The sequence below is a fragment of the Photinus pyralis genome, unplaced genomic scaffold (assembly GCF_008802855.1).
Source record: "Photinus pyralis isolate 1611_PpyrPB1 unplaced genomic scaffold, Ppyr1.3 Ppyr1.4_LG4, whole genome shotgun sequence".
Lineage (NCBI taxonomy): Eukaryota > Metazoa > Arthropoda > Insecta > Coleoptera > Lampyridae > Photinus > Photinus pyralis.
The window spans coordinates 16,708,946-16,936,915 of NW_022170511.1; the positions used below are offsets into that span (position 1 = coordinate 16,708,946).

The 227,970-nt window shown below is 36.3% G+C and overlaps 9 protein-coding genes, 2 long non-coding RNA genes and 3 other non-coding genes across 18 annotated transcripts; 9 read left to right on the forward strand and 5 right to left on the reverse strand.

Annotated features, from left to right (window-relative positions):
• The first annotated feature begins 4,378 nt into the window (after positions 1 to 4,378).
• Positions 4,379 to 5,626, forward strand: LOC116168117. The gene has a single exon (XM_031483789.1). It carries the CDS (start codon positions 4,379 to 4,381, stop codon positions 5,624 to 5,626), a length of 1,248 nt encoding a protein of 415 aa, XP_031339649.1.
• Positions 5,627 to 10,940: 5,314 nt separating this feature from the next.
• Positions 10,941 to 12,214, forward strand: LOC116167978. Its single transcript, XR_004144682.1, has 3 exons — positions 10,941 to 11,074; positions 11,132 to 11,753; positions 11,812 to 12,214. It is a non-coding gene; the product is annotated as an uncharacterized LOC116167978 (long non-coding RNA).
• Positions 12,215 to 21,136: 8,922 nt separating this feature from the next.
• On the forward strand, positions 21,137 to 21,209 carry Trnar-ucu. The gene has a single exon. It is a non-coding gene; the product is annotated as a tRNA-Arg (tRNA).
• Positions 21,210 to 27,550: 6,341 nt separating this feature from the next.
• LOC116167979 (4-coumarate--CoA ligase 1-like) lies at positions 27,551 to 35,426 on the forward strand. Its single transcript, XM_031483606.1, has 7 exons — positions 27,551 to 27,876; positions 27,932 to 28,142; positions 30,538 to 30,668; positions 33,610 to 33,835; positions 33,886 to 34,071; positions 34,118 to 34,261; positions 34,310 to 35,426. Exons 1-7 carry the CDS (start codon positions 27,676 to 27,678, stop codon positions 34,945 to 34,947), a joined length of 1,737 nt encoding a protein of 578 aa, XP_031339466.1. The 5' UTR covers positions 27,551 to 27,675; the 3' UTR covers positions 34,948 to 35,426.
• A 4,469-nt stretch (positions 35,427 to 39,895) lies between these two features.
• LOC116169733 (4-coumarate--CoA ligase-like 7) lies at positions 39,896 to 45,624 on the forward strand. Its single transcript, XM_031485889.1, has 7 exons — positions 39,896 to 40,242; positions 40,287 to 40,497; positions 43,448 to 43,572; positions 44,070 to 44,295; positions 44,340 to 44,525; positions 44,573 to 44,716; positions 44,759 to 45,624. The coding sequence occupies exons 1-7, from the start codon at positions 40,051 to 40,053 to the stop codon at positions 45,385 to 45,387; spliced, it is 1,713 nt and encodes a 570-aa protein (XP_031341749.1). The 5' UTR covers positions 39,896 to 40,050; the 3' UTR covers positions 45,388 to 45,624.
• A 5,011-nt stretch (positions 45,625 to 50,635) lies between these two features.
• LOC116168289 (probable 4-coumarate--CoA ligase 3) lies at positions 50,636 to 57,334 on the forward strand. The gene is made up of 7 exons (XM_031484021.1): positions 50,636 to 50,858; positions 50,915 to 51,125; positions 54,604 to 54,728; positions 54,960 to 55,188; positions 56,207 to 56,392; positions 56,442 to 56,585; positions 56,633 to 57,334. Exons 1-7 carry the CDS (start codon positions 50,673 to 50,675, stop codon positions 57,265 to 57,267), a joined length of 1,716 nt encoding a protein of 571 aa, XP_031339881.1. The 5' UTR covers positions 50,636 to 50,672; the 3' UTR covers positions 57,268 to 57,334.
• A 7,512-nt stretch (positions 57,335 to 64,846) lies between these two features.
• LOC116169734 (ATP-binding cassette sub-family B member 10, mitochondrial) lies at positions 64,847 to 83,005 on the reverse strand. 3 transcript variants are annotated; one of them, XM_031485892.1, is made up of 9 exons: positions 82,932 to 83,005; positions 71,433 to 71,638; positions 71,179 to 71,385; positions 70,639 to 70,841; positions 70,308 to 70,589; positions 65,848 to 66,079; positions 65,515 to 65,801; positions 65,200 to 65,459; positions 64,847 to 65,147 (listed from the first exon to the last, which is right to left on the reverse strand). In XM_031485892.1, exons 2-9 carry the CDS (start codon positions 71,635 to 71,637, stop codon positions 64,913 to 64,915), a joined length of 1,911 nt encoding a protein of 636 aa, XP_031341752.1. In that variant the 5' UTR covers position 71,638; positions 82,932 to 83,005; the 3' UTR covers positions 64,847 to 64,912. The 3 variants fall into 3 exon arrangements, with proteins under 3 accessions (XP_031341752.1, XP_031341751.1, XP_031341750.1); XM_031485891.1 differs by lacking the exon at positions 82,932 to 83,005 and adding an exon at positions 71,846 to 72,121; XM_031485890.1 differs by lacking the exon at positions 82,932 to 83,005 and having other exon boundaries at positions 71,433 to 71,825.
• On the reverse strand, positions 79,414 to 79,485 carry Trnac-gca. The gene has a single exon. It is a non-coding gene; the product is annotated as a tRNA-Cys (tRNA).
• On the reverse strand, positions 80,528 to 80,599 carry Trnac-gca. The gene has a single exon. It is a non-coding gene; the product is annotated as a tRNA-Cys (tRNA).
• LOC116169735 (probable 4-coumarate--CoA ligase 1) lies at positions 82,931 to 104,972 on the forward strand. 2 transcript variants are annotated; one of them, XM_031485894.1, is made up of 8 exons: positions 82,935 to 83,068; positions 86,093 to 86,255; positions 86,660 to 86,899; positions 87,095 to 87,305; positions 87,360 to 88,031; positions 88,087 to 88,265; positions 88,321 to 88,476; positions 104,545 to 104,972. In XM_031485894.1, exons 3-8 carry the CDS (start codon positions 86,678 to 86,680, stop codon positions 104,824 to 104,826), a joined length of 1,722 nt encoding a protein of 573 aa, XP_031341754.1. In that variant the 5' UTR covers positions 82,935 to 83,068; positions 86,093 to 86,255; positions 86,660 to 86,677; the 3' UTR covers positions 104,827 to 104,972. The 2 variants fall into 2 exon arrangements, with proteins under 2 accessions (XP_031341753.1, XP_031341754.1); XM_031485893.1 differs by lacking the exon at positions 86,093 to 86,255 and having other exon boundaries at positions 82,931 to 83,068.
• Positions 96,196 to 103,203, reverse strand: LOC116169737 (serine/threonine-protein phosphatase 4 regulatory subunit 2). Its single transcript, XM_031485895.1, has 2 exons — positions 102,215 to 103,203; positions 96,196 to 97,093 (listed from the first exon to the last, which is right to left on the reverse strand). The coding sequence occupies exons 1-2, from the start codon at positions 103,109 to 103,111 to the stop codon at positions 96,371 to 96,373; spliced, it is 1,620 nt and encodes a 539-aa protein (XP_031341755.1). The 5' UTR covers positions 103,112 to 103,203; the 3' UTR covers positions 96,196 to 96,370.
• On the reverse strand, positions 103,369 to 104,549 carry LOC116169738. The gene is made up of 3 exons (XR_004145058.1): positions 104,244 to 104,549; positions 103,930 to 104,193; positions 103,369 to 103,832 (listed from the first exon to the last, which is right to left on the reverse strand). It is a non-coding gene; the product is annotated as an uncharacterized LOC116169738 (long non-coding RNA).
• A 2,890-nt stretch (positions 104,973 to 107,862) lies between the features above and the next one.
• LOC116168053 (CLK4-associating serine/arginine rich protein) lies at positions 107,863 to 116,338 on the forward strand. 2 transcript variants are annotated; one of them, XM_031483702.1, is made up of 11 exons: positions 107,863 to 108,093; positions 108,147 to 108,244; positions 108,314 to 108,606; positions 108,654 to 108,930; positions 108,979 to 109,139; positions 112,694 to 112,937; positions 112,983 to 113,357; positions 115,238 to 115,292; positions 115,455 to 115,548; positions 115,602 to 115,707; positions 115,757 to 116,338. In XM_031483702.1, the coding sequence occupies exons 1-11, from the start codon at positions 107,995 to 107,997 to the stop codon at positions 116,136 to 116,138; spliced, it is 2,184 nt and encodes a 727-aa protein (XP_031339562.1). In that variant the 5' UTR covers positions 107,863 to 107,994; the 3' UTR covers positions 116,139 to 116,338. The 2 variants fall into 2 exon arrangements, with proteins under 2 accessions (XP_031339562.1, XP_031339563.1); XM_031483703.1 differs by lacking the exons at positions 107,863 to 108,093; positions 108,147 to 108,244 and having other exon boundaries at positions 108,308 to 108,448; positions 108,507 to 108,606; positions 115,757 to 116,337.
• Positions 116,339 to 145,114: 28,776 nt separating this feature from the next.
• LOC116168607 lies at positions 145,115 to 151,056 on the forward strand. Its single transcript, XM_031484534.1, has 16 exons — positions 145,115 to 145,634; positions 145,681 to 145,806; positions 145,856 to 146,094; positions 146,143 to 146,341; positions 146,392 to 146,981; positions 147,030 to 147,522; positions 147,570 to 147,695; positions 147,747 to 147,988; positions 148,032 to 148,230; positions 148,283 to 148,878; positions 148,924 to 149,419; positions 149,465 to 149,590; positions 149,641 to 149,882; positions 149,930 to 150,128; positions 150,181 to 150,773; positions 150,825 to 151,056. The coding sequence occupies exons 1-16, from the start codon at positions 145,134 to 145,136 to the stop codon at positions 150,994 to 150,996; spliced, it is 5,139 nt and encodes a 1,712-aa protein (XP_031340394.1). The 5' UTR covers positions 145,115 to 145,133; the 3' UTR covers positions 150,997 to 151,056.
• The last annotated feature ends 76,914 nt before the right edge of the window (positions 151,057 to 227,970 follow it).

Consider the following 227,970-nt stretch of genomic DNA (forward strand, 5'->3'; position numbering starts at 1 on the left):
CGGGATATAGAGATTAGTGCTTAATTAATATTCGTGTTATTTAACGAAGAACAAAAACAAACCAATTCGCGGAGAGCGTGGTCGTATTCGCTCGCAGGTAGCGACCACAAACTAATCTCGTTTTTGTGATCGCATTAATTTTAAATTTCGAGAAGTTTGAGACGCATCAAGTGTAAATAATATCATAGCGATAAGTACAGATATAAATACGTAGAGTAGTAAGGTAGGGCCGATTCTAAATATGACCTTGAGCTGTGAAGGTCATTGAGCGTTATGGGTCATTAACCTTATTGTTCGGGGGAATGACCTTTTCTATTTAAAGGTCGTTCACCTTCAAGCCCCTGACCTTTTGATAAAAGGTTATTGACCTCGTTGTCTGTGCTTAAACCCTTTAGCTTAATGGTTTTGATCTCCGCTAATGGAATAGTGGGGCGCAGTAATTATATAGCCCGCTTGTCGTGTATATCAAATAATCATGGCATGGCTAGCGTATGCTGAGCAATCGTGGAGCAAGGCGAGAGATTTTGTAACAGCGGTAGAACGGCTTAAGCAAAAATTTTCGGCGTTAGTATTTGACGCCGAACATGAAGCAATATATGGTAATGGTGAATATAGTGAGCAGGAGTGTCTGGCCATCGCCAAAAAATATGAGTTGGGCGAAGAGATATGTGAGAGTTATTTAAACAGTAAAATATGTGAGAAATGTGTAGTACGTAGATTGATAGAGGCCCAGTTAGAACAATTTATTAGTGAGTTAAGTGACTGGACTGAAAATGAAGAAGAGAGTTACAATTGACGAATCACGGAATGAAGTGTACATAATGGTAGCGTGGTCGTTTGCTTACGGTAAAGCACGAAGAGGTTCGTGGGAAACAGACGCGCTCGATAGATTTCGTTTCCGAAATAAAATCGAACAACTTAGTCGAGTTTTGTCTTCGGTATTAGAGAAAAGGCATCGGGACAAAGTCTATCGTGAACGATTCGCCTCCCCTCCACAACGTCAGCAATATAAGTGTAACTGCAGTAGTGCTTAAAATCATTCCGACACCGTACGCGAACTGGTTAAAATGGATCTTGATACACTGAACAATACCACTTTCTGTAAGCCGTTCAAAAATGTAAAAGACCTGGAGGTGGGGGAGAAATATCGAATCATCGGCATCGACACAATCAACACAAAATATGGTGACCGGGTAGTCGTGGAGACTGGAAACTTTAAATCTGTGCTTCCCTTACGTTTCTACAACTACTTTAAGGAGGATAATCGTTTACAAACATTCAAAGACTCCTTAGCCAATAAAGAGGTTTATATAACAAGTGCTGGATCTGCAGGGCAAACGACTAACTTAAAGTTTATGATGTAAATAAAAGATTTGTGTATTAGAAATGTAAATAAACATGATATATAAAATGGTTTTCATTTCATAAATATACTGTCCATCATAAAAAATACCTCAGTTTCATCGTGATCCTCAAGGTGTACTGTTCCTATGGACATGGATTCTAAAAATAGCTGCAATAATAACTACCTTACGTGTTCGTGTTGGTGTTGTAGTCACAGTGCTACACCTTCACCTCCCCAAGTAGATCATATGCATAATAAAGCGATCGAAGAACGCTTAATCGATTGTACCTCATACGATCTCTTGAATGGTCAATACATTGAAATCGGATATAGTACACATCTTAACCTTACACCAGTTTTAAGAATCGCAAGCTCTTCCGGCGGTGCTATAGTGATGGTGAAGGAAGATTGGGAAACGCTTCTCAAGTGGCAAGCATACCTTGAAATGAAATTTCTTCGATCTCATGAAGTTGCAAATCGTATTACTTGGTCGAATGTCAAAGAAGAAGATATCGAATATGATCAAAGTGAGGAATCGCTTAATATCAATATCACAGTTTACTACAATTGGGAATCGGTAAAGGATGTCGAGAAGATGTTGAAAAGTGTAACAATTAAACGTGGCAACCACTTTTGCACAATGAATAAGAACGACATTGAAGAATTTTTCAACTTAAAAGATATAATCAATTATCGACTAGAATTATTGGAAACTTACGCGCTGCCCTGTTTCTATCAAAACATCATTGAAGAGGTGAATAACTACCGACACTTTCGGAGAATGGAATTTGGCGACGATGGGGACAACGATGACATCTATCGCGATATTGAGAATGTGTTAAATTATAAGTACAATGTAAATTCACACAATACAGTTTGCATGATGGAAATCCTACACTATCGACCTACTTATTTAATGTATCACATATATCAACCTCAATAAAGTTTGTTATTTTATTAGAGTGTTTTCATTTGATGGACGATTACCTATAAATACGCCAACTAATTGCCACACTCCAACAATGTTGAATCGGAAGCGGAAGTGTACGGGTGGGTCTGGCTTGGTTAATACTCTCATAAACAAACTTCCAGTTGAATTACATATTCCCGGCTATCAGTATTGCGGACCTGGTACTAAATTAGACAAAAGGCTAAGGCGAGGAGATCCCGGTATAAACCCACTAGACGCTCAGTGTAGGGAGCACGACATTAGCTATAGGGATAACCAAGACTTGGAAAATCGACATCAAGCTGATCGGGTTTTAGAACGCAAAGCTTGGGAACGGTTAAAAGCTTCCGACGCAAAGTTTGGGGAAAAAGCAGCGGCTCTCACAGTAGGCACAATCATGAAGGTGAAACGAAAGTTAGGGATGGGAGTTAAGGGGAAAAAAAGCAGTTTATTGAACCTGCGTAGAACGATTTCTAAGAAAATGAGGAAAAGTGGGAATACCGCTGACGTAATAAAGTCAGCTGTTACGGCCGCAAATTTGGCCGTTAGAAGATTAGGGGGTAGACGAAATGTGAGCTTACCTAGAATTATTCCCATACCAAAAGAGGGCGGCTTTTTACCATTTCTGATACCCTTGTTCGCCGGTTTATCAGCAGTAGGGGCATTGGCAGGTGGTGCCGCAGGCATTGCTAAAGCAGTGAATGCTTCTCGTGATGCCCGTAAAATGCTGGATGAAACCTCGCGTCATAACCGTACGATGGAATCGATAGCTATAGGAAATAAAAGCGGCGGGGCGCTGTACTTGAAACCTTACAAATCTGGGGGTAGTCTGGCTTTGCATTAAAAAAAAAAAACTTCAAAAATTGCCGAACAGGCCGTTGACCGATGTAGATCTACGTAAGCATGCAAAAGGGTGGGTGCCATACTTTAGGGACGTGTTTATGCGAGATCATATGCCTACAGCGCCATGGAAAAATGAAGCCGGTGTTATTAATTTAGATAGCCAAAGTGGGCGTGGCACTCATTGGGTCTCTTACAAAAAACGCGGCGGGCGAGTTTGGTACTATGATAGTTTCGGTAATATTTCACCACCACGAGAAGTGATCGAGTATTTCCGCGACTGTAAGATCTATTATAATTACGGGCAAGAGCAACAATTCGGAACAACGAATTGCGGCCATCTGTGCTTAAAATTTCTGTATAAATAACACGCATATTATCTCGGTGTCTGTAGTCACAATGTCGACAACCTTCAGCATAGAGGGCGTTGGAAATACAGCTAGTCATGATTTTTATCCACCCATAGAACTTGCTTCGGAGAAATTGTACGTAATCGGAGTGGTCGGTTTCTATGGCTGTAACAGTATTAGAAATATTCACGCGGGAAACGATAAATTCTATTATAGAAGAGGTGATAATTCACACGGAATAGCAATTCCGCACGGTGCATACGAGTTGGAAGAACTAAGCGCGTATATAAAAGCTCGCATTCCAACAAATCGCTTTAGTTTACGTGCAAATAACAATACGCTCAAGTGCGAACTTAGCTGCGACTTTGATATAGATTTTACTCCAAGAGACTGCATAGGGCGCATGCTCGGTTTCGAATCGAAGATATTAGAAGCGAACGTTCTACATACATCTGCTTTAGATATACAAATCATTAAACATACCAACATTCACATAGAGTGCAATCTCATCACGGGATCCTATCGAAACGGAAATCCCGCTAAAGTCCTTTACGAAATAGACGTTTCTGTTCCACCGGGTTACCGCTTAGATAAAATTCCCAGTAATACTCAATATTTGGAAGTAAATACCAGTAGAATTAGTAATATAACCATAAAGTTGACAAATCAAAAGGGGGAACCAATCGATTTCGGGGAAAGTGAGCCATTTACAGTACGATTAGAGTTAAAAGAATATGGGGTTACGTATTAATCAAGGTCCAGTGCCATCCTTCCTCAACACTATAAATAAACGAAGCAACCGGAAATCGAGTTATTCTCAATCGGGACAGGGCCCGGGCACACTAACGCCAGCAGAAAAATATTTCTTGGAATCCATTGGACTGAAAGTGGGAAATGTCGGCGGCTGCAGACTCGTTAAACGTCTTTCAAAGCGCACGTTTTGATGAGACCGTAATCAAGTCCGATATTCACACCTATCTCCCATACGGAGGATCTTCGAACTTTGGACTTTCCAGTGAAATCCGTATATTAATTCAAAATCAAGAACTGATAACCGCCACATACGATAGCTTCTTGTACATAGAGGGAAAAATTGAATGGAGTCAGTCGCAAGGAGAGGGTGCCATTGCAAAAACGTGCACCCTAACAAACAATTTCGCGCCATTTCTCTTTGAAGAAATTCGCTACGAGTTGGGAGGACAAAAAGTGGACGTGTCTAGGAATCCTGGAATTACATCCTCACTCAAAGGATACGTATCGTATACGTTTACCGAAAGCAAAGGTATGCAGCATTTGGGATGGTCACCCACAAACGAATCCGTTCAAGTAGATTACAACAAGAGCAACAAAGAAAAACATTTCGCTGTCTGTATACCGCTCAAACATTTATTCGGAAGCATGGAGGATTACCGCCAAGTTATCGTGAACATGCGACAAGAATTGGTGCTAATCCGTTCTAGAAGCGGCTCCGATTGTTACATGGGAACCGCCGACGATGCAGTAATAACGTTATCAAAAATTCAATGGAAAGTTCCGCACGTGACGGTTAGCGACAGTGCCAAAATTGGCCTTTACGAACGGATCAATAAGGGTGCAACAATTACAATACCTTTTCGGCAGTGGGAACTGTACGAATTACCCGCATTGAAACAGGCACAGTCGGATGTATGGCCAATCAAGACCTCAACTCAATTAGAAAAACCGCGATGGGCAATTGTGGCATTACAACGTAGCGGGAAGAAGTTTTCGCACGAGGCGAGAGTGGGCGATTTCGATAACGTGAAAATTCGAAATCTAAAACTGCATCTCAACTCTGAAAGTTATCCGTACGAAGCGATGCATTTAGATTTTAATGCAAACAAGTACATAACGGCATACCAAAACTATGTAAACTTTCGACGAGATTATTATGCCAAGGATGAGCAAGACGCTCTGTTTGACTATTTGTATTTTAAAAGTTGCCCAATCTTTGTGCTGGACTGTTCGAAACAAAACGAATCTCTGAAGCATTCGACTGTAGATGTTAAGCTGGAAATGGAGTCGATGGAGGCCTTCGAGGCGGGAACGGTTGCTTATTGCCTGATCCTGCACGACGCACTAGTTCAATACAATCCTCTGACCGGGGAAGTGAAAAAACTATAAGTTGTATTTTTTTTAATGTATAAATAAAATGTAATGATGAAAATGCTGGTAGTTTTATTACAACCGTCTAAAATGAAGGTGGTGACGCAGGAGCATAAGCTGCCCATTCAAAATCTAGATACTTTTATAACGTCAAATGTGAAGCACAAAAAACATGGCGAGTTACTTCCAAATAGCATAAGATGCTTAATCTGTGGACCTTCAAATTGCGGTAAAACAAATACGATGCTCAGTCTGCTTACTGAGCTCAACGGTCTACGCTTTAAACACGTGTACGTCTATTCTAAATCGCTGAATCAGGACAAATATAGGCTTTTGGGGGAAATTCTGAAGCCGATGAAGGATATTGGCTTCTTCACATTTAGCGAGAATGCTGACATCATGGAACCAAATGCGGCTAACCCTAATTCAGTTTTTATATTTGATGATATCGCTTGTGAAAAACAGGATAACATTAGAGCGTACTTTTCAATGGGGAGGCATAACGCCGTCGACTGTTTCTACTTGGGTCAGACGTATTCTAAAATTCCTAAACAATTGATTCGAGATAATGCTAACTTAATTGTCTTATTCGAACAGGACGATTTGAATTTGCGACACATTTATGAAGATCACGTCGCTCCCATCATAACAATGCAGCTCTTCCGAGAGATGTGCTCGGAAAGTTGGCGAATTCCATATGGCTTTATGGTGATAAATAAGGATGCGGATGTGCCAAACGGTCGTTTCAGGAAAGGTTTCGATCACTATATAATACCATGAGAACGTGTTTATTATTCAGTTGGAAATAAACAGCTATCAAGGCAACAGCTTCCAAAAAATAAACATCTTTCAAATAAACAGCTTATTGAGAAACAGACCCCTGTCCCAGTGTATCTGTTCTCTCTTGTTTTTTATCTGTTTACCTGTTCCGTTGATCATGGATAATAAGGAGATGGCCTTGAAACGACGAATAGTTCAGGCTCGTAAAGCTCAAACGTCGTTGCTCCTTAAAATTCAAATTTTCGTGGTTTCTTTTATGAAAAAAATATTTTTGGGATGGAATTCGGAAAGTGTATGTCGTCTACCATCGAATGATATAAACAAATAGTGTAATATTTGGACGAATTTCCTCCAAAAGGAGTAATTACAGTTGTTTGTATGCGCTTTCGTGTATTTTGGGAAAAAGAAGTAAATAATTCCGGTACAAAAATGAGTGTTGCTTTCATATAGGTAGGTACGTACATATTTTCTGCTAATTGATAAATTGGGAAATGCATTATTACGTTTATTAAAGTGTAAGTACATAATTTTTCACAATTTGCAGGTGATAAGCTCTATACTTAGAATCGCGCGCTCGTAATTGCAGGTGCTGTTCAGTAACCTCTTATCTCAGAAAGAATTTTTCCTCGTTCTTGGAACTTTGACTTCCTTATTCTTTATAAAAAATGCAGTTTATGTTCACATCGCGTAATTAGCAAAATCTGTTTATCGACATTATTATTTTTAACCAAATGGTAAACTTAATAATTGAGTATAATGAATGCAATCACATTTCATTTACCAACGGATCAATCAAAAAGGTCGATAAGCGACTATTTGGAAAAGTTTCATGCAGCACCACCCCCCCAAACTGTAACAATAAATACGGCTAATAAAAATGCAGTGCCCCGTATTTAGCGAAATTATCGGCGGTATAAATATTCTTAAACTAATCCTTAATTTGATTGGCATAATATTAATGCTTTTACGTATAATGAATACATTTCACCCCAATCGAACTCGTTTCATAATGGACCGATCGAAACGATCGATAAATAATCGATACATATCGCAGTAATTCTTCTACAGAGAAATATACCTCACATTTATAAATTAATTTTAAGAATAAAACACTTACAGCGCTGCTCTTTATTATATTAATACAAAAATATTAGAGAATACATATTTGCTCCTTCCTAGCCCAGTTGGACAGTTTTTAGTTTTCGCTGTACTCCCAAAACTTCTAGATCCCATTTGAGTTTTTTTATTTCTATCAGCAAATCTTCTAATCGTTTTCGCCTCTGATGCATATTGGCCGGTGCAGCTGTATGTCTTCTTATAGGTGCTTTTGTCATCTTGCTTGTTAATGGAATGAAGCTTCATCCAGACGAGCACTTTATATATGTTCATTAGCCAAACTACAAATCCTCATCTTGTTCGCAAACCCTTAACGGTCAACAACCCATTAAGAGCAATAATCCTTAGCAGCAACGAGACGAGGTTAATACCCCTTTAGTAGCTCAGCTTTGAGTTTAACGACCTGCAATAGCAGCAGAGAGCAATACCCTTTTAGTCATCACGTCGATTGAGTGATGGCCAGACATTCCTGCTCACTATATTCACCATTGCCATATATTGCTTCATGTTCTGCGTCAAATACTAACGCTGAAAACTTTTGCTTGAGCTGTTACAAAATCTCTCGCCTTCATCCACGATTGCTCAGCATACTCTAGCCATGCCATGATTATTTGATATACACGACGAGCGGGCTATATAATCACTGCGCCCCATTATGCAATTAGCGGAGATCAAAACCATTAAGCTAAAGGGTTTTAGAACAGACAACGAGGTCAATAACCTTTTTATCAAAAGGTCATTCCCCCCGGACAATAAAGTTAATGACCTTCACAGCTCAAGGTCATATTTAGAATCGGCCCTACCTTACTACTACGTAGAGAGTAAAGTGCTCTCGAAATGAGCTACGTGTGCCAAATGTTAATGAACTTGTCGTACTTACCTACCTGATTATATGTGATGACGCTGACCTAAGGACTTGTGTGAGTTCTTCTAAGAAAAGACTTCATGTACCAGCGAATATGGATCTTGACCTAGAGGAATTCTCACCCAAGACGAAATCTGAACACAAATTATTTACCACTGCAAGAGTGACAAGGTAAGATTTAAATTGTTTGATTCGATGGAGCTAGTTCCATTTTTATAAATTTTAAAGCAATTAAACTAAATCTTTTAACCAGTCGTTACATCTAGTACCTACCTACAATTTCATCGCACATACGTTTTTCATCATCAAACCATACCAATTCTCAGAGGCCACAAACTAAACAGAAAAATTTGGTTATTTTCCTAGGGGCGAAATTAACCACCTTTTGCAAGGCGCACGTCTTCGAGGGGTATATTAGACTTTGGGCGCCTAAAAGATAGCTTCCGCCATAAATGTCAGATTGTTAAAGCTTGAATCGCGGTTGTTCTTTCTCGTCTCGCCAACAGAAGATCGAGCTATGAGCAGTGCCCCAAAAATTGAGTACCATTTTGTGGAGGGTTTTAGTGAAATCTACCAAAATGCCAGTTGCTGGGGAAAGGGGCGTCGGAAGTGTATACCGACAAAGGGAATGTGGTTGCCCCCGACAAGATTTTACTGATGGTGGAGTCAAAACTTCAAAATCGAATTGTAAGTTTTTTGGCAATCGAAGAAAAACATTTTGATGTTCTTCGAACGCAATCGGTGATATAAATAAAGCTTGCGTGGCTTAAAATATTCTTTATTAAACTAATTTGGAATCGAAGAAATGAAGCAAAAATTATTTTGGTCAAATTTTCCTTCCGGATTTCACGGTACTATCCTTTCATATCTGAGTAGGTACGTCTTAAAAATGTCTAATGTCCTTGGATCGTATTTTATCCAGTCACGGCGTCTAAGTAAAATATACGTAGTATCGTTATAAATACAATGGTTGTATATAGAAGTTTAAATTTAATACCTCGATGCACATATTAGATATGGCCAGTAAAGTGAAGCTCCAAATTCGCAATTCCCAGAAAGTATAAGCATTTAAGTATAATTTCGTTCGAAAAAAGAATCGTAAAGTGGGTTATAAAAGAAGACTGTCGATTACATAGTCATTTTACCTGAAATGTAGGTGAATCATTTAATGTCATATACTTTATGTATAGACAGTCTTTTGTTGAATTGCTCTAAATAATATACTTGAAAAGTAAATCGTATGAGATCATATTCGTTTAATGAAAATTGTCAAATAGCCAATTGCCATTTCCAATTCACGAACCCCGATCTACAAATTCGATAAGGAATCCACCTAAAAAATTTCATCGTAATAGGTCGATTCGTTATCGAGATATCGTGTTAACAGACGGAGAGCCACTAGGAGTTCGTTAATAATTGAAAATAATAATAATAATAATATAATAATATATATTTGCTGTCAGCAGACAATAGGTATAACATTGATATTGACAAAGTCACATAAACGATACATAAATTTTGTATAAAAACACAAACACGTAGGTAAACTAACACTAAACAATAAAATCGCTCACTTTATCTGTAAAATGCGATGTTGTTGTTTTCGTAATTACATATTTGATTCAGTAACAACAACAACTGAGAAAGTTAGCAATAGTGCCGACTTAATTGGAAACAGCCTGTATATTATTTTGATTTTTAAGTAGGGCCATGAAGTCCGGTGACCTAGGCGGTCATCTGATTGGTTTGTGTGTGCCAGTCCAACGTCTGTTAAAATCGCATTTAAAATATATTCTGTAACTGACCTTGAATTGTGAGCGGGTGCCTCATCCTGTTGAAAAAATATTTCATTTCACTGTGACAAAGGTCCAGCAATTCTGGTAATTTGTTTTGTAATATTTCAAAGCATCAGAGTGCAGCCACTGTCAAAAATTGCGTATATAATTTTGTGCACAAAATAAAGCAAAGAAACACTGAAACTAAAACGGCCCTGTAGTTGTAGTTACAAATTGTATGTAATTTCCTTGTTACCAGTATCTTATATTTTGAACAATATTAACTTTATTATGGTTTAAATTTATGTCTTTTCTAAATTTTTTGAATCTTCTTTTTAGAAACTCGTACTTCTTCCGTCCATTTTTCTGGACGAAATTTGTGACCTTGCTTCCATACATTATTTCGTCAGGTTCGTTCCGCTGATCATGATTTTGAATAGGTTTAGAATAGCGGTCAAAATGTAGCAAATTAGATTTTAGACAGAATACGGTAGCAACGTAGATGCATTTAAAGGTATTGCAGATAATTGCGAAGATTCGTATCTCTACAATTGTAGGAACATGATAAATATGACCAAAAACTGATAAACGCCATTTGTAATTCAGAATGACCTATGACATTATAATGATTAGCTTGAATTCATTGCATAAAAATGTGCAAACTATTTCTTCGGTTAATCCCCTAACTTAGACGATGCCCCAAAACATCCGATTGCAGTAGATATCTCAGAATCTGACGTCAAAAAAAGTTGGGTATATAAATTTTGACCAAGCAAATAGTTAACCAGTACCAACATCCTGCACCAAAACAACTCAAAACCATGAACTTCAAATTCTTTGTTTTTGCCATAATGGCAACCATGTTAGTGGTGTCTATAGCTGCAGCACCGGCAGCAGTCGTCAATAAGAAAGATAAAGACATCGACATTAGTAAGTGATTTGGTTAATATGTAGAGTAGATGAGTCATGTAATCATCATTCTTACAGTTATCATTCGAGCACGTCGCGATGTGAGTGAGTGTTGTGACCTTGTTGGAGGTGCCAGTAATGATCGCAGCGCTGCTGATTCTATTTTGAAAGGAGATGAAAGTTGAAGTTGTATTAATCAGTATTGTAAATATTTCCGGAGAATATTCTTTAATGATCGTAGAAACCGCAACTGAAATTTGAACGTTCAAAAATGTAAAAATACATATACAGGATGTATCATTTAAGATTCGAAATTTTGAGTCACTACTATTTATTTTATAGCATTCAAATATTTTTTACTAACTAATATCACCCACCAAAATTATATATAAATTATGTATAAATTTGGTTTACATAGGATACATGAACAAAAGAACCGAGGATATTTAAAGATACAAAAAGATTCACGCACTGTTTTTATGGGAATTTTTCGAAAGAAACTAACTAACTCGTGAACGAAAAGATATAGCGATGCCAAACCTTCGCTAATTGATTTCTACGAGTTCTCAGTTCAAGGATCAGTGCTATTGAATATGAGCCGGATCAAAAGTCTAGTTTCCGAATACGAGTGGCAAAAAATTCCCCTACTGAAAATCGTATGAGATTCTTGGTATCTTGCTTATGTTTAGTCTTGTAACGGGTAGGTGCAAAATTTACTGTTTATACTTATCTTTCTTACCCTTAAACCTTTTATTCAGGCTACTCGCACAAATTTTTTTGCAATTCCTTACCGGAAAGTGGACCAGTTATATTAAACCGGAAAATGAAGGGATGTCGCCCTTTTACTTGAGCTGACAACATGCAGACAACTAAGATAAACTCGAAATATCAAGTAATTACGCTTCCGTTTTCATCTCTTATTTAAATATTATTTTAATTTCCGGTACGATTGCCACTGTATACCTAAATACACTGCATTCATTATATGAAAGTACCTACTAGATGGCGCTGTGTGTGAAGATAAGTACACACAGGAAAAATATAAAACGGTACCAAATTATTGTATAGAAATATCCAGCATTGCGAACAGAAATAAATCAAACGATTTCACGCTTGGATTTTTGACATTAACAGCTAATGATCTAATGACAGTTCGAAAGTTTAGTTGGCAACAGAATTCAGTAAACTACCAGCTTACAAAATTCGTCACTTGTTTTATTTTTCAGCCTAATACTGACTCGTGTTTTAACCAATCACAGTGAAGGTCAAAGCTTCTCTCTGGTTTCCATCACTGACCTCTAATTAAAGTGGTTTCCACCGCTGAATGGAGTATAGTGGCACAGATTTAAATATACTAATAGTGGCAACCTTTTTTTAGAATTTATCCCTCATCTAACCAATACTGACAACAATTTAATATCCCATTTTTATGCATAATTAAAATTGGGATATCGGTGGACCGTGGACCCATCTATATGAATTTCTTCTTCTATATGTAATGTAATTCTCCATTTTTTTGGGGTTCGTTGAGATTCTTTAATATATAAAATTGTGGTTCCTTTTTATATATTAACGAATTTCTTCTTCTACTTAAACAAATGCAAAATTTGATCATCTCTTCTAAAAGGTGTCGTAACAGAAGTGTCAACATAAATAATTTGAATAAAAAGGCGAGTTCAGGCTCGATTTAGAAATGTGTTATTTTATAATATGTTTATTTGGTTGGTGGTAATTATAGGCGTGGAAAACAATTTCAATCAAATGTTTGCCACGGTTTTGGAGCCAGACGTTGTTGCGTTTGTCTACATTTTCGGCGACCTGGGCACATAAATGCCCCTTCACGGTGTTGATCGACGCGATGATGGCCGCCTTTTACTTTTGAATGGTGTTTGGCTTTCCCACATACACTTTAGACTTAAAATAAACCCCAAAGGAAGAAGTCCAACGGGGTCAAATCGCACGATCTTGGGGGCCAGTTGATATCACCGTTTCGGGAGATAATGCATCCCTCGTTGACACCACATATCTTCCAAATCCCCACCGCAGACCAAGATATCGTAACATTTTTCTGCACGATTCTGTCAATTGTACTTCGGTAGGTCGGTTGACCGAAATGATCATGCGCTAAACGTAATTTTTTCAAATGCCCATTATCGTAAAACGTTTTCGCAATTTTAACGCGTTGGTCGACTTTTTACGCTCCAATGGTTCAATTTGCCAAATGTTTATAGAAACAAAAGCAACGGGCGATCAAAAAAGGATTAACGTCGAGTCGCCATTGGAATTCAGTTTAAATATGATTTCCCATGTAAACAAAAATTCCAAAGATGACTCGGCAGCAACTATTTTTTGATCGCATGGTACAAATGTCAAAAAGAAGCAAAGGAACATGATGCGATTAAGCCTGGTTAACATCTTTAATGTGTACACGCTACTTTTAACACCCTTTATTTGTCTGGGGTTTTTAAAGTTAATCCAGACTCTAAATTTTATGAACTTTGCGCCAACATTCGCAAAAATTGGGTGGGGGAGGGAGATTTTTTGCCGAAGCTTCCAGGCGAACCTATGTAAGTCGGGCGCGGCACATTCTGTAACATTTATTTTCAACTGTATACGGAAGATTTAACAGCCGCGTAGTTGTACGTGATACGTTTATTTGAAAGTTTGCCGAATTACAAGGGAAAACTACTCTACCATAAGTTATTTTTGGGTAAATTCACTGCGAGTTGCCATCACAAGTAAAAGTAATATAAAGTGGCGTAGTTACGTGAGCGAACATTTGGTTGCATTATTTGATCAGCGTGATCTCGTTTAAAAATGTTTTACCACAAACGGGTTGCGGTGTACAGAACGTTTAATTGCGTTTATATTTTGGAGTGGTTACAAAAAAACAAATTTATTGACCAAATTTGTGCGCCTCTTTTGTTTATACGGGGCGACAATAAAATTCTGGGGCAAACGCGGTAACCGGTAAAAAGTTAAGACAAGTAATTCATGCTTTTTGCTGATTGTTAAAACCCTAAGTATACAAGGGGAAAATTAACCATTTCCATACTACGGAACATTGGTACATGTTCCACTGAGTAAACAAAATTTCAATTACCAAATTTCGAGAAACCTGAAGCCTAGTTTGCTCGTGTTTCAAATTGTCAATCGTCTTTCAAAATTCACATCCAACGAGTAGCCAAATTTACCAGGTGGTACAAGAGGGCGAATTGTATTGCAAAAGGCGTTCTACCATCCAATTTTTTGAATTGCTGCTACTTTTTAAAAGGACAAACTCGACTATAATTTGGAGCCACCTTCGATAAATGTAAGTTTTTTTAAATGTTTGCATTGTATAAAAACAGAAAAGTTTTGACATTCCTGAAGAGGTCGACCCAGGGCAATTTATTCCGTGAACATATAGGTATTTTCATTAATTGTGAAGTGGAATTTTAAGTTCATTCTTTTATGTGGGTTAAATTTTATTTAGCATCCGGAATATTTTAAATAGGAAAATGTATCAGGCGTTGGATTACTTACAAATATTAAAAATGTAGATAATTAATTAGATTTGAGACGTGATCACGAGACAGGAATTGACATTTTTTAGTATTGGTTACATGAAGTACATCAGTGTTTTACTTCATGAAAAATGTAAAGAAAAGTGAAGTTGGAACCATACTATTTTTTGATTCGTGTTCCAATAAACATCTTCATTTTTAGTTGATCTTTTGAAACAGTACCAAACCCTTAGATAATGCTACCAACTGTTCTAGCAACCCCCCCCCCCCTTCCCCACATATTTCCGAGTATATGTACCTACAACGGGCAGACTTTACAACGCAAAAATAAATTGAGATAACTGAATGTTGCAAAAATGAAATTCTATAGTTAGACAAGTTTCATGTATAGAAAAGGGAGTAAGTACCATTCGTATTTAACAATTATAGGAACATGATAAATATGACCTGAGACTGATAAATGCGATGTTTTTGTTTAGTTTACAATGACCTATGACATTATAAAGATTAGCTTGAGCTCCTTGCATAAAAATGTGCAAACTCTTTCTTTGGTTAATCCCCTAATTTAGACGATGCTCAAAAACATCCGATTACATAATCGCATAAAATGTGTAGATGTTTTGATAATTGTTGAGTGATCCATTCAAATTACAGGTACAGTATAAAGTAAAAACTAACAAATTTCGTTTGGAAAATAGTAAAACGCTTTGTATAAATAGGTGTGAATTAAATTTTGTGCTGCTTCGGTTTGTGGTGCAAAAGTTCCATTTATTTGCAAGCTTTTGAGAAAATGGCAAAACACACTGAAGCAAATGACTGTTTTGGACTTTTGCTACTTTCGGAGTTTGGGTAGTTTTAATGGCCACACGTTTTTACTACAGCAATGGTCTTGGGATATTTTAACACCCCACTCGGCTAAAAAAAAAGTTAAAAACGAAGAAGTCTTTTATTTGTGACAGTAATTACGGGTTCTCATTTCTTCGATTATCGAGGAAGAAAGTACTTACCAGCAATTCTATCAGTCTAGAACACCAGAAATCGAAAGCACTGCTTTATTATACCTACCTACATATTGTGTTGATCGTGAAAGTTTGCTTAATTATTCTACTACTTACATTCGTTTTGATTTGAAGCAATTAACTTCAACACTAACGCATTTAATTGCCCATCAAAGGCTAACTGTTTACCTAATATGCCTCAGATTGAGAAAGATGAATGGTAAGTGGACGCTAGACCTCAATGTAGATGAAAGATGGGAAGGTAAATGTTCGTATTTTTAATTGTGATACCTATAACGTCTGATAAACCTAAAGGAAGAAGAATACGAAACAGCGGTCACAATAGAAGACATTTTTAAGCAAAAAGGTTAAATTAGGGTAGGTATCTACTATTAATATTACGCGAAGGGTCAAAGTGATCAAGCTTTCTCTTTTTCACAAAGAAAGTAAGTACATATGCGTAAAACTACCTGTATGACTAATTTTCCAAAAATTAAAGTGGCCTGCAAACTAAAAACGTGCCACTTGGGATTTTCTTGGTACTGCATGAAATTCCTACTAATTTGAACTGGGAATTTCCGTAGCACTTCCGTGACTCATTATCAGGACCTAATTTACTATAGGTACCTTATGCACGTGTCAATTTTTTTCATGGGAACATAGTGTACTAAATAGCCCAGCGCACAATGTATCATCTGAGCAAAGTAATTTAGAATGTTTACTAAAATAATCGCTTAATTTGTTTAATAATGTTAAATTTCTGTGACATAACGGAACACTTAGTTAACTAACTGTACCTGCATTACGATCTTGAATAAAAGTATTAGCACATTCGTGACCCCCTTTTAAAGATATATAATAAAACTAAAACATCCAGCTAATAGATTTAATTTGAATATTAGCGTGGATTCAATGATACTGGTTACTTAGAACGAGTACGTAGCTAGATGGAATTTACTCGAAGTGCATAAGGTGGGCCCAAAAAGAATTTAAACTTATTTAATCTATGCAGGGTGGGCTATTAGTGCATGGACGGAAGATTATGGATTTATGATCGGCGCATGTTGAAGGGCTCTTAAGGCTATAACCTAAAAATATTTTCAGCAAAATTGCAGTTGTTGTATAGGGTCAGTTATATCAAAGTTGCATTTTTGAATAGAACACCGTGTATATAATTGCATATTTCGATTCCTTGGTCAATTTTTAGTCTGACTGTACCTATGTATGATAACTAAAATGAGTCGTTTAGCTGCAATTTGTCATTTTTTCAAAAAGGAGATGTCCAGCAAAAATTGAAGACCTATCGCAGTTATCATAAAACTTAGAAGGCCGTGACCCGCTCTACTCGTAATTTGCTTCAATATCGAATACGATAATTAACTCGTACACTTCTTCTTAAGGAAGACAACGTAGACCAACTTTTGCTAACGCGATCAAAAATCGATCATTCTCATTCAACGATCGGGTGACACTAATGAATTGCGAACAAACAATGACGTCAATAGTTACATTTACCTACGTTTCGGGAATGTATCCCTATAACAGGTAGTTACATCGGTATGTAGCGCCCTCTATCAAACCGCTTTGGATGTTACGGGGGTTCTCCAACAAGTAATAACAGCGTGGACAATAAGTAATGAGTTCTACTTTAAAATCAGCACGCATTACGGCCATTTTCTTTTTAATTATTAGCAAAAAAAATAGGAGTTGAGTTTCCTCACCACATTCAGGTTTACACTCACCGGGTAATATAAAGCGGCATACAAAGTCGTTAAAACCTGGCCCAAAAAATGGAGAGTAAGTAATGTCGACGCAAGCGGTTGGGGCGTTGGGTTTAGTTGTTAATGTTGCGCAAACAGTGTAGTGTAGAACATGCTTAGTAGGCCCAAGAATCTACCTGAGTAAGTGTTGGAAAACTCAAAACTTTCTAATTCTTTCTAATTGCCAAGATAGAAAATTTCTTTCATGGAGCATTTATTGTTAGTGTGGTTTGTAAATGAAAAAGGACTCATTTATAAAAATATTTTTAAGTAATTAGAATTTCTTAATTTGTTTTAATTTTTTGTGGGCGAGAATTTAATTAGAAATTAGGTCATATAAGTTTGAAGGGAAGTATAATTTTTTCCGAGTTTCTAAAAAAATTTGGGTTGAATTACAGCCACACAAGTGCTTTAATAGGATTTAACTGGGGGAAGTTATTTGTTTGACTAGTCGGAATTATTTAACATAAAACTTCAGTTTTTAAAGCTTCTCCCAGTTAGGTACAAAATTATGTTAGCACCATAAAAAGAGGGATTTTCAATTTTTTCCACATGGTTGTGCCAAGATCATTATCAAGCAAACTGAAAATAACATCAGCTGTGAAAGTGAGCACTCAGGGAATTATTCTTTTACAATGCAGCCTAATTTATGGAATGTTGTAACTTTTCTTTTGATAGTATATTATCCCAAATTATGGGTATATTGGTATATATAGGAAAAGAAGAAGGAAGTATCGCGGGCTGACCGCAAATTTCGCATCTAGATTCGTGAATACATGCATAGTCTGTCACCACGGTACCCTAGCAGGCAAGCGGAAACCGACACAAAAGATTCGTCAGCAGACTGTACAACAGAACATAAGCTGCGTCCAAGAGGACGAGGAAAGTTCACCTCACCCTCAAGACACTCGCCTCATTGAAAATGCACGTTTAAGAAAACGTCACTCTACTGACACGGGATTTCTGTATGAAAACAATGCAATAATTAGGAGAAGGGTGGCATTTAAACGTGCTTTTGTAACTATCGTTCACGGTGTCTAATGAAATGCTTCTGAAAAGAATTGAAGAGAATATTTGAATTAATGACGAATTCGAAACAAAAAATTGAATGATAAAAATCCATACATCTTCCATTTAACCAAGTTTTTGGAGTGCTGTTTGTAGTAGGCTTGCGTGTACCTTATTTTTATTTATCCTCACAACTAATAACTGATGTAATAAGATAAATACATGCAATTTTAAATAATTCTCATAATTATATAACTGAACAGAATTAGTGTTCAGTTAACTAAATAATTACAGCTGCAACTCGATTACAGTAACTTTGATCCAAAAAGTCAAATTGTGAGAAAATAAAAGGCAGTGTATTTTCGTGCCACCCGTTATAGAAGTAAAATTAAGTGCCAAATAGTACGATACGCAAGACAGAAAAAGTGAACGCTTCTCCAGGTGGCGGATAGGGGACTTTGAATTTTAATTTTCAATTTAACGTGTTACAGGAATTATGGAGAAGGTTGAGTGAGTCATTTCTACCCAGCAATCGATGCTGCCCCAGTTAGAGAATAATCTAAACAACTTCAATATGGACCTCAACAATTACTTTTTATAAGACCCTAACCGATATGTGGAAATGCACATGTATAACCGTGGGAAATGAAATGAAAGCCATTTTTGGCATGAAGGATACTGGTCACACCTCCAAAATGTGTGTGTAATATAACAGATCAAGGCACAAATTTGTTGCGAGAATGAAGATGCACATGGGAATGGTTCAACACCTATGCTGCTCGCAAGAGGAATTTGTTTTTTCTCCTAAGAGAGTAGAGTAGAGGGCACAATGATCTCTCGTACACCTCCGGCATTAGGTACAAAGCAAAATCTTAACAATCACTCGAAAGTAATAGTTCAGGAGACTTAGCAGCCTCGAAATTTCCAAAGAATCAATTACAAAAATTTTGTTTAACGCCTGAGATAAATCTTGGGCACAAATAAAAAGAGAATCTTGGTCGGATTCAAATAAATAGGCAATTAATTGATTGACAATTTATTCTGAAACAGAGAGGGACATAAGCCAGTTTTTACATTTACCTCACACGCAGACGGTCGACACAAATAAACAAAGTAAGTCTTAAAATTACGTACAGTTTTCCTTTTCCCTTAAGCACACCTTAAGCTTTTGTTGATAAAATAACGTTCTAAAACGGTTTCTACAACTGCTTTTCTACAATCCACGTAACTTTCATTCGTTAATGGACAAACTGCATTAAACTTCAACTTAACTGTATCTGCATAGATTGTGACGAAACTGCGTCTTCAAATAACAAAAAAGTCCATTACTTGACAAAATTAGGGCACAGAAACGTAGACGCTTTTTCCCGTCGATCCATTATTTCTCTTTAATTTCGTATTTATCAGAACTGCCACTTCCACTAAACTTAACCATCAGACTCCTACTTCCCTCAATCTCAAATGCGGCACCAATAAGGAGCGCTTAAGCCCCCGCCCCCTTCGGTACCTGTATGCTTTGTTATCAGCGCCCAATACACGTACGTCTTGAAATTAATTAATTGTTATCTTTATCGCAAAACCCAGATGTTCTTTAATTTTACATGAAGCAAATTGCACATGTTACAATTTAAACAAACAAACTTACACCACACGAATGATAAAATTTGAACAAGAAATTAGGCAATTAAAAACAATTCTAAAATAGAAAAAATAGACACTAAAATAGCAAATTCTGATAAAATAAACCAATTCTGTGCTTATTTGTAATGAAATCCTCCAGATTTAAATTAAGTTAAAACAGGGTGACCCGTTATTATCTTCGGTATTATCTCAGCCTAAATAAGGTCCACCTGATGTTGTTTACACATAAATTGCTAATTTTAAATATGGACAATACGTTTCCCATAAATGTTTAAAATGTAAAGAGCTACAATCAGTTTTTTTTAAATTTCCGCTTTCAACAGGAGATTGAGTAGAATTTCCACTTCAATACGCCAACGTACGCATTAGAAAAATAATTTTCGAGGCGTTTCCCTCCCGAAATCGGATAATAACAGAAGATTGTACCTAAATTTTTTTGAAATACTCGCACCCCTGGGAGGTCCATAATGCGCCTCATCTGCTTACTTTTAATCCTCTCAGAAATGGCAATGTTGCCTCTCGTCTATACAATTTTCTCCCTCCCGCATTAAATTGGTAAACTTTTTGATGAACGACATACCTACCTATGTGCAAAACAAATCGTTGCTCAAGTTTTCCTATGTCTTTTGTGTAAAGCCCCTGATGCTGTGTGTACCTAATAACTCTCAATCATTTGATTAAGCGCAGTCCATAATCTTATCAGTTCTAAATTTTCAATACAATCATATTCATTGACGATGCATACTATGATTTTGATATTTGACTTAATTATAAGTGTCAAATTTATAAAGGTATGCAACCTAAAGTGCACGATTGCATGTTGTAGTGTAGCAGAGAATTTATCTGCGTATTTTGATCAATAAACTAAGCTCTGCCATAGATTACCCCGTTACCACAGATTACGCTTCTGTCATCTGTGGCAATACATATCTACCTACCTTTATGACAAATTTAAATACTTCCTTAATTTGTAGCTATTTTTCTAAAGTAATTAAGTAAAGCATCATTTGTTCTTCTTTCTCGTTGTAGATTGATGTTAAAAATGGTATAGTAAAACTGGTTTTTGCTTTTATCTATATAATATTAATTTATTTTTTAATATAAAATTATAATAAATTGTGCAATAAACAGCGTTGATTTTTGTGCAACAAATCAAAAAACTTACGGCATGTCCCTGTGGCGCAGAGGATAGCGCGTTGGACTTCTAATCCAAAGGTCGTGGGTTCGATCCCCACCAGGGATGCACTTATTTTATGCAACGAAATAAAATGTTCACAGCGTAACGGCAATGTTCCATTTACTTCAAATTTAATACCTAAGTGTGTTAAAAATCAGGTACATGCATAGCTCAATCGCTATTCGCTTGTAACTAAATGGAAACGTTAATTGAATGATATTTCGGCAAGGTTAGAAGCCCAAATCTTTACGTACATGAAAGTTTAAATAGCCGCATAGCTTGCATCGTCAAATGTACGCGGGTACGCCATGTACGAGTAGGTATATGTACGTTTTTACACCATTTTACGTACGTACGTCCACCAGTGGCGTAACTTCATTTTAGAGGGCTGTCTTCAAAAATATTCAAGGGCCCTTTCCTTATATCAGCAAATTTTAAACGATGTTAAACTATATACTGATGTAGAAAATAGTGTCGTGATTTAGCTTTGCTGATTTTGCATTTTGTAATTCATTATGGTGCGGTTCACAGATTCATTGTAAAATTTAGCGGCGGAGCCCCCCACGAATTATTTCTTGAGTTGCTGTTTTTGAAAGTAAAACGTGCAAAACTTTTACATACGATAACAAATTGGTCTCAGATTGCAGACGCATGCCTTCAGTGGTGCCAAGTTAATTTTAGAAAATGGGGGGAAAACACATGTTCTACCCTTCATGGTATTCTAATGAAAGGTTTCATCGAAATAAATTGGTTTGTACAAACTATAACTTTCCCGTGCGACTCTTTTGCGAGATCAGTGAGGGACGGGGCCTGAGGGTGGGGGGTTAAAAATTAATTTTATCTCTCATTGTATTATAATTAAAGGTCTTAACGAAAGGAACCGTTTTCTATCAACTACTGCCTATCTTTCTGTACTCTTATTAAAGTACGGGTGGAGGGGGTGGGGGGGGGGGGGAACTAGTTTTATCCTCCATGGTACTCTAATGAAAGGTCTCAACGAAAGGAATTAATTTCTACCAACCATAGCCCTGCTCGTCGACCTCTTATCGTGATCGGGTATATTCCCTATTATACCCCAAGAACGGATTGTCGGAAGAGGTACTCACAAAGAGCGATTGAGACAACTGCAAGAAATATATCCATTGGTGATGTCAAAACAAAAGCTAGTTTGGTTTAAAAAAATGCGCTTTATCTGCACAAGAGTTGTGCAGAATTGATACTTGTTTATGTGTTGTATTGCTTTCCAACCTTACACCTCGCCTCGCCTTACACGTTTGAAGTTTCAGGCAGGAAAAAAACTGCTTGTACCTTGTACCTCAGAGCAAGTATGTATTTCTTGTTCAGGACGTAAACAAAAAATAGTATACATTGGGCTCGTTATAGGATTGGATTTTCATTCCAATGACAACAAAAAAACTAGTTGCACCAAGGTCAAAATTATGTTTTTATTATACCTGAATCACAATCTCCGTTTTAAACACTCAAATGCGTGCGAAAAAGGGCCTTTAAAACACACGTGCTTTAAAGTTGCTAAGTAACGATACTTCAAGTATGACTTTTGAAACTGTCATCTGGATGAAATAAAAAATCCTCTTAGGTCGCTTTCTGTAAATGCAGAACATTTCTTTGGCTTTTGTACCTATCCTTTGGTTGAAGCTTTCACAAACGCGCGTAATTTAGGGTATGCTTCCAAATCTGTTCCACTTTTTAATCGCAGCACTGCTTTAAAGTTTTGAATGAATGCACCAAAATATAGAAGATTTAAATACCTTTGACATTTCCTTCATATATGCCAGCATTATGGATGCATTTAAGACTGTATTCGTAAGTAACTTCCCATTCATCCAGGAAACAACTTTTCATATTCTAATAGGCTTTACTGGAGTTGGATTTTACACCTACCAACGTTTGTTTAGATTTTACAACAATCGATTTAGTGGACGGTGTATTATAGTACGGGAGGTAGCGTCCTATTTGACCGGACCATTTTCGCAAAGTTCATCTTTCTACTATAGATTTTTGATCCATAACCTATCAACGATAGGGGCGTCAGCTGGTTCAAAAGCGTGGCTTAAGATGGCGAGAGACTGCGAAAGACGTAAAAAAAATTGTTTTTCGGACCATTTTCGCAAAGCTGAAAATGGTATATATAATAGTGTACAATGTAAAAAGAGCATAAATAACTGTCAGCTGATATTTAAATGTGGCAAAACCTGTTAGCTGGGCGTCCAAAGTGTAGCGTAGCGTTAGCGCGCGCGCGGCGACTTTAAATTTTGATGACCCAGCTAACACATTTTTCCACGTTGTCGTGTCAGCTAACAAGTGGTTTCCTTTTTTTTTGCCATAAACTGATGAGGTACTCATTTCCATGCATGCTGATGTCATATTATTGGAGAAAAATATGATTGAAAGAGAATACATGAGTAAAATGGTATCACATACTGTATAATAATATTATACATGAAACATTGTATTTTATAATTTGTAACGTGCGTTAAGGACATATAATAAATCAAAATAGACAAAACAAACCAAAAAAAGGAAACTAATAGCCCTAACCACGGCTGCGGCTGCTCACGGAGAGACTGTAGGTATGATTGTGTGCGATTATCTTCCAGGCGCTACCAACTTTTATTTCCCTGTTAGGGAGCCGTGCCCAAAAATTAAAAAATAGCCCTCTTGTGGTCGAGGAAGCTAAGGAGAAAATAAGACAAACAGTGGAAGATTGTTTAAATATCTTTGGAAATAAAGACGGCGGGCGTGTATAAATTGATGATTTAGATCCCCAAACTATTTTATTATTATATTATGGTATTTTCGTTATGAGTGCAGATGGAGGTATAATACATGTGCGATACAAAATATGCCGAATGAATCAAGATAGTTTTTTTTAATAAAACATTTTTTCAATCAGACCAACGGTTTAAGAAATATAAGAGGTTGAATATTTATTAAAAACGTAACGCGAGCGTCTCAGCTCCTGGCAACACCAACCGACGCGCATAAGTCCGTCTCAGTCACACTCCCGCAGACCCGGTCTGTTTTCTTGTAACGCATTTTTTTAAGAATTGTCTAAGAAATGTGTTATTGGTTGCGTTTTGTCCTAACAGGAAAATAAAAGTTAGTAGCGCCTAAAATAATCTTACACAAACGTACCATAATCTCTCCGCAGCCGTGGTTAGGGCTATTAGTTTCCTTTTTTTAGTTTGTTTTGTCTCTTTTGATTTATTCTATGTCCTTAACCACGTTACAAATTATAAAATACAATGTTTCAATTTATGTATAATATTATTATACAGTATGTGATACCATTTTACTCATGTATTCTCTTTCAATCATATTTTTCTCCAATAATATGACATCAGCATGCATGGAAATGAGTACCTCATCAGTTTATGGCACAAAAAAAAGGATACCACTTGTTAGCTGACACGACAACGTGGAAAAATGTGTTAGCTGGGTCATCAAAATTCCAAAGTCGGCGCGCGCGCTAGCGCCCGCTAACGCTACGCTACACTTTGGACGCCCAGCTAACAGGTTTTGCCACATTTAAATATCAGCTGACAGTTATTATCCTCTTTTTACATTGTTCACTATTATATATACCATTTTCAGCTTTGCGAAAATGGTCCGAAAAACAATTTTTTTTTACGTGTTTCTTAGCCTCTCATACCATCACGCCACGCAGTCGCGCCAGCTGACGCTTGTTTTAAGTGTTAACTAAGTAAAAACTACCAGGCAGAATAAAAAGTAATTGTGCGAAAATGACCCGTAAAAATAGGACGCTACCTCCCGTACTATTATCTTTTTCAACGGAAATCGTTTAATTCACAAAGACGATGATTTTTATAAGCAAACGTCAAGTGACGTTTCCATGACAATCGTGAAATTACGAACACCCAGCCCACTTAATTAGACATGTATTCGAGTATAACGTCAATATGACTTCATTGTATTTCCTATTTTTAAATTATACTGCAGGTATAAAAAAATACTATAAGATACACGTGTATAATTGGTCTTTAAAGCACTTGCAACGTTAAAGGCACTCCGCTTTGCGTCGTGCCCTTAAACTCGTTGCGCGTGCTTTAAAGACTTGATTATACACTTGTAGCTTAATATACTATTAATTGTTGTCTACATAGTCTAGGCGATAGAGACTGTAAAATTGGCAAACTGGACATTTTGAGGTGGAAAAGAAAAAAATGGTGGAATATGTTCAGTTAGGTGTCAGAAACAACATATTAAAAATCTAAAATCCCACCCTCCAGACCCTGTGCTAAAGGCTCCAGCCACCCCACCATCCCCCAAAAACCGTGTTTTCGCTCTTTTTGGCTGATATCTCGAGATCTATGAGGTCTATATGAAATATTTTTAGCTGAAAGTATTTCTCTGGAAATTTCATACAAGGTAGATATTCAGAAGTTAGCCTAGGTGTACCTCTTAGCCTAGGAAATTCATAAAAGAGGCGAAAATCATCAATTTTCGTGGCTTTTTGCTAATATATCGCGACCTTTAGGGCTAGATGAAATATTTTTAGCTGAAAATGCTCCTCGTGAAATTTTTTACAAGGTAGATACTCAGAAGTTAGCCTAGGTGGACCTCTTAGCCTAGAAAATTCATAAAAGGAGGCGAAAATCATCATTTTCGTGTTTTTTTTGCGGTTTTTTGCAAAAATATCGCGACCGTCAGGGCGAGATGAAATATGTTTAGCTGAAAATGCTCTTCGTGCAATTTCATACGAGATAGGTAACTGAAGAGTTGGCGTAAAGTCACCTTTCACCTTCAACTTTCATGTGTGAGGAAATATTCATTGTAAAACAAAGTATTTCTATGTACCATTTATTCACGTAAAAACAGTATTTTCATATTAAAATATTCTCACATTCATTTATACCTCAACGTAATCATTATCCTTATACTTATCCAAATCAATTCGTACTTTTTCGATCAGACTTCTTAATCAAAAGTTATAGACTAGAAACCAATTTCGAAAGAAAATTCAAAGGGCTGTAACTTTTGAACTAGTAGCCCAATCTTGGAATTGTTTGAAATTATGGATTCTACAGGCCACATTCTATAAGAAAATTTTTTCCGGGTCGATCTGAGACAATTTTTTTTTCGGGGCTCAAAAAAAGGCAGTGTATAACCTTCCTTTTTTACCAAAAATCGACTACACCAAAATTTCTCGGGAAAACACTTGTTCTTATTAATTTGGGTGCGTAGAATCCAAATCAATTCGTACTTTTTCGATCAGACTTCTCAATCAAAAGTTATAGACTAGATGCGGATTCCACTTCTTCAGGCTCTTCGACGTCCTCTAGTGGTAGTGGGACCCACTAGCACTAGAGGATGTCGAAGAGCCTGAAGAAGTGGAATCTGCAGAGGATAATGATTACGTTGAGGTATAAATGAATGTGTGAATATTTTAATATGAAAATACTGTTTTTACGTTTACATAGACATACTTTGTTTTACAATGAATATTTCCTCACACATGAAAGTTGAAGGTGAAAGGTGACTTTACGCCAACTCTTCAGTTACCTATCTCGTATGAAATTGCACGAAGAGCATTTTCAGCTAAACATATTTCATCTAGCCCTGAAGGTCGCGATATATTTGCAAAAAACCGCAAAAAAAACACGAAAATGATGATTTTCGCCTCCTTTTATGAATTTGCTAGGCAAAAGGTATACCTAGGCTAATTTCTAAGTATCTACCTTGTAAGAAATTTCACGTGGAGCATTTTCAGCTAAAAATATTTCATCTAGCCCTAAAGGTCACAATATATTTGCAAAAAGCCACGAAAATTGATGATTTTCGCCCCTTTTGTGAATTTCCTAGGCTAAGAGGTACACCTAGGCTAACTTCTGAGTATCTATCTTGTATAAAATTTCCCGAGAAATATTTTCAGCTAAACATATTTCATAATAGACCTCATAGATCGCGAGATATCAGCCAAAAAGAGCGAAAACACGGTTTTTAGGGGATGGTGGGGTGGCTGGAGCCTTTAAGCACAGGGTCTGAGGGGTGGGATTTTTAATAGGTTGTTTCTGACACCTAACTGAACATATTCTACCATTTTTTTCTTTTCCACCTCAAAATGTCCAGTTAGATGTCTTTATCGCCTAGACTAACACACACAGGTTAATGATCGGTAAACAGCTTACGACAATGAAGTGCAAAAGTTAAAACATATAAAATTTATAAGTGAGGCGATCGTAACACAATTAGTTTCATAGCGTTTATGTTTTATCAATATCAGCCCAACCTTGGTTACGCCACTGTTTAATTAGTGTTTAATGTTCTGAGTACCAAAGTAAACCGGTTTCGCCTTCCTACACGGAAATCTGACCTTCGTGGAGGTAATACCCGGCCACCCGGGGAATATGAATTGATGGTAGGATAGGAACTTTAATGAAATAATAATGTTACTATCGAGCACATTGGTTCAATTATCTGAACTCATTGTGTCGAATATGTGAATGTGAACGCACTCTCCAGTTAGCGTAGTGAGTTGATTCTTACCGACATGTTCAGGTTCACGTTGCGAGTAAAAACCACCGACTTATTTAGTTCCTTTTTAAAAACCAATAATTCGAGTGGTTTTGTCCGCATTCAACGTGCCGCAAGTGCAATACGCTGCCACTTACCTAACGTGAATGTTCCGGCCCTAACCGTACCAGAGTTTATTTTCCAAAACTTTAGCAAACACCCGCATAAAACGGCGCTGGTAAGTGAGCAGAAATCCGTTAGTTAAAATAAAATAAACTAAAACGGCGGCGTAGGAATGTGCAGAAACTGGAAGGAGGTACACGTTTGAAGAAGTAAGGCGAAAGTCCCTAAATTTGAATAAGGCACTAAGACAGAAATTTCATTTGAAACAAAAGGACATTGTAGCTTTGGTTTTACCAAATATTCCGGAATACGCCATATGTCTTTTAGGCGCTCTACAAGCTGGTCTTCGTGTAACAACAGTAAATCCATTTGGAACTGCAGGTAAGTTCAGCCTAAAAATAGTCACAGTCTGCTATAATTACGGTCCAAAGTTTGCTATTGCGGCGAATGTTATTAAACTTATGCTTATCGCTACTTTCACTTGTAAACATTTGAGATTAGGCGTGCAAAGTGCTATGGCTATTATAAAGCGATTGATGAATGTAAAGGATTAGAGTCGCTTGAGCTAAACAAACGAGCTGAAGGGAACTTGAGTTGAGACACAAATTACAATTTAAGAAAGTAGCACAACTGTACACATAAGGGCGTTTGACAGAAGAAACAGTCCTTGGGGAAATTCTCGTTGTAAGTCCGTTTTCGAGAGTCACTACTAGATATGTCTCGTTCAGACCTTAAAATCGCCCTTTGTGAGTATCTCTCTTCCGACACTACGTTTTTGAGATACAATAAACCGAAACTAACGGTCTATCGAAGGATCCTCAGTATTATCGTCACTTTTTAACGACCCTATATTTTAACCTTGCTGTTTCCATCCATGTCAAATTCATGGTCTTGTGCATTGAGATAGTGCTCTTGGTTTTTATCCCAACGATGTTGGTACGTGAATAATGATTTTGACATGGACACTGTTCTACTTATGGTGCAAAATATATCTTTATCTTTGTTGGGTATGTGGCAACAACACCTAAAATACTTAGGTGTTGTTGTGTGGGCACAGAGGTTCTTCATTGCAAGTAAATTGGAGGATGGAATATATGATCTAAAAGGTTTTACCGGTTGATATCGGCTGTATCATTCACGAAATTTATGTAGGCTGAGATGGAAACGAATTCTTTAGTTCATTTCCTTATATATTTCTTTTGATTTGACCGATTTTGTTTCTCGGTGAAAGCATTGAATAAGGAATCTGAATCCTTCAACGGTGAAAGGTTCAAGATGTTATCTATTTATTTAAATAGATAACTGATGTGGTTGAGTTTTCTCTCTAGCGACTTAAACAAAGAGCCCGTCCGCACGGCCGCAGCTTGAATATAAAGTTCCATTGAAACTAAAGCATTAGATAACAAACAAGTTAAAAAGTAATTATAAACGATTTACATAAAGCGCATTTCCACTTGCATTCATTTCCCATTTGTAAGGTGCAACTTCTGTTAAAATCGTAAAAATCCGGCCACAAATATGAAAGATAGGGTTGCACATGGGCAATCCATTTTTGACGTGCTACTTCAATTTCAGTTTATAAGAAGACTTTCATTTCAATGCTTTTCTAAATAAGAAAGTTGGAACTGCACATGCGCAAACCTAAATTTTGAAACTAATGTTAGATTTTCCTTTGTTCCAAGCGCCTAAGTATCAAATTTCACTTAAATGCTTCCATAGATAAAAAAAGTTGGCACTGCGCATGTGCAAAATAAAATTTTGAAACTGGCGCTAGATTTTCTTTTATTCCAAGCACCTATGTATCAAATTTCATTTAAATGCTTCCATAAATAAAAAAGTTGGCACTGCGCATGCGCAAGACCAAATTTTGAAACTGGTGTTAGATTTTCCTTTATTCCAAGTGCCTATGTATCAAATTTCGTTTAAATTCTTTCATAAATAAAAAAGTTGACACTGCGCATGCGCAAAACCAAATTTTGAAACTGGCGTTAGATTTTCCTTTATTCCAACTGCCTATGTATCAAATTTCATTCAAATACTTTTATAAATAAAAAAGTTTGCAATTCGGTTTATAAATGGTCGAGATGCGAAAAGGGCACTGTGAATTTTGAATCGATTCGACTCAACTTTTGGCATTGTGTATTATATGGCTAAAGCTATATGCCCATATTGAATTTCATGCAATTCAGTTAATAACTAACGGAGATAAAAGCGATCGGACATTTCTAAACAAAGTTATCGTTCACACGGACAGATAGAGGGACAGACAGACAAAGGAACAGACGCACAGACCAACAGACAGACGACAGACAGCAATACAAAATTATAAACGATCTCTAGAATCGTTAATAAACGGCAAAAGTGTAAAATTATGCAACATGTAAAAAACGGTTTGTTGGTTTTTTTACAATAACTTTTTTAGCAATAAACGCAGAAAAAATTCCTTCCTTGGTGCAAGCCTCGACACCATAACGAACCAAATAGCGAAAAAAGTAGAACAAAGAACTAGTACTCGTAGCATCTCATAGAACGAGCGGACGGACGGACAAAGTGGTCACAATAGCGCATTTTTTTAATTTTTGTGGAAATGCGCTAAAAATACGGCAAATTTAGCAGGAAAAATAGATGTCATTGAAAATGATAGATACTGAAGTTACTATCATTATATTACTGAAACGGATCATTATCAATTTATTCACCAATTAATTATCCAAACTTTGCGTGCTGCAGTCATCGTCTTTTCCAGAAATTATTTCAAATGTATCATTGTTTTCAGACGAAATCAAATCTCAACTGCAGGACACTGAAGCGAAGGTTATTATCACAACATGCCAACTAGGAGAATTCGCAGACACTGTGGTGCAACGGCTACAGAAACAAATACCAATAGTAACCATAAAAACGGAGGTAGGTATCGACCATTGAGATTTGATACAAATAGTTTTGAAAAAAGGAACTTTATCGTGGATTCATTACTTCCTAAACATTTTTCATGAAACAGTAAATAAATAATTTTGATCAACTTCCTAATTACGAGGATCGTCTCATAAGTAACTTGAACTATTTTTTTTAAATCTGCGTGAAACGCGGGAGAAGTCTAGGAGTCGCGCGGAATGTGCGTCTGGGTGTAGTGACAACACTGGAAAATTCCTCTGCGCGTGCGTCGATCGAGTGCGCTGTCAAGTATGGAGACTCCACTTGCTACCAACGCCGAATTTGATTTTCAAAAGAATTGAGGAAGAAAATCTTCAGCCTACAAATAATTTAATGTTAACTCTTCGTTTCATGCATGCGTTTTTGTAAACATTTTTCATGCAAAGAATCCCGGGTGCGAGCCGAGCATCCTTACTACTAGGGAACTGTATCATACATTACATCGTAACTGGACCGACTTCGCATTCCAATATAGTTGAGGGAAAGAGTCAAATATGGCATTTCTTTTCGCATGCGCAGTTAACCTATTGACGCCATTTTGTAGGCAGTCTTTAAAAATTGGAAAAGTAGGGACGAAGTAGAGAGTTTCTTTTTGGGGCAAACTCCCCGCGGGCAATCGCGGTTGGTTCTCTCGAACTTATTAAGCGGTTGATATAGTACGTTACAAACAAAAAAACTTAATTAAGTCACGGCAACGTCTCGCCTGACCCTCCTTCGCTCAGCAAAATATCCACTTGCCCGCCTTGGTACACAAAGTACTATTAAGGTTTGGTGTGAGAAGTGGAATTTATACATACAGGGTGCCCATTATGTATGGAATAGTATATGTATATCTCGGTAAATATCGAATGTATAGGTACAAAATTTTTAGATATGAAGATTGTTTTAACATTTTATTTCCCATAATAAGCCGGCATTCAGTTGTTTTTATTTCAGAAAACAAATGAGAAACAACAAAAAATTTTTTTAATGGCAGGCACCTTTTCATTAGGCTCATTTAATAGAGATTTTTTTTTCTTTTCGATGATATAACATGTTAGTACTCTTATTCAGGAGAATTTTTCACACAAATTTATTATAATTAGATGTATACATCAAAATAAAACAAATGAGCGTGTACGGTTCTTATTCAACCTTGCAGACAAAACGAAATTAGTAAAATGGTTTTCATCGCAATGAATGTTCAAAATCTTCACTATTAACAGTAAGACAGTGGCACAACCTATCACATCACAATTGTTTTTCGTTATTCATTTGTTTTCTGAAATAAAAACAATGGAATGCTTACTTATTATGGGGAAAAAAAATGTAAAAACAACTTTCATATAGAAGAATGTTGTATACAGTGGATATTTACCGAGGTAGGTATATAGGTACTATATTCCATACATAATGAGCTCCCTGTATAAGTACGGCCTAACCTTTTGATTGCGCGGTGATAAGGTACCTTTAGAGTTGTGGGATGTGGGATTCTGCTGAATGTGCAGAAAAGCGTTTAACGTGGAATAAATGTATAGTTGTCAAACGGGTATATTTTAATTGGGGGAATTTTTTTGATTGGTATAAAATGCTTCGCATCAAAAGGGGTATCGGATTGAAAACGTGAAGAACAAGAAAAGATATTTTGGCGGAGTTAAGTACCTATAAAACCTGTAGAAATTAACAGCCCGGATACTATTCTCAAGTAAATTTTGTGACTCAAAGTAGTAAATCGAAGAGAAATTCACGGCATCTTAAGCCGAACCACCGCAAAGTATAGACAATTGCGAATTTTCGTGTGCAAAGTAATATTTAGGGGTAACATTCAAATGTTGTAACTCAGGAAACCGGAAAATTTCGGGTGAACTACAGTCGGGATTAAACATTGCGAAATTTATTATACAAAGTAATATAACACTTTAATTGGGATAATTTATTAATTACTAAGCTACCGTAAGTTTCACAACCACTCTCACCAGTCACCAGTAAAAATTTATCTAAATTACTTCAATTTATGTTCATGGAGTGATAAAATTGAGCGTAAATGCGGCAGCTTTTATCTTAATTAAATCATGTCCTCACATTACGTTTCACATCAATTAATCATTGTTAAATGAAAATATATTATCTTGCAGTATTGTGAAACTTGAACCTCATTAACAACAATGTACATTTTTATTAACTTCCACTCTGCTATCGAGTTTCCACGACTTAACTCTTCGGAGCTCTATTCGTACTTTTTACATAAGTACCTATTTGATTTTAAAAATAACTAACATAAAGTGACGGCCGGAAACGACTCGGTCGTAAATATATTTTGATAGTTTTGTCTTTTATAAGGCTTACAGTGCTCCCTTCAATTCTTTTCTGCAGTCCACGTAGATGATTGATTTATAAAGATTGCTGGTGGAGCTTCCCACGCGACGTGATCGCATGGCCAAGTTTTCGTATACTGAGCTCTGCTAAACGTAAAAGGCGCAGCGTTGCGCTGCAATTGGTTGACGGTCTTTCTAGTAATAAAATATATTTTCTATTTTCTTCTACCACGGGAAATACTTTGTATGGCTGAGCTGGTGCTGACAATGCCAAATCTTTCCTTCGAAATGCGAATGTGGGGATATGTACTAACCGAGGTATTTGAAGAAAATTCAATCTTGCGCAACCTGACGCTGTTTCGAAGATAAGCGGATTTAAGAAGAAGAATGCGGTGTTTTCATTACGAATCATGCTGTTATGGACGCTACGACAACGCATGTTCAAAGTGTGACCAATTTTTTCTCAGTTCAACATCGGCGCTGCATAGAGCATTGTAATTTCCCTCTAGCTTATTGGATTGCGTTTATAGAGTAGCCTCGGCCCCGCCTTTAGCGTATAGGCGAAAGTAAAAGAAATCAATTCTGCAAAAATGTATACGTATATACCTACACCATTTTAGGTAACGAACACCATCGCACCAGGCAAGGTCAATTTTCAAGAACTGATCGACACCGTCTGTGACCTCAATGATGTCTGCCCTAGTAATACACACGACATCGCCGTCATTCCTTACTCGAGTGGGACCACCGGAAAACAGAAAGGGGTACTTCATTCTCACAACACTTTAATTGCTACAGTGGTCGCAGTTAGTTGTAAGACATTGTATCCTCTCAAAGACACTACAGGTAGGTAATAATTAGCAATGGAGAAGAGAATAAAATTAATAGAATTTCAGATAATTTTCAAGAAACCACGCCGGCAGTTCTGCCTTTCTTTCATATTTATGGCTTAACCGTGGTGTTACTATCGCAACTTTATAGTTTAGTGAACATCATAACCATATCGAAATTTACACCAACACTTTTTTTGGACTCTTTATTAAAATATAAGCCTAGTACGATGTGTTTGGTACCACCACTAGGTAAAGTTAACGCTTATTTTGTGTTTTACTTGAGAGATTATTTTAGTGTTATTTATGGCGAACAATGAGTCTGTGACGAGGGCTCACTTCGAGTTTTTGGAGGCGATTTACTCTGGTGCAGCGCCCCTGGGCGCATCAGATGAATTGAAATTAGTCAACCGATCTGGAAAGGACCTGAAGATTTATCAAGGTAGGGTCAAATATTAACATGCTGCCGATTATCTGGTCCCTCCAACAGGTTATGGTTTAACGGAAGCTCCGGTTGTAACGGCGTTTTACCAAGGAGTTGATATACCGTCCGGATCAGTTGGTCGAGCTATACAAAACACACAGATGAAAATTGTCCCAGTGGACAATCCTAAGGCTGATCATTTAGGTGCTAACCAGCCAGGTGAATTGCTATGCAAAGGGTCACAACTTATGTTAGGCTACTACAACAAGGATAAAGAAAGCGCAGATGCCTTTGTTGATGGATGGTTTAAAACTGGTGATTTAGTGTACATGGACAAAGCCAATAACATGTTCGTGCAAGATCGCCTAAAGGAACTGATCAAAGTAAAAGGTTATCAGGTACCACCCGCCGAACTCGAAGAACTGATAAGGACTTATCCAAATGTGTTGGATGCGGTTGTCATTGGAATACCTCATGAGCAGTATGGAGAAGTTCCCAGAGCTTATTTAAGCGTAAAGGCTGATACCAAGATAAATTTACAACATTTGGACGAATTCATAGCTAGCAAAGTGTCCAAGTATAAAAGGATAGCGGGAGGATTTGCTATCGTGGACAAAATACCCAAAACCGCATCTGGAAAGTATTTGCGCAAAGATATTAAGTTACAGTACATGCAGGAAATGAAACAAAGCTCCAATTTGTAACATATTTATTATTGTTAAATTTATAGTTTATAAGCAAGTACGGTCATTGACAAAAGTAATTATCACCAATTGTGTAAACAGAAGCATAAGCAACCGACATATCTATCACAACAAGATCTGTCGGTTTCTTGAGGGAGGAGATGCCTTAATTTGTTGGTTCGCATTTCCAAGTTGGACAATATATATTCAAATGTTGGTTGTGTATGCTGCAGGATTTACCTATTCGGCGATCATTACTTTTATGTTTGATATGCATTTAGCTTTTTTCATTGTTTGAGGTCCATACTGGATGGGCTTTTTCAATAATATCGGCATCCAGTATGGACCTCAATCATTACTTTTGTCAATGACGTACGTGTAGCTCCCTAATTTTACTTTTTTCGAATAGTCAAGAGCTCAGTACTTCTTTTAAATCTATGCCAACATTAAGAAAGACAGAAAGCTTGTTATGCATGTTAATTAGAGTTTGACGGAGTATACACCTTTGTTTAAGTTCATTATGTCTCCAAAACACGTCTGACTCCTTTCCTCCTCCTGTCCTGTCCTTATCGTTAAGTACTATTTTGTTTCTGTGTATAACTTTTTCTGTTGCTTCGTTTTTGTCCATTTTTCCCTCAATTTTTATAGGGACCGTCCTCCTATAATATCAAACGCCAGTCCTCACTTTGCTCCCTTTTTTTCTAATAATCCATTTTTCCCTTCCTTTATTATTCCATAGTTGCTCTGTACCTATTTTTCTTGTCCTTCGATCCTTGCATATACGATTCTTTTCGTCTCTCTATCTCTTCTTTTACATATTTCCATGCTATTGAATCCTTCTTTTTCATTTGTTCTGTGTTCTCACGTTCTTCTGTAATTCTCCACGCCTACTGTCTTTTTGCATCTACAACTTTTCGTCTTTATGTCGTTACAGCGCTTTCCCTTCCTATTTTCTCTTTTAAAATTATCTCCTCTAGCTCAATCTGTTGCCGTTCTTGTCCCTACAGTAAATTCTGCTAACCTATGATTAGGCAACACATTTTACAGAACATTTAACTTCGACCGTTCTGCGTAGCCCCCGGAACAGTTATTTTGTTTTGACAATCAATCATATCGGGCGGATAAATCACGTAAAGAGATGTACACTCTTTTCCAACCGTAACGAACCACCTAGTTTGTTTCCTCGTTTTCGTTGTCTGCAGTATATAACCATTGAATAATAAATCTTATTATTCAATGATATAACGAAGCACCACCTCAACCAAACAAAAACCTTCTTCCAGTAATTAGAAATAATGCGCCAATAAATTAGATTATAAAACCCCTGCTGCGAAGAAGTGCTTGAAGTGCTCTCTTCTTTCTTACGAGACGCACACACGTGCATTATTAAGAATTCTCAGAGCCTTTATTGTTTTGTATTGTTGTCCGTCCGTCCGCGTTCGCTATAACTCTTTAAAAGTGATCGATCGTGTTGAAATTTGGCGTACGGGTACTTTCGACAATAAGGTCAGACGCTAATATAAATCAACATATTTTATTCCCTAGATCATGTATCGAGTTCGGACTTTAGTCTTAGATGTGTAACAATTCAATATAACTCCTCTCTGTGATCTAGGTCAAAAGTTTTAAAGCAAAATGTACCCAAAATTATTCGTTTCACATGAATTTGGAGCTTTCAAATCCATTAAACGCATTATCTTGATGCCGAAAGACTAGATCACATGCGCATTTAATAATCGCGTATGTTTGATTCAAAGATATGGGCCACATCATCAAAACATGTCAAAATCGTTATTCATGCACCAAGATCGTTGGGAAATAGACCAAGAAGATTATTGCGATTCCCTAGACACGAATTTGATGCATTTTTTGTGACTCTTGTCCGTCCATTTTTGTTTAAATTTGTGTAAGTATTTAACTCTAAGCAAAACTTAGAATGCCTGTGGAAAAAGAAATAGGTCACGGTCAACGTGTACCCCGAGGGATACCGCGGAGGCGGACTGCTCAGGTTTTCCTGACCCTCTTCAGCCAGGAGTGTAAGGTGGGTAAAGTTAAGGATGGGAACGGAAGGAGTTAGGGTGCTAAGAGGGAAGAGTACTGCCCCAGCATTCGCCTTGTAGATTTCAACATAATGGTAACATTATGCAAAAGGTACGTACGTCTGAGCAAATCCCTCTGACAAAACACCAGACAGAGCAGTCGGCAGCGGGATTCGAACCCACAACCTACCGTATAACAGTCGGCAACGAAACTACTGCGTTACCGGTTTCGACGCCTGTTCGTGGTCGCGGGTCGGTATTTAAACCTTTCGCTGGTAAATTCCGGCGTAATCCCATTTGGGGGATAGCTGCGTTGTTGGGTAGAGGGTTCACCAATAACAGCCCCAGAATTATGCGACCGATCCGTAAAGAGTACACCAAGGTATCAAATTTTAATTTCACATCGTAGAAGCAATCAACGAGAAGCCACACTCAGAAGTTTGGTCGGCTCGTGTGTGTCAAACCATATCCTAACCCCAAGAGCGGCACCACACCATTACACACTGAAGCATCCATTTAGTGCGTAAACAATAAAGGTATTTGAGAACAATTGTTCTTTCGCGTTGTAGTTTTGCCACTTTCATTCGCTGTTTGTCTTGTTGTAGGTATACATATTTGAACTAGCGTCGTAGTGTAATAATGAAGAAAATTCGTTGTATTACCTTATTGTCATTTATGAAATATAGTGTCGTATTTTATTCCACCAATATAAATTACATATAAGTACTGTAAAGGCGAGTTAACTACCTACTTGCTTGTAAAGTTTTAGACTCGCGCCTGAACACTTTTAATACATTTACGTATCGCAGTTCGCTTTATTTTTGTAAATCAAGGATTGTACAGTTCTAGAGCAGGTAGACGACAGTGCCAGTGACAAAAGAACCACGCATGCAAGCGCTAGAACAAAACAGGTCAAAATAAGTCTTTACCTTGATACTGTCGCATACTCCAAAAACCAGGCTTACACTGCATTCTGTAATGCCCAATCCGATGCGCACAACTCAGAATCATAAGCACTAAAATGACTTCTGATTATTTTAAATTTTCCAACGTACTCCGTCACTCATAACCTTTTAATTCACTAAATTTTCCTTTTATGAACTTTACTGGCCAAACAAACTCAAACTTTTATGAAAAACGCCTCTCACGGCAAAAACAGAGACGACGGCAAAATAACAGGCAAACCGCGACAGGGCCATGGTGGCCACAGGCCAATGGCAAAAGAGGTAACCGGATACGTTAAAACCCTTCAATCCAATTAATTAATTTTAAGCGATAACGCAAACTCTTATCGCAACGATAAGCGGAGAAAGACATGAGATAAACTCATATAGCACAAATAATTAACAATTAAAGAAACAAAAAAAAAGAAGTTACAATACGACTAAACAAAAATTAGACATCGTAGATCTACGTAAATTTTACACAATATCCGACCATAAAAATAGATGAAACATTTCAACGCAAGTCAATAAGATATAGAGATTATAAAAAAAATTTAACAGTCCAATTTCCAGTCCGATTTCGCGAGTACGCCATTCTACTAGATTGTAGACTGTTTTGAAATAAATTTAATTGATTTCTTCAACCTATTGATAAATAATTTATTTGAATGGTACAATGATAACATAATGTTAATAACTTAAATAAGTATTTTTTTATTAACTCCATTAAATGCATGTACTTTGAATTTTGACTTATACTTTTTACTGATCTAATAAAAAATATCAGTTCAGTGAAAGATTTTACTTTAAAAATATATTAGAATAAATAGTTCTATAAGCAATATTCTTCCAACTGTATCAAAAACCTTGGAACGTGTTCTAAAATCACATAAGTAGATAAAAGAACATTCAGTTTCAGACAGATATATAAATATAATCTACTTCATGATATTCAATCTGTTTTTAGACGAAGATATAGCTGCACTACAACCCTTTTAAGTTTTAAGAATTACTGACATTATACAAACGACTAGGTGATGAAAAACGCAATCATTTGTAGAGTTCTCGAGAGCGCTTGATACAAAAAAATAATCTTCGTTTAAAATTTTCTATTATATCGGTTTTGGGAATTCTGCAACACAGTTAATTAAAAATTACCTATTTGATCGGTATCAGAAAGTAGTAGTGGATTGAGTTTCCTCTACCCTGGCAGCAATAACTTGTGGTGTTCCTCAAGGACTAATATTCGGGCCAATATTATTTTCAATCTATGCCGTAAAATTAGAGTCCTCTTTAAAATTAGGCAGTAAATATAGTACATATATGCTAATGACTGTCAATACTCAATTATATTTTATAATAAAAAACGTTCTAAACAAATCAGCACCATTGCTATTGCAGACTATTAACAGAGATATACTCGCGTTTGTAAATACGGCAAAAGATCAATATCTCAATGTGAATACAGTAAAGACACAATTTATATTTTTTGGCAGTCAATTCAACATCTTGCAGAAGGAAAAATATCTATTCAATTAAAAGGCGATCGTTTGAAACCCTCGAGTAGGTACTACATTTTGACATTACCTATGTACGTAATAAACTTCTTCCATTGTACAAACGTATCCGCCAAGGAGATTCCCATATGTTACCTCACCAATGAGGTGATGATTCTGGAAATGTACTATAGCAGCCACCCCGCCAGTTTAAAAAGGTGTTGATTACATATAAGGTGTTCCAATCGAAGGGACCTGCACGCCTAAAGTTCGTCGAATTTAAATTTTACTCGACATAAAAAGTTACGCACTAATTATGCTGTTATCGATATTAAGACGTGTGATATTTGCTTGATACCAATTGAGCTTTTATTAACTAGTTTATGAGAATTATATATAACCTCGAACATGTAGGTAATGATAGCTTCGTTATGAGACTATGTTAAGTCATTGAATAATGTGTTTTTAGCTTGCTTTCAGATTCATCCATTGAATTGCTGGACATTATTTTATCACGCGCAAGTTACCTACCCAGTATTCTGGATTATTAATTACAAATTAATGTGCGACCTTGTTATAAAATAAGAATGTGGAAGAACTTCTTTAGTATCACTGATACAAGTGGCGTGAAAAGTCTTAATCAAAATGTATCGTACTGCGCTGAATAATTCGCCAACCTCCTTAAGAGAACTAATAAAAATTGGTATTAAAAAAAAATTTTACTCGACCAAACCCTGCATAGTGCAATCCCCATTTCAAAAAATTGAAATTCCCGACGCCACGGTACCGGATTTCATTTTTGAAAATTGCGGAAAGTTTCCTGATAAAATTGCTACGGTAAGTGACTTGTAATCAGTGAGTGTAAACATTTCTCAAAATAGGAATGTGCGAGTACTGGAAGAAAATATACCTATGACGAGCTTAGAACTAAATCACTCAATTTAAGCAGAGCGTTGAAGAAAAGATTGAAATTAAGGAAAGGAGACGTGGTGGCGATCCTGCTACCGAACATTCCGGAATTTGGAATTTGTCTTTTGGGAATATTAAAATCATCTTTGATTGCGACTACACTAAGTCCTTTGAATACACCAGGTAACTGATAAATTTATATTTTTTAAAATTAATGTCGACCCATCCTGGGTGTTTGTCCAAAACGGAGTTCTATAACATCCGTTCCTCTGACGCCCCCCTCGTTCGAATTATTCGAACTATTTCACCTTACATATTAAAAAATGTTGTTTACTTATATATCTTGGATACATTTATTACTGGTTTAATTAAATTTTCTTGGAAGTTAAATTTTTGTCTTTTAGAAACACTAAATACGAAAGTAACATGGTGTCACAATAATTTCCTTATAAAGTACCTGCCTACTGCAAGTAAAAGACTTGTAAATCTATGCATATAAACGATTAAATCAACGCAGATCCGAGCTAAACAGAAACTAATAACAGCTTCAGAAAATGTATAATTAAATTAAGTGATATACATAATATGTAAATGTGGTAAGCTATTTCATTGCAGCGTAAAATACCTACCTAAAAGCGATATTTCCATTTCTATGTACACAAACAAACCCATAAAATTACCTAATGTAAAATATATTCATCATATTCATTTTCAAAGTTTGATCTCTTACATTTTGTAGAATCTAAGGGAAGTTAGACTTTTCGCTAACATTTGAAATGGTGAATTTCCCACCAAGCTATATGCATTGTTCTAGCTAGAGGTTAGCTATATTCACAGATCAACCATCGAGTATTTGTATCTTCTAAACACGTGCATCAACTTGAAATCGAAGCCTGTGGTGTAATTTAGATTTCCTTAGGTGTAGTGGGAGGATCAATTGTTGCCAAAATTGGTTTTAATTTTATTAGTACGTAGTAATGAGCTGACATTCCCTCTATAGTATTGTTTTTGAAAGCAGTAACGCTTGCGTTTAAAGTCTGGAAGAGATTTTAGAATATCAAGATACCGATACATCCCTTAGAAACCATATAGGTACTCAAGATAAAAATAATAAAGTAAGATTTCACCCCAGCGAAATGTGGGAGGAATAAGTCTATTCAGTGCTGCGGTTGTACACTTTTGGGAGCTTAAAATTCTCAGTATCTGTATACATTTGATTTCAGCGTCCATTATTTTTTTCTCATTTTTCTAATTTTTTAATAACTTTGATCATTGTTACCATCTTTTCACATTATTTCTTTTACAATCATAACGGGTAGGGTAGGCTCTGTTGATACCATTGCCAATACATATACCTACGCATGCATCATTGTCTACGTTATCCACTGATTCTCCTAGTTCATCAAGTTTTTCATATAATCTTGCATTTGACGTAGGTATACTAAAACATGCTACAACAAGAATTGCAGACGATTTTTGGTAGGGGAATTTTTTGCCACTCAGCTCGCATTCGGAAACTAGACTTATAATCCGGCTCATATTCAATAGCAATTGAACTCGTAGAAATCGATTTGTGAAGATTTGACATAGCTGTCTCTTTTCGTTCCCCAGTTCGACGAGGAACATACGGGCGGACAAAACCATCACGTAAGGGGAATTGTTTTCTTTCGAAAAGTTTCCCCTAAAAACAGTTGCAGTAGTAAATGTTGTTTTCAATATACAGTATTTCTTAACTGCAGGGAAAAATCCTGAGACCATTCGATTTTTACTTTAAAATTACACCATTGTGTGTAAAAATTGCATGCCTAAATTTAATACCCTTAGAATGAGGGTGGTATTGCATTGACCCCGGAGAAATTGATGGTCGCGAATCAAACTAGAAGGTCAACAACTCTTTTATTATTGCGCTATATTGACACATAATCGAAATAAAATAATCTGCTTTGACAACCCAAAATGCGTTAATATTGCTGGACAGAGCTTTATCAATATTAACATTCTTAACGTTAACATCTGTTCCTTGATTTTTCGAAGGCGTCGCAACCTTACGCGCTGCCGAATCGGGACACATTACCTGAAGATTAGTTTTATTGCAAGTGGTGCATCATACTCGAAAGCGACATTTACGCGCCTGATGTCCTGTTTTCAAACACCTAAAACAAGCTCCCTTGTAATAAGATCCACCTCGGCTGCGTTCAACTGGTTTTCCAGATCATTTGCAAATCTGGTAAAACTTGCTCGTAAAACTCCGCGTTCTTCTTCAGGGTATCCATCTATGACAATCAAAAACTACAAAAAATCGATAATCCGCGTATATGCTCAATAGCACTCTTTCTTCTCCCATAGTTAGTTCTCGAAACACCATCAAAAATAGTCCTGTTACGGTCGCCAAAATATTGTGACCATAAAAGGTATCTTAATTCATTCTTTATCCAAAAATATTATTATTGTTTTTAAATCGATTGCAAAAATTAACATAAAATAATAAAATTATCTGATTACCCCCACGGTTATAGACAACACACCTAACATCTGACAGGATAACTAGCTGTATGGGAAAAATACGAAATGTTCTGGCTATACAGCAATGGTGATGTCTTGAACTGCGACCGTTCTGCACAGATTTTATTTCTATGTACGTGTAGCATTTATTTATGTATTCATGTGAAAGTATATTATTTGTATGATGCTGCCCTACATGTTCGACTAATAGGAGGGAGTACCTAATATGTACAGTTCCGATTCTTCGCTGTATATGTTGCTTCCTCATCTCGTGCAGCTCTTGTGTCTTAGAAATATGAGAAGGGGACTCTCTAATTACCTTTTCTTCCGTTTCGTATGTGATTTTGTTTGGAATAATCGACCTTAAAATGAATACTGCTTGCGTTCTCATCTGTACATGTAGTGTTAAATTACTGGTATTTCAGCTGTGTCATTTTGATGTGTTTCTTTGTACACGCAACTTCCCATTTTACGAATTTAAATAGTGTTAAGAGGCCACCCAAACATACAAAAAGGTTAATGAAACACTAAGTTAAAACTTTTGTTAATCTAAGTAATATCACCTACATTTGCTTGAAACATTTTTGAAAATTGTTAGGTCACTAAAATAAACTTCTTACTTCTGATTTAGAAGAACTTAAGCGCCAGCTATCAGATTCGAACACGAGGGCTGTAATTACCACATGCTCATTACATCCACTAGCGAGTGCTTCACTTCCGACACCAGATGTGCCAATAATATCCATCAAAACAGAGGTAAGAGGTAAATAGATAGAGCGTGTGAACTTGAAACTTAGTTACTAAGGCAGCAATTTTAATTAGAATACATAAATATGATGTATGTCACAGCATAATTAAATAAAATGATAATTCAGTCATGTGATATATCACTAACTTTAAACTCAACCTGTAGGTTAGGTATCTTATATTCTGTAAAAAACGTTATTTTGCCCATACTAAAATAACGTTTTTTGGCAGATATTTCTGAGACACCACAGGGCTGATTAACAGTGTTGTGTTATACCGTGAGTGAAAAATTACGTTATTCAATGGTTATACCTACCGTTATCGTAAATAAGCGTATAAACGATATCCAAATGTTCTAATTTACATCATGCATGTAAATTAATTCACGGACTGAAGTTTATTCTACTTTTCTTCAACCTTGTTTTTTTATCTATTCCTGGTACACAATTAAACACGTTTGCTTATGCATTTATATCGATTTCAATACATTTCAATTTCAATTTCAGCGGTCTGACGCAATACCGGCAGGATCGGCTAATTTTCAGGAATTTACTAACTGCATTTTGGATTTGAAACTTGATGAGGATATGGGAAGTACTGATGTCGCTCTAATGCCTTATTCGAGTGGAACAACTGGTTCTCCTAAAGGCGTTCTCCATACCCACCGTAGTTTAGTTGCAAATTTAAGTCAAATAAATATTCATGAAGTAAAAATTCTCGAAACAGCAACAGGTTGGGTACGCTAACACTCGCCAAAGTTCAATTTTATTTTTTAGCTGACCACCAAGACATTGTTCCTGCTGTACCACCCTTTATACATATGTACGGTCTGGTAATTTTGATGCTCAATGGTTTTATGAATATGTCAAAGCTTGTAACCGTTCCGAAGTTTAAACCAAATGTATTTGTTGATATACTTGAAAGGTACAAGCCGACGGCCCTTTTCGCGGTGCCTACCCTAAGTGAGGACATAGACTTATAATTAGCTGATGATAATTAACGTTTTCAGTTTCATTCATGACAAACAGTGAAGTCATCAAACGCAATCACTTAGAATCGGTGCGTATGGTAGCATCAGCCTCGGCTCCTCTTTCGGCTGCCCATCAAGAGCAATTCATTCGAAAGGTTGGCAAGGACGTATGCGTGGTGCAAGGTAAAAAATTCCGCATCCACATCCACTAATAATTTATTTTAGGTTTTGGAACGAGCGAATCTGGTCTAGTTACCTCAAGTCAAAAACATAGTGAAAACCAAGGGTCTGTTGGCGCGCCGCTTCCTAATACCGAAATCAGAGTCGTTGCGGTAGACGCGCCGAACGCAGACCAACAACCTTTCCAACAGGGCGAGTTACTATTCAAAGGACCACAGCTCATGCATGGGTACCATAATAGGCCAGAAGAATACTCCAAAGCGTTCACCGATGGATGGATGCGAACGGGAGATCTAGTTTACTACGACGACAATAGAAACTTTTACATTGTGGATCGTCTAAAAGATTTAATTAAAGTGAAAGGATATCAGGTGTCGCCCGCCGAGCTGGAAGACGTAATACGTAGCCATAGCAACGTTTCAGATGCGACCGTCATTGGCATACCACACGAAAGGTACGGAGAGGTGCCAAGGGCGTACATCACTGTAAAATCGGGCTCCCAAATAAACACGGACGAATTGAAACAGTTTGTGTCTAGTAAAGTATCAAACTATAAAGATATTAAAGGGGGTATTGTGGTTGTGGACTATCTACCGAAGAACATTATGGGAAAACTATTGCGCAGGAAACTCAAATTAGACTACATGCACTCGATTGGAACGCGTGGTGCCTGATTTCTATTTCTTTATATTGGTCATTTAGTACAACCAATAATAATGTGTGGTGTAATTTTTGAAACAGACTTTGTTTACGACTGCAGAACTATTTTCCATAGTGCTATTTGAAAGAACAATATAAGTATTAATTTTCTACTTTGTAACACCATTTACAATGTTAGGTAAAGCGTCTTTGACATATTAATACGTATTTCGTTTATGCAATTTTACCTTTAAATAAATTGTAATTTTATACCTAAAGCAGTACCGGATTTAGGGGGGGGGGCTATGGGACTATGGGAATGATGGGGGGATGACTTTTTCTTTATGAAAAAGTAGCCAAATAACATCCAAAGAGGCCAGTGAAAACCGTTTTTCAAAATCTCGTTCCTGACCTCAAATATTGGAAAAATGAGATTAATTAATTAATTAATTAATTAATAAAAATGCTTAAATTGTATCTTAAATTTACTTTTTACGTATTTCCGGTATTTGTCGATGGCGCGAAAGAAAAGCACCCTACACTTTTAGGTAGGCCTTGGAAAATTAAACAAATGAAACACGATTCATTATAAAATAAATTAAACAAATGTAGCAAACGAGCTCCTGGGTATGGCTATAGCATGTGCAAAACCAAATTTTAAACCTGATGTAAGTTTTGCTTTTATTTAAAGTGTATATGTATGAAATTTCATTTAATTGCTTCCATAAATAAGAAAGTGGGCACTGCACATCCTACACAAAACCAAATTTGGAAAATGGCGCTTCATTTGCTTTTATTCCAAGTGGCTATGTATCAAATTTCATTTAAATGCCTTCATAAATAAGAAAGTTGGCACTGCGTATGCGCAAAACCAAATTTTGAAACTGGCGTTAAATTTGCTTTTATTCCAAGAGGCTATGTATCTAATTTCATTTAAATACCTTCATAAATAAGAAAGTTTGCAATTCAGTCTGTAAATGGTCGAGATGCGCAAAGGGCACTGTGAATGCTGATCGATTAGGCTCAACTTTTGGAATTGTGTTTTATATGGCTAAAGCTATGCGCATATTGAATTTCATGCAATTCGGTTCATAACTAACGGAGATGTCAAAAGGGCCTACTTTATTTTTTGGGCTACATTGCTAATTCACGAACTCCGGTCTACAAATTTGATAAAGAATCCACCTGCAAAATTTCATTGTAATCGGTCCATTCGTTTATTATCGTGCTAACGGACGGACGGACGGACGGACAGACACCTCAAAATTATAAACTCGCTAAGAGCTCGTTAATAATAATTGCCGTAATTTGTAATTTATTCTGCTGTGTTTACATTTAGAAAGTGCAGTTTTTTGAATTTGTAATTTTTTCTAAAATGCCGATTTCTAACCAAGAAGCATTTAATATGCTAGCGATATATTTGAGTATTTTCAAAATGCGACCATCGCTGCCCACATCTTCTATTTGCGTTATCCGAATCAACCACGAACCATCGCCGCCAGCATATTAAATTCTTCTTGGTTAGAAATCGGCATTTTAGAAAAGATCACAAATTCAAAAAACTACTCTTTCTGAACGTAAACACAGCAGAATAATTTACAAATTACGACTGTTATTATTTTATAATGCATCGTGCTTCATTTGTTTAATTTTCCAAGGCCTACCTAAAAGCGTAGGGTCCTGTTCCAAACAAACTTTCGCGCCATCGACAAATACCGGAAATACGTCAAATAAGATACAATTTAAGCATTTTTATTAATTAATTAATTAATCTCATTTTGCCAATATTTGAGGTTAGGAACGAGATTTTGCAAAACGGTTTTCACTGGCCTCTTTGGGTGTTATTTGGCTACTTTGTGATAAAGAAAAGGTCATACCGTTCCATTTGATTTTTTTATTTTTTTAGGATTTAGGATCATAGTGTCAAAACTAGCCCCCTGGCGGAGAAGGATTCAACTAAATTAACTATAGGTATTCTTGTGGCCCAAGGAATGCTCTTTTCAACGATACCAAATTTGTTAAAATACGTCAAACGGTTAAGAAGTTAAAGCAGGTTATTGCATAAACAATTGAACGCCCCACGCCATCTATGTTTTTGAAATAACTGAGTTTTTGTTTTTACGAAAATGATATATAAACTGGTTCTCTTTTAAAATCTGAAAAAAGATTGTTTAGTTTATTATGCGAAATTTAAAGAAAATGCAATTTTAAATTTTAAGATAGCAGTTACGCCCTCTGGTGGTCATTTTTAAAACTTGAAAATATTTTCCAGCGATTCTTCATAACCGATTTACCCAATAATGTTTTTACCCCTAAGTCATACGACGAATGGTTCCCGAGATATGGCCAGTCTTATTTTGTCACCCGGTACAATCCCATTCCCGCAGCCCGCACAACAGCGCAGCGTCAAGTTATGCTGGATCCCAGGACACCAGGGTAAGCGAAACAAGTATAAATTGTGCAGATAAAGCGCATTTTTTAACCGAAATAGCTTTGGTTTTGATATCACCAATGAACATGCTTCTTGCAAACGTCTCAATCGCTCTTTGTGAGTACCCTCTTCCGACAATCCGTTGTTGAGGTTATGGGAATTACCCGATCACGATAAGAGGTCGAGGAGGAGGCTATGGTTGGTAGAGATTAATTCCTTTCATTAAGACCTTTCATTAGAGTACCATGAAGGATAAAACTAGTTCCCCCCCCTTCCCCTCCCCCCGTACTTTGATAATAGGACAGAAAGAAGGGCAGTAGTTGGTAGAAAACGGTTCCTTTCGTCGAGACATTTAATTAGAATACAATGAGAGATCAAATTAATTTTAATTTCTAGGTGAGGAAAAGCTGCCTGCGCCACCTAGAAAGCACGAACGGGTGTTACGTTTGGCATCTTGTCTTGAATGGCGATGGTGAACGCGTCGCTCCATGAATGTTTGTTGTTATTTTGTGTTATTTAATGCAGTAGTAGTTTTTGCATTTCTTTATATTGTATTTGTGTTTTGTATGCCGCATTTTTTTAAATTTTGTGTGTGTTTCAATCTTTGTTTTTGAAATTTACTTGGTTTAACCGTAATGCAGAATCACATGTGTGATACCGTTATGCTATTGTTTGTAATTGTTTACGTTTTTGGTGTAATGTTTGCTTAATTTATGTTTATTGATATTAATTACATGGTCTTGTCTCTGAAGTTACATTCATATAAGTTTTGATCATTGTATTTTAATATGTGGAAATCACCAATTCGTTTGAGGTATGTACTGACTTGTTGTTTGTTACTAACAATTTTCTCCGTGAATGAAGCAGTCACGGGGGTGGTAAAAAAAATGTAGCCAAAATTGTAGTACGGCACCTAATTCCGTGATTGTCTTCAACATCCAACTGTAGGCTCGAAACCAGGGGCGGGCTACTCATCTTGCAGGAGCGGGATTACGCTAATCAAAGCTCTTCAGTTTAGAATCTATGCGCGATAAATGGGTGGCGATTCAATAATTTCCACATATCTTGTTTTTAGTTAAATTTGCCTACAAGGCCATGTAATTTTCCATCTTGCTTTTAACAAAAGGACTTTATTGCACCAAAGATGAGTCACATCCTGTACTCGTAACCCTTTCTCAGAATTTAGGTACCTGCTACTACCTGGCCCATTGTTCCCAAAAACTTGCTTTTAACCTTGAGTGTAACCAACATTGTATATATGCATTTACTATCTTTGTTAACTACTGCTTAAACGTTTACAAAATATTTTGTTAATTAACTTTTGGACTGTATTAATCAAACTGCAAGGTTTTTCTTATCTCGTACTCTTTTTACCCTTTTGCGAGAGTAGGGCACCTTTTGGCTTTGCTTGCTTTGTTGATATTAATGTACATCAACTAAATTTCCGGGATTTCACAATCTTAATAATTACGATCATTATTAAACAAACTTTTCACAATTTCAGTGTTTTATTTAACGTTCCTTCCCTTCCCTACTGTGCTTCAGGTCAAAGCGTTGTCTACAACAAACGTAAGGGGGGCCTGCCTTAGATGTTTTATCACGTGCCACTTTTCAAATTTAAGCGGGATCTTGTTTAGTTTTGGAGGGAATAGTCATTCGGGTGGCCATTTTTAAACGCTGCCGGGTTGACTTTATTTCCGTGTTCTTGTAGTGTGAAGTTAGTGTAGAACCTGGGGGTTAAGTACATTACAACTCTAAGACCATTCCCCTAGAAGTAGTTCAAAACGGCAGAAGTGGGTCCGGACGGACGGACGCACGGACAAAACGCAAACATTTCTTTTACTTCTTAAAAAATGCGGTAAAGACAAACTTGCAAACGTTGAAGCTCGCAGTTGCTTTATGAACCTCGCACCGAGGACGGGTATACAAAACAAGATACGAAGAATCCCATACGATTTTTAGTAGAGGATTTTTTGCGCACAGCTCGCATTCGGAAACACGAAGTTTATTAGTTCAGTTCATTCTGATCTTTGAACTCGTACAAATCCATTGGTGAAGGTTTGATACCCAATAAAGGCAAAAAAATAAATAAAAATATTGGTGACTCTTTTTGTTCTCGAGTTAGACGAGCAACAGATGGACGGACAAAACCATTACATAAGGCGAATTCGAAAAATTCTCCTAAAACATGACACGTATTACCCACGACTCAGTAAGAACAACATTTGAATAGATGGAAATCATATACAGTACGAAGGCTGGCGATCGCAAAAAGGGGGAAATCGTCAGCCTGTTGACCAGAGTTGGAGGTTTAGAACATTCATGCCGACAGCCGAAGATTTGGCATCTATATAGAGATGAATTAACTTGCAGACTGTTCGAAGGACGAAACTGCTTACCACATATCGAATGTCCCACATTGGAAACGAAAAAACACAGGCTAGGGGCTGGAATCCACAGTCAGAAACCTCGAACCTGATGCAGATATAATAGGGACAGATGTTGAAATACAGATTTGAACACACCGACAGCAAAAATAAGCCAGAGGTTAACATGGACGATGTGAAATTTAGACAGTCACGACATGTCATCTAAATCCTACTCGAGCTATTTACTAATTTATTAAATGTGTAGTTGGGACAATTAACACGGTTTTTCGTATGGTGTTTATGAATAATTTTACATTAATAATATATGAATGTTACTTTGTAATCATAACATTTGGTTGTGAGAAAACTTGAATTAAGTAATAATTCATGTGCGCATTGTACAAAACAATTTAGAACAATCAACCTAATGCGAAATGGCAGTTCACAAGTTATAAAAGTAGCTCACCATCCAGTCATCCACTATACAGTCAAGCTGCTTAATCAATAGAAGACCAGCATAATGTATCTTAAAATCCTAAGTATAAGGTCATTGAGGAGCACACTCAAATTTCAAATTCGAAAACGGTTTCATTCACATCATTCATATATCATTCCGTCACCACTTCCAAACATTGACATTCCCAACGCAACAGTACCGGATATTATTTTTGAAAGATGTGGAAGATTTCCAGAGAAAATTGCAGTGGTAAGCATCTTGTTATAGCTACTAACCATCTTCGAAAGATCATCCTTTTACAACAGGAGTGTCATGTGACGGGCAGAAGGTATACTTTCGAAGAAATTAGAAGAAAGGCGTTAAACTTGAGCCAAGCGATTATCAAAAAGTTTAAACTGCGCAAAGGTGACGTAGTTGCAGTATTTCTTCCCAATGTTCCCGAGTTTGCGATATGCGCTTTAGGCCTTTTAAAGGCAAATTTAGTTATAACTACCATCAGTCCTTTGGCAACGTCAGGTAAGTGCGTTATGACATTTTTTTAAATTTAAAGTGTAGTGGTTACCCCGAAAGAGTAACCAAAAAAAATCTCACTCCCATGAATCTACCTTACCGCAATAGCTCCCATTTAGGGAAGTCTAACTACCTCTAAACCGTAACTAATAATGTGGACTGTGGAAATGGAATAAATTTATTATTTCTGTTGGTGTACGCACACAAAATCCCAAAATCACGTCAAATTTAGATGATAAATTGACGTTCTTCAACGTGAAAATGTGATCTCTACCTTCAACCTCCTCAGAATGACAATTTTACTCTCCCCAATTCTCTAAATGGGATGTAAGGGCTTGTGATATATCGCTTGAGAGGTTCTTCTGCCTAAAAATGTTAATTTTCAAATTTATTGCAAAAATTCAGGTAAAAGATAACATCATCTGATTACCGAAATTCGCCACAGTTCTTAAATAAAATGTGTTACCAAGAAGTTCACGGTGAGCATTTTGAACATATAATACTTCATGATAGTTCTTTCTGCAAAGAGATTATTAGAGTTACCTACTTACAGTCACTATCCATTTTTTTCTATTTACAACCTTTAAGAAAACCGAAAGTTGACAATGTTACTTAAATATGTTTTACGCAAATTTTTCTTAAAGAGGACCAACCCTTAATTTTATACAAATCAAAAATCACAGTACCTCATAGAGAATATTGTTTAGAGGCGATGGTTTTCATACAATACCAGACGGTATGGCCCTTCGAAATTGACCAATGGATAACGACGAATTGGATTTGAGACATGGCTGCATTCAATGGTTTCAGGGTTTTCTTTGGAATTGACGAGCTCGACGGAAATACGCTGCCATTGAACTTTCGGTGTTTATTATCTATTGCCAATCAAAATTGTTATTGAAATTTATTTATTTATTTACGGTTGACCATTATAACAAAATATATACGTATCAATACATACCTATAAGTAAAACGAAACGTGAAAAGCAGTGCGTAAGTGAGTCGAACAGCACTAAGGAATAACTTAACGTGCGATTTATAAGAATTAATTAATTAATTAATTTATTAGAAAAGCTAAACAACTACATAAAACTAACACAAACGATATACCTACAAGACGGAAATATTAAAACTAATATGGTTACTCCAAGAGAGATCGATTTTCTATAAATAATAATTTTTAAACAAAGATATAGGCAAACCAAAAAAGCTAAAATTCTTGCAAAGAGTGTTGGCAGAGGTGCACATCCTAGAAATGGGAGATGATTTTGCCCGTATCTTGTTTTATGATAGGGTACATAAAATATAGGTGCACTACGTAATGTTCGCGATGGCGCATTAATGTTTATATTTCTTAATAAGTATGGACAGTTTATAGTGCAATTTAAAATCCTACAAGACGATAAAGGGATATTTTAACCATTGAGTGAATTAACTTTCACGAGATGGATAGTTTCCATTTATCGTCGTGTATAATACAAAACTTTATTTTATATCAGAAGCCATACATATCATTGTAAAGCTTCTGAGAATTCTGAATTTAATTTAGAGACGTCAAAAGTAGCAAGCTTAGGTTCTGCCATCGCGTACTTTGCTATAGAAACAGATTTGTCATATGTTCTGGACGTCATTTTATATCGTGCATTTGAAATAAGAATGACATATGTCATTAGAATGCACACTCAACTGTTTCACTTTATCTATCCTTACACATCATTAACCTTGGATTGAACTTGCGAATGGTGAGAACACGTTCGCTCAAGATGTTTGCTACAAGTCCTAATTAAAGTAGTTAGAGCGCGTTCGGCTGAAGTCAAGCGATGTACTCGGCCTACCTATTATTTACGGTAAACGTCCCCAAAAAAACGTTGTTATGAAGGAAACATAATTAGAAATACGGTATGAGTTGTATTTTGTACCTCAGCACAATGCAAACGTCTCACATGAATCATGATTTTTAAAAAGGTATATACAGTAGTCAACTTGACGAGTCTCCCTACTTTTCGACCCTGTTTCAAACCTTTGCACACTAAATGTTGACGACACACCGCGACTAAATATTCACAGTGTAAGCGGTAAATCCTAAACGAATATATTTATTTTTAATCAAAACGTATGCGAGACGTATGTAAAAGCCTGGAAACAATAATTTGGCGTTTTACGTGAAGTCGGTGTAGTGGATTTGGTTTTTCGATGTTGGCGCCAGAGATCCCCAGCCGCTATCTTGATCTCGATCCGATCAGTGTGTCAACAAGACGTGTGCAGGCCTTTATAAATATCGCTGGTTTTGGTGTTCTTTCTGAAAGACACCATGCCTTTTGTGAAGAAAAGTGCTCAGCAGAAGAAGGAAAAGATTGTCCTAGCTCAGCTATATACTAGACCTAGTGGAAAAGTCATCAGGTTTAAACGCGTGCTGCATAGCTTGCCGCCGCGTCAAAGCAGACGCCGCTCCGGCGGTAAACATCTTCCTTATTTCATCATGAACATGTACTTTTCCGTGCATATTTAGATTCGTCACAAAATTTCGCTTCTAATGAGACCCATCTCATTTAAGTTTTGATACAAAAACCTTCGCTAGCTCAGAAAAACTGAGTCTATCCATAAGAGCCCATGTTAAAATACCCTGTTTTTACTGTCAAATATCTCAGAAACGGCACATAGGAACACTTTTTTCTTTTGACCATTAGAAAGTGCGTCTCTCAGAGAATAAGTGACCAAATTTTCACCAACTTCTTGTTACTTTTACCTAGGCGCTCTAACTACTTTAACCTTGTGGCGAGAATTGAAATAACTTAATTTTAAGATGGATTGAACTTGCGAATGGTGAGAACACATTCGCTCAAGATGTTTGCTACAAGTCCTAATTAAGAGAATCGACCCTTTCTTTTTGTTCACGGCGACACTAACGCCGTTCACAATAATCCTTTTGGTCGTATATTCAAACGACAGGTTTAATTAAATTCCGTCGGAAAACGGTCGCTCGGCTTAAAACTGCTTTTCCCTCTAACCAAAAATAATAATTTTAGGTGTAAATTCCATTGATACGTTTCCGCTCGGCTGACTTTTCACCGTATACATTTAATCCGCTTGCAGGTTTCGCACTTTTTTAACTGTAAATTTTGCGGAAAAACTGGCGGGAACTTTAATGTTCAAGAAAGGCCCAGAAAGAGAGACAAGTTCAGGACCACTGTGCGTGACTGTCTCGACGTCCAAAATCCGAACCCCCTCGAAACGCTACTCTGGATTACTCCCTACCCTTTTTTGATTTAAAAAGTACCCACAAAATAGCACCGAGTAATTAAATTAGCCATCTTTAATCCGATTCGTCCATCTCCACGAATTGCATTTGGGCCACCGCCATTAATTAACCCCGCAACTTTTTTGTTTTTTCAGTTCTGCGTTTCCCAGACTTAGTCTAATTACGTGCGATTTTTTTTTCTATTATATGCTAAATAGGTAGGTACAATTTTTGATTTGTTTCCAGATGAATTACGTAGGCAGCTTAACGACTCCGGATCCAAAGTGATTATTACCACATGCTCCCTATACAATACAGCGAAAATGTCAATTCCCGTACCGAATATGCCAATTTTAACAATCAAGACAGAGGTAAAAACTAAGTCTCTACTACTCAATTTCCCATAAATTAAATTAAATACGACAAAGAATAAGTATTGCTATACTGGGGACGCTTGCAACTGCGATCACCCATGGAAGAATTTATTATTTATTATGAATTTTTAATCTTTAGAAATTTTTAATTTTTAATTTGTTTAAATAAAATTGATTTAAAATGTAAATGGGTTAGGTAGTACCTCATGGTAAACACAATTGTTTTAGAAAACCGATGCAACACCAGAAACAGCGATTAACTTTCAAGAGTTGGTTGACTCTCCGGCCAATTTGGATGTGAACGTGTATTTGGAGAGCAGCGATATTGCATTAATGCCCTTTTCTAGTGGAACAACCGGATTGCCTAAGGGAATATTATACTCTCACCGAAATTTGACTGCCAATGTTTTACAGGCGAATGCCATCGATGAAATACGAGTTTTGGAAACAACAACCGGTACCTAGCTGCTCCTAATAATCGAATAAGGAACTATTCATTCCTACCATTTCTTATACTATGCATGATAGCCAAACACTTCGTACGGTATATAATATCTAGAATCTAGATTACGTTAGAGTAGATTAGTGGTTCCGGCTGCCTGAATTTGGCATAATGCACGTCAACCTCTGGCTTATTGTACTGTAGGTATTCCGACATCTGTCCCTTTAACTGTTTCAGTATTGTGTCTAATAATTAAGCGTCTTAGAGATTTTCGTAAGGTCTGATTTCAGTGCTAGAATTGGAATCTTGATCTTGATATACAGATAACACTAACCTCAGTGTTGCTACTGGTTCGTGTTATGTGGTTTGTACGCACTCATTCATTGGGAGGTAGGTCCTGCAATGTATTAAGTGCAGTTACCGAGGTGAATCTTTGAGCTCCTGTGGTGCACAAGTCGGCTAGATACATGGACACCGCTTATTTTGCTGACTGCGCTTGATTGCTGTAGTTTCGGCCACCAAAACACGATGCCGTAAGTGAGTAGGAGGAATTTCCTCTACATTGGTTCACACACTGTTATACAGATAAAAAAATGTTTCGGTATTCAATGGCCGAATCATAAAGAGTTTGAGTTAACGTGGACCCTTGTCGGTTTTCTAGTTGCCTCAACGTTAGAATATCTATGGGACAAATTTTCCATTTTCGAGGAAATTTTGTCCGATAGGCAAACTTTGTCTTGGACACAGTGTACAGGTATATGCAAAGACTGATGATTATAATAATGTTGCTCTTAAATTAATAAACAGTTTTGTAAAATTTGCACACTTTTTCGTTATCCGGGCAAGAATTGAGCTTGAATCTGTTTTCGTATTTCTCAAATGATGCATTTTGAACCCTTAGTTTATTTGGAATTCACGCCATCGTCCATTTCAATTTCACCCAAAGGTACGCATGTAGGTACCTATATGTGCATCGATATGGTTCCTCATTCGATATCACCAGAATAAAAAAACTGAATACGTTCCACTTTAGGAAATCACCAAGATGTCGTGCCAGCAATTCTGCCTTTCACTCACATGTACGGTTTTGGTGGATTACTAATGGGTGGTTTATACAATCTGTCGAAGCTTGTGACCGTTCCAAAGTTTAGTCCCGATATATTCGTAAACCTGTTTGAAAAACATCAACTTACGGCGCTGTATACCGTGCCGGCGACAGGTGAGTTATCAATTAGTCCGGAATCAATAAACACTGCACGTTCTTTCAGTACAATTCATCATCAATAGCAACAGAGTGGATCCAAAACTGTTACAATCACTGCGAGTGGTTACTATAGGCTCTGCTCCCCTTTCAGCTTTGGCACAGGAACGTTTTATTAAAATGTCGGGGAAAAAAATTTACGTAATGCAAGGTGAGTGCCATTCTGATAGTATTCTAGCAAAAATTATTAATCGTTAGGATATGGTTCGAGTGAATGCGGTATACTCACAACAACCCGTAGAATTAATTCTAGTTTGGGTTCGATTGGTATCCCCGTACCTAACACCGAAATGAAAGTGGTAGGAGTGGATAACCAAGCTCCTTTGAGTGAAATGGAAAAAGGTGAACTATGGGTCAAGGGACCACAAGTAATGAAGGGATACCATAACAAGCCTGAGGAGACGGCCAAAACCATTACGGATGGGTGGTTCAAAACAGGTGATATGGTCCGCTACGATCACAATAAGAATTTCTACCTGATTGACCGTATTAAAAACATGATAAAAGTAAAAGGATATGTTGTGGCACCTGCAGAGCTGCAGAATATTATTCGAAGTTACCCTAATATTTTGGAAGTAATAGTGATCGGAATCCCACATGATAGTTATGGCGAAGTTCCTAGAGCGTACGTTACTACAAAACCAGGAACTGTAGTCGATACTGACAAACTGAAAGAATTCGTATCAAAGAAAGTATCAAGTTACAAAGATCTTAAAGGCGGAGTGTTGGTTATGAAAGAGCTACCTCGAAACAATGTAGGGAAGTATGACCATCAAAAGTTGAAGTTACAGTACATGGAAGAAGTTGGGAATTCTCATTCTTCATATTCCTAAGTTTTGTAGGTAAATTTAGAGCGTAGTTACCTACTTAGTAAAAATTAAAATTTCTTTGTTTATTTTATATTGTATCGTTTATCAATCAATTTAAGCCCAGGGCGGGTGTGCTATCGCAATTTGTTTCCATATTTCTACTCTAAAGGTTATATTTTTAGGAACTTTGCATAGCAATTTTGTTTAACGTAATTTGAATATTCCTAAAGGGCCTGTGAAAATCAACTGCATGAAATAGATTTGTATCGCATTTTGTTGATGACAATTAGATCCAAACAAGGGCATTGGTTATTTTGTTTTATTAACGGAGAATCCGCGCCATCTTTTATAGTCGGATTTCAAAAAATTAGATATTTTTTAAAAATCAATGTACAACTTTTGTACAAAACTTTTTTACAAAAAAATTACAACAAAATGGCGGTCATTTTAAAATTTTGAAATTGAATAGCACAAAATGTTGAAAGGTCCCACTTTGTATATATTATGTTGGGTGATTGCTTGGATTAATATATTAACACACAGGTAGCGGAACAGATCTTTATTAGACAATTGTCATGTCACCGGCCATCGAGCAGCTGTCGTGTCAAGCGTACCGGCTTCGTCTTGGCAACCTTTACGAAAGACATAGTTGCCACGTTTTATAACATACAGATATACTATAACATCTCCCTTTCCTTAATAATACAAAGTATACTTAAAATAACAAACATTACATATAATTACAAACATTACTACAAGTTTAGTCTACTTGGGGTCTTAATTAAACGACCTGATCGTGTGTGCCTTTCAGAATCATTCACCTGTATTTCAGAATCATTCACCGTTTCTGACCTAATTGGGTTTGGAACAATTAGTAATGAATTGTCTGAATTACTGTTAGTTAATAATCCTTCATTATCATTATTAACATCAGCAATTTCAGTTTCCATTGTTTTTAAGGGTTTAAAGAACATTCGGTTTCTGCGGTATAATGTGCCTTCTGCATTTTGTACTTGATAAGTTCGTGGTAAAGGTCCTACACTTACAATTGTACCTATGTGCCATTTTTTATCTGCAAGTGCCTTTTTGAATAACACTTTTTGTCCCACTACGAGATCATTAAGAGTTTTACATGATTTATTGAAATAATGAGATTTTTTAAAATTCATCCTTTCAATAAATTGTTTTTGCTTATTCAAATCTGTTAATTGTGATTGCAAAAGAGATTCTTTAATGGGTAGTCGCGTTCTGAGTAAGCGACTCATTAACAATTGTGATGGGGAGTTCAAACTTTCGTTAGGAGTTGTACGATATTGTAGAAGAGCCAAATATGGATCTTCATTGCACTCAAATGCTTTAATAATCATATTTTTCAAAGTGCCTATACTCCTTTCTACTTGACCATTTGATTGAGCATGGTGTGGACTAGCTGTCACGTGATTTATATGCCAAGTTTTAACAAAGTTAGCAAATTCATTGGAACCAAATGGAGGACCATTGTCTGAGATTAATGTGACAGGTATTCCATGCCTTGCAAAAATTGATTTTAGTTCTATTATAACTAGTAAAGCTGTACATCCTCTTTGCATTACTGCTATTTCTATGTACTTCGAGAAATAGTCAATGCAAACAAGATATTTCTTATCCAATACATCCATAAAATCTACCCCAATCTTATACCATGGTACTAATTTTATTTCATGTGGCATTAAAGGAAGTTGACTGTTATTTCTGCTGAATTGCTGACACGTAATGCATGTAGACACGATATTTTTGATATCGCTACTCATGTTCGGCCAAAATAATGAGTTTTTTGCGAACTTAATACATCGATCAATACCAAAATGTCCTTCATGGATTATTGCCAGCATTTCCTTGCGTAGTGATGATGGTATTACGATACAGTCACCTTTAAAAACGATACCATCCGCAACATGAATAAATTCAGAAAATTTTAAAAAATGGTCGCACTTCTAAGGGAATATTATTTCTATTTGAGGGCCAACCATCTTGATAATATTTACTTAACGTTAACAGAGTCTGATCATTGTTCGTCTGTTCTCGAATTTTGTTTAACTGTTCAGAAGAAACTGCAAGATTGCACACTAGTAAATTTACATGTAAATTAAGATCCTTATCAAATTCATCTGATATTTCCAGCAGTTTATCTGACAATGGAGCCCTAGATAAGGTATCAGATACAAACATTTTATTTCCTGGCACATACTGAACTTCAAGATCATAGGCTTGAATTTTAAGCATAAATCTTTGAAGACGCTGTGGGACCTTATATAAGGGCTTTATAAAAAGGGGAATTAATGGTTTATGATCAGTGTGCACTAGCACTTTTTGTCCATATATGTATTGATGGAATTTTATACATCCATATACAATTGCAAGAAGTTCACGCTCAATTTGTGCATAATTTTGCTGACAGTCTGTTAATGAAGCAGATGCAAAAGCAATTGGGTTAATATCATGCGATATGACAGCTCCAACTGCATATTGAGATGAATCACATGATAGCGTAAGCTTCTTGTTTGTATCAAAGTACGTTAATACTGGTGCTTTAGTGATAAGGGTTTTTAATTTGTTAAATTCTGTTCTATGAATTTCATCCCAATGCCAAGGGTTGTCTTTTTTAATTAATAACCTCAACACTTTCGTATGATCAGAAAAATTTATGATAAATGACGACAAATAAGTTAACATACCCATAAACCTTTGTAAATCTTGCTTATTTTTGGGTTCTGGCATTTTAACAATTGCCTTAATTTTTAAAGGATCTGGATGAATGCCACGACTTGAAAATACGTGACCCATGTAGGTTACAGAGGTTTTACACAAATGCGATTTATTTGGATTAAAACGCATATTCACTGAACGAGCCCTATCAAGGACCGTTTTTAAAACAGAATCATGTTCCTTTTTTGTACTTCCAAATATAAGCAGATCATCAAAATAAATAATTACATTTTTAATTTGTGCAAACAGATCCACCATTGTAGCATGGAATATTTCTGGTGCAGAGTTAATACCAAATGGTAACCTCAGGAAACGAAAACGTCCAAAAGGAGTTATAAAAGTACACAGTTTAGATGATTGGTCATCTAAAGGTATAGTCCAGAAACCTGAATTTGCATCGAGAGTTGAGAAAAAACATGCATTCGCAAGTTTACTTGTTACCGAATCTATATTCGGAAATGGATAATGAGACCGTTTAATTGCTTTGTTCAGATTTCTAGGATCCAGACAGATTCTTAAATTACCATTTTTCTTAGTGGTTATAACTATACTATTTACCCATGCAGTGGGCTCAGATATTCTTATTATAACCCCTAAGTCAACCATACGTTTAAGTTCTTTTTCCAAATCCTTATGTAACATAAAAGGAATTTTTCGCAGTGGTTCAATGACAGGCTTAATATTTTTATCGACTACAAAGTGACATTTCATATCAATTTTACCTAAACCTTCAAATACGTCCTTATAAGTTTCCAAGACATTGTGTTTTTCAGACTGAACTTCACTCGTCTGATTACTTTCAGAATCGAATTGCACGTTGTGAAGTCTTTTCACTAATTTCAAATTAATACAAGCTCTTAATCCTAAGATTGTAACACAATTGAAATTTGCAACATGAAATAATTCGTGCGACTTCCTTAACCCTACTTTACAAGTCAAATTAACTGAACCAATTACATCAATATTATGTCCTGTAAACGTACTCACCCTTGACGAACAAGGTGTGATATTTGAGTTCGGTAAGCCCAAAGTTGTGAACTTAGACAAACTGATTATGTTCGTTTGAGCTCCGGTGTCCAATTGGCAAATGACTTCTTTGTTGTTAATGTGTACGGCAGATTCCCATGATAAGGATTTGACATCAGAACTGGGAACATTTTCACACTCGACCATTCCTAAAAATAAATCTTCGGTTGTAGACAGCTGATGAACAGTTCTTGATTTTTTCTTAAAACAGCATTGCACGAAATGTCCTCTTCTGTGGCAGTAATTGCAAATTTGAGTTGCTGCAGGGCATCTATATCGATGATGTTGACCACAGCGGGTACATGCACTATCGTAGCTTGACGGCGATCCATAATTATTCTTAGGCGATGTACTCGGACTGACAGATTTTCTTCTCTTCGTGTGGCTTTGATTGACACGCTTTCTTCTTTGAAATTGATTATTTATTGCACCTACGAACGATGCTGCTGAACTTAACTGAGACATCTGCGCTTTTGTAAGGGATGCGGTCTTCGCTAGTTCGACTGCTTTATTTAATTCGATTGGACCTGCTCCAATTAATTTTTCCTTGATGTAGTGATTGGATTCGTTTAAACCACAGGTAAAAATGTCTTTAATCAAGCTTTCACGTAGTGCTCCCAAGTCGCAGGACAGGCTAAGATTTGTTAATGCTGTGACATAATCCTCAAGGGATTCATTGCTACCTTGCTTTCGTGTTATAAATATATGCCTCTCAAATGAAATATTAGCGGTAGGTGTAAAATGTGCATCAAACCTCGTTTCTAGCTCGTCGTATTTCACAGAATCCAAGTTTTCGTTAAAAGAATTGTAGATTTTCAAGCAATCGGGGCCCAGGTAGTGAAGCATTAAGGCGACTTTTCTTGCATCACTTTCTTTGTCAAGACCTGTAGCTCGCAGATAAATTAGGAATTGGGTTTTCCAAGTTTTCCAGGCTTATAAATCAGGTGCACGCAGATTCATAGGCTGAAGCGAACAAGATGCCATAGGTGCTGCTCTACTTACACGTGCTTCTACAACAGATTGGTTAGCATTTGAATTTGACGGATTTACTTCATTGTCTGGCATGACGGGCTTGATTCTTTATTTACTGACAGATTAATTTTAGACGACAACTTCTGACACCATATTATGTTGGGTGATTGCTTGGATTAATATATTAACACACAGGTAGCGGAACAGATCTTTATTAGACAATTGTCATGTCACCGGCCATCGAGCAGCTGTCGTGTCAAGCGTACCGGCTTCGTCTTGGCAACCTTTACGAAAGACATAGTTGCCACGTTTTATAACATACAGATATACTATAACAGTATATAGGTACAACTTACGACGATACATACATTTTTGAGAGTTGGCAACCACGCAATTTCTAGGTGGGAAACAGTAATCATCGTCCTTTTGAACTATGCTGGCGCTTGGCTGTATCTAGGTATTAATCTACGAGTAAAAAATAAAAGGAGAGAACCTTGCATTAAAACGGGACTTGACGAAAATGGACAAAAAGGAAGTGATAAAATTGCGAGAAGAGTGGGGAGAAACGCGTCATTATTGGCAGTGGTGTAATAAAACAAAACTGACATCGTCTGTTCTGTTTTATGATAAGTCAAGTCGACATAACTGACCAGCGCAAAGGAAGTGATATTTTGACGACTTCCGTCGCGTGTTTTGCTATTTCCCACCACCGTTATATTCCCTCCTCTTATTTTTACTGGTAGGTATTAATATATCTATGGCGGGAAAAAGCTGCCTGCGCCATCTAGAAAGCACGAACGGGGGTTACGTTTGGCATCTTGTCTTGAATGGCGGTCGTGAACGCGTCGCTCCATAAATGTTTGTTGTTATTTTGTGTTATTTAATATTGGTGTAATCTTTGCATTTCTTTATATCGTATTTGTGTTTTGTATGCCGTATTTTTTACTTTTTGTTTGTTTCAATCTTTGTTTTTGAAATTTACTTAGTTTAACCGCAATGCAAGCAAAATCACATATTTGATACCTTTATGGTATTGTTTGTAATTGTTTACGTTTTTGGTGTAATGCTTGCTTAATTTATGTCTATTGATGTCGATTACTTGGTCTTGACCTTGAAGTAACATTCATATAAGTTTTGATCATTTTATTTTAATATGTGGAAATCACCGATTCGTTTGATGTATGTACTGACTTGTTGTTTGCAACTAACAATTTTCTCTGTGAATGAAGCAGTTACGGGGGTGGTAAAAAAACTGTAACCAATTTGAGTTACGACACCTAATTCTGTGATTGTCTTTGACATTCAACTGTAGGCTCGCAACCCCGAAACCAGGGGCGGGTTTACTATCTTTGTTAACTACTGCTTAAACTTTTACAAAATATTTTGTTAATTAACTTTTTGACTGTTTTAACCCCCAAACTGCAAAGTTTTTCTTCGTCGTACTCTTTTTACCCTTGGTAATTACTTTTGCGAGAGTACGACACCCTTCTGACTTTGCTTACATTAACGTAGATACATCAACTAAATTTCCGAGTTTTCACAATCATAATAATTACGATCATTATTAAACAAACTTTTCACAATTTTGGTGTTATATTTTACGTTCCGTCCCGAGTGAACTTCAGGTCATAGCGTTGTTTACAACTAACGTAAGGAGGCCCTGCCTTAGATGTTTTATCACGCGCCACTTTACAAATTTAAGCGAGATCTCGTTTAGTTTTGGAGGGAATAGTCATTTGGGGGGCCACTTTTAAACGTTGCCGGGTAGACTTTATTTCCGTGTTCTCGTAGTGTGAAGTTAGCGTAGAATCTGAGGGTTAAGTACACTACAATGTTCTCCACGAATTTTTAAACAAGTATAAATTGTGCACAACTCTTGTGCAGATAAAGCGCATTCATTTTTTTAACCGCAATAGCTTTTGTTTTGACATCACCAATGGATATATTTCTTGCAGATGTCTCAATCACCCTTTGTGAGTACCCTCTTCCGACAATCCGTTCTTGAGGTATAAAGGAATATACCCGATCACGAGGTCACAAGAGGTCGAGGAGGAGGGCTATGGTTGGTAGAAATAAATTCTTTTCGTTGAGACCTTTTATTAGAGTATACCTACCATGGAAGGATAACCGATAAAACTAGTTCCACTCCCCCCTGTACTTTGATAAGAGGACAGAAAGAAGGGCAGTAGTTGGTAGAAAACCGTTTCTTTCGTTGATGGCCGTCAGGCACACCCTCAAGAGGCTATACCTACTGCAAAAAATTCCAGGAGTTTAGGACCATTCCCCTCTAGGAGTAGTTCGAAACGGCAGAAGTTGGTCTGGACAGACGGACAAAACGCAAACAATAGCAAATTTTTTTTAATTCTTAAAAAATGCGCTAAAAAATTTCATAAGTAATTATCTATAAATTTGTTTGACAATCGCAGTTCTATTCAGTATTCAGTAAGGGTCAATTGCCCTCTTTGTATTTGATATGAACAACAGCAACAAAAGTTTTCTTTGATAATTTCCCTTGCACCATAAAAGAAGTAAGCTGGACTATCATATAGGACCATACAGAGCTGATTGGCAAAGATTTGTGTTGGATAAAATTCCGTTCAGAAAATTAAAAAAAAAATGTTAACTGTTTCTAAAAATGTATTCTAAAATATTTTTTAAAAATGTTTTCTCTTGAACTTCTTCATTTTTAAAAATCTTTTTCATTAATTTTTTTAAATTAATTTCTTCCTTTTTCTATATTTCTGATAATTTTTAATTTAATGATGTAGGTACTTTAGGGAGCACTAATAGTGTAAGTAATAAATCCATTTCACTGGACTCACTAGTAAAACTGAGATCAGGATCATATATTATTTACAACTATTCAACAAAAGATTTAATAATTTATACTTTGTGTAACAAGAAATAAACTATACAAAAGCAAATCTCATGATGCTTCTTGAAAGGTCTGATGTTTAATGAGTTCCCTAAATGGTCCCTTGTCACACTGCATCAAATCATGATAAGTTCCCTTTTCCACCACCTGTCCATCTTGAAGAACGGCGATTAAATCTGCATTTTGAATTGTTGAAAGACGATGAGCAATTGTCAACACTGTTCTTCCCTTCATTACTCTCTCCAAAGCTTCCTGTACGAGGTATTCAGATTGCGCATCTAAAGCACTGAAAATGATAATTATTAACAATAGCATTTTAAATAGCAAGGTCTTCAAACCTGGTTGCTTCATCTAACAGCAAAATCTTCGGATTTTTAATAAGAGCTCTGGCGATGGCCACTCTTTGCTTTTGCCCACCACTTAACATAATGCCTCTTTCCCCAACGACGGTGTCAAATCCTTGTGGCAATTGTTTAACGAATTCGTACACATTAGCCTCTTTTACTACTTGCATAAAATGTTCTTCTGTAACCTTATCCGGCTCTTCGGCACCATACAAAATGTTTTCGCGAATGCTGCTTGAAAACAGCGTGGGCTCCTAATAAATCGGGTTTAAATAATAAATAATGCTCGTCTTTGTGTAAAGTGAGTACTTGGCTGACTGTTCCAATATGTCTTCGTAACCACGACGGATCTAATTGTTTAACATCTTCGCCATCTAAGTAGACCACACCTTTATCAGGATCATACAGTCTCAACAGTAAAGCGGCCAGAGTACTCTTTCCCGAACCGCTAGGTCCCACCACGGCCAAGGTACGTCCGGGAGTTACATCCAAAATCAGATCATTTAGTACCTTAATGTCGTTACGTGAAGGATAGCTAAATTCGACATTTTTGAACGTGATATGACCCTGTGGTGGAGACAGCGGATGTAACCCATCTACAAATCGATAGCTGCACAATGAAATTAATTCGCCTTGTTTTACCGTGCAAGGGGATCAGCGGTTCTCTATCCACGAGCTCCCATAGTCGAGTAGCCGCGCCTACCGACTTATTTAGTTCCGAATAGAAACTTGAAAGTCCTCCAACCGAAACGCCGATATACGCGGCGTATAAGAGAAACGATGACAAGTTTCCTACTGTTATGGCTTGAGAGGAAACCATTACACCTCCATAATATAGAACTGATATTATTATTATATTACCACTAAAGCCAGTCTATAAAGAGTTCATTGGCATTTATATAGTTTTGTAGTGAGTAAATAATAGTATAATACAGAAAGTAACATTCTTAGTACTTTGTAAACCATTGCAAAAATAATAGTTTTAGAATCTATAACGAGTATCGCTAAAAAAGACTCATTTTACTCAAGCTTAGACACATACCAGTTTTTTTTTAATTCATTGACGGACACAAACTTAGTACATACAAAAAGAAGTATCAGATTACGTTGATTATCGACTTCAATGCTTGCAACGTGGATCGTTATCACTTTTCATTTGTTGATAGCTCCCTTTAACGCTATCCAATGATATATGATTTTTTCTACATACAATGGCCAAAACAAAAAATTGAGCGCAGATTTTTTATTTTATTTTATAAACGTTAAAAACCCTATGTACCTAGGGCTCCAGAAATCCAAATTAAAATAAAGGGTGTGTCCATAAAAAGTGTCCAATTTGGACCACCCTGTACAAAGGGTAATAAGTTAAACGATAAATATTCTTATAAATAACAAATTTAGCATTTGGCAGTCTGCGCATGCGCACATCCGATATTTAAAATATGTGATGTTTGACTTTACTAAAAAAAATGTCTGTAAATAAGAAAGTTGATACTGCACATCCGATTTTTACAATATGCGATATGCTTGTCTTTACTAGAAGCATCTGTGGTTAAAATTTCAAAAAATACATATCTCATAAATCATGAAATTGACATTGCGCAGTTTACGCATGTGCAAATTATCGTCGCTTTTTCTTGGTTCAGGTTCGGACGGAGAAAGTGGCTATAATAGTGCCTTCCAACATAAGTTGTAACTATGGTTTCGATCTGTTCTACCAATAGAATTCATTTCTTTTTACCAATGGCATCTACAGAAAAGCAGTTTCCCAGACATCTCAGATGTATCCTAGCAAACCTTTCTTACGGATTCCGCAAAAACCCCGCTAGATAATGACGAATCTGATTTAGCCGTATTGTCACGTACCTCCCTATCTTATGGTGTGAGGGCCGGATTGACGGGGGGTATGGGGGGTGTCACACCCCCCCTAACGCGTGACCATAGTCGGCAAAACTTCAGTTAGTCGGCACTCGGCAAATCGCTATTCAAATAAAATTAATTTAATTAATATTGGAAAAAAATTGCGTAAAATACGCCGGTAAGCCGGAAAACCGTTTTGTAGCCGCCCCTTCCACGCAAAATGAAGAAATATTGGTTATTACTCTCATTGATATTACGAGGATGTAGATCCATTACCTTTCATGGTTAAAGGTCGCTTAAAAATGTTCCGCAAATTTTTCTAGCCGTTATGTTTGCATGGGTTTAAAAGTTGCGATAGGGATAGATGGTAGATAAGTATACAGGGTGGTCATTTTTAGCGCCTGACGATGGGATCTCTTATGTTGAAAACTAATGGTCAAATTGGGGTAAAGTTAAATTTAAAATGCGAATCAATCATTGAAACCACTTGTGGGATATCTCTTTTAGTTTCAATAATTAAAAAGAACTGAATTCTGCGTTTTAATAATTCTGTATTTTAAAAAAACGAGTATACCTATTTATTTATTTATTTATTATACTTCAGAAATGGGCGGTTTACACTATGACATTATTTTTTGAATTTGTTTTGAACGTAGGAAAAAATAACTCTGATGAAAGTTCATAAGATGAAATTTAGCGACTCTAACGCAAAAAAAAGTTCTATGCCATTCTGGCCATATTTATCAAATTCCTCTGTAAAAGTCTTCTAAACGTCCCACTTCGACTCGGTTTTCGTGCAAATAGAAATAAAATAGAATCCATATCCATGACAGCCGCGAAAAAAGAGCACTGTGTATAATGACAAATAATAAAATAATAATTATTATTATTACTTTGGTATTTATTACATAGTTTAATTAAAAATCATTTGCGTCCCTCTATGGCGGATAATTGGCTAACTGCCTTATTGGTTCTAAGTAATCAGAAAGATACAGCAGACAGTATACATTTGGAAAAAATAGTGTCACAATGGGCAGCGTTAAAATGCCGTCGTTTAATGTTGTACGGTGTATTATTTTGAATTTTTATTGAAGTCGGCATTTTTTATTGCATACACCCCCCTCACTCGGAGCTTCTGACTACAGCCCTGGGTGTGACAATTTGGCGCTTCTAAGCTTTCACACGCAAATATATAGTCTGGAGCGTAATCAACTGTCCATTGTCAACGTCTTTAGTATCCGTTTGTTGAATATAACACCACATTGTAGCGAACATTCCAGAAATCCCAATAGACATCGAGACGCCATGGAAGATTAGTCATCAACGATAGAAGCGAAGGCGGATGTGACGCAATCTTTCCGGGAAAAATAACGTATTTATTGCAGGACATCCCGAATCGTTCTAGAACAATTGTCGTTTGCTATATAAGCAAATTGTAGCATATTTCAGCCAGTTCCTACATCGATGCGTGTTATAAATTGTGAGTGATAAATTGCAATTACGGCAAAGATGATTAGTCACTCTTTGATTACGGTTATAAATTAATCCATTTTAAGACATCAATTTATTGCTAATTAATTAAATAAATAAAAATAAAAAAAAATAAATCAAATTTCAGATATATTAGGCTGAAGAGGCCTTACACATTGGTCATGTCAATTGTAGTGAGAATCTACAGGGTGTTATTTTTTTGGAGGTCATATTCCGTTTTCTATAGGTACCTGTACTTTTTTTGGTGGGTCATTGGTAGATTGTATAACAAAAATTTGATTTTCTGGATTGTTTAGAAACTCTTTGGTTTTTTCGTATCTGCGACCGTTATCGAGAAAAAATACTTCAAATAAATCCATCTCTTATGTGGTTGTACGTAACTCTTAGTAATTATAGCAATTTTTTTTAAAACTGTGGTGGTGACTAGGAGTTTGGGTTCTGTTTAAGTGTGTAACTAAAATTTGTTTGCTTCAATTAATAAAAAAAAGTTGGGCGGGGAATCTTACTTTTTCATTTTGACCGATTTGCTAAAACGGTTGGCCACCCATGCTATAATTGTACAACTAAGAATGAAAATCGACTTGTTTCCCTTTTTTTCCCACCAGTACATAATCCTATTTTGAAGCAAAAAACTTATTTTGCGACAGTGAATTTGGTTTTCGTAACAATAAATCCACTGCGAGTGCCATCTCGAAGTTAACCAACTTAATTTTAACCTGTTTTGAATCTAATGCAATTTGTGTTGCAAATTTTTTAGATTTAACTAAAGCATTCGACTGTGTGAGTCACTCAATATTACTGAGTAAGCTTCCAAAATATAATTTCCAATATAAAAGCATTATGTTGTTAGAATAGTATTTGAACGATTGAATTCAGTATGTATGTTTTAATAACTGTGTATCGGGTTTTAAGTAAATTGAGACAGGCGTGGCTCAAGGTTCAGTACTTGGCCCAGTGCTTTTCCTTATATTCTTCCTATTATTACATTCTTCTGGGGTTAAACGGATTTTTGCTATACAAAGACGTGCGATTAGGATACTCACTAATTTAGGCTACAGAAGTTGTTGTAGGTGTAAGTTTGTTGAACATGGTATTTTAACCCTTCCCAGCTTGTACATTCTACATTGTATATTTCATAAAAGAAAACATTGCTGATTACCAGTTTTCATACAACATACATGAATACTCCACTAGGTGTAGAGACAATATTAGCTCAAAATCTGTTCGACTTACAACATCTCGGAACTGTAGTAACTATTACGGGATAAAATGTTATAAATTACCCTCAAATCTGCGACTTTTATCTTTCAATAAATTTAAAACTGAGATAAGTAAGTAAATACTTAAATTACACGCTTTTTATTCTGTCGACGAATTTTTAAGTGCGGAATGGCACCTGTAACTATTTCTACTTTTTTTCTTTCGTAGTACATGTTTTTGTTTTGTTTCTTTAGTGTACGTTTTATCTACGCTACTTGACGAATCTGATATAGTCGCAGCACTATCATAGAGTATTTACATTATTATTATTATTATAACGCTAAAAATGAATTTCTTCCATACATATATGTGAACCGGCCTGTATAAAGCAAGCTTTAGAAAACTCATCCTCCTCCCATATTTACTTAACAGTTAATGAAATAATGCATGCATCATCTGTGAAAGTATTGATGGCCAATATTTAAAAAAATTTGACTCGACTGACAGATCTACAAAGTACTAAAAACAGAAGTTTAAAAAAACCCACAAACCATGCCAAAAAAGAACGCTCTAGCTTTAGACTCCTTGTACCCCAATTTGAGAACTTCCTGTATAGCTTTAGTATACGTTTCAATTTCTCTGGATTCCCTACTGAACGTTTTCACAGTCCTTATGTTTGATATACGTTCCTCGGACACCTGCGTGGCCCCTGCTAGCGTATCCTGAACATTTGTCGTTATTCGCCTCACAAACCTCCCATATATAACAGCAAGAACTGCTACAGGCGGAACAATGGCCAAACCCACCAGCGCCAACTCGGGCGACATGTAAAACTGTGCTACCGTTTACAAAAAATACTGTACCTGTAATCTATACTTTTACCATCATTCCGCTACCAGCCAGAACCATAATTGTAGATCTCAACCCGTCAGAAATATTGGTGGTTAAAGCTTGGCCTACGATCTGAGTATCCGATGATAGGCGATTTATCAGTTCGCCTGTAGGTCGCGTATCAAACCATCCCTGCTCTTGTTTTAAAACTGAAGAAAAGACTCTCAACCGTAACGACTGCGTCATTCTGTACCCTACACTTTAATTAGTTTCAATTACATTGTAGACTTGCAGATATTGACACTATTTTAAAAAATGTTTTGACTGTGAGGGAGTAAAACAGGAACAACATTAGAACTTGCTTGTGTTTACAAGTCGCCTGTTACACAATTTTGTTCAAAAAATTTTAACTGCTAGCGTGCCATGATCTTCGAAGCGAAACCCTCATCGACTCTCCAGTACAGGCTCTCATCGACTATTACGGATGTGATCGTTTTGTTTCGAGTTATTCTACCCCATTCACACCCAAAACATTACTTCTGTTTTAAAATGGTGTCATTATCCGCCAGTCTATTGAGTATTATAAATTACCTGATGTCGACATAATGTAAACCCGTCCGAAATTACAAATACCTCCGACAATAAAAACCGCAATTAAAATTCCACATAAACGATTCATCTTACTACGCGCCTCTTCTACATTGTCACTGTTGGTGTATATAATATCAAGTACTTTCCCTAAAGTGAAAGGTACGGCCATTGTCACGGCGCTTGAAATGAATAACAAGCACACGGCACCTGAAAATCATTCCACAATGTTTGTGATATCGCAAAATTAAAATTACCCATCAGTTTCCACGCTTCTGGCTTGGCAAGCGAGAATAAACGTACCAGATCTGCTCTACTAAGGCGCTTCTCCTTCGGTTTGCTGGATTTCTGATTGGAAACCTTACGAACAAATATATGAAAGCGACTTCGTTTCAGTGAGTTTGTATTTTCTGCTACATTGATGGAAACGTAACTTTGAGAGCGAGTCACTTTCGAAGTCATGCTACAAAAATTTCTGTATAAAGGTTGTTTTATTGTGTACATTTTAAATTTTGCGTTTTTTAGCAGATGTGGTAAAGCCTTTTTAAATGTTTTATAGTTTAGTATCGTAGCCACTGAACACATTTTTTACTAAAAGCAATTATAAAAACTTAAATGATTACAAACACTAATATATTGAGGTTATGTATTCCATGAAAAAAACACGAACCTGAGACGAATTTTGTATATCTCTGCAATTTGGGTTGCCTAAACGCTAGCAAATTTCGTGCAATTTTCTGGGAAAGTTGAAATCTCTTCAATGTCTTGGTCTTAGGTTGTCATCATTTCAAACCCAGATTTGAGTTTGTAGCCATGAAATTACGTACTTGTCTACATTTGAAAGCATGCCAAAAAATGGATCATTATATGAAAAGTAATAGCACAGTTTACGTATATCTGTGGTAATAGCCTTTGTTTATGACTTCATAAAACAGAATTTACAGCTACACGTACTACACTACACGAGAATTGGTTGTGATTTGTGAAAAGTCAATTCATGTTTATAATCCCTAACTATTACTGTCAGGAGTAAAAAATGATGCATTGCAGATAGTGGTGCGTGAAATCAATATGCATTCCGCCTAGAGGTATAGGTATACTATGCTTCATATATTTATAATTATTGACATTCATTTCCTTGTGTTTTTTATTTGCGGAATATCTGTCCGTCCGTACCTACGAGCAAACAGTTTTTTGTGAAATGTTTACTGGTGGATGATATACGATATACCTATCTCACCTAGGAATACTTGTACCATAGTGTTTCTTTACAGTTTACACTAAGCTTGTACCTAACAACGTCCTGTTGCCGTCTTCGATTTCAAATTTTCAATAAACCCCTAAAGCGGATCTAAAAAAGCGGCAAAGCACCTCGGTGTGACCCTACGGAGTCATTGGATTTGACCCATTTTCAATAGGCGTGTTACATGTGGTATATGTGTCAACTGTGCAAAGTTTGAACCGAATAGGTTCAAGCGTTTGGCAGAGACAGAAAGGCGTGACCCCAAGGAGTAATTGGATTTGACCCATTTTCAATAGGCTTATTTTATTAGTATATTACTTGTAGCATATTACAACCAAAGAGTACCTACCCATACTCTTTGGTTAAAGTTAAACTAATACGCTCATTTATGCACTCTTTATGCGCTCACATGAGCACACCGATGATAACTTGTGTACCATTTTTGCTTTTTAGAAATACGAAAATACATTTGGAAGGGGTTGCAAGTATAGCCCAACCTCCCTCATGTATTTTTGTCGCTGGTGTATGACATCTGATACATCTGGTTATGCGCTTAATTGCACCACTTGAATTAAAGCTAGCAGAGCTAGGATTAAGCCATAACAAATTTTTAATACATAAGTAAAAACACATAAAAAAACGAAAGTTGGAAACTGTTATAGTTTCAACAGGATGGTGCGTCCGCCCACAGCGCCCTAATCGGACATATTTTACATTTTCCAGGAAATTTGTTTGTACAGTTAATCATTTCTCCGAAACGAAAATCCCTCAACGGTGTCTTGTAGAACTCAAAAAGTGGCAATGAGACAGTGTTTTTTATTTTTTGGAACTGTAGGTATAGAGGTAATAACATTATAGAACAAAATTAAAGCGAAATAGGCAAATTTTGGTTTTTCTGGCATTCTTCGAAAGTAATCGTTATTTTCTGATTATCTTAAAAGTATGATAATTACCCTTTAATTGTGCAACTGATCCCTAATTTCAAATTTGACCATCGTATCTTCTATGGTTTAAGTAGATTTCCATGATAGACACATCCATATATTGGACACAGATGTATACCTACTATAAAGAGTTTAAAAAACTATAATAGGCTCAAGATTTCTGCGCATTTTAAAACAACAAAAAAATGTGCTATTTATTTCCACTTAGATGTCCTTGCCACGCCATCCATTTTTAGGGCTGGTAACTGCGTCATGTATCGTCAGGTGAGTTACACACTCCTTAGCGGATTCCGACTTCAATGGTCACGCTTACGCCTTTTCTGGCGTATAAGCCAAACGAGTTCGCACTTTGAGGTAAAGTTTTGAAAATTGGCATAAATTTTCTATGACCCTTCCTCTTCAAGAGGCACCACGCTCAGTTCCCCTCGGAACCCGAGGATAAGAGATTGGATTGCCCACGTAGTAAAGGAGCTATTTAACGAAAATGACATAAAGTTATGATTTTACGCATTTTCTCTGACAGAATTTACTCTTAAGTCGGCTGCACACATTCGAATATATGGCAAATACACGAATATTTGTATATTTGCTAAAATATTTGTCTTAATGACAAAGTATCACCATCCTCATATTTGCCATTTGTGCCATCAGACAGGTCTCGCCTGTTTGACAAATATTTGGTGCCTTTGATTTGTGTTCATTTACCGACTTCGAACGGGAAATATTTATATTTGCCGAATATATGTCCCTTTGTGCGAATATTTGTCTTCAAGCACCCCATCCACACATTCGGATATTTGCCATATTTGTCACAAATAGCCGAATGTGTGGAGCCGGCTTTAGGCTAACTACACCTACATGCTTCAATGCATTTGGGATTTGGAGATGTGGGAGGCCTAAATTACGGCTGGTTGTCTACCCTAACAGGTGCTGATTCAAAGTTAGTAGTTATACTGTATAATATAGATATAAACAGGTTGCCAAGGTTAATGGTTTATAGAAAATCATTAAAACTAAACCAGGGTTTAATCTTTGTAAACAGAAACAAATTTGAAAAAGAACTATGAATCATGGCAGAGGCTCGTCGCATGCGCACAGTTGAGAGCAAGGCATGTTTTGTGTGATGCATCTACATCTTCCTTCGGTGCAGCCTTTTTTGCTGTCGCACTTTATAAGTTAGAAGGATGCCTCTTGCGCTGGAGGTTTTTCGGTCCATTTGGGCGTCCACCTTTTATCTTGTTGTGATCGGGTCCAAGCCCAGTCGGGCGGGACTGACAATGACTGCTGAACCTGCAAGGCGATTCGAATTAAGCACAAAACGGTTTGGGGAACACAAAAAGAAGTTTTTGCATAGCGTTAAAAACAAGGCGGAACTTGTTGGAGGGTTCTTACAAATATCTGTGTTTTTCTTAATGAAGAGTCGCTTTCGGCTTCAACATCATGAATTTGTTTCTTTTCCTCCTTCAATTTCTTGCAGACTGCAGCAGTGAATTTTTTTAAACATTCCGACACTCCGTTCTGCCAATATTTGCACTGAAAGTTTTAACATCACCAATAAATATATTTCTTCCAGACCCGACAATCTGTTCTGGAGATATAAGGAAATATTTATACCCAATTACAATAAGGAGTCGAAGAGGAGGACCACCGCGGTTGGTAGAAATTAATTTCTTTCGTTGAGATCTTTCATTAGAGTACCATGAAGGTAAAACCAGATCTTGGAAGCCTTATTCTTTGTACCTACCCCTTCCTACAAAATGACAACCGTTCTGACACTCGAAACGCAGTACAAAAATTAATAATCTTTTTAGGAACTCAACATCTATGCACATTTTTGGCAACTTTTTAGCGAATTTCCACAAAAATATAAAAAAATGCGCTATTGTGGACACTTTGTCCGTCCGTCCATCCGTCCGTCTGTCCGTCCGTCCGTCCGCTGGTTGTGAGACGCTACTAGCTTTTTTACCTTAAGAGCTATTGTTCTACTTTTTTCGCTATTTGGTTCGTTATGGTGTCGAAGCTTGCACCAAGAACGGAATTTTTTCTGCGTTTATTGCAAGAAAAGTTATTGTAAAAAAACCAACAAACCGTTTTTTACATGTTCCATAATTTTACACTTTTGCCGTTTATTAACGATCCTAGAGATCGTGTATAATTTTGCATTGCTATCTGTCGCCTGCCGGTTGGTCTGTCCGTCTATTCCTTTGTCTGTCTGTCCATCTATCTGTCCGTGTGAACGATAACTTTGTTTAGAAATGTTCGATCGCTTTTACATCTCCGTTAGTTATTAACTGAATTGCATGAAATTCAATATGGGCATAGCTTTAGCCATATAATACGCAATGCCAAAAGTTGAGTCGAATCGATTCAAAATTTACAGTGCCCGTTTCGCATCTCGACCATTTATAAACCGAATTGCAAACTTTTTTTCTTATAAAAGTATTTGAATGAAATTTGATACATAGACACTTGGAATAAAGGAAAATCAAACGCCAGTTTCAAAATTTGGTTTTGCGCATGCGCAGTGCCAACTTTTTTATTTATGGAAGCATTTAAATGAAATTTGATACATAGGTGCTTGGATTAAAGGGAAATCTAGCGCCAGTTTCAAAATTTTATTTTCCGCATGCGCAGTGCCGACTTTTTTATCTATGGAAGCATTTAAGTGAAATTTGATACTTAGGCTTGTCTCACAGTGGAAGCGTTTACGCGCGAACTGAAATACGCATGTTAACGTCAAAAATTGTACGTCCGTGTACGCACAAATCGCATTCGCACATTAGCTGCGCATCGATCATGAGCTGAGCAACTGTTCACAAACACAATCGTCTACACTCTACAACCTGCGAATTCGCATAAAAATCCGAACAAAATGGGATCGGTTCGTACGTCGCAATTACACGCACGTATACGGACGATTTATTAATCGCTAATGTGCGAAGGTCCGTTTGAAATCGTACGTTTGAATAGTTTGTCCGTAAACGTACGTATTCGTACGAATCCCAGTTCGCGCGAAAACGCTTCCACTGTGAGACAGCCTTAGGCGCTTGAAACAAAGGAAAATCTAACATTAGTTTCAAAATTTAGGTTTGCGCATGCGCAGTTCTAACTTTCTTGTTTAGAAAAGCATTGAAATGAAATTCTTCGTATAAATTGAAATTGAAGTAGCACGTCAAAAATGGATTGCCCATGTGCAACGCTATCTTTTACATTTGTGGCCGGATTTTTACGATTTTAACAGTTGCATCTTACAAATGGGAAATGAATGCAAGTGGAAATGCGCTGTATGTAAATCGGTTACGATTACTTTTTAACTTGTTGAATATTGTGCGTACCTACACCTTGACCTATTAGTAGAATGTGATTTAAATGAAATACATATGCCAAATTAATTCGTAGTATCTAAACAAATTGTTCTGTGCCTGTTTAGTTCAGAGCTGTAAACAGTTTCAATTAGACATAATTGATCGTTGATTATATGATTTGTGACTCACTTGTGATCTGAGACATTAACCTTTAGATCTGTTAACGAACTCGACGTAGATAAATTAATTAGGTAAATAATCGCAGTATTATTATCTATACATTGTTTTATTGTGTTCTACCAGAAGTAAACCGCCGAACTTTATCAATAACTACTCCCTACTGTAAATTGTATACTCTACATCTGCTGTCGATACCAACAGTGTCTGCACATATTATTATCTGTTATTCTAAACATGAGATCAATGACTGACGAATGGCAAATGATGATGCAAGATGCAAAACATTTAAATATGTTGCTTTGATTTATTGTTTCGATGGCAAACGGACTCGATATACTGATGGAGAGTTTTTATTTCAATAGGTACTATGAAAACTGTTCAGGACGTTCACAAACCAAAGACAATTTTGACGATGCAATGCGCAATATCATCAATATCATCTTTTTTATTTATAGAGATGTTTTTTTGAAATTTTAACCAAAGATTCTTCTAGTAAAGGCAAACATATTCCATATTTTAAACATCAAGTATTTATGCCATAACTTATTTTCCTTTGTACCGGGTGACCCAATAAGACTGTTCCTAGCCATAATCGTCGTATAACTTAGATGTAAAATAATTATTGGGTAAATCGGTTATGAAGAATCGCTGGAAAATATTTTCAAATTCTAAAAATGACCACCAGAGGGCGTAACTGCCATCTTAAATTTTAAAATGGTATTTTCTTTCAATTTCGCGTAATAAACTAAACTTTCTTTTTTCACATTTTTAATGAGAAAAACAAAAACTCAGTTATTTCAAAAACAAAGTTGGTGTGGGGAGTTCAATTGTTTTTGCAATAACCTGCTTCAACTTCTTAACCGTTTGACCGATTGTAACAAATTTGGTATCGTTGAAAAGAGTATTCCTTGGGCAATAAGAACCAATAATACCAATAATACCAAAAATATTGTTAATTTAGTTGAATCCTTCACGGCCAGGGGGCTAGTTCTGACACTATGATCCAAAATCCTAAAAAAAATCAAAAAAATTAAATGGAATGATATGACTTTATCTGTATGAAAAAGTAGCCAAATAACATCCAAAGAGGCCAGTGAAAATCGTTTTTCAAAATCTCTTTCCTAACCTCAAATATTGGGAAAATGAGATTAATTAATTAATTAATTAAAATGCTTAAATTGTATGTTAAATTTACTTTTGACGTATTTCCGGTATTTGTCGATGGCGCGAAAGATTGTTTGGAAAAGCACCCTACACTAATAGCACAGCTGTGCTAATAGGTAGGCCTTGGAAAATGAAACAAATGAAACACGATGCATTATAAAATAATAACAGCAGTAATTTGTGAATTATTCTGCTGTGTTTACATTCAGAAAGTGCAGTTTTTTGAATTTGTAATCTTTTCTAAAATGCCGATTTCTAACCAAGAAGCAAGAAGCGGTTCCCGAGATATGGCCGAGCAACAGTCTTATTATGGGCACCCGGTACATATAGATAGATCGTTACATGACCTTTCGGGAAGTACTGATCAGTTAATAGAAAATGCGCTGTAGCAATGGCTATAGTTACTCGCCTTAAGGCGAAAACCTTTTTTCATTTTTTATTATAAGGTTTAAGTACAACACTTTATTAGGGAGAGTTTTAGAACTATTGAGGGACTGTGCAGAGTTATAGTAAAAACATACAAGGCTACGCAAGAACATTTGTTCTGTATTTAGTCGCCTGGCTAAACGGTAGGTACTACCGTAAATATTCAGAACTCTTGAAGGCTATCTGGAACTCTAATCAGCGGTCAAAAACTGACTAAATATTCCTTTTTTGTGAATTGTGTAATGGGCCCGCAGAATTGATCAATCCATCAGAGACAATACACATCTTAGAATTTTTGTGTAAGATTGATAACCTTTATAGATAGGTACAGGCATTGAATTGTACAGGTAATTATTTACGACAATCCTATTAATTGCATGTGTCATAATTGAGTACCTACAATGTATACCTATCACTATCCCTACCTAATTCAAGTCTAAAGAACAGTACACTGATCCGTTAGCTTTAAGAAGGCATAAAAGGGAAATTTATGGAGAAAGACCTGTACATTCCAAAAAATATATGTAAATTTACAGTAATTGATACAAAATATATAATTTACAGATAACACCGTCTAATTTATTGCATTACACGTTCAAAAAGGCTGTAATTTTTACTGTGAAGCCCAGTGTCATTTGCCTCACCTGACGAGCATATTGACATATGTAAATACTTCACTCACAAAAAACCATACACAGAGGACCTTTTCCATCATAAATGATGAATTGGTCAATTATTATTATTATTCTTATTAATACATAACTCTCAGACCCTAAAATATGCAGTCCCAAAACTATTGATATCGTACCGCAAGGGAAAATGAAAATGAAAACCGGACATTCATATGACGTTCTTTGTAACAAGAATTATAAAAGAAACCCTTTTTGGAGGACCAATCTATTTATCACTTTATAAACAATTACTTGTGTGCTTTACTAATCATAGTAATCACTAATCAGAGTAATAATAAAAAGCGAGGGGGCACCCGGGTTTGAACCGGGGACCTCTCGATCTGCAGTCGAATGCTCTACCACTGAGCTATACCCCCTGTATATAACTTTCGAATTTCAGTATATGTATGCACGACAAGGGTCCTCTCATTTGATTTTTTTCAGATGCCAAAATGATTTTCCATTGTAACAACGAACTTTTATAACAAGAACCCTTTGTATGTTAACATTTTGCCATCTTTGCGGCCACTGTGGAACTGTCGGCACTGTCAGTAGGTATCCGTACCTACTTTCTTTCCCTTATGTGCCGTATAAAGCCCTGGAGTGCTTAAAAAATCAAGTTTAGAAGTGAAGTACTGCACACGAGGTAGCAATTCGATTGCATTCTACAGCAGTGAACACAAACTCAATCTGAGAATATATGACGTAATTTGACAGTGTATAAAATCTGGGACATATCTGTACAGTAGGTAGGTACCTATGGGTTGTTGCAATTCATGTTAGATAAGGGAAAAACTGGATGGTAGAGGCGACCAAAATAAGAATTTGTCCAAATAAAATAGTCCAAAATTTTCCGTTTGGAAATTTGAGTTCACATTTTTTTTCGGCAACAATAACAGATAGAAAAATGAAATACAATTTAACATTTTTTGTAAAAATGTTTCCAAAATTTCGACTGCAATATTATTGATCGAACAAACCATGGTTTGTAGCTGCAGGGCAATTTTGCTTATTAAGTATGGCGTCTCTCTATGGGTTCATTGGATATAGGTATTTTTAATTACATATTTTGCACGTCGGAATAATATGAAAAACATTTTTTTTAGAATTTTGAAAAAAAGTTTACGTTAGTATAGCTCTAACTTTGGCTACAAGGGTCCTGGGTTCGAATGCCAGGTAAGCCATGGCTGTTTGTGATTGTTTAATGGGTTGAGTGGAGAGAGTAGCTAATTAGCTAACACTCCGCCCACTATAAAACAAAGGCAATAAAAAAATGTTTGGTTTTAGATTGAATTTGTTGTTTACCGCTTTTAATCTCTTGTTCAATTTTTCCTTGCATCGCCATCATTTCTTGCTGATCGACCTGCGCCTACTATGTTGCATTCATTATTGTTTGAAAATGAACATTCAACAAAAGAGAGGGGGCACCCGGGTTTGAACCGGGGACCTCTCGATCTGCAGTCGAATGCTCTACCACTGAGCTATACCCCCTGTATATAACTTCCGAATTTCAGTTTTGAAGTTTTGACCCCACTAATGAATGCGTCTCGTTGACTTCTGTTATAATTCTCCCTTGGGAACTACCCTCTTTCGGCACTCCGTTTTTCGGTTTTCGAGTTATTAATTTGCCCTTGCTAAGTTCCTGCATATTTTACATAAGCGACTATTTTGCTTTTATTGGAAGTATGGGGAAAAAGGTCCAAAAACATCACACCCATAAGAAAGTTACTTCTGCAAGTGCCCACAACGCACTCGATTTTTGATATCAGAGTATATCAGAAGCTGCTAACAAAAAAAATCACAGATTTCGCAACCCTTCCAACCATCGGAGGCATTGGAAATAATAACCGTACAAAGCCATATGTAAAACACTTATAACCCTTATTCACACGGTATCGCTTGCTCCACTCGCTCGTGTCGCAATCGCAACGTAAACTTTCTGGATCACCGTCGTAACATGCGTGTAATACCATCATCGTATCGACAGTATCCGCGACTTTTCCTGAATCTAGTTATATGCCAGCACCCCTAATCACGCACACGCCACTGGAGGGATCCCATTCCACATTGATAAAACTAAGTTGCACTTTTCTCGCATCTAATCTTTTTTCGCCAAATGTTATATAAGTGTGATAAATAACGGTGTTCCGCATAATTGCACTTTTTCCGTACTTTATCTTTTGAAATCATTGTTAATCATATTTAGATATCTTACGAAAACTGTTAAATAAGTAATTATCAAACTTTATCTTTTCACTCCAATAATTATCTCTTAAATAGTATATAAGCTTACCTATTTTAAGGAAGAGGAAACTTTTTCTAAGCTTCAGTTGTTACCTGCGTTGCTTCATCAATAAACGTATTAAGTCAACACGTAATTATCTACCGATTGCAGTCGAGTACGGGACAATCATCACTTGATGCGACACCAATGATTGTCTTTTTTTCTGCTCGACTAACCAGCAACTTCATACCCATACAAAACATAAGCATTTCCAATGCTAAAAGTCCTACGAAAACGACTGCTAACTTTTTTGTTTATAGATATTTTTTGAAATTTTAACCAAAGATTCTGCTAGTAAAGGCAAACATGTCGCATACCTATTGCAAAAATCAGATGTGCGCATGCGCAAACTGCGTAATGCCGGCTTTGTTATTTATGGAGACATTTCTTTGAAATTTTGAAATGGTGATATTGGTATAACCGTAAACTGTTCTATAGGGAAATTCATATTTGAAATTTACCGTTTTAATTATTTACCGTGGACCAAATTTGTCTTCATACGTAACACCTGGCCAACCTGGGTCTTCAAACTGTGTAACCGAACCGGCTAAGCTAGGAGTGGCCTGTGTGGCCCTACCCTAGTGGTGAATAAACGAAGTAGAGTAGTAAAGCATTTCTGAAAAAGAATGAGATACCTACTGATGTACATGTACTTTTTGATTCTAAATCGAAATATGGCACTGATGAGATATATTTCATTGATCAAAATAAATCGTGTGTAGGTACTTACTCTTTAATTCTAACTTGATCGAATAATACTTTATTGCAATTCATATGACCTGGGTCCTGGAAGTTGACATATTTCAATATAACAAGTTGAAGCACACATTTGGCCCATTATATAAATAGTAACGTGAAATATATAAATACACCACACATTGCATTACCAGTACGAACAGAAAGACGTAAGCAATCAAAATTGGCAGGTGTATACTTAAAACGACGTTTTTCGTCTGTCTGTCAGGTGGTTATCTATGCTAAAATACCTATATCGTTAGGTCATTAGGTGCGATAATAATAACCCCTGCACACGTTTTTGTTTTAATTATAAATAAAGGTAGAAAGCAAAGAGTAAGTATTCTTTGGTACCTATACAAGGTAAGTAATTCAAATGATTTTAATTCCTAAATCTATTACTTTCTCGATACCATCTGGGGATTAGGGGATATATAAGTAAATGAAATTACTCTCGGAATTACTTAAAAATAAACACAGCGGCACGAGTTTGTGGTTTAGAAGCAAATGGAAAATAAAAATATTTTACTATTGAGCGAGTGGGGGGCATATATTGTAGAAAAACAAAGAAACGGGGAGCTTTGTGTGGCACTTTCACATTAGGACTTTTTATACATTACGCTGTACGCATAGACTGCTCTCGAAAACAAACCGTTGTTTCTGTCGTCTAGGTACTTTTAATTAGCGGTAGGCACAGAAAAATTAGAGGTATTCAGTGAATAAACGTGGACTTTGGAATATTGAACTTAGTACGAATACAACTTTTATTTGTTTAATAAATTAGGATAGCTATTTAATACTCACCAAACCGTCTATTCCATTGATGAGACTAGTAGTTCAGTACCTAATTACTGTTTCTGTGTTGCGGTTTGGCATTGGCACTAGACTGTTTGTTTTGTTTTAAGTGAACGTTTGTTAAATATAGGATCGTTAATTGAAAGGTAAGATTTGTTTATGTAAGTAGTAGGTATACTGTTGGTACGAGTACCTACTTACGAGTTGTTATTTGTAGTGTAGTACGCAGGATAATACCTAATTATGATTTTAATCACCCGCTCATATCTTGATTATTGAAGATTCAGCTTCTTGTCGCTGCAAATTAGGAGAGAATTGATTAAATTAATTAAATGAAAATGGACCAACCGAATATTTTCGATTGCTTAATTAATCGATGCCTATACTGTAAGTGCTGCACGCAATCATTAGCGGTACCTACATTAAAACACATACATACTTATATAAGAAGTGTGGATAATGTTCACCTAGGGTCTAGGGCCAAATTGTATGCCTTATGAGTTATGACGTAACTCTTAAAACATTTTTAGGAACATAAAGGTATATGTCAAAATGGTAGGTAAGTACCTAATTTTTGACCATGGTCATCCATATGCGGTCCTTTTGGTGTTTCGATTATCATAGTCATTGGTGTTTATTGGTATTTAAATGAGAAAGACTCGCTTACGTTATTTATAAATTGTAAAACAATTCACTTTAAACTCTCTCGAGTCGAGCCATATTATAAGTACCTATGTACTATTAGACATCAGCTATACAGTAGTATATAAGGATACGAATGGAGATCGACATCACGCACCAAACAGGAAATTTAAAGCATCGAGATAAGGTCCAAAACATAAAAACAAGCATCCTTTACATCCTTTTTAGAGCATTTCCCCAAAAATAAAAAAAATGCAGCACATGCGCTCTGATAAAATAATAATAACAATAATAACTTTTATTGAGCTTCATTTAAAGTACATAAATAGCTTTACTGCTTTACAAATAAAAATATAAATATGCGGTCTACCACAGATTAGATAATCACATACCGTGATCCTTTTGTAAATTTATTATTATAATAACATAAGCAAAACAAGAGAAATCAAATTAATATTCAAAATAAGATAATGATGAAAATCAAATTAATTCCTTTCGTTGAAACCTTTCATTAGAGTACCATGAAGGATAAAATAAGCTCCAACAAAAGATGGTCAACTAGAATTTCCATTAAAAAAATCAACTTTGAGTTGCAGGCTTGCAGCGCAGTTACTAAAAGGCCTAGAAACAATCGACTGACGGCATTAATTTCTACGTTAAAAAGTACCTGAATATAATGCTAAAATAATTTGTTCTAGCTTTAAAAAGCTTAAAGGATTTGGCCATTTTTGAGTTTTTCTCTTTAGGGAAAAAACAAAACAGGTCAGCTTATTTTTGTGGCAACGGTAATGAAATAAGCATGCAAAAGAGGTCCCGAGTACCTGAACCATTTTCGTTTATCTGCGCTCGTCTGCGCTAATAAGAAAGTTACCCATTTAATCCCATCGAAATTGGACCACACTGTACATGTATCTACCGGGGCCGTGTCGGCGACCCTGAGGGTGTAATACTAACCTAGGGATTTTTTAGTTTTTTCCTATCTTCTTCTACAGTTTTGGTCCGCTTGTTTTCAAGTGGGTGTCGTCGGAAAGATCTTGCAAACGCGCACAACTCCTGTGAACATTATTTTTTCCTAGGGCCAAAATTAACCACCTTTTGCAAGACGCACGCCTTCGAGGGATAGTCGACTTTGGGCGCTAAAAAGTTTCTTGGAGCTCTAATCGCGGTCTCTTTCTCGTGTCGCCAATAGAAGCGCGAGCTATGAGAAGTACTTACTCAAAAATTGAGTACTATATTATGGCGGGTTTTTAGAGAAATTCACCAAAATACGAATCACTGGTGAACAGGACGTCGGAACTGGGTCCCGACAAAAAGGCAAATGTGGTAGCCGCTCACAAGATGTTACTGATCGTGGAATCAAAACTTCAAATGCGAATTGCGGGTGAAATGGACGTCGGAAGTGGGTACTGACAAAGGGAATGTGGTAGCCCCCGACAAATAAGATCTTAATGCTGGTGGAGTCGAGTGAAGCCCCTTCGATCTCACACGAGGATTTTGATAAGTTTTGCTATTTTTAGCGCATGTTCTAACACATGTTGGAAGGCGCTATTATGGTCACTTTCTCCGTCCGTCCGTCCGATGCCTCAACTACTCGTACAGTTTTCAAGATATTTAGTTCGCTCTTTTTGCATTCGGTAGCTAATAACTCTGGCACCTCAACCAAGAACAATCTTGACGATTAGCGCAATGTCACCTTTCTTATTTATGGACATATTTTTTTTGAAATTTTAAGCACAGATGCTACTAGTGAAGACAAGTATATCGTATATTGTAAAAATTAGACGTGCTCATGCTCAAACGGCACATTGTCAACTTTCTTATTTATGGAGATATTTGTTTGAAATTTTAACCACACATGCTTCTAGTAAAGACACGCATATCGCATGCTGTAAAAATCAGACGTGCGCACTGCGCAAAGTCAACTTTCTTATCTATAGAGATATTTTTTTGAAATTTTAACCATAAATTCTTATTGTATAGACAAACATATCGCATATTTGAACATCAGGTGTATGCATGCGCAGACTGCGCAACGCTAAGTTTCTTATTTATAAAACTATTATGTCATAACTTATTTTCCCTTTGCACACATCGGGTTCTAGTACTCATCAATTCATCGAAAATGAGCTAAAGTACCCTCCTTCAGGCGAAAACGTTTTTTTCATTTTTCTATTTTTCTAATAGAATCTATGTAGCGAATTGTGCTCTTCTCAATAACTTCCGATATAGCAAGAGAAGAAGGGTAAAATGGATAAAATGGCACTGCATGCTACGAGAATGACTCGATATACGTACATAAAAATTCTTTAAAAAATACAAATACATATAATACATCTGCCGCAATTTTTTTAAACACTTCTTTCCATTACTGATTCTGTGTTTTATCATTTCCGATGATTGATCGCAGCACTGTGTAAAATAGATACATATTATTATTAAATATCCTCAGATTCTTTATAATTTTGTATTGTCGTTCGTGCGTCTGTCCGTCCGTGTGTACAACTCTACAGGTCGCTATTGATTTTCAGGTAGCTATAATCAACAGGAACAAAAGTTATGGAACTTCCAGCGAATCGGGATTGGGAACTTTTAGTAACTACGTGATAGGCATTTTGATCAAAGCATGATCAAGGAATGAATTTGACCGTTTATTTTACCACCGTCAGTTATACACTATTTTGATCAATAAAGGTAACTAAATGTTACTTTATCGAAGTGTGAAATAAATGCGGAGGAAAATTAATACTGAGGATCTTTTGATATTCCGCTGTATCCATTTATTGTGCCAAATTTAATGAATTAAATGTCGCAAATTTGGTACCGTTACAGTTTTTGTTATTTTTTGTAGTAAAGTTAACAAAACGCCTAAATACTGGGTTACAGAGGTAACAAACATTGTGTTGGTGAATTTACATGGTATATGAACATGAACCTAATCTATATTTAATGATTATAGAAATTGTTTAGATCCGACCCAGAGTTTATGAAAAAAAAGATCCGAAAGCTTAATTTCGTTCCATTAAAATTCAATTTCAAACCTTTAAAAGTGTTGTTATTGACGATTTCGCTAATCTTTTAACGATTTGTTACATCAGTTATTAGTTACAAAAAGGATGTCCAGAATAGCAACAAACCGAATAACTGGGTCCCTACTGAAGATTTTAAAAAATAAATCAGCTTCGCCTTCGTGTAATGTACTACCGGACAAAACGTACCTCACGTACACTCCAAGAACCGTCATCAAGTCAACATTTCCTGATATCGAACTCCCGAAAGAGAATTTAGTGCAGCACGTTTGGAAACATACAGATAACTGGGACGACATTCCCTGTACGGTGAGTGGTAGACAAATATATCTATCAATTTAATTGCATGTTCATAAAGCATATTACTTCTCAGAGGAGTGTATAGTTAAAGGTCCTGCACGCATGAGAATCTGCTTTAGAAATTGAATTTTAAGTAAAAATATTCTGACGGCGGTGTATACCTACTACCTAATTATCTAACTAATTATATATTTTACACTTTAGACATGTGGAGTGTCTGGTCGAAATTACACCTACGGAATCTCTAAGCATGGCATTAGCAAGTGCGCCCAAGCTCTATTAGCTGAATGTAAACTGAAGCCAGGCGACGTAGTTGCTCTACTGTTGCCAAATATACCAGAATTTTTGATTATTAGTCACGGTATATTCACCGCAGGTCTCATTCTATCCTTCGCAAATCCTTTGTACACGGAAGGTACGTGCCAAACGCCGTTCCTGATGCGGATCCCTCTAATTCTGAGATTTTTAGATGAGTTAAGGCGTCAGTTTCAAGATTCCAACGTAAAGGCCATAGTAACAATATCGCTGTTTCTGGACGTTGTTTTAAAAGTATCGGCGGGATTACCTGATTATAAAACAACGATATGCGTCGGAGGGGCCGATGATGCGGTTAAAAACGTACGTTCGTTACAAAATTTGATCATGGAGGATTACAACGTAGAGCTTCCAAAAGTTGAGCTTCAAGATGTTGCCATGATATCCTACTCGAGTGGTACGACCGGGTTACCGAAAGGTGTCATGTTGTCGCACGAAAACTTGGTCGCCAACCTAATGCAATTAGATCATCCTAATTTATGTACTTTGAAACCAAACGAAGTTAATAAAAAGGGTCTAACCGTTCTACCTTATTTCCATATTTATGGATTTAATTCCATTATGAATTTGAGTGCGAAATTAGGAATCTCGCTGGTTTCGTTACCAAAGTTTACTCCGGAAGATTACATTAAAGCGTTGTTAGAGCATAAGCCTTACTTCCTATTCGTTGTACCATCTCTGCTATTGTTTCTAGCAACTCATCCATCTGTGACTAAGAATCACTTATCGTCGATAGAAATTGTGAGTTCGGGAGCCGCACTTGCTTCTGAATCTTTACTGCAAAAATTTCGAGATAAAGTCGGGAGAGACATAATGATTAGGCAAGGTATGATACTGCGCTTTTAACTTAATAATGTATATCATCTCGAATCAATGTTTAGGATACGGAATGACCGAATCGTCCCCCGTGATATTGTTTTCGCCAAGAAATTTGCCGAAATCGAAGAAAAACACCATTGGACTTTTAGTGGCAAACACTGAGGCGAAAATAAAGACTTTAGTTGGCAATAGGGATACTGAGCCAAACACGCCAGGAGAACTTTTAGTTAGAGGACCCCAGGTGAGTCAGTACAAATATCAGGGGAACTGTCGATATTCAATTACATGTAAATTAGGTGATGAAGGGATATTTAAATAATCCGGAAGCTACAAAACAGATGTTCACAGAAGATGGTTGGATGCATACTGGCGACGTGGTTTATTACGACGATGATGGATATTTTTACATTGTTGATAGGTGCAAGGAATTGATTAAAGTTAAGGGAAACCAGGTAAGTGGAAAACTGGATACCTTAGTTTCTTTTTAACATCCCTCGCAGTGAGATACATATATAGCATTGAATAAACATTTTTTATACAATGATACCGTGGTAATACTATGCGATCAAAAATGAGATGCTGCGAGTCACCTTTCGAATTTTTTTTACATGGCAAATCGTACTGGAACTTCCAAATGATAAAAAAATAAATTAATCGATATTGTTTTCGTTTTGGACGAGATAGATAAGAATTGTCTTTTTTGCATGGCCACCTCGTTATTATGTAAATTACATAGAACTTATTTTTAAGAGGATTAGGATACCCCAATGATATGCGCTTTTTGCTATATCTTCGTTATTTTTAATTCGATTTTCATACGGTTTTCGACAATGTAATTCTAATTTATCGGTAAACGGCGCTATTTCATTAAAATTTTAAATTTGTGAATATTTTGATATAAACTTTGTTGTTAGAAATCATTATTTTGAACAATTTAAATAGCACCGTTTAGTTATACATTGTGGACAAAATTGATCACTGCATGGATAATTTAATTGTAAAAATCCGAAACGAAATTAAAGGCATAACTAAGATTTACCTGATATATGGCGCGTGATTATAAAAATTTTGTGTTTATACGTGATGAATAAAGAAAGCTATTAGAGGTAAAAATGTGGCAACACAGCGGTGAGCCGTTTAATAATAGCGCCGCACACTTCTTGTCACAAATTGTTTTGTTTCATGATATAATGAAAACAACTAGACTAGGAAAGAGAGGAAAACAAGATAAACCTCTCGCCAGGAAAGATTGCCGGTCACAGAACACTTGATCCCGGTCTACAATCTATGTTTTTCTAAAGATGTGACCGACTTCCGGGATAGTATTAATGTCAATATTGAACAAAAAGACTTTTCGTTTAACATTGGCACAATCCTATTCCGGAAGTTGCTCGCATCTTAAGAAAAACTTAGATTGTAGATCGACACAAGGTGTGCTGTGACCGGCAATCTTTCCTGGCGAGAGTTATATGTATATTGCCGTTCTAAATTCGCCCAGTCCGCGAATGACATCACGCGGAGCTTAAATTTTGAATTTAAAACGGGATTGTTATGGGATTTATTTCTTAATTCTACTATAGCGCGTCCAAACCACAGAGTTATATATAAGTAAATAGAGAGACAGTCTTGTAGCGAAAAATTGACTCCAATTGAACCTTGCGCAGGCCGTTGGTGAGTGTGCGCAGTAATCGACAACAGAACCGGCTTCAAATTAAATGATCCTTAAAGCAGGTTCGGCTTGAGAATATATGGTTTCTCATTGCAACAAAAATTGAAAAGAAATTCAATGTGTGGTGAATGATGTTGTTAACACTGTGTCTTGAATAAAAATAATAAGAAACATTACAATCGTTAAGAACTTTTAATACAGTAGACTACAATACAAAGCTGGTAAGGGGCTTACAACATCAGAATCGAGAAAAGATTTTTTGAGATTCTGGTATAAAGGAAATCGTATATTTGTCGTGCGATCAAGTTTAAAGATCTATTTATGCACTCAGTGAGTATAAAAATAAGCAATGAAAGAATAAAATAAGTTGAAATTTTATTTTGGGGTGCGGGACAAAATTTCAGGTGTGCAATGCCGAAAACACAGTTTGAATAAGGGTAGCCACAAAGTCGACAAACTTCAAATGCCAATAACTCAAATATCTTAAAAATGGAACATCGGCAGAGGGTATGTACAGTGGCACCACGCTCAGAAGGTTCCTGACAGGGCGTGTTCGAGGACGTTGGAAATTTAGACTGTACATTCTCATGCAAAATTTGACTCTACTAAATATAAATAAGTGGGCCACGCGATATGAGTTGCATTACTTCAAGGGGAAACAGTAAAATTAATAATTTTATTTCTATAAAACATAAACACATTTAAGATTGTTAGATGTTCATGTTCAACACAATTTACAATTCTGATGCACTTCTGCTGTGTAAATATGGACAGTTTCAACAATTGCTTGCGAAGAGTTTTCCTTCCACCCATATATTTGATCTTTTCTTGCACTTTTCTAGGAGCATTTTAAAATATCCTTTATTTATGTACAGATCGTCGCCTACTAAACATTGAAATGGCGGTAAAGAGTATAATATAATATTATTGCTCCAAAGCGTCTGTTTATTTACAAATGAAGCTGAAGCATCTGAAAACGTGAAAAGTTATTGCTGTTTTGTTTTGTGATTATGTAACTGAATGCACCCAAAAATCGTGCTGATTCCCTTTCACGCACTGCGCATGAGTCCCAACCCAACGGCTCCGCCATTAAAAGTAGGCCACTGTAATTGGAGTTATTTTTCCACGCGCAGGTCGTATGTACTGCCTCTCTATTTACTTATATACAACTCTGTGGTCCAAACCTCCAAATTCAGTATGGGCTCTTATGGAGTATACACCTCCTTTACTATCTTTAGCGATTCCCAAATAACACTATCCTTGTCCTACAAGGCAACGTTGTCAATTGTAAATTGTAATTTCATCAGTCATCTGTCACCTGTCACATTTATATTGCTTTTGTTTTTCTCCGTAATTTCTTAAATTCTCGTACCGCATTTATTAAAAAATCGTTCTTTCAGAACGCATAAATCATTTACATTTTACACTAGCGTTTTTAAGGTAATGATGGGTTTTCCTATGATTTTGTCATTGAGGTTAACTTTGTAGAGTTTCCAATAATATGGAAGCTCGGCATGGTAGTTTTGAATTCGACTGCTTGGCGCGTATGACTCGATCTTTCCTGTAATTTCTGCAAAGCAAATAAACGTGTGTTGGTGACGAAAATTTGGAAGATAAATCCTAGGGAGAAGAGAGGCCTTCAATTAAGAAATCCTGAGAGGACAATAACTTGAATATTATTTCTTTATTAGGGGGCTGCAAATTTGGTCCAAAAATGTGTGTCTTACGAAAATTAAAAAAGATTATTATACAGAGAGATTTTTTTCTCATTTTCACTATGGGGATCTCGTAAACAGTAAGAGATACAAAGTCGCTTAAATGGGAACAGTATGCAGAATTTTATACGGATTAATATACGACCAATCAGCGTGGTGATTGTTTCAAATTCTAACCAATCAGACGATTCTTTAAGTGATTAAAAGCTAGGTAGCTTTTTATCAGCGATCAAAATGCGCGTAGGAATGCGTAAAATATATAGTGGTTGTAAAATTTACTGTCTTTTATTAATCTCCCTAAAATACACTCGATCTTGGTTTTAAATCAGGTTAATTTTATTTTTAATTCACTCAAATTTTGTTGCATACTGGAAAAAATTCTCGATCAAAAGCATAAGATAAAATCGCTCCAGCTCTTTTGATCCCTAGTTTTTTCCGTTGCAACAAAACTTTCGTTTAAACATAAAATTATGTATCCGAGTAATAATCAAGCTCTTATGTATATTTACCCCCGATTAATTTTTTCCTTCAAAGGTTCTTGTAGCTCTACAAATAGTGAAGTTACGACCAAAAAACCGAAAAATGTCACTTTCCAGAACGCGCTGGCGTGTAGTTATTTTCAAAGATATCAAAGAATAATTTTAACAAACCCTTAATGATTTTTGCTTACCTTTCTCATGGTGCTAAAATAAAAATGACTTGTTTTTCGAGTAAATCACATCAACTTTCTTATTTCTTATGGTAGGTAATGATGTAATATTGTAATTTTCACTAAATCGTGGGGTGTAAAAATAATCTAGAAACTGACAACGATCTCCTAGTTCACAATAATAATGAACAACGGGAAAAAGCTGATGTAATGAAGACCATACAGCACAAACCAAAGTTGCAATTTCATTGATTGCGAATTTGAGTCGGCCAGTAGGGGCGGCACAAATGGAATAGCATACTAGCGGCAAATTTGTATCCGCCACTGTGATTTGTGTTGCAAATACTCACAAATCATTAGCTGCCCATCGGAGGCTACATTTTTGGCGGCTTTGTTGTATGTGATTTGTGCAAATACTTTCAAAGTCGAACTTGACCTAACCAGCCTTTCTGTTTTGTTTTGAACACTCAAATGTCAAAGCGCAGCAGTGTTGCCAGAGTGTAAAAAGCGCACCAGTGTTGCCAGAGCGCATGCTACTAGGACGCGCTTATTCTGCAACAACGAGTTCTGTAAAGCCCGTTTGTAACCATCCCTTATTTAGTCAATTTTTAAATAATTTTTTTAGGAACAAAAAAATTTAACATTTCATACATCAACTTTGATCAATTTTTTGGTAGTTATTTTGGGAACTGAAAGTTGCTCTATTTTTGTAATGTTTAGAAACTGTCCTATTTTCCCTCAATTTTTTAGTAACTTTTGACAGATTATAGGGAATTTGTAAAATTAAAATTAAATTTATATTTATTTTTAAAGCTCACTTATAATACGTTGACAGTAGATAGAGACCAGAAGATAAATATTAAGTCTCCAGATTTAATATAACATAGGTTATGTACAAATGTTTACATTTTACAGGTACTAAAAAATTGACAATATTATGGAATGTTACATACAATTTATGACATTTTTAGGATAGCATTATCTTTATTGAAGAAAAAAAGGACTAAAAATTTGATTAAATAAGTGATCGTTACAAACGGGATTAACACTATTTGTGTGACAGAGATGAATATACGCTGGTAGATGTACGATTACACTGCAATGAGAATTATGGTAACACCTCCGATGGAGACGTAAGGGGACTGTTTATTTACGCATGAAAAAGTCACGTGGTCTCCAATCCTTAAGATCAGAATATAAAAACCAGGAAAACCAAGATATTTCGAAAACAATTCGAGATAGATGTAGGACATTATTATCAAAAGTTGAAGGTTTTTGAAGGGGTTAAAAGATGACCGAAATATATACGAAGTGTTCCATTTAAAAAGTGAGATTTTTTAATGTGACGTTTTGTAACTTTGGACCTACAAAAAAACACCCTGTAAACTATTTTTTTAATGTTTCATGTGGATGCTATTTATTTGACTTTTACTTTACCCGGGATAAAAGATATAGAACCTGGAATCAAAATTTAAGTAATAATTTTGACAATATACTGACGCTTGCAAATGCCTAATTTTTCTCACAATTCGAATTATCTTTAAAACTACTAATTTTTCGGGTATTAACCATATAATAAAAAAGTCGTACAATTACACGTAGAATTAAAAAATGCATACAGATAAAGGGGGTTCCATTAAAAAAATGTACCATTTTGGCGTCCTACTTTGTGAGCGCACCCTGTATAATTCCAAATATTTTTAAAATGTGGAGAATATTCAACCATATCATAATACAAAAACGCTCTATCGAAAAATCTTATCTTCAAGGCATTAAGTTACTCCGCGCAAAAACATACCTACACACATTGTAAATGCTTGATTCATCTAAAAAATAATTAATCTGTGGACTTGTATCTAACTTGTTTATTCTTGTGCTTGTCTATCTTTCTTGCAACAAAAAAATTCGCCGTTCTCCCAAACTTAAAAATCTCCCGCACGCGCCAGTAACTAATCTTAAACACACATATAAATGCTTATTATTGAAACAGTTTAGGATAGTTATAATCTGTTGGGAAATTTAATCTCCTACAATTTATCTTTAATACATTTCTTTCGAACTTTCAGTTTCTCTGCGTTTTGAAACAAATGCGCGCGATCGTGATTTTTGTAATATTCTAGACCGAAATTAAACTTGTCATCTCTTTCTTACCTTGTATTGACCACGATGTTGCTTCACAATTTCACCAATATTTTGTACACCTACCTCATTTTACACAGTGGGTTGTAAATATTACTTACCTCTTCTTAAAAATCTTATGTTCTTTTTATATATTTATTGTGTTTGTTGAGTAATATCTCATAACATGTGGGAATATGAGTTTCCAATATCATTGCCCATTTAAAAATGATTCCTTTTTTTAATGTGAAGCGACAGTGGAATTTCCAGGGTGACTTTTTTACCTTTAGAGTGCAGTTATATCTGAATTTCAACGTTTACACTTGATTTGCTTTGTTAAACACTTTTTAGCGCATTTTTGAAAAAAATACGCTATTATATTCGTTATTGCTGGCAGGCCGGCTGTCCGCGTGAGTTCTCCACAACTACAATAGCTAGAGAATTCAAATTTTCACTAAAAGCTTTCTGCTATAGTGTAGATGTGCAGGCACTAGTCTATTTTGAGTTAGATTACTTGTGAGATCGATAATTGATGAAAATAAATTCGATATGGGTTTCGGAGGTGCTATAATTTTACCGTTAGATAGCGCTACCAGTATAAAAACTTATTATTTACTTTGTGATTTGTTTTACAAAATGAAGACGTACCGTCAATTGAAATTAAATAAAATTAATTATTTAACGCAGCCAAAATTACTCCTGAGATCGATAATTTTAAACTTCGCTAATAAAATACTGACCTGCATTACCAAAAATGCGCTTTAATCATGCATATGCTGATTTACAACTTGTTTTATTATACCTGAATCACACACAATCTCCGTTTTAAACACTCAAATGCGTGCGAAAAAGGGCCTTTAAAACACACGTGCTTTAAAGTTGCTAAGTAACGATACTTCAAGTACGACTTTTGAAACTGTCTTCTGGATGAAATAAAAAATCCTCTTAGGTCGCTTTCTGTAAATGCAGAACATTTCTTTGGCTTTTGTACCTATCCTTTGGTTGAAGCTTTCACAAACGCGCGTAATTTAGGGAATGCTTCCAAATCTGTTCCATTTTTTAATCGCAGCATTGCTTTAAAGAATGCGCCAAAATATATAGAAGATTTAAATACCTTTGACATTTCCTTCATATATGCCAGCATTATGGATGCATTTAAGACTTTATTCGTAAGTAACTTCCTATTCCATCCATGGAAACAACTTTTCACATTCTTTATAATAGGCTTTACTGGATTTGGATTTTACACCTACCAGATGTTTAGATTTTACAACATCCGATTTAATGGACGGTGTATTATCTTTTTCAACGGAAATCGTTTAATTCACAAAGACGATGATTTTTATAAGCAAACGTCAAGTGACATTTCCATGGCAATCGTGAAATTACGAACACCCAGCCCACTTAATTAGACATGTATTCGAGTATAACGTCAATATGACTTCATTGTATTTCCTATTTTTAAATTATACTGCAGGTATAATAAAAAATACTATAAGATACACGTGTATAATTGGTCTTTAAAGCACTTGCAACGTTAAAGGCACTCCGCTTTGCGTCGTGCCCTTAAACTCGTTGCGCGTGCTTTAAAGACTTGATTATACACTTGTATCTTAATATACTATTAATGTCAGATTTTCATGTTATAAAATACACATTGTTCAAAGTTAATTTTTCATTATTCTGAGTAGCCCTAAACCTGAATTTAAATTGTTATTGGGGAATATTTAAATTCCTTAACCTGTCATTAATGAGAGGCAAATTTGAATTTAAATTTATTACGATTTTCGTTATAAACATTTGCTATAAAGTCCTTCATATGTAAAATAATACTAAACTTCCACGTAAACAATCATTGATGTAAAACATTGTGTGTGAAAGGCTCACTGTTAAGTTTCTCTTCATTTTGTACCAACTTAACGATAATAAATAGATAAGAGCGTAATTACATAAAAAAAAAGAATTAGGCACTTATAAACATCTCGAATTATTCATGCAGGTATAGAAAGGATACACGTACTATGAAAGTAGTAATGTAATGGTAAATGTCTTATACAAATTTGAAGACGAAGATGATTAATGTTAAGTTGATTAATGAACACTTGACGTCTACATATAACCAAAAGAAAAGGAAATGGAATTGTATCACTATTTGCAATTTTTTATATTGAAGTGCTTCAACTGTGATCAAGCCATTAATCACCGGACGTTGCAGCTTCTTGACAAGTCTCCTCTCCTATGTCGATATCCATTGAGTCTCGACTCGTTGAACTCGATGCATACTCCTCATTGTTAAATGGTACTTCATCAGAGTTATTACTTTCGGACTCCTCTATGGCAATACCAGAATTTGTATCGACAATACAGTCAGTTAACGAATCCTCAGATATATAAGTTTTCTCCTCACAAGTTTGATCTCGGTTTACAGATAAAACATCAGCTGCGTCATTGGAGAGATCATCAGTCGAAGAAACGGAAGTTTCTTGCGAGACTGGCGAAATAACAGCATTACTTTCGCATATAGTAATCGTTTTTAGTTCTTCAGTTTCGACAGTTGACGTCACCGTTGTCGAAACTTCCGTGATAGCATCCGAGATCGGATCAATAGTTTGATCGCCTAACAGACTTTCTGTATGCGATTTATCGTCCTCTTTAACTGGATTCGTTTCTGCTTCCTGACTGTCTTCGCACGACACGCCAGATGAGATTTCGGAAATTATAGGGATTTGAATTAAAGGTGCAGACTCTATCGATTGGTCCGATACAATGTTCAATTCCTCTGTTTCATGTTGGACTTTGGATGCGGGGTCGGATGTTTCGATCTCTGATTCGGATGGAAGTTGCACATCCTCTTGTGGAACAGTCTCTGTGGTTGTAGATGACGTGGATTCCTCTGGTTGCTCCGTAGTTTTTACAACCTGCAAATTGAAAAAACAGTTAATCAAACTATTAAAGATTCTATATTATTTAACGTTTAAGTATTCATTATGTAATATTACCAATGACTAATGGGCGTATTAGTCAATGATATTACTCTGTAATTGACATTGGCTGTTATTATTATTATCACAAATTAAATAAAAATCGGCGGCAATAGTCGTCCAAGCTTATATGCATGTGGTCAACGCACATATGTACCTATTTCCAAACAGAAATTCAGATTAAATTTTTAGCTTCCTAGCGTCAGCTAGGTGGTTATTGCGATCACCATTTTTTGGACATGTAAAACATCAAATAAAACGTTTTCCGTCTGTACGCATGTATGTACGTACCTGAGCAGCTCAACGAATTTTGTTAGAATTTTGGATATCTGTACTGTTAGGCATACGGAAACGAAAAATAACGGGCCGGATTTTTGAAAAACAATTTTACTATAAAAAAATGGAGAAAAAAAATGTTACATTTTTTTCGCCAAACCGGATATTTTTATTTCATTAAAATTTTGGCAGTATACATATACATTAGGCATAAAGAATGTAAACCTGTTTTTAAATATGAGTTTTTAGCGCCGTGACGTCATATAACTGTTTTTACATCCACACATTAGTAAGGGAGGTATTGCGTTGGGGTAAAAATTCTCCCTCCACTTTTTTTTAGGGAAGTACACATATTGACGGGTTTAGGACACTTCGCCGAAAAATATTCTAAACCTATAATAACCTAACGTTAATAGTTGCTTGGTGTTGCACACCGGCCAGCTGCATTAAGAAGTGTATGAGCCGATGTTATGGTCACATTCAGCTTAGTGTCCCTTGAACACTTGTCGACGATGTAGGCACTGTCGGCGATATGGACCATAAAAAAATCGTGTAGGCGTTGTGGGCATTCGGCGAAGTGTACCGGCCCCGTTTTGACGCACCAGGAATCCGAATCAAACAAAATCTTGATGATGTCGGTTTGCTGATCCGTCTGTAGTTTCACTTCCGGCTAAACTGACTGGCACCAAATTTGGTACACTTATTCTGAGACAAAGATCCAAAAAGCTTTTCGGCAGAACGCGTATGTGCTAGTGTGCGGGTGGTATCTGTGCTAGCTACAGCAAATTTTCTTCAAATAATAACCCAATTTTTTATTAATGGGCGAAGTTTTTGAGTGGCTGCCCATTCAAATGCAAGTATTAACCGGGAACAACGTTACATGACTGTAGACAATAAAGGAATTATTAGTAATACTAATAAACATAAACAAAAGTAAAAAAAGCGCGTGAAGTCGTAACACAACAACGTGGAGCCCGAGGTATTTACAAGAGAATGTATCATACAAAATTATCCACTATCGCGAATTAATTAGAATGATTAATTTTGTAAGGGGTAAACTGTGTTTTTGTCCGAGTATAACAATGGAATTCGGAACAAACGAAAATAAATAAAGTAGCGGGTTTTGCCGTTACCACTCCTACGGTCATATCAATGTTGTCTGACAACTTAGCAAAATGTTTTTTTCACGAATGTACAGCTAAAAGTCCACACTATCAAAGGTTACTGGTCTGATTTTCAAATGTAATTCGAAAATAATACGAATAAGCGTTCAAAATTGACAATGGGTTTTTGGTCAAAAACTATCAAAAAAAATTTTCAAATGGAAATCATATCTTCACTACGCATCAATGGAAAGAGTATAAAAAAACGGGCAAAAAATGTACTTGCAAGATTTTTCAAAAATGGACATTTTTTTTTAGAAAAATTTTGCAAGCAAATTTTTTGCCAGTTTTTTTACACAGCTAAGTTTGTTATTTATAACAAGATTTATGCCATAACTTATTTTCCTTTGTACACATAAGTAGTCACGTCATGTAGTTACATGACCTTTCGCTAAATACTAATCAATTCATGGAAATTGCGCTAATTTCATTTTTTTTTAAATGACAGACTTGAGTTCTGAACAAGTCGGCGTTTCGACTTGTTTTTTCTATGAAATGTGTGATTTTTGCGGTTTTTTGGTATCAGGAGAAATTGTGTAGTTTCTTCTTTTCAGAGCTAAAATTTGTTTAGATGGGTGCCATTTGGAATTTTAAAAAAATATGACATTTGACGAAGCTCAATCAAAAATTTTCTTTTTTCAATAAGACCTAACAAAATATGTGGAGGTGAAAAAGGCCTGTGCCTCAATTCAAAACTTAACCGCCGGCGCGATTTAATTTCGGTGGAAAAAATTTCGAAAAACAGGCTAATTTTGAAAAAAATTGGTAATAGCGATTAGTGTTATGCTTATGTAGTATAAAAAAGTGAGTACTCAAGTACTTTCCCATTCCTCAATAAAATTTAGGGTGTTCCATTCAAAAAACGTTTTTTATACGCCACTGGAATACAGTACGCCACTGGCCACCAGAAATATTTTAAAACCATGACCGTAATTGTGCACAATTTTGCTCCTATTTTCTGTCGATATCTTTTATAGTAAAGGAATTAAAATCCATGGGGTCTCAGATGCAGCACTCTGTACAATCTTCTATACCTAAAATTAGCCATTTTTGACATATTGTAATTTTTTATGTCAAAAATGACGTTGCAAGTACGGTTTTTGACTACAAAACGTCATTTTTGACATAAAAATTACAATATGTCAAAAATGTTTTGTAGTCAAAAACATATTGGGCCCTCACACAAACGGATAAAAAGACAAAACCCCAGTATTCGCGCATTTTTATTTTTGCAAAATGCACTAAAATTTTTCATTTCGAACAAATACGCTAATGGAAACTTTAAAATCAAACTTCTCTGTTATCCTCTGTTGAAATTCATAGGTAACGGCGCAATTCAGTCACGCTAACCGACTACCCAGTGGACATTTGTCTTAAAGTAAAATTTCCATAATATTGGTATCAGTCTCAGTATCAGTAAAAAAATCGATCCGTAATTATTTTTCTGATAAAAGTACAAAATAAGTTGTTTTAAATTTTATTTTAACTGGAGACATATACAATAAACGCAAGCAAAGTTACCAAAAAGGTTAGCTGTAGGCATCATCCATTTTTCTACAGGCCACGGTATGTGACAAGAAAACACTCAAACCAGTTACAGACTCCATACTGAGAAAGTCCTATACACATAAAAAAATTAAAAATCAATTACAAAATAGCTACTTCATACTCCTTGATTGATCAAATTTTTATTGATAATTTTTTTAAATAAATACAAAAATCGAGACAAAAATTATACGGCTTTCGGTAGTAACTAGCAATGATAGCAATTTTATAGGACTTATAGTCCAGTCAATTTGTACTTCCTGATTACAAAAGGTCCGATAGAAGATTTTATTTTTCCGACTTGTTTAAATGGTAAAGAGAGAGAAAAATCCAAGTTTGCCAATTCGACTGACGTCGGGAGAAATTTCTGTGGTCAAAAATTTGCAAACATTTCTGCTTTTTTTGATTTTTCTCAAATAACCCGCCAACTCTTATGCAGATAAAGCGAATTTTCTTAAAAACCGGAATAGTTCTGCAGATATTTGCAATGAAAGTTTCGACATCTCCAATGGACATTTCTCGTCCTAACGTTCCACTTGCGTTTTATGAGTGCCCTCTTATGACACTTCGTTTTCAAGATATTCGGTTGGACTTCACCAATAGATAGGTATGTCTCGTTCAGAGGATTCATTTTGCCTTTATGTGTACTCTCCTTCGTCCTGGGTCGAGGAGGAAGACTATGATTCGTAAAAGGTAATTCCTATAATTGAGTTCATTCATTAGAGTACCATGAAGGATAAAAGGATAAAACAAGTCCCCTCCCCCCCGGTAAGGGGTTAGAAAGAAAGGGGGGAGCTGGTAGAAAACAGTTACTTTTTTCCCTTTTAATTAGAATACCATGAAAGATAATACCTCTACCCTGTCTGTCACCCAGTGATGTCGAAACGGAGTTGCGTAGGAAGGTAGAAACCAATTCATTTCGATGGGACCTTTCATTAGAATACCATGAAGGATAGAACGTGTATTTACCCCCTCAGCCTCCACCATTTTCAAAATTTTGACATGACATCACTAGATGCATGTACATACAAAATCTGAGACAAATTAGTGGTCCCACATTTCTTTCTTAAAAAATGCGCTAAAAATATTATTTTTAAAAATTACTATAAACACAAAACTTTAAATTAGTGTATCTCCTAAACTATACATGTTCGGGGGCCAAATATCAAATTGAAGGTACTTTTATACACTACAGTTTTTAATAATGGATGATTTTACCTAAGTATTACCGTTGTTGAGTTATTTTAAAAAAACCGAACAAATGTTTGCAGATTTTTGCCCACAGAAATTTCTCCCGACGTCAGTCGCATTGGATTTTTCTCTCTCTTTACTATTTAAACAAGTTTGAAAAATAAAATATTCTACCGGACCTTTTGTAACCATTTACCATTTTTACGTCTAATTTGACTGGACTGGTAAGTAGAGAAACTCAAACCTTTTTCTAAATAAACTCAAGTATCAATATCGACTCTAAAATGTGTCATTTCAGAAACATGTTCAAAAGAAGCCCAAAAGTACCAACATTTGCATTACTTTAATTTTTCTCTGTCACCCAAATAGATAGAAGGATCAAACCGAGAATGGAATTATCCTCATGTAGCTTTTGCAAAAATTTTCAGAATTCTTGTTCCAACCTCTAAGCGAATGACACAAAATTGAATTCCTAATTTTCATGTTCATAAACCCCCATCTCTAGTACCCGATTTCATAGAGATTAGAATTAAAGAACCAAAAATTTTAGAAAATTGTACAAAATTGAAAACTGTATAGGGATTCAAAAATCAATATAAAGCCATCATTTCATCTTTCCATCTGTTATTGTCACAGAGAAAAAAATTGCGCATGAACTATTTTAGGCCATGATTTGGAAAAAAACACTTGTTTTGGTGTTAATAGAATAAGCAATTTTAAGGTGTTGGTCCACGGCAATTTTTTAAATATTTATAATACACCCTGTATATATCTGTTTATAGAAATATACAGTGTCTTGTTAAACTACTAGGAAAGAGTATTAAATAGTTTTTTTCTATGTTTTGAACGTTCAGTACAGTAGACTACAAAGCAAATAACTTACGTCGCATTCTGTACTTTGCAAAATCTTCACAGTCTCATCGACGGATGATACGACAGGCTCAATGCTATCTCTACGTTTCTGAACGGCAGCGGGAATGGCAGTAATCGTAACCGTTACATCTGAATCTTGCACGTTCTCTTCTCGAGCGCAGCTGTCGGACACAACGGGCTCTATCGACACATACGGTTGTTCCGCAGACGTTCTGCACGTAATCACGGATTCGACTGTAGAAATGCAGTTGTTATCCAGGGATCTCGTATCGGTACAGAATGCGGTCGATATAACTTCCGATTGTACATTACGTATTTCGGTATTCGTGTCGTCGCTTTGATAATTCCCTTCAGTTTGTAATCTCGGCCAGACGGGACTTTCGTCCATTTCTTCGACATTAATATCGTTACCCACACTGTTGGCGTCACGTGTATGATCGGCTTCGAGTCCGTTAACTATTCCGTCACCGTTCTCGGCGCTACGTCGAAACCCGGGTTCGGTCGTACTGACGACGAGAATGTTTTTTTCTAAAGCTCGCATATACTTATCTATTCGGTTGTATTGTTTTCGAGGTGATGTTAATAGTTCACAGATCCTTTGCACCGTAAAGGGAGCAGCGGAAAACGTATCTAATTTGTCCAAAATGAAGGTTTTCATCGACTCGTAATTGAAGACTTCGACGTTTGGACAAGGTGGGATTTCGACTGAAGGGCACGACTCGTAAAAATCCGTTATTACGTTAATTAACTTCTCCCTTAGCAGGCTCTTTATTGTACCCCACTGATAAACAGGGTCACCAGTTTTTGCAACAAAGCACAGGTACTCTTCAAGCTCGCGAGGTATATCCTTAGGTTTCAGTTTTGAAAATTCTTCTAAGCTGTGTAAGATTTCTTCGGGATTTTCCATTTTATTTACAACGAAATTTTGCGAAGCGTTCAAAACATACAAAATTATGAAAAGAAAATTGACAAATGACAATGAAAATTTCGATCACGTGCGCACGCGTTATGTCAGTGATTACAGGACTACCAACCGTATTTTATTGATTGTTATTGAAAAAGGTACGTCATATAAAATCTACGAGTAAAAATAACAGGAGAGAATATAACGATGGTGGGAAATAGCATAACACGCGACGGAAGTCTTCAAAATATCACTTCCTTTGCGCTGGTCAGTTATGTCGACTTGACTTATCATAAAACAGAAGAGACGATGTCAGTTTTGTTTTATTACAGCACTGCCAATAATGACGCGTTGCTCCCCACTTTTCTCGCACTTTTATCACTTCCTTTTTGTCCATTTCCGTCAAGTCCCCTTTTAATGCAAGGTTCTCTCCTTTTATTTTTTACTCGTAGTATAAAATTGTACAATAATAATTACAAAACATTTTAAATTTCTATCAATGGTGATATATCTGCTTCTCTTGGAGTCTTGCTTAATTCCAATAAAATATTTGCAACTTCCCTATGAACATCTTCTGATTCTCTTTGAAGACATCGCTTTTGGCTTTTAATTGCTTCTTCCTTTTTCGGGCCCTTATTTATTAATATTCCCCTTTCAGGGGATTTAGGCAAGAACAATGAAGGTACACTATCTTTTTTCAAAATTCTGTTCTTTGTAATGTACTCTAAAAATATAAATTCATTAGAATGCTTGTTATATTTCAATCATTTGTTGTCACTGCACAAACATAAATTCATTCAAAATGAAATTTAAATGTTTACCAGATAGAAAATAATTTTCTGACTTGAAATGTTTACTACAAACAACCATATATTCAGAGACTTTCCTCCCCAATTTTAACTGTTTTATCCATGCTGTTTTCCGGTCCATTAATTCAACTTCACCAAACTTATTATTTTCCATCTTAACCTTATTTTTGTTGTCTTTGGGGAAGGTGTGAAAACTTAAATCGGGATTTCTTCTGGGGGTTGAATTGCAACCGTTAACACAACAAAATACTTTTGATTTGGACGTCATTACAAAAACTATAAAATTAAGTAGATAGATCAACTTATTACAAGAAAGGTAAACGTACCACTTAATAATAAATAAATTTCATAAAGCACCATAAAGTTACTCAGACTTTTAAGTTCCTTTTTACTGCCGCTAGAGGTCTCATCCTTATTTTGAAATGCTAAGCAGTGGCGTAACACAGCCAATTCCGTTGGGCATCTATTTTCTCTTTCTATAAGCAAAGTATACCGACTACGTTTACCGATACCACAGATTAGTACTGTAGTCTCTTACCAATTCAATGCTCTTACCCTAGATTTTTCAACCCGGATAGATGTCCGATTCACAACATTAACCCTGACATTCTGTTTTTTAATTTTTAGGTATCTCCGTCGGAATTGGAGAGTATCATTTTGGATCTTCCGGACATAGCGGATGTTGCAGTAGTTGGTATTCCAGATACATTATCCGGGGAACTGCCACGCGCATTTGTGGTGAAGAAAAAAGACGCGTTAATTAGCGAAAATGAAATTTTGGAGTTTGTGCATGGGAAGGTGGCGCCATACAAACGAATAATGGGTGGAATTAAATTTATAGATTCCATACCACGAAATCCTAGTGGCAAAATATTGAGAAACGAACTAAAAATTGCAAAGTGTACTTAACTTTGGAAATTTGTTGCGATACTTTGTAACGGTAGAAATAAATATACATCTATTTTTAGTATTGTTCGAATGGCATATTTGATCTAAGGTTACTTATTGTAGTCTATGTTCTAAGCTAATAATAAATAAATAATAAAATAACTTTAGTTACTCTCTTTAGACCTTATTTACCTACAGTCATTGATTAGGTAATGCATACACAGAAAAAACTACTACCTAGCACAAGATTATTGATCAACTACTTTTTTTTTTAAATTTTTAACGTGATCATATTAAGCATATACCCCAACGCTACGGTTAGACAACGCATGTTAGTTCTTCGACTTCAACCATTTCGCACAGCCGACACGTAGTAGGGATTTTGACAACCGGATTATCGATTGTTGGTACGCCTTGAATTGAATAACTTTTCGTTTCTGCGCGAGCGCGTCGCAACTTTGTCATTCTGTTTGTAGTGTACTAATGGCCGTTTGCACCGACAAATTTAAGTGGAGCTTAGCTTAAGCGTAGCTTAAAATCCATGACAACGATTATTGAGACAATGGTTGCCATGGAATTTAAGCTACGCTTAAGCTAAGCTCCGCTTAAATTTGTCAGTGCAAATGGGCATTAACCCCCAGGTTCTACGCTAACTTCACACTACAAGAACACGGAAATAAAGTCAACCCGGCAACGTTTAAAAATGGCCACCCGAATGTCTATTCCCTCCAAAACTAAACAAGATCCCGCTTAAATTTGAAAAGTGGCACGTGACAAGGCCCCCTTACGTTAGTTGTACAATTGTAGACAAAAGCACAGTAGGGAAGGAATGTAAAATAAAACACTCAAATTGTGAAAAGTTTGTTTAATAATTATCGCAATTATTATTGATTGTAGAAGCTCGGAAATTAATTACATTGCAAAAATAAAAAATGCGTAACATAAAATGATAACATCACAAAAGTAGCAGGTAAACTTCAAGAGGTAACATATAGGTTAAAAACAAGTTTTGTGAATTATGGGTCAGGTAAGCAGGTACCAAGATTTTAAGAAAGGCTGAAATACACCGGATGTGACTCATCTTTGGTGCACTAAAGTCCTTTTGTTAAAAGCAAGATGGAAAATTACATGGCCTTGTAGGCAAATTTAACTAAAAACAAAATATGTGGAAATTATTGAATCGCCACTCATTTATCGCACATAGATTCTAAACTGAAGAGTTTTGATTAGCGTAATCCCGCTCCTGCAAGATGGATAGCCCGCCCCTGGTTTCGGTTTTTCGAGCCTACAGTTGAATGTCGAAGACAATCGCGGAATTAAGTGTCGTAACTCAGTTTTGACTACCGTTTTTTTTCCGCTTCCGTGACTGCTTCATTCACGGAGAAAATTGTTAGTAACAAACAACAAATCAGTACATAGGTACATCCAACGAATCGGCAATTCCACATATTTAAATAAAATGAGAACTTATATGAATGTTACTTCAGGGACAAGACCAAGTAATCAACATCAATAAACATAAATTAAGCAAGCATTACACCAAACATACATACAGGGTGGAACCTCTCAGTTGATATGCAAAAAATGGAGAAATGGAGCTCTGATTAGCGTAATCTCGCCCCCGAAAGATAGGTAGCGTCGTCCCTCGTTCGGGGTTTCGAGCCTACAGTTGAAAGTCGAAGACAATCACGGAATTAGGTGTCCGTAGCTCAATTTTGACTAGAGTTTTTACCACCCCCGTGACTACTTCATTCACGGAGAAAATTGTTAGTTACAAACAACAAGTCAGTATACATACATAAAAAGAATCGGTAATTTCCACATATTAAAATAAAATGAACAAAAACCTGAATGTTACTTCAGGGACAGACATCAATAAGCATAAATTAAGCACGCATTACACCAAAATTGTAAACAATTACAAACAATAGCATAACGGTATCACACATTTGATTCTGCATTGCGGTTAAACCAAGTAAATTTCAAAAACAAAAATTCAAACACACAAAAAATATAAGTGTGCGTTTACAATGAACGTATACGTAAGAAATACATAAAACGTAAAAATTTCGCAAAGGTGAACTGTATAGAAACATACGAAGGTGTTTACAATGAACGTAATTTTTACGTACGTATATGTAAGCGATATGTAAGTCTTGCGCATAGTCGCAAAGGTTGAAAATGTTTCAAAGTTACGCACGGTCAAATATCATACTACTTGTAGTATGATCTCTGGTTTATTGTAAACAGCGAAGTAAATTTACGGAAACGATACGGATATGTACGAGTTACGGTTTATGAAATATTTACGTATACGTTCATTGTAAACGCACACTAAAAGGTGGAATACATAACACAATTATATACCTAATATAAAGAATTTACTATCTGCACTAAATAACACAAAATAACAACAAACATTTATGGAGCGACGCGTTCACGACCGCCATTCAAGACAAGATGATCACCATCATGTGCTTTGTCTATGATGATCACCAAGATGATCAACGTATTACGTAACTCCTGTTCGTGCTTTTTAGATGGCGCAGGCAGCTTTTTTCCCCCTTCCGCCCCTGGAATTTCCATGGTTGCCAACTCTCAAAAATGTATGTATCGTCGTAAGTTGTATATACAGGGTGGAACCTCTCATGTTATATTTTAACGAAATTTTAAATACAGATACTTCTCATTAAATCGAATCTAGTACATAAACTATGAAATACATGTACGCATGTGCAGAGCTAACTTTTTTTATTGATGAAACGATTTTTATGCAATTTTGATACTAGGCCCATTTGATAAACGCAATTAAACACACTTACAAAAATGAAATGGAAACTCTAGAGCAGACGCGCTGTCGGTGGGGCCAGGGTTCAAATGCGAATATCTCGAGAACTGAATGGCGGAAGTGGGTATTCACAGAAAAAAGTGGAGATCTTGATCTGTTCATGGAACAAAAATCAAATGCTTGGCATGCAACATTCGACCAGGGTCGGATCACTCACCAGCATCCTGTATATAGAATATGAAACAACTAAAACAGGGTTGGTGTTCCTGTTTGTATTTGTATAGTTACTTGAAGTTTGTCTTTTATCGACACATCAATTTTAATAGCTTGTTTTATCAATTTTCAATATTATGAAAAGATAAGCAATATTTCTAATCAATAAAGTTTAAAATTCAATTATAATGTGGCACGAAGCACGCAAACAAGAGCGAAAAATTCGCGGCATGATGGTAGATTACAGGCGTAGAGCTGAACGACGTCGAGATTTTTACGAAAAAATTGTAAATATGTTTTCCCCTTGTAGTATATCCGTTTTAATCGCAAGATATTTCAGAAAGCCGATCCAACACAATTTTTACAATTACACGGTCGACAATGTAAGATACATTTAGATCCAGCAGTCGCGTCTGCTGCTGATAGTACGGCTGCGATGTGTGTATTTTAACTTTTTTCTAACGTCTAACAGTTGGCGGCAAGTTTCTCTTTATTGTATCCTTTTAGGATGCCTTGGCAAGGCGAAATGGATAATTTAATAGATCGCTTTGATGTACGGGCTCACTTGGATTATATTCCTCCTATTAAAAAAGTTGAAGATGAGGAGCTCACTTACGAGGAAAGACAGACAAACTACGAAAGGTATCGAATAATTGCACAGAATTCTTTTCTCTGTATCAGTGAGGAAAAATTTTTAAAGCAATTGCATATGGAAGAGCAGTTCGGCTATACAGAGCCAGAATCGAAAAAGAAGAAGTCGAGCGGTGTGGCTATCGGTTTTAATTACGAAGACGCGACAGGTTTGTACGATTACGACAAGGTAGTCGCATTATTTGCGTGTTATTAGCTTATCCCACGCAAAGTTCAACTGGAAACGCCGAGGAAAATTCAGATGATAATTCGGATAGCGATCTCGATGTCGATTTGTACATTAACGTATCCAAGGTGGACCAGTTTCAAGCGCACGAAATGAATAAGCACGGTTTGAACTTTGGGATGAGTTCTAATGATTTTTACTCATTTTTAACTGATGATATGGAAGAAGCAGAAAGCAACAGATTAGCACGTGAGGAAGAACACGAGAAGGCTTTGTTTTCTGGTCGTAAATCTAGGCGGGAACGAAGGTATAGTTTTTCAAGGTGACGATAGCGTTACTAGCTTTTTGCTTACAGAGCACATAGAGAGAAACGCTTGGCGAATCGGGTTATCAGTCCACCAAGTTACGCTGCTCGTTCATCCCCAACGTATCCTACCTTTCGCGAGAGTAAATCTGCATCTAGATCTCCCACTCCGGATAACACAGGAAAAATTACATACATTACATCGTTTGGAGGTACAAAACAGCCATTATTTTTTTGTAGTGGTATTTCACCTCCACCTTAACCACATAAATATGTGTAATTCATGGAGTCCAAGGAGTAACGAGCTTACATGTGTTGTGTTCACTTTACGATGGGCTACATGGCATTGAAGTTTTGAAAAGTGCTATCACTTTTTTTCATTCATTGGTGCAGATGAACCTTTCGTGTACCTATAGCTTGTAACACTAAATCAGTTTGCATGTTATAGGAAATTGAATAGATAAAAATGGTAGTAACCAAAGCATAAAAAATCTCAACTTGTCTGAATTTACAAACGATAAACATCAAAAAGGGTAATACAACATTTAATTGATTGTTGTACCATACAATTGTACCTTTATGAAATTAAAGTACAGGGTGGTCCGAATTGGACATCTTATGGAAATACTTTTTTTTTAAGAAAAAAATGGGCTCAGGCGTCTGGAGCTCAATTTAATGAGAAAAGCATTGGCGCAAACAGAATTTAGTTATTTCTAATCGTTTGGCCGTTAGGGGGCGTTTCCTGAATTTAGTCAATTTTTTTAATTTTTGCAAAATCTTTCTTAGATCACTTTTATGCAGGTTTGGTTTTTTTATACGACCAAACTACATTTTTGATATGGATGACCCTGTATATTTGGAAGTTTTTGAAGAGCATAAAATTTCCTAAATCTTGAAGGATCACTTGTATTTGTATTAAATATTGCATTTTGTATTGTGTGCCCCGAGGTGTGCCCTATTTAGGTCAGTGCTCGGAATGGAACCGAAACACTGATGTGAAGGTCATATTAATTGTTTCCAGATATGATTTTACTGCATTTTTATATATATATTTTTACGTAAATTTTGCACCACAGTTTCTAACCTGTACAGGGTGGTTCAAATTTGTGGCTTACCTTTGGGGTCTTCGCAACTGTTAGAGGTACTGTACCTCAGTAGGTGAAATGAGATCAAATTTCCCCCTTTTTGTAACTGAAACTTTTGAAAGTAAGTGGGATATCACCAAAAACTGAAAACGTCATATTTCATTTTTATTTCCCCTAGTTTAAACGGTCGAAAATAGAAGGTTCCAGTTGGCACCTTCTATGGGCACTTTTTTTTTAGAACCTGTTATCAGGATTTTCAAAACATGCCAGATGTAGATTGTAGAGGCTACAGGCTACCATTTTGTTATTCCTATGGGCTATGGATCTTTATGGAATGAGATAGAGGACAAAAAAGGAAAAATATGACGTTTCACACTCTACACTTTTATATGAATTTACAAGAAAAATTTCAAAGTCAAATGTTTTACATTCATTTCTCATCAAAACATCCATGGGTAACTAGATGTTTCTGAATCAACATGGCTATGATGGTGATGCATTCAAATGAATTTCTTTTTTTTTCTCTATCATTTAGTAAAAATCCAATATGGCTTCCATAAAATAAACAAAATGGGCGCCTGTAGCTGCTACGTCTAGCGTGTTGTGAAAATTCTGATTTAAATTCTCCAAAAAAAAGTGCCCATAGAAGGTGCTAACGGTAATCGTTCCGATCGTTTAAGCTCGGGAAATTGAAACTGAAATTTGACTATTCAGTTTTAAAGTGATATCTTTGCCTCCATTTAACCTAAAATGTAGCTCTTATAGTTATGGAAATCTTAACGTCAATTTCTTGCTTAATTTTTTACTTTTTTTATATGATCATTATATTACACTGGAAATTAGGAGACTGTGGTACTGCGGCATTGATTTGTGAATCAATTTCAGACATACGCAGACGTACGCCAAAACCCTGTAACATCTATCGTGTGCGAAATCAGTAAAAAAAAACTTGTCTGAAATTGATCACAAATAATTGACACAGGGCCACAGACTCCCGATTTGAAGTGTATATAAAATATCATATGACATGCCGTCACCGATTTTTATTGATTGGTTTTAGTTACCATGGATACAATAAACAAAACTCCATAAATCTACTATTTAAAAACAGTAAAAAAAATAAGGTTTTTATCTCTCGTTCATTGCTAAAATTTAAAAAATGATAGATTATACATCAATATAACTAGGAAAAGGCGCTATTATGGCTAGTATCTCCATCCGCGAGAGGAGGAAGAAAAATCTTTACCATGCGCAATATCAACTTTCTTATTTATAGAGATATTTTTTTGAAATTGTAACCAAAGATTTTTCTAGTAAAGACAAGCATATTGCTTTATGGTTCAGTGGTAGAGCTATAAAACCGGAGGTCGGGTGTTCGAACCTGAGTTGAGGTGAATTTTTTATCTGTGGCAGAGATGGGAATTGCCTTAGACCAGTTTCGAGCATTCTGCCGGCTACTCCGAATTAGGTTTTCTGCAGTTTTCCTTATTCGTAAGCGTGCGGGAGAGGGATAATAAATAAAAATAAAATAAATATTGCATATTATAAAAATCAGATGTGCGTGTGCGCAAACTGCGCAATGCCAACTTTCTTAGCCATAAATTTGAATCACTCTGTATATACCTACCAGTTTTTGAAGAAAAAAGTCTATTTCAGTTTATCGTTGATATGTGCTACATTTTTAATTATAGAAAGTCTAGTGTGTTCAAAATTTGTCCGTCGATCAGTCTGTAGCACGTGTAACTCAGCATAAAGAACTATCAATCTGAAATGTGAACTGATTTCTACTAGTTCAAGTATAAGTATAGAATATGAGGCTGGTGAACAACTCCCTACTTGAAAACTGTATGCGATTCTTCGTCTCATGTCATGTCATCAGGAATATGTACCATGTGTCCTATTTTGTTTGAGATGGTGTATCTCAGCTGTTTTTAAAGGTACGAGCCTTGCGGTTTTCGCCACCCTGTGTCACTTTATTGTGAAATTTTTAATATCACAAACAGGATCATTCTAGCTACGTTTGTTTCTGAGAGACAGGGTGAAAACGAAAAGTTTTACTTTTGGGATGTTATCATATCTTACTACCCAATGTAAGACGAAAGGTAAAAAGTGCTGATTCTAGATATTTTTACATAGAATCCAGTGGCATAGTACAAATGTTTGGACCATCGTTTCTGAGATTTGACCCAAAGTTGGCATTTTATAAATGCAACACCCGTCATGTTTTCCTTCTTCCTGATTACATTGATGTATCATAATATATATTTTTTTAAATTTTAGCCATGAACCAAAAATAAAAACCTTATTTTTTACGGCCTTTAAATAGTAGTTCATGGATGCATGGAGATTTTGATTTTTTTAATTGTATTTATGGCAGCCGATACCAATCAATAAAAATGGCTTATGATAGAAACACTACTTGTAGGCGGAAATACCATTTACTAAATTCATGTCCATTGCATATCCAATATAGGCATTAATCTGGATATCTGCCCATGTAGCCTATTGTAAATTGAAATCTTTTCTATCTGAAAAAGTTTGTTTTTTACGTCAAGAAATCAAAACATTGCAAGTCTGAAATTTGTCAGGTTAACATTCTGGCGTTAACAGCCTGTATAATAATATGCAGTATATCAACAATTATAGATTATATTTAGTGTACTACAGAAAATTCTTATTAGATGATGACGACATACCTACAACAAGTAAACCGAGTTATGCTGATAAACTGAAGCACGGCAAGAAAGGTAAAAAGCGAGAGAGTAGCCGTGATAGAACATTCGCGGCAGATAAGAGAAGACGTAGTTTGAGCAATGATCGCGACAGAAACTACAGACGAAGACGAAAGTCGAGAAGTATCGAATCTAGAAGTCCTCGTTTCAGGCGTAATAGCCGATCTAGGAAGCGGACTACATCTCGAGAAAGGTAAACCACATAGATTTTTACTAAACTATTAATCTTTTGCAATAGGTATCGAAGACGTTCACACTCTCGTTCTCGGGACCATGGGAGAAGATATAAACCGCGAAGATCTTCAACAAGTAGCAGTAGCAATAACAGTCACAAATCGAGGTCGAGAAGTAGAACAACATATAGAAGTACCTCTAGGAATCGATATCCAGTTCGAGCGAAAAGTAGCAGTTCAAGTTCTGTGGCTAGCCCGAACCACAGTTTAGTAACGAGAAGGTTTAATAAAAGTAGAAGTTCGTCTATTAAAAAAGAATCGCCGCCGAAGACTACTGTGCAAAGATATTATGGGCGGAAACGTAGCGACCAAAGTTCCTCCTCAGAATTAGAAGATTTGAGCGATTTAGAAAATGGAAACAGTAAACTTGGTAACAGTCCGTAAGTACAATTTCTCCTCTTAAAGTCTAATTAAATGCGAAAAACTTGAGTGGAAATTCAAAATAGTCTTTTATTCAGTGGCGCACCCAGAAAAAAAATTCGGTGGGGGTTATTGAAATTAGTAAATCCAAAATGTTAACATAAATTATATTTTTAATAAACAAAAGATTACACAGTTACACTTACACTTTGTCCGAAAAAACAAAACAGAACATAAAAGAAATTATTTATGACTAAAAATATTAAGTTAAACTAAGTTTTAATTTTGTAGGTTTCTGTGCGAATTTCTCTAAAATATTTTCCTGAATTTGTCATTCACTTTTAGTGGAAATTACCTTAGTAAGTTGCGATAGTGTTGCGAGCAAAATTCCTTTAATTCTTTAACAAAAGTCTCTCCCAGACGCCATACATATTTAGATATAGTTATTTTCCCAACAAGTGCGCGAAGTTAGTGATTCCGAACCGAAAACAGGATGTTACCCTCGCTACGCTCGTTTTGGTACCTGCTTGAGGTTCGGATTCGCCTTCGCGCGCATGTTAGGAACAATGTTTTTCCTACGATCGTCTAATTATTTTAATTAGAATCGTCAGTTTTGTCACAGGATTTGTCAAGATTTGAAACTGCTAATTTATTGTGACAATCAAGTTGCATGGTTGCTATGGATTAAACATGCAAATTATAGTGCGCGAATTGATCACTTTGAATGATTAATTCATATACGATTGTAGGAAAAGATTATTTTAAAAAAATCTATCAGTGCTTAAATTCGGGGGGGGGGGGGGACCCCCCCTATGGGTGCGCCACTGACGTTATATGGTTATATTCTAGTATTTTAATATTCCTTCCAATATTGATTATATTATAATTATTGGGGGGTGTATACAATCATTATCATTAGTTCACTATCATTAGATCATTACGAAATAGCCAATAGAAACAAAGCTTTATAGTGCATCGCTAACCAACAAAACCATATATTGTTTCTATTGGCTATTCCTAAATGATCTAATGATAGTGAACTAATCATAATGATTGTATAAACCCACCATATACGAATATTACATACAGATTGCTAACTTTACACATTTTAAGGGTAACACATAGATATACTTAAAAGCATCCTTTATTGAAGCAGCAGTATAAACATGTACCGTTTACAACTGTAAAATAACGCTTAAATTGTGTTTGACATTTCAGTGTGTTCTGTCACTTGTTCCTCGTTGCATGTTTCTCCTTCTGGGATAAAAGGTATCACTGTAGTCCCTTAAATGGAAGACAAAACACGGTGATTTAGTCCCCATAGTACAAAAAAGCAATATTCGTTGTGCTTCAGTAATCATTAATGTTAAACTTTAAATCAATTCCATAACCACGATTGAATTTCCTGGTAAATTTTGTATAAGCTGTTTCTTTCCTGTTTTCTATCTAAACTCATTATTTAGGGCTCCTGAAACAATGTTTACATCAATTACCACTAGTAAGGTGAGGTACAGGTTTACAACTAAAAACACTTTAAGCAATTTACATACCATATCAAAAATGTTTCAAAGAAGTTTTTTTCTAAATTGAGTCACTGTAAAGTTTGCTATAGTGACTTTATAGAGACGGTGGCAACAATAGAAATAGTCTAATTTCTGATTGGTTGTTGAGTGATGCCACTTCTGCCCGGTTTGCATTTCTTGACTTCAGTTTCCACATTTTTGGACTAAGTATGTCCAACTGAATTTGAAAACAAGGAATAATTAAGGGTAACGGAACTTCCTCCATAACTCCACAAAACAATTTAAAAAATAAAAATTGTGTGCTTTTTCCTCTCAAGTTTCTCTCATTTATTAGAAATTGTGATCAAATCATACATGATTAATTTTTTGATTTCCAGAAATGCCCTTGAAACTAAAGCGACAAGCTATGGTAATGCAGTCTCTGCCTTCAAAGTCAGTAAGAACCGCCTCTTAACTATTTTAGTTTGAATTTAATTGTTAATAGTTTATACAGTAATTTTCTTAATAAGACAATTTAAATTTCATGTATAACAGACAACTTACACGAATAGTAATCACACAAAGAACGCTTGTAAAATGTAGCGTAATTTACAGAAATCAAGCTCTTCCGTACCGATAGTCGCGTCCACGACACTAAATTTACAGGAAAAATTGAAAAGGAAACGGCAAGCTTTGTTAAATAAGCAATGTATGTATGCCCTCGGAACTTTTTCTTTTTCATTAAGTTAATTGTATGTGTAGTTAAGGCGGACAAATTAGCCGAACAGCTCAAAACTGAAAGGGAGAAGCAGGAGCAGCAGAATAGAGAAGACGAGTTACGCGAAATGGCCATTAAATTAAGGCGACGGTAATTTAATTTATGTACTCATAAATAATTTAAACTGGTGCTTTAATAGGCAAAGAGAAATTCGTCACGCTTACGACAGTCACAGTTCAGACAGTTCCTGTGATTCGGATGATAGAAATAGTACATCTTCTATCAACAGAATCATGAAGAGTCGGAGCGGTAGCCCAAAAGAAGCCAATGAAGAGAGAGCGTCGAAATATAGGGAATCCTCAAGTAAAGATAAGGAAAGAGTCAAAGACAGAAAAGAGACAGATTATCAAAGTGCGACTAAAAGCTGTTCACCCAAACCTTATATTGAGTGTGAAAAACGAATGTATTACAATGACGATAAAGATAGGGATATGAAAAGGAGGAGTGATTACAAAAAGGATAGAGATTCACGCAGTGATTATTATAAGGATAGAACTAGCAGGTCATTGGTGGACTACTGATTGTTTATACTGTAGGTAATTATTTCAAGGTATGTATTTTATATGTAAAGCTTGATGCAAGAATTCCTGTTTTTTTAAAAATAATTATGTGATTATATTGTAATCAAAGCAAATAATAATTTAGATGATGGTGGAAACAATTTTAATGCTAGTAGAATAGCGATTATTTGATGTGTATGATGTAGCAATTAAAATAATTTATCAAACTTGTACCTTTAATTAAAACATCCACATGTATCCTGTCAGCAATGCATTATGTTCTATGTGCTAATTGAACCAAGTTCCATTCTATGGTTGCAGACACCATCTATCGATTTTTATTTTAAGCCATATGGGCCCTTGTGGCGCTACTAGCTTTAGGCTTGATTGCCACTTGTCTAAACCTGAAGCTTCTTAGGCCTTTCTGCTCGAGGCATCTTAGCCAGGGTTGGTCCACTGTCATCGTTAGACACCCTCCTGGTTTCTTCAGCACTCACTATTTCTTATGCAACAAACCAAAGTGCTCAGTGCATCAACGTAAAACAACCCGTCGTACATCAATTACACCGTTCGATCATTAGAATAAAAGCCCAAAACTCGTGAAATACTTCTATTCAAACTAATAAATGAATAATCGTTTCTGTCATGTCAAACGAACTTTTTTTTAATCAATACCATCTTGGAATTGATACTAAAAGCACAGATTTAAATATACTATCTGTGCTACAAGATTAATACTAGGTGTCTCTGACACCAAGAATATGCTCCGTGCTCTCGTTTGTGCTGTCCAGAAAGTAGGTGTTCCAATAGTCTCCTTTGGAACTTCTTTCTCAGCTCTTAGTGTCGCACCTTTCCATGGCTTGATGCTCGTCACCACTCCTTCGAGCGATTATGCAGTGGTCTCATCAGCACAGTTGATCAGCAATCAGCCTGATTTTAACATACAACCTAGGAATTGAGGACATACTGTGGGTTCCAGGTTTCTGATGATTTTAAGGATTCTCTCTTGAAGTACTTTAAGCTCTTCTATAGTGAAGTTCACCTCTGTGTACCTGCCAGGCAGTATCCGTACCTTTTTACCCTCTATAGCCTGTTTATAGGTTGTAGAGGGATTGACCGTGTCCTGTGGAACTTTGTCTGGGTAGCCTCGGACCGGGACCTTTTCTTCTCTTTGCCCGAGTTACCTTGTTCTCTCGGTGGTACGTGCTGTCGGTTGGTTTACTCTGTTGCTTGAGCCGGTTCTACACTATGTTACCTGACAGTACCGTTTCCTTGCAGCACCGCTCATGTGGGGCACGGTCCGTATACTAAACGGTTGCCTCAGTCAGTGCAGTTTTGTGGGCGCGGAGAGAGAGGGGAAGTTCCCGCGTGTGACGTACTCTCACCTGCCGTAGAATTTTCTGACGTTTCTGTATGCTTGACGTTTGTATCATTTCTTATTTTCTTTCAAGGTATTGAATTATTGGTTACCTATAAGTATAAATTAAACTGGGACCGTGCCGCATGTGCCTGCGAAACTTGTGCTTCATTAAGACTGGAATGGATCAACAAATCTACAGGAAAGACAAGTGCAATCCTCCGTGTATTTGCAGGTTGCACTTTTTGCCAATGGCACTCCATTGGAAATTAGATACATCTAGAGAAGAAAGAGTTAGGACAAGGGAACGCAAGCGATTAGTAGAATCACTTCTTCAGGATCCAATTGACTTAACCACTCCATCAACACCATTTAACATTCAACACCAGAGCTCCGTGTTCAAGAAATAAGGTGTAGGTACTTGTACATGGACAAGCAAGACATTAGATTTAGAGCTAAAGCGCCAGAATGGACATCCGGGGCCATACAGAATTAGACATGAAAAAAATTACATCAAAAGCCGTCCAGTCGTTTAGGATAGGAGTTCAGTCACACACATCCTTACAGAACAATTTTATATATCAAGATAATTATGCATGTAATACTAAATTATAAACCTTTCGATTCCTTTACTAGTTTTATTGGTACCTAAACGTATATCAAACGTCGACGATCGTACGTATGCACCGGCCACTGTGGAAATGTCAAAGAAATAAACTACTCCTGATACGATAACAAACACAAATCAAATATGCAAAAATTAATTTTTTTGCATATGGTACATGAGAATTGTGTGGTGGGCGGTGCTTACTGCGGGCTGAAGTACGTCACAATTGGCAGTGCATTTTATTGGTTGTTGGGAAGTGAGGCAACCGTTTAGTCCAATGAATAAAGAATACTACTATTCATTGGTTTAGTCATTGTATATGTACCTACAAGTAGGCCAACGGTCGTTTACTTTTGGACACCACTAATAGATGGCGAGGACACTAGAGTCGCCATTTATATATCTATGGAGTCGCCATACAGTGTCTCTATAAAGTCACTGTAAATCGCCAGATTATTTTGTCAAAAATGTAGCTGTCTGTAATGCAGAGGTCGATAACTAAGATGCGTGTTTAGCCTGGTGCCTAACCAATTAAAGCATAATTTCGCGCGTAGATAATCCGTAAAACAATTCAATGGTAAAACAATGGTTCCAATGAAGTATATACTCTATAATTCAATGTTTAGTTCAGAGATAAACCTACAATTTACGCGTTTTAGTTGTATATAATATCGTCATCAGATACCCCCACTTTATGAGCAATTATAGCGACTAAAGTATTCTGGATTGTAAAATCAATGTTGGTCGCTTTAACAAGAAAGACATCTGTATGTACTATAAAGCGGAAGTGTTCATTTTAGAGCGGTTACATTACCATAGATGGCGTATTTCGTCATTGTGAATTGGCACAGTTTTGAAATTACCGTTGCAGGCCGAAAACAAATGCATTTATTGTTAGAAGAGCGTGTAACGATGGGTTTGTTATGTTAAAAACAATAAACAATCACTAAATATCCAGAGATTCCTGAAACATAAAATTTAAGTCATTAAAAGTCTCGCTATTGCCGAAATGCCGTTCATAATTAAATGTTACGCCAGGTTTGAGCCGAACCAAAATAGACACCCCTTAAATTAAAGCTAATACAGCGAAAGAGACAATATTACGTATTTTGCAAATGTTCGTTGGAACACAGCAGGTATAGGAGATCGGGAAGAATGTAATTTTGTTGGGACGAGTCCCTCGGGGCTTTGCGGTCTTCCCTTTTTGCAAACAGTCCGGCATGGTCCATACGAGCTTAGAATGTGAGATTTTTAGAACGGTTTTCCTGCATTAAGCCGTTTTAAATGCTAGGACAGCATCGGTGGAAATCACGGACGTATAGCATTTGCGAATATTATTGCGATTCTCCTGTTGCTTAATCAAATTAAGGCCACGTGTGCGATAGGGTTAGTTATGCACATAACTTCAGGATTAAGAGTATCTATAGCTACCGATATTTAAAGGAAAGATGTGGTTTCTTAAGTTATCGAATTAGGAAGCTCACATTCTGAGCGTAGATGGCGAGGAAAGGAAGGAGCGTGTTTGCGAATGGTGCTGTCAAGGAGCTCTATGACTCTCTAGAGGCCTCAAGGTCCTGCTCCGTAGTATGGACGAAGCAGGACTAAAAACTTTATCTTACGTTTCTTACTATATCCGCACCTGAGACATTCACATTTATATGAATAATTGGACAAGTTTCCTGTTTATAAATTTCGTTCGGTTTAATATCTGCGTATGCACCTTTGGCTATAAAGATCGCATGTAAATAGCTGTAATATTGATATCTTTCGGTGTAAAGGCGTTTTATAAATTGAGCTTTCTGTTGTCAGTTTCTGATATAAGAAACAAATAGCTGCAGTCCCTGCGTCCCAGTGCAATATCAACCTTGTGCCGCTGCGGCCCATTCAATTACAGGTCCTGTCTTTTCCGATCGGAACCAACTTGTTATCAATAGCTTTTTATTGTTTACGTTACCGTGAAATATTATAATCTTGGTTGTTGCAGGCCAAAAAAAAAAACAACAGGATCCAAACGTGTTTCTACTAGCTTCAATAAGCTAATGTAATCGAATAATTTTAATGATGAAGTATGTTTAAAATATTGTAAGTAGGTAAAGTGACTTACTATATCACCGTTATTGCTTATACAGGGTGGTGGCTTGCGTAACGCATCATAGGGATTTCAATGTAAAATTCATAACATGCGATTATTGGCTCCCCAAATTATTTTAGAGCAAAAATGTATTAAAGTTTTTTGTAGAAAAAAATTTCTTACGCCAAACCACCGTATTAGTTTTTTTCATATAAAGACGGAAAATTGGAAAAATAAAACCCGCATCTTTTTCAATAATCTGCGATGCCATGGAATTTTCTAAAACAAAAAGATATCCAGTTATCAATTAGCAGCAGTTCGAAATTGATTTTATGATCGACTTGATTACTGTCTTGCAGTTAATGGTGACTTATTCGAACATTTATTGTAAATTGTTATACATATTAGGAAACCGTTTCTAGTAATTTGCTCTTTCTTTATGTTGAATTCGCTGTTCTAAATATAATACTTTTTGATAGAATCTGATTTGTTTTATAGCAGACATTCCATGGCATGACTGATTATTGAAAAAGATGGGGTTTTATTTTTTCAATTTTCCGTTTTTATTATGCAAAAAATTTAAAGCTAATACGGTTGATTGACGTAAAAAAATTTTTTCTACAGAAAACCTTAATACATTTTTGCTCTAAAATAATTTGGGGAGCCAATAATCGCATGTTATGAATTTTACATTGAAATCTCTATGATGCATTACGCCAGTCATCACCCTGTATACGGAGGAAACTATATTAGTTTCTAATATTTGTTTGTAGTTGATCAGGGGAACATGAACAGAAAAACTAATGTCTTCATCAGAAGCATCCAGACCATAAATTAACTCATCTGACTAAGACTTAGTTAAGCTAAAGAGTTTGTCGAACAACCTGCGAATGACTGATTAGAAATAAAACCTAAACGAAAATCCACACCAATCCAATATAGTCTTTTTGTGTATACCGATGAGTGAAATAAAAATGCACGTCGCACGCACCTGTATCTCAGAAAGTTTCAATGGACCATAAAATATACGCTGCGTATGCGTGTATCGCTATTAATTAAAAGTCTAGTCTGAAATAACAATAGTCTGAAGAAGCTAAATGGAAATGGTACATCGAAATTGGTAGCACAAAACCATTATTAACGAATTAAAATGAAAAGATCGAACGTTTATACAAAGTAATCGACTTCAACGGATGTATTTGGCAAATTGAGCCTTGAATTGAGTGGTGTCATCAACGGATCGAACAATCAGAGCAAACCTTCGCGTGTTTCCAATAATTACTGCAAAAGTGCTTTTCGGTATTGTGACCAATCCCTGAGGAATTTTTGGTGTCCATTAACTAAGTAGGTATTTTTCTAAATTTCTCAATATTTGTGAATTTAAGAAAATAGATGTTATTGGCCATAAAACCGTCGACTAATCGCAAGGAAAACCACGCATTTTACGAGTTATCTAGAAATTCTAGAAACCCAGTAGGTAACCGAGAAGTGAGAAAGGAACTGTGAAGTTTATATTCTTCGTGCAGTTTTTGCGAGTATCTTCAACAGTAGGTATCAAAAGCCATCCTTTCAAGTTTGTCTCAATTGTTTGTCAATATTTTGTATAAACTGAATATTTTCCGTAGAATTTTTTGTAGTTTTTCACACCCGACCTCCGGTTATGTAGCCCAAACTCTATCACTTTACTTAGCGTATTCCATAGGAGTGTGGATTCGGACTCGTAATGAGGTAGGTAAATTTAATTAATAACAACTTCAGGATCTCCCCATAAACGTAGAATAAGTATACAAAAATGTTGTAGTTAAACTGGTTACGACATGTTTCGAAACTTGACTAGTTCCATTATCAAGTAATACATACAGGGTGCCCATTATGTATGGAATATGGTATATATCTCGGTAAATGTCGACTGTGTACAAAATTTCTCTATAGGTATGAAAGTTGTTTAACATTTCATTTCTCATAATAAGGCAGCATTCCATTGTTTTTATTTCAGAAAACAAATGAATTACGATAAACAATTGAATTTTTTAAATATCAAAAGCAATGCACACTTTCATTGAGCTCATTTCATAGACATTTTTTTTCTCTGTTTAATGATGTAACACGTTAGCACCCGTGTAGATGAAATTAATTTTTATTTCAAGCTTTTTGTGATAGGTTATGCCACTGCCTTACAGCATTTTGAACATTCATTGCGATGAAAACCATTTACTGCTAATTTCGTTTTGTCTTCAAGGTTTAATAAGAAACGTACACGTTCATTTGTTTTATTTTGATGTAGGATATCTGGATTAATGTTATTATTATTATTGAGAGGTACGATGAATAAATAAATAAATTATAATAAATTTTTTTGAAAAATTTTCTTGAATTAGAGTACTTACTAACATACAATCGAAAAGAGAAAAAAATCTCTATCTAATGAGCTTAATGAAAAGGTGCACTGCCATGAAAAAAAATTCAATTGTTTTTCGTTACTCATTTGTTTTCTAAAATAAAAACAACTGAATGCTGCCTTATTATGGGAAATAAAATGTTAAATAACTTTCATATAGAAAAATTTGGTATACATTCGATATTTACAGAGGTATATACTATATTGAATACATAATGGACACCCTGTATAGAAGAACAAGCTAATGAGGAAAAAATATGATAGGGTATAATTAGGTTTCAGCAATTGATATTTTGGAAATCCACACAAACATGTTCGTAGCTCATCATCTATACAAAATAAACTAATCACACTGTTGCCGAATTGCTACTAAACTATATAAAGGGATGTCTTCCAAAATGATCGGTTTCTACCGAATAATCGAGACACAGGTGTTTGTTCCTGAATAGTTACACAACGATTCATTTGCATTGGCTGCGTTACAGTGATTCGGTACAAGACGGTGGCGGCAATTGAGCCCGTCGGCCATGTTGTGGCAAATTCAAACGTAGAAACCTTGATTATACGGTGTGTATAATGAATGATTGATAATTAGTGATTGAAGGTATCATGATAACGAATTAAAAGAAACTACCATGGAAATACTTTACTAATTGAAAATATTTAAGCTTTTTAGCCCCTACGGGGAACAAATTAAAATGCTTAATGCGAGCTAAATTGAACTCGCATACACGAGTGGAGCCTAATTTGACTCAACACGAGAAACCTTACCAGGCCTGGACACCGGAAAGATTGACAGCTCTTTCTTGATTCAGTGAGTGCTGGTGCATGGCCGTTCTTGGTTTGTGGAGCGATTTGTCTGTTTAATTCTGATAACAAACGAGACCTGCCTTGCTTATAATATCCCAAAGAACACGGGCGCGGACGCTCGTCGGCACAGTTCGCGCGTAGTCGTCGCGGTCGTACCGGCTTTTTGAACACACCGCCCGTCCCTACTGTCAAAATTTTGCCACAAAATGGCTGTCGCGTACAACGTGATTTAGCAACCAATCAAAAATGAGATACTGTCTTGTATAGAGTCACTGTAGGCTGCGCTCACCAGACTGAAGCGCTTCAAGTGTATATTCGCTTACCGCTCACAAAGTAGCGCTTATAAAGCGCTCCCGACTTTGCTGGACGGGTCGATAAGTATAGATTGTTCTTTACGGGCTAAAACCAACAACTTATTGGAGCAGGCTCAAACATACTGCCAGCCGACATGCTCCAGCGCTTTTTTTGAACTTTGAAGGGACATTGCAAGTAGCGCTCGCGAAGCGCTTCGCCTGGTGAACACACCCACTGGTACCAACTACCTTTCATGGTTTAATCTACGCATACCCTACTCAATATTCGCTGGCATAACTCGGCGCCCTATCAGCAAAAGCAGTTGATAGACAATGTAATCGAACTCGACGCGTTTAGAAATTAGCAAACCTCAGTGTATATCGAGGTGTATACTGTTTACAGACCTAAATTTTAGACTAAATTCTGGCCCCAATTCGCTAAAGCCCTCTTTCTTTTAAGTAATTAAAGGTCACTAAAACCGACGCGGGAATGCGGGAACGAGAGTGGGACGGACGCGGAATATATTTCTAAAGCGGGATATGCAAGTAAGTATCCCGTTGCGAGTTGCGACGCCAGCCGGCGGTTCGCATGCGTTCAGAGACTTGCTATAACCAAGTCTCTGCATGCGTTATACTTGAATATCCTGCTGTAGAAATATATCCCGCGTCCGTCTTTCCGCATTCCCGCGCCGTTTTGAGTGGACCTTAATTACTACTCCACTAACTATGCATACGAAACTAGATGACCCACTGAGTATAAATTTTGTTTGAAAAGTGATTAAAAAAACTGTTCGGACAATTTTGTTGTTTAACTCACCAAGTATGTGCAGGGTGAGTCAAAGATTGTGCGGAGTAACTTAATGCCTTGAAGTTGAAGATAAGATTTTGTGATAGAGTGCTTTTGTATTATGATATGGTTGAATATTCTCCACATTTTAAAAAGATTTGGAATTATACAGGGTGCGCCCACAAAGTAGGGCGCCCAAATGGTACATGGTAAATAGAACCCCCTGTATTTGAATGCATTTTTGAATTCTGTTGTACGTCTTTTTTATTATATTGTTAATATCCGAAAAGCTAGTCGATTTTTAAGAAACATTGGGCATTTGCCAGCGTCAGTATATTGTCAAAATTATTACTTTGATTCCAGGTTTTATATCTGTCATCCTGGGTTAAGTAAAAGTCAAATAAATACATCTACTATGAAACATTAAAAAAAATAGCTTACAGGATGTTTTTTTTGTAGATCCAAAGTTACAAAACTTCATATTAAAAAATCTCACTTTTTTTTAAATGGAACACCCTGTATATCCCTGTCTTCTTTTAGCTCCTCTAAAAACTTTCAAATTTTGATAATAATGTCCTATACCTATCTCTAACAGTTTTCGAAATATTTTGGTTTTATATTTTTATATTCTAATCTTAAATAAGTTATAGATAATAGTGAGGTGGCCATGCAAAAAAAAGGCACTTTTTATCTATCTCGTCCAAAACGAAAATCATATCGATTAATTTATTTTTCAAACAATTTATTTTAAGTCCAAAAACTGGAGAATAAGTAAACACATTTGATTACAAAGCAAATTTAATTTAACTCCCAATGTTATGTAAATTAGAACTTATTTCAGATTAAAATAAAAAAGTAGAAAAACGAAGATATTTGTTTATGTTTTTACTATCAAATTTATTCGCCAGTTTTTATAGACTTAAATGAATTATTAGAAAAATGAATTAATAAATATGATTTTAGCTTTGAACGAGGCATATAAAAATTGCCTTTTTTTGCATGGCCACCTTACAGCTATTATATAAACCTCACTATTATGTAAATTACATATAACTTATTTAAGATTAGAATATAAAAACCAGGAAAACCAGGATATTTCGAAAACTATCAGAGATAGGTCTAGGACATTATCAAAAGTTGAAGGTTTTTGGAGGAGCTAAAGGATGACAGAAAAATATACAGGGTGTTCTATTTAAAAAAGTGAGATTTTTTAATATGAAGTTTTGTAACTTTGGATCAAGAAAAAAACAACCTGTAAGCTATTTTTTTAATGTTTTATAGTAGATGTATTTATTTGACTTTTACTTAGCCCAGCATAAAAGATATAAAACCTGGAATCAAAGTAATAATTTTGACAATATACTGACGCTTGCAAATGCCCAATGTTTCTTAAAAATCGACTAGCTTTTGGGATATTAACCATATAATAAAAAAGACGTACAATTACACGCAGAATTCAAAAATGCATTCAAATACAGGGGGTTCTATTTACCATGCACCATTTGGACGCCCTACTTTGTGGGCGCACCCTGTATAATTCCAAATATTTTTAAAATGTGGAAAATATTCAACCATATCATAATACAAAAGCACTCTATCGAAAAATCTTATCTTCAAAGCATTAAGTTACTCTGCGCAATCGTTGGCTCACCCTGTACACAACAAATTTCGTGGAATTCTCTCCATTTTCGTTGTACGGTCAAGAATTGCAGAGAATTTTTTTTTCGAATTTTCAAAAACCAATTTTAGATTAGTGATTTTCATAGGTATTTACCTAAAACCCCCAGATACCAAATTTGGTCGAAATCAGAATTTTTTTCGCATCTTTTCTGGGTAGGAATTTTGAAAATAATTAACCAAATCGGGAAGGACATACCCCAAAACCTATTCCAAGACGTCGTGTCACCAGTCATTATGGTTGCTGAGAAACAACTTCAAGAAACAATGCAAATTTCACCACCTTTTCGAGGGAGGATGATAGCTCTCTACTGTAGCATGAATACCTACAGGAATCCAGTTCTTGCAGTCTCTTGTAATAGTTATCATGGAGAGCTAGGGTGTGATTCAACTGATGAGTCCCAGAGTGGCAGTGAACATCACGCCAATGTCTATAAGGATAGACCGATAAAGCATACGAAAAAGTGACTTAATCACCTGAATAAAAATGCCGTGGGTGATTTACCTATTACACCTTCATCGAAAATTATGTCATACCGAGGCCTACGATACTTACTTAATAATAATTAATTAATACTTAATACTTAAGTATCGTAGGCCTCGGTCATACTTATCTAGACAGCGTGAATTTTGTTGTAGGTATTTAATTACTGTCGCAATTTACCTACACAATACACATTCATGCTTCGTAGTTTAAAAAATTCATTTAGGAAATGCAAAGGTTACGTAACTTTTCAGCGGTCTTTTCATGTAGTTACACCATTTAAATGCAATTGCAACAAGGATTAATAATTGCTCTATTGTGAGCAGGCAATTATACTGATCATACGCCATTAAAAATCGGTTCAATTACTATAGTAACATCGACACTATCTGAGGTAGAATGCATAATCGATCAGTTTGACCACTCGGACCCAAATGGCTCGTCAAACCCTAAAGAAGGATAGCTAAAGCATAACGAAGTAAAAGGACAGCGGCCAGATCTGCATGAATAATGCATACCGCAGATGTGGAATACATGTAACCCCGACCCTCCTTCCCTTACCCTTCTGGCTAACTTGTTCCTTACAAACCCAACTATATTTACCCTGCAGAAGGTATTACAATATTCCAAAGCGTTACGACGGTGTAAGTTAATTCTGAGAGGGTTTTTTTCAGAAAATTATTGTATTCACAATAATAATTGTAAGGTTACAAGAAAATTGCCACTTTAGGACGTTCAATTCCGTTTCGTAAATTACAGTGTATAAGGGACTTCATGAGAAATTCAAAGGGAAGCTTGGACCCGCTTGTCCGATGTCGCCTCTGACGGATCCGATCCAAATTAGTTAAATTTGCATCAAATGTTTCGCAACATTATGTGACCAGCTTGCAAAAGCTCACAGATATTGTTCGACAATGATAAATATGCATCAGATAACTAACATGCCAGGTTGACCTTATGCAAAGCAGCCCTAAATTAAGATCTATTTTTTCTCTAAAATTTAGTATAGGTATATCAAAGCGTTTGTTATTTTAAATCACAGCTAGGCCATCTCGTCTCGCAAAATGCGGAAAAATAAGCACGGGCTGAATACAAAATAAACAAGTTTTCAGTTTCCCATACGATTTTTTTCCATGACCGATAGGGAGATAACGCAAATTATTAATATCATGGAAGTGACTAAGGATTTCATATTACAAAATAAACGTTTTTTTAAATCCAGGTGCGTTATTCAATACTGTGTAAACATATTTGCAATGCATTCTTAGATTATCTGGAACATTTTCCGATTAACGATATTACGGCAAAACTAATCGCTTCCTATAAAACTTGAATATTGGGTAATTAGTTCAAGAGCAATTTTTCCATTCCTTAACCCGCATCTATTTTCTCAGAAACGTCAAAATGGCTGAACGTCCGATTGTTCGTGTAACAACCCAAAAGGATACTTATACACTGTGTTCAAGATAGAGATGTCTTTCATGGGGATCTACGAAACCATAGAAGATACGAGGGTGGTCAATGAGCGAAACCCAGAAAATTCTTACTTCCAAAGATATACCAGAAAACGGACATTCGCTGGTTAGATTTTCAAAACGTTTCGTTTCGGAGAAATCACAATGAACAACAATGAGCAGTAGATTTTAGTACGAGTACAACGATATATGGTGCAAAAGAACTGGAAGCTGTTGGTTTCAACAGGATGAAGCACCCGCGCACAACGCCATTATCGTGCGAGAATACCTATAGGACAAATTTTCCATTTTCTAGGAATTGCCCATGATCCCCATGATAGAAGTCCTTTTCTTGAACATAGTGTATATTTTCGGGGGTTTATTAAAACATTAATTTATTGATTAGATTAGCATAAAGTAGATAGATACAAATGTGGTTATGTTATTTAGGCCAGTACCGAGCAACGGAACTCTGGAACATTACTTATGCGGCCCCAAAAATGTACCGTTACGTCCCCTTCTCACTTAAACTTAACAGTAATTGGTAAAGGCATAGAGCATGCTTTGTACATTTTTGGCATTAGGTAATAGATTTTTTTTTGAATTTACACCCACGTATAGCGAAAAACAAATATGGGCGCTCTTTCTGAATTTAAGAACCACAATCATATTAAAATATCGAACGCGTTTCAACAACAAGGCTGTCATCATCAGCGAACTCAATTGTTCAACGGTCACATGAGCTCTAGTGCCTCTAGTCACGAATAGTGTACTAATTTAATAGATCACGGCCTGGTAGGTACGCTCTTTAATCCAAGTTGGTATCGTAAGCACAGTAGGTACGTTAGTTGTTAAAATTTAGTGGAAGACAGTGAAATGTAATATAAGTGCTTTTATCAGTTTTTTCTACCTGTAAAGAGAGGTTTCGTTTCTTGTATTTCGTTGCACCAGCTTGCTACTGTTGAAATTTTGACCTCAGGAATAGAGAAAGGTCAATAAAACAAAAATATTTATTTTTTAACGAAAGGGTTCTCATTTTCTTAAATGTTGCACTAGAAGGGAAATACAAGTCAAGTAAGGATGAGCTGAAAATGCGTTCAAGATCAAATAAATTGTAACGGGTGGCCGCTTTAGAAAGAGAAAGTATTTATATTGTATTTTGTTCAGCATAGGAAATTTATGTAGCGCTTCATAGTCTCCATGTCTGGCGATAACCGTCGATCTGTTCGTCCGTCCGCCGGTGTACATAATAACTTGCGAACGGTTTCGAATTCTCCAATTCTGTATTCAATATTATGTCTACATCACCCAAGGAAGCACTGATCAAATTTTCAGTGACTCAGGAGCTCGTTCGGTATATTTGTTACAAGTTTATTATAAAGAAACTGTATTTTGTGTATTTATTTTAACTAAGAAAATATAGGCTTATTCTGAAATTGGCACTTTTTTGATTTTCCCCCGTATCTCTTAAAAGCGAGTGAATATATTCAAATTTTGATTTTACTATGCCTTATTACTTTTTTGACAGCACTAACAATTACTAAGATGGACGTAAACAGCTTGTATTTAGCGAAGATATTGGCTCTAGGATATGATAATGTATGCCAACCTTTCTGACACGGATTTCATATAGTTTATAATTACATGTTTTTTAAGTAATTTAAGTAACCGTCGATTTGTGCTCTTAGTTAAATTCTTGCTCTGATATTTTTACGCCATCTAGGTATTTTCTTGATAATCCACTAGTTACCATGTCAATTATTCTTGTAACAGAGTTCGTTTACTTAGTTCTTTGTTTTGCCATTAGAAGCCATCATAGTGTTAGATGTTTCTTGCACAATACTTCTCTGTCTTGTTGCAAGAGCTCACGCTTTGTACCTCTCTGCACTTAATGCTATCCCTCGTTGTTTTTCTGCTTACGCATTAGCCGTATTTCTTTTCCCTTACGTGAAGATCCTGCGGCACATTGGTTACATGCAAATTTTTCTCTTGGTGCGCCATTACTTTTGCTGATTTCGTGTCTTACCTCTAAAGGGATTATTGTTTTGACTGTTACCATATATCCTTGTGCTGGTTTCTCTTTCTTCTTGATCTCTGTGGCTATGCTCCATTGAAGCGTTTTTACGGATTTGCAGTTGCATATAAACAATACGAGATATGTTACATTATTACGAATTATTTTTTTAAATACATTTTCTTAGGGCTTTACCTTCCCTCAGATTAAATCACTCTCGATTGTGACGTCAATTATTGTTTATGTTCTATCCTTGTCAAGTAGGCACCCAAACCCAAATGAAATATCGGTTCCGGTTCTTTTATATTTAAGCGAAAATATTCTCGGTTCGGTTCTAAAAAAAATAACGGTTTGGTTCTCTCGGTTGTAGTGTTTTAGAAAGTATGACATTTAAAAAATTTATTATAACAACGTAATTTATTGTCAATTAATAGGTGCGAAAAAGAAGTAAAAAGTCATGAATACCAAAACGTGACGTATCGTCAATGTAGCTAATTTACAACGACAAGGGGGATAAAGGAGGAAGAGGGTTCTATGTATTTAAACTTAATTTATTAATAAAACATAGAAAAAATACACAAAAACTTATGTAAAAAAATTGTAATTTAATTACGTTGTAGTATTGTTTCTTATTTTTATTTTCGAAAACCTCGCCCCTCCTTTTATTATTTACATTTACAGTAGTGGCTAAATTACCCCCACCGCCATTTGGACTGTGTTCAATTTCGACACCTTATTAAAAATTTCTAATCCACCGATGGCAATCATATCAATTTTCAATACGAGTTTGCTGGCGCGTCCTTCAACTTCCAATAACTTGTTAATAAGAGTCAAAAACCGAAAAGAATCGAAAAAAATAATGTGGGTTCCGGTTCTCGTTAAGGTTCCATTTCTGAAGGAATAACGGTTTCGGTTTGGTTTTCGGTGCTGAATAAAATACCGGTTTCGGTCTGGTTTTCGGTTCTTTTTCAGTCCGGTCCGGGGCCCTGCTGTCAAGTATTATTTTTCTTTAGCTTGAACAGAACAAGGAACAAGGATCTCTTGGTCTGCTTTGTGTTCCCCTTTTGGCAAGTATTCTCTCCCCTGTTTTGTAATACTACTACTAAGTGGTGTCTATCCTGGAATAACAATAAATATTGTTATTTTTGCATTTTTTAAAATGTTATTCAATTGTTGCACACAATTAATAACACTTTCTAAATTGTTAACCCGATTCACTGCAGGAATAAAAATAATACTATTTATACTATTCCCAGACTATTCCCTATTATGCTTTATGAATAATCCGCCGCGGTAAAAACCTAAAAATCATTACAAAGAAGTCCTTAAAGTATGAGGCGCCGTTCAGGACATACATTTCTTGAATTTATAAAGTTTTTGCAATATATATACTGTTTTCATGAATATATATAGATTTTGGCTAAATATATATTTTAATTCGTAAAAACACGAATATAAAAATGTCTGATTAAAAAAAACAGTATATATATATATATATATATATATATATATATTTCGTACGTTACAACTTTTATATATATTTTTGCATACAAAACTTATAAATTATATAAACTCTAGTTCCCACACTAGCCGCAAGCAGCACCATATGCTTAAAAATTGTCTCGGGAGGGTTGGCAATCTCGCACTACGTTAAGAAATAAAACATTTGTTCGGATCACTAATAGAAGAATTCGACGTAAACTGATAATTTAGGTATGACCAAAGATCATTTAAACTGTTGCTTATCCGATGAACCACGGCTATTAGGTTTCTGTATTAAACTGGTGATTTTTAAACTAGAGTGGTTTCATATTATTGTTCTCAAAATTGGTGGTGTTTGACAAAGATGGATAAAAAAGCAATGAATATGCAATTTTTAATAGTTGTAGGTATTCAGTTATTCAAAAATTGGATGAATATAGGAACAAAATCAAAAGAAATGAAAAACTTTGTCCTTTTTTTAATCGGCATTATTTTTTGTTTATATTTAATGACAATTACTGTGGCGGCTGCCACTGCTACTCGCTAAAACCGCATATGTTTTATCAAAATTGTTCTAAATAAACTACCTACTAGCTGAGTGTGCGATATAGAATGGTGACATGAAGCGATGTTTTAACATGCCACAATACAAATGGGTTAAAAAGATCGTAGTCCATGTAAGTCTGTATAGATGAACATTGTTGGTTTTTCAAAATTCCTTAATCGAGTAACTGGTGACGTTTGAAGCATTTCATAATCCACTAATTGCAATGCTAAGTGTAACAAATTAATACAACCAGTACTTTTTCTGGAGAGTTCTGAAAAACACAGTTATCTTTCACAAGTTACAAAATCTCACCATAAATAATTAGGGCCTTTAACTTTGTAGGTTCGTCTCAAATTGCACGTGTAAACTTATCCGAATGGGATTAATAGCTTGAATTCTTTCTCGTACTCTCCATCGTGCAATTTGAATGTTTCTTGATCTTAAACTTCCCAAGAACATAAGTTTCACCTGCATTCGGAGTAGCGGACAAAATATTATGTATCATACAATCCAGCTCAGCATCTGTGAGAAACTCCCTATTATCTTCAAATGACATGGCTTTTTGGTGTCGATAGAGAGTACGTACAGACATGTTAAGTAAGTTTGAGATTCGTAATGTTATAAGTTGTACTTGACTTAAATTGTACCTTGGGCGCCTAACATTATTTGAAACATGCAAAACATCCAAGCTATAACCACCATAAGAACTATTCCCTTGTTCACAATCTAAATTCTCAATCTCTCTATATTTCATTATTAGTTGTTCACAAATGTTATACAGGTATTCCTTCAAGTTGGAATGTGTAACATGGGTATACAATATATGTATGTATACAAAACTGTATAAAAATCCTGAATTTCTAGTAATTTAGGACGTACCTAATACTTCTATGTCTCTGGTACATATACCTACTTTGTGAAACAGTATCGTAACATTGTAACAAATTATTTAAAAAGTCGTCGATTGTCCCAAATTCCGTAATTGTTCACTATAGTACAAGCAGCCGCACGCATATATCTGTACAATAACTAATGGCAAGACAATCCCCTCTTTCGTTAAAACACGGATTAATTTTTGGTTATATTTAAAGCCGTGTTTTGTTTATATTTTAAACGTTAGGCGAAGTTGCCAAACCCTCGCGAGTAGGGATGGGCGATAACTGTTTTCACCTATCGATAAGTATCGGGTACTTAGCTATCGATATATTTTACTTATCGATATGCCGATAATTATCGAAATATCGATTGTTATCGATATATCGATAGTTATCGATATGTCGATAGTTATCGATATATCGATAGTTATCGATATGTCGATAGTTATCGATATATCGATAGTTATCGATATGTCGATAGTTATCGATATATCGATAGTTATCGATATATATACTATCGATAGTTATCGATATATCGATATGTCGATAGTTATCGCTAGGGATGGGCGATAACTGTTTTCACCTATCGATATAAGTATCGGGTACTTACCTATCGATATATTTTGCTTATCGATATGCCGATAATTATGGAAATATCGATGGTTATCGATACACCGATCACTATCGAAAGATCGATAACTGTCGCTATATCGATAATCGGTATATCGATAGTTCTCGTTATGGCGATATAATATTACCGATAATTTTTTTGAAAGCGTGTCTAAAAACTGCATGAGTTTACTTTTATATTTTGGCGAAAGAGCCCGACAAGACAAGAGGGCTCTTTTAACAAAATATGAAAATAACCGAATGCAGTTCTTGCAACTTTAATGGAGTTACCATATTAACTGTGCAATTATCGCAGGGCTCTTTAGCTTTCTACAATGCAATTACCGCTGTAATTGCACGCCTCATTTGAGAGAAATATTCGACGTATCGATAGTTATCGACAGGGATAGTTATCTTATCAAGTTTTATTAATAAAATCCATTTTCCGGTTTATTCTCGTGTAAAGTGACTATTAATAGTTACTCGACGTTTCTTTGCTACCTTTATCAAGAGTTTTTTGTTAGATTTCGTAAATGTCAATCAATTGAAACTGTATATCTAAATTTGAAGTGTTCTTAGCTTTTTCTGTTTTTTGTGACTGGTCCTCTGTAACCATCAGATACCGATACATAGGCCATGATTACACCCTTTGATTGTCTTTATTTTATCTAAAGAGTAGCCATTTTGATGCAACATTTTGTTCAACTTTTTGAAGTGCTTCTTTTTTTGAGCAATCGTCAGTAAGACGAAAAGATCTATTTTCTAAAGATTTTATTACTGCGTTTATTTGGCATGGATGTGACGTAGCGCTTCTCTTGAGAAAGGGAGCAAAGTTAAGTTTCCGAAACGTCGAGCAACTAAAAATAGTACATTTACACGAGAGTAAACCCGGAAATGGATTTTATTAGTAAAAATAGTAGCGCTCGTTGAAATCTCAACAATAACATAATTTTATCGTACCAATAGTTATCGACATATCGATAGGTATCGATATATCGATACTTATCGATATATCGATACTTATCGCTATATCGATACTTATCGATAAGTATCGATATATCGATAGTTATCGATATATCCATTTTTTTAGCTCTACCTATTGTTATTCGATATATCGATAACTATCGATACCTATCGATATATCGAAACAAATTCCCATGCCTACTCGCGAGACAATTTTTAAGCATGTGGCGCTCCTTGCGGCTAGTGTGGGAACTAGAGTTTATATAATTTATAAGTTTTGTGTGCAATATATATTCTATCATTATTGCGTCCATACATTTACCAATTACGCACATTATTGCCTCCTTCGAACTATTGCGTCCGAATATCGGACGCAATAAAGGCATCGCCTGTATTTCCATGTTCCCGCCATTTTATCATTCAAATACTATCAACGAAAGATGCACCGGTTCAACAGATTCCTATAGCACAAACTAGCTTTGAGACATCTCTTGCCGTTTTCGAGATATTATAAGATAACAAATTTTTAGTGGACGCAATAATGGTTGCAATTCGTACGAAGTTGTATATTTTTAGTTCAGCACTTTGCAGCTAGGGGCGGTAAATTAGTATCTATACGCTTTCAAGTATGCGTTTTACATCATTTCGATGAGATAATCATCTTTTTATATCTTAAATGAGGATAATTATTATACTCTCCATTCGGAAAGTGCATTGTTGCGTCCAGCTGATCTCCAAAAATGTAACAATTCAAAAAATTCTATTCAATAAAATTGTTTAACCTAAAAGGTTATATTTGGTTATCAACAAGTTAAATTTCGCTTTTGAATATTTTTGGTCGATGGTTGACACCTGACCCCCCTATAATGGCTGTAAATATTAACTTGGCGAGGTTCGATTGAAACGTGACGTCTCTTATACTATTCCCAGCATTTAAAAACAAATTTTTACTACAAGAGTACACTTTAATTTTTTTGCATTATTCCTTAACCCCGAGCTGATCTCCAAAAATGTAACAATTCAAAAAATTCTATTCAATAAAATGGTTTAACCTAAAAGGTGGTATTTAGTCATTTCGCAAAATGCCTAGGGATTTTGCAAAATGCCGGATTTCGCAGTTTGCCGGTAACATATATAATTAGCATTCCTACATTTTTTTTTTGCCAGATTAATGCTGATCGTTGACATTTTGTTATTATGGTGAACCGTTTGCGGTAAATCGTTCCAGACCAGAAAACTTTTATCACAAATGCAGTGCTAGTCAAACGTAAAAAAAATTGAATCAGTTGGTTCTTATTTTTACATTTATATATTTACATATATAATAATATTGCAGTAACGGGTTCGTATCCCCATCTGTGCGATGTAAAGAGTTCTCTTTTTAGGTATAAATGCCTTAAATTTAATTACGCGATATGACATCAATATTCTAATATGCGAAAATACGGGCCACTGGCAAATTTTCCAGATTATATCTGCCCAACCTATTCATTTTTCAATTAATCCTATCTTTTTATAAGTAACACATTGTAATGCCCTTTTCTATCATTCATAATAGGCACTAACAAGTTAACCTGTATACATGCTGACATCTCCTGATCCAGTTTTGCTCTTTCACCCTAAATTCCTCAACCCTGGACCACTATTACAGCATCTATTATATCGCTGACCCGACACGTTCCATTTTTGATCTCGAATGAACGCAATAATAGGCAGGTAAGCGCATTAAATTTCATGTAACTAGTTCTACGCTTTATTACCGTACAAAAGAGCAAAATGCAGGTGACATTTTATAACCCTACGGGCGTGTAAATTTTCCACAGAAGTTGGTTATTTCTAATTATCAGTGGTTATAGGTAAAAATGTCGATAAGGAGAACGCAATAATTATTATCTAAGTGTGCGATATTGGTTGAATCATACAACACGCAATCCATAAAAAGGGGTTTCACCGTAATGCAACAATTTACACTATTACCTAATAATTATGCAATGCAAATTCCTAAATTTCACGGCATCTTTTTAGATGACATATCGATTTTCCAAACCTGCCAGAATGCATTACAAACAAACATGCTTCATCCTTTTTCTATGACTGGAATTTATGCAATACAATTGAAGCGGATGAGGGAGTTAATTGTATTTCCATCCCACATTTTCCAAAAAAAATGCTGACTGGTAGTAGGAAATAGTATATTGAAAGACAAGTGTTACAATGCGACCTATTGTAATACGATTATCTTGTGGCACGAGTGGCGACGCGAAGCGTAGCCACGAGTGTCCACAAGATAGGAGTATTACAATAAAGCATTGTAACACGCGTTTTTCATACTATTTTTTCTATTTCGGTGCTTTAATTTAATTAAAAAAATCATTATCAGAAACTATAGGGAACATTAGAACTAACATGTTTTATGTTGGGAACACTTTTTATGCCGTTAAGTTTTAGGTTGGCAGCGTAGTAAGACTTGACATTTTGAAGTTCAAACATGGAAGTACCCAACGAAGTACCTACTTGTACTAACTAGTAACTGCCAACTTAAGAGATGAGTTACCAAAAAAAAACGACTATAATCACTGTCTTTGTACAACTGTTTTCGGCCGAAAACAGTTGTACAAAATTATCATTGTGACACCGAAATAGAAAAACATTATTGTACCTCTCTTCATAGTGTACTTCAGCAACCGTAAGATATTGTAATCTGTGGTTGTAGTTAGGTTGTGTATGTTTGCCATTTTTTTGTTCACATGTTACGCCACTGCCTGTTAACGACCCTACTGAACACGAACTTATAAATTAAGATGGACTGCTGATCAAACAGTTGCATAGAGGTAGAAATGGCCCTAGCATGGGCGCCGCCATGATGTGCACATTTTAGTTATTTTCTAGGGGAATTCTCCTAGTGCTCAAGTTTTGAGACTATTGCAGCCTTGAACAATGACATGTGTCACAGTAATTTATTTAGAAAACGTGAGGTTAATGTTGGGTTAATGCTCATTTGTTAATTCAGCATTAGCAGTCCAATTTATAAGTTCGTGCTACTGAAGGTTCTCAAGGTCCGGAAAAAATTGTAAGGATTCTGAAAACACTTAAAGTTTCGAAGTCTCTGAAGATTTTTGAGGTTTTGATGTCTCTGTAGAATCGAAAGGTCCTGAAGATGCTGAAGCGAGTAAGTTGATTTCGCAATCAAATGTGTTCCTACATGGTAAAAAACAAAATTGCGAGGTTAAACCGACGCTGAAGGCAGTGTTCCGTAACAGCTAAGCGTCGGTAGCCTTTGACTTTTAGGTAACCCTACAATTTTTGCATTCTATTTTTTATGGCGTACATTTGATTGTAAGTATTCTTATCTCTACATGCAGAAATTTCGAAACGTTAGCTTCGATTTTTAGTGTAAAATAGTCACGGTTTTAACAAAATTTAGACAAATTTGTTTTTATTTAGCATCCGTTTGGTTGTTGATGTGCTATTCCTGATTTTAATGGAGGGCGTTCCACGCGAGTTGAACAGAAACCCTCTCTTCCCCCGATACCCCCTATCCCTGGGAGTTCCTGGGTTACGTAACTAAGGGGTGACATTGTTTTATGGTGCAAGGTTGTTCCTTCCGATTTCCCCGGCGAAAAGTCCTGGCCTAGGCGAAGGGGATTTCCTGTCAGGATAAATACTATCAAAATCACTATATCAAAATGGGATGAATAGTTCAGAAGATAGCGAAACGACTCTTCTGCACCCGGAATCTTATTTACCGCAATTTCAGTCCACCATATTACAAATTTTATACAAATATCGTATAAATACATTAGAAGATTAGATTAGGATGCCAATATGAATAGGGAGAAACCTTTGATTCTGCATGATATAAGTTAAATGACTCGTGTGAGAGGGAGCGGTAAAGAACTCGAGGGGCGACCACCTACTCAGGGAGCAGCCCCTACCTCCGCCACAGCGCAACACAGCCTCCACTGCGGCCTCTGTAGGTTTCTGAATCCCCGATCAATTGACTAGGACTGCTAATGGCCGGGGCATTCGGCATACTTCTACCACTTTCCAGAGTCTAGGGACTACGCAACTTCGGAGCTACCCGGATCGGGGCAAGGCCGATCACCTGGAAAGTAACTGTCCGTGTGGTTACTGAAAGATCTCTGAACGCTGAACTCACATCGTTCGTTTCTCAAACCGGAGGGGCTTGTTTACGGTTTACGGACGGGTCCCTAACAGAAATGGGACTGGGCATGGGTATATACGGTGATCGTCCGAGAGCTGACATCAGCTTCTCCTTGGTCATGAGCATAGCACCGTGTTTCAGGCAGAGATGTTAGCTATCATCTCCTGTACACAGGAGAACCTTCGTAGAAGTTACCGTAATAAGCATATACACGGTGTCTTAAATTGAGTAGAATAATATCATTATACGGGTCACTCTGTAATTGGGCGCAAGCCTGTTGAGGGCCCAGAACAAGAGAAGGATAATAAATAAATAAATAAATAAATAAATAAATAAATAAATAAATAAATAAATAAATAAATAAATAAATAAATAAATAAATAAACAAAAAGTAAATAAATAAATAACATGGCTATCTTTCTTATTATTATATTTACAGATTCGGTTAAATTAGCAAAGTTGTGTAGTTTTTGATGCTATGCTAATGGATATTGTTGCCATAAGAAATGCATTGTTAACTTCAAGGTAAAAATGCAGGGTTGATTCCAAAATGAAATAGGTACTAAGGGTGGAATTCATAGACATTACTTAAGTTAGACTTACACTTTACTAAGAGCACACTCCGTACGCCGTAAAGACTCTCTTACGGGAAATTGAATTGCTGCAACAACTAGTAACCGAGGCACAGGATAAGAACGTAATACTAAAGCAAAACAATCAATTACTCTTGGAGAAAATATCGCACCTATCGGGTAATAAAACTACTATAGAGACCAGTGCTGCTCAAAGTATTCCTGCACTCACGTACTCTGGAGTGATAAAGAAAGATAACCATGTTAAACTAAACCTGTCACGTAAACAACCTGTTTATCAACAAGCAAACGTCACCTCACCTGTAACACCAAATTTTGAGATTGGCAACACGAAACGAACTACACCAAAACTTAACCTTGAAGCAGAAGCCCCAACTAATAACGAAGCTCTAAAAAGCTCAAATCATGTTACAGCAGTGCGGCAATCTAAACCAATAATTAAAAAAGTAGGAACGAAAGATAATACGGATGGAGAATTCCTGGGCGTGGAGAAGAAGGTATGGATATATCTACACCGTATTAAAAGATCTGTTACAGCGGACGCGGTTGTGAAATATGTAAAAAGCGATTCTGCTTTTGAAAACGTCGAAGTTTCAGTCAAAGAACTACCATCGCAAGAAAGTCAAAATAAATGTTTTGTGTTGAGTGCACCGTTCTCATTTAAAGACCAGTTATATAACCCTGCTTTTTGGCCAAGTGGCGTTGGAATTAAGAGATTTGATTTTAAGAGACGTAATGAATCTAGTAACAATTCTTTTTTAGGAGTACCGAAGCAATAACTAAATCCACCATGCAAGTATATTACCAAAATGTTAGGGGTATTAGAACTAAAATGCAAAATTTAATGCAGTCTGTGTTTGCAACAAATTACGACGTTATTTGTCTTACAGAAACATGGTTAAACCAGGATATTTCTTCAAGTGAATTACAAATTAGTAGTAATTACAACGTGTACAGGCAGGATCGTAATATCCTAGCTAGTAACTTAAAACGTGGATGGTGGTGTACTTATCGCGGTGAATAAAACATTGATGTCTAAATTGATCTCAACCACTGTCGATAATGTTGAGCATATTTTCGTATTGGTTATGTTTCTCGGTAAATGTTACATCATAGGTAATGTGTATATTCCACCCAATTCACATTCAGACGTTTACGACTTACACTGTACTGCAACTGAAAATGTTCTTAATCGGTATCCCGACCACGTGCTAATTTTGTGTGGCGATTACAATTTACCCAATATCAAGTGGATCAACGACCAATATGGTCTTCATGCAACGGGCCAATTAAATGAATCAGGAACTATAGTAGCTGATCATTTTGCCTATCTAAATTTATATCAAGTAAATAACGTGCGCAATGATTACAATGTAATTCTAGATTTAGTGTTTACAAATGACTTTAGCTTGGTTACACACACAGCAGAGGATTTCTTACTTCCAATTGATCATTATCATCCCCCTATCAGTCTAATAGTTGAATCATGTCAACTTGGTGCTGATGAGCTGAAAGCTGATTATTTTTATTATGATTTTAAAAACTGTGATTTTGCAAACCTGAATTTGCACCTTTCGCTAGTGAATTGGGATTTATTGTTTTCCAGCTGTGATATGAATGTTTGTGTACAGTCTTTTTATGAACTACTGCATCATTTTTTTGAACTATATGTACCTAGAAGGAAAAGTGCCACTTCTAAGTTTCCTAAATGGTTTTCACGTCATGTAAAAGAACTTCTTGTGCAGAAAAAGGTTGCTCATAAAAAATATAAACAAACGCGCCTGTCTGGTGATTATTTAATATTTAGTGGTTTACGAACTAAATGCAATAAACTCATAAACGAGTGCTACAGTGACTATATTAATGTTACCGAAAATAATATTCACACAGACCCTAAATATTTCTGGACATTTGTACATGACTCTAAACGAAGCCATTCCTTACCTAACAGTATGTGTTACAATGGTAGTGTTACAGATAATCCGTGCTTAATTGCAAATTTCTTTGCCAATTTCTTTGCTTCGGTGTATCCAAATGTGCGTGATACTTGTGTACCTGATTTTCAATATGTTAAGACTGTACATTTAAATACTTTAACTGTCTCTGCAAATGATGTTTTCACAAAACTTGAACAATTGAATACTAAAAAAGGTGTCGGCCCAGATGGAGTACCACCACTAATCTTAAAAGAGTGCCGTTTTACTTTGGCAAAACCATTGCTGTTCCTTTATTCGCTATCACTTAAATCTGGATACTTTCCTATACAATGGAAAGAAAGTTTTTTAATACCATTACACAAAGCGGGAGATAGGGATTTAGTGCAAAATTACAGGCCAATATCAAGAATTTCACAAATACCAAAGATTTTTGAAAAAATCGTTTCTGATAAAGTTACACCCATTTTAAATTGTTTATTGACCGATCACCAGCACGGTTTTGTGAAACATAGATCAACACAAACCAACTTAATAACGTACAAACACCACTTACTCAATGCCATGGAAAATCGTATACAAGTGGATGCCATTTACACGGACTTTACTAAAGCATTCGATAGGGTGTCTCACAAAATTTTGCTTGCCAAACTGGATGCAATGGGGGTGTCTGGTAATTTTAATGTATGGCTTTCTAGCTACTTATCCGAACGAACACAAACTGTATTGATACAAAATCATTTTAAATCTAAAAAAATCAAAATTACATCTGGTTTACCTCAAGGTGGTCATTTGTCTCCAGTTTTATTTAATTGTTTTATTAATGATGTATGTGATTTGGTAATACACTGTAAATACCTTTTGTTCGCTGATGATCTTAAAATGTATACTGAAATCAAATCAGTGCAAGATTGCCTTAATATGCAGCTTGACCTTGATAACTTGGAGAAGTGGTGTAAATTGAATGAAATGGAGTTAAATGTAGGTAAATGCAAATCCATCAGCTTTTACAGAATAAAAAATCCAATTAAATTCAATTACTGCCTAGGGCAAAAGGTACTCGAAAATGTGACATTAATTAAAGATCTAGGTGTTCATTTTGATTGCGAACTTACATTTACTGATCACATCAATATTACTGTTAATAGAGCACTAAAGATGTTAGGGTTTGTGAAAAGGTCGTGTGGAATGCTTAAGCGGGTGTCTTGCATTAAAGCTGTTTACATAGCTTTTGTCCGTAGCATTCTAGAATATTGTTCAATTGTCTGGTCACCATATTATGTAACTCACTCTGTCAGACTAGAAAAAGTACAAAATAAGCTGTTAAGATTCTTGGCATACAAATTAGGAGTTAATGTTGATAGCATAGACTACTCACTAATTAGGGTCATGGTAAACATCAAACCATTAAATCTTCGTCGACAAGCATCTGAGCAGATCTTCTTGTTTAAATTATTAAATGGAGAAGTTCATGCTAGTGAACTACTAGGTACACAGTCTAAATTTTCTGGCAGCCATCAAAAGAACTAGCAGCAAGAAATTATTTTACATTAATATGCATAGAACTAATTACGCCATGTTTACACCAGTTGATAAGATTTGCTCAGATGCAAACGGACTTAATATTAACATGTTTAGTGTACCATTTTCGAAGTTCCGGAGAGAACTGGAACATAAATTGTATGGTTAAGTTATTTGTAATTTTTATAATGGATACTGTCCGTCAAATATATATTATTATTATTATTATTAGTTTAGTTTAAGTGGAACTTATATTTACTGCTAGTATCTGTCAGAATTTCGCGCGTTACTATAGCAATCATGCGTCACCGTAACTATATCTTTGAATACCACTAAGTACGCGCTAAGTATGAGTAAAGTGTAAGTGTAACTTAAGTAATATCTATGAATTCCACCCTAAGTGTTTAGTATCACTCTAGGTATCACTGGTTTTGAAATTTTTTTTCTCTATCGAGTGATGTAAAAATCCAATATGGCGTCCATTTAAAATAAGAAAGTTGAAGTCAATACCAGCGTCAATATCTCGAAAACAAGTATGCCTCGTGTCATCATAAAACGGGAAGACTTACATCTTCAAGTGTTACTCACTGCCTTTGGTTCTTCCAAATAGAACGTTTATTTCCAGAAGAGTGGAAAGGGTAACGGCTTTACTACGCTGAATTCCCACTCGTTCAAATACGAACTACCTACTTGATATTTTTTTTCTACATGCGATAAGTGGATGTGACACCATCTCACCACCCTTTCGTATTGGAAAGAAGAAGGTAACTCAGACCTATAGCAAGAACCCTAGCTTTTCAGGGATGTTGTTGACCACGAGGCAGCTCCAACTCAAATCGTTTGTGTTGAGAGCAAAATTACTTGTGAAACTGTATGGAGGGATCATCGAACTTGACAACATTGAAGATCTGAGGTATTTTATTTGATACACAGTCGTGGTAAAGTCGATATGTCGACTTGCGAGACTGCCACCAACCCAGGACAGCGCCAGGGTGGGTGGGAAACCAGGGAGCCATCAGAAGTTACCTTCTGCATGGAGATTACCAAACGAGGTGGATATATTTATTTTCAGAGCACAGGAAACAAGTGCCTGTAAATAAATTGTATGCTCTATTACTGATCTACTAGTACATTATGTGAGAGTTTCTTAAAATGCATTTCCTACATTAAAATGAGGCATTTTCAATTAGAGGAGTGGGGTGGCGGGTGTCTCATAGGTGTTCGAAAATGAGTGAGATGGTAATAAACAGTTAGAGACCCAAAAGGATTTCTATTTTCTTGGTAGATGATTAATGGAAAGGACGCTCCATTCTGCAGAATTCTGCAATCTTCCAGACGATCCAATCGCCCTTTGTGAGTACCCTCTTCCAACAATTTCGATAAGAATTGAGGAGGAGGACTATGGTTAGTAGAAATTAATTCCTTCCGTTGAGACTCTTTTTATTAGAGTATCATGAAGGATAAAACCAGTTCCACTTTTGATAAGGGGCTAGAAAGAAGTTGGGAGAAAACGGTAGCCACGCAGGAAAGTTGTAGTTTGTATAAAGTAATTAATTTCGGTGAGACCTTTCATTAGAAGACCATGAAGGATAGAACGGACTTTCTTCTAGGATTCTTCTTCCCTGCCAGTTTGGGCACAGTTTGATTATACTATATTATAGCTACGACTAATTGGTCCTCATTTTTCGATGGCTAGACCATATCTTTAGGTATTTCTTACAACCCGCGTTACAAAGCAATGAAACGCATAATTTTCTTCTTGCTCCAGTTACGCAGTTCTTGTAAGTTTAGTGTTAAATGTTCAAATTTAAATCAAATGCCATAAAGGTGTATTATATCGGAATATTATAGACGAACAAAGACACGGGGGAAAATGCGTTCAGGATTTCTTTGTCAACATTTATAAACAGACGTCCCACATAATAGCCACATCCCTTATCCTTAGGATAAATTGAACAACGCCATTATGCTAATGTCATGTGGAACAATGAACAATTCAATCGTCTCACATTTCGTAGAGTAAAAAATCAAAGAAATAGGACTAAGGCACGCGTGTAAAAAGCGGATCGAGTTGTAAATAGCCGAATCATCGAGTACATTTTCTAAATTACAAAAAAAACTGCAGTTGCATTCAAATTAATAGTGTGATATTTTTACAGAGAGTTATTCACAATAGTCCAACCTTGAATTCCTTGTAATAAACCATACTTGACAACGTTTGTAGATATTAAAGTTCCTGGCCATAGAGGAGTATGTAGCAATACCTATCACTACGCTTCTAATTGTGCGATTGTCTAATAAAAAGGATATCGTTGCGATAAAACTTATCAATGAATATAATGTGATGTCAAATTTGATTAAGTTACTTGTTGAAAATGCTTCGAATAGATCTGCTGCTGGTCCTAACGATTGGTGTAGCCATAAGAGCAGCTCCGTACGTCATCGAAGCGCCAACCGAAGGCGACCAAAATTGGTGGAAAAATGCGCTATTTTATCAGGTATATCCTCGCTCATTTAAAGACAGTGATGGGGACGGGATAGGAGATCTCGAAGGTATTCGTAGTAAACTACATCATTTGAAAGACGCGGGGGTTACCGGCGTCTGGTTTTCTCCAATTTATCAATCGCCGCAGAAAGATCTCGGGTATGATATTTCAAATTATACAGCAATCGACGGCAGGTACGGTACGATGCAAGATTTTGAAAATCTGTTAAAGGACGCTCATGCTATGGGCATTAGAGTTATAATGGATTTTGTTCCAAACCATTCCAGTGATCAGCATGAATGGTTCCAAAAGTCTATTAAAAAGGAAATCCCGTACCGTGATTATTACGTGTGGAAGGATGGCGTTAACGGTAAACCACCAAACAACTGGGTACGTTAGTAAACTCATATTGAAAACCTTCTCAAGTATCTTTTAGATAAGTGTATTTAAAGGATCGGCTTGGACTTTCAATGAGGAGCGTGGTCAATATTATCTTCATCAGTTTTCCGCGGAACAACCTGACCTCAACTATAACAATCCACAGTTAGTAGCAGAAATGAAGGTAAAATCTTCTACACTCAAAACGTAAGCCATACTGATTTCGTATTTAGAAAGTCTTAAAGTTTTGGATGGATAAAGGTGTTGACGGTTTTCGATTTGACGCAGTCCCTTACATTTGGGAAGATCTCGAGTTTAAAGATGAACCTGTTGCTAATGCAGCTCTTAGTCCAAATGACTTTGATTACCTCGATCACATTTATACGAAAGACCGGCCTGAAACATTCGATGTAATTTATGAATGGAGACAATACATAGATGACTATATGAGTACCTACGGTGGTGACGCACGGTATTAACATGGCGCCATTAATGCAATTCTTTGAGCAAAATTTTTTAGAGTAATCATGACGGAGGCGTATTCTGATATTGAAAGCACAATGAAGTACTACGGTAACGGTGATAAAAAGGGAGCTCAGATCACCTTCAACTTCCAGTTGATTTCAAAAGTTCGCAAAGAATCAACAGCAAAAGACATAGTACTTACAATTAAGGAATGGTTTGCGTATATGCCTCCACAATATACCCCTAACTGGGTGGTAAGTTAGGAGCTGCTTTGCAAATTTAGCACTCATCCCCCAGAGTTTAGATTGGTAATCATGATAACCACCGAGTTGCCACGCGTTTTGGTCCGGAATTGGTGGACGCAATGAACATGCTAGTCGCTCTCCTTCCCGGAGTAATGGTCACATACAACGGAGAAGAAATTGGGCAGGAAGACGGCGAGGTCACTTTTGCCCAGGGGCAAGACCCGACGGCGTGCGGTTCCCAAGAAGATTTCAAAACTCTTAGCCGAGACTTTGAACGCACACCTTTTCAGTGGAGTGATTCGAAAAACGGAGGATTTAGTGACGGCGACACGACCTGGCTACCCGTCAGTATCAAATACAAGCAAACTAACCTCGCAGCTCAAAATGTATCTGGCGTTTTAAGTCACTATAATATTTACAAGCAGTTGGTCAAGCTAAGACAAGAACCTGAATTTTTGACAGGCTCGTTCAAAATAATAGCTTTGTCCGACAAGGTGCTCGCATTTACGAGAAGCAGCGAGCAAGCGTCCTATCTCGTTCTGATCAACATTTCAGGTGACGAAGAAGAACTGGATCTCACCCCGTTCACAGAACTTACCAAGTATGTGACAGTTGTTGTAAAAAGCTCTAACTCGGATAAAAAATACAGGTAAACCAAGTTAGTAGGCAAGATTTCACCTAATCTGCTCTTTTACAGTTCGTTATCCACCGAAAAGCTTCCTTTGAAGCCTTACGAAGCAATCGTTGCTAAGTCACCTCCTGACGTCAACTCAGACTGGTGGAAACACGCCCTGTTCTATCAGATTTATCCAAGATCTTTTAAGGACGACAATAATGATGGAATCGGTGATTTAAAGGGAATAACGGGCAAACTGGAGCATCTCAAAAATGCTGGCGTAACGGCCGCTTGGCTGTCGCCAATTTTCCAATCTCCGCAAGTTGATCAAGGGTACGACATTAGCGATTACACTAAAATCGACGAACCGTACGGAACTATGGACGATTTCGACGCGTTGGTGCAGAAAGCGCACGACCTCGGTCTGAAAATCATATTGGATTTCGTTCCCAATCATTCCAGTAACAAACACGAATGGTTCATAGAATCAGAGAAAAGGACACCAGGATACGAAAATTTCTACGTTTGGAGAGATGGCAAAGACGGTTCCACTACAATCCCTCCAAATAATTGGGTACTTTTACCTAATTTTTAGACAACTATTTAATGATTACGTTACAGTTGAGTATATTTTCAAAATCTGCTTGGACATACAGTACAGTACGAAAACAGTTTTATTTGCATCAGTTCGCTGAACAGCAACCAGATTTAAATTACCGAGACTCAAATGTGGTAGAAAAGATGAAGGTAGTAGCTAAATATATTAAAATGCGTTGTACCGTTTTTAACGCATTTTAGGATGTTATGAAGTTTTGGCTAGACAAAGGTGTGGATGGTTTTCGCATTGATGCTATACCATATCTTTTCGAAGACGATAGATTTTTAGATGAACCTCTTTCTAATGCCCCCGGAGTTCCTTCAGATAACCACAAGTATTTAAACCATCCATACACAAGTGACCAACCCGAGACCTTCGACATGGTGCAACAATGGAGACAGTTGGTGGATACGTACACGCAGGAGCACGGAGGAGACGCAAGGTACATCCTCACGCGTTACTATCACCTTATTTGAATGTTTTAGGGTAATCATGACGGAAGCGTACACCGATATAAACAATACTATGAGATATTACGGAGAAGGTGATAAGAACGGGGCACACTTCACCTTTAACTTCCAATTCGTAAGTTACTTAAAGAAAGAGTCGACAGCAAATGATATCCTAAACATAATAAACGAATGGCTCGATAAGATGCCGGCAAAATACACTTCCAACTGGGTTGTAAGTACATCTGTACAAAATAAAAACACCCGTTCAAATAATACCCTTCCAGCTGGGAAATCACGATAACACCCGGATTGCGACCAAGTATGGCCCGGAGAGGGTAGACGGTATGAATATGTTAATCGCTGGTCTTCCTGGAGTAATGGTAACCTATAACGGGGAAGAAATAGGCCAAGAAAACGGGGAAGTTAGCTGGGAGCAAGGCCAAGATCCTAGTGCTTGCATTGCAAATAAGGAAGACTTCCAAAGTATAAGCAGGGATTTCGAACGCACACCATTCCAATGGGACGATACCGTAAATGCAGGATTTAATAAAGGAAAAGCACCATGGCTACCCGTCAGCAATAAATACAAGGAAACTAATTTAAAAGCCCAAAGTATTCCAGGCGTTAAAAGTCATTTCCACGTTTACCAAGAACTAGTAGAGCTACGACGTGAGTCCGCTTTTACCGATGGTGCATTCAAAAGAGCAGCTCTTTCTGAAAACGTCTTGGCATACACACGTGGGCTAGAAAATGGCCCAGTATACCTGGTGGTCATAAACATTGCCAATGTGTCAGAGAGGGTAGACATCTCCAGATTCGAAGGAGTTAAAACAAATGTAAAAGTACTCATTTCCAACATTCAATCTAACAAATACGGCAGGTAATTAACGCGTTATAATTCACATATACCATTTATTGTCTGCAGAGTTCTTCAATCAAAAGACATAAATCTATCGCCTTACGAAGCATTCGTCGCCAAAGTACTTCCCGACGTACAAAAGGGCGACATGGATTGGTGGAAACATGCAGTCTTCTACCAAATTTACCCAAGGTCGTTTAAAGATAGCAATAATGACGGAATTGGGGACTTGAAGGGGATAATTAGCAAACTGGACCATTTAAAAGACGCCGGAATTACGGCCACCTGGCTCTCCCCGATATACAAATCTCCGCAAGTTGACCAAGGTTATGACATTAGCGACTTCATGGACTTAGATGAGAATTACGGTACATTAGATGACTTCCGAGAGTTGGTGCAAAAGGCTCACTCTATGGGAATAAAAATTATAATGGATTTTGTACCTAACCATTCCAGTAACAAACATGAGTGGTTTATCAAATCGGAAAATAATGTTCCTGGCTTTGAAGACTTTTACGTGTGGAGAGAAGGAAAATCGCCCACTTCTCCACCAAACAACTGGGTAAGATAAAGCGCTTGCCTTCTCGAGAATTAACAAAAATTGTAGCTATCAAGTTTCAAGTATTCGGCGTGGGAATATAGCGCAAAACGTAAGCAATATTATCTCCACCAGTTTGCTAAGGAGCAGCCAGATTTGAACTACTCAAATCCGGTGGTAGTGCAAAACATGAAGGTAACTAGGAAACTTACATGGTCTACAACTACTTACATGAATTTTGGTAGAATGTGCTGAAGTTTTGGTTAGATCGTGATGTTGACGGTTTCCGCATGGACGCCGTTCCCACGTTATTTGAAGATGAAGCATTTCGAGACGAACCGCCGTCTAACGCAACGGGGGTTTCTTCTGTCGAATGGGCTTCTCTCGACCATATTTACACGATAAATATGCCTAAAACGTACGACATGATTTATCAATGGCGCGATTTAATGGATGACTACGTAGAAGAATATGGAGGTGATGCCAGGTAAAGACTCAAAATAATTTGCCGAATAAACCGCTTGGTTTCTTTAGGGTTATGATGACGGAAGTGTACACTACTACATCAAAAACAATGGAATATTACGGAAATGGACAAAGACTCGGTGCTCACTTCTCGTTCAACTTCCACTTTATCACCAAAATCGACAAACAATCCAACGCTTCCGTTATAGTGTCGGTTATAGACGATTGGATCGATAACATGCTTCCCGATACAATTGCCAATTGGGTCGTAAGTCACAAACGTGTAGGATTCCCAACGGTTCATTGCTTGTTTCTGTTAGATCGGTAACCACGACAATCATCGCGCCGCCACAAGATTTGGGCCTGATAAAGTTGATGGTATGAATGCGCTCATTGCGGTTCTTCCAGGTGTTATGGTAACGTACAATGGCGAAGAAATTGGACAAGAAGATGGTGAGGTGACCTGGGAACAGGGCAAAGATCCTGGAGCTTGCAATGCACAAAAGGGAGATTTTAGCAAATTTAGCAGAGATTTCGAACGAACCCCATTCCAGTGGGATGACAGTGTTAATGCTGGTTTCAATGAGGGCGCAACTCCTTGGCTTCCAGTCGGTAGTAAATACAAAGAAACTAATTTAAAGGCTCAAAGTAACAACTCAGAAGTGAGCCATTATCAAATCTATAAGCGCTTGCTACAACTGAGAAATCAAGAAGTTGTACGCAGTGGCACATTAAAAGTTAAGCCTGTAGGCAATTTAATCGTATTAACCAGGACTTATCTTTCAAATGTATTGGTATTTATATTTAATGTTGGGGACCGGACCGAGACTGGTGATCTAAGTTCCGAGTTCAAGGGATTAACAGACTACTTAGAAGTGAACTTAGCCAGTTCACACTCTGATCAGGTTAACGGGTAAGGAAACACTTACACTACCCTATTTGTATTTATCCTTAATTATTGCAGCGCTCTGTTAAACACAAAAAAGTTGACGTTAAAAGCAAACGATTTCGTGATAGCGAAGCCAACATCGCGTAAACCAGATACGAGCTCGCCAGGTTCGGGAAATACAATCTTTTCAAGGATGGCGATCTTCATGGGAGTGTTGCATCTCTTATTAATGTTTAAACGTAATTGATTTAAGAGTTGTAATTTGATACTAGTACATATACTTCAATAAACTAATTTTTACCACCCGCATGACCCTCCACACAATCTCGTTGATGTCGGTGTGTCGGTCTGTACTCTGATTTCCAGCTAAGCGGCTTAACCGTTTGCAACTAAAAAGCTATTGGGCAGAATTGCGCATGCGCAGGTGCCCGAGTGGTTTCTGTGCCAACCACAGCAAATTTATACCTACTCTTGTGGAATCATTTCATTTGAAACATTTAAAATTTTCGGATTCCGATACTTCTTTTACGCTAACAATCTGTATACAAAGTACCAAAATGGTTGAACGTTATCGTGATCAATAATAATCTCGAAAAAGAAACTTTCCATAATTCCTTTCATTTTTTTTACTGAGAGAATTCGCTGAGTAGTGCACGCATTGCATTATACCGGATTGAGTGTCTTGCATAAGTACATTCGAAAGCAATAATATTGAATTAACGTGACATATAGAATGAGTCAAGGTGATTATAGATAACGAAAAATTATTGTCGAGATAAAGGTGCATCAAATCATACTCCGCACACCTGTTGTAGGTACTCGTTTTCGCTTATTGCAATCTGTTTCATTGCATACAAGATAATGCAGGATTACATTAACACTTTCGCAATCTCTACTCCACAAAATAAAGCTAGTGAGGTTAATTAATGACATTTAAAGTTCACTTCAAAATCTGTTTCTTTAAGCCTTGATCCCTATAAGGTGTAAACATTACTCGCATTTATTTTTCTGATCTACCCCAGATAACATTAAATATTTCTGTAAGATACCAAGAATATCCAAAAAGGTATATTTGAACATGTACCAAATATAGCTAGAATATATAGGTGCCTTGTAAGATATACTAGGAATATGCGAATGGGAAAATCTCAGATATTCAGAGAATAAACTTAAAATAATATTCTCCATTTATTCCTAGATCATGATACGTATATACCACTTGGGATATTCTGAGAATAAACTTACAGAATATTCTCAGTTTATTCTGAATATTCTTTGTAAACTGCATATAAGTCACTATATTTACGTTACAAGTGCGTAATTGACGACGTATATCAAAAATAATTTTTAATTCAAAATAAGCGTCAAACGAACTAGTTACCCAAAGGAGACATTTTGTGTATCGTAATTAAGATTTGAAATTGACACGTGATTGTGACAAAACGAATATTCCCCGTGCATCCAGGGAAGTTTACTTGGGAAGTGTAAGGATAAAAACCTCAAAGGAGTAGGAGGGGCAATAAAACAATATTATTTATTTATTTATTTATTAAAGAAACAGCTCTTAGTCTCTTAATAACCCCGTTAGAAAAAATACAAATTAGTAAATGGCGGATAAACCAGCTGAAATGGATAAATAATGAACCGATTCCTTCAACTTAACTGTCGTTGGACTTGTAGCTGGTAGATGGTTTTCCGGGTAATAAGATCTATCTTCGCACTTCTTCGTTAACAGGAATTGATTGCTGATGTTGGTCGTGTACTGTAGATACCAAATGTTCTCCTAAAATAGCGGTCTAAGGGTTACCAACACATTTTCGGACAAAATCTTAGTAAAAGGTAAATGTCAACGTGTTTCATTGCTCCGACACTCCTAACTAAGGGACTCCGTAGGTGAGCTGCTCAGTCTAGCCAGAGCCTATGAGGATAGGTAAAGTTAGAGATGAGAACGAAAGGAACGAAGTTGGGATGCTGAGGGGGATAAGTACTGCTCCAAAGCGCAAAAGGTAGAAAGATCCCGTTAAGCAACGGCTTTAACTTTTATAAAATTCAGCTATGCCATAGAGAGAACGACGGTTTTCCCAATCGACATAGCGTATTTTGTTATGAACGTACAAAAATTACAACTTCTTTAATTAATTGTGCGGCCTGCTGACGTCCCCAAAATCTGTACTAGATCGTAAAATTCAAATTAATCAAGAGCGCTTCTTTTGACACCTCACAGGACCAAGTAGAATAACGTTTACTGCAACAAATTTATTTAGCTACTTTAACTTTATTAATTAGGCGGATTTTAAAATCGGTAGTACAATAAGGCTCATTGTTGATTGGAATTCCCCGGTTCGGCATAAAGGTCGCTTCACAAAACTGATATCGGCGTAAATCTGCACGGCTATGCAGTGTTAACGCTCGTTTCAATTTACCATAGGACCTACCTACTAATAACGGCTTAACGTGACTGAAATTTTAAAATATTAATTTGCCCTGGTCTTCTAAATGACAAGAACTTTCGGACGCAACAAAAATAATTGAAATATCTTGACGAAAACGGTTGCAAACGACGGATTAATTGCCGCTTTATTTACAGTAGTGGCGGCGGCTGAAACACAACTCTAGAAATTAATACCTTTACCTTCTATTTTCAACTGCTAAATCCAAAACAAATTACGTTCAGCATGACACTTTTCGTAACGAAGCGTTCAACCGTTCAACTTAGAACGCTTCTAGATACCGTGTGTTCATCTATAGGTAAACGGATAACTTCAAGGCGGAAAACGGGTGCTTCGTTACAGCCACAGGGGATTCCTCAACTATTATTCAAAAGTGAGATTTCTAAGTTTACGCGTTGCATACCATATAAATTATACAGGGTGTCGAAATGTAGAGGGCCGATTTTCCAATGAATTATTTGACTAGTGCAATTAAGTTATTAAGCCGTGGTGGAAATGAAATCTGCCTTTTCTCCGTCGTTTAATTTCCGTAGAGCATTGTTTTATTAATGGATTCCGGCTGTCTAGAAACGAGATCTCGGGGGTTAGATCATATTCAGCTATCTTCATTAGTGCTATTTGGTAATAACTGTGAATTCGGCACGAGGCTAGTTTAGCATCGTGTAAACTATAGAGTAGAACATGTTGGTCGGATGGGGAATTTGATTTATGGATATGGCTCACATTTGAATCGTAGGGCGGGAATTAAGCAAACAATTCAATGATTAAAGATGTCCGATTCTGTTAATAAGGAACCATTTTGTAGGCGTTTATTATTTTATTATTTTAATTAATTTGTTTGTTAGTACGCAACGCAACCAGAGTGTTGCTTGTAGTAAAGGTTTTTGATTGATAAAGTTATTATCGAGAAGGGGATTACGTGACTGTGTTACCAAAAAAAGGAATCGCCGTGTAAGAGGATGACAAAAAATCTATTGTGGAATACGCACGTTGGAGCCGTGTTCAGTCATGGTACGGTAAGATTCAACTGCGCAGCCGTTAGTGAACAAAAGGGGATTAAATTTGGTGGCTGGCATACGTAACCATGAAATAAGTATAAGTATGTAACGGTTTATTTTCTCCATTACAAAGTAGCCAATATTTACTTGTTGGAAAATGCTCGAAATATAAATAAATAGATGGCTCTACCTATTGTAGCCGTAATTTTTGATTGTCGATTGTCGACCTTTTCCTTTTTTCTTTTGTGAGCAGAACAGCTGAGGCGGTATTTAGAACGCATGGAATTTTAATCGCTATCATCCATATTTTATTAATTTCTGGCAATTGGATTTATTAAATTAGGGATTCTGGAACAATTAGTTAACGGATTCACCTAAAAACTCCGTAGTGAGGATATAATTGCGTTTTTTCTGTCTTAACGTAAGTACCTTTTTTGGTTAATTTCCTGGGATCTGGTTTGTATGGGGCTGCAAATTATAGTTTGTAATTATCTTAGGGGTCTCCTATGCTGCACTGCAATTATGACTTACCTTACACTTAGCAGTTCTGGGAAAAATTATAAGCAGCGACATCTAACTTTCATGTCCAATGTGACGAACCTTTTTGCGCGACTTTTAAATCTCGGATGGTACGAATAGGGCTCCTACGTTGTGTTACACTGCTATCGGTTTTCTATGTTTTGGGACTAAGATACCATCGAGAAAGGAATTGAATACAACTATACGAGTTTTCCAAAGAGACAGGAATCACGAAATTTTGTTATGTACGAAACTTGATTGTAGCAAACCAAGACCAAAAATAAAAAATTAGGTAGCCGAGGTAAGTGCAGTTAACCGAATTAATAAGAACGAATTGTAAATGACATAATAAATACAAATTGAAGAGCAATATTCCTTAATTTAAGATAAGGGTAAATTAAAAGCATCTGATGCAGTGAAAGTTACACAAATATAACTCAGGTGATAAATCGCATGGACCTAAAGAACATCAAATGGGCATGGCTCTGCTCCAACATCGTGTTGATGAATAAAATGAGTATAATAATGGCATCACCACATGCATATCGATACCATCCAATGACACACTCCTAGGTAACGCTAAAAAAACAATGGCGGGGCACGCACTTGCCGTAGGTATATCTTCGTCTAACTACCGTTCTTGCTGTTAGGTGTGTTGCCTAACCAAATGGGTATGTCACTACAAATTGGAACACTTTGTATTTAATCAAATAAAATTTAACGATCTGAGTACATTTACAAATATTTAATCATTTATATCGTCCATGTTTTTTATCAAGTTTTCTCCTTCGAAAATATAAATTGGAAAAAAAGTATTATATTGACATAAACAAATTACATACATAGAATTTTTCTGGTTTTATTGAAATCTAATTTTGTTTTTTAGCTTAACACTAGTTATAGGCTACGAATGATGTATCAAATACAATTAAAGTGGTCTGAAACCTGCAAAAAGAAATTCAAGAAAATTATTATACAACTTTCATCGTCGTAGTCAGAAATAACAGAGGTAATAATAAGGCAATTACGAGTCGCTTTACTGCAAACGACAATTACCAGAAAAATGCGACTATAAAAGCGAGATACGCATCGTTGACGTACGTCCGGTATGCGAAACATATGCCATGAACATCCAAAAGCCTCGAGGAATCGATGGCCGGTTCTAGTCCTAATGGCCGCGCTTCATCCCTCAAAATGATCGCTTCGTGGCTGGAATCGCAAGAGCTTGGAAATGTTACTAATGTCCTGCCACGTTTTTATAGTACGTGTATTGGAATCCCGGGTGGATCTAAAACATATAACAATCATCGTAATGCGCACAAAAATTCTAGTCGTCTATTCCATCGTAATTTTAAGAATTATCTTTACGGGAATGGTTACACATATGAAAGATTGATTCAGTTTTGAGCGCTTTAATGAGAAAGGCAGGAAAATTTATTTTCAACTTCGTCAAACACAGGATTCCTCACGGGGCTGAAATGGACATGGTACATGCGCCTCCGTAGAGAATTAGAAACTTATTACAAGGTTCCTTTGACTTCCACATACATGCTTTCCCCACGAGAATTTCCCGGAAAGAATTCCAACTATAATAAAATAGAAAAACAAAATATCTCGAGTTGGAAAAACTAACGGAAAAAAGTAGATGGTGGAAAATAAGTCTATTTTGGTTTTTATAGAGATAACTTTTGTTATATGGCCAATAACGTCGCCTGAGCTTCGCAGAGAAGCCCGGTCAGGATAACTTCCTCCCTCTTCTATTTGTGAAGTCCAGAGCGGCAAACTTCAGAAACTTTCCTACATTTGTTATGTCAGTGGACCTTGCACAGCTGCTGATTTATATGCAGAAGCAATACGACGATAAAACTTTTAAAAGTTTAGTTCCACTACGTCGATATATGTCTTAAACGGGATCTTACAGAAAGCAAACCTAAGCGGGTTTTTCTAATGATCACATGATAAATGTCGACAACGGCGAAATTCCTGCGGTACACGACGAAAGTCTTACCCAGTTTATAAGCAAATACGAAAACTATAATGTGAAAAGTATATGTGAAAAGACAAATCCATGTTGTTCCGACTTTTATAGGACATCTGCGATTCTATAGGTATAAACCACGTGGCTTTAGAATGTAAAGACTACTGGACCAATAGCTGTGGAGATCGTAATCTTCCTTCGGATTCTATGTCACTTCTACTACCATCTTCAAAACTGCAGTGAAATACCTCCAAGTTGAAAAATTCCTTCGCCCTGTTTCTGTAAATGAACTACGTCACACAGCTCTAATTAACGCCCATTTCCCGAGTTAATTAAGTCGAGTCGTTGATGGAACTACTCGAAATATCATCGAATACAAATTATGCATTTAAATAGTGCGTAGCGGTAACGCAGACTAACCGCGCGATTTAAGAAATAATTAGCGAAAGAGTCAAAGTTAGAAGTATAAGCAAGATTGTCTTGCTGTAAGAGTGCTGTAATCGAGTAACATACACGCCTAGCACATTCCAATATAATGTTATATTCTGATCAAGCAATAAAACTAGATGCCACATCATTGTGTGCGCCCTTAGCATGTGAATTAGGGTGTTATGTCCTTTGATTTTACGCGATACACCCCAGCTTCTTCTTACCCTGATTCATACTGACCTTTCAGGAGATGACTGACGTTGATACGCTATGAATTATGTAACAGGTATTCACATTTTTCTAGCGACAGAAAGTAATAGCGCTTTTATTTTTCCGAAAAGACGTTATGAATTTTTACATTCGTATTTTTAACGGGAACGCATCGATCAACCCAATTTGTACGTTAAAATGTAAAAAAATGTTAAATGCGACAGGGACGGAACGTGTTTACATTGCGGTTCTCGTTTTACTTACAGTCCAAGGGAAGTCGAGATTGACGAGTTACATTAGCAAATGGCCGCCCTCTTAAGATGCTCCCATTTAATGGACAGATGCTCTGGACAATGAGATTTCTCACTAGTACTTATCACAAGCCGTTAAAAATATATCGTCATATTTACTTGAAGAATAGTTTCTGTCACAGCAAAAGCCATGATGTGCTTATCCGTCCCCATTCGTGAGTTATTGCGATTTCGCCTTCTTACAACTTTCGGTAGTGTCAATGGTACAAATAGATTTAATTGTTCGTTGATCTCGTTAACCATACAGGTTTGTACGGTCTAAATAAAATTAATCGTTTAAAAAGCATTGCTAATTTCTATCATAATTTCACATCAATAGCACTTGTTAAAAAGCATGACTTAAAGCAATCTTTAAGACACTGTAAGTCATTAGACCACTTGATTCTCCTGGGATCCAGTTTCTCAGTTAAATAATACTTACTTACGAATTACTTGCGCCAACTCTTTCGACTTCTTGTGGTTCCAGTTTGTTCCCTAAGCACTTATCAACCCAACCAGTGCGATCCTTAAAACTTAATGATTATCACCAGTATAGCTGGTAGTTTCGAGGAATTGAGACCCTTATGAGACATTCTGATAGACAGGTCTTCTAATAAGAGCCGAAAATGAATAACGTACACGAATACCGGTAGTTCTTATGTAAGTTATACTTGGAGGGTCCACCCTTACCACGGTATACTTCAATTTGCTGAGTCAAGTTAATTTTTTAGTACCTATTTCAATATTTCAATTTCAGTACTTATTTCAATCGTAGTAAATTTCTATATCATATTCCTCATTCGCGCACAAATATGATGTTTCATTCGCCATTAATTGCCAGGTTACGCCTCTATAACAATGTTTCGTTTCATATCGACATATTTCTTGCTTCTCAATCTTCTTTTCTCAAAGTCTGTATTGATACTATGTAGTTACTATTACTACGAATTCATTGCACATTATTATAGTTTTTTTTATAGTTTTTCTTTTTTAATTTTTTTTTAAGTTTATAATTATAAATTGTATCATCTATAAAGTATAAATAAGTTAAGTTAAATAATGTCATTAATCAATTTTTTCTATCACCTGCATTATAATTTCCATTACATTGTCAATCATTAGTATCGATTAGGGAATGCAATCCCGCAGCAAAATCTCAATCCTGGTATTTGCGGGATCGTTAGATGTTAATTAAATTGGCATGAATAAGCAATTTTGTGCGGTTAACATCTGTATTAAAAAAAATCGCTAATTATCACAATATTCAACAAAAAAGTACCTTCAGCCTAACTTAGAACTGAAAAAAATCACATGTAAAGCACAAAAAGGTGAACTTCTAAAGTGCCTCAAAAATCATAGTACATATTTAACGAAAAAAGTTTAACAATTATTTAAAAAATAATTTCTCTGTTACCTATGCGTTTCATTAACAATGCAAACAGCGTCGTCTCTTTGGTCGACAAATTCCTCAGTCCCGCAAATCCCGCGGGATCCCGCTCAATTTACGTGCGGGATTAATCCCGCAAAAACGCTGCGGGATTCCGGCATTTCGGGATCCCGCGATCCCGGTATTGCATTCCCTAGTATCGATGTTATAATTTAGGTTTAGTTCTCTTTAGTTCTGTCTATCTGTTTTGTTAATGTATATTTGCAAGTGAACTGCTTCGTTGTAATTGGGAACTTCCTGTAATGAAGCATGGAAATAAATAATAATAATAAAATGGAATTATCATGCTTTTACCTAATACAAAATACCTATTACAACTACCATAAGCGGATCTTTGGAGTGAAGTGTATCTCTCGATATTTCTGAGAAGGCGTCAAATGGAGGCATTCCTTTTTTGAAAAAGCGACCCAAAGGTATGGATGCACCAAACAAAGGTACTTACGCTTTAGTTGTATCTCAGTCAAATAAGAAGCAACAGTACTATACAAACAACAATCCGACAACCTGAAATTAAATTCTGGCCACACCTACTTCCACAAGCTAACGATTTGAAAGAATCCGTTTCAAGAGGTGTTGCTGGTGCAGATCACAGATCACACAAATAAACTTGTGCATGCAAATGAAGAGTGAAGAGTGGCAGCATAAAAGCTTTCTTGATCATTCATCCAGAAGACTCGAATTAAAGGACATTAATTACTTCATTTTAGTAGAGGCGAGTCTGTTTGTTGTGTGGGGGGCTACTTGATTCACGTGACTGTTTTTATACCAGAAGAGCAATAGTAATCTAAAACAGCGATTCTCAACCTTTTTGTAATCGCGACCCCCTATTTTCTGGGTCTGATGACCGCGACGCCCTAGTACTTAATCCTATTGTTAATGCCATTGAGGAACCCAGCTAAATGAACTACACGCTATAAACTATTAATATTTTTTATTTATTGTTAGCGAGTTGAATACATACCACAGTTATGTAATGCTCTTATACGGGGTGTTAATTTTAAAACTATGCAGTCGGCCATATTTTCCAAATTAAAGAAGATATTGAAAATCACGCAAAACCGTTTCGGGAGTATCGAGGGTGAACCAGAATGACGTTATGAGTGGCAACCCCCACCCCCTTAACTCCCCCTCTTCAAAAATCCTAAATGGCAACCCCATCATACTTGTGACACATTGTTGGAAAGCTACTGAAAAATGCTTTCCAGTGGTTCCAGCACATTCATTAAGACAATTTAACAAAGATTTAACCAAAACTAAATGTTGACATTGAGCGATTTATGTTGTTATTGTCTTTAGCACTTCCAGATTTCGTTAAAAATCAGATTTGATTGCTTGCTCATTTTGAAACTAAATAAATTAACCACATCTCACACATAAAGTTATTGGCAAATTTCCGTCACAACTTTCTTATGCACTTTGCATTTTGTTGAATTCGGAATTGAAATCGAAATTATTTTGCCTGTCCTGTACTTACCGCAACCCTTAAAAATGTAAAGGGGGTTGCGACCCCCAGGTTGAGAATCGCTGATCTAAAAGATCCCGTAGATATGAAGGAAAAGTCAGGTTCATACCTTGTAACGATTGTAATTAAGTATATATTGGGCTAACGAAAAGATCATTGAAAGTTCGTTCTAAACAGCACATTACTAACTTCTAATATAACCGTTGGAATAAATCTAGCGTTGTCGAACATATTAAAAATAGTCACATAGTGGATTATATTTGCCTGGTTATTACCGTTTCAGAATTTGTATTTTGTTAAAAATCGGAAAATATACACATACACCGCTTCGTAGCGAACATGAAAAAAAGTATGTCTGGCGATAACAACTGATAACAGGAACCGTATTGGGAAAAGCGAACGAGGTTGCCACGATCTCTTCGAATCTAAGAGTTTTGTTCCGTTCTGTTTAAAGCCGAGCAACAAAAATATTCGTTTAACAAGGTACGCTGGTCAGGTTTTTGCGTTCGGAAAATAGGTGCCGTTTCAGAACTTCTAAAGAGTGAGATTTAAATAGTGATTTCGCGAGTCGAAACGTACCATTTTGGTTGCGTTAAAAATTTAATTTTGCACTCATTTTCGCGAGCGATCATGTACTAAGTGAGGTACGATGAAATTGAATTCTTGGTGAAGTTACGAGCGTTACCGTACCAAATTTTTCTCCTCTATAATTCTTATAATCCCGGATGTCGCCTTTCTTTTTGTACAGTAGGGCCAACAACTCTTTCCCTCAAAGCATTGGGAATGTTCTCCTCATTCTTCACTAAACAAATCCAACCTGATCTACATCTACCGCATCCAGAGCTCTTCATGTATCTGCTGGAGGCCGTAAAGCTTTGCCGCTACTTAAGCAGCCCCCACCCTGTATCCAGGATTATTCCTGTACCATTCCTTCCCTGTCTATTAACTGCGCTGTAATTAAGAGCTTGTATCTATCTCTCTTGTAGTGTTTCTTATCTAGTTCGTTCCCTGAACACACAACATCGTGTTGAGCTTTGTCTCTGTCATCAAGTCATGCCTCTTCCAGACTACTCCAGACATCGACAGTTCCTCTCCTGACTATCTTTTTTAGGTCATAAAAATGCGACGAAATTATTTGCTCTTATTTAATTTGGAAAGATGATGGTGATGATGATAAAGGTACAAAATTAGCGTGGGGTTTTAGAAAAAGTGGAAGTGGTTCGCGATAATGCTTTTTTAAAATAAAAGGTGGTTTTGAATAAACCACCTTCTTGAAACTTTTGCGGGTGCCATGTTACATTCAAGGTAGTTGAGTTTCCATCAACATTTTTAATGCAGTTTTTTTAATGTTTTTGTGAAGTTAATAAAGTGTGTGATTTATACCGGTATCCAGTTTTGTTCAGTTAATTTAAATTGTCGTTTGTTTGGTCAATTAGTTTAGCTACAGCCTCCGCTAAAAGAGGTCACATGTTTGCAATATTCCTGTTTCTGTTTTGAAAAGAAGTATACCGTTTTTAGATCTAGAACTGGCTGCTGTAGATCATTATCTTCCAGAAGTGGTCGTTTAATATTAAAATCATATCCGCTCACAAGGATTTTATAGCAACCTCATTGTAGTACATGCATTAAGTGAACTGTTGGTCAATTGTTTGCACAGTTTTGGGAAAAAAGTATGATTACTAAAGGTTCGTTAATACTTGAGGAGGCGGTAGATAAGAGGCTATTGCTCGGTATTACCCGCGCCAAGTGAAACTAATATTCCGTTAACAGTATCAAACGCAATATAGATGATGTTATTAGCGGCCATGCCACAGCCAGGAGACGGTGAGGGTCATTGAAATCCAGTTACTCAATTAAGCAACGCAAGACATACACGAAGCTGTCTTCGGGTTCTATTGACAAACACACGAACACGTATGTATCATTGACGACGACGCTCCACAAACTACGCTAAGGAATCGTAATTGCAGAAACTGTGTACTTTTAATTTCGCTCATGAAAGCTACAAATTGGCCCTTCGGACCGAATCAAAATTCTTTTTCTTTTATTACTTTTTTAGTTTGACGAGTCATACGCATTTAAATGAGTGCAGCATTTGCACGTAAAAAGACAAAGGACGTATATTTAATAATGTAAGAATGTCTTGCCGAATTCAACACGTTACTCTCTCAATGTCCAATCAAATCTTGATATACCAATACACATGGAAGCGTATGTAAAAACACTTTAAAAATTGCTTTTATAAACAAATTAGGAGTACGGATGGCGATGTAGTCGTAGCCAATTTTCCGAATTGGTATCATCTGTGACAGTGCTGTTTAGTTTTTGTTTGGGTAAATGGAGTTTGGTCGTGCGTATCTCGTTCCAGTTAAGTACACAATAAATATCGCCGAATGGTCTCGCCCTAACATACATCAGCCGTCATGGGCCCACCGCAACATCTTCGAGTTATTTCCTTTGGGTCGATCGTAATGCTAAGCTGACCCCGTCTTATTATGTAGTTTATGGCATCGGATTTACTCTAATACTTCAATAAAATACATTGCAAATGTTATTAGCTCGAAAGTTTCGTTCGCCTCTCGGATTGTGTTTCCCCTGATCCTGTCGTTTTTCACGTTCCAAATAACGTTCCAGTTAACCGACGAATAAATAATTCCACTCTGGGGCTACTAAAATTGCTGCTTGATGATTATTTACTAACGGGGAAAAGGGGACTTTTGTATTGGCTACCTAAACACGCGAGGGAACTTTCTAATGATCAAATAGATATTTGTATTAAGCGAAATAGGTACTTTGAAACTTATGTCAAGATATGCTATCTATTCGCAACTTTATTTGTCTAATTGCCAGGTTTTACAATTTAACTTTCGATACATTCCCAAATCGTGGAAAGTACACAAACTGAATTAATTTGATTTCATTCTATGGAAAGCTCTAGGAACTGTATGACTTGACTTGGAAACGAGCATGACCCTCTAGACTGGACCCTCCTAATAGTGTACTCAATTTTACCTTTCGTAATTGCACCAAGGCAGAGTGTATCTTTAAGTGTGGTTTGTAATGGGTGGTCACTTTGGCGTTTCCAAAAATTGGTTTTGAATTTGTTCAATATAGGAAAATTTACACATATACCGCTTCATAGCGAACGTGAACAAAAGCATGTTCGAATAAGGGCGATAACAACGTGTGCATTTCGAAAGTGATCGATGCATGTTGAATGCAACAAAACACGCTTAATAAATTGGGCAAAATTAATAACAACACAGCGGAACATATGAGTTTTATTCCTGTGCATAATCACGATCTGGAGTATTACTTTTGTGAAATTGAGGCCGGTTTGCTTAGATTCATACTTTTCTTCCGCCAAACTTTGCATTCATCACGAGGATAACGTTAAGAGGGTGGTGCAAAAAGTCAACGGTACCATCGAAGCGATCTGTTTCCATATTTCTAAAGGAAGCGGCATTTTCCAAGGAGACATCAGATCAATTTGTTACCAGAAGAGAATAGTACTCGCCTCAAGTTATTTTAAGTTTTTTTTATTAGTATAAAGTAATGGTCGATTAGTTTTAGGAATTTGCATGTTAAATTTGCTTGCAGTAATTTTAATATTCCTAAAGGAATCGACCCATAAAAATTATTTGCGCGAAACCGAATTTGGATTGCAATTATTGATAAGGATCGAATCCAAGCAGCTTTGGTTATTTTGTTTCATTGATTGGAATTTTGCATTTAATTTTAGTGATACGAGTCCTTTGGTTCTATTATAATTTTGTTTAGCATTCAGAGGTGGGTATGTATATTGGACAGCAGAATCTATCACTAAATTATTATGTAGTAAAGATGAATTTTAGATAAGTATTATCTCTAGCGCGTATGGAATTTGATCCCGTTGTTTTTATTAATATATGTCAATCAACTAGCTAGGGTCATATGTGTGTTTATTACAGTTCAATCAACCAGAACAATAGATTTTCAATTGCAGGATTTTGGGAAAGATAATGGGGCAAACTTCCGCAAGGTAGGGGTAAAGAAACATTTTTTATTACTGAGCTAGCCATCGGTAAAATAAGAAATTAACTGGCATATTTTTTACCATTGTCGTCGAGATTCAAGTTTATGCCGTTACAGGTTGCAGAACAGATGAGTTATAGCAGCTTACGGTAATTGTCACGGTCAAGATTGCTTAAATTTATCACCCGATGCGTTTATTGACGTGAATAGCTTACTGAAGATGCAGATTCATCGTGTTACTTGCCTGAAACTAGAGAAATACAAAAAATAATAAAATAAGATGATGAAGTTTTGGACATGGTATAATTGAAATGGAATCAGACGAAGAACCATAATAATTTGTCTGGTCAGTAAAGAAATAGCCATTTAACTGTTCTATAATAATTTTTGTTGTTTAAGTAAATATGTGGTACTAAAAATTAAAAACAAAGCTAGTCTTTTTTGAAATAGAAACAAAAATAGTTTATTATAATTTTTTTATAAATCATCATTTTGCCTTTATATCCTAATTCATTCATGCATAAAGCCGTTATGGCATCATGTTTTTTTAAAAATAATGTTTAATGATACCAGATACGAATTTTGCTAGGATTCCATTATTTTTTACGATTTTAGTATACGCAATTGCCGTGCGGTAGTATACTCATTTCAAGAACGATAATGTATGTTAGTAAATTAGACTTATTATTTTAGCTAGAAATATGTTGTTATATTAAGTTAGTCTGAAATTAGTTGCAGGGACATGTTAAGTTATCGCTCTTGTGTGACCGGGCAGTCACTCCACTCCAAGCTCATAAATTAGAATAATTGTAAAAAAATGCCCCGAACAGGTTTCGACCTTGGGACAATGAATTTATTGATCCCAGATATAGTTTTATAGGCGGTATTAAAGTAGCAGTGCTGGATTCTAAAAATTATTTTTTTAAAGTTTTTTTTTAATTAAATATTATTCGGTTTTATCTCATAAGTGTAATACTTAATCCTGTACTGTCTCGTTTAAGTGGATTAATAAATATATTTTTCATTAAAAAAAATATATATATAATTATTATATATGATATTATCAAAAAAGTTGAAAAAGTGAAAATATCCTGAAAACCGCATTTTTATCTGTTCTCTAAGCAGAGATATGGCGAAAATATGCACATTCACACATTTAAATTGCAGTATCATCCAAGTTGGCTTTGAAACAAAAGAACACATAACAAGCGATAATTAAATAGTAATTAAAATTAACATTCAATATAAATTTTTAAACTATGAGCAACAAGAGAATCAGAGAAGTATAATTTAAATAATAAAAGAAACAATAATTATGACTAAGGTAAATGTTCAAAATGTCTGCCATCATTTTCGATAAGAAGGCGAATTCTCTGCCGAGTAGTTTTTTTCCGTGGCAGTGTGTTGATTTTGTTTCAAAGCCATAGACATGGACCTGTGACCCTGTACAGATCTTAATTTTGGTCCTACCGAATTGTAGTTGGTTAAAAGAGGTCAAAAGTGTTCCGCTTCATACGAATGGCGGGCGCAATTAGATTATTATTATGGTTTTTGATTTATTTGCAATAATAATTGTTAGATTAGAGATTTAGTTTATGAACCTATGCTCATTTAAGTTCACTAATGTGTTAGCGCTTTAGGAGTAATATTACTAAAATTTCAACGGTTAATAAAACGAAGGTTAGTTTAGCTGTAAAGGTGATCAGACATAATATTTTCTCTTTTCATTACGCTACCGAATCCTCAGAATTCCGAGTAAATTTTATTTGCTTAATATGTTACCTTAAATCATGACAAAAGGGGTTAGATATTTTCAGTGTACGAGTACCTATTATAATCTTAAGTTTTCTTAAGGCTTTCTGTGATAAGAGAGAATGATTGCAATCAAATTTCCTGGGCCAAAGTATATTTAAAAAACAAGTTTACCCGGGGCAAAGCAAGTGCATTTATTCACACATTTTTCAAAAATCCGAATTAATTAAATATTAAAAAAATACCGAATGTCCCAAATATTGGGATGTAAATAAAGGTTTACTAAAAGACAACTAAACAAATAGTCTGGTTCTGGTAATAAACATATTTAAGTACACAGAATATTTTTTAATTTCGGGAAGCAAATACTTAGGGTCGTCTTTTGTTCACCAACTTTGGTTTTTCTATACCTAAATAACAAATGTATTTTGGTGAAAAATGAGCTATATGTAAATACTTACTTATTAATGAGCGACAAAAAGCAATCTTGGACTTTCTGTCTGTCCGTTTGTCCGTTTGTGGACGCCATAACTCATGGACGATTTCGAATTTTCTAATTCTGTTCTTAGCAATAAGTAGACAATGGCCAAGGGACTAATTAAATTTTGGTCAACATTTTTTAACCGGAAGTGACTTTGTCGCTCGTTGTCTGTATTGATGCAGTTTATTCACAGATAGAAATAAGTTGTTCCCACTCACTTAATTCTAGCTAATCGCAGATCACTGCTCAACTCACAATATGCAACTTTAAAATACTCTGTAGCATTGAAACTCAAACTGCACTAGCAAGAGTTGAAGCGCAATGTTGTCAAACGTTTCATAAATCTGCGAAAAATATTCCCAATGACGCAAATTATTTGCAATTCTTATTTTTTGAATAAGTGTAGAAATTTGACCGAAAAATAGGACCTGGCCGATATTTATGATGTTTACTTTACGCTTGGTTGGCTAATGTACTTTAAATTTAGATGCCTTTAAATTAACAAAAAGTCAACAATTAGCAAAAAAGCAATGAGCAGGTGTTTAATATATGACAAAAACACAGTAGATATGGTTTGTTTCCTTACAACTCTTGCATTACGGGAAAAATATAAATCTTAATTTTGTGAAATATGATTACGGTACTAGGAAAGAGAGAACAAGTAAAAAGGTTTTCGCTCTAAGGCGAGTAACTTCAGCGCATTTTCCATAAATTGATCAACACTTCCCGAAAGGCCATACCTATGTGCGCTATGTTTTTCATTACTAGAGGCATATATGGTTAAAATTTTAAAGAAATATTTTCATAAATAAGGAAGTTGACATTTACTGCGCAGTTGATATTGCGCGTCCTGCGCATGCGCTTATGAATCTGATATTTACAATATGCAATACGTTTGCTTTTACTATAAGCATCTTTGGTTAAAATTTCAAAGAAATATCTCCATAAATAAGAAAGTTGGCATTGCGCAGTCATGTGGTGGTAACCCAAAATTAATTCGCTTATTTTCTATGTCACACTTCCTGTCTGTACTGTGAACCCACAGAGTACAATGGAATATCATTGCATAGTTGCATACAGGAAGGTGGCATGGATTATTGCTTATATTATAGTTAGTTAGTTTATAGTTAGTAGTTTAAGTTTGAGTAGGTAGCTCGAACCTGTTGATATCGGTAAAATGTAGCTTTAATATAATATGTAAATCAAGTACATAAATAACACAGCAACTTAAATTATTACAGTCACTGCGCATGCGCACATCTGATTTTTACTATATGCGATATACTTGACTTTACTACAAGTATCTGTGATTAAAATTTCAACAAAATATACTAATAAATAAAAAAGTTAACATTGCGCAGCCTGCGCATGCGCAGTTCAATCGTCAATATTTTCCTTGGCTCAGGTGCCAGAGCTATACGCTACTGAATGCAAAAAGAACGAACTAAATATCTTGAAAACTGTAGGAGTAGTTAAGGACTCGAACAGACGGACAGACGAACGGACAGAGAAAGTGCGTATTTTACATATTCTAAGATGTATTTAAATTGTTAGATTCTTTTTCTAGTTTTAATCGATTTTAATTTGAATTTTTAATACATTTTTACGGATTTTCATGAACGGGCGCGATCATGAAACAAACTGCAATAGGTGGAAGGAAGATTTATTGATTTAATTGATGTTTAATTCCTTCATTTCCCAACTATATTTGGAGCTGGAAAAGCAAGATGTTCTGTTAGTTGACTATGAATGGTAAAATTGGCAAGTGCATTAAAAAATAAACTAAATGATACTGTTGTACCTAAATTTTAAAAAGTGCTTCCATGGTCTTGATGGGTGATATTGTGGAAGGTTTCAAAATTGCTCCCAATATTTTGTCGCCCTTTCTAATGCACTTATGACTTCTGTTGATGCAGAGTTATAAAATAATTGTTAGCGACAGAACTCAGAAGTAATAATTTCTTACAGAAAATTTAGGGAAAATCTTAGTGATGGTGTTTATCGCAATTTTTTTTTTTGTTGTTGCAAATTCTGCAAGATATAATTATGCATATGTTTGTATATAAATCAAAACTGTGCATATTTTGCATTAATGAATCATATGGATTTCAATGTAAAATTCATAACATGCGATTATTGGCTCTTTTAGAGCAAAAATGTATTAAGGTTTTAAATAGAAAAAATTTTTTTACGTCAATCAACCGTATTAGTTTTCAAGTTTTTGCATAATACAGACGGAAAATTGGAAAAATAAAACCCGCATCTTTTTCAATATGCCATGGAAAACAAAAAGATATCCAGTTATCAATTAGCAGCAGTTCGAAATGGATTTTATAATCGACTTAGTTACTGTTTTGCAGTTAATGGTGACTTATTCGAACATTTATTGTAAATTGTTATATTAGGAAACCGTTTTTAGTAATTTGGTCTTTCTTTATGTTGAATTCGCTGTTCTAAATATAATACTTTTTGATAGAATTTGATTTGTTTTATAGCAGACATTCCATGGCATGACGGATATTGGCGTAGTTTTTGTATTATAAAATTTTATATCATGGCATCATTGAAAAAGATGCGGGTTTTATTTTTCCAATTTTCCGTCTTTATTATGCAAAAAATTGAAAACTAATACGGCTGATTGACGTAAAAACATTTTTCTACAAAAAACCTTAATACATTTTTGCTGTAAAATAATTTGGGGACCCAATAATCGCATGTTATGAATTTTACATTGAAATCCCTATGATGCGTTACGCAAGTCACCACCCTGTATATGTACAGATGTAGATTGATATTCGTTTGCCGATTAATTGCTGACGATCCCTTTAATTAATGGCTATAAACGCCTACACAGGGTGATTACTGCATCGTCGCGTCGCCGTCGCGTGACATTAGTTTGCTGTGAAATAAATTGTAAATTTTAAAAGCTTTAAAAACAATTGAATTCATATGTCAATTACTCAAATTTTGACTAAAATATGGCACCCGCCGAATTGTAAGCCTTCGAATGAGAAATGTGCAGTGAAGATTCAAAAACGGATAAAATTTTGAAGCTCTTCAATTAATTACATTTTTTATATCACGTGTTCATGGTGAATCGATCTAAAAGAGTGTGCGGCGATAAAATGGATTAACAAGGTGGACGAGAGTAATTAACATCCGAAATGTTGGTGATATAATGAGGACTACGTTAAAATTTAGTTAAACGAGACCAAGCCGTCAATGCACGGAACTGTAAATAATGCTCATTTAATTAATTTCGGGCTCAATTATGAAATTGTCAATATGTAACGAAATGTGCTTTCGGAGTTTCGCTAACCGAAAAGTGAGAGTAATAACGGGCGATATCAAAGTAAATTTGACAAGGGTACTTATAATATTTTTCAACTTCCTTTTACAATTTAATATTCCGAAAGACCTAAATATGACATTTGCTGGCGAATTCTAAAGCTATAAAGTCGTTTCAACTTTAAGTTAGCAATATAAATCTGGACTAGATGTTATTATTTCCGCAAACTTACTAAGAGGGCAGTATAGCATTGTGGCGTCAGAAGCTATCAGGCGTCTCCAAGGCCCTCCTGATTTAAATAAGCCCGGACTCTGCCGGCTCTAGGGAATGGGATTTGGTTTTTGTCACCGACCGAACTCTATATGTCAGTGTCGGCTAGCTGCCAGGCCTGGATCCTAATTCTGCGCGAAATGTGCAAGTTTAAAACGATTTTTTTTTAATATAAAAGAAAAATTTCTAATTCACGGTTTATTCTATAAACAACTGCGTTTATCGACCAGAAAAAAAGTACTTCAAATTCGAATAAGTTATTTTTCGGGAATTGAGCGATCCCTCGGCTGAACTGATGTAAAGAAAATACGGAGGGAATCGGTCTAATATTTCCACTCAAAACACAACTGTAATTTACCATATCAAATCCCCGCATAGCCAATATGGTTCCAATTCTAAATTCAACATTTCCATTTTTGACTGGTATGATCCACGGTTATAAATGAGCTTGGGGGAGATCCGAAACAGACGATTGTGTAGTGGACCTGGGAGTGGCCATTTTACGTTATAGAAAACACACCCTCGCTCGCTGTTAGGGTCGACTGGACATTCGCCGGGTTGCGTTTCCCTAAAAATTTATTCACATCTAAAGAACACACTTGCCACGCTTTTCTTGCACTTAATTTACTCGTTACCATCAGCTGCAACGTTTTATTAGAAACTAAGCATACGTATAACTAATCATGTTTACGTATGACATCTGTAGCGTATGCTCAGCAAGGTGAGACACGCTCTTTCCCTTCCCCTCAACCCTTTCACCCCCAACGGTGTCCTAAAATCCCCTCTTGTATTATAATTCTCGACACTCTATTCAGCCGCAAACCCTTCACCGATCCGATTATTTTTTGTAGAAAATTTACCCCTTAAAAGGGTGGTTTGTGTATAAAAAAATCACACTCAGAATTTTTCAGATCATCATTAATGAATAGTCAACGCGTATAATGCAAAATGAGTTGCAGTTTTTTTCACAGTTCCGTCACTCCTTTTTTACATCTGGCTAACTTTTGATATGCCGAAATCATTAACAGACCTACTGAACAATTTTGAATTCTGTGACTGTGTAGCTACTTAGAATCGTTTTACTAATCACTCGAAGTGGTACGAACTGCACAAAGTCTCTTTAGTTCTTGCCTCAAGTAAATGACAAAGTTCGTAATTAGTGCCTAATAGCCGTTAATTATATTTTTGAATGTCGCTATAATTAAACAAGTTACAATATTGAAGAATTATCGCATAAAACATGTTCATAAAAGCAACTTGTTGTATTGTGATGACTGATGCTATAGTCATTATTTAAATCCTTTAAAATATTTAAACAAAAGTATTTAAAAGTATTAAAGTATTTAAACAATGATACAGTCTTGTATATAGGTATGTTAAAGCAAAGAGTATTCGTTGTATACTTTTTGATAGAAGACACTGCACTGTCACCAATACAGTATCTCAAAACAAAAGCAAGATCTCCCGGATCCCGCAAGTGGGAACTGGAAGCGTGATCTCCAAGCCCAAGTGAACAATGTACACTGGGAGCCATTGTGAACCTCTCTCACTGCTATCCATGATACATTGTATATTCTAGTAAAATGCCGCTGCAAAATTGATGTGGGCCTAATGTAGAAGTTTGATCGCATTTGCTTGTTACTAAATCAACTACCTAAGGCAAAACCCGATTAAAGTTCGTAAAAAAGTTTCTTAAGGTTTCTCAATCTAGAAGTTAGGCAACATAGCCTAACTGGCTTATCGACGACCGCGACGGTATTAAGATGGAGTAAACGGTTTTTTTTGTAGAAATAATACCAAACAGGAGCCACCCACAGCGATATTTCTGGCATTCTGACCTCGTAGGTAGGCAACACCAATTCTCTAGGTGTCTAAATGTGTGGAAACTAGCACCTTGTATTCACGAATCGGAAAGTTTGAGCGCTTACCCGTCGGACTGAAAACAGGACCCAAATACCTAAATGTGCGACCTTTTTCAGCAGATTTTTTGAAATGCTGGAAACTTCGCTCTTAAAATAAGTCCATATGATAACAAATAATAAAGTGAAACCTTCACGGATCCATTGTACTGACTGGCGATATTTTTGGGATTGTTGATGTTCGCATCGTCCTTATTAGGGAGTTGATCCAGTGTGACACGGAACTTGCTCCGGTGTCACTAAAAGATGGACGACTCTTGGAGGAATATGAGGGACGGTGCGGTCAATCACGCCATCCGAAGGAAATCTTCCGGAAACCAATGGAATGTGTGGTTTTTTTATCTTGATTTTGTGGTTAGCGTGAAACTAGGCGTGAAATATATCAAAATTATATTTCATTAGGATGATTTAGGGTCAATTGGACTGGTCGATCTATAGAAGTACCTACTGCAACGCCTCAAAGGTACAGTGCTCAACATTAATTAATTAATTATTTATTATTATCCCTCTCTTGTTCTGGGCCCTCAACAGGCTTGCGCCCAATTACAGAGTGATCCGCATAATGCTTTTTAGAGGTGCCTCTGCAGAAGGTCTTAAGTTGTTCTATACTACTCCGATATTTACCTTATGAATTAGGAAGACTGCAGGAAAACTTAATTCGGAGTAGCCGGCAAAATGCTCGAAGAAACTGGTCTAAGGTAGTTTTCATCTCTGCCACAGATGAAAAATTTATCTCAACCCAGCTTCGAACACCCGACCTTCGGATTTATAGCCCAACGCTCTACCATTAAGCCATAAAGCCGGCGGTTGGTGGGACACTAAGATTTAGGAGAAGGTAAAATAAGCATTAAGGAAAACCCTTTCATTTAGGATACATATAAGGGATAATCGTCATGAGCGCTATCTTATCTCACCACTCTCGTACACCTTACATCATAGAAAACCGAACACCGAAAAACGCCAAATCGAAAACCTAAAATTGAAAACTGTGACCCGAACTAGGCTAAAATGTGGTTAGGTTCTAACATCGGAGAAGCTGCTATCATAAAGTCGATTTTTCGAAATCCTGCCAATCGTCTTACTTACCTCATATATAAAATGTAAACACATTCAACAAGGCTCGACAATGCACGAGTCATCAAATTGTTGAAGGACTGATGTTTATTGCATAAATAATCATTTCTCGATGGTTTGATCAATCTCGTTTTTCTCACCTACGAACTTGTCAAGGCGGCATATAAGGCCATTGAATTTATAAATTCAATGATAATAATAATAATAATAATAGTCGTTTATTGAGTTGCGGTTTACAAGTTTATGATAGTAACTAAAAAATAATTTATGTGACAACCCAAAAGGGCGAAGTTCAGATTGGTACGGCATCCATACTATCTGCTCTCCCACTTAACCCTTTTAAAATAAATTGTTAAATCATTTATGGCAGGTAAGACATATTGGAGAAACAAGTAAACGAACAGATAAGGCCAATAAGTTGCGGTATTGACTGCAGGTGAGGACACACCAGGAAATCTACCGGATATATTCAGAGATGAGGTGGACAGTACCATTTAAGGTGGTGAGAGTTAAACGCGATACGAGAAAATATGAAACACAAAGCAAGGAATCATCAGTGTACGTTTCCTAAGCATGTGGACGGCTAATCCAGTGATATCTCAATAATCAAGAAGGCAATAGAAGGTTTGGTGGTTTGACCTCGTCGAAATCACGGTATCTTAGGTGGTGTCACACGTTTTTAACTTGGGTCGTAGAGAACCTTTCTTGTAGAAAGTTGCATCGTTATAGAAATTGCTTCAGTGAAAAGTCTTATCGTTGTAAAGATGCTAATTGGCAAGAAATACGTGGTAGAAATCTAACATCGAAACTAGCCAAGGCTAGAGACCAGGCGGAATTGTAAAGATTAAAACAAGTATAAATTGTGCACAACCCGTGTGCAGATAAAGCGCATTTTTTAAACCGAAATAGCTTTTGTTTTGACACCACCAATGGATATATTTCTTGCAGACGTCTCAATCGCCCTTTGTGAGAACCGTCTTCCGACAATCCGTTCTTGAGGTATAAGGGAATATACCCGATATCACGATAAGAGGTCGAGGAGGAGGGCTTTGGTTGGTAGAAATTAATTCCTTTCGTTGAGACCTTTCATTAGAGTACCATGAAGAATAAAACTAGTTCCGCCCCCCCCCCTCACCTTCTAGTCCGTACTTTGATAAGAGGGCAGAAAGAAGGGCTGTAGTTGGTAGAAAACGGTTCCTTTCGTTGAGACCTTTCATTAGAGTACCGTGAAGGATAAAACCCCCCCTCCATCCGCACTTTGATAAAAGGACAGAAACAAGGGCAGTAGTGGATAGAAAACGGTTCCTTTCTTTGAGACCTTTAATTAGAATACAATTAAGGGGGAAGGGGTTAAAAATTAATGTTATCCTCATTGTATTCTAATTAAAGGTCTCAAAGAAAGGAACCGTTTTCTATCAACTACTGCCCTTCTTTCTGTCCTCTTATCAAAGTACGGGGTGGAGGGAAGGGGGGGGGGGGGGGGGAACTAGTTTTATCCTTCATGGTACTCTAATGAAAGGTCTCAACGAAACGAAATAATTTCTACCAACCATAGCCCTTCTCCTCGACCTTTTATCGTGATCGGGTATATTCCCTTACATCTCATTGTCGGAAAAGGGTATTCACAAAAGGCGATTGAGACGTCTGCAACAAATATATCCATTGGTGATGTCAAAACAAAAGCTATTCCGGTTTAAAAAAATGCGCTTCATCTGCACAGGAGTTGTGCACAATTTTTACTTGTTTGGTTTTTAGTATCAGTACAGAACGTTTTCACTGCCAACGCACAAAATTGGCGTACAAATCATCACAAATTGAGCACAACCTAATGTATTTGTGTGGTTGTTTGATTCTTGTTTTTTTTTTGAAAAAATGAAAGCCTTATTAGTTAGAAAGTCTTATTACGAAAACGTCTGCATGTTAGGTGTCAAAAACACCAATATTAAGGTAGAAAAACGTGATCTTTAAAGCGCATTTTTCTAAACCAGTGCATCATACAAACTAGGTTAAATGGTCAAACACCAGAAATACAGTGGCGTTTCTCCAAGAAAATTGATACATAATTAATGATTTTTATAAAATTCAGTTTGGTTTAGCAGTTAGGATATAATTGACACCAAAGCTGTTTAGAAATCATTTTTCGGTCATTGGATGCTTTTGCTAATGCGTTGCATACAAAATGACTGTGCCCACTTTAGTGTCAATTTGACATATAAGAAGTTACGGGTTGGCTATCGAAAAATGCATTTAGCCTTTCTCCCAGTGGTCCAGATCTTTGAGGTGGGTGAGATTTGGAATTATGTTAGTAGTGGTTAGTTGTAAGTAGAAAATACGAATGAAATTGGTGCACACTTATCAGGAACGGACAAACAAAAGTTTGTGGCGGTTTGTTCAAATTATTTATTCAAAATATCTAATTACATTAAGCGTATAGCGCACAAATATTAAAAAATTTCAGTTGGGCTTAGTTTGAATTTTTTGCTTAATTTTGGGGATTTAATTACGCTATTTGGACTATAATACAGTTGACCCAAATTCGTTGTACAATACCAGCACGGTACAGATATTTTACTGTTAGAGTGCATTAACGGTTTTTAAAGCTTTCTCACGAAGTTTTCTACCTGTGCTCATGTATCCCTTAAAAAACGAAAGTCAACAGTAACCCTTCTTACGATATGGGTACCTAAACTGAAGTAGTATTACCGATTTCTTTATTAATAAACTACCTACCTGGAATTTGGTTACCTACGTAGTTTCTCACCCTATATCATAACTGTAATTTCAACCAATTTTCGTTTGGATCGGTTAGTTTATTCATCTTTTTTTACGCAATATATTATTTTAAACCAGGCGGAATAACAAGTTTCCGAATAATGCGATTTAAGGGTTGGTTTTATGTATTTTCCTTCATATTTTATTAATTTGATTTATACGACGTTCGGTAATTTCATTTTAGTTAAAACCATTTGAAAATCCCATAAACGCCGCCGATAGCAATAAATAAACATGAAAGTTCGGTTGGTTTTACATATTGAAATGATATTTTTATGATAAAGATGATCAAATATTCCAAAGTCCGCAAGGTAGCCGGTGATCCGAGGGTTTTTAAAGGGAGATATAGCGCCTTATAGCTGAGGGGGTGGTCGGGTTGAAGGGGTGACGGACTAGCGACCCTCCGTTATCAGCGGCCGGCCAGCTTCGCGAGGTATTACCATACCAACCCGGGAATAGCCGGGATAACGGAGAAACACCCCCGTTCTTTATTCTGTCTAGAAAAACCAACTTGCTCTACTGGTTTAATTGTGTTCGTCGAGGGTTTTGTTTGTTTCGTAATATTTGGTACGCCAGTGATGTGAGACTGAACCGATTGATACAGTACGAAATGAATGAAAAATAGAGACGAATAATGTAGATTTACATCAGCGCACTTCACTTTGAAGTCTTCTTAATATAAACTACTTCAGATAGGTCAGAGATAGGACCGGTTTGTATTTGAAGTGCTAAGTGTGGTCGCTTTGATAAGAATCTCTCGCATCTGACATAAAGGAAAAGTGCAACCTCATTCACCTACTACCTACGTACGAACCACTTGAACTAATAGTGTTAGCAAATCTATAGATTAAAACCTATCAATAGAGATTACCTAAACAATCAATTTATATCAATGTCAAGCGAAATACAGTCAAGTACGCCAATTTTCCCCCATATTTTCGACCCGTGTCCCTCTATTATATTACGTGTAAACATTCCGCCCGGAGAATTTGCTCGAAAAAAAAATGTATTTTCAACAAAAAGTAAATACAACAATAGACAGATTACGGATGTCGAAATTGTGTATTTTGGGGTAAAAAAAGCGTAATAAGGGTTTACATTACACCGGATTCACCCCTCGTTTATTCAGCTATACGTAAACCAACAAGTGAACGAATTTAACAGATTTTTAATGAATTGGCCATGACTCGAATGGCAAATTAGTCTAAAATTGATAACATAATCTCGTTTCTTTGCTTTAATGCGAAAATGTTCATTTTTAGATTGCTCGATTCGTACTCTGGTTTCTACAAACTGATGGCATAAATTAAACGTTGCTCGCTCGTACGAGGGGTAGTTTTAAATTCTGGACTTTATCTTTAAACACTTTATCTTAAATGGACCACCCGGTATAATCTATCGACACTAAATTATCAGTGAGCAAATGAAGACGAAACGGAAGGTCTTCATATAAAATACCGTCAACAAATCAAAAAATCAAACGTCTCAGAGTGAAGGTCCTCTCAATCTAGTAATAAAAATTAACTGTTCCCACTAAATGCTGTAAAACTCCAGATCCAAAATTCCACGAACCGAGTTTTGTATCGGGAGAATCTGAAAATATTATGATATACTGGTTTGTAAATACTATCAGTGTATAATCAAGTTTTTAAAGCACGCGCAACGAGTTTAAGGGCACGACGCGCAGCGGAGTGCCTTTAAACGTTGCAAGTACTTTAAAGACCAATTATACACGGGTTTCTTATAGTATTTTTTAAATTATATCTGCAATATAATTTAAAAATAACGGAAATAAAATGAGATCATATTGACGTTATATCCGAATACAAACCATCCCTAGGAACCTTAGGGGTGCAATTTGGTAATAAAATCTGCATAGTAATGGTAATTTCGTTAGGGAGGTGGGAGGGGGAGGAGGTTGGGTAGCCTGTCGCCCTCGGATGTTTCTCTACCAGAAGACTTTCACCTTGGAGTTTTTGCCTCGGGAAGGATTCGCAGCCGGAAAATTTACTCCTAAAGGGAACAACTTTTACCTCAAAGGAAAATTGGAACCTCACCGGAATACTGGCTCACCAGGAACTTACTTCTTTCTAGCCTCTTATCAAAAGAGGGGGTTGGAGGGGGGGGCTGAACCTGGTTTGACCCTTCATTATACTCTGATTCAAGGTTTCAACGAAAGAAATTAATTTCTACCAACCGTAGTCCTCCTCCTCGACCCTTTATCGTGATCCGATATACTTCCTTATATCTCAAGAACAGTTTGTCGGGGGAGGGTACTCAAAGGGCGCATGGGACGTCTCGAAGAAATAAATCCATTCGCAATGTCAAACTATAAGAGTAAATATCTCGTTTGCCGGAGGAAAGTACCGTTAAAAGCAAAACGAATCTTCTGAACGAGACAAATCTATTGCTGAAGCCGAAGCGCATATATTGAAAACGTCTGAAGAGGGAACTCATAAAGGGCAAGTGTAACGTCAGGGCGAGACATATCTATTGGTGACACAAGACTTGTGCACAATTTATACTTGTTTTAATTACAGTTCGTGCTTCTGGAAGTCTTCCACATTTTGGGACACCATTAATAAATTTATTCCCGATTTGAACTGCTTGTGCCAAAATTTGATTTGAAGATAAGAGGACGAGTTATGCCGCCACCATTCTTTTATAAATACATGGGACTCCCCCCGTATTACTCTCTATCTAACCTTCGGTCGTTCAAACTGCAATCATCCACACTCTTTGACATGCAGGCAGATTTAGTTCAAATTTCGAACAGTGGGAGTTCTTTCGGTAATAGGTAGATGACAATACGGTAAAGTCTACGAAAGAAAAATTTCTTTGGAGGTGAATGTGATAGGGGAGAATTTTCCTGGAAGCGAATTTTCGGAAGCGATTTAATCAGATCACATTCTGTCATACATATGGAAGGAAAGCCACCAAAGTTACTGGTAAGCAAGTATTACGACGGAGGTGAATTCTTGCTTGGAAGCAAAAATTCCGGGCATAAATCCTCCAGTCGCGAATACTTTAGATGTGAATCTTCTTGTAGCGAGTACTGTGAGGGTGAATTTACGTAGAAGAGAATATTCTCTGGGACAAATCTGCCGCGAAGAATTTTGTCGCAAAAATAGAGGGTAACTTTAAAATGAGTACATAGCAATTATTTCGTGGCATTGTTTTTTGACATCAATCTACTGACGTCTCTCTCTTTTCGGAACGTGAATTTTGTTTAAGTAAGCGGTTGGAGGGCTAGTATTCTGGGGGGAATCTACGAGTTCTAATGGCAAATCTACTAGGGGCAAACGGGGCGGAGTAATTTTCTTACAGAAGTAAAGCGGACTTTTAGATTAAGCAGTTCTTCGAAAAGGGTATAAACCGGGTGTAGTAATCTGTTGTAGACCGCACTTTACAGCAAATAGTGGACCGCTCTGGGAAATGCAGTTGAAGTGACATCTTGTGAGTCCTTTTGGCGACATACCGTTGTCGAGATATTTGCATTTAAAGTTTTAACGGTAACTGATGCGTCTATGGTCCAGACTACAATTTTCCTTTTGAAGATATCCTCTTCCGGCATTTCGTTCTCAAGATATCAGGACTTGAAGTTGTGGATCTACCAACTGACGCGCCTCATCCAGTAGATTTCCCTTTCGTTGAAGCTTTCTTATGATACGTCGCTCGAAATATTCGCATTCCAGATCAACAACTTTTCTTAAGTCTCTTATTCCGACATTTTCTTCTCTAACTGTATAAAAAATGTCTGCTTTCGGGAAGTCGAAAAGAAATGAAAAATGCTCACACCACCACCCCACCACCTTAAACATTCGGTCCGTCGTTGTATTACGCTGAAAAATGGACTACAAAACTCATCTTTCTACAAGAGTTTGCGCCAAGGTTATAAGAATTTTTCTTTTCTTTTACTTTCGACCTTGACATTTGACCTCTAGGTCTACTATATTAGTAGCCGTAGCTACCCAGTGTCTCCAGGATTATCTATATAAAGAAAAATGAAATGGTTGGACGTATGCCCGCGAAGGTTTTCGATTTATTAAAATTGCGCGAGGCGAGCCGCCGGAACCTAGCTTATGTTCCATTCGGGAACGGAACATTTGAGCGAGGTGAGGCGGTCCCGCGGCCGAATCCGAACTTATGTCCAGTCCGAGAGCGGTACGAAGTTCACCGGATGTTAAAGATCTAATGTATCTGAACAATAGAAAAAAAAAACATTAAGCATTCAAAAAGGGGAGGGATCATTAGAATCTGAAAAAATTGATGGATCTGGAAAAGGAGTAGATTTCATAGAATCCAAAAAATGGTAAGAAGAATCCGGTGGATTTGAATAATTCAAAAGAACCTAAAGAATCGGAGCTGTCCGAAGGAGCAGAAGAATTTAAGGAAATGGAAGAATTAGAAAATCTGAAAATAAGAAAAATTAGAATTCAAAAATAAGGAAGAATCGGATTTGAATAGCTTAAAAAATCGGAAAATTCCTCAGACACGAAAGAATCTGAAAATAACTCCGGCATAAAAAAAAACTCGAAAATTCGACGAAATTGAGGATTAGAATAGGAACCAGAGAATAGGAGCCTTTTAGGATATGAAAAATCGGCACAAACAGAAGAATTCGAAGAGTCCTATGGAATAAAATATTAAGAAATTTGAAATTTAAGAATCCCATAAATTCAATTATGAATAATTTAAGGAAGCATTCAAAGAAATGAACCCGAAATGTCCGAAGACACTGCGACGAATCATAGATGTCTAAACGGTATGAATACTCCGAAGTAACGAAGAGTCTGAAGAATCGATAGAAATTAAAGCACCTGCAGGATCTCATTAGTTGGAAGAATTCAAAGAAACGATAGTAGAGCAAACGTTTTAATTTGTTCCTTTGGAATTCAACCAATTAGAACAAAATCAGGGTACCCGCATTCTTACAACAAACTTTTTTTGGGGATTCTTTTCGAAATGCGAGCTTTAAATAAATAACAAATGTATCGCATGTGATAATGTGATAAAGGAATAAGTTTATTCTTGTGTAAAAATGTTATTTTTGGTCGTTGTGATAAGAAGAGAATGATCGCTGCCTGAGCAAATTAGTTTGTAGATAAGCGGGTTTCGCCGATTAGAAAATACAATGTATTTGGAGATAGTTTGGAAAGTTGAAAAGAAAGGGAAATGGTTTTAAAAACTAGAGGAAGACGTTATTTGTGACTTTTTTGGTGGTGGAGGCTTTTGGTGTATCGCAGTCAGCGGTAGTTGAGCGTAATTTGTTGCAAGGCGTTCAGTGTTAGTGATAACAAAAGTAAATTGTGCGCTCTAAGAGACTGTGTCTATTACGTCGTTCAAAGTGAACGTTTAAGGCGACTTAAGCGGAAGCTTGTCTACCTACGCTTACCAAATTTGTTATTCGAGCGTTTATCGCTTATGTGAACCATTTGCAGTGCCCGTTCAAGGGAATTTCTCCATGGTCCATTTTTACATTAGTAATTCAAACGAACCCAGTATCATCTAAATCGAGATTCAAGTGGAATTAAAGTAAAGAAGTGAATTTCGAACCGATCAGTTAGTGTTTGTGCATCAGTTATAGAAAACACAATTCACCGGATAATTTGGATTATTACCGCGTTAAGGTAATTAGGTTTTCTTTAATTAATTTTTTCAACCGATCGTTTGTGCGTGGTATCTTTTATAAGTCCTATGTGCTTATCTTTCTTTCGGTTTATTGATTGATTTTGTCTACTAAATTTGTTTCATTCGTAAATGTTCTATGTTGTGTTTAATCGGACCCACAAATTACGACCTATATAAGAGTGTTCATGCTAAATTTTCTGTTGGTGCCCAGGGATGAGCTAGGTGTGTTTAAAAAATGTGTAATATAATTCTTTGTAATTGTGGAGTTGAGTTGGAGTTGCTGAGTTTTCTTGAATTTGATTATTGAGATTTTTCGTAGTAGCGTAGGCTGGAAACTGGAAAAATTGTAATTATTTCTTTTTTCTTATTTCGTTAGTGCCTGTGTTTAATTGAGCTAACTGGAAAGGTGTTTGTGGGTGGTTTTGTGATCGTTTGCCATTGCACATAATAGTAGATGACAAAATCAATGGAGCCAGAAAATGCAAAACTTTCGCGTGGGGAGCGAGAGTGGTTATATTGTCTATCTGTTAATTTTATAGTTACAATTCAGCTGTACCGGGTGACCCAATAAAACTGTTCCTCGGCCAAATCTCGGGAATCGTTCGTCGTGTGACTTAGGGGTAAAAAAATTACTGTGTAACTCGGTCATGAAGAATCGCTGGAAAATATTTTCAAGTTCTAAAAATGACCACCAGAGGGCGTAACTGCCATCTTAAATTTTAAAATTGCATTTTTTTTAAATTTCGCATAATAAACTAAAATTTTTTTTCACATTTTTAAAGAGAACCAGTTTATCTATCATTGTCGTAAAAACAAAAACTCAGTTATTTCAAAAACAAAGATGATGTGGGGCGTTGAATTGCAATAATCTGCTCTACCTTGTTAACGGTTTGACCAATTTTAACAAATTTGGTATTGTTGAAAAGATCATTCCTTGGGTAATAAGAATCAACCAAATATAGTTAATTTAGTTGCATCTTTCTCCGCCAGGGGGCTAGTTTTGACACTATGACCCAAAATCCTACAAAAATTAAAAAAATCAAATGGAATGATATGACTTTTTTTTATGAAAAAGTATCCAAATAACATCCAAAGAGACCAGTGAAAACCGTTTTTCAAAATCTCATTCCTAACCTCAAATCTTGGGAAAATGAGATTAATTCATTAATAAAAATGCTTCAATTGTACCTTAAATTTACTTTTGACGTACGCAGGCACTAAAGAATCTGGTTTCAACATTTTGAAATTTGACCGATGAGTAATTGTGTTCTGATGTTCTCATACGATTTTCATTGTTGCAAAGAGTCATACTTAGTACTATTTTATGTTATTTTAAGTTAATAGTATTGGGGTTGTGTAAGACAAATAATTAGTGAGCGACAATATTGTAATCATAGTATTGCCATACAAGTTAGCAACGTCAGTCTCCTGTAATCATGATGAATTCTAATTGAAACAGTTACACGTCCAAGTACCGTTTGTCGCACTCGCCGCACAGTGTCTTATCGTCCCTTTGATCTACTACTGTTTGTTGATGTCCACTTCTCTTAGCAAAAGAACCAAGGGTTAGGCTATTTATAATACACCTACCTACATAAAAAATCCTTATAAAGATCAATACGGGGTATAAATCTATAAAACTGCTGTGGATACCACTATAAATTTAAATTTACGAGTGGCCATCACCATTCGGCCCCAGTCGTCCACCGCCCACCCTACAATATGTCCCCTGCAACCATAAATCCATATACGCCGAACTGTCCGTGATGTATTTTGATGAAGCACCTTAATTTTACGCGGCCGTTTTACGCCTTCGGTTCGAGTATTAAAGTCTATTACAAAAATGTAAAGCTTACCCTAGACTTCATCAAATAATACGAACTCTTTTGAAGGAAAAATATGTAATATCGAACATGGGATTATGTGCAGCCAATCTGTCGCGAGCTCTGATGCAAACGGTTCCTAAGCTCCCGTAATGCTAGGACAAAGGTTCTTTTCTTTCTTCGTTCGAATCATCAAATCTGCAGTTCCGAACGTACCATATATTTTTGCTATTAATTATTAATGATGTGATGGCGTAGTCTGTTTCCGATTTTCGTGCACGAAATGTGCGCTACACTTTCATTTACGGTGTGTTTAACAGCTGTGCCGAATGTGTTAGAGCCATATGTAAAATTATTATAATGCGGCTGAAATTATGCGAATATAGGGTTCGTATACCTGCAAAAAGGTTACGCAATCCCTTTGCCAAAGAAGGATTAACTATACCAATTTATATAATATATTTGGTCAAATGATTTTTTAAGCGTACGCATTTTACTAACCCTCAAAGTATGTTTTGACGATTGTATAATGTGACATTTGAATATTTGAATTTGGGTTAGGTAGGTATGCATGCAAAAGGATATATAAAATAAAAGGGAAATGTGATAGGCTTTCTAAATGTGCGCGTTTGAAATAAGGCTAACGCTGGGTATTGAGTTTTAAAAAAAACTTTTCGATTTATGCCCAGTTTTACGCTATTATTATGAGTTAACGCCTCGTATGGCTTTCGGTAATAACGCAACATATGCTAGCAGGTAAATTCTTGCGTAAGGGTTAGAGCTTATTGTATTAAAATAAAGCAACCCTTTTAATTTAAACTATAGGCTTCCGTCCCGGAAGGAAGAAAAGGGCCGCAGGTAGATTTTTGACCTACTGTGGACATATCACGTTAAAATTATTTCAGTTAGTGTTCAGACATACAGTTATTCATATCTTGAGTCACAATCTTTTAGATGTTAATGGGGCACTCGTGCACGCCACTTAAATCGTAAGTACAATTTGCAATATTATTGAAATAGGTCGCGATAATTTTTTGTATAAATCGAAAAAATGATCCAATTCTTTCGATTTGAATGTGAAATGTCAACCGGGCAAGCTTTACATCGCCGCAATTTATCACGAAGACGTTCTTGCTCGTTCAAAAGAAAAGGAAAAGAGTGACTTTCTTTGCATTGACTTTCAGGAAAGTGCGACGATAAATTACCTCGACGAACTAGCCATTAGTCTATTTACATCGGTTTCGCGTTTTCCTCTCTGTCCGGGTTTCATTGTACTATTTGTATACGTCAATCGGTAAAATCTGCACAAAGCGCGTACATTAGCAAAATGGCCGCCTACCCACCCCCTATGACTAATTACTGTCCGAGGGTAAGTCACCCCAACCTGAAAACACTCGACTATTTTTATATTCCGATGTCGTCGGTCGGTTTATACAGACGACAGCGGCCATTTTAAACTAAAATAGGTACGAATTCGCTGAAAATTACACGCATTTTGGAGCTATCGGTAAACTTGTTGCGAAAATAATTTAATTCGCTCACCTCAGGTAATTAATTAATCAGCTAACGGCGTTAGCAAGTTCGCAACTGTGAAAGTATCGCAAACTACAGAGTTCGCCGTTATCAATACACAAATTGGATATTCTTTTTCCAAAGTTTGTCATCATCACAAATAAAAGTTTATGTAACTATTTATTTTTTCACGCGAATTATTCGTATTTTACCGCAGTTTGTTTTTTTAAATTTTCGGGGTGGTTTTTAAACCTCTACATTTGAAAAAGGAAATGGGGTGATGCACCAAGTCAAAATTGTTGAGATGCTTCTTTAGGTATAAAATGCGTATTCCAAATTGTCACTATAAGGAACCAATTTGTTACACTATGAAGGTCGTCAATATGTTTACTTCATTTTTTTGAAAATATTTTCGTTATGGTGTTATGTTATACTTTTTTTATTTCGTGTCTCTTTTTTATCCTGTACGTATGCATCGACTTGTTGCACGATTTGGCAGAGTGTATAAACACCGAGATCATTATAAGCTGGCATTGATTTTTGATTGGTTCACAAATTTTTTCCTTATAACCACTTTCTGGGGCATCATACTAACATATTTCCAGGGGGTTTCCTTTCACGTAATACTTAGGTCCATACTACTGTGAAAATAATCATATAAAAGCCGATCACATTGGTTGTCTTGGGGTCCCTTCCTTTTGTTCTTACTTTCAGATGGTAACTATTTGTATTTGAAGATGTGTACAATTTTATTTGATATATATCTTGCATTCCATCCATTATTCATGTGGTATATTTGTTAACAATGTTTCGCGGTCACATGATGATGCCATTTTGCGATTGTGCAATAAATATTTCTATGTGCAATGGCAAACGGCCACTAAACCACCCACCTATCCAGCTAGCTCAATTATCGTAGTACATAATTATAATTTTTTTAGGGCACGTCCGTCGTCCAACCCTAACCAGAACGAAAATCTCGATATTGACCTAAATTTTATTAATTTGCGGAATTCATCAGCTTTGACTGCCTCCAAAATTCCAAAGAATTAACTAACAAATTTGCAATTTTCACCTGATATAATTCCGGGTACGATATAGAAAAATTTAACTTGAGAACTCTTATTTGGGTTTTAATTTGGGCTCGATTAATCACAAAACCAACAATTTACACATTAAAAATTTATTTGACATAAAACATCAAGTCAGCTGAATGAAAAACAGGCACTCAGAGCCAGAAGCGAATAATTAGTTAAAGAAATCTTAATTACCTTAGAGGGTCACTAATACAAGGTCTGCGGTCGTAACTGTAATTTACAATAACTGACGCACAAACACAAAAAATCAGGTGAGTACAACTATAGTGTTGGCAATTTAGTGGTGGACAAAACCATCTTTAACGGATACTGGAAAACTTCTTGGTAAAGGTAAAACACCCTTCCGCTTAACTCGGTTTATAACATTCACTTAAATAACGCCGTATTATATAAATCTCTTATTGTACTACAACTGACTTCGTAAACACAATTAAACAAGACTAATTGACTCTTTAAAAAGTAAAAAAAAAACAAATGTACTCGAAAAAAGGGCCAAGAAAAACCTCCGGTTGGCTTATTTAAAACCTTCCGCCCCTTTCAACTAATTAGCTTACGCAGCGATAAGAAAACTTCTTATCTACAACCGGAGACAAACATGAGATAAGCTTTTAGAAATACTACGCAAATAATTCCTTAACTGAGTAAATCTAGTATTTTAACATGATTATCAAAACAAAATAAACAAAACACGAGCGATTATTTAAACAAAAATTAGACCATTAAATTATTCTAATACAAAACAATATTGACCTAGAATTCAAATAATATGATCGACATTGCTTTGAATCTTCAATAAAGAAGTACATTTAACGTTAACAATAATTGAAATTCACATACAGCGTTACCCAACATTGCTGTCGGTGCTGAAACCAAACAAAACGTCCGCATGGCGTAATTTACACATCATATAGCTACACTTAACTGAAAGCACATAAATTGTTATTGCAAGAGAAAAAAATGCAAGAAAAAACCTTTGGTGGGCGAGATCAGATAATTATTATTTATCCCTCACGTATTGTAATCAATTTTATAACACACGATCGCAAAATCACCACTTATGAATTCGGCTTCCGTTTAACGGGATTCAATGGAATGTTTTTTCTGGAAGGCTGGTGTTATCAAGTCTAATTATGATTGGCGGTCTTTTTGAGAAATTCTGATGATTATTTTGTTGTGGAAGAGGTGTTTCGTTAAATACAGCGAATCGCCGAAATAGCTGTATCGCGACGGTTGAAAAAAGTGTGTACGTTTCTTTACGTTATTCAGATAGTCCATCCGATTTTATTAGTTGGAGACGTATTATTTTAATAATTACGTGCGAAAGTAAGTTGTGTGAAAAGTTTGAAGCGATCTGTCTGTTTTATATAAACAATTTGTCAAGTTTAAAAAAGCTAGCAGTTTGTGCGCGAGGCCTTCTATCAAGGTTCTCTGGTTAAGTGTTCTTTTTTTATTTCGTCGAACGTCTGCGTGCGGGGTATTTGTCCAAACAAGCTTTTTAAGCTTTTCTTGTGTTTCGAAATAAATTTTTGTCATTTTCAATCAATTAAATGTGTGTTTATTCGAATCCTTTGTGCGACCCAGTTAGTTTTCATGTCAGGTTTTCTTTCTCGTGTCCAAGAATTGTGTCACGTGTTAATCAAAATCCGTGTCGTTAATTCTTTGGAATTTTTGAAGATGAGTGAGGCTACCGAGTCTTCAAATTAAGTCAATATTGGGATTTTTGTTGGTAGCAAATGCCGGAAGTGTACGAGAAGAGATTATTAAAGCTTCAATTTTAATTTCATTGAGCTGTGGTTGACCGTATACCATTTCACACAGCAATATGTAATACATTGACCTCTCTTGACTTCTCCTATCCACCGATCGGAAAAATCTTTGATGGCTGCAAACAAAGTTAAATATATTATTTTTAAGCATTATGTACAATTCATACTAAGATGATGCACACAACATTGAAAAAAAAATTATCGACAGGACGAAACGTCCCTATCATTGGACAGCATGTGTGCCTACGTTTGGGGCATTTGTAGGGTGATGAGAACAAAATGTTTGTTTTATCCCAAAAAACTAAAAATAGTTCCTTAAAAGCATCTTAGTGGGATCAAGAATAAAATAGGCACAAGACTGGATGTTTGACTTTGATGAAATGGGCAGAAATTTGTTTGTAACAGCAGAATCTTGACAATACTACGAACTAAAAACGAAACAAGTTCTCTTTCAATGTTTCGTGGAAGTCCTGAATTTTCTCCTTGGAAAGTAACCTCATTTGCACTAAAAGCTAGATAGGTATAGGCGTATAGGAACGTTATGCATACCATTGAAACACAAATTTAATTTCTGAAATAAAAAGTTTGCAGTTAATGGGGTGACAATATAATATATTGTTGTGTAAACATCAACGTCATGTAGATGTTACTTCGGTCTAAACACCAAAAATAATGAAATTAATTATTTACGAAATAGGCACAGAGTTGGTTTATCTCATTTGAATTTGTTATCTCAGTGACTGTTTTTACTTTTAAAATTGTTTGTATACATTTTGCTTATGCTTTAGGTATCACTTTTGTAAATTGTTTTTTTTCCGACCTCCTTGACAATGAGGTCATAACGTATAGTTTAGGGGCATGATTATTATTACGTACACCCGTGCGTAATGGAAAAATTAGAATAGATGATGTACGTTTGGATCGTTATTAAGTCTAATTGTGATTGGCGGTGTTATTTGAAAATTCTTGAGGAAAGAGTTTATCCTATGGAAGTGACGTTTGCGTAAATACTGGAATCAATTAAAAATTCTGCTGCAGAGGTTGCTGCTGCTGCTGCTAGTTTTTGGTGACGGTAAAAGCTAAATTACGGGCTGTCTGTCGTATTTGTTTTGTTGAACACGCAGTTCGAAAGGTGGAAAAAGGACCACATTCAGTGAGAAAGCATTACTCTTCCATGTGGCCTAAAAACGTAGCAAGCGCAAACAGCAATATATATATATATATAGTGTACACGACACGAAAATATGCAAATGCAAATGCACTAATATAAAAATAATAAAAGATCTAAGTTATTTTCAAGTGAAGTGATAAAAGCTTGTGGGAAAATTTTAAAACGGTTTGGCTGTATTAAAACAAATAAGTTCAAAAAGGTTCCTCTTTCATTTAAAAGTTTCTACCGTCCGAGCAGCCACCGAAAATGTTTTATCTTATTTATCAAGCCAGTTAGAAATTATTCAGGTCAGTTTAATAAAGAAGGGAAGTTTTCTTAAGACATTTTACGATAAGATTATTTTGATTATTGACGAAGAAACTGTAAGTAAATTAAGATTTTTTTAAAATTGTAATTATTGCCCGTATGCGTGCGGGGTATTATTTTAATTTTATTTTATTTTGCCCTTATTTTTGAGTGGGCGGGATTTCAGCCTGCTTTACCAACCTATACATTTACAAATATCCATGCCCGAACCCGAATTCGAACAAGGGATAGCACCACAGTTCAGTTTTAACTGAACTGCGCCTTGAAAGCATGTAACGAGTAGTTCCAAAAATCCGTTAAAAAAATTCAGGGATTTTTTGACCTACTCCTTATTGTTTTCCGTGAAGAAACTCACAAAATGTCCGAATCATGGTGTATAGGTACAGAGTGATTCAAAACAGTTTTACATTTCAGAATGCTGATTGGTTTTATTTTTCTGTCATCCCCGTAGCTTTTGGGGTTTTCCAAAGGTAAAGACATTGTACTACACCTTCTTTAGAAGATCTTTACTAAGTACATTCTGATTCTGTACAGTTCTTCGTCTTGAACTCCGTAGTAGCTTCAGATGTGATTTACGGTAAATGGGTACCTACACTTCCTTCTGTCTTGGTAGCGTCTTGTTTACTGGTAAACCGTTAATTATGTTAAGGTGCGAGATTATTCATACGAAAGGCGATAGGTACATTTTTCGATAAATAACAGCCGCGCAATAACGCAAGTAAGTTACCTCATTTTACGTTACGACTCCTTTAATTATCTATCTTTGATGTCCGTTTAGGCCATTGTTTTACTACCGACTTCATTGTATTCTCTACCGTGTTAGCACTACTCGACATAATAATACCCACAATGCGAAGGTGTAGGTATTAAAGATTTGGTATTTACAATAAAAATAGAAACAGAGTGGAACATTGTAGGTTGTAATAAATAATAAATTAATGCATTAGTCTTGGGCCTTTTCCTTTTTAACTTTAATGCGTGTGCTTTTTTTCTTCTCTTTTGTGTCTCAAATAACCAGAACGCGAATCGAGTTCTCAAAGGATGTTTTCTTTGTTTTCATTAATAAGTAGGGTAGATGCGGGAGTGTACAAAGGACGGAAACCCTCATTAAAGTAAAGCAGAATTGATTCGTGCAGCTACCTTGGCCATTCTCCCCCATACCCCAAACGCTCGGACCGGTGCGCGCGCATTTGACCGCTGGACACTGATCAATAATAAGAAGATTGCAAAGTAAGCAAAAGTTTCGTTCGTCCCTGTTATAGCCACAAAACAAGAGTCTAGCCTCGCCGAAGGTCCTATCATTCCTCCATGTCACGGGAACTTTTCATGCCGAAAGCTCAGTGAGCTTACTTTCGTCCCCTGAAAGTTGCTCTGTCCATTGTACATTGTCTATCTCTATTTTCCGCGCGAGCTTGTCTTATTTGAAATGTTTGCGTAAGATGGGGTGACTCAAACTTTGCAGGGAAGATGTATAATGCCGATTGAGATGATTAGTTTAATGTATAGACCTGTCTTGTCTGCGATAATATTGATTTAGGTTTTACTTGTTGTTTTCGAACTTTGGGCTTTCGTTTACCTAAGCCCCAACTCTAACTAAGTCTTACGAGGATTACTGAATTTATGACCAGGAGTAATAATCTTATATAAAATTATGCTGAATTCGACCATTTCTATTTAAGTCGCGTCTAGCCTAATTGACGAGCACGACGAAAAATTTTGATTGATGCGAACACATTTGTCGAAAAATAATATCCGGCCTTTCGTGCTCGAAAAGAAAACTATGCATCAAAAATCTTTCGCGCAAATGTTAGCGATGATCCGTCATTGTAAAATCTCTAATATTTCAATGTCCGCACCGGCGGTTTACTCAATATTTCACTGGTCTACCATAAAGACTCCCTTACATATGTTTATTTGCATATATACTTTCTTTGCGAAAAATATATCCACTCAGCTTCCACAAAGCGGTGCTGCATACATCGTCTGATATTGATGGCCGCGAAAGCGTCTGTCAAAATCTGAGAGGTGCATAATATACAAATTTGTATTTGAAATACATAACTTAGCTATGACACACATTCCGTACTTTTATCTATACTTTCATTATATTCCCGTACAGAAATGTATGTTGGACATTTTTCAAACGATGAAATTCAAATACGAGTAGGTCAATATTTTCTTACGGTATAGACGCGCAGTTTTTGGTCCGAGGATAAATCTTCCCAGTCATTGAAAATTTTCTAGCTTTAGTGTCGAGTTGTCTGACTCAGCATATGCTCCCCTTAATTTTTTACGCTACATATCTTGTCCGTTCAATGGCACGAAATCTATATAGATAATGCGGTTGACGTTCTATTAATATTTAACGTTTTTCCAGAATCACTTATATCACTGCGAAAGGAAATCGCTGGGATAACTAACTAGATTAGCAATTACATTTGGTTTATTAAACTCCCGCAATTAGCGTTCTGGTCCGTTTTTCTCGTTAAGTAAAACCAATGTTCCACATCTTCCCATTTTTTTTATATAGCACATAATGTTAAAAAATTCAAACGTGGTAAATGGCAATGTTGATAGTCTACCCATAATGTACTATGCCGCTCTTGTGTTGCCATTGGTAACGGCGGTCATATATAGCACTCTAAACTGTCAATGACTCATTACATCATGATGACGTTTTAATTCCGTGATAGGGTTAAGTAGCGTCAACCTGGCGCTCACTAAGAAATGAGGTACGGTATACCTGAATCATACCCGGTCGTTGATAAAAAAGCTACGCTCCGTGGGGAAAAATGACAGTTCTATTGTTATTTTCAGAATACCACCCTAAGAGTACTGAGATTTATAAGGAAAAGGTGATTAAGTCCTTTTTTGTTGGGTGGTTTTGAACTCCCGCCGCTTTTAACATAATTTTCCGAAAATGTTACTACGTCCTTTGCAATGCGGAGAAAAGGATCTGTTAATTCTTCCCCGACAACTTTTAAGCGAGTCTTGAAGTCTAAACGGTTTGCGTTTCCAGGGGATCTGGGGGGTATTCTCTACCCCTTAGTATACGCTATATTCAAAATAGCACTATATGAGCACTGAAGTTTATAGGGAAAAGGTGGTTAAGTCCTTCCTTCTTGGGTGGTTTTGAACTCTCGCCGCTTTTAGCATAATTATCGGGAAATGGTCATCGAATTTTACGTTGCTGGTTATGGAATACCCCCCAGGCCCTCTGGTGCTACTGCTACGTCCTTTGCAATGCGCAGAAAAGGATCTAATAATCCTTCCCCAACAACTCTCGAGCGAGTCCTGAAGCAAGTTTGTGCAAGAAAATGTTGTAGGGGGGTCTGGGCGGTAGTGCATACCCCCCCCCCCCCCCGCATAAATAATAATTATCACAAATGAATCAATATGGATCAGTAATTCAACTTGAGTCGTCATAGAGTGCAAGTAAAAATTATCGCAAATCCGTTTGTCAGTCCAATTTCAAAGGGCTGAAGGTAATTGAACTCGAAAAACCGCCAGAATTCTCAGTACGAAGGTGTTGAGGATTGAATTAAAGCTTTGCGGGTGGGTAAATTAGCCGGATGTTCTTCGACCTAGTTTTGAAGAGATTATCGTAAAAATCTAAGACAAACTGGTTTAAAATAAGTGCAAATTCGTATTTAGAACTATCGAATAATTATGAGTATGAGCCAGGGTAACAGCCAAGGTATGAGCACTTTTCCGGCCCATAAATCAGAGTTAAGTTTAGACGTCAATTAAAATTCGAAAGAGAACGATAAACAAGTATAAATTGTGCACTACTCTTATGCAGATAAAGCGCATTTTTTAAACCGAAATAGCTTAGTAAATGGTTGGGATGTACGGTAGTAGAATGCTATCGATGTTTACTATCTTGGTGGATGATTAATGGGGAGGACGCTCTTTACACATAAATATTTAAAGATCGCCTGGCATACATTCAAAATCCTCCGGCACTCCATTCTACAGATATTTGTACTGAAAGCGTCGACTTCACCAATAGATATGTCTTGTCCAGTCGATTCATTTTACAACGGAGAGTACTTTCCTCCGACAAACCGTTTTCGAGATATTATCGCTCTTAAAGTTTTGATATAACCAATGGATATATTTCATCCAGGCGTCCCAATCGCGCTTTGGAAGTACCCTCTTTCGACAAACCGTTCTGGAGATATTAGGGAATATATCCGATTACGATAAAGGGACGATGAGGATGATTATGGCTGGTAGAAATTAATTCCTTTCGTTGAGACCAGGGTTGAGACCTTCCATTAGAGTACCACGGATCTTGAAAAAGAGTTGCGCGGGAAAGTTATACTTTGTATAAAACAATTTTATTTATTTCCATGAGACCTTTCATTAGAATACCATGAACGTTAGAACGTGTGTTTACCCCCCCCCCCCCCTTTAACACAGCGAAATTTGATAACCGCCTTCACCGCCTACACCTTCAAGGTATAGGCTACCTATTGCAAAAAATCTTAGGACTCTAGGACCATTCCCCTAGAAGTAGTTCAAAACGACAGTGGGACAAATGGGTTCGGACGGACGGACGGACAAACCGCAAACCATAGCACATTTTTTTTAATTCTGAAAAAAATGCACTAAAAATACGTAGATACACACATTTTACAGACATCGACGTTTCAACGTCGTTGGCCTCCTCAAAGTATGTTATTTGTGATACGAAGTCCGTCACCTCAGCACTCTGTTCCTCAAACTTTGTCATTTTCGTCGCCCCATATATGCAATCTAGGTCTTGGTCAACGTCTGGTTCGTCGAATTGCATCTGTTTGGACGAATTAGTGCAGGAGTTTCCGTTGCAGTTGATATCTAATCCCAGCCTTCCGACCCCCCAAACCACCTGCACACCCATTGTTGCGTTTGCAGAAAATTGTGGAAAAAAAAGACTGTGAAGCTGGGATCAAGACCAAACTGAAAGCGTGCAATCCCCGGAGTAGCGGATCCATATGCTGTGTAAGCAGGTAAGTAGAGGCAAATAATTTAGTTTTTTGTTTTCTTATAGGTTATCGATTTCGAATTATTATTTCATCATCAGACCTTGCTGAAAATAACTGACTAGTTTTACATAGAAAATTGAATAATGTAGCTTACCGTCATTTAAAATATTGAATGAAAATGGGTAAGTACATCTGTATCAAGGATCGTATGAGTTACATTTATATTCTGATGGTAGTTGTGAATAATATACAAATTTGGCAGTTATTGTGGACGAGATCTAAAATTATATAAAATTGTTCACTATGTGGGTTATGTCAAATTATATTAAAATTATGAAATAAATAGCGTGTCGATGATGATAAAATGAAATTATGTTTAACGAAAGGAAATCAGAGGCGTATCAGTATGTATGTGAAAATCAGTGGTGTCGTTTTTTGTTTAAAAGGGAGTAAAGATTTGTATATGTGGTCGTTGTTAAAGTCTGTTATATCATTTATTAGTGTTATATTAGGGTCTTGAAGTTGTTTTTTTGAACCTGCCCAAATGCCTAGGATGTCGTGTTCAAAAAAAACAACTTCAAGATTTCCATTCCAAAATCAACAACCTATCTAAAATAAAATTCACATTAGAAACACATATTGATAAAAAACTAAATTTTCTTGATTTGACATTACAGAATAATATTCATTATATCTCATATAGTATCTATAGAAAGCACACTGCCACCGACATTGTTATTCCAGCTCACTCATACCACGCTCCCAATATAAAAACCGCAGCATTTAACTATTTATTTAATAGACTATTGAACACACTGCAGTACATATACCCCCATCAAAAATCCAAAAATAAATACATTTCTCTTCCTTATTACAAACACATACATACACATATTCAAAAAATACTAAAACCACATAACATCACCATATCCAATAAATCCCATCCTACGCTATATAATATATTTACTAATAACATCCAAAAACAACCTTTTCACCAACACTCCGGTATATATCAAAATGCGACAACTGTAACTGCGTTTATTTTATTCAATGAGCATAAAAGAAATAATCCCAATTCAGCTATCGGTACTCACACACGTGAAACAAAACATACTATCTCACTTGACAATTGTAAATTAATACACAAATCAGACAATCTTAGCAAATTAATCATCCTGGAACATTTCGAAATTCAGAAAGCACTATTAGACCCTAATATACCTAACACTAATAAATGATATAACAGACTTTAACAACGACCACATATACAAATCTTTACCCCCTTTTAAACAAAAAACGACACGCCACTGATTTTCACATACATACTGATACGCCTCTGATTTCCTTTCGTTAAACATAACCTCATTTTATCATCATCGACACGCTATTTATTTCATAATTTTAATATAATTTGACATAACCCACATAGTGAAGAATTTGATATAATTTTAGATCTCGTCCACAATAACTGCCAAATTTGTATATCATTCACAACTACCATCAGAATATAAATGTAACTCATACGATCCCTCATACAGATGTACCCATTTTCATTCAATATTTTAAATGACGGTAAGCTATATTATTCAATTTTCTATGTAAAACTAGTCAGTTATTTTCAGCAAGGTCTGATGATGAAATAATAATTCGAAATCGATAACCTATAAGAAAACAAAAAACTAAATTGTTTGCCTCTACTTACCTGCTTTTATATAATAAATAATTTACATATGGAGCAATACATCAATAAAACCATATGCAGTGCTAGCCACATTTGTATCTGTACGCCCTCCAGCAATTTTGGCGAACTGCTTCGGATGTGGGTAATAGGGATGTAAGGTTGAATTGGGATTTTACGCGTGCTTTGGAAAACAGTAGATCAAATCGCAATTTATTATTATTATTATCCCTCTCTTGTTTTGGGCCCTCCACAGGCATGCGCCCAATTACAGAGTGACCCGCATAATGCTATTTAGAGGCGCCTCTGTGGAAGGTCTTAAGTTGGTCTATACTACTCCGGTATTTACCTTACGAATTAGGAAAACTGCAGGAAAACCTAATTCGGAGTAGCCGGTAGAATGCTCGGAACTGGTCTAAGGTAATTTCCATCTCCGCCACAGAGGAAAAATTCACCTCAACCCAGGGTCGAACACCCGACCTCCGGATTTATAACCCAATGCTCTACCACTGAACCATAAATCTATCTATCATTATCTAAAGTATGTCCTGCCTTACGTTCGCAAAGGGTTGACAAAATCGTAGACCATTCTGCAATAACTTCAGTTTGAGTGTCATGCTCGAAGAAAGGTTTGATTTCTTCGAAACAACATTTATTCTTGACAACTTGACCTTCTTCATGCTCTGCCTGAATCGTCCTTGGTGTCACATCCAGTCATGGAATGGAGAAGTATGGATGGCGTCCTGATGTTACCTGCCAATTCCCCTTCCAGGTTTTGAAATAATATGTGCTTTCTGAGCCCTTCTAGGGCATTGACATGATGAGGAGGCCCGTATCCTCACCAACTACCACAACTTTCTCGTGCTCTTGTGATACCTCAAGGGCCGTGTTGGCAATCAGGTGGTCCGCGTCTTTATTAGCTTGCTTTATTTTGAAACTTTCACCTTCAAGCCTCTCAGGAAACATACTGAATGTAAAGATGATCTTAGGTAGCGTGTCTTTTGCTTCGGTGGAGGCGTTCAGTAGATTTGATGCTCTTGATGGGAAGTTCTTCTAGGTAGCCATCAAACACCATACTTGTCGTATTTTAATTAATTAATTGACAGTAAATGTGACTTGGTCAAATTTTGTGGTGGAACTTTACGGATACGGGTGGTTAAAAAAAACACTTTTGATCTTGTCGAACGCAGAACGTGTTCCTCTATAACTTTTGCATAAAGCACTTTATTTATAGATGAGTTTTTAGATGGTACGAGCATAAAGCAAGTTAACATGAAAATTTTTCGTAAAATTTCTTCGATGGGCTAGTATGGGAACGGGTGGTAAAAAAATATGCACCTGGTCTCATCAGGGCCGCAGTCGGACTTTACTTCGAGGAAGGACAGAAAAATCTGTGAAAGAGCAAACTATTTTTCATCGAGAAGAATTGGTTTCAAACTACAAACTATAACTTTTCTCCGCGATTTTTTTCGAGATCAGTAAATGAGAAGGGGAAGGGGAGAGGAGTTAGAGATTGGTTTCATCTTTCATGGTATTCTAACTAAAGGTCTCAACAAAAAGAACTGTTTTCTACTAACCACAGACCTGTCCCTCGACCCCTTATCAACATCGGGGGGTTGGGAAGGGTAGTTGGTTTCATGGTATTCTAATGGAAGGTCTCAACGAAAAGAATTAATTTGACAAGTAATGTTTTGGGCCTTCGTTGGGATAGAGCTAAAAGCCGAAAAACCGATATATAAATGGGGCACTTCCACATCCGAAAGGAATCAATTTCTACCAATCACAGTCCTTCTCCTCCGCCCCTTATCGTGATCGGTGATAATTCCTCATATCTCAGTGTGGAAAGAGGGTACTACAAAGGGTTACCCAAGAACCCAAGAAGTCGGTTAATTCCATCCTCTATATTGCTGTGTTTATTTCGTCTGGCAGGATGAAATTTTCGGACATCTTATATAAGATGGAAAAGGGCGGTCTCCTTTTTATGTAATTAACATTCATAATTAAATTTTATTATTTGTCGTCGGTCTATGTAACGTCACGGAGAATATTGTCATACGAGAAAGTGGTCAAGGTTGTTTTTGTTTAACTTGCCCAAGGTCCATTTTAATTATTCAAAATTTTGCAGTTCAGTTTGGAGTTTAAGGTATTTGGTCTGACCCACTATCTGTTAGAAGTTGCAGGTTAACTGAGAGCAGAGTCGAATCTCTCCTCTGTGTTGGGGAGAAGTTTTGTGCTGGGATAATAAGTGAAGGTAAAGAGCTAGCTAGGTTTTTTTTGTAGAATGGTTTTGTTATTCTTCTACTACCAATTTTGTTGACTTACCTACTTTTATTTGTTACACCCTGTATTCAGAAAATGGTTTAGTGCGCTGACTGTAGACATGAAGCACTAACATAAGAGGAACTATAACGATTGAAATCGGCAGGATTTCAATCTTTTCATCCATTTTTGAATCAGCAGATATCATCGTGGATTAATGGGTTTAGCGAAACAATTAGGTTGTAATTTTCTGTACTGTACTAGCGGAATTGTTATAACTGTCCCGAAAAAGAATCGACTTTGCTTAGTTAATAAATGGTAACAACACATCTGATGGATTTAAACAACCGTACATTAGCTTCTATCTTACGCTCGGAACATTGAAACTGTCTGCCTTGTCACCAATGTCATTGACAATGTCCAGAATGTTCAGGTAATTGGCGTATATTCCGACGTCTATCGTAAAACGATCTATTTTTCATTGTAAAGATCCCTAGAGACGTTTACTATTCCACATATTCGCCATTAAAGAATGGTGGAAATCAACAGCCACAGCCAGCACATGCAAATCAGAAGTCTCGAAAATGGCTTTGCTCTGTTTGCGTTACGTCCTTCTTGCTTCTAGCTATGGATATACAAAAAACAAAAGCAACGATAACACATTTACTTACTTTTGTAAAATTTGATTATCTGCATAGCGTCGATTCTAATCACTCAGTGGTAACGGCGAAAGTCTCCTGCTTTGATGACCCGTCTTCAGTTTGAATTCAATTTGAGGTTTATTGACTTGATTCCATCCGTATCGTTAAAACTTCGAAAAGCTCTCTCGATCAATGAGAAGAAAATTAACTGTCGGTTTGTCTTAACCATGAACCGAAGCAAATTTATTACGATTGCAGATTTTTAGAGACATTCCTATTTGCAAACTGCGCGACTCCTTAATTCCTTTATAAGATGGATGTGGAAATTGTGACCACCGAAGGGTGGTCAGTCAAGCAGACTTATTCTTACTGGTCACCCTAGGCTTCTACCCTATAATCGGAAGTATGACCAGAAGGGATAGTGGCACGCGCCCTAAGGGGTTCCGAACAACTCTTTCACGATGACCTTTATAACTATTTCTACATCTTGATATAACGTTACGCTATACATAGGGTTAGATGATGAAATACATAAAAAACTACCCCAACTAATTTTTAAAGTTGCGAAATAAAAGGAGCGTTTCCGCTACATACATAACCTAACGTCAATTTCACGAAAATCAATCAATAACTTAAAATTGTAAATAAGCGTAGCGGAAATTTTTTAACAGTCTTCACACGGTCTAGAACAACCCTTTGCGAAACCCTTTTCACAATAATATCGTATTGCATTCGCATTTACCTGTGCAGGTATAAAATGAATTTATAACGTGACGCATATGTTCCAGTTTTTGCCCTTAAAAGGGTTGCGAAACATTTCACTATTATACAATAGATCTATCTGTCTGTGTATTTATCATTATGGGTTGTGTGTTTGCTAAAAAAAACTGTGTCTGTAGGCCATAACGGTCTGTTGCGATCGGGATTGTAATTTTCTACCGACTCGCTCATTTAAATGAGATTAATTGTAATTTATTACATTTTAAAATTTAAACCCATACCCTCATGATTGAGACGAGTAATGAGAATTAGTGGAGAGCGTAACGGTTTACGTTTTAAACCGATTTCAATAGAATCAAAATGATTAATAGTTATAAAATGTATTTTCAATTGTGCCATGACTCTTCCCTTATGTGTAAGTTGATGTGGTTACAAACCGAAGGTATAAGGATTACGTTTGTAATCTGAATGGGGCACTTTTTTTCAATTCCGTGATGCCGTTTTGAAATTAATTACATTTAGAAATTTCTCAAATGTAGGACATAAAAGTTACCTGCAACCCTGCGCGGCTTAAATTCCGGATAACCGTAGGGGGCTGTCTCTATAAAAAACCTTTTACGCTCTGATTTTTTTTGCAATACCAATACAAACACAATAGTTATTGTACAAATCGGCTAAGTCACAAGTGACTCGAGTAGGGTTATGTTTAACTTGTAGGGTAAATTTCTCACAGAAATATCAATAAATTACTTTTTTATGTGTTGTTTTTGGAAGAAAAAATATAGCAAATGTCCCCAGCTGTCTTTTTATCTAGTCGTGCTATTATTAATGTTGGAAGTACTGTACGTCGTACGTGCGAGGGTAGTTTTGATACAATTACACAAGACCACGCGTAAAAGCCAGAATGACCAGTTTGACGTACGACCCAAGTTACATAAAGGGCTTGGCACTCTACTAGTTCATTTTGTTGCCTTATGGACGACGCCTTTTTTAAACAGCACGCGTTAGGTATCTGTTATTTTAATATGTTAAAGTAGCATTGAATTAAATACACTCTTTGTTGCAACGATGCAAAATTTTCTTCTGTGTGAATTAATAGTCACTAGGGTCTTGGATTGCATGTGCATTGTTTTGTGCCGGATTTGTCTTGAAATACGCACTAGGTAATCATATTTAATCATGTTTACAACAAAACATTTTATTTTATATGGTTTTTTAAATGCACAATTATAGTTTTTGGACAGCAAGACTTCCCAATTTTGCGCAGACTTTTGGTAATAACTCGAATGTTTATTCCAGGTATAAAAAACGAAATGAAAAATATTTTTTAGACAAGCACAATTAACACAGGGACCATACAAGATGACATTCAACAAATTAGAGACAAGCTGAAATTTGGCCAGGTACTTTGTTTTAAGGTATTAAATATCGTCTGAAACCCCAGCGCCGATGCGTTGAGCTTGCCACCCCAAAACCACCCCCTAAGTGGCGTAAAATCTACCTTTTTTGAAAGTTTTCTCAATAACTCTAAAACTAAGCATTTTAAGAAAAAATGTCAAGAGAAAAAAATTGTAGAGAAGAAAATTTGCTACCCTAGGTATTTTTTAGATGCTCAGTGACGCAAATTTCAGCAACTCATTCATCTACTTAATCGGAATACTATGGTAAGTATTTTATTTCGTAATACATATTACCATTAAAAAGGTTGCCTAAAACATGATGAATTGAATACTGTCTCCTGTAAGGTGGTCTTCGAAGTAACCCCCCCCCCCCAACTGTAAGCAGCCACCGTAGTCCGTTTAGTCCGTACCTACTTGCAGTCAGGTTAACCTGCCCCCCCCCCCCCCACTTACAGATATGATGTCGTTTTATTAAAGTAATATGCTCATACGCTCCACCCATTTGTGAGGGGCCAAGTATAGGTAGCCCCCCCCCCCCCATTACTACGTACTTTGTCGCTGGTATTGCGTGACTTGAATTAAAGCTAGCGCCATCACGGTTAAGCCATGACAAATTTTCAAGGAGGGGGGGGGGCAACTTAACGTTTTTAAAAGTTACTTTCTTACATGGTTTCGAAGTTTGACATTTTTCACATTTTCTCACAGTTTCAGAGGTTCACTAAATTAGGCATATCATTGATGTCTGACAACTTAGCAAAATGTTTTTTTTACGAATGGACAGCTAAAAATCCACGTTATTAAATGTTATTGATCTGATTTTCAAATGTGATTCGAAAATAATACCAATAATCGTTCAAAGTTGACAATCGGTTTTTGGTCAAAAACTTGAAATTTTCAAATGGAAACCATATCATCAAGCATCAATAGAAAGAGCATAAAAAACGGACAAAAAATGCACTTGCAAAATTTTTCTAAAGTGGACAGTTTTTTTGTTTTTTTTTTAAAATTTTGCAAGTACAATTTTTTATCCTAAAGGCACTTTTGGGCGATCGAAGCCGATTACCCCTTAAAGACGAGCGCCTTGCAAAAGGCGGTTTTTTTCGCCTCTCGTAAAAAAACAATATCTCGTCACGTAGGAGTGGGGCGCGTTTACAAGATCTCTCCGACGACACCAATTTGAAAACAATCGGACCCAAACTATAGAAGAAGATAGAAAAACACTGAAAAATCACCACGTTAGTATGACACTCGGGGATGGCGCTCAGATGTCGCTGACTCCAGATCTTGAAGCCCTGTCCCTAAAGTTGTTCATTACATGGCCTCGGTAGGTACACGTACAATTGTACACTCCTCTTTCCACAAGCGTTCTTCCACGGGCCCGCATTTGCTGCCAGCCAGCCAACCATTCGGCCGAAGTGAAGCTACCTTTTTACGAATAAAATTTGCAAAAAAGCGATAAAAAAGGAGAGTTTGGAAAATATTCACTCTTCACAGCAACACTAACAGCAAGTAGGAACTAAACGGAGAATGAGGTGTCGGAAAAGTCGAGACGCCCATGTTGCTGGCAACCTAAATCCTAAGTGAACAGTTTCCGGCGTTTTATAGTAATAGTAGGAAATACTATAGTATTTCGATTAAGTAGTTGAATGAGTTGCTGAAATTTGCCTCACTGAGCATCTAACAAATTTAATGTATAACTATGTGGTAGGAAATTTTCTTCTCTACAATTTTTCTCCCTTGACATTTTTTCTTAAAATTCTTAGTTTTGGAGTTATTTAGAAAAATTTCAAATAAGGTAGATTTTATACCACTTAGGGGGTGGTTTTAGGGTGACGGGCTCAACACATCGGCGCTGGGGTTTCAGAGGGTGTTTAGATCCTTATAACAAAGTACCTTGCCAAATTTCAGCGTGTCTCTAATTTGTTGAACTTTACCCATATAAAACGATGGATGGGCCCTGTGCTAAATGTACAATGCAAGGTACTATAATGGTTTAGTTCCATTTATAGGGGTTTAAAACCCCGCTTGTAGATTCTACGGCACTGTTAAAAATTGTACTGTAACAATTAATTTTTGTAATGAAATATCTATCACCACGGTTAGCTCAGTAATGATTTTACTATTTGTTATTAATCACCTCAATTTTCTCGCTAAGTTCAAACCCACAACGGACCCAACGAAAACCAAGCTATATGTTTTTCATACATGTAAAGATATTGCAGAAAAGGGGCCCCTCAACTCTTATTCTATGGGATACACAGATAATATCACTATAATCGCGTAAACTCTAGGAGATGATGTAGGTTGATAACACTGATAATAATACATGTTAACGCGTCTCTAGACGGCCGAATACTAACAGGAAATAAAAAGTATCTCTTGTACAGTGCGCTTAGGAAAAACAAAGACGTAACTAATTAGTGACTTGTTTTGTGGTGCAACTACAAGATCGTTCAAAACGGGATAAAAAGTTGTTGAAGTGAGATTAATTAAATTGTTATTATTTCCAATAAAAATTGGTTAAGTATTGAATACTTACTTCCATATGAGATAAGTTAAATAGTTCGAGTGAAAAGGAAACGTGAGAGGAGTGTAGAGGAGGGAGATGCTATTTTTAATATGCCAAAAAAGAAAGCAACCAAGATTGCTTAATGAAGCAGCTCAGGTTGAAGTTCTTGGCCAATTTGTCATAAATCCCTCAATGTCAACATTTAGTTTTTTTGTTAATTATTTAAATTTTGCTAATTTGTCTTAATGAATATTGACTTTATTGGTACCACTGGAAAGCATTTTTCAGTAGCTTTCCAACGATGTGTCACAAGTATGGGGTTGTCATTTAGGATTTTTCAAGAGGGGGACTGGGGTGTTAATGGAGGGGGGAGTTGTCACTCATAGCGTCATTCTGGTTCCCCTCAATACCCCCGAAACGGTTTGGCGCGATTTTCAATATCTTCTTTAGTTTGGAAAATATGACCAACTGCATGTTTTAAAATTGACACCCTGTGTACAGGATGTACAACACTTATGTAAAATAAATTCAAGTTGTGCGTTTATAAATTGTATTTAGAATATTGGTCACGACTGCAGCTACCAGTGCCCACCAAGAACCCTTACAGTTTTTCGCCATAGGGAAGTGCTGATGTGGTCGGTTGACTATTGCATTTGTACGACACATTAAACAGAAAAAACATCATGCGTTGACGAGTTTTCGCAGTGGCGAGTCATCCGTTGGCGAGTTTTCGCATTGGGGAGTTATCGCGATGGCGAGTTGCCGCGTTGACGAGTCAGTCAGTGGCGAGTCGTCCACTGGCAAGTCGCCCTTGGCGTCGGTTTTGATTACGTTTGGGGTATGATATTTCTTATTAAGCAAATTAAAATTTCCCAATACTGACGCTTCTTCATATGAGAGTACGGAACATAATAATAGTAAAGATAATAAGTGGCACGTGACGATTTTTAGTATGGTTTAAATTTTGATATCTGGGAATTTTACAGAACGTCACTCGCCTGAATTTGGTAACTTTTTTCCGATATTTAGAAAGCAATTCAAAAACTTCTACTCCATTTTGGTAAGATCTTTGGCATCGTCTTTTGTTTTTAAAATGATTCAAAATTTCTACGACAGGATGACGCTTTCCTGCAGCAAAGTGGGGGAAGTGATTAGGTTTTTGGGTATGATAGTTCGAACTTTTAAAAAGGTCTAAAGATTTTTCTACGGTAGTCCAAAGCTATTTATTTCTTTACTAATATAATGTAATTGTTTCCGAAAAATGGCATTCGTTTTTTCTGCCCAGATCTTTTCATCCACAAAACACAGACACAGAAATATTTCGACAAAATTCACAGAGTGACCCGAATAATGCTTTTTTATTTATTAAGCGGCAGAGCAAAGCGATGCAAGCTTTATAGGGGAGTCGATGGTGTCCGTCTGTCCGTATTTATTTTCATCAACTTTTTCGGCTTTTTACGGAGTCTCAGTGCTGAGACCTCACAATCTGAGACGGGCGGACGGGCATACTTTACGGATGCTGTATTTTCATATTATAACTGCGTGACGGTTATTAACTGTTATAAAATAAGATATAGGATTTGTGATCTTTCAAGAAAAGGCGGATTGGCAGTGATGTCGAACTCTCCATTTTCTTAAAATAAGCATAATACGAAAATCGAAGTGTACAGTAAGTATTAAATTGGTAAGCCATGTTAATTCCCTTCCATTTTGCTTGAAAAAGCTTAATTGCATTGAGATCAAAAAATATTGCGCTCTAACCATCATAGGATGAAAAATTAAATTAGATAATAAAAGACATTACGATTATCTAAGCAGGGTAAGAAATAAAGCTGCATTGAAAACATGATGGTAATTTAGTGTAAGGGATGTGGGTAGTTATTTCTGCAAGTGTATCTAATAGTAGCAGTAGAGAAGCACATAACCATTCAATCTAACGATAGGCAAAAGCTATTGCGGTCTGTGGACGGGTCAACTCGGTTAGTAGCTGATAACGACAGATACGGGCCTCTTCGGACCCACATCAGCCATAACATTACCGCGTCCAGTGTCACAAAACAGTTATTACGTCTCTTATCCTCGCCCCCAAATCGCTATCTTGCTTTAAAAATCGAATGGGAATGAATCCCTCCGTCTCTATTTAACTTATATGGGAAATGTGTGGGTAGCAAGTAACAATAGCTAATTTCCAAATTTGCACTCATACGGTTTGTTTGAATTCTATTATGGATTTAATTACGTTCCGTAATTATACTCAGCCGCGTTTACACGCGCACCGGATCTGATGATTAAGATTTGTGTTTGTCTTAACAAGAGGGATGCAAATCATTTTCTTTATTTCAAATTCGCTCAAAGAAATGATACCAAACCCCTAGTGCGATGATATATCATTCCTTTTCAATGAAATACTCGTACCTTTGGTGTCTAGTTTGAAATTTGTTCCAGTATATAAAGCATTATTAATGTTTTCTAATTTTTTTCTATAAATGATACCTATCTTTACTGCGTTTCAATCCAGTTACACTCTGGGAATCCACGCACTTACTCATTTGCAGGGTCCATACCACAAGAGCCAATGAGCACAACCGTTAAGACAACATTTTCTTCAAAATGTGTGGAAAATATTTTCACAAAATTGATTCATGAGAGATCTTTCAGGAATTGTTTCATAAATTTGTGAAAGACATAAGAATTTTGAATTTACGATAAATTCTGGATAAATCCCTTAGGAGCTTCCAAAGTATCACCTCTCAAAAAGTCTGTCGAATCCCTGACGAATCTCTGAAGCACATACGAGCAAATTCTAAACAATTTCTGAAGAATATTACAATATTTTAATCATGAATCAATAAAAATACTATACAACATTCTAGGAATTTTTTTGCAGAAATTCTAACAAATAATTGAAGTTGCCCTAAAGCATTTACTAATGTATTTTAAATTTTACGATATTAGGGGTAAAATATTATTGTTTAGGTAATGATTTGGACTCGAACAAAGAATTAAAAGGAACGATGCACCTCATACAACCAGTTCTCACGGAGACAGTTTTACTACGCACGCGCAAATCACGAAAATATAACAGATAAAGAAGGGAAAAGACAAGAAACTAAAACCATACAAAATAAAAAGAATTACTGTTTACCATCGACTTGTCCAAATCGTTACCAAATTTTACCTTTTTTAGGTGAATTCTTAATGCAAACATCTGTTGCAATCTACAAAATTCTTTTGCCACTCGGTTATCATTGGTTCTTCATAACTTTTCAGGTCCCCAAACTTCAAAATGTCATGTCTAACTTTTCTATTGGTTAGTGTTTTTTTGTACTACCAATCCCGAACGGTTTTAAAAAAAACTACGCGATCAGCATTTTCCACGGTAGCTTTATCTCATTATGACCTACGAACTGTAATACTATATCCACATTAAAACGGATGTAATTTGACTCCGTTCGCCACCATCTTGACGGCTGAAATACTTATACTACACTCAAATACTACTAAAAGCCCATTGCAAATCACTTTTTAAAGCCAGATAAAAATCTAGATCCAGACCTAAACGCTACCGTCACAATGGAAGGAAGGAAGGGCACCAAAGAAGATGTGGAATAGACAAAAGAACCTCAAGAGAACGCAGACATTTGATTGCAAAGTAAAAATTATAAAAGCAAGAGGAAGTTTTGAAGGGGAAGAAAGAGGTGAAATTTAATAAGGAGGATACGATAAAAGAAGGAAAATGAAAAATATGGCTAAGAATATGACATAAAAAAAGAAATAAAGGAGAAAACAAAGAGAATACAAAGCAACTATACCAGAAGAGGATAATTTATTTAGGATAAAGGGTTGGAGTGGTTTTGTCAATCCAGAGCAAAGCCCTTTATAAAAGAGAATTACACGATAATTATATAAAAAAATTCCGAAGACACTTCGGAGGAATTTTTGTCAGCTTTTCAGAAGACTATCTCAAGGTCCTTTGAAGAATCTTTTAAGAATCCCTAAAAATCTTTCAAGAATTGTTCAAAACCTTAAAAATCTACTGAATATTTATGGAACTTTACCCACTATTTCGTCAAAAAATATGCTTTTCCCGAGTCCACGTTTGAGTGTAGGACCTGCTTGGACGTAGCATCCATTCCACCAAAGCAACCTGCATTTCCAGATTTTCTCCATAAATTATCTTGCAAATTTTATAAAATTCTCTAGGAATCTCGATAGAGTCCCTGAAGTATTTGAAAATATCTGCGTAAATGGGTAGAAAACCAAAAGAATTTGTTACGAATTTCTCAGCTCTGAACAATCTGTGAAGAAGTAATAAGAATTTTGGGAAGAACATTTGGAAGAATATCTCTAAGACGAGCAGGTGTAGCCTACGTAATCGAACTAGTGTTCAAATAAATTGTCACCAAGATAATTGTGACGGTGACACTAGCTATCCTCCCATATTTCTTTCCATGGAGTATATTACAACAGGTACACGATCTATTAGTGAGTTTTTTTTATAGTTCACGTTAAGTCCGTGTAGCTAGCAGAGCACTGGCGACACACTCATTTAGCGTCAGTCTTTTAGTACAGTAAAATTAAACCAATGTTCCTTCAAACCCGGATATTTATAATGGACAGGTTCGACATTTTTTTAAACTTTAACTGAAATAGAGAGATTTTGTTATTAAAGAACGATCAGAAAAAAATTGGGTGCAAAATATTGATATTTACGTCCGCCGTAAGCACTTTTTAAAATCAATGATCGGCGCGAAGCAAGAAAACGTACCTGTGCGCTAGACTACCCCGCGTGACGTCAGTAGCCAGAAACATTTGCCGCCGTACTGGCAAAGTATACGAATGTTTCTGGCTACTGACGTCACGCGGGGTGGTTTCTAGCTTTGTCGAACATCCCTATTACTAAGCGGGACCTTTTCGGACACCTTCCAGGATGGCGCTCAAAGTTCCAGGACCTCCCTAGTGGTATAGTCGGGATATCCTGGAAAAAGTGGAATTTCGAGAAAATTTCTGAAGGAGGCCTAAAATTGTTCCCCTTGTGGCGCGGGGTCTCAGTGGATGGGTGACTCACGGTGAAGCCAGGAGGAAAGGAGGAACTCACCGAAGGGCGATCCATTCGGACTCCTATTAGGGTTGTCCGTTTTGGATGCTGCACCCCGGGGAAGACGTGTCGCGGATGAAGAGGCGTGTGCAGGGCCGGATTGACATATTTTGCGTATATGGACCTCTCGAAATCGCCCCCCACCCCACTAATTAAGAGCACTTTATACTGCAACCAAAATTTGTGTCTAGAAATATGCAATATTTGTTAGGTACTCTTTAAAAAAAAGTGTTAATACGATTTTCTTTCTCCTAATTTGCTCAGATTGATTTAATTACTTGGTAGTAAAACATTTTTTATGTTAATTATTAGATTTATAAGGTATTATTGAAACAAAGTATAATATCTGTAGTTTAAATTACAAACAAATAACTGAAAGAACTGTTTAATTTTTAGAGAAATGACTTCCTTTTTTCAATATATTTCTGCATCATTAACTCAACAAGAGGTGATGGGGCTATATCTAATTTTACTTTTAAGAATATATTTACGTTATGAAATTCAGAAATGGTTTTCCAAAGTAATAAAAGACATCAATTTTAAATAACGTAGTTCAAATTTATTTTACAGTTTAAACAATGAAATACAACATACGAACATGTAAATCTAATCCTCGGTAAGATCTTGAAATTGATAAAAATGGCCAGAGGGATCTTAATTAAGAGTGTTCAATAAAAAAATTTGCGGACGAAGCCCTAAATTTTCCACGATCTTAATACAAAGTTCACGTAATTTCGTCGAAATGTGAGATTATGTTACTTCACAGTACATGATTACTTTTAAGTTGGTACGAGAGTGCGTAACGTGCTATTTTTCCACGATACTATTGTAGAATTATTTCCCAAATTTGTTTTTTGCCGCCCCTAAAAATTTGCCGCTATGAGCCAGGGCTCACATGGCCCCATGATAATTCCGGTCTTGGGCGTGTGGGTATGTCGTTGCCGTTGTCCTTCGCGAACCTGCAGGGCTGATTGTACCGTTAGATGATGATGCTGTTCTTAATACGTTGACGTTAAATATTTTCAGTTCCAAAAATGTATCTTCGTGATTTATTTTACTTACACTTAACTAACAATAAATTTATAACAATGTTAAAATGGATTAATTTATAACGGTAATTATTATTTATCACTCAAAATTTATAACGGGCCCTTAGTACTTCACTTCGCATCTATGTTGGAACTGACTCGAAACACAATTCGATTTGCTTATATATTAAATACCAATCGTTCTGCAATATTCTCCGTTTTAACACAAACACGTCATATTGACCGGAAAGGATGCGTCATAGATTCTTATCGTCGATGACTAATCTTTCATGGCGCCTCGATTTCTATCGGGATTTCTAGAATAGTAGCTACAGTATATACGGCACATGCCAATTCAAACGCAACATTAACATTGAAATTTAATAATTGCTTGATAGCCAGTAACCATGTTATAACATATTTAACTGAATTGGCACGTTAATTTGTCCTCATTTTGTTTTGATTTGTGCACCACCTCTCACATTCTATGCATCAATATTAACGGAAATGCAGGATTTTTAAATTTCGAGAACATTCGTACATTTAAATTGTTAAAAGTGGTAATTAAAAAAAGTCGTGATTCTGAAAGAAATTTCAAACTATAAATTGATATCTTTAGGTAAGTATAAAATGTAGAGCATCACGGCCGTATTAAAAATAATTTCAAGCAGTAGACTAGAAGTTTAGAAACCAGTAATAACTTGAAATTTCAATTTACAGTCTAAAATTCTAAAATTTTTACTAAACGCACAAGAAGTGGAGATCGAAAATTTCCACATCGAAAGATTCTGTAACAAAGTGTTAGAGATTGTAACGGTTTAGTTACATTTACAGGGGTTGAAACCTTCACTTGCATAAAATAAATTTTATTCTCCATGGTACTTGTAAAAATTGTACTGTAACAATTTTTTGTAATGAAATAATTAAATCCACGGCTAGCTCAGTAATAAATAAAGTTTTGATTACCCTTACCTTGAGGAAAGTTGTTCTGTATTTCCCCCTTTATAGAAAATCAAAACCGGATGCTCTGGTTTGATTACTGTCAAATAAATACCCATGTAAATTGGCTTGTTTGAATATATTAATGAAAATAATATTGTTCCAACTCTTTGCTTTTTTCATGATTTAGAGTGTTGTAATTCATGCAACACATACAAAAATAAAATTTCGAATCCTGTCTGGTGATCACTTTTCAAATCTATTTAATTACCTAGATTTATTTTTATATTTGTAATTAATCTAACGGCTGGTAAATTTTCCAATTCAAAAATTTAACGCACCTTTGGATGCTAATCCAAATTTAACCCACACAAAAAATGGTCTCAATGAACTTGAAACTGAATGTCACAAATAATGTGAAAAATTCACCAAAAGCTTTTATTTTGGTTCGCTTATCATTCATAAAAATTTATAAATCTGCCGCACATGACATAGTTTCGCCTTGAAACTTTAGCGAATCATCCCTTCCTCCCACCCAATTTTTTCTAATATAGTCACCAAATCCAAAAACCGAAACAGACCCGCAGAAAACTCGCCCCTCGTGCTCCGTAAGAACGGCAATGGTTTCGAGTCTTATCTGCTTGCACCCTGGCTTGCACACTTGCTTCTTATCTGAAAGCGCTTCATTCTATTGTATTTTAGTTTTGTTCTTTTTCGCTATGAGGCCAAAATTAACAGTTGAATTGTGCACTAAGAAATATTTGAAGCTGTGATTCCGAAACAATTTTATTTTAATTCTTTCGAATTGGAAGCTCAAAGGTCTCTCTAGACTTTATTAAACAAAGTTTCAAAGGTAAGCTTAAATTTAGACGTCGCTTCGAAACTGAAACCCTTAATTTTAAAATTTGGAGGATAACTTTGGAGGGTAAAAAACAATTTCAAACGTAGCAGAACAACATTTAGTCCTGAAACAACATTTCAAATCTGAAATCTTTGTATAGCTCTACCTTTCAACCCTTATTTTTATTATCTTTGTTTAATAGGTTTGAACCCAACAGAACCAAAAAATGTGATTGAGCACTAACGTTGATTTAAAGACTAATCACATAAAATTAAAGCAAAGCGAGCGACCCTTAATTTTTTCCACGAGGTAAGACAACCTAGTAAATTGTAGTTTATTCACCACTTTTTTGTTCGTTAATTGCTTCAAGCAAGCCTGAAAAGGAGTTCTTTCACTGACGTTAATTTATTGACTACGAACGTCTTGCATAAAATTGGTTCTAAAGCGTGAAGTTAGGCCAATCCAAAAATAAATTTTTGTTTTGGAAAATTGGTTTAGCGTCAACACTAATTTATTGAGCACTAGCAAAGCACCAACAAACTAGCGCTGTGTAGAGCTTACAATATAATTGGAAGTTATTACCAACTTTTGAAGTAGAAAAGCAAAAAACGCACCTTTTCTATTATGGGACTATTACCTAATGGTAATACGTTATTGCGCAAAAAATTCTGTTCAATTATAAATCAAACCGGTGCGACTCCTCATCTATTTCTTGTATTTTGCCCCAAATTCTGTTTAATATTCTGAATTCATTGTTTAACGCAAGCAGGAAGGATACAATGAATTACCTTAAAAGGTATTGACTCGCGACTTTCGCATGTATAAAGCATATTTGCGTAGTTTCGTGTAAAGCTCAGCAAGCGGTAGCGGACACTTGTGTTTAAGTTACGAGACTCGCCATATCCCTTAATTAAACAGTTCTGTTTGAACAGGCAGATTAAATGTGACATAGAATTGTAATCGCGCTTATTGTGGTAGCCTTACCATTTTAGGGTCAGGTAAAGTGTATCTCCGACTGAGTAGGAATTTTTTTTCCCGAACTTTAATTAAAATCGAAAGTCGCACGTCTCATCGTGCAACTTTTATGAAGTCGGCGCATCGGAGAGTATCGAATTTCCGGAAATGACCACGTTTTCTACTTTACTATGTGTCAAAAATTTAAAAGAATCCCAGCGGACGCATCGAAATTTTCAAAGTGTCCGAGGGATGCGTCCCTTGATGCTCGTGATACCGTACCGTACTCGAACTACCACTACGACACGGCCTAAACTTATATTATACCGTGGCCCTTTTAAAGTTATCTTATTTACGCTGTTTCCTTGGAATTAATATCCGCATTAGCCGCCATTCCTTAATAGCCAGTAGGCGCTGTTACAAAACGACGAATGTCACGAAACGCAGCTGCATATAATAAGTATATATCCAGCAGACCTCGGTTAGTTTAAAGAAGGGGTATTAAAATAACGTACGTCGTGTCTGAGTCCATCTGGGGGGCCCCGTCAACTGCACGGCCATGTTATAAATAAGGATTAGACTAGTAATTTCGACCCCACGGCCCATAGATTCCTTTTAAAGTTATTTATTTTAAAATATTGGCAGCGGCTAAAAGCACACCCTGACCGTTCAATATATCCATGCGAAATGTGATACGGTCCACTTATTTTAATTTTCGTAAAATTTTATTTCGGATAGGGTGAAATTTGTTGCTCTTTGATGTCCGATTTAAATTTATTGGTACTTAAAATAATGAAATTTTGGATAATACTTTAAACAGGTTATATATAACGTATATGTGCATCAAGGATATCTAGCGTAAAATTTAATTAAAATGAGAAATACTATTCGCCCGACGTAACATCCAAAGGCGACATTAGATACGTGTCCACCTTTATTATCCTCAATTTAGTTAATGAGCATACCACACCACACCCAAAATTATTATCTTCAAGACTCCAACTTCTGCTTCTTTGGTTCTGATTTGTGCGCCAACTCCCACGTTTTCTGCGTTAATATTAATAGAGATGCCAAATTTTGATTTGCGATGCACGAAAGTTTCCAATTGTAAGCAAATTTGGCTTGATTTGGACTAATATACTATTCTGTCAAAAAAGTACCGGGAATTGGTCAATGAAACGCAAAGTATATGAATTATTTATCCAAATTTATTGTATCGTCTTCAGAGTAGCCCCCTTCCGAAATAATACGCTTACACCAACCAACTAACCCAATTATCCAAACATTTTTTTGGAATCGTTAGCACCCGTGGCGAATTCTCTTTTATGTCACATATCGATTCAAAAACGGATGCCTGAAAGTAGTAATTCGAGTTTTGGAATGAAATTCGTAAACCCATGTCGCGATTGTGTTTTTTGGCAGAAAATTCAGGTCTTTTGGCACTAGTCAAGCGGCAACGCGCTTCATGCCCAAACAATCGTTTAAAATGGTACGAACTGATTCGTGAGACGCAGAAATTTTAACGGCTATCTCTCCCAGAGTTAAACATTGATTTTTAGTCATCATATCCTTTACTTTATCTATGTTAAAGTCAGTTGAAGACGATGATGGCCGACCAGAGCCAGGCAAATCTTCCACCAAATCGCTTTTGAATGCACCGTACTATTCATACGCACTTATTTTTTATATACTCGACTCACCGGAAGTCTTATGCAACATTTTCAGAGTTTCGGCCCACGACATTCCATTAACAATGCAAAATTTAAGACAGATTCTTTGTTAAATACGTTAATCGATTTTAAAATATCGCAAAACACACATGAGGTTAATTAACAAATCGAGTAGGTACTCTTAACCAGAGACTTGTTATACCAGTCTCTGCTCTTAACAAACTAAATGGCGAGTGACGCTCAAACTCCACATGAGCATAGAGGACAGTTGAGCCAACTTAGCTACAAAAATATTTTAATTTTAATTTATCGATTCCCGGTACTTTCTTGACTGAGGTTACCTAATTGCAGCTCAAAATCAAGGTCTGGTTTACATCCTAATTCAATGATTTGTGTGTTCACGCTCCGAGATATGTGATTTTTATCCAATTACAATGAATGGGTTTGTTTTAGTGCATTAAGAAATTCTCATACTCTCAAATTCTCAAATTCTTAAATTTCCCAATTCTCAAACTCGAGAATTTTCAAGTTCTGACATTCTGAAAGTCTGCAATTCTCAAATTTTCAAATTCTCAGATTCTCCAATTCTCAAATTTTCAATATTGAAATTATCAAATTCATAAATTCCCAAATTCTCAAACTCGAGAATTCCTTCTCAAATCTCAAGTTTTGAAATTCTGAAATTTTGAAATTCTGCAATTCTCAAATTTTCTAATTCTCAAATTCTCAAATTTTCTAATTCTTAAATTTTCAAATCCTCAAAATCTCAAATTCGCAAATTTTCAAATTCTCAAATTCTTAAATTCCCAAATTCACAAACTCGAGAATTCCTTCTCAAATTCTCAAGTTCTGAAAATCTGCAATTCACAAATTTTCCAATTCTCAAATTATCAAATTTTCAAATTTTCCAATTCTCATATTCTCAAACTCGAGAATTCCTTCTCAAATTCTCAAGTTCTAAAATTTTGAAATTTTCAAATTCTGAAATTCTGCAATTTTCAAATCCTCAAATTTTCAAAATGAAAAAATGGGGGGGGGGGAGGTCGTTCCCCTCTTCCGCAGCACTGCCGCTTTTATGTTTGTCGACGTAAAAAATTTGTAACTTGTTGAAAGCGGTAAGGCTGGTTTTAGAATACGCTTACCAACGAGGTTTACAGCTCAGCGCGTAGTTTTTCAGCGCCTAGGGTCAGCGTAAGACGTTTCAGTATCGTGCTGATCGCCGCGGAGACGCATATCAGGCGAACTTCGCCAATCCCTCGACTTGTGTTCACATCGCAAGTCGCCATGTCTGTACATGCTGACGACGTCCATTCGATTTAACACTAATGGCCGTTTGTAACAACAAATTTAAGCGGAGATTTGCTTAATCGTAGCTTAAAATCCATGGCCTCCATTATTTGTCTCAATCGTTTTTTACGTCGACAAACATGAAAGCGGCAGTGCCACGGGGGAGGGGAACGAACCGTCCATTTTTTTCTTTTTGTGAATTTGAAAATTTGAGTAATTTCAGAATTTCAGAATTTCGGAATTTCAAAATTCCAGAATTTCAGAATTTGGAAATTTAATAATTTGAGAATTTGAGAATTTGAGAAGATTTGAGAATTTCAGATTTGAGAATTTGAGAGATAGCGAGTTTGAGAAAGGGAATTTATTCGGTTCAAAAATATGGTACTTCGAGCTCTTCAAATTGAATAAATTAGAAATCTCGAGTGATACGTCCGGAAATGTGCGAAAACGCATTTTCGCCTGTTATAGTAGCCACCTCTTTCTGTCGCGTTGGATTTGTTTCGCGTACCGATCGTTCAAATGTACCCTGTCCAGAACCGTGGAGCTGTAACTCCCATCTATACGGGATCGTGCGAAGCGCTGCGTTAGCGGTACTCCCGAGTTTGGGGATTCAGGAGGGGGAATTCGGAGATGTTATCGCTTTAATATGAGCACCCCCGTCAAAAGTAACCCGCTTGCCCAATTTCATCGTCTCCCACTTTAAACGCGAAAGTTGTTAGAAATTTTCGATTTTCAAGCATTGCAAAGGTCGAAAATTCCTCTCCCTTTGACGGAAGGGCGAGCTGGCTCCTTGCCGTTGCGGGATCGATACCGCGAACCACGATAAACCTTCCAACCCTTTCCCTCAAATCGTGGCACTTCTCAAATTTAGGTATTTCAAAAAACAGATTTTTGGACCCCCTCCTTCGCCGCTAACCCGTAAAACTAAATACCATTTTTTTACGGTCACGTTTTCGAAAAATCTTTGAAAGAAAGTCCCAGTACCTTTTCGTTACCTCCACGCTCCCCGCATCCCCAAGAACAAACTTCGACTTGGCGCTTAGGAAGCACCATCGAACGGGAAACCCAACGCATAAAAAACCGTGTCTTGTTACACCCATCATGTCCTCTTTCCCCCGTTACAGCGACCCAACTGTACTCCTACGGCCGCAGAGAAGGGTGCGGGGCTGTGCTTTTGTTATTCCACTAATTCGAAGCGCGGTGAAACCCCCTGACTAGTTCGATAGCTTTAGTGTTCCGCTGAATTTTTCCGCAGACGAAATCTCGGGGGTTGAAAGGGGTGGAAAGTGGTGTTTTGCAATTTGTGGCAAAACTATTAATTTTAGGAGAAAATGTTCAATTTAAAAATTATAGAAAATAAAAAATGAATAACTTTTGTATCTTAACTATTTTCACACAAAAAAAGGCTATTTACCCTGTCAAAAACCGTGTAGGTATATATATTAAAACTAGGTTTTAACTAAATTTTTCTATTGGAATAATATTTTTTATTTTTGCTTATTAAAATATGTCTTTACCGAAATTTTGTTACGCCGCGCAGCTCTGTACGAGGAAAAAAATAGATTGATCATCCCCATGAAAATGAGGTGTTTTTTTCGAAAATCTGTGAATATCTCGAAAACAGCTCAACTTTACGAGCCCAAAAAATTGCCCCCTTTTCTATCACAAAATAAGCTATGCTTCCCCCACATTTCAGATCCTTACGACTTTTTTTCGAAAAAATAAAAATAGAAAACGAACAGTTTTTCCTGTTTAGCTCGGAAAATTTGAGGTTATGTGAAAGTAGTGAAGATTCAGAAGATGTTTATTTTTTTATTTTCGGTAACTTTTAAATTAAAAATTTTCGCCTTAAATTAATAGTTTTGCCACAAATTGCAAAATACCACTTTCCACCCCTTTCAACCCCCGGGATTTCGCTCGCGGAAAAATTCAGCTGTTTTAATTATTTTTCCCCAATTTCTAATCACATCACCTGCATGAAAAATCCGGTTTGAATCGGGAACTAATTTTTTTTGTTAAAAAATATTATACAGAGTGGTGACTTGCGTAGCGCATCATAGGGATTTCAATGTAAAGTTCATAACATGCGATTATTGGCTCCCCAAATTTTTTTGTAGAAAAAGGTTTTTTTACGCCAAACCACCGTATTAGTTTCCAATTTTTTTCATAATAAGGATGAAAAATTGGAAAAATAATCCCATCTTTTTCAATAATCTGTGATGCCATGGAAAAAATGGCGTAAGTTTATGAACTTTAGCAGGATTCTCTTCTCATTGCAGCAATTGTGACCGTTCTGCTGTGTTCGTTGCAACCTGAAACAGAATCCCTGCCAATATAAATAAGTTACTCTTAATTTCTGGTGAGAGTTTATCAAACTGAAAGAAGCCTACTACTAGCTATTATTTTATATAACAACTCAAAGGTAGAGTAGATAACGCCTTGCCATTTCTTTTTTTCGTATTTTCTTGTAAAAAACCGTTGAATCATTGACAAAAAGTTTCAATACTGAAATGAGAAACCTTCAAAATTGCCAGACGAAAGAATATGTGAAATAGAAAAGAAAACAATAGCAACTCTGTTATTGTACTGGTCTTGGAATAAAAAAATTAAATTCATTTACCTACCTAAATCTCGAGCGCACAAAAAGCGCGTCTGCAACGTAAAAACTATCTTGACAGGAAAAATTCTGCAGGACATTTCATCATTTATTATCATAACGACGTCCACGTCCACAGCATACGCCCTTCAATAACGTGCTTATCTACTTTTTTTGTGGATGACGCAAACCGGAAATTCTAAACGGCGGTCACCGTCAGTTATTTAAAAAGTGTCAAACGGCGACATCAATTTTCGTAAAAGTGTTTCAGTTTTTAAAATTGATTACCTACCTACCCACCTAGATCGGAAGCACCCTTATATTTACGCCCTCACAAGTACCGCAGGCGGGTGGCTATTGGTTTCCCTACCCTTACAAAACTACGAACAACTGGACATCCCCAACCTTTTCGCGGTCGTAATTTATACCGTTAGCCGGTCTTAACAAAATGGACGAATGGACACAATTTATTTACCTGCGGCAGAATGTATTCAAATATAACGTACGTCAAATTTCCATCTACAGGCAGTAAACTTGCCCGACCAGTTTCTAGCGGGTAGAAAACACTATTTTAAAACTACTTCAGGGGTTGACAGCGAGCGTCCTCTGTACACGGGTAGCTGTACACACACTGTCTGAATTGCAGGGAAAAGAGACGGTTTAAAACCCGATTGCAACAGCTTCCCACCTAAAAATTTAAATCTATCAGGAGAACAGTACGGTTGCAATTTTTCATGTACCTTTTCTATGACAATGTTGAACGAATATTAAATGAAAATATGCTTTTGAAAATGTAGGAATAATTAAAAAAGTTGACTTATTGTTATTAGAAAACGTGTAAAATTTTAAACTTAAATCCGTGGAAGGAATGTGCAATTTATTACTTTTCTGCCTCCAAAGTAACGCGAAAAAAAAATTGGATAGGTTAGTTATAAAACAAACTAACACCGTTGTGACAGGATTCTATAAAGGGGAAAAGTGTATAGGTAATATTCTAGTCTCTTTATAAATTTTTCGGTACATAATTAAAAACACTAATGAGACTTCGTAAATATAACCACTATGAACAAAATACTGCACACATTCGGTTTATTTTTCGGGACAAATTTGCATATTTTCGAGAGTATATTTGTAGATATGCATAACAGGAACGCATCAGTTGTATTTAATAATGTGACGAGCATTTTCACGTAACAGACTAATTTGAAGTTTTGATATTAGAACACTAACTTTCTACTGAAATAAAGAGATAAACATTATAAAGACAATCCTTTCTAGTTCTTGACTGGCTAATGGCTTTTTTGCATAGGTATTGATATTTCAAACAACGGATTTTATTTCTATTTTAGATTTTTACTGGGTTATTGAGGTCGTCTTTGGATAGCATTACTTACAATATACACGTTTAATTGATTATGTAATTTTTGGTTCGTTTCAATTTAGCTGCTTAATATTTCAATTTCATAGGTACGCTACTCTACTTACCTATACAGCGTGTCCATATATTTTACATGCTCATCTTAGTATCATACTGTTAGAAGAGATTAGGATTAGAGGTTAAATGAGTAAATATCATTTTCTAATCTCATTTTTCAAAATAAGAAAAACTAAAAAAACGAACTTTGCGTCTGAGATTATTCCGTTATTTGTTAATATGCATCTTTTTATGTATGGATGACAAAATATTTGTTAGGTGTGTTATAAATCGTGGAACGGCCTTTGTTCCATTCGCAAGAGCATAAAATAAAATTTCAATATGACCATCAATTTGTAATTTACCCAGGGCTAGCTCAATAATAAAAAAATGTTCTTATACCCGTTACCTTGCAGAATTTTTGCCTCTTATCTCCTCTTAATAACTGAAATTCAATGGTTTGATTGAACTCTATTCATTCTTTTGCTTCATCCTTTTCGATTTCTTCATGAACTTGAAGCTTTCGATCAAATTGCTTAAATTTTTTTCTTCCCTTTTGTCTTCTTGTTTGCTTTCGTTTCTTGCCTCTAATTGTCTAATTTGTTGATAATGGTTTTTTGTTCAAACGAATAAGTTGGTTTGCTCTTTGCTTCTATTAATCTTTCGAGGGACTAGTAAAGCTCCTGGTCCCCTTCTTCATAGTTTTTCGAATGTTCATTTGATACATTTTTTTATTTCTTTTATTATGTGGAAGTAGTTTTCGTTTGTTCTCATTATTGCTTCTTCACTTGCTCGCGATTGCTCCCCTCCCAAATTTTCTTCTTGAATCTCCAAGCTTTCTTACTTTCTTCAGAACACATGTTGTCAATTTGACTTTTCGATATTTCTGGTGTGCTTTCTTTTTCTTGAATTAATCTTCTTACAGACTTCTTGAAACCGGACCGTAATTCCACAAACAATAATTTACAAAAACCTTGGTAGTTGGTGTCCGGTTTTCTTTCGAAAAATTCCCCTAAAACTGCATAATATGTGTATCTTATTATTATTACGTGATGCTTAATTTAAAATTCATCTTTACCGCATAAGAACTTACTGGTACACTCTCCTTTTTAAAACATACATACGAGGTGTATAAATTAAGTAATGAGACTGATGCTCTAACGATTTATTATTCAAATATACTTACAATCCATTAGTGTCTCCTTGAATATAGTATTCCTGGGAAGCCACACAGGATTCTTCCATTCGTCATAGCAGTGCAGGAACTCGGATTCTGTAATGATACTCAGCTGGTCGGTTACGGTTTTTTAAATAGATTCTAGTGTCCGAAAAAGACGTCCCTTGATAAGGTAGGAAATTATTTACCCACCAAAATTCACAAGTTCCAAGAAACTGGTTTCATTTTCAATCTTGTGAAAGACTTTTTGGAATCATTTTCGTACAGATTTTTCTCATCCCCAATCCATTACCAGATTACTTATTTTTGGAACGAGGTACTTTACAAGAAATACGATTACGGATAGCCACATGAACATACCGACCTCAAAATTATAATGTGCGCTTACTCCTAGTCTACCTACCGCCCCTTAATGTTTATCACAATCAGGGCTGCTATAGCAACTGCTATAGGGCTGGTATCATTACTTAATTTACACACATCGTACACCTTTGAATGCTATTTTTAATCCAACCAAAGTAATGGTATCACTGAAATTAAACATGCAAATTTTCCAATCAATGAAACAAAATAGCAAAACTGCCTTTGTTTGGATTCGATTCTCAGCAAGTTCAATACAAAATCTGTTCATGCAAATTGCTTTCCCGGGTCGATTCCTTTAGGAATATTAAAATTACTTCAAACAAAATTATTATGCAAATTCCTAATAATCGAGCACTACTTTCTACAATTGAAAAATTTAAAATAACTTACAACAATAATACAAAAATATGTTGGAAAAAAAAATATGTCCAATGGCTCGAGAATGGAACTAAACTTTCAGCCTCCAAAGATGGTGGTAACCGCGCTCGCTTTCCGCAATACGTTTCTTATTATCGCTGGTTATCGGCAGATATACTTTTGTTCACGTTCGCTATAAAGCGGTACATGTGTAGGTTCTCCTATCCTAAAATACGAATTTGAAAAAATATTTTTAATTCTAAAGCGACCACCCGTTACAATCGCCCACAAGTTTTTTTTAACGACTATAACTGGCTGAGTGGAAATCCAATTATTGCGACCTATGACCTCGTTTCATTTGCACCAGGTGGAATACGTAAATACAGAGAGTTCGTTTAGAAATGGTTATGGTTTTGTTACATTTTTAGCGCATTTTCCAACAAAGTTGGATGCGCGATTGCAACCCCTTTTTCTGTCCGTCCGTCTGTCCGTCTGTCCGAGGCCCCTACAGTTTTCAAGATATTTAGTTCGTTCTTTTTGCATTCGGTAGCGTATAGCTCTGGCACCTGAGCCAAGGAATGTCAACATTCTTATTTATTAATGTATCTTGTTGAAATTTTAATCAGAGATACTTCTAGAGTATATATGCAAGGCGGATCCTGAACCACTTTAAGGTCGCTCGCCACCTGCTGTTGACCTTAGAAAGTAGGTCAAGGTCACGCGGCCGTGACTTTGGGTAATAAGTCAAGGTGAAATTTGAGGGCACGTGGTTGGTTACCATAGAAATTAAGTCAAGGTGAAAGTCTCGTGCCACGTGGGCGGTGGCGGTGATCTTATTTTCACTGTTCAATGTTCGAGCACATAAAAATGCAGTCATTGACCTTGGATGCCATTGAAATTTTCTAACACGAAAATGGGGCCATTGATCTTGGATGACATTGAATATTGATCCTGACACCACAATTGAGGTCATTGGTCTTAGATGACATTGCAAATGTTATTTAACATTGAGCAATGACCTCGGATGACCTTGAAAATGTAATTTGACACCTCAACAAAACGGAGTCAACGACCTTGTATGACCTTGAAAATATATGGAGGCCAATGACTACGGATGACCTTGAAAATGTAATTTGATAACAAAAAGTGGTCAATGACACCTGATGACCTTTGAAATCAATGTGAACAATGAACTTGAATGGCTTGAAACTTAATGGAGTCAATGACTTCGATTGACATTGAAAATTAATGGGGTCAATGACCTCGGATGACATTAAAAACTAGGTCACCGCCACCGCCCACGTGGCATGCGACTTTCACCTTGACCTAATTTTCAAGGTCACCGCCCACGTGGCACGCGACTTTCACCTTGACTTAATTTCGAACGTCACCGACCACGTGTCACTCAACTTTCACCTTTCACTTTCTAAGGTCAACAACAGTTGGCGAGCAACCTTGAAGTGGTCCAAGATCCGCTTTGTATATCTAGTTTCTAGTAAAGGCAAACATATGGCATATAGTAAATAGATGTCCGCATGCGCAGACTGCGCAATGGCTACTTTCTTATTCATAGAGACATTTCTTTGAAATTTGAACTAAAGATGCTTTTAGTAAAAGCAAACGTATCGCATATTGCAAACATAAGATGTTTGCAGGATGCGCAATATCAACTTCATATTTATCGAGATATCTTTTTAAAATTTTAATCACAGATGCTTCTATAAAAGGCAAACATATCTGATATTGCAAATATTAGATGTGCGCATGCGCAGTCAGTGCCAACCTCCATATTTATGAAGATATTTTTTTGAAATTTTAACCATAGATACTTCTACTAAAGAAGAACATATCACAGTTATGGCCTTTTGGGAAGTACTGATCATGGAAAATGCGCTGAAGTTACTCGCCTTAGGCCGAAAACCTTTTTACTTGTCTCCTTCTAATTTTATATTCAAAGCTTATACACAGTTTACTCCAATTATGCGTTTAGTATTTTTACTCTTAAATTGAGATGCAAATTGGAAATGAGACCGTTGTTTAAGTTTTCAGAAGATTCTTTGCCTAGAAAGACCGCATACACCTCGGCTACTAACAGAATAATGTACTGTCACGTGAAGATGAATCTATTTATCCTTGAAGTTAATTTTTCAACGTTCGAACCTTTCGTAATAGAATAAATAGTTCGAATAATTAATTTAAATGATCGTAACGTTATTTGGAAAGGCGATAACTTTAAATTCAATTCGGTAAACTAGTGCTAGCAGCGAGTAACGCTTCGTAACTTCCGGGCACTGAAATTTCTCATCGTCATTTAACAGAATTACCATACAATTAACTTCGTATTGAAGTTTGGATCTTCAGTAGTGGTCAGGTGATGTATTCGGTGATGGTCGAAGTTGTACGCGCAAACTCTGGATCCGCAACCGCAGCTTTTGCATGTGACAACCCTTGGCATTATCGGGACTGTGGCTATTCGAGAATGGTCAATATCTCGTTGTTTCACAGTCTAAGCTGGAACGTTGTGCGAAGGCTATAAAGATGTAGATGCCAAATTCATTAACTATCCGTGTATAACTTTATGGATGTGAAGCTTTTTACAGCAGTTTCGTGCCCTATAAATTTGAAATTATAAAGTACCTATTATTTATAGCCGTTTTTCATGAGGATCTTTTACACTGAACCGCGGTAATTTTCTGTTCATAAATTTAAAACGCGGAAGGTGCGGTTAGAAGTGTTCTTGTACGATATTGCCAACCTTACGATTCATATCATTCCCAGACTTACACTGCATCAATCAATCGTTGTCATGGAGTCGAAATTTAAAACCGCAATTGGCATGAGTACGTTTCGTTCCGCTTGTTCGTTAAAGAGAACTAGCTGATCATATTTTCTCAGAGGCCTCCGTGATAACTCCACGTTCCAGATATACCTAGACGTCGTGTGCTCGCTTATGGAGGATGACGAGTAAAAAAAGGTCAATAGTGGACTCACTATGCAGGCTGGTCATCTTACAAAATGATTCAGAATTCCACATTTTCGTGTTATAGCCTCCCGCATGCCACTCTGTTCGTCAATTCATTTCCTAAGCGACATTTTTCTAAAATGCGCAGAACCAAATTTTGAAATTGGCGTTTCATTTTCCTTTATCCCAAGTGCCTATGTATCAAATTTCGTTTAAATTCTTCCATAAATAAAAAAGTTGGCACTGTGCATGCGCAAAACCAAATTTTGAAATTGGCGTTTGATTTTCCTTTATTCCAAGTGCCTATGTATCAAATTTCATTCAAATACTTTTATAAGTAAAAAAGTTTTCAATTCGGTTTATAAATGGTCGAGATGCGAAAAGGGCACTGTGAATTTTGAATCGATTCGATTCAACTTTTGGCATTGCGTATTATACGGCTAAAGCTATGCCCATATTGAATTTCATGCAATTCAGTTCATAACTAACGGAGATGTAAAAGCGATCGAACATTTCTAAACAAAGTTATCGTTCACACAGACAGATAGATGGACAGACAAAGGAACAGACGGACAGACCAACAGGCAGACGACAGATAGCAATGCAAAATTATAAACGATCCCTAGGATCGTTAATAAACGGCAAAAGTGTGGAACATGTAAAAAACGGTTTTTTGTTTTTTTTGCAATAACTTTTTTTGTAAGCGGTGCAGAAAAAATCCTTCCTTGGTACAAGACTCGACACCATAACGAACCAAATAGCGAAAAAAGTAGAACAATAGCTCTTAAGATAAAGAACTAGTAGCGTCGCAAAACGAGCGGAGGGACGGACGGACGGACGGACAAAGTGGCCACAATAGCGCATTTTTTTTATTTTTGTGGAAATGCGCTAAAAACAGGTTACTCTTTACTTATCAAACAGTAATAGTATTTATTTTATAGCATACGTTGAAATGACATTTTAACAGGTTTGAATGAGTAGACTAAGCCGTTCTTTAACCGTAAGGATAGATAAAGTGATCACTTTAACCGTAAGGGTAGATAAAGTGAAACAGATGACTGTGCATTCTAATGACATATGTCATTCTTATTGCAAATGCACGATGTAAATTCAGAACATATGACAATTCTGTTTCTATAGCAACGATCGCGAGGGCAGAACGTTAGATTGCTATTTTTGACGTCTCTAAATTAAATTCAAAATTCTCAGAATTTTACAATGATTTATATGGCTTCTGCTATAAAATAAAGTTTTGTATTATGCACGACGATATAAAGGAAACCAACTATATATTAATAATCATGAGCTAGTCGCCGGTATCAAGTTTTACGAGCAGCTCTCATCAATTAAGTGTTGAAATAAGAAGTATAACATTCAATAAATAAGGAGAGCTTCTAGATTAATTAATTTGCAATTTTCTTAAGTTTTAGATCACTCCCGCTTGCCTTTGCCATTCTTTATATTAAAGCAATCTTAAAAGATCGAGATCGACTTTAATTTTTATAGTAACGCCACTAATATCCCACTCAAGATCAGGACTGCAATCCATAATCCCTGAGCAAACTGAAAACAGGGCTTAGTTGTAAATTCTGGCGGCCAACGTGGGGGCACTATTTAATACGCTAGAAACCTTCCATGTTTATTCATCCTCTCTACTCGTTGAGCCAAAAACAACACTTCCATACCGCCGCACCATCCACCTTCCAGTTATTTGAGGTCGCGACTTATCTGAATTCTCTACGACAAGGTTATCTTTTACCATGCGTCTTCCCGGTTGACGGGCTTGATGGATCTGGAAGCTATAGAGAACAAATGGTGGTGCTAGAATTACTTTCATTCCATTAAAGACAAGAGGTCAATTCCAAAATCTATAATAAGGCTGGAGGATTAGGCTGGTGATTAGTTGATGGCAATTAATACTAAATATAGCAAAACCTTTCCCTGGCCGAGTGCCTAGACTGCTGGTGGAATTGTTCATGGTTTTGTCATAAACAGCATTTTTAAGTAGGGAACGATTGAGGGTAGGTATAAAATAAATCCCATAATTCGTTAAGCACCGCTTCTTGTGATTGTCTCTTATGTCGAGATGTACTCGAAACCTGGCAAATTGATTGTTTAGGTTTCAAATTATTTCAAATAAGGATCCACCAATACAATATGATTGTTTAGGAGTAAGGTTTAAATTTTACGCATGAAATTGTGGATAGCTACATTTCTGCGTAATTTATACCGGGTCTAAGGGACGGTTTACATTCACAAATTGCGTATTATACAAATTGCAATAATAAATGCATATTGGCAATAGAACATCAGAGACTTGCATATTCCACTTAGAGGCGTTAAAGTCGGATAACTTAATTTGTCCTTTTGATTCTATTTGTTCTAGTTTAGTACAAAGTTGGAAATTCATCATATCTTGTAATAGTTAGTTAGCTTGTGGGGGGCGATTTACATTTAAGATTCACCCGGAAATGTTCTTCGAGTAAATTATTAACAATATTAACCCTAATTAAACCTACTGTAAACTAAATAATAGTTTCCCATTTAAATGAGCACTTATGATGAGATTGCGTGTACTCAATTCGGTTTTATTTTTGCGCCGATGTCTTTCTGTGGGAAATGGAACGTGCCGTCTGCCGTGCAAGTGACAAGTTTCGTCCTAAATTAACCGCTGCAGTTTACAATAACAAGAAACGCTTTAGCAAAAGCAAAATATTAGTATTACAGCTCGGGAACTAAAACTAAATACAAAACCAACTTCAAGTATAAACTAATTCGGGCAGTGCTCTTAGTGTGACTGTGTGCTCTAGCAAAGTGTGTTTAGCCAAGGAGAATGTAACTTGGAAAGAGAAGCCCGGAGGCATCTTGAGTTACTATTGTAACTTGGTTGTCCTGCTGCCAACAACTCTAGCCGAATATTACAATACAATCTACGTATGCATATTTAGAAATGAACTGGAGGACTGTACATTACAAACCTCATACAATCTTAAGAACATTTTAAGACAATGGCTGAAACGCTTTCAAAATACTTTGCAGAGTTAGGACCAGGAGCTGGACGCTTCATCAAGCCAAGCATTTGTACGTTTACGGCAGGAATTTGCGCCATTTACATTCCTTATATATTCAGACGTGCAAATGAATGTTTCTACATTTTTCTTGCTCCACAATTTCGCAACGTAAAACTAGAGCTGAAACAATTTCCCCTTCCAAAAAAAAAGAAAGAAATTCAACTTGCCCTTACATTGAAACGCCATGCTAATTACTTAGATAAAGTTTTACTAATAATGGAATATGACGTCGTCATGAATTTTCTTCAAGAGGACATTCAACCCTGTGTTAGCGAACCGTCAGCTTTTTCATATTTTGATTGATTACGATTTGAGCGGAATATCATAAATAACGAATACGTAACAATCTGACGGTTAATAATCTGTGACTATTATTTGTGATATTCTTAATCTCTTTTATTACTACAAGACGTGAACGTGAGATTCTGCGAAAAGACCCAAACAATAATTATTGAACGTTATCAGCCTATCAGGGAAAATCATTCGTCCACAATGATTTTATATCTACTCAGTGTGCAACAGTTGCATTTCCAAAAAACTGACATAAACCGATTTTGAGACAACCCTGTAGTTTAGCACGGTGTTTTGTATTTCAATGACTCAATATTGAAATTTGTTTAATTAGCT

Bases quoted from the DNA above. Each gene is read 5' to 3' on its own strand.
- LOC116168117 (XM_031483789.1), top strand. From the start codon at position 4,379: ATGTCGGCGGCTGCAGACTCGTTAAACGTCTTTCAAAGCGCACGTTTT.
- LOC116167979 (XM_031483606.1), top strand. From the start codon at position 27,676: ATGTTCAGGTTCACGTTGCGAGTAAAAACCACCGACTTATTTAGTTCC. The intron at 30,669-33,609 runs GTAGGTATCGAC...ACACCATTTTAG, and splicing joins TAGTAACCATAAAAACGGAG to GTAACGAACACCATCGCACC. The intron at 33,836-33,885 runs GTAGGTAATAAT...ATAGAATTTCAG, and splicing joins TCCTCTCAAAGACACTACAG to ATAATTTTCAAGAAACCACG.
- LOC116169733 (XM_031485889.1), top strand. From the start codon at position 40,051: ATGTATCGTACTGCGCTGAATAATTCGCCAACCTCCTTAAGAGAACTA. The intron at 40,243-40,286 runs GTAAGTGACTTG...TTCTCAAAATAG, and splicing joins TTCCTGATAAAATTGCTACG to GAATGTGCGAGTACTGGAAG. The intron at 40,498-43,447 runs GTAACTGATAAA...CTTCTGATTTAG, and splicing joins AAGTCCTTTGAATACACCAG to AAGAACTTAAGCGCCAGCTA.
- LOC116168289 (XM_031484021.1), top strand. From the start codon at position 50,673: ATGTATCTTAAAATCCTAAGTATAAGGTCATTGAGGAGCACACTCAAA. The intron at 56,393-56,441 runs GTGAGTTATCAA...ACGTTCTTTCAG, and splicing joins GTATACCGTGCCGGCGACAG to TACAATTCATCATCAATAGC. The intron at 56,586-56,632 runs GTGAGTGCCATT...ATTAATCGTTAG, and splicing joins AAAAATTTACGTAATGCAAG to GATATGGTTCGAGTGAATGC.
- LOC116169734 (XM_031485890.1), bottom strand. From the start codon at position 71,760: ATGTGTTCAGTGGCTACGATACTAAACTATAAAACATTTAAAAAGGCT. The intron at 70,590-70,638 runs GTAAAAGTATAG...ACGGTAGCACAG, and splicing joins TGGCTGGTAGCGGAATGATG to TTTTACATGTCGCCCGAGTT. The intron at 65,148-65,199 runs GTTTGAAGACCT...TATCATTTTCAG, and splicing joins CTGTTAGATGAAGCAACCAG to TGCTTTAGATGCGCAATCTG.
- LOC116169735 (XM_031485893.1), top strand. From the start codon at position 86,678: ATGTCCAGAATAGCAACAAACCGAATAACTGGGTCCCTACTGAAGATT. The intron at 87,306-87,359 runs GTACGTGCCAAA...TGAGATTTTTAG, and splicing joins AAATCCTTTGTACACGGAAG to ATGAGTTAAGGCGTCAGTTT. The intron at 88,477-104,544 runs GTAAGTGGAAAA...TTTAATTTTTAG, and splicing joins TTAAAGTTAAGGGAAACCAG to GTATCTCCGTCGGAATTGGA.
- LOC116169737 (XM_031485895.1), bottom strand. From the start codon at position 103,111: ATGGAAAATCCCGAAGAAATCTTACACAGCTTAGAAGAATTTTCAAAA. The intron at 97,094-102,214 runs GTAAGTTATTTG...TTCAATTTGCAG, and splicing joins TGCAAAGTACAGAATGCGAC to GTTGTAAAAACTACGGAGCA.
- LOC116168053 (XM_031483702.1), top strand. From the start codon at position 107,995: ATGTGGCACGAAGCACGCAAACAAGAGCGAAAAATTCGCGGCATGATG. The intron at 108,094-108,146 runs GTAAATATGTTT...AAGATATTTCAG, and splicing joins GAGATTTTTACGAAAAAATT to AAAGCCGATCCAACACAATT. The intron at 108,607-108,653 runs GTTTGTACGATT...GCGTGTTATTAG, and splicing joins TAATTACGAAGACGCGACAG to CTTATCCCACGCAAAGTTCA.
- LOC116168607 (XM_031484534.1), top strand. From the start codon at position 145,134: ATGCTTCGAATAGATCTGCTGCTGGTCCTAACGATTGGTGTAGCCATA. The intron at 147,696-147,746 runs GTAGTAGCTAAA...AACGCATTTTAG, and splicing joins ATGTGGTAGAAAAGATGAAG to GATGTTATGAAGTTTTGGCT. The intron at 149,883-149,929 runs GTAAAGACTCAA...TGGTTTCTTTAG, and splicing joins GAATATGGAGGTGATGCCAG to GGTTATGATGACGGAAGTGT.